The sequence below is a fragment of the Acinonyx jubatus genome, chromosome A1 (assembly GCF_027475565.1).
Source record: "Acinonyx jubatus isolate Ajub_Pintada_27869175 chromosome A1, VMU_Ajub_asm_v1.0, whole genome shotgun sequence".
Taxonomy (NCBI): domain Eukaryota; kingdom Metazoa; phylum Chordata; class Mammalia; order Carnivora; family Felidae; genus Acinonyx; species Acinonyx jubatus.
This window is the reverse complement of record NC_069380.1, coordinates 232,259,967-232,548,324: the sequence shown is the minus strand read 5'-3', so window position 1 is coordinate 232,548,324 and position 288,358 is coordinate 232,259,967. Positions and strand designations below refer to the sequence as shown.

Sequence of the window (288,358 nt, the reverse complement as noted above, 5' to 3'; positions counted from 1 at the left end):
TGGATTCTCTCTCTCTCTCTCTCTCTCTCTCTCTCTCTCTCTCTCTCTCTGTCTCTCTCTCTCCCCCTTGGGATTCTCTCTTTCTCTGCCCCTCCCCCACTCACACCATCTCCGTCTCTCTCAAAATAAATAAACTTTTAAAAAAAGAATATAAAAAATAAATAAGGCAATCTGAATATGCACTTTAGTTAATAATAATGTATTAGTATTGGTGAATTCATTGTAACCAAAGCATCATAATAATGTAAGTTGTCAGTAAGAGAGGAACCTGGGTGTGAGATGTATGGGGACTCTCTGTACTACCTTCACAATTTTTCTGGAGACCCAAACTATTCTACAATACAACATGTATTTTTGTAATGAAGAGGTCACCTCTGAAAGACTGGGTGTTTCCCCCAAACGGACTGAGGTAACCCTGGAAGGTCCTTCAGACAGGAAAAAAAAAAAAAAAAACACACGTTACTTTGAATATTTAATCCCCTGAGTAAAAGAGACGCATGGAAAACTCTGGGTTTTTTGAGAGAAAATAGATGTTTTATTTTTGCATGACTGAACCACAGCATGTAATTTTTAACCAAGCTAAGTGTAATTAATAAAACAGTTTCCTTCCCAAATAACGTAACAGGTGAAAAGATGGTATTTTATGTTTCTTGCTAGGTTAATCCCAACTCTTTAGACACATGCAATCCACTTATTTATTAAAGACAGTGTTAAATAAAAAATAAATAATACAAGTGACTTCACAACCTTCTTTACCCCTATGTATCTGTTCTACTGGTAGTGTAATTACCGTACCTCGAATCATTCGGTGCACTAGTTTTTTGCATAATCTAATCAGTGCCCCCACCGCCATCACCACCGCCATCGCTGTCACAGCAAACATCTCTGTAATGCTTCCCATGGCCCAGGCTTTGCTCTCTGGGTTTACGCAATTCACCCTGTTAATCTCTTCAAACACCCCAAGAGGTAAATTCCAGGGGGCAGCTGAGGCACAGAAGGGCACAGAAAGGGAAGGGGGACCTTCCAGACAGAACAACGGATGGAACAGTAGTCACCCTTGGCGGCCCCGTTCTGGAGCTCACACTTCCGTCCGCCAGCAGGTGCGCCTTCCGCAGACAGCGTGGCCCCAACACGGCAGGGTGCCGATGCTCAGGAAAACAGAAGCTTTGTTCCTGGTTGGCTACCTTGGGGGCCCATCTGGAAAAGGCACCTCTCACTTCACTGCTGAAGTAAATAACAAGCCAGGATTTCTTGAACTGGATCGAGTGTGTGTGCGAGGACCTTTGTGACCCATGGGCAGAGTGAGAGCGTCATCTCGTCCCCTGGGCACCTCGGCGCCGGGCAGAGAGCAGTAGGGAACCCGGGGCCGCTCCTCCCAGGGACTCTACTGCCCCAAAAACATGTGTTTGGCAGCTGGGGGGACGTGTTAGTTCAAAGGAAATAATAAAAGGCAGGGGGAAAGAAGGCAAATGTGCATTTTCCAGTTATTTACTTGTAACATATGTTAAATAATTGCAATGTGTTTGTTTTCATGTTTCGTTACTAGGAACTTTTACCTTATCTCCAAAGAATAGAAGGCGGCCAAGTCACAACATGTCTTGCCTCCTTCTAAACAAGTCATTTATGAGCAGTGGGCGTAATGTTGACTCTGACTACATTAGCAGCAAATCCTGGCTACTTAAAAACTGGGAAATAGCTTCCAGACACTTAATAACTAGCAGACCCGTTCTCCTTGCAATAGCTTGGTAAGCACTACCTGTCCCGCTGTCTGTCGGGGCTCCGTGGGATGGGCAGACCATCCTCCTAGACTGACGACCGGCCACTCCAGAGAAGGACTGTCTCATCACTCAATTTCGGAAAAGCGGTTCACCAGTTTTGAAGGAGCAGACCCAACGTTGACACAAAAAGCCGGTCCAAGAAACGGTCTCACGCTCTTTGAGGGTCAGGACGGAACAAGGGGGAGAACGTGGGCTGTGGAGTAAGGGTGCGAACAGTGACCCTAGCCGTTGCTTACAGTATGAGTAGGAGCTGGCTGGCTCCACGAGTCTCCATTGCCTCATCCACAACTTGGGTCCGATAAACCACGCTCCACAGAGTGATGCAAGAGTCGCCGAAATCCTCAGCCCTGATAACGACCATGAGTCCATTTTTATTTATTTCGATTGCTCTCCGCGCCCCACCCCTCACCACTGAGCCTGAGTTAGATCCAGTCTCCCAGCAGTCTTAGAACCCACACCCGAGGGACGAAGTCTCGCTGGGATAGGACAGAGAAACACCTAATGCGTTGACCACTTGACACCTTCTGTCTCATCCTCAGTGGATGCACGGCCCCCTTCCCGTGGCTGCCACTTGAAAGGAAGTGAGCAGGTAGGTGCAAATAGCTACCGAGGGGGGGATTTGCAATTTCTTGGAATAGCCAGAAAAAAAGTGTGCGAGGTAATCAGGAGCCAAGCCGGAGTGTCCTAAATGAGTGTCACTCGGAATCCTCTGGATGACGCTCTTGATCTCTCCTGACCTCTAGGGTGGGTCATTCCTCACCTGTTTCCTCCCCCCATGAGAGGCGGGTGTGCGCTTCGCAGAAAAGAAGGCTGGGGAACCACACGATGCTTCGGTAGGGATGCCAGTCTGGTCCTGCCCAGAGCAGGAACCTTAGCTCCTAATGAAGGTGCTCCCCTGCCACCAGCATTTCTCCAGGCTCTGAACACTCAAGGACCATGCAGATAGCTTGTTCAGATCGGCTTTGCTGTGGCCCAGCAGCCCAGGCTGCCAGATCATAAATATTTGTTAGATGAATGCTGTCTAGGTCGTAACTATTTGACCCAGGCAATGTCATGATGAAACGGGTGTTTGGGGAGCATTAGTCTGATAAGAGTGCAGGTTGGTTGGACTAGAAACATGCGGGGGCGGGGGGGGGGGGGTTGGAGATGAGAACCAGAAAGATGTCTTAGGGGACGCTTACAGTGGACTGGGGTGATGACATCCAGGGCGGCCGCAGAGCTTAACCCTGCGTTTCCACTTCACAGAGCAGAGCATGTGGAGCACACGGACCTTCCGCACGGGGCCGGTTTGCACACTCGCCACCCATCTCCCCCGTACCCTTCCTTTTTCTCTGTGCAGCTGGAGATGCTTCTGCCCCGATAGTAGGTTCCTTGGAGTTCGGCTTTCATTCCAGAAGCTCTCCAAAATGGTCACAGAGAGAGGCCATTATTGATTAAAAAGGACCACATTCATGCTCTGTAGCCTTGCACGTAAGTGTGTGCCTTAGTTAAGAAGGTGGTTTCTGCATAATCGTACGAGTGTTTCCATCACGGCTCTGCCCATCCGATTACTTGCGTTGTCTTCCAGAATCCACAAAAGGCCTTGACTGTAATAGTTCTTTTCACCTGAGGCTTAAAAAAAGGCCCATCGACGTAGTTTTCATGTGCCTATTACATGCCAGACATTCTCCTTCATTCTAGGAACAAAGCTTACATTTTGGAGCGATGAACAAACCGGAAAGGAGGAATCCACTCATGCCTCCCCTGGTTTCAAACCCTCCAGCCGGCCGTCTTTACACTCTGAGCGAAATCTAAACTTAGCATGGCCTGGAGGTTCCGTCAGGGTCTCGGCGCCCCCACCCCCTCTGGCTTCCTGGTCAAGCTCTTTCTCCTGAAACGAATTCTCAAGCCATCCTGGAAGGTAATGCATGTTCTCTCAAGTATTCTGTGTTCTCTCCTGACATTTTCTGTGCTCCTGCCTCTCCCAGGGCTTGGAACTACACCCTCCACCCTCACTGCTTGCCCACTGCCCAGCTTTCAACTCCCAGCTTCAATGGGAGATCCACTTCCAGGAAGCCTTCCGTAGAGCCCGGCCCAGCACCCACGCCCTATGGGTAGTTCTCTCTTTCCTGCCATGACATGCGTGACAGCGTTTTATCACAAGCTCCTTTGAGCATGAGGATTTTACTGTTTATTTTTGTGAACTCAATCACTGGACCATAATGATATATGCTCAGCATGTGTCGAAGGAAGGAAGGAAGGAAGGAAGGAAGGAAGGAAGGAAGGGAGGAAGGAAGGAAGGAAAGAAGGAAGGAGGGAGGGAGGGAGGGAAGAAGTAGGGAAGAAAGGAGGGAGGTGGGAGGGAGGGAGGGAGGGAGGGATGAAAGTAGGATGGAGGGAGGGAGGGAAGAAGGAAGGAAAGAAGGAAGGAAGGGAGGAAGGAAGGGAGGAAGGAAGGAAGGAGGGAGGGAGGGAGGAAAGAAGGGAGGAAGGGAGGAAGGAAGGAAGGAAGGGAGGAAGGGAGGAAGGGAGGAAGGGAGGAAGGGAGGAAGGGAGGAAGGAAGGGAGGAAGGGAGGAAGGAAGGAAGGGAGGAAGGGAGAAAGGGAGGAAGGGAGGAAGGAAGGAGGGAGGGAGGAAGGGAGGAAGGAAGGAAGGAAGGAAGGAAGGAAGGAAGGGAGGAAGGAAGGAAAGAAGGAAGGAGGGAGGGAGGGAGGGAAGAAGTAGGGAAGGAAGGAGGGAGGTGGGAGGGAGGGAGGGAAGGATGAAAGTAGGATGGAGGGAGGGAGGGAAGAAGGAAGGAAAGAAGGAAGGAAGGGAGGAAGGAAGGGAGGAAGGAAGGAAGGAGGGAGGGAGGGAGGAAAGAAGGGAGGAAGGGAGGAAGGAAGGAAGGAAGGGAGGAAGGGAGGAAGGGAGGAAGGGAGGGAGGAAGGGAGGAAGGAAGGAAGGAAGGAAGGAAGGGAGGGAGGAAGGAAGGGAGGAAGGGAGGAAGGGAGGAAGGAAGGAAGGAAGGAGGGAGGGAGGAAGGGAGGAAGGGAGGAAGGAAGGAAAGAAGGAAGGAAGGAAGGAAGGAAGGGAGGAAGGAAGGAAGGAAAGAAGGAAGGAGGGAGGGAGGGAGGGAGGAGGAAGGAAGGGAGGAAAGGGAGGGAGGGAAGGAGGAGGAGAAAGGGGATAAATTAGGTCTTATGGCCATCTCTTGCCATTATTTTGCTCTATGACTAAATCTCCTTCCCTGTGGGTCAGTTCCGTCCTTACTTCAGTGACAAGCAGACACAAACTAGTGAGTGCCTCACCTCTGCTGACGGCATTAGCAAGAGAGAAAGAGAGAGTCGGAAAGGAAGAATCAATAGTCGGTGACAGATCCAACAATGAAATGAAAAGGAGAGTTTCCCTTGTCTTCTGAATGGAAAAGGTAGATTTAAACAGCCGTTATCTTTCCACAGACAGTTTGTATTCTCCACTGGGCAAGAGTTGGGCGCTTGAGTTTCCCATGTAAATCACAGCGTTCATGAGAACATAAAACATGCGTTGATGTAGAACTGAGCATGGAAGCCTTAACGTAAACACATAGAGTAATTGCTGTGCTGAATTATTTTACAAATGAATAGACCATCCAGAATACTTCCTCAAGTTTTAATCCAGTGGACAGTGAGTGTGAACCATATCATGTCCAACATGGTTAGCTCCCTGCCTGCAATTCCCCCTCTTTTCTCAGCTGAGATCCCTTGAATCCTATCTTCAGATTCCAGGGTGCTCCCCAGCTTGAAGCTTAAAGTACTTAGAAGGGCTTGAGCAATCCATAAAACCGTGATGAGATTAAAAATGAAACCAAAGGAGGGGCGCCTGGGTGGTTCAGTCCGCTAAGGGTCTGACTTCAGCTGAGGTCATGGTCTCGCCCTTCTTGAGTTCAAGCCCTACGTTGGGCTCTGCACTGACAGCTCAGAGCCTGGAGCCCGTTTCAGATTCTGTGTCTCCCCTCTCTCTCTCTCTGTCCCTCCCCTACTCACGCTCTGTCTCTCTCTCAAAAATAAAAATCAAGATTGAAAACAATGAAACCAGAGGAAACAAATATGCAAGAAGCAGGTCAAGTATGTAGCTGATGGGTTAGGTGTTCGTTGAGAATCCACTCAGGGTTAGTGAAGCCCGGTGGTCCATACACTGAAGGTGAGAGAGGAAAGGCCCAGGGGGTGTGAAACCTTGGTGAGGGGGTAGGGAACAGGCTTGAGGGAAAGTGAGTAGTCAGTCAGGAAACCATCCCCAGAGAGACTGGCCCACACACTTCTTTCCACGGAGCTGGACACGGAGGTCGAGACTCGCGTGGGAAACAAGACACATTGCACAGACCGTGAAGCCGCAAGCCTGGGAGGAGAATCTTCTTTTAGATTTGAATTGAGGTTACTGACAACACTGGGGATTCCTTAGAGACAGAATAATTCTAGGAGCTCACGAGGGGTCTATTGTGTTTGAAAATTCCTGTCCAAACTCGAACCTCCGAGCAGGAGCATTCCTGCTGCTTTTCTAAGAAGAGAAAATGGAAGTCTATCCACAGATGTCTTTGTTATGGGGCAATAACTCCTCCTGAGTTCCACCGCCCATGTCTGTAGCCTCCCTCCCCACCATTAGGTTGACACACGTTCCCCAGGCTTGTGTTGATTTTAAGTTAGTGCCCTCACTAGTAAAGCCCTGGGGAACTCACAGCCGCTTTCTTTTTACCATTTTGTCTGGGCTTCCGCTATTCGTCATAACGGGTATTATTAGAGCCCTTTTGAGTTTACAATACATTATCTCATCTGGCCTAAGGATTTGGCACAGTTGTTAGGCATAAGCAACCATCTGGGGGACTCTGATTTATAAGTCTAACATTAACCCACCAACAAACAGCCCCCGAGCAGCTACTGAAGGCCAGTCACTACCCTGCGTACCTGCGGGAAGTTGGAAAATGAAGGAACAACAACACCATGATAGAGTGGGCTGAAAGAAATTTCTAATTGGAGGTAAAACAAACATCTGTGCATATTCAGGTCTCATGAAAAATGCTAGTGTCGCCTGACATTTCAGCCTTGACGGCCGCCATTTTTCTACGCACACTCCCCGGGTGAAGTTGGCTTCACCTTCATCTTCAGAGTAATGGCTCTAAAGGTTCACAGCCCAAATCTCTCTTGAGGGCAAGGACTCCCCTCAGAAAATCCTCCTGAAAGTCTTCTTGGTACTTCAAACTGTCAAGTCGTGGCTTAATGATTTTCCCCAAGTATATCCCTTATTCTATATTCCCCTTCCTAGTCCCTGGCTCAGTTTCTAGGTACTGGCTCCAAGTTAATTGCCAGAAGTCATAGATCCCTCCCACTTTTTTTTCTGATGAATCATCAAATCCTTTTGGTTTAGCTTTTTGAATGCGTCTCATACCATGTTTGTGTCTGTTAAACGACTATTTAACACTTCATGGTGTATACGTGCGTAGAGTATAGCCATATTAGACCCATCAGTCATTGCTTGCTGCACCGTGAACTTGTAAGCTCACTGCCCTACAGGCAGTGTGTGGTCACCACATGGAGGATGCTCAGTAGATGTGCCCTGAAAGAAAGAATTGCTCAACTGGGCACCCATTTGTTCTTCTCTGTGGAAAGCAAAATGGAGATGTGCCACTCCCTCGTGCCTGCACATCTTCATCCAATGAACTAGTAATCCGATGACGAACATAAAGGGATTTTAATATGTAATTAAGGTCCCAAGTCAGTTGACTTTAGGAGTTGGACATCGTCAGATGAACCTTCTCTCCCTGGCAGAAGAGATTTCAAGGAATGAGGGCATTTGATGAGAGAGAAATCTTCCATTCTTGGCTTTGAAAATGGAGGGGGTCACAAGGCAAGGAGGGTGGACAGTTTCGAGAAACTGAGGATGGGTCCCAGGTGACTGCCAACAAGGAAATGGAAACCCCTGTCCCACGGCCACTCTGAACCAAATTCTCCAACAATCTGAATAAGTTTGGAAGTGAATTCTTCCCCCAGATACTCTGGAAAGGTGCACAGTACAGCTGTCTCCTTGACTTCAGCCTAGTAGGACCTTAAGGAGAGAATCCAGCCACACGCAATGCCAACTTCCGATCTAGAGTACCATGAGCTGATAAATGGTGGGTTTTTTGAAGCTGCTAAGTTTCTGGTCATTTGTTATGCAGCAAAAGAAAACTAGCACACATCTCTTCTGATTGCGTAATGCTCAGTAAGGATAATGCTCATCCTCGAAAATGTCAACATCTGCCTTAGAATTCAATGCAGGCTTTATAAACCTCATCCTCCATCCTCCAGTGCCTCAGGAAGGATGGCTTGTATGTTTTAAAGAACACTTTGGGTTACTAAAAATTCATAGTATTAAGAACAGTTTTTAAATTGTTAAAAATGTAAGTGGTCAAAATTGTGACATTCTGCCCAATTCCATTAAAAATAATATGTAATATCCCACTAGAAGTTTTAAACTTGGCATTTGGGGATTTGGGTCTGGCCACCCATAGAGCCCAGCAGCAGGGGAATTTTTCTTTCTGAACTCACAGTTATTCATATGATGTGCTTGGAAAGTGTACATCATCTTCCCCTGGCTGGCTTTTCTTGTAGTAATTACAAAGTTCCTCAAACACCAACATTTGCATCAAGAGTGAGGAGGAGCATCTCCTTTAACCTCTTATTCTAGACCCCATCTAAAATTCATGACTCCAAGAGTATTTCAACTTCTATCATATTAAACTACATGAGTAGGTCTGTCGAAGCCATAGTTTCCACTCGTTAACAAACAAAAAGAAAACAATATCAGAAGATGCCAGGGGAGGAAGTCAGGTGACATCAGGAAAGTCCCCCAGTGAGCAGAACCTTGGGTGGAAGCTCCTATTTATTTCCCTCCTAGTAAATCCTTACTTTAAGGATGAACCGGAAACAGTTGTAACATCTTTTGAAGTGTGGCCTGAATGCTAAGGAGAGGAACCCTATTGCTGCACCAGGCTGGGATCCTTTGTACAGGAAAATGTTTCCTGGTCATCCAAGGTTCCCCAGAGAGCTCCTGATTTGTGAGGGATGCCTCCAGAATTCAGCTTCTGGGTGCTGCCGGAGTGCGTGTTGGTGGGCACTCTACTCAGCAGAGCTGTGAACCCAGGCAGAGATTTCCATCTCTCGGACATCTCAGCCGAGCTTCCCACCGACCCCTGCACCTGCCCGTGCACCTCCACCTATGCCTGTGGCCATGCCCACAGTGGGTGACATGGGAGGCGGCACCTCCGTGCGCAGGCGTGGCCCCGATGCCCCCCAGCTCCGGGAGCCATGGCTGTTGGGGGATGTGGAGCACGGGACATCCAAGTGGAGTTTGCTATGGCCGTTCGACAGCCACAAAGCATACAAGTCCTTGAAAAACATGCATTTCATTCAGCTTTAATTCACTTAACTGAACATTTCACCCTGTGATTCACTACCCTTGTTCACTCCCCACCTGGCACCGAGCGGCAAGGCCTCATCCTTATCAGGACCAAGACCCCGTTCCTTCTGGCCCACAGGGTCCCTCCAGTGGCTACGATGAGAAGCAGATGTTGCCACGAGAAAGGAGCAAGACCAGATGTCCTGATGTCCACCCGGGCAGACAGGAGACACCAGCAGGACATCCACCAGGGCCATAATTTCAGCGAACAAGAGGGAATCCAGCGAGATTCTGGAACGTGGGAGGCTGCGGTAGCCGCTTCTATTGGGTGGACAGTGGGTACCCAAAGGACTTTTTGAAAAATCATTAGGTTCCCAACCTGGAGCTAGATTATGGAGCTACAAAGAGAAATAGAAAAGGGGACACCTGGGTGGCTCAGTCAGATAAGCATCCAACTCCTGATTTCGGCTCTGGTCATGATTTCATGGTTCCTGAGTTTGAGCCCCATGTTGGGCTCCATGCTGACAGTGCAGAGCCTGCTTGGGATTCTCTCTCTCTCTCTCTCTCTCTCTCCCCAAATAAATAAATAAACTTTAAGCAAAGTAGGGAATAGTCCAGCCTCTGCGTCTTTCATGAAACGATAGAAAGCAAGCCGGTAGCACCAGCCACAGAAGGTGGCCAGACACAGCTTGTCACTCAATACCCTGGCAAATTGTTTCTGCCTATATTTGGGCAGTGGAGTCAGAAAACTGGACAGAAGGAGCGACATTTGTGCTAGAACCTCAAGTAAGGGCGACTTCTTCCAGGCAGTGAGGAAGGTGCTCCCGGTGGAAGGCACAGCAGAAGCAAAAGCTATGAGAGGTGGCGTCAGTCAGACGGGTGATGGAGGGAGAAAAATGGAGGGCTAGTTTAAGGCCCTGGGGCATCTGAGGGATCTAGGGTGTAGAGGGCCGTGGGGCCCCATCCAGTACAGACATCCGCTTTCAAATCTGCCTCTTCTCTAAGTGCAGTGCCTTTCCATCCCATTTCATACTCTCTGGGCTTGACTGACATGACGTCACTCTGACAACTAGGTTCCGTGGCACGCGGGCTTTTTAACTGCTTCTAACTGCCATTCTCGATCAAATTGCCCATTTGGAATTAAGCACATGTGTAGTCAAAAATCCTCAAAAAATAAAAAATCAGCTGCACATAAAATCTGTGAGATTGATGAAATTTAAGTGACTGTTTAATGACTTCTGCTTTGGCAGGGGGAGGGGGGGGCTCCTGGGTGATTCGGCTCTTGATTTCAGCTCAGGTCATGATCTCAAGGTTGGTGAGATCGAGCCCCTCATCGGGCTCCGTGCTGGCAGCATGAAACCTGCTTGGGATTCTCTCTCTCTCCTTCTCTCTGCCTCTCCCCCCAAGTGCATGCACTCGCTCTTTCTTTCTCTCTCTCTCTCTGTCTCAAAATAAATATGTAAAGACTAAAATTATTACATAAATAAATATATATATAAATAAATAACTTCAGCTTTGTGTTGTAAGAAGTGGGCTTTCCTTCTTAATCACGCTAATATCACATTGACAAGAGCAGTCATTTTCCTTATAAGATGTCCTATTTCTGTGCTTAGACCCTCAGCGACCCCCGCTTTATTTCCATCTCAGATGGCCCACATAAATGGGTCTATCACAGTGTATTCAACTCTTCCTTCTGATCGTTTTACACTCTAGTTCAAAGGAGGTTTAAATGAGGAGCACATTTCTAATACCGAGGATTAAATGTTTGCATCTTCTTAAATTTCCTTGGCTGAATCCCACTCCGCAAAACTGCATTTGGTTCAGGACTTAGTTATGCTCGCCCAGTTGCAATGACCCGGAGTAAAAATATCCATCTCATTGGAACCTTCTTCAAGATGTTTCTCTGGTATTTGAAGAGCGTGTGGCTTTACAGCAAACAGCGCATATGCTATTGAACGTACCACAGTGTATCCCCCACCCTGGACAACTAAGTCTCAGTTTCCCTTCTACGCTCAGTGCAGTAAATGGCAGCCAGAGCGTGAACAGCAAGAACTTGAGAATGTACAGCACGCGTCCCCCACTGGCGCCCCTCAAGTTCACCGTGGCTTTGGTTGCTCACTCGGGTGACCTGAGCCTGTAGAAAAGACCGCCATCTTGTCATCGTCCATCTGAAGGAACAGTCCCGCTTTGTGCATTTTTGGAAAGATCCTTCTGTGAGGCTTAAAGATCAACAGCTCCAGGATATGTGGATCATCATCCACACCACCAGAATGAGGAAAACCAGAAAGAAGAAAGGCACCATTAAAGGAGGCACGTAAAAAAGCGATGAGTGGGTTAATGAATGAATGCGTGCACGGAGGAATGAAGACTATAGCCGAGGTGACTATCTGGTGACTGTCAGAATCCTAAGGAGATGAGGACACCAGCGACTCATGCAGCTCTTTGTTCTTTTGCAGCATGTTCCCTTGTGAAAAAAAGAGTAAACATAGAATTCTAATGTAGTTTGCAAGCTGATTCCTCAGAGGTAGAATGTGGGATGATTTCTGGGTTTATTATTGCCAATTATTAAATTTTACCAGGTTTCATAAAAGAGTGTTATCATAACTACTTCATACTTTTCAAAATGTTTCATGACTGTTCATTTCGCTTTATAAAAGGTGATGCAAAGACAATGAATTCCACGTCTCCTCCAATTAAGTCTCCAATGTTGCATCTATTACATTTCCCCTCTATTATGTTTTTTGTTTTATCCAGAAAAAAAAAGTGCTGTTCCCTTCTTGTGGAAGCAATTACAAAAATCACCCATCACAATATAAAGTTCCTTCATTAATTGAAATGTCTACAGACATTTTCATCGGGTTTTCAGAACCCACGCGATCCTAATTCAGAAGCTGGACACAAGACAAACATTACTTCAGCATCCAAAGTGCTGCCATAGGAAACAAATGGAAGCAAAGAGGGGGAAAAGCCATAATGAAACCGAAGTCTAATTAAAACCTGACAACGAGCTCATTATACCCAACCAGCTCTTGTTACAGTGGCAGGAAGTGTGAGTGGAAAACCCCATAGACAAGATGCCGTGTCGCTGGATGGTCTCTGGAAAGCATTAGACTTTGGATAAAGAGCCCACAGTCACAGGCTTGGGATAGGACTTGGGCATCTCTCATTTCCTCCAAGTTGGGCTCTTTCTGAGTGTGTGCGTGTGTGTGCGCACCCACATGTATGCAAGCAGGCTGGAGAGAGCCTTGAGCACCTGGCCAGCTGGATCATGGGAGGATAGAATCCGGGAGCTGGAAGGGCCTGGAATCAGCTGGGCCAATGCTGTTCCCTTGCCTCTATACAGGATCCACTCTACATCATTTCCAGCCTTGACTTGAATACATTTCAGGACAAGTGACTCCCTGCCTCATGGGAGTGTTTTGTAGGTGCACTTTCTCTATGGCTAAGCCATGATCCGATTCCTGTTGAAATGTATCCTCTTGTGCCCCTCGTGACCTGTGGCATAGCGGGCACCATCCCTCCGCTGCTCCAGTCACATTCAAGTCCTATCTGCTGAGGTGACAGGCATCAGGTGCTCCTTGTAGGGCACGGCCTCCCGTTCATGCTCACATCCTGCGTCCTTTGTGGGGGTGTAGCCGCCAGTGCCCCCACTACCCCCTGAAGTCAAGACACCATCGCTTCCATAAATGCACACTCAGGTTTCATGAGCTTTAATTTGGAAGAAGTACGAAGTTCTGATTGCTGGCAATTTTATGAACAACTTACCCATGAATTCCTAGAAAGCCCCTAACTTTACATCGCCCCGTTAAATTTCACCCTGGTCCCAGTTCCCTTGTTTTGAATAATTCTGAAGCTCGATTCTTCAGCTTCACCTGTTATATCATCAACAATCCCTCCCTTGACCTTTCAGGTCATGTGCTAATCTTATAAGCATGTTTTGTTGTGGGTTTTTTTTGTTTTTTGTTTTTTTGTTTTGTTTTGTTTTGTATGCTCAAGAAGTTAACACGTGAGAAAGAACAGGAAACACTCCTATGTGTTTTAAGGCTTTCTCCTTTGGTTGACACCAATTAATTAGTGGCATTCTTTGAGTAGAATGTTAAGGCAGTTGTGACCTATTGAACTGTGGTGGCATCCAGTGCCAGAGAATATCGAAGGGACAGCTACAGGGCCAGGCTGGAGGAGGAAGCCCAGAATCGAAGATGGTGTCTACTGCAAAGTTGGAATGAGCTTCGTAAGTTCAAGTATGGCGCTTCATTAATCTTTATGTAACCAGAACCCAGCAAAGTGAATTTACTAAACACAAAGAGAAAACATGCTGCCTTTGTGAAACTAATTGGACCAGATCTCATGATGGCTCATCTTTTTAAGTGCTCAGTGGACTGTTAATAATTACTTCTTCATTGTTATCAGTGGTCACTGTTGAGCTGATCGGCCCATTGTTTCTGGAATTCATCCTTTTTCCAATTTTGAAATGGGAAAAATATTTGCCTCCTCCACTCATCTGGCTCCTCTCCTACAATTCACTATTTTCTCATGGAAAAATAACTCCTCCATCATTATCTGCACATATTCTGGGGCTGTGAGTTTTCACTTTTGTGGGGCTGAAGTCTTGTACTTTCTGGGAGCGTCTGATGGCTCTTTTGCTTGCTACACCTCTCCGGGGGCTCAGGACCTCTTGGCTAACACCTCTTACCATCCAGCCTGAACATTTTCTTCTAGTCAAAGATGATGGAAACAAAAGAGTGGTCAAGAGTCCCTGCATTCTCTGTGTCTCCTGTTACTATTACAAATTTCTCGACTCATCCTTTTCTGTCTCTATTCGGTCTGCAGACGTCAAGTGCTCCCATCTGATGGTTGACAATAACAGGGAAAGTTTCTCAGAAAATGAGAAGTGGGAAGAACTTGCCAGGGAGTTGTCTTCCTCACTTTAATTTCCTGGAAAATAAACGGAAAGGAATAAGAAAGCATTGAATGGGATGGGCTTTCCATAATTTGTAAAAAATAGAATCTGGAACACGGAGATGATGAGTACACAAATCACCTCTTCAAAATCAGAATCTATGAAAGCACCTTTAAAAATTACATTGTCAAATTTGGGAGTGTGAAATATTCACTTTGTTCTCATGGGTCATGCTATTAAGAACCTCTCAAAATAACCAACGAATTTGAATATGACTTACAATAATCATTATTAATTGAGATAGAAATAGTTCCTTGAAAGTTTCACTGCGATGTTGTAAAAATATAAAAATACTGACGAACCATAACATGCACATGTTCCTTTCGTGCCTGGGCGAGCATCTCTCCGAGGGACCTAAGGTGGAAGAATTTCCTATGCCACCCGTTTTTCCAAGATCCTGCCGTGTTTGGAATATCCCTTGGGAATCTTGGTTCCTATTCTTCTGGAAGCCACCTGTAAGTTAAGGCGGAAGCTGCAAAGGAGGAGTGAAATGGGTTGAGTGGATTATGTTTTTAACATTACTTCACTATTCTGCAATGCAAGCTCTTAGCTCCTGAGTCCACACATTTTTGAACAGGGTGTGTAGTTGATTTACTAAAGCCGTTCAGGTCAAGCAATCTGAGTCATTTTTTTTTTTTTTTATTTAAAATTTCAGAGGAGGCTCTTTTAAAGAAATCTCGAATTTGAGATATTTATCAGTGATCTAAAACAGCAACATGTCCATCTAAAGTCAGCAGTATCAGTTTGTTTGGTTAAGGGATGGATCAGTCCCCATAAGGGAATTCTGATTTTGCCTCTACTATATCAGCGTAATCTACATAAAACCCAAGACATTTCTTTTATTTTGCTTTGATATTTAAATTTTAAGTACAAGTCAGGGGATGCTTTTTAATGCTTCAGTGCTCCTCAACACCTTTAAAATGTCCCTCGCTGGGTTATGAGGAAAGTCTGACTGGAGGCAGTCATGTGGCACTGCACTCTGGTCCCATGGCAGATAGCAAGGTGGACAGTCTCCACCAGACCTCACTGGTAACACAGTCCACATCAACTGGGAAGCGGTCTACATCAGTGAGTCTCAACATGGGGCCCCCAGATCAGTAGTATCTGCATCCCTGAGAAACGAGAGTCCCTTCCAGGCCGAATGAGTCACAAAGTCTAGGATTGAGCCTCCACAGTCTTCTCGTAAGGAGCCTCCGAGCGATTCTGCTCCGTGCTGAAGTTTGAGAACCACTGATCTAGGTCACGCTCACTGCATGGAAAACCTGTGTGTGAAGCACCGTAAGAGAAACAGAAATAGTGGAATCTGATTTTATACATACACCAGGATAAAGACGGACTCCAACGCTTTCAATCAATGTTCAAGTCCAAAAATACAATGCGTTACTAATCACAGTTGGGGATCAGAAAGAACGAAGCACGATTCTGGAGGTGTGACAATGGCGTTCAGTAGTCTGTGGTCTTTTGAGCGACCCTCCTTGCCAAGATGTTTCTCAATGGTATCTGCATTACCATTAAGAGTCTGCTACTCTCCTAATGCTGCAGGGGTTAACATCTCGCTACGGATAGCATTGCTTTCCAAATGTTTGGGGTACATGGGGCATCCGCAGCAGGACAGTGCTCTCAGGGAGGGATGTCAGGCTTGTCTAGCATGAGGGACGATGAGCTAGTGACCGGCCCTCCTTACATTGTGCCCACCTTTCAGACATCTGTGTTCAGACTGGAAGTCAGACCCATGAAGTCATTCCCTGTCATATTGTCACAAATAAAGGCAGAAATGCTCTGTTTACAAAATGCTCTGTTTAACTAGGCACCCAAAGAATACACCATATCGAACATGGCCACTTTGCGTCCACGCTGTTCTATAGGCAATGGATGCTCTTTGGGCTGGAGAGCTCACCTCTGTAGGTTTCAGGCCATCATCATCCCCAGTCCTATGGGTTTACCAGGGACAACTTGGGACATAAGGTTAAAGATGACTCAAATGGATTCACACCATCCCTTTCAAATGCTTGTATGTTCAAGAAAGAGACTTCTGGAGAGCAACTGGGACATTAATGCCGGAAAAGGCCCCAGGAACCTCGCAGCCCAACCTAACACTTTGTCCAAAACTTGTCCATCCCTAACGCTTTGTCAGGCGGTGACTGGCACCCAGGCCCTCGTCCTGTTCTTTTTTGGCCTCTTTCATCAGTTGATATTGAGAAGGTAGAGAAAAGTAATAGTAACATGAGTGCTGGGCTTCCATCAGCACCAATGACAAATCTCCCCTGCATTCTGATAGTTCTGGGACCTTCTACAAACTTGCCCGCGGTGTCCTGTGCCCCTCCTGCTCAGCGCTCTGTGACAATAGTCACGATAAGTATTTGTGTATTAACAGGGCTTTTTCACCAGAATACAAATTCCAGGAAGACAAAGGCCACACATCTCATGCTCTGAACTCCATTGCCCACACTCAACACGATGTCCGCCATATTGCAGGTGCTCTGCATCGCTTTCCTGTGGAAGTAATGAATGAATCAATAATAATTAATGCAAGCATTGATATTACAGCCCATATCATGCTGTAGTTTTTCAGATCAATTTTCCTGCCTGGATCTTTTGCTGGGCTGAATCAAAGTCATTTCTCACCCCCACAGCTAGCGCAAAGCTTGGCTCCTAGGGATCTCAAACTGTTTTATGATTGAATGAATAACTCTTAGATTCTGGGAATGGCTAAATATGGCCTTGATTCTCACTTTCATTGCTGACCAGGGACTTTTAAATGAAACATTCTATGTTCCAATTTTCTCATCCATTATATAGACACAATTATATTTGTCTTTGTCTCCCTGGGTTCTCGTAACACCCATGAGAAAAAAGGCAATACAAGGCAATGAGCCTTGAAATCAAAGGTGTTCTAGAACCCTGTGAGAACAACACTGAAGTTATTACTTTCGTGCTGTTCTTTTCCTTCGGAAATACCTGTCCTTTCCTATTAGCGCAGGCAGAATCTTCCCATCGTACTGATTTTGCTCTCTAAATAGCATTTTCCTTTTCAGTATGTTACTGAAACCTCCCCAGTGGAAGACAGAAATCAACTGTGTGGACAATCCTTCAATTTCTTTTGCAGAACACTGCGGAGCCTCTTACAGTCTCCCAAACTCAGAGAGATTATCCTAAGTCACTCATGATTCCTTTTGCCGCTGAAACTATAATTGTACTTCTAGAAACCCACAAAGGAGGTCACTGAAGTCCCATGTGTGGTGCAGCACACTTGAGACCTCCCATGGCCGAGGTTTTTCACACGGTCCCCTGTGTCCAGCTCCAGCAGGGAGGATCCTCCCACGGCGGCTAAAGTCCAGAAGCAGTAAAAAGCCAACTGGAACCCAGTTGATTACTGGGCTACGTATCAGTGTCCGAAACCACACACCCTGGTATCTTTGCAACCGAGGCGGCCAAGACCAGGATGGTGGGGGGAATGCGCCCACAGAGGCAGAAATAGAGGACATGGTTTTTAGGACATGGAACAGCAGGAGGTGAGCGTGGGGGGGACTGGAGTGGAGAAAGTATAAAGCCTTATAAACTAATTAGAAAAGCAATGCGAGGGGCGCCTGGGTGGCTCAGTCGGTTAAGCTCAGGTCAAGAGCTCATGCTTCATGGGCTCGAGCCCCACCTCAGGCTCTGTGCTGACAGCTCCGAGCCTGGAGCCTGCTTCAGATTCTGTGTCTCCCTCTCTCTCTTTGCCCCTTCCCCGCTCATGCTGTCTTTCTCTCTCTCTCTCAAAAACAAATAAATGTTAAAAAAGAAAAACCAACACGAGATCCTCCCCAACTGAAACTCACCGGCAGGCTCCCCCACCTACCGTTTGGAAGCTTCGACGTCCTGTGACCCACTGTCTGGTGGAAACGCCCCAGCACCCTGGAATGGTGAAAACCCAGGACGGCTAAAGCCATGCCTGCTGCAGGAATTCTAGAGATTCAAAGAACAAAGAACCTCAACATACAAGCACTTAGGGCCCACATGACGGAGCCCCAGGGAGGACACTGGACCCCAGGCTCAGGTGAACGTTCCTGATCTGCCACACCTCACAGTATGGTCACACCTTGTTGCTGGGAGAAGCAGGTGCGTCCTCCAGGAGCAGGCTCCTAGCTTCCCCCAGACACAGCCCCACGTCTCTTCTCTTGCATGATTTTACCCTGCATCGTTTGCCGCAGTAAACTCTCTGGGAGGAAACCAGCTTTTCTGAGTCTTGTGAGTCTAGCATAGATGCAGGAATCAGTTTAAGGGGAGGAAACCGGCAGAAAGACAGTTGTGAAAGCCCAGGGGAAAACCGGCAAGAGGAATAGCTTCCCATTGTTTTGTTTTGCTTTGTTTTGTTTCAAAATTGAAAGACAAGTAAATGCTTCTATAGGGCATGATGGGTGTGAGGGCACTTATGTCTTCCAATTTCCTTTTTTTTTTAATGTTTATTTATTTTTGAGAGTGAGAGAGACAGAGCATGAGTGGGGGCAGGGCAGAGAGAGAGAGGGAGACACAGAATCGGAAGCAGGCTCCAGACTCCGAGCTGTCTGCACAGAGCCCGATGCAGGGCTCGAACCCATGAACCGTGAGATCATGACCGGAGCTGAAGTCGGACGCTTAACCGACTGAGCCACCCAGGCGCCCCTCCACCTTCCTCTTTTGTTTTCTGGTTCTCCTCATTTATCAATTTTAGGCATCGTTTTACTTTGTTGTATTGAAAATATTTTTGCTAGCTGCATTAAATCATTTCTGCGAAAAGGCCAGGGATAAGGTGATTCATCAACTTCTCGGGTAAATATCTCATCGATACCCCGTTTTCATCTCAGATCAGATAAATGGGACAACCGAGCAGGTGACCCAACTCTTGTATATGGCCACCACCACCGTGTGCTTCCAGGAATCCAGACAATTCCCCCTGTTACGAGGACAGCAACTCCAACTCTCTCCGGTATCTTATTTTCTGTTCCATTTTCAGAATGAGTTGGAGTTAATGCCACCCAAGGTGATTCACCCACGTCACAGTGCCCCGACGACATGCTGTTACCGATCTGAGACACCTGTCCTATCTCCTCACGTCTAAATAAAGGTAGATTTGCCAATCCTGGGGGAGGCTCTGCGTCGGACACACCCACATCTCTTAGACCGGAGGAACTTTTCTGTGACTAAGGCGCATCTAGAGCCCGTTCTAAAAGGACCCAGGACAACCGATGATCGTCAAGTGATTTTTTTTTCAATTTACCACCTATCGTTTTTTAATTTTTTTTATATTTTATTTCTACTTATTTATTATTATTTTAGAGAGAGAGATTGCAAGTGGGGGACAGGGGCAGAGGGGGAGGGACAGAGAATATCTTAAGCAGACTCCACATTCAGTGCAGAGCCCAATGCAGGGCTGGATCCCGTGACCCTGGGATCATGACCTGAGCCGAAAATCAAGAGTTGGATGCTCAACCTACTGAGCGCCCCCCCCGGGCGCCCCTCAATTTACCACGTAACTTAATATGACTGTGCTTTGTGAATCATTCCTTTGAAATCATCCTAGTGCTTTGTTTTGTTGTTCTGTAAGCCGGCAACTGTAAGCTGGTATTTATAGCATTTAACAACTCCATGTTGTATGTGTCTGCTTGCTCTGTTGTTGAGCACACTGTTTAGTCTGAGAATTCAGAAGCACAAACTGTTCGACAGGATGACAGCGGCTTGTAACCTGGCCGGGGCTGGGGACGGGCCTCCTGATGCCTGACTCGTTGGTGCCGCCTAGAAACGACGATAGAGAGTTTGACAGGTGGCACCTTTACTCACCGGCCTGCCCTGCACTTTCTAGCTGGCCTAGCGAACGTGAACACGGTAGTTTCCATCCGAAACCAGATCAGCTGGAGCTGCACGCCACACTCAGTGGGTTCCAGGTGAAAACGCAGCATCGGATCCTGAGACCCGCGGGGGATCAAAGGCAGATTCTCTGCTGGGAAAACACGGCCTTCGTGCAAAAGCCCCAGGAGATCACAGCAGTCCTCACTGAAGAAATCATTGTTTACAAACACATTTCGGAAAAGTATACGGGCTCGGCTGACCTTTAAAGGTTTTTTCCAGTAGAATGCTTTCAGCACTTGGTCAGGGCTCTCAGATACAACTCACCTGTGCCAAGCCAAATACGCGTCTTGCCACGCGGCCTTGCGGCAAAATTTACATTCTGTTCCTCTTTGCTCCCCTCTAATTCCAGAAATGAAAGCTTCCAAGGATGATTTTTACGTACCTTGGTGATGGATTTTTCCTGTGTTCGGGGACCAGTACCCTACCCGCCCTTGTGGCGGACAATTATTCTTGATTAATTTGACATTGAACTTCAGCGTTGAATGAGACCCCCTACAGTTCACGGAGCCCATGTCTCTGAATATATTACTGAAGAGACCAGAATGAAAAGAGACGGAGGGTTTTTTGTTTTTTGTTTTTTTGTTTTTTTGTTTTTTACAACATCACACTGTTGGTGAGGATGAGGTAAGAATTGGAACCGGGTATGGCAAACAAGTTAGCTGTTCACCTAACCCGTGACGTTTTCTTCCTGAGCACTCAGGGGCATGGCATTTTACAGAGTCCCCGGCAGCTAGATGTGGCCACGGAATTGACGAAGTTCAAGCCCGGGGACACGAGCAGACATGAGGTGCTCAACAATATGTGAAGACCCAATGCACGAGACCTCTCCACCCAAGAGTCTCCGTGCTCTTTCTTCACCCGCTGACTTGGTGTAGACGGGCACGCCAGCTTGGAGACAATCAATCCAAGATGGGAAGCGCAGGTTTTCCAGAATCACTGAGCAGGGAAGGGCTCCTCACTCGCCAGGAACACCGTTTTGGGATTTTACGTGAGAGAGTGAGGGTAAGACATAAGCTTCCACGTCTTGGAGCCATCACGCATTAGCCTTACCTTGACTACCGTGCCAGGTATGGGCTGGCTGCACAAGCATGTGTGTGTGTGTGTGTGCGTGTGTGTGTGTGTGTGCGCGCATGGTACGCCTTAACGCCGTCTTCTGAAAAACCACCTGCAGTCATATCAATTCAGAAGACAACCACTATCACCAACAAAGTGTGCTAAACACACGACAATGAAAAAGTAAAGCCCAAACAAGTCTGCTATCGGCGCTGATTATGCCCTCGTGGTTACCGTGGCGGTGTTGTGGTTCTGGTGTACGTTCTCTTCCGACAACCCAGGGGTCCAACAGTTGTGAAAGGTGCATCTGGCACTTGGAAGCAGGGACGTGTTACTACTGCCCGCTTCACACACGGCGGTAAGTCCTTCCAGAGCTGAACGGGACTGTCAGGCGTGTTTAGGTGCAGGTGTGTTCGTGGAGAACAGATCCGCCTCAAGAATGAGCAAGTCCCTCTTGTTTTCCGGGACTTGTGCGGAAAAGCTATTTCTAAGACGCCTGCCACTATTTCCTTTAGTAAGAGTAATTTGTTACGACTAATTTATTATTTTATTATTTTTTATGCATTAATTTGTTATTAATTTGTTGTTTATTTTTATTAAGTAAAAATGAGTAAAAAAATAATAATAATCTCAAACCGGAATATGTTCGTGCCTGGACCATCTGTAAAAGCAGCCTGTATGACCGATAGAGACACTGCAGCCTGCTGTCCGTGCGCCCGTGACTTCCCAGGTGCGCAAACCCTCCAGAATTCTGTGCCCTAGAGAATGAGACAGGGTCTCAGTCACAAGGCCAGGTTCTGAGAGAGGTCTCTGGCTCCGTCATTTGCTCGTTGTTCGGCTCATTCACTCTCTCGTGGAAAGCTTACTGTAAAGCCTCTCGTGTCACCATGGTACAAATCAACGACGTCTCTCTTAAGTTTTCCAACCCAAAATATGTAAGGTCTTCAGGGGTCAAACTTCGGCGCCCTGTCCTCAGCCTGGAACTTCTGTATTGTTCATCGCATGGAACCCACACTGAAGATGGCTGGTGACTGCTGTCCGGATGGCTGGTTCAAAATCCTGGTTTCTCAGCCTTGGCAGTATTAATATTCGGGACTGGATGCTCCTTGGTTGGGGGTGAGAGCCGCCCGTGCCCTGCAGGTCACCGTGCAGCACCCCCGGCCTTTGCCCGCTTTGTGCCAGCAGCTCCCTCCCCCAACACGGACAACAGCAAATGTCTCCAGACAGGGCTACATGTCCCCTGGGGGCAATCTTGTCCCCCTTTGAGAATCAATGCTCTGCACCAACAGAACAGCAAGGTAACAGAAACACCTAACTTCTACCTTCTGATCGCTTTACAAAATATTAGCACCACAAAATCGTACGTTTCAACGGGAACTTAGAAATCAGCGAATGCCGCTGTGGCATCCGCTCCAGAAACCCTCACACAGAGCCGGCCCCACGACCTCTGGGGTTCTGGAGCGCTGGGGGCCTGACCACCGACTCTTCCGGGACCTATTTACCTGGAGACGACAGGACTGACCATAAACAAACCAAATCCTGGGGGGCATATTAGCTTCTGAAAGAGAAATGGGGGAGGTCTTGCAAATACCAGAAATGGCATTCACTCCAGAAATGGCTTATGCCAGCTTGTACTGAAGGCTCACAAACCACTTCCTTAATCTCAAATGCTCTAGTGTTTCTCAGTTCTGATTAAGGAACCGTGAGATTGTAATCAGCACGTCATTTAATAGCAAACCGCTTACCTGGGGGGCACGCAGATTGAGTTTTCAGTAGATGCTTCATTGATACAGTATTTGATGTGCTTGATATTTTACAGCCAGAATGGCTGTAATTGAATGTCGATTTCTAACTATCGATTTCTAATGGGACTCAATGTCGACTTCTAACCTCATTCATTTTGACTATCTGCCCAAATCACACTTTGTCACGTCCCCGCCCTTTACGCTCTCGAATGAAATGAGCGCTTTTATCCCAGGCACCCCAGACATCCCTCTTCCTGTACACGTTTGCACATATGCATCTGATGAAAGACGTTTGGGTACTGCAAATAGTTAAACACAAACATGATTTTTTTTCAACACATTCTTTCCTTGATGTCTTTAACTCATCAGTATTGCAAGAGAAAACGTAAGTATTGAAATAGCTACATTTTCCTTGGCTGTGAAAGGATGCATAGTCAGCAGGTAACATCTCCTATGGACTGAATGCGTGGGCTTCCCCCTCCCCCAAAATTCATTTACTAAATGCTAATCCCCAAGGTGATAGTGTCAGGAGGTGGAGACTCTGGAAGAAATTTGGTCATGAGGGTGGAGGTCTCACAAATGGGATTTGTGCCCTTTATAAAATAAACCCTAGAAGGCTCCGTCCACCCTTTTGTCACGGGAGGGCACAGAGAGAAAGAACCCAGCCACCTATGAACCAGGAAGGAGGCCCTCACCAGCCACGGCAGACTTTCTCCAGAACTGTGAGAAATACATTTCTGTGGTTTGTCAGCTACCCTATTTATGGTATTTTGTTGTAACAGCCCAAAGGACTAACATACCACACAGGTGGGTTCTTATTCGAGCCCCTATGTTCATAACCCGCATAGACGATATACCACAGAATTGGCCTTGACCCTCGGTAGGTTTTCATATCCCACGGCAGTGCCCTGGTGGCCTTTGGGAGCAGTTTGGGACAGGAGCAGTCATATGACCGTCCACAGTTTGGGGTCTGTTTCGTGCAAAGTGCAAGGCTTGGTATCCTTGAACAGGTAGAAAACCCTACCACCCGCATTGACTCCAGTGGCAACTGGCACCATGTGGCACTTCTATAGCCAATTGCTCTCTTAGCCGTGTTCGTTCACCGAAAAGATTCAAAGCGTTGTAAGTAAACCAGAACTGCACGGATGCTTGGGGCTCTCGCTGAGATGATGGGACAGTGAGGAGGAGTCAGAGCTCATTCATATCGGCTGTCCTACTGTCCCCGTCACGCCTCCTGCTCAGTTCCCGTGCCGGCCGCTTGTTTATCTCTCTGATCTGAGGAGCTCACGCCTGGGACCTCTCTTCTTTCCATCTGCAATCGCCCCGCTGATAAGCTCATCAAGCCTCATGGTTTCATCCTCATCTGCATATAGATTCATCCCACATTTGAATCCCCAGCCTGGCACTTTCCCCTAAAGTCTAGAGACTTCTGCACAGCAGCTGTTCAGCAGCACCAGCCCCTGTATTCAAACATCTAAAACCTGCTGTGATCCCAACTTTGCCCTCACCTAACCCCCAAATCTATTCCTTCTTGTTGTTTTCCCATCTCCGTAAAGGAGAACTCCATCCTTCCATTTCAACAGCCAGAAGAGGTCGACTGGCTCTTGGCTCCTCCCCAGCTGTCATAACGCACGGGGGATGTGACAGCAATTCCCACTGACTCTAGAATTAAAACACACCCAGAATCCGATGTCTTCCTCCTGACCCCATGGCTGTCACTCTCATCCAAGCCACGGATATCTTTCATTGAGGTACAAGTATACATACAGTGAAATGCACCGATCTTAAGTGTGTGATCGAAATAACGAGTTTTACAAATGTCAAAGGAAGCTCTCCAGTCTCCTCAGACTCTCCACCTCTTCAAATTTTGCCTACCCTAAAATTGGGACTATATTCTCCTATGTTTTGTATCTAGAGTATTATATTTAGACAGGGAGACAAAAAGAAGTAAAAACTGACCAGCACCTTGCTGACCTGTGAGACAAAATCGAGAAAACTAACATAGGGTTAGCAAGAGACTCAAAACTAAAGGAGGTGTAGAATCAGGTAGGAAAATATTTTTGAAACAAAAACCTGTAAATTGTTGTTGACAAATATCAACGAAGAGTTCTAAAAAGCCAGAAAATGTCACGCAGAATCCATTTAAAAAGAAAACGACTCTGCGTATGCGTATCAGAGTAAAACTGTTGAAACTAAAATATAAAAATCAGTCTTAAAAGCAAATGGAGGTTTGTGTCTTGGGGGAAGAAGAGGAAGGGTGAGGGACAGGGGCCTGAGGTGAGGCCTCACCAAGGGTACCATTTACCCTTGCCCCCACAAGCTTGAAAAGTCGGGAACATTTTTGATCCAGAAGCTATGGTTTGTGATGAAAATCTTCATCATTCGGAATGATCCTTATTCCCTCACCCTAACATGGAAGGTGTTTACAAGCTTCAACACCCAAAGAGGGGGGTAGTCTTTACCTTTAAAAGAGAGATGGGATTTTGTGTAAAATATATATATATATATATATATATATATATATATATATATATTCATAGAACACCCTTCATAGGATAGAGTCAAAGACCCAAACAAGCTTGCTTTCTGTTCAGAGAAAAGGTGAATTAAGAACAAAAGAAAGGAAGAAAGAAAAAGATGAATTTAGTTTGAAATTATCCTTTCAGGGTGAATACGGGCAAAATTCAGGCCTAAATAAGTGTAAATGATGAGGCTTTTATCCTTTACTCCCTTGGTAGAGTCCAAGAGTCTGATGCTCAACCAACTGAGCCACCCGGGCACCTTTCCTTCTCACATTTCCTTAATGGTGGTGTCCTTTAGGAGCGGAATTTTAAATTTTAGCCAGATTCAATTAATCCAATACATTTTATTTATGCTTAGTGCTTTCTGTCCACCTCTTCAAATTTTGCCTACCCTAAAATTGGGATTATATTCTCCTATGTTTTGTATCTAGAGTATTATATTTAGACTTTGTAATGGTTGAGTGAATGATTCATTTTGAGTAAAAATTTTATGTGGTGTGAGCTAAGGATCAAAGTTCGTTTTCTTCCACATGGATATTCAGTTGTCCCAGCACGGTTTGTTAAAAAGACTTTCCTATGTCCATTGAAATAACTTGGCCCCTTTTTCAAAAATTAGGTGATTGTGTATGTATGGGTCTATTGGGGAGTTGGATTTTTCTTTCCTTTCAGAACTTTAAAAGTGCTGGTTCACTGTTTTCTGTAATTCTCATGAGAAGACGGGTGTCATTTATTTTTTAAATATAATTTTTTGTCAAATTGGTTTCCATACAACACCCAGTGCTCATACCAACAAGTGCCCTCCTCAATGCCCATCACCCACTTTCCCCTCTCCTCCAACCCTCTCCACCCTCAGTTTTTCCTTGGTCCTTAAGAATCTCTTATGGTTTGCCTCCCTCCCTCTCTGTGACTTCCCCCCCCACCCTCCTCGTTAGTATAGTGGTTAGTATCCCCACCAGTCATTCATTTTTTTTTTAATGTTTATTTATTTTTGAGAAAGAGAGACAGAGCTCAAGCTGGGGAGAGGCAGACAGAGAGGGAGACACAGAATCCGAAGCAGGCTCCAGGCTCTGAGCTGTCAGCACAGAGCCCGACAGGGGGCTCGAACCCATGAACCATGAGATCATGACCTGAGCCTAAGTCAGACACTTAACCGACTGAGCCACCCAGGCATGCCAGGTGTCATTTGTTTTATTGTTACCCTCTATGTCCTGGGTCTTTTTCCTCCATCTGCTTTTAAGATATATTTTTATATCCATTTCTGTATTGCTTTCCTCCGTGAACTCCATCAATAACTGAAATATCCTGACTTCTTTTGCATATTTACGTTGACTGTTGTGTATTTTTCCCGCTTTTAAGAAAGCTTCATGTGGGCATGGGTATTTTGTATTTTGTTTGTTTTTGTAACCCTTTTGCCTGAAAGAGTACTTGGCTGTTAGTGAACTCTTGGAATTTGTTGAAAGAATGAAAGCTAAATCTACAGAATCTATTTTATTCCAGAATCAGTATTAAGTATTTTAAACATTTGTAAATGTTCCTTTATTTATTCAGCTAGTCTTTAAGTTTATCAAGAATATCTATGTTCTATTAATGACATCATAGAATGGCATTTGAATTATGTTCTCAAGTCATACCATGACACCTAGAATAAATTACAGAACACGACTTTTCCTGATGTCCCTTGTCGAAGGAAAAAAATGTATTCGTGACACTTGTTAAACCAGTAAGGCAGACTTTATTCAGGACCATTAGGATAGATGCAGGGACCACTGCCATGGGGTTGGGGAGTAGGGGAGAGTCGTTGGGCTCAACTCCAAATACAACAAGGAGAAGTGGGAATTTATAGTCAAAGGGCAGGGTGAGGTTGCTACTGGGCCAAAGATTACTAAAAGGAAGCATTAGGGTAAGGGAGATTCTAGCTAAACCAACCCAGCAGGATTCTTGGTGGTGGCGCTCTGGGAAGATCAGACATCACCAGGGGGGCAGGGGGATGTGGGGAGGGGGGACAGTGCAAGAGGAGAAACTTGGCCAGATATTGGAGGCAGGGGATTCTAGCTAAACTGTTTTAGCAGGATTCTTGCTAAAACGGGGCTCCTGAGGACATACCCAAGAACAGAGCCTAGTTGAAAGAGTTCAGAGAAGCCTCACCTGACCAGAGTTTGGTCAAGGAGAGGCTTGTCTTGGTCTGCTGGGGCAGCTAAAACAAAACACCATAAACTGGGTGGTTTATCTGTCCCAGTGTTAGAGTCTGACCAGTCCAAGGTCAAGCTGCTGGCATGGCCTGGTCTGGTGAGGACTTCCTTTTGGTTGCTGATTTCCCACTGGGTCCTTACATGGTGGGGAACAGGAAGAGGTAGCAAGCTCTCTCCCAACTCTACGAGGGCATGATGAATCCCACCCCAACGATCTCATTCAGTCCCAGTCACCTCCCCAGGTGTCCCTCTCGGGACACCGTCACACGGCAGGACCGGGTTTCAACGTATGGATTTGGACCTGGAGGGAAGGTGGTCACAGATGTTTAGTCCATAACAAGAATCTTTATCACCTTTTAAATACTTTAAATACTGAGAAGCTTGTAAAAATTATACTTTGCAATTTTTCCACTCCAAATAGGATATACAGCATCCACATGATTTTATTTAATGTCCAGTGAAATTGAGATAAATAACATTTCCGCATCTCACTGTGATATAATGGCATCCTCAAAACCTCCGGGGCTTTGCAGGGTTTACACTGCTCTGCAAAATTAACTCGGATGGCTCTGCTTTTATATTTTTATCTGTTTTCCAAGTTATTGAAACTTTCCACTTTACATCCATTTAAGTAAAATAACCATGATTACGGAAATCTTTCTAAGCATTGCAGGCTTCCCTGATCTGAAGTGGGATAGAAAATTGCTCTCCTTGTTTATGACTTCTGGGCATCTTGGACCTCCTGTCATTCCTCTCTCTTTGTCTGTTCTGCTTTTTTTGGTTTTGTTTTGCTTTAATTTATTTATTTAAATTCAAGTTAGTTAACATACAATGTAGTATTGGTTTCAGGAGTAGAACCCGGTGATTTATCACTTACACGTGACACCCAGGGCTCATCTCAACCAGTGCCCTCCTTCACGGATGTGAGGGCGACCTGGCTGCCACATCTGTCACCCCGTTGACCGCCAGGGCTGATTGTGCTGATCTGGCTGGCTAGGCGGGGGTCCCCTTCCTCCTTCACCGCTCCATGTGCCTCCCTCCCGAGGCTGTGCACTCGGTCGAAGAGGAGGACCTTCCCCGACAGAGGAGGACCGTTCTTCGGTCAAGGGTGTACGAGTAGCCGCGCTCCCCTGCTAGAACCTCCAAACAAGCTCACGAGTGCCCTCCTTCATGCCCATCACCCGTCTAGCTCACCCCTTACGCACTGCCCTTCCAGCCACCCTCAGTTTGTTCTCTGTATTTACGAGTCTCTTACGGTTTGCCTCTCTGTTTTTATCTTACTCTTCCTTCCCTTCCCCTAGGTTTATCTGTTGTGTTTCTGAAAACCATGCGATATTCGTCTTTCTCTGATATTCGCTTCGCATAATACACTCTAGTTCCATCCGTATTGTTGCAAATGACAAGATCTCATTCTTTTTGATCGCCGAGTGATACTCCATTGTATATATAAACCACATCGTCTTTATCCAATCATCACTTGATGGACATACGGGCTCTTTCCACAGTTTGGCTAATGTTGATATGCTGCTATAAGCTATGAGCTTCACCGCTGATGGCTTTAAGCTGATGTCCCCGGTTATTGGCTGGGTGTGGCTCCGCATAGCACTGGGGTTTGGGGGGGGGCGGGGACTGGCGGGTACAGGGAGAAGATAAGCCAGCTTGGTCCTCCTTCTATCTAGCTCCAACGGCAAGGGCTGTGTGGTTGAATCATACCAGCAGGATAACCACTCTCCTCCTTCCTCACTCTTTAACTTCCTTTCCTAGTTAAAGCATTAACTATAGTTAATATATATAAAGCTCTAGTTAATATTCTGAGTGGTACTAGCGTGTCTCCCCCTTCAAAAGTCCCCAGAGACCCCTGCTGAGTGTTCAGGCGGAGGATTCATCACGGTGATTTGGGGACCGGAGGTATTTTGCCATTTTTGTGATGTGAATTTTGGCCTCCCCAAATTAGTCAGACACATAAGGAAGTGACGTCAAATCTAATAGAAAAAATATCCTGTATCTTTTCATGGGAGGCTCTTCTTTTAGATTAATTTGCACTCCCGGCCCCCCTTTCTGCCCACCCACTCCTTCCACATAGAGGTAACGCAAGCGATCTGATTGGCAAACTCGGGGAAGAAATCGGGCCTATCCTGTTGGCCCCTTGGCTCTGCTTTGTGCGGAAATCTGTCTGAAGGAAGCACCCATTCTCTAATCCTCTGTGTCACAAGTTTTCAAGGGCAGGGGGAGTTGCCGATCAATAACCGGCAGGGTTTGATTTGGGGCTGCTGAACAGGAAGCCCGTTTTGCCAGCGATGGGAACCGTTCCGTGCAAACAGCCTTATTATTAGAAAAGGCAGCTCTTTCCCTCTCCGTCTCTTTGACTTCTCGCTCTCTTAATCACTGCCAAATGTGGAGACAGGGAAGACAGTCATTAACTCTTTGAAAACCCTATCTGCAGTTTACAGAGCACACATGTCACATGATGTTCTCACTGGCATACGTTTATATGTCCCAGGACAATCCCGGCATCCGTTTTGGGGAATATAATTTCCAAGGGAGAAGTGGCTGACTCTTTTGCACTTGTGCACCTTGAAAATATTTCCCCACAACGTGAATTTAGAAAGAAAGACCCATATGAGAAAAGGGATGTACGACTGGTCTCATCCACCATGACCCAGATGTGTGCTGTCCCCGTGCTGGGCAATGCGATTCCTCATACCGTTTAAGATTTTCTAAAAGGAAAACCATTAAACTGTGGTGGGTTTTAAAATGCCCCCCCCCCCCCACCTGAAGACAGCTACCTCCCAATCCTCTGAACCTCTCTACATGTTACCTTCAGTGCTGGAAAGGGGGTCTTTGCAGATGTGACTAAGTTAAGGATCTTTCTTTCTTTTTTTTTTTTTTTTAACTTTTTAATGTTTATTTATTTTTGAGAGGCAGAGACAGAGCGTGAGCAGGGGAGGGGCGGAGAGAGCGGGAGACACAGAATCCAAAGCAGGCTCCAGGCTCCAAGCTGTCGGCACAGAGCCTGAAGCAGGGCTCAAACCCACCAACCGTGAGATCACGACCTGAGCCGAGGTCGGACGCCCACCCGACTGAGCCCCCCAGACACCCCATGAAGGCTCTTTCAGTGGGGAGATTATCCGGGTGGACCCTAAATGCAATCACATGCATCTTCACAGAGACACATTCCACACACTCGGGAGGAAAGGAGATGTGACCACAGAGGCAGAGATCGGAGTGCTGTGGCCACAAGCCTAGGAACACAGCAGCCCCCAGAAGCCCGGAGGGGAGATAGCAAATTCTCCCCCAGGCCTACAGCGGGAGTATGGGCCTGCTAACACTGACAGCTTGATTTGGGCCCAGTGCAAGGGATTTCAGACGTCTTCCTGGCCTCCGGAACGATGAGAGAAGAAACCTCAGGCCCCTTGGACCTACCAGGTTTATGGCTGTTCATTACAGCAGCAACAGGAAACCAGCACAGACCGACGTCTGCTATTCACTTGCGCAGAGGAACAGCATCCCCCGCACGCTGGACCCACTGGGGTGGTGCGTGTGATAACCTGCCGGCTACACACAGCCCACTCTTACTGCAGAGGGGGGACCCGGGTGCTAACCTGATGACTGGACCCAGCCCACTCTTACTGCAGAGGGGGGACCCGGGTGCTAACCTGCCGGCTGGACCCAGCCCACTCTTACTGCAGAGAACAGATTGTCTAAACCCATGATCTCAGCTTGTCTAACACAAGTGCTAGAAACAACACAAATTTAGTTTTGGCTGACTCTGAAATACATTAAATTTGTTACAACAATGACAGTACAAAAAAAAAGTGATCTTTTAAAAAACTACTCTTTGTTTCAAAAAGCCCAATATTTGTGGGTCATAATTTATCTGTCATGGGCGTGCGTGGATGTGTATACATACGTGTACACACATATGAGCTTTCCAACCAAATGTTAAGAAAATTGAAGTTAACCTGCCATGGCTTCTCTTTTACTGGAAATTTCTAATCGAGGGCTTCAATTTTCTCCCTCATTCAAACCATCTCACGGCACACAGACGCAGCACAAATGAGAGGTGGAGAACTTTGTTTGTTCGCATGGTTCCTATTTTAGCTGTGCTATTTATTGATATTCATACCCTGGAGAACATTTCTTTCAGTATTAAATACCAGGTAGGACTTTTTTTCCAAGGGTCGTTCAAGTGACTACCGTTCTGATTTTACATATTTATCACAATCGTGACAATTTATGACCGAGATAGCAAAGAATCAAACTGTCTAAAATCTAGTAAGCCTGCTAGAAACAATAAGAAAAGTCAACCGCTGCAAAGCACAGAAACTGAAATCCATCAGAAGTCACAGTTGCTGAGCATGTGGAAGGGTGTTTCGAAAAAACCAAGGTAATCGCCCAAGGATCCTCAGAATCAAGGAGAACACTCGGTGGAACGAATTCAGCAAAATCAATTTTTAAAAAATCAGTACGTCAAGGGGCACCTGGGGGGCTCAGTCTGTTGAACGTCCGACTTAGGTTCAGGTCATGATTTCACGGTTCGTGGGTTCGAGCCCCGCGTCGGGATCTGTGCTGACAGCTTGGAGCCTGGAACCTGCTTTGGGTTCTGAGTCTCCCTCTCTCTCTGCCCCTCCCCTGCTCACGCTCTGTCTCTCTCTCAAAAATAAACATTAAGGGGCACCTGGGTGGCTTAGTTGGTTAAGCATCTGACTTTGGCTCAGGTCATGATCTCGCAGTTCGTGGGTTCAAGCCCCACGTCAGGCTCTGTGCTGATGGCTTGGAGCCTGGAGCCTGCTTCAGATTCTGTGCCTCCCTCCCTCTCTGCCCCTTCCCTGATCACACTCTGTCTCTCTCAAAAATAAACATCAAAAAAACTTTTAATAAATAAATCAGTATGTCAAAAAAACAATCACTACGTCTCTTGTATGTCAATTACAACCAATAAGGAAATAAAATTAAAACTCTTAAATCATAAAATCCACCAAAAGATAACTTACATGGAATTAAGTTTGGCGATAACGTCTACAGCACGTCACTCAGGCGCTAAGGAAAGCGAGAATTTCAGTTTGCTCAGAAACTTACGCGGTGGTCACATTTTTCAGCTGTCATCCGCTGCGATCCATGTAATTGGCAGACAGAAAACAGACCAATGTTCGCTTTCTCAAGTAGCCTCAGGACACTGGCTGAAACAAAATGTCACTAATTCGTGCAAATCACTGGCTGCCGCGTGAAGTCTTCCCCTTAGCTGAGGACGTGTGTTTAAACCTAAGGATTTCTGGGGCGCCTGGGTGGCTCAGTCGGTTAAGCGTCCGACTTCAGCTCAGGTCACGATCTCGTGGTCCGTGAGTTCGAGCCCCGCGTCAGGCTCTGGGCTGATGGCTCGGAGCCTGGAGCCTGCTTCCGATTCTGTGTCTCCCTCTCTCTCTGCCCCTCCCCCGTTCATGCTCTGTCTCTCTCTGTCTCAAAAATAAATAAAACGTTAAAAAAAATTAAAAAAAAAAAAAAAACCTAAGGGTTTCTAACCTGCGAAATGGAAAGGAATGGTCGTCTCCTTGTGTGTTTTTCTTCTTGGACACCTCGAGGTTCTTCTTCCTCCGTGCTGTATAGGGTGTTGACGTCTGTGCTAATCAGGACCCGAGTCCCCCTCTGCCCTTGCCGCAGTCGGCGCCCCCTGTCACTCAGGTGCACGAACCTTCCAGAGGAAGGGCTCCCACTCTTTGTGCTGCGTGTAAGTTGGCCCTCCCGCTTCCCATAAATGCCGTGGCCGTGTTTATGGGCTTTTGAAAAGGTCTGGGGAGGCCTCATGGGGGGAGGTCAGCCTACCGAATGAGAACCCAGTGGCGGAGGCCAAGAGAGAGCCCGGGGTGCCCCCTGGCGTGTTGACGCCGTGGGGGGCTGGCCGGTCGGGCACACAGCTCTCTGCCAGCAGACTGGAAGTAAATGCTTAGACATTCCTGGGCTGCCAAAAAAGGCCATCATGGGAGTTTCCCGAAGGAGCCATGAATTGGATGTTAGTGTCTTTCGGCTGAAAGTAGTTTTTGTCAGACCCCAGGGAGGCGGGGGAGTCTCTTCAGACGCATTTTTCTAATTGTGGCTCTTTTCTCTTCCTCTGACAAAAAAAAAAAAAAAAGACCAGCACTGACACTGGAGTGTCCTCCGCAAGCGTTTCGGGACAAGCGGGATGCCAGGCGGGCAGATGCCCGCCGCTCGGACGGAAACTGACTGTCCCCTGCCGGGCCGGGACCCCTGTCCTTTGCTCTCAAGGAGGTGCCGCCCCTGCCCGGACCCTGTGCTGTCGTCCGGCTCACCGTCTGCTCTCTGCCTCTCCGACGTGGACCCGAATTCTTGCTGCTCTAGGGACCACAGTCCTTGACCTCCGCCCGTGACGATGGCAGCCGGGGACACCGCTGTCCCCTGGCCCCGGGTCTTCCCTGTGCCACGACCTTTCATTTTCAAGGTGAACATCCACTGCTCTTGAACACACGCTTCACACATCCTTTTTAGCCTCAACAGAGGTGTTTGGGGATTTCACGTCTCAGTCCCACTGCATTAGCGTCGAACTTGTCTGTGCCCTTAAGAGAAAAAAAAATTAAGTTCTGTCGTGCAGTTGGCATTCAGATCCAACGAGACTCAATTTCAATACTACTTTCAATACTAAGAAGTAACCCGATTAGCCCGACATCAGGGGTAATTCCAGAACATTCTCTCTGTGTCACACACAAAAGTTCCAGTTTTTTTATCTCTGTTTTACCTTTTTTTCTTTTTTTTTAATAAAAGACCAACAACATCAGACACCGTCCTCACACGCTTTCTTCAGGGCAATTTTAAATACAATTGATTATCCCTGAATAAGCATCAGCTGAGAAGTGGGGGAAAAAAACCTACAATTTTTCAAAGCAATTATCAGGGGTCTTCAGTAACTACCAACTTTTTTGAGCATTTCTGACACATGAATAAAAAAGCAGGCACAGTATGGAAACCAATTTGACAATAAATTTCATATTATTTAAAAAATAAAAATAAATACACACATACATAAGTAAATTTTTTAAAAAGTAGGCACACAAGAACTCCAACTTGAATGTACTTGATGGTCGGAAGGCCATCACTCCCATGACAAAGGGTTTCCGAGGGAGTCAGGACCCCCTTGTCCTGTTTCCCACGATCCCCCAGCCTCATGGGACAGCGTGATGCCGTTATCCCGCGTGGAAGGTGGGACGCTGCAGTGTGGCTGTGTCTCGTGGCTTTTCCAACACCTCACAGAGTCAACACCAGGTGAGGATATAACCACTGGGTTTCCAGCTCCTAATTTTCCATCCCTTCCCCTCTGCCACAAAATCCTTGAAACCCTAGTGGCAGCTAAGGGGACGTCTGGCCACCCACTTCCGCATTCATTAGATACCTACTTAAATACTTCCCGGGTGCCTCTTCCCAGGAGACATGCGGCTCAGTTCTAGAAAGGACCCCCTGTTCCATCTGCTCAGAGAACACATACTCAGCAGGCATTTATTAAGCACCTGACGTGTGCCCGACGCTGGAATCGGTGCTAAAAATGCATAACTCATTCCCTAACGGAGCTTCAGCTCTGCTGTGGGGGTGGCAGGAAACATGACAATAAAATTATGCCGGGTAGAGTTGAGTGTTTAAAAAAAAAAACAGCAAATACACACAAAAGCAAGAACAGTAGGGTGACTTAGGTCGGGAGCTGGGGTCAGGGGTGGCTTGGCCTGTCACGGGGGGCGGGGGGTGATTCACGAACGCCATAGAACTGGCTCCTGCCCAGACGGAGCGAAACACCCACAGCAGAAGAAACCAGGAGGCAGCAGTCATGAGCTGTGGGGAGCGACGAGAGGGCGACCCGGAGGGTGGGACACAGGGGAGGACGATAGAGGGGCTGTCCCCGTTCAGGTGGTGCAGGAGGCTGGGGCCCTGCGCGCTCAAAGCTGGCGACTGGGGAGAGAGCCGCCCGGCCCCGTGGAGGGAGGTGTGCCCCTCCAGGGTCAACACCAAGTACACAGGTCTCAAGAGGGAAGAACTGGGCTTGTCAAGAGCCTGCGGGAAGCCAGTGTGTTTGGTGACCGGGGAATGGCTGGAAGGTGGCCTGGGACGGGGATGAGGGGCTGGGTCTGAGCTCATCCTGCACCGCAGGGCCAGGGGAGATGCCGGGCCTGGTCCTAGAGCCAGTGGGCAGTGAAGAAGTGCTTTGGTCTGGTTCGCCCTAGACGCGCTTCTGCTGCCGGAGCCTGGAGCGGAGGCAGGGGTGTAGGGGCAGGGCCACGGTTCGGACCCCAACGCCGCACTCAGAGTGCCGCGATGGTGGCCTGGGAGAGGAAAGGAGTGTGGTCATTCAGAGGCGGAATCAACGGGAATGGCTTGAGTGTGGATGCAGGACGTTGGAGAACCAGCATGGGACTTGGAGGTTTCTAGAGGGTGGCAGGGCCTTTTGTAGAGACTGGGAAGATTTCAGAGGGGAGACCCGTTGGAGTCTGGCGGGGGGGGGGGGGGGCGGGCAGTGTGGGCACTTTATTTGTTCACTCACTCTTTCATTCATTCGTCTGTCTATCGTCAATTTATTTATTTATTTAGAAAGACACGGTGAGTCGTGGAGGGGCAGAGGGATGGAGAGGGAGAGAGAATTCCCAGCAGGCTCCACGCTCAGTGCAAAGGGGTCTCGATCCCACAGCCCTGGGTTTATGACTTGAACCAATTAACAGTTGGATGCTCAACTGACTGAGCGCCTTGCATTTTAAATCTTAGGCGAATCAAGGAGGTAAGAAATCTCACAGAACCAAATCCTTATCTGATGGGGTTTGGATAAGCTGACATCGACATTCACCCCCACATCACCCCTGCCAAGTGGCCACACAGCTACGCTTGGGAGCCGTCAGCAATGGTGCCCAGTACTGTGAGTTCCCCATCTTTGGGCAGCCCCAGCTCCGCTTACTGGGGCTCCTGGTCATGGGGTTTGGACTCCACGGACCCCTGGGCCGCTCCCCTAGTCAGCCCTCCCACCAGCACCCTCCCTCGTTCTCACTTTCTCTGAACAGCTGAGCGCGGTCTCAGCTCCCACCTCCCCTCTCCCAGGCTTCCTCTGGCCGCTCACCCTGGCCACGGTTCTCGGACATGCTTTGTTTGTTTAATACCGTCCGCATGAGGCATCCAGAACTAATGTGGGACCTGCAGGGAGGCCAGAGGGACGCGCAGAAAGGCCCGCACCCTTCACCCCAGATGCTTTGCTGCGCCAGCGCCCCGGCACCCTTGGCCACACAGAAGATCAGCTCGGGTCACGGTCGGCTGAGCTTCCTTTCTCCACACACACCTCTGGGGGCCGGGACCCCTCGGCTCTGCCTTGGAGCACTTGGTCTGGGGCCCCAGACCGTCTCCCCCACACTTGGATGCTGACAGCGGACCCTGGGACTGCATTCTTGGAGCTGCTGTTGGGGGGGGGGTGGAGAACAGGATGGAAACCCAGCTCCTAGAACGAGGCCCACTGTCCAGCCGCACATGGGGTGCGGAAGCCGTGTCCTTGCCCTGGGGCTCGTGGAAGGGGCCCGGGCGGGGTGCTAAGCATGCATGGTGGGCCCATCCGGCAGGGGACGTGAGCTTCTTCCAGCCACGTCTTGAGTGAAGCAGGACCCCACGTGTCCGTCCCATTGTTTCAGACCAAATGTGTACAACCTTGGATGCCAGGCTAAAACGTCAGGGCTTTATCCTGCAAGGACTGGAAAATCATCGTAACCAGTGATTCCAGAAGAATTTGGAAAGATTCACTGGTGGAAAAGTTGAGAAAGAACTGAGGAAAATCGAATTCCCTTTTTTACTAACCCCAGAAAAAAGCCAAATTTGGGTAACCTTTTATGCCACGGGAATCGTAACCGTGATGGGCTTTCGGTATAAGGTGAGTCTGTCACTCACACCGGGGCTTTCTCGTGCTCCCCCTGAGGACAGCATCGGCTCAGGGGGTGGGAGAGGGAGTGTTAACGAACACTACCCTCGCTCAGCCTGGATGGCAGCCACCGAGGCACGGGGGCCTTTGTAGTGTGTGCGGAGCCAGAACATGAGCGCACGTGGCCAGATGGGAAAGTCAGGGGAGCGTAGCGTGTCATTGCAAGTCCCATTCTGTCAAGTGTGTGATGTGTTTGGATGGTCCCTCACATCCTCCTCTTACCCTGGTCCCCTGATCAGTGCTCCGCCCCCGCCCCACCCCCTGCCCAGCAGGTGCCTATTCCCCGCATTCCTGTATGACAAACAGTCTCCCTTCTGCCTTTCCAGCCAGAGGCTGCTGTTAGAAACTAGTGCACCCCGGGGGCTTAAACAGCAGAAATGCATTTCCTCACTGTTCTGGAGAAGATACAAGCCCACAATTAAGTTGTTGGAAGGTCTGGTTTCTTCTGAAGCCTCTTTCCCAGGCGTGGAGTGGCCACCTTCTTGCTGTGACCTTGTGCGGTCGTCCCTCTCTGTGTTTGCGTCTGTGTCCTAATTGTCTCTTCCTCTATGGACACCAGCCATACTGGATTGGGACCCACCCACCAGACCTGGGTTTACCCTGATCACCTCCTTAAAAGCGGTCACATTCTCAGGTCCTGGGGCTTAGGACACTGACACGGGGACTTGGGACAGACACAATCCGACCGAGAACACCCACCTTCGTTTTCGTTTCCAGCAATTACCTCCCTGCGAGGCAGAGTGCAGACCTGGGGAGGAGCGACAGACGGGCCACAGCTGGAGTTTCACCGTCCCGCTGGCGTTGGCTCCCAACCCTATGGGCTTCCTCCAGCCCCTCCTGGAGGGGCACACTAGCCACAGTTGATCCAAAGGGTCGCAGAGATGCGTTTTTTTAGAACTCCGATCTTCTAGATTATTGGTACAACTCCTTGGATTTGCTGTTGGAGGAGAAGATAACACAGTATAACCATCGCCCAGTACACGAGCAAGCACTCAGGACTCTGGGCAGGCAGGGTCCCTGCAGTAGCTTGAGACTCAAGGACAAGGTCCCGGGAGCTCCAGGAGGAGCCAGCTGGGCTTGTCAGCGGCAAGATCGAGTGTGCATATCTTCACCATCCCTGCACAAGAACCCAGGGATACAAAATGTGCAGGACACAAAGGGCCAACACATCAGACCACTGCATATGTTAACAGGGATCCGACTTAGCTTTTCGGTGGGAGGTCTCAGTTTGCATGTGCTCCACATTTATTGCAGTGGACAGAAAAATAAGACGTTGTATATGCCTCCTTCACAAAAGCAAAAATTCTATCCATTTTGATGCTTTATGTTTGCTTTTCATTAAGTCACAAAAAACTGAAATAAGTCCCATGGTTGAAAACCACCTCCCCCTTTGCTCAAATCACACGATCTCTTACACCTGGGACTGAGTATGTGTATAGATAGATAGATAGATAGATAGATATAGAGAGAGAGTTGTATAGATAGATATAGAGAGAGATAGAGATAGAGATGATAAAGACAGAGATAGAGACAGAGACAGAGATAGAGATAGAGATAGAGATAGAGATAGAGAGATAGAGATGATAAAGACAGAGATAGAGACAGAGACAGAGATAGAGATAGAGATAGAGATAGAGAGATAGAGATGATATAGATATATCCCATTATATGAGAACTACTTGAATCTTTCAATATTTTTTTTCCAATTTGACAGGTGGTAATAACGTGTTCACATCTATATTTTAATTTAGGCCCATTGATAGCACAGAGATAGGATAGATTTCATCAAGGGGCCCCTGAGTGGCTCAGTCAGTTAAGCATCCGACGTCGGCTCAGGTCATGATCTCACAGTTCATGAGTTTGAGCCCCGCGTCAGGGTCTGTGCTGACAGCTCAGAGCCTGGAGTCTGCTTCGGATTCTGTGTCTCCCTTTCCTTCTGCCCCTCCCCCACTCGTGCTCTGTCTCTCTCGCTCTCAAAAATAAATAATAAACATTTTTAAACCTTTAAAAAGAAAAACAGAATGGTTTAATTTCTTAAAGACACAGGGCATGAAATGGTCATCGGTTCAGCACCTACCCTGTATTTTGGGTGATAACACAGGGTATCACCCTTGAGCTGGTGCCTCTGATGCACCCTTGTGGATTATCCCATCCCTCCATGGGTGGAAGCTTCTGCTGGTGTGGTATGTGATGGAAACAGGGCCACGGGTACCCATATCACCCCTCCCTTTCTCAAGGCAGGACACTCGGAAGTCTGCCTATGCAATAGCTGATCATTGCTATATTGGTGTAGATCCCAAATACAAATTGGCATTTGTTTTTCTGAATATATCACATTTTCTATGTGGTCTCTATAACCCTAATGATCTTAATAAATATTCCATTATCTCAGTACAGAAAATTATTCATTCATCCAACCATCTTTTCGAAAATTTAAGGTCTAATTCTCATTCAGAAATCAAGAATGAAGAGCTGATCTAGGAAAGTTAAATTCATGAGATGTTGTAGGACAAACACATGGTCCGGGCAACATTTAGATGCTCTGCTTGCTAAATCAGGATCCAGTTAGACAACCAGCCAGTGTGTATTTGAACTACATGATTGTAACTCTTTGGTCACTCGGACTTACAGTTGACTGCTGTCTGTGTTTATTGATGGATGCTACCCAGGACAAAGCTATGAGGGTCTATTATTACATTTTCAGTAAAATTGTGCTGTAAAAATGTTTTCTTTTTTTTAATTTTTTTGTTATGTTTATTCATTTTTGAGACAGAGAGAGAGAGAGAGAGAGCAAGCAGAGGCAGGAGCAGAGAAAGAAGGAGACACAGAATCCAAAACAGGCTCCAGGCTCCGAGCTGTTAACACAGAGCCTGATGCGGGGCTCGAACCCACAAACTGTGAGCTCACGACCTGAGCCAAAGTCGGATGACTTCACCGACTGAGTAAAAAATGTTCTCAAGAGTCCAAGCTGGTACACTGGCTCACGTCCTCCAGGATGTGTTAGAAATTCTTAACACTTTGTGTCTTCCTGCTGTCCTCACTAACAGACTGTGAGCAACTTCTCAGGTGAGCAGATCGCCAGAGTAAGGCCGGCCTCTGCCACGCGCCCCCCTTCTTGTCCTTCCCTTCCGTGACCCGGTGACATCTCCCATGTTGCTGCTCGTGTGCCCCACCCTGACTCCCATGAAGACCCTCGCTCTTGACTCCCCACCTGCTGGGTGCTCCCTCTGCAGCGGGTTAGGGCATCCTCTCTAGGACTTGCGTGGGCCAAGGAATCTCTTTCACATCCACACGCCTCTCCGTGCTGTTATTCCATGTCTGCTCCTGTCTGACCATCAAAAGATTCCATTTGAAGTAACTTAATGATTTCCTATAACATAATGTCAAAATTCTACATGAGAAAGTTCTTTTGGAGTCTAGGACTAAGAAGTCTTTGTGTCACTGAGAATTTGACATTTCTCTCCTTTTTCATAATCAGAATTCTATACATATTTCTACGTTCCTTCCTACTTAGGATGTTAGTAGAGTCTGAAGCCTGGCTTAAAATTCATTCACAGGACACAAGACATTGTGTCACATAAAATTCAGTCACAAGTCATTGCTACGTCTTGTATGGGTTACATATGCCTTTTCTTTCTTGTTTCTAATTTTATAATTGTATACACATTTTACTATTATGACAGTTATTTATTTTCTTTCAATCTATCTCAAATATTTGATGGAAAGAGATGTAATATCAATAATTATATAGAAATTAACCAACTCTTTCCTCTACCGTTGGTTATTTGCAATATTTAGAATTGTTTGGTAACCTTGGGAACTCTGCTGGGGAGGCTTGGTTCATCGCATCGGGGGAAACAGTTCTGCTGTAGAAATTCTTAAGAGATCTTTTTGAACCGCTCAGAGTTTTTGGCTATCTGTTAGACCTTGCCCAGATGCTGGCACACTGACTTCGAAGCGTTAAGCGTGCATTACGACGCCTGTAATAAACAGCTGACCTTGTTTCGTCTCCTATCGGCACCCAGATGTTTTTATTACAACTCATACCAAACGCTTCATAACTTTGTCATTTTATAAATGGCATCCTGATGTTTTTATCACGAGTCCAACACGATTTTATATACTCTCAACCGTATTTCTCTATCCAGACTTCACCCAGAAGCAAATGTTTCCAAGCTACTATTGTTCCTTTCATTTTATTTTACTTAGGGAGAGTCTTCTTTTTTTTTTTTTTACGTCTTGAAGCTTAAAGAGCTATCGTCATTCCCCACAGCTGTTCCTTATCCCATCTTATTGTTTAAATGTTTTCCTAGAATATGACTTTAATAGTTAAATTTTTAAATTCATAGAGTTCTTTAATGTATGCTTGATTATATCTTAAGATAAATACTGTGTACACAACAAACCGTTTGCCCGTGCTTTCCTTTAACTAGCTACTTTAATAAATTTATAATTTTAGTTTTTATGAGATGAGCTGACTCATTCAGATTGCCTGGCCATTTAATCAACAAATCTGAAAATAATTATGGCTCTAGTTTCCTCATTCCAATGTTATTAGAAATATAAAACACCCTTCATGTTCACTAAAAAAAATGAAACTTGGCTTGTAGACCCATCTTATATAATCACACAGCCGCTAGTAACCAAATTAGCTAACAAGGTATTACATTTACAGATCATTAGAAGAAAAAGAGTTTATATCAAAAACCAACTATTTTTAAAGACCAATCACTTATTTAGCAATTTTAACTATTCTTTGGCCAAATCATACCCTTTCCAAGGTGGGAGAAAATTCTAATATAGGCGAGATAAGGAAGTTAGGGTTTCTTCCAGAGACAGACTTGATTGAAACCTTGAAACGCTTACATTGGCTAAGACAGAGAAATAAAAAGAATTTCCAAATCGTGACAGCTGAGCATCTCTTTGCTTACGTGGCATCAGCTGGCCCATCATCAGCACCATCGGAGGCCTGATGGCCACGGTGGTGGGGGCAGGGCTGACGTTCCATGTGCGGAGCTGTGACCATGCTGCTCTGAAGCCCCCACAACTTATGGGGATTTTCAGCTTTATCCCCGTCACCCTGATCAAATGTCAATAATTTCATGGGACTAAGAGAAAAGCAGATTCTCAAGATACAAAATTAGTCCTGGTGAATCGTGAACAATAATAGCCAACGAGCGTATAGAAAAAAAGGACGCTGACTCTTTGCCACAGCCCCATTCGGGGGACCGTAAAGTCCTTTGGCTTCTGTATTGGAGAGTGTCTTGTTCTCCGAGCCACTGCCGCCGAGCCACCACGTGGCCCTAGAGTGCGGCCACTTGGCGTTTGTTTAGTGCTGGAACTAACACTCAACCCTGATCTCTGCCTCCAGGACTGTCTTCCAAAAATGCAACTCAGCTCACATTGCACTCCTGCTTAAGAACGATCTTCTGCCTCTCTTTTAGGATCAAGTCCTAATTTTTATCATTTTGGGGGGGGGGGGAAAGACCATAATTTTGTCGCAATAAGGACTTTTAGTCTCTTTCTCCCCCCGCCCTCCCTCCCACACACACAACCCACATCCTAGCTGTGCCGACAGAGCACATTTAGCAAACAGAAGATGAGCTTTGAGTTAGGACACAGAGAGCGAGGCATCCTGACTCAATATGATAGCTGAAATGTATTTTTAGCCTGGAAAAGAAAACTTGGGATTAATCACAAGTGAGAACCACAGAAAATGATTTCCTAGCAAATTACAGACGTGGAGAGGCAAAATAACTGTTTCTGGAGCTCCCCTTGGACCATGGGCATCGTAAATTGTACTAACAATCTTCATGTTCCTCCCTGAGGTGAATCTGTGCCCTTGTGGAAATAACACAAGAAAAACATCAGCCAAATGTAAATAAAAACTGTATCTATGTTCATTAAACGCTCTTCAGAAATGAATAAAACTGAATCCTGATGTTAGAAACGTCATAAAATGAGCCCTTTTTTTGGAATCTAGAGAAATAACACCCGTCTTACCCTCCACCCTCACCCCGATGTCTGTCTCACACACTTTCCCTGGCTTTCTGACTCAGAGTATTTCTTCTGAGAGCCAAGAGTTTACCCATTTTCCGAGGGGCCCCTTGTTACTCTTCAGCCTGACTCACAGGAGCCGCTAGGGACCTGTCTTCTGCTCCTGCTGCCTTTCTCGCTTCAGTGCGGCTCAAGTGGCCCATGCAGCCTTTGGTTTGTAACTCTTATCTTTGCGTCATCTGGCTTCCCATCGACGCCAGGATTTAATGGAGAACAAGGGCTTCTTTTTCCTCATCTGTGTAAACTTTGACATATCAAGAGCCATCAGGGCCTCCCGAAGCAGGCATTAGGTAAATCGTTGTTGACTCAACTGGAATCGTCTTACAGAAAATTTAAGTTACCTCAGGAGTATTTTTCTGTGCCATTATTAAAAAAAACTTTTAACATTTATTTTGGGGAGACAGAGACAGAGCATTGAGCGGGGAGCAGGGGCAGAGAGAGAGGGAGACCCAGAACCCGAAGCATGCCCCCATCCTTCCTAACTACCCTCCGCCCTGATCCACGTGAGTTCTGCTCATTTGAAAGACCTTGACAAATCCGTCTTCATATTCCCTTTGTGAGCAGGAGGTGGTATGAGTCGCAAATCTCTTCCTGAGCTCAGCAATGCTATGCATTTCGACAGGATTGATTCTTGTTTAACGTGAACAAAAGCAAATTCACACAGGTAAAAGCTATCGCCTAGCCCAATATACAAAACTACAGTGTATAAGTAGGGGGTTGAAAGTACCCATGGGCTTGCTTGATTATAGGATTATACACAACAACAAAAATGAAATAACACTTGTTTGAAACCAAGTGCCAAGTAAATGACCCTTTCAAATGATTTCATTCCACTCCCAAAGTTTTGAGTAACTCTTTGAGAAAAGAATAACTTTCCCTTTGGGGCATTCAAGGGTTAATAGGGTTTTCCATGTGATGACGAAAGGTGTGTTTGGACCTTAGACTCCTCAGCAGCAGAAGGCAGCTCTGATATTGGAAAGGCCAGAAAATGCAAGTCAGGGTTATCTGAAAGGGGGAACCTCAGTCCGCCCAGCAGGTTACTGATCTGGGCCTGGGCGGTCACGAGGGAAAAGAAGACCTAAGCTGTGAAATGGTCTGGTGGATAAATCATCCACCCCCTGTGAATCAGCTGACCCATATCTGGCATTCTTCAACCTGAATTCTCAGGGACAACTTTAAGGTCCTGGGAGACGACAACTCGAATATATGTTCGTGTGCTGTGGGCAGAATCGCGATCCCCAAAAACGAGCACACCTTCATTTCCAGAACCTGTGAATACGTCACCTGACATGCCAAAGGGACTTTGCAGATGTGGCTCAAATTACAGAGGTATCACAGTGAACCTAATCTGATTTCCCAAGTCATGAAAAGCAAAACACGTTCTCGGGCAAAGCTAGAGAAACAGGTGAAACAAAGGAAGCAGCAACACTACTTGGCTGGCTTGGAATGTGGGGGGAAGGGGCAGAGTGAGCCACTTTCCAAAGGATCCGCAAGGAAACGGATCCTCCTCTCTGCAGCCTGGAGAAAGGAATCAGCCACGCAGACATCTTGACTTCAGCCCAGCAACGCATGTGTCCGCAGAATCTTACAGGACGCTGGTGCCCTTTTAAGCCACTGAACATGTCGCAATTTGTTACGGCAGCCATAGAATATGAATGAACCACACTTCACTTTTTCTGGGATTTTTCATATTCTCGGTCATTCACATAAATATTGCCGCCGTGATCTTTTTGTCTAAGATGTGCACGGACCCTTGTGACCACCCGAACTGCCCAGAGTTCAAAGGGATCGAGGAAAACCCGCGTGGAGATATTTCTGCAGTGGGTAGACAAGGGGGTGGACACAGAGCACTTGCCCCGGACAGAGGATTCGAGGGGCGTTCATCACGGGGCTCTCAAGGAAGACATGTTTGTGCGGTTATGGGTTTAATACCCAACTCTCACACCGGACTGCTATTCCAGGGAGGGCAGGAAGCTTGTCCCTCACAGTCCCCTGGACGCTCGGATCTGGGAAAAGCATAGGCATCTTGCCACACTGCTTAAGAGCAGGGCTCCAGACCTCGGACTGCCTGCTGGGGTGCAGATTCCAACGAGGCAGTTTCCTGGCTTTGTGACTTCGGGAAAGCAAGTCAAAAGGCTTACTGTGCCTCCATTTCCCCAGCTATAAAGTGGGGCCGACAGTACATCCTCAAAGGACAGTTGGAAGATCAAATACGTTAAGACAAGGGTAACTCACTCAGGCAGCTTGTACCTGACTCGCGCGAGGAAGTTGGCAGCTACCAGAAACTACAGGCGACTAAAAGGGAGAAACTCTTACTGGCCTGTAGTTTACCTTGTAACATGAGGAAGCAAGCAATACAGGTGATAATGACCACTGGAGGAGCAACACTGCAGAGGAGCGGGTTGGGGAAGCTGGAGGACCCCAGCTGACAGCATGTGCCCGAGGTACCACCGCTCGGGCCGGAGGCCAGGCTGGTGGTCAGAGCCACCTGTTCCATCAGCAGCAGAAAACACATCTGAGATTTGCCTCAGTGAGGACGTAAATAGTGGTTTTTATAGTTCCGCGACCTTTGGCCAGATTTTCGGCCAAGTCCAAGTAAATACAGGATGGGATCCTAAATGTATTTTCTCTTCCTTATATGATTTTCACAATAACATTTTCTTTTCTCCCGCTTATTTTATTGTAAGAACACGATATATAAAACATATGCTATGTAAAATATGTGTTAGTCGAGCTTTTACCTTATCAGTAAGGTCTCTGGTCAACCGTAAGCTATTTGGTACGTGTTTGGGGAATCAAAAGTTACATGCAGATTTTTGACTCTGTGGGGGTTTGGGGTTAGCACCCCGGGCCCTCAGGTTATTCAAGGGTCAACTGTAGTCTCAAGAAAGAAACTCATGGGCCTTTCTCTGACTTGGGTTATAATAAAGATGAGACACGGGAATTTTATATATATATATTTTTTTAATATGAAATTTATTGTCAAATGTTTATTTGTTGTTTATTTATTTATGTTCATTTATTGTCAATGTTTATTAACTCCTCCCAACATTCAATGCAATCCCAATCAAAATTGCACCAGCATTCTTCTCAAAGCTAGAACGAACAATCCTAAATTTGTATGGAACCACAAAAGACCCCGAATAGACACAGGAATTTTAGTCCAACGAGCAAGAGAGGGACAAAGTATGCTGTCTATGCTGAAAGTCAGGAACTAGTCATTTCTAATTATTTTTGAGAATAGAAGAGCTATAAAAAGAAAGAAAACTCGGGGTGCCTGGGTGGCACATTTAATGCAATCCCCATCAAAATACCACCAGCATTTTTCACAGAGCCACAACAAACAATCCTAAAATTTGTATGGAACCACAAAATACCCCGAATAGCCAAAGCAAACCTGAAAAAGAAAAACAAAACTGGAGGCATCACAATTCCAGATTTCAAGCTATATTATAAAGCTGTAGTCATCAAGACAGTATGGTACTGGCACAAAAACAGACACAGAGATCAACAGAATAGAATAGAAAATGCAGAAATGGGCCTACACTATGTAGTCAACTAATCTCCGACAAAAAAGAAAAGAATATCCAATGGAAAACAGTCTCTTCAACAAATGGTGTTGGGAAAACTGGACAGCAACATACAGAAGAATGAACCCGGATCACTTTCTTACACATACACAAAAATAAATTCAAAATGGATGAATGACCTAAATGTGATACAGGAAACCATCAAAATCCTATAGAAGAATACAGTCAGCAACCTCTTTGACCTCGGCTGCCCCTCACACACACACACACACACACACACACACACACACACACACTCTCTCTCTCTCTCTCTCTCTCTCTCTCTCTTTCTCTCTCTCTCTAAATAAACATTAAAGAAAAGAAATAAAAGGCATCTAAATCTTCAAGGAAGACGTCAAACTTTCACTATTTGCAGATGACATGATACTCTATGTAGAAAACCCAAAGGACTCCACCAAAAAATTGCTAGAACTAATATGTGAATTCAGCAAAGTCGTAGGATATAAAATCAATGTACAGAAATCTGTTGCATTTCTACACACCAATAATGAAGCAGCAGAGAAGGAAATCAAGGAATTTATCCCATTTGTAATTGCTCCAAAAACAGTTAGATACCTAAGAATAAACTCAACCAAAGAGATAATAGATCTTTCCTCTGAAAATTATAGAACACCTATGAAAGAAATTGACACAAAGAAATGGAAAATCATTCCATGCTCATAGTTCGGAAGAACAAACATTGTTAAAATATCTATACTGCCCAAAGCAAATGAGTGGGTCTTTTTTATAAGGCCTTTGTGAGGTTGAGGTACGCTCCATCTAGCCCTATTTTGTTGAGGGTTTTTATCAAGAATGAATGCTGTATTTTGACAAATGTTTTTTTTTTCTGCATCTGTTGACAGGATCATACGGTTCTTATCGTTTCTTTTATTAATGTGGTGCATCACATTGATTGATTTGTGAATATTGAACCAGCCCTGCAGCCCAGAAACAAATCCCCCTTGGCCATGATGAATAATTCTTTCAATGTACTGTTGAATTCGATTTGCCAGTATCTTATTGAGAATTTTTGCATCCATATTCATCAGGGATATTGGTCTGTAGTTCTCCTTTTTAGTGGGGTTTTTGTGTCTGGTTTTAGAATCAAGATAATGCCATTTGAAAGTTTGAATGAGTTTGAAATGAGTTTTCAATGAGACTGAAAGTTTTGAATGAGGTTGAAAGTTTTCCTTCCATTTCTACCTTTTGGAACAGTTTGAGAAGACTAGGTATTAATTCTTCCTTAAATGTCTGGTAGAATTCCCCTGGGAAGCCATCTGGTCCTGGACTTACGTTTTTTGGAAGATTTTTTATTACTGTTTCAATTTCATTACTGGTTATGAGTCTGTTCCAATTTTCTATTTCTTCCTATTTCAGTTTTGGTAGTTTGTATGATTCTAGTAATTTGTACTTTTATTCCAGATTGCTCAGTTTTTGGCATATAATTTTTCATAATATTCTCTTATGGTTGTATTCCTGTGGTGTTGGTTATTATCTTTCCCCTTTCATTCATGATTTTATTTATCTAAGTCCTTTCTCTCTTCTTTTTGATAAGTCTGGCTAGGGGTTTATCAATGTTATTAGTTCTTTTGAATAACCAGTGCTTAGTTTTTTTTCATCTGTTCTACTGTTTTGTTGTTTCTATATCATTTATTTCTGCTCTAGTCTTTACCCTTCCCGTCTTCTGCTGGCTTTGGTCTTTATTTGCTCTTCCTTTTCTATATCCTTTAGGTGTAAGTTTAGTTTATGTATTTGAGACCTTTCTTGCTTCTTGAGGTAGGCCTGTATTGCAATATACTTCCCTCTTAGGACTGTCTTTGCTGCATCCCAAAAGTCTGGACTGTTGTGTTTTCATTTTTATTTGCTTCCATGTATTTTTTTTATTTTGTCTATTTTATTTGTCCATTTCTTTTTAATTTCCTGGTTAATCCATTCACCCTTTAGTGGGATGTTCTTTAACCTCCAAGTATTTGTGGTCTTTTCCAACTTTTTATTGTGCTTGACTTTAAGTTTCATAGTTTTGTGGTCTGAAAATATGCACGGTATGATCTCAATCTTTTTGTACTTGCTGAAGGCTGATTTGTGACTCAGTATGTGATCTGTGATCTGGAGAATGTTCTGTGTGCACTCAAAAAGAATGTGTATTCTGCTGCTTTAGAATGGAATGTTCTGAATATATCTGTTAAGTCGATCAAGTCCAGGGTATCATGCAAAGCCATAGTTTCCTGTTGATTTTCTGCTTAATCTGTCTATTGACGTAAGTGGGGTGCTAAAGTCCCCTACTATTTTGTATTATTATCAATGAGTTTCTTTGTGTTTGTTATTAATTGATTTATATATTTGGTTACCTCGAGTTTGGGGCATAAATATTTATAATTGTTAGATATCCTTAATGGATAGACCCCTTACGTACGATATAATGCCCTTCTTTGTTAGTCTTTGGCTTAAAATCTAGTTTGTCTGATATAAGTATGGCTACTCTGGCTTTCCTTTGACGACCATTAGCATGATAGATGGTTCTCCATTCCCCCACTTTCAATCTGCCAGTCTTTAGGTCTAAAATGAGTCTTCTGTAGACAGCATATAGATGAGTCTCTTTTTTTAATTCATTCTGATACTCTATTTTGATTGGGTCATTTAGTCCATTTTCATTGAGGGTGATTATTGAAAGATATGAGTTTAGTGCCATTGTGTTACTTGTAAAGTAGGTGTTTCTGGGGATGTTCTCTCTTCCTTTCTAGTCTTTGTTGCTTTTGGTCTTTCCCTCCACTCCCCAACTCAAAGAATCTCCCTTAAAATTTTTGCAGGTCTGGTTTAGTGGTCATGAGCTCCTTTAGTTTTTGTTTGGGGAAACTCTTTTTGTCTCTTTCTCTTCTGAATGACAGCCTGGCTGAATAGAATATTCTTTGCTGCATATTTTTCCCATTCAGCACATTGAATATATCATGCCACTCCCTTTTGGCTTGCCGAGTTTCTGTGGACAGATCTGCTATAAACTTGATCTGTCTTCCCTTGTAGGTTAAGGACTTTTTCTCCCTTTTTGCTTTTGGGATTCTTTCCTTGTTTGTGTATTTTGTGAATTTGCCTATGATATGTCTTGGTGGTGGCTGGCTTTTGTTGGATTTAGTGGGAGTTCCCTGTGCTTCCTGGATTTTGATGTCTAATCCTTCCCCAGGTTAGGGAAGTTTTCAGCTATAATTTACTCACATAAAACTTCTTCCCCTTTTTTTCTCTCTCCATCTTCCTGGACTCCTATGATACGAATGTTGTTCCATCTCAATAAGTCACTGAGTTCCCTAAGTCCACCTTCATGATCCGTTACCTTTGCTTCCCTCTTCTTTTCAGCTTTGTTGTTTTCCATAATTTTGTCTTCTGCTCCTAATCACTAATTTGCTCCTCTGCCTCATCTGTCCTTGCTGTCATGGCATCCATTCAGGTTTGCATCCTGGTTATAGCATTTTTACTTTCAGCCTGACTAGATTTTAGATCTTTAATCTCTGCAGGAATGGATTCTCTACTGTATTTTACACATTTTTAAGCCTAGCTAGAATCCTTTAATTGTTGTTTCAAATTCTGGTCAGACAACTTACTTATATCTGTGTTGATTAAATCCCTGGCCATGAGTTCTATTGCCTGTTATGTAGTTTGTGGTGAATTCTTATGTCTTATCATTTTGGAGGGGAAAAAAATTAAATAAAATAAAAAATTTAAAAATGTTGAATAAGTAAGTAAGTAAATGTTAAATAAATAAAGGAAGGTAGGTCCTAGGTGTGTTTTGGTCTGCTTGTTAAGAGAACTTTTAAACTTGAGTTAGGCAGGTTTACAATAAAAAAAGAGGTGTTACTTCAAAGAACAGTATGGAATTACACAGCTCACAGCCCCAAGATCTTACACCAGTAATAAAGGCAACCTAATGAATGGAAGAAGAAATTTGCAAGTGACATGTCCAATAAAGGGTCAGTTTCCAAAATATATAAAGAATGTATACAACTCAACACCAAAACACCAAATAATCTCATTTAAAATGGGTAGAAGACATGAACAGACATTTCTCCAAAGAAGACATACAGATGCCCAAGAGACAAATGAAAAGATGTTCAACATCACTCATCATCAGGGAAATGAAAGTCAAAACCACAATGAAATATGACCTCACACCTGTCAGAATGGCAAAAACAGCACAAGAAACAACAAGTGTTGGCAAGAATGAGGAGAAAAAGGAACTTTCTTATAGTGCTAGCGAGAATGCAAATTGGTGCATCCACTGTGGAAAACATCATGGAGGTTCGTCAAAAAATAAAAATAGAACTACCATGTGATCCAGTAATCACACTACTAGGTATTCACCCAAAACATACAAAAACATTAATTCAAATGGATACATGCATCCCAATGTTTATTGCAGCATTATCTACAACAGCCAAATTATGGAAGCAACCTGAGTGTCCATAAGAGAAAAATGGATAAAGAAGATGTGATATATATATATAGATAGATATATATAGATATATATATCTATCTATATATATATATATACACACACACACGGGAATATTACTCAACCATAAAAAGGAATGAAATCTTGCCATTTGCAACCACACGAATGGATCTAGAGGATATAATGCTAAGCAAGATAAGTCAAAGACAATACCATACGGTTTCACTCATATGTGGAATTTAAGAGACAAAACAAACAAAAAGAGACAAACCAAAAAAAAACCAGACTCTTAACTATAGAGAACAAAGTGGTGGTTACCAGAGGGAAGAGGGGAGGGGTATGAGTGAAATAAGTGATGGGGATTAAGGAGGGCACTTGTGATGAGCACCGGGTGATATATGGAAGTGTTGAATCACTATATTGTACACCTGAAACCAATTTAACACTGTCTGTTAACTACATTGTAATTAAAGTTTTAAAAAAGCAAAGCAAAAAAGTAAAAATGGTTTGGTGAAATAATGACAAACAGTTTCATAAATGAACCTTGAACATCAATGTCAGGTCAAATAAATAGGTCATTTCTTAGAGCATCCCTGGACCTTGTTGTTGACAATAGAACTGAGGGTTTCATGGACCTACGTTCTCACTCAGAAAGGCAACTGTTCTTCTTACTTTAAAGTGAACAGCCTCCTGTGGAACATAGAATGAGTACAGGTCCCACTGTGGGGGTTGGAGAGCACAGGGCTTTTCTGGTATTAATGATAAATGGATAGGTGGGACTGATTTTTTTCAATAAAAATGTGAAATGACTCTCCTTACCTCACTTAAAATCTCTGGCAACTTTAAACCCGGTAAGTGACTGATCACAGAATTGTCTTCATGGGATTCACACTCAGACCCTGGTTGAACTGACAAACAGAAGCTTGGGGAAAAGATGTCCAAGGAGTTATCACAGAATTCCACAATGTGGATGGAAAATTGGATAATCCAGGGTTCTCAGCTAGAACCTCAAACACTGCTGAGAAAAGTGGCCAGTCTATAAAAGAATGTAATTATAAATTCCCATACTTCAGTGGAAATATGCCCCCTGGGAGAGTTCGATGAGGACCAGTTTGTTTCCTACAATGAATTTAAGTTTACAAATGCATTCTAAAGTTGTCTATCACCCAGGGATTCTCGTAACCCAAGACAGCAGAACAGCAGGATGCATTCTGCTTCTGAGAATGTATACAACTCAACACCAAAACACCAAATAATCTCATTTAAAATGGGTAGAAGACATGAACAGACATTTCTCCAAAGAAGACATGCAGATGCCCAAGAGACGAATGAAAAGATGTTCATTTGCGTTATTGGGATCCTGCCAAGCAGGGTTCCAGAGCAGCATTTATGCCCACAACAACAACCTAAAAAAGCCTTTGCGTCCAACATCTCAGCTTGGATTTGTGCTGCTTCGATGCATAGTCAAAGTGACCATTACCTTATACACACTCACATGTGTATGTTTCATAAAGATACAGCTACAGATGTGTGTGTCTAAATTACAAAAGAAATGTTTTAAACTTTCAATAGTCCAAATATTTAGTGAAGATTAGCTAAGAATTTGAAATATGGTAGGTATCCATTTTAGAACCTGCTAAAACTACACTTATGTTCAAACAGCAACATTTTATTTCGCTGTCCTCTTACCCAGCATATTCTCTGTTGTTCATTTGTAGCTGGGTACATGCCAGGGTAAGATACGAGCAATTGAAGTCCTGCGTAGGAACATTTTTGATATATTTTAATAGCGTCGCCGCCCTTTCCTGAACGCAATTCAGCAATCCTGTGCTCAGTTTCATTCTCCCGTGGGATTCAGAATTGAGGGAAATAGGTCCACCATGTTACCAAAGAGTCCCGCATCTGCGAAAGAATGTGGGAAAAGGCACAGCCCACGTGACAACAATGGTTATTACCAACATTCAGATGGGCTCTCAGAGTTTCATAGAACGGCCAAAGGTATGAACAGATGATTACGTACAGGCTTTATCGATCAACTTTCACCCACGCACGTAACTAGGCCAAGCCAAGGGTAAAGGATGTGCGTATGTGTGGATATGTGTATACACACACTTATACGCATATGTATTTATGTGTAAATACACCTACAGGTGGCCTCTGTGTGGCCATTAGAGACAGCCATGCCATGCAACTCAGAGCCTGGCAGAGTTGCCAAGAGGGCAACTGATGTCACTGAGCACCTGGCCCCCTCAACCCGTCTCTGACCACCACAAAACCCCCCTTAGCCACTCGGATGGGAGGCTGAGCCCTCAGACTCTGAGCCCGGTCACCCAGGCTCTGAGACGGCCGTAGTGATAGCCCGCCCACTAGGCTAAGACAGAGATGAAGGTGAGGTAATGAATGTGGAGAACCTTCTAGCACCGCAATGATCACTGGTGATGCCTGCCATAGTCAACATTTGCACTTGCTGCCCACATCCTTGCACCCCATCCACAGCCGTGCTTTTGATTCAAGCCACAAGGGTTTGAACCAGAGGTAATCGCTGGGGAAGGTCCCGGCCAAGCCGCTGGGGTGAGCTGAACACCCCACATGAGTATAAGGTGGCTGCGGTGGGAGACCAGAGCCAAGGCTCAGGAGCAAGGCAGGAGCCCGGATGGACTCATTCGCTCAGAAGCATGAGGAAGCCCCTTAGTCACAGAGGATACACCCCAACTTCCTTAGGGGGAAAGCAGGAAGGGGGGACACGAGGCTGACTCAGAGAAACCAATTCAGTGGCAGCTTGTCTGACAATTATTAGTGACACGTGACCCTCCCTTAGGCCCAATTCCCTGCTGTCTACACCATGAGTTCTCATGCAGTCATGGTGGGCTAAGAATGCCAGTTAAGGGCATGGGGAGCAGGTTTGAGCTGGCCTGATAACGACTCCTCTGCCATCGGCTTAGAAGACACCCAGACTAATTTTCTCATCCCATCCTTGTCTGCAAATCCAGACCTTGCTTCATTATCCTCTTCTTCCCATCTTCCAGGGATTCTAGATCTGTGTGTTGGCACCTCTCAGCCATCCTCAGTTGGGTCTTGCCCTTTGTGTCAAGATGTAGGGCATTGAAAACAAACATTGCCTGGAAATGCCTGGCAACATGCTAACCCATTTATTTACTGTCTGCTTTGGTTTACATCAAATGAGTTCTTTTCACCTTTTTGTTTTTATTAATAACTGTGTTTTGGAGGAAGTCTTCCACTGTGAACATTATCCATTGATCACCACTTGGATGCTACGATTTCTCCATTTAGTTAAAAAAAAAAAAAGTATCGTGAATTAAAAAAGAACTACCCAGGGGCTCCTGGGGGACTCAGTCAGTTAAGCGTCTGACTTTGGCTCAGGTTGTGATCTCGCGGTTCGTGAGTTCGAGCCCCGCGTCGGGCTCTGTGCTGACGTCTCGGAGCCTGGAGCCTGCTTCGGATTCTGTCTCCCTCTCTCCCTCCTCCTCCCCTGTTCACTCTCTCTCTCTCTTTCTCTCTCAAAAAATGAATAAACATTTTTTAAAAATTTAAAACAAAACAAAAGAACTACCCAAATTTTAATAAGTTTTCTTCAATCCTGACTAAATCATACCTAGGGTATTTTCTTATTTGTTGCAGGACAACGCCGATGATGGAGAATCTGTCTGGGTCTCAGGATGGAGAAGACCAGAGAACCAGCAACGTGGGGGTACGTCCTCGGTATAATTGCATCTTGCTCTATTTCTTTGAATTTCACTCTTTGGTTTGGGTTGCGTTGGGTTTTTTGCCCCTGTAAACCTATCTTTTCCATCCCTTTGGTTTGTGTCTACAAATCTCGGTGACCTGAAAACATAAAGGGAGTTGATTCAAAGGTTTTGGAACACTTTGCAAAGAGGCTATCCCCTCCTGGGTTCCTTTGTCAGGTGCCCGAATCTGATCCCTGCGTGGAAGGAGTGAAAGGGACTATGCATACCTCTCCCAGCACCTCTTCTGTCCTGCCCGGGCCGATTGCTGAAAAGAACAATCCCTGCCCCCACTGAAATCCATAATTGGTCTGGAGGTATTTTTTCCCTAAAGTTTCTCGTACGTCCTTTGTAGGTAAACCTCTCTCGCCAGCCAAGGAACAGTCCAATTTCAAACAAAGTTAAATGGTTTCCCCGAAGGCCATTAAATCGGAATCTAATTTCAATACAACAATCTCATTGTATTGAATCCATTACAGAAACATTTCCAAGCTTTAGCTGTATGTGTCCATCTACAAGGACAGTTTTATGTTCATCCAGTTGAAAGGAAACCTTTTATTTGTTTATTTCTTATTTAAAAAATGTGGGTTTTTTGAAATTTTTTAATGTTTATTTGTGTTTGAGGTGGGAGGGGAGGGGCAGAGAGAGAGGGAGACACAGAACCCAAAGCAGGCTCCAGACTCCAAGGCGTCAGCACAGAGCCCGACACGGGGCTGAAACTCACAAACCGTGAGATCATGACCTGAGTCAAAGTTGGACGCTTAACCGACTGAGCCACCCAGGTGCCCTGAAAGGAAACTTTTTAAATTACAAAGTGTCCAGAAAACACTTCTGCCTCTCATTCTAAGCTTAAATATGCAATTTGGATATACTTGATAACTGGAGAAAAAAAAAAAAAAAAAACAACTGCTAAATCATGTTAAGAATCCCGGGACTTCAATTCACCTAAGTGGAAGAATATGTATACAAGACGATATTGCAGGTTTAGAAAATAGATGGTATTTGTAAGACATAACCTTTAAAAAGAGATCATTGGACCCCTTCCTTGCTGGGAAAGATCAGGCTGTGGAGTCTGTGCGACCGCATACAAGTCACATAAAGAGACTTTTCCTGCAGGAGCTGGAAGGGTAGGAAGGGTCCACGGAAGAGCAAAGGCAAGAAAGCCGCACCTGTGGGGAAGCCCCCCCCGCCCCCACTCCCAACACACTGGAGCAGCGGCCCTACACGTCTGCTTCATGCTCCGGAGGCACGTCAGCCAAGGTCACTGAGCGTGTGTGACACTGTCTTAGATGTCTCTGCCTACCCAAGTGGAAAGTGACCACTTAAAGGAAATCACAGAGGACTTCAGGGCATAACAGACATTCCAAGTGGTTTTGAGGGGGCCCCCAGTCGGAGAGGCGGAAAAACAGAAGAGTTCCGTGGTGTCTGCTGTGGGTAAGAGTTCAATTTGTACTTGGCCTAGTTCCCCCCCAACTGAGGCTGCCTCTGCTTTATACACCGTCCCCGAGAACCCTGACTGATCCAAACACAGATGTCTCGCTTTGTGAGCCACAACCCCACAAAGTGCTGTCCCACCCAACATGTCGAGTTTGCCCTGTGGAAAAACACACAATCATCCCAGCAGCTCCTCCTTCAGACTTCCCATGCCTCAGTTACCACCTGCTGCCCAGAATCACTTGGGCTCCAAGTGCTAAGTCATACCTTGGTCAGTCACCCCTGCACTGATCGTCCAATCCTTGCGTTCTTCCCAAAAGCGCTTTCGCATTTCCAGCCAACTTGGCCCAAGTCCATAAGCCAAGTGAGGGTAACACCCATATTTGGTGCTAGTAATCCTAAGCTTAGCATAATGTTTAGTGTCGTCTCATGTTACTCACACTGAGCATAAATCATCCCTGGTCTGTCCACCCTTTTCTTCTTGAGTAGATGGAACCGAGTGTCCCCACGTGTCTGCTAGATGAGCGACCCCTGGAGAGTAAGCACTAATATATCTGATTTGCACATCACAGCTCTAACCCACAGCAATATGGATGTTCAACCAGCTGACTCAAACTCTTCAGCATATCAAAACCAGTCCGTGCAATACACATTAACAGTCCTTCCCAGTCCGAAGTAAAGGATGTCTTTCAAATACCACAGTCCTGTTCCCCATGGGTCTGCCCTTGGGCTCTGAGTTTTCCCAGCAAGGAGGGGGTCCAACGACCTCTTTTTAAGGGTTATGTTTCACAAACACCATTTCATCTAAAAGCTCCATCCAGACAGCTGGTCCCCGTCTCTCTTCGCCCTCCTGTGGCTACTGCCCCTCTCATCCAGGCTCTCTCATCGCCTGGAACAACACCAACCAACATAAATACTAAGCTAAGTGAGATATTTTACATCCTCTTTTTATCCCAACTCACTAAACTCCATATTTGTTTTTCACTTACAGAGCATCTCAATTCAGACTAGTCCAATTTCAAGTGCTCCCTAGGTACTCACAGCCAGCATTGATCGTATCAGAAAGCGTTGACCTAGGGAATCAGAACTGTGCCCTCCTGTGCCTGTTGGCACATAGCCACTCTGCTGGCCCAGCTATGTTGCGTTCAGACCCCAGATGTCGCAACACCTGTTGGAATCTTTTGGTGCCCTCTACTCACTGCTAAACTAGTAAAACAAGTGTTTCCTAGATGTATTCGTCTGCTCGGGCTACCAAAGCACAATACCAGGCTGGGGGCTGAAACAATTTGTTTTCCCACAATTCTGGAGCCTGGAAATCCAAGCTCATGGCGTCAACAGAGGTGGCTTCTGGTGAGGCCTCTTCTTGGCTTGCAGATGGCTGCCTTCTGAGCCCCCACTCGGGTGACCTTCTGCGTGTGTCTGTGTCCTGATCTTGTCTTCTGACCCCAGTTATGTCAGATGAGGGCTCGCCCATATGGCCTCATTTTACTACGATCATTTTTAAATTATTTTTTTTTATGTTTATTTATTCTTGAAGGAGAGAGAGGCAGAGCATGAGCGGGGGAAGAGCAGAGAGGGAGACAGAGAATCTGAAGCAGGCTCCGGGCTGTCAGCACAGAGCCTGACGTGGGGCTCGAACCCACCAACCGTGAGATCATGACCTGAGCCCAAGTCGGACGCTTAACTGACGGAGCCACCCAGGAGCCCCATACTTTGATCATTTATTAGAGAGATACCTCCAAAGCCTCTATGGGCTTCTCCAGTGAAAGGTAGAAACCATGGCTTCATTAAATCTCTTTGGTCATCTCTGGTTGTTCAAAGCAACCAAACTGAATCTCATTTAATCACTGAAAATCCCAAATCATGTTCTAAATTCATTTGCGAGTTTTCGGTGAACCTGATTTATGATTTCACCTTTAATAAGAAAAGTCCAGGTGAGAAGGAGCTAAGCAACCAAGTGACACAGAAGCGTCCTTTGGGCAGATACACCCGGAAGCTTCTGGCGCCTCTGTCTTGTCGCCTCCTGAGGGTCCTGGCTCCATTGTCCCCGAGAGGTGGAGGGATGGTCGGCCTCTGCGTTCCACTGGCTGGCTACAGCCTTCCAAACCCGACTGCTGTCCTCAGTCCCTTGCTCTCTGGTGCCCTTTCCTCTGTTCAGAGGCGTAGGGCAGAAACACGACAGTGAGTCCTGGCCCGAGTGTGCAACGGCCCCGTCTGGGTGACTCAGAACGGATACCCATCTTTCCTTCCCCTTATGACACGGTTAGGGTTTCTTTTTCTTTTTTCTTTTTAACAAGAAACACTGTTTGGTTCCTCCTTCTGCCATAAAGTGGGTTCAGATTGTACAAAACACTTGGTCTCTGTTTGTTCTAAGTCATTCAATTTCCCTTTCAATTTCCCGTCAGAGCCAGGCTCCGTGTAACGGACGGGCTGACTGACAGGTTGACAGTTCATCATAATGGCCTTGAAGCCGTTTCCTGCCACCAGGAAACCACGCGGAAGGTGGAAGACCGGGGTCGACACTTCAGAGCCACCGTCAGGTCCTGGCACACGTTCAGCCACAGCGGGTTTATTCTGATCCGGGTCTGTGCAAAGTCTTTGACAAGGCGGGGCTGAGCTGCCCGGAGCAGAGCTGACCTTGAGTGTCCTATGCTCCCTCCCGCAAGGAGCTCGACCCTGCGCACCTCGTGGTCAGACCCACAGGGCATGTGCTGCGGCCCCCGGGAAGTGTCATCTGACTGGTGATTCCTGCACCCTTGTTCCACCGCTTGCCTCACTGGTCCCAGTGGGGAGTTGAGCGGGCGCACCTGCTCCACACAAGCTGATGCTGGCGGCTGGCAAGGGCATGCACAGCCTCCCGGGGAAGCACTCAGCCATCATGACACGGCACTGCACGCCAGGAGGTGGGGGCGCACCGGCATTCCGGCCAACTCACAGCCTCGGCACAGTTAACGCAGGCAGTCGTGTGTCAGGGGACCGGTGGAGGACAAGGGCGCGGGCGGCTGGCCGTCCCCCGGCACACGGCAGTCGTGGCCGCCCTGTGCGTGCCAGGAGTGGGTGCCCCCTCCCCCGGGCGCCGTGCCAGGGTCTCCCAGGGCGTTATCCGGGTCTCTCGTCTCAACATCTCTGTGGGCACCAGGGCTGGTAACCCGTGTTGCCCAGGAGAGAACTGAGCTTCTAATGGCAAAGTGGCTTATCCCACATTTGCCAAGCAAAGGAAGAACTGGCTTTGAGCCCAGGTTTCTCCTCCTCCCTGACAGGGCTCACATCGTGTCACCTACCCCCCGCCCATGGGCCTTCCTCAAAGCTTCCATTCACACCGCACCTCTTCTGCACCGGGCCCTGATCCATCATGAGATCTCACAGCTCACCTCCTCTACGTCCCCACCTGCCCCCACGAAACAGTGAGCTCTGCTACGGTGGGAACGTGCCCCTCAACCTGCTGCCCTGCAGAGTCTGAAGACCTGGAAGACGGGACCATATAGTCTGTTGTGGGACTGCCTGTGGCCAGCACAGTGTAGACACCACAAGCCCATCCAAACGAGGAAAGGAGAGAAAAGCGGAGAGCAGAAGAAGGAAAGGAGGGAGGGGACAAGTAGATCTTTTGAATGACATACTCACGGCCAGTATCAGAAAAAGAATATTGATTATTTCCAGTGAATGACTTGGAAAATAAAAAGACACTTGCGTGTGGCCAGGATCTGTGGGATAGTTAACGGCACAGGCGTGAGGCGGGACCCACGGAGGGAAAGCATCCGGTTCCCACACACAAGGAACAACGCGTCAGAGACAAGAGGCTTTGTTTCCTACGAGGAGCCAGTTTCCGGAATTTTAACTCATGAATTTTTGGGAGTGATGGCCTGAGACATTATTGATGACCACATTTTTTCTTACCTGGAACTAAGATAATAAAAATATGTAAGAAAAATTGGTCTATTTTATGACTTCACGTAATTTGAATGGTCACCCCCAACACAGAGCACAGTGCCAATGGGCACTCAGTCAATTCCTGTTGAAAACACGTGTAGATACATGAATGTGCGAATCAGTGAGTAAAAGAATCTCTCTAAGCCATTGTGGCAGATGAAATGACAAAGTTAAGACAGTCAGACAGCAGATAGAGCAGGGGACAAAAAAAAAAAAAAGATACAGTTGAGCTGCCCAGACAATTGCTGAGCAATTTATCAGAAAGGGATTTGGGAAAGGATAAGGAAAACTAAGCGATCCAGAAGAGAGACTGAGAGACTCTGATAAACTCAGTGGCAGCTCTAGAAGAAGGTGAGGGAAAATGACAGAATGACAGATGTACAGTAGTCTAAGTTGGTGACTGATACAGTCTTCCGCCCAAGAAAAGCCCTGCGTCTTCCATAGGAGACCTAATGTGAGTTCAGAGTAAGCTGAGAAAAGACGAATCCATCTAAAAACAAGGCAATGGAATTTAGAACAGCAAGGCAAAAGCGGAACAAGTAAGATAGTGCGTTTTTTTAATACAAAAAAATACCTGTTAGAATAACAGCAGACTTCCCATCGTTAATGTTGATGAAGCAGAGGGATAGGGCGTTCAAAGTTCTGAGGGGAAAAAAGACCAAAGTCGAATTGAAATTCACATGTGATAAAGACATCCAGTTTCAAAATTCTAGCACAGGTTGCCAACATTCGACATTTAGAGAAGGGACCGTTTATTACAACAAGGGGGAAAGTACACCTGGAGACATGGAGTGGAATTTGAGTCTGTTCTGCAAAGACCCTGGGAACACACAGGAGATGCTGTAACCATGTGTTAAATCTGGTCTTTGTGTTTCAAGGGCTCAGGTTAAAAGTCTAGACCACATAAGCAGGCTGCAGGGCGTGAGTGGGTGCCTGAAACACTCCATGCTCCTTGTCCCATTGTGGAAGAAGAGGAGCGATCTCACATTATTTCAAACATTGTTGCAAACACATAGAGTGAATTATATTTATTAAAAGATGGGTAGCATGATGGGGTGCCTGGGTGGCTCAGTCGGTTGGGCGGCCGACTTCGGCTCAGGTCATGATCTCACGGTCCGTGAGTTCGAGCCCCGCGTCGGGCTCTGTGCCGACAGCTCAGAGCCTGGAGCCTGCTTCCTATCCTGTGTCTCCCTCTCTCTCTGCCCCTCCCCCACTCTCACTTTGTCTCACTCTGTCTCTCAAAACTAAATAAATGTAAAAAAAAATTTAAAAAAAAAAGATGGGTAGCATGAAAGAAAGAAAGAATAAAGGCATTGTTTCAAACTGAAAGTAATATTAGAAAAAATAAATGGGGCATCTGGGTGGCTCAGTGGGTTAAGCATCTGACTCTTGGTTTTGGCTCCGGTAACGATCTCACGGTTCGTGGGTTCGAGCCCCGCATCAGGCTCTGCACTGACAGCATGGAGCCCGCTTGGGATTCTCTCTCTCTCCCTCTCTCTGCCCCTCCCCCACTCATGCCCACCCTCTCTCTCTCTCTCTCTCAAAATAAATTTAGAAAAAAGAAAGGAAAATATACGTTAAAGTTAATCATTAAAGAAAAAATGTTGCAGAAGTTCCTTTCGAGTGGTTGGTGAATCCCTCATTTTGTGAGTCGGTGCCCTGCCCCCACAAGGAAGAGGCCAGAACTCACTTCCCAGACTCACCTGCAGCTGCGGTGTAAGCACCGTATCCACCACCGCCATATTTGAACCAGCGTGAATAAGGCTTCTCTTCAGAAGCCAGAGAATCTAAAAAGTAGACGCCTTGTGCATTCCGGTGGCGGGGGAGGAGCAGACCCCCGCTGCCCCAGGTCCAGCCATGGTCCCCGGGCTGATGGATGTGTCCGCGCTGGGGGAGCTGAGCAGGGCAGTGGACCTTCCCGCTGGAACAGTCATGCGGTGCCTGTGGGCACTGCCCCCATCTGTACCGTCTCGAAGGACATGGCTCTCTGGCACTTGGGACACTCTCCGAGTGTCTCTACTACGTTTCAGTGTTTTTCTTTTCTGGGTAAACTATCTAGAACTGCTGTGCTACACATAACCCACAACCCGGATGACATCACACAGGGTGAAGAAAATGCAATGTCATCGTGGCAGGATTCTCCGGTGAATGCAAACCCTGATGAGTGGAGGTTTGATAAACCATAAACACATACACGGACTCGAAATTATTTCTTAATCACAAACAGAATAATAGCTTTTCGGCAGGTCACCCTAACACAACTCTAACCAAGTAATCTGAATTAATATCTCCAATAACGAGACAAACTCGTATCATGTGCCTACAGATAGGATGCCTGGGGAAGGAAACACTACTTCTGTGGTAATTATACCACAAAGAAAAGCATAACCTGAATTCAGTGCCGAGGAATTATACGATGCAACCAGATTCCACAAAATAACCAAGCTGAATCTGTAAGGTCACAATCATAGAGGACAAACATAGAGGACAAAACTGAGGGCATTTCCTGGATGAAAGGGGGTTAACTACCCATTCTCACCATCCAGCGCAATGTGGGATTCAGAACTGGATCCGACAGTGGAAAAAAAGAAAGGTAGCTACAACGAACACCACTGGGAACATTTAGAACAATTGGAATATATATTGCGAATCCAGGGATGCAATGATAGATTATACCCATGTTACTTTTCCGGATTTCGATTCATCTTCCATTATGTAAAATGCTTTATGTCGCTGAGAAGACGCACTGTGCTGAGAATTTCATCTCGTAGAAATACTGGAGACAAGAAACCATTTTGCCTCCCAACCCCGAAACTTCTGGGGAGTCCATATTTCCTCTAAATTCTGCTTGTGTAATGCCCAGTTCTCGCTTTAGCTCATTACAAAGCTAATAGGAGCCAGCTGAACATTCAGCAGCCTGCCTCAAAATATAATCGTTCAAATCCAAAAGCTTATTTGGTACATTTGCTATCTTTTGAGCTACCACGTGTGATGGCTTTACAAATTGTTCTAAATGACCCGGGCCACCATAATTCCAGCCTCCTAAAAACCTCATTTTTCCAGTCTTGCCCTCCACCCGGTCCCAGTGGGCGGCAGGTACTTTAGATTTTTCTTATAATAGTGCTTGCTTCTACGCAACAATTTCTGCAACAGTCACCTAGTTTTGTGAAAACGAGGTTTTGTAAACCATCCTGACTCGCAAAGGCTGTAAAGCAGCACACATTTACTGCTGCTCATGTGTCAGTGGTCATTTGGATGGATTTGCTGATCTCAGCTGGGTTCCTGGTCAGTGCTTTGGAGTGCGAGCGCACATGTCTGGGGTCAGCTGGCTGTCGTTAGTCTGATGGCTTCAGGGAGGCTAGCTCACATGACCGGGATCTCAGCCGTGGGTCCCTCACACCCCTACATGCCTCCCTGTTATGGTGTGGTAGTAAATTCAGAGGTCTAAAAAAGCATGCGTGATCATGCAAGAGAGCTCTTGGAAATGCACGTCCTTTGAAGTTCTGTACTCACACTTAATTGGTCCAGATCAGTCACGTGGCTGAGTCCAAAGCAAAATCAGAGAGAAGGGAAAGTTCTGGGGTAAAAGGAGTGGACACAGGGAGACCATTAGTTGGGAACTGTGTGCAACCAGCCGATCGTAGAGAGGGACCCGATTTGCAGTGAAGGAAGACGCGCCAATCCGGGGAAGAGGGACATTTGCACAGGGAGCACCTAGTAAATCCAAGATCCATATAGAAAAACACATGAAGCTTGGCTTGTACCTCACAGCAGACGCTGAAATCAACTTGAATTGGACCACAGACTTAAACGTGGAAGAGAAAACAACCAGGCTTCCAGACACATTCCCTGTGATTTATTCCCAAACTTCTGGCAGTTGCCTTTGAAAACACAGATCAGTGCACAAAAGGTCCCTCCTTGGAAATGAGACATGGCCCTACTGTCTTCAAAATAAATGTCAACGCTTTCGCTTACATCGCTTCAAACCCTGACCTCGAGCCACATCCGGAAGGCGAGCCCCTCACCGCCACCTCAGGCGATGGTGGCACCAGAAAGCCCCAGCGTTTCCAGAAAGGGGCTCTGTGGTCTCCTAACCGTTGTGGCCGCTCTGTTCCCTGTACCACCTGTAATCGGTGAGACGTTAATTATGATGTTCAGAAAGTGTTAGGCCCTTGAAACCTTCCAGGGTCCCGCAGTCACGGGTGGAAATAATTCCCTCGGTGCCCTCCATAATGCCATTCAGATTCACCCTGTTGCCCCTGTGCTCTGTGACCACACACAGCCTCTTCCCGGGGCTCTGCAGCTCCTGCCCCCTGCCTGACACACAGTCACTTGTCCCAGGAAGGACCAGATGGGAGAACGGGAGGGGAGGAGCTTGGAATCCTACAAGGTCTCAGGGTCAAGAAATGTATCAGTGTTCACTGCATAATAGAGGCGCTCTTACAAGGCTTGTGTCAGCTTACTTATCTCTTGTAAAAAAAAAAATATATATATATATATGTAATTGTATAGATAATATATAAATTATATAATTTAAAAATAATATTACATACTACGTATTTTATATATCATATATATTTATTTACAAAATAAATATATAATTTATAATATATATTATATAAAATATAAAATATATATATTTACTTATAAAATATAGAATATACACGACAGAGGGTGTGTTTGAGCAAAGGCAGAATCAAACTAGAGTTTACTTGCAATTGCGGGAAACGGGAGTTCCTTGTGATGCCCTGCTGACATTTATTTCACGGTAATAATTGCACATTATCCCCCACTGTTAACTGTGCCCGTTCTAGGGTCAGCGGAAAAGGAAGGATGTTAGATTCTTCACAGACCAAGTAATTCCAGATCCAGTAACGGCCTCAACTAGGTTTTCCACTGGGCCTCTCGTTTTCACTGTCATTGAGGGGAAACGGTCTTGTAAAATGGTGGAGAGTATCCTTCCAGACCTCTCTAGACTTTATGGCTGAGCTTGGCTGAATGGCCCAGAGGGAATGATTTGGACCAAAAGGAGTTTTTTGCTGGGCCCGTGCCCTTATGTTTGCAGCTAGTTACACCTCCACCAACCCCAACAGGGAAACAAGGAATTTAAGTAACGTCTGCTGCTTAGAATGAGCTGAGATGTATTTCCTGCAGTGTTATTAGTCATGATTTTCCAGACAGCCCATGCCAAGGTTTATTTATTTATTCATTCATTCATTCATTCATTTACTTATTTGGTAGGCTCCATACCCAACGTGGGGCTTGAACTCATGACCCTGAGATTAAGAGCCACATGCTTTACCAACTGAGCCATCCAGGCGCCCCAAGGATTACTTTTTTAAAGCTTATCCATTTATTTTTCGAGACAGCACACACAGGGGAGGGGCAGAGAGAGAGGGAGAGAGAGAATCCCAAGCAGGCTCTGCCCTGTCAGCACAGAGCCCCATGCGGGGTTCAAACCCACGAACCGGAGATCGTGACCTGAGCTGAAATCAAGAGTCCGACGTTTCATGGACTGAGCCCCCCAGGTGCCCCTAAATGTAGTTACTCATTTAATCTTCTCAACAGCTGTATGGAGGAGGTTTGATCATTTTCTCTGTGTTTTGGAAGAGGAAACAAAGAGAAGTAAAGTAACGGAACAAAAGTCACGCAGTGCTCTGGATTATTTCTTTTTAAAGAAGTCTACATATGGGGCGCCTGGGTGGCTCTGTCAGTTGACAGCCCGACTTCGGCTCAGGTCATGACTCACACCCAGTCCGTGGGTTCGAGCCCCGCGTCCGGCTCTGTGCTGACAGCTCGGAGCCTGGAGCCTGCTTCGGATTCTGTGTCTCCCTCTCTCTCTGCCCCTCCCCCACCTGTGCTTGTGCTCTCTCTCAAAAATAAGCAAACACCTAAAAATAATAATAATAAATAAAAAATAAAAACCGAAAGCAAATGCAAATAGGCTTCGTCTTTCCTGTTGTTGTGTGGAGCATCATGTGTTGTAACTGCACTGGCTTCAAGCGATGTATCCATGACTGTGTGTAATCAGCTGAACACTCTCACTTACAAGCAATTCTAAAGCCCCGAGAGTTTTTGAACAGCTCTAGAGGGTAATTTTAAAACACCCTAGAAGATGTATAAGGCCACGGAGTTGAACCCTTGCCCCCTCCCAATTTATTGCTGAAATACCAGAATTGATAGAAGAAGGAAAACATTCTATAACTCATAAAATACAAAGTAGTCCTGGCCACACGAACATGGGCAGAAATGGAAAAGGTGTCACTGAATGAGGTACCAGCTGCGATCTGCGATTGGTCTTAAAGGAAACAAACTTACAAATCAGTGAGTTTCTGTAAAGGACACTGGAATCAGTAACGCTGGTCAACATGACCTGGGGGGGAAAAAAAGGGAGGGCTTACCTTCCATTCACATAGATAACAGTGTAACAAAGTTACCCATAGCGCTGATACAGAGGTAGGATAAGCTATAACTGCTGAAATAAAACGGCCCGGAGTCCAGTTGGGACCTTTTCGTGGGGCTGCTGAGAGGATCAAGATTTTGCCGAGAGGGCTAGAGAAACCGGAACTAGCAAAGGAGCCTGGCTCCTGCAGAGTCGGCCGCCCAGGACCATGTGACCGTGGTTTGGGCTGGTTACCGCCAGAGCCTTAGGGAGAGGATCACCGCAGCCACGGAAATCTCAGGGTCTGTGCTGCATGTGGAATGCAGTCGGGGATGTGACCGCATTTTGTGAAGTATTAAATGCTAGGTTAATCGAAGTTGTTGGCCAATCGAATAGTCCCCAAATCTGAACACTAGTACTGAAATCGTGTGCCCTCCGCAGGCTTGCTCCTGACAAGGTCCTATGCACGTGGCACCATAGGCATAAATGTGTCGGGGACCCAAGTCTCTTTCACTCCCAGGAGGATTTTAGGCCTCCGCATTTGTCCTTACCTGCTCCAGGCTGGAGTTTACAACACCTGCCCTGAGTTCTCCCAGGTTGTGATTCCATTCTGCACTTAAACTCTTCCTGGGTAAAAGGGAAGGAAAGGTGCCGATGGCCTACAGTTTGAGTGCGATCGTTCCATTTTCTGATGAATGCTTTCTTTTTGCAGACTTTTCCACACGCAATTCTTGGTCAGCCTCTTGGCAAAAGAAGAAAATGCCAATGTCACTGACACACAGCTCGTCATGTTGATTACCCGCCACCTGCAATGAGACCAAGTTAATTTCCTATCACTTGCAGATTTTTTTTTTCATACGTGTGCTCTGAACTTAAAGAGTTCGCTGTAAAATTGTTTATTACTATGAGCAAATTAGATAAGCATGGTTGTTAATTATAAGTAAATTGAAATATTTAATTTGAATTTACTTTAATACAGAATTTTGTTCCCCTCGGTATTAACAACACTGGGTTACATTTACATAACTCACTCGGAAGTGTAAATATCAGGTAAGATGCCTCAAGGATGTCCCAGAGTTGGACAAAGGACTGAGCTGAAGGTCCACAGCGGTCGGCGATCTGCCCAGAGGCAAACCAAAATTGTTTGATATGTGAAAACTGCGAACTGGGGCTTTGGGAAAAGCAGATTCCAGCCTCTGGCACCCCGGGGACCCGCCCAAGCCCAGCAGTGGGATCAGGCAGAGAATGCAAAGAGCGGTGTGCCCTGGGATGTTTAAATTAAAATAAATTAAAAATAGAGGCTCCAGGGAGCTACCAATTGAGAGACAAGCTATTCCCGGACAATAAATATTTTGAAAACCTTAGAGGAAGCAAAATTGCCCTGGAAGCAGAATTGGTAAGAATCCCTTTTTGAATTTTAATATTAATCAAGGGAATTTGCAAAATCTGAGAAAACGTGCCTGGCTGAGTGCACATGTGCTTGTGCACACGCAGACGCGCGCAGGGGAGCGGGAGGCTGGAATGGAAGCGGGAGGTGCTGGCAAGCAGGTGCGGGCCGTGTTGGGGAGAGGTCGCTGAGTGGGAGGAAACACGGGGCCTCACCACTTCTGGAGTGGGTCAGCTTTGATCTGCATTTGGACTTGTTTCTCTGCAGTGCATCATACGCATTTTGCCACAACCGAGTAGCCAGATATTAAATAAGGCTTTTTCTGGTCTCGGCAGAGGCCCCAAAGCTGAGAAGTGTCTCAGCGATGCACGTCCTACAGATGGATGGTGACTCGTGTGTGCAGCATATGTGATGCCCAAAGCTGGTCTGAGACCCTGAACTCACCTCCAGAGTAGAAAAAAGAATGTGAACAATTGATAGGGGAAAAAAAAAAACAGATTGAGGATTTATTGAGCAATGTTATTAGAGTTCTGTACATTCCTTTTGCACATTAAAATAAGTGAGGGTCTTGGCAGGAGATGGTCAGAGAGCAAAGACTCCTGCCGGGGTGGAGATTTGGAGCTAGTTCCCCATCCCCGCCTCGCTGGGCTTCTCGGCTGCAGGAGCTCCCTGGCCAGTGCCCAGCCAGGAAGAGTACTGAGCACATGCCTCCTGGAGGGTGTAGGAGACCAACCCTGGGCTCTCACCTGGGCTGGTGTAAAGATAGAAGCTGGCAAAAGCCCTCCTGGTGGCCAAGTGAGCCGAGGCCCTCTGGTCCCAGCACCCGGAGCATGGCGCTGACCTCTCCTACAGACTGAGAAGCTGGGTCCCGAGGTAGGTGGGCTTGTGGCAAAGTGTCCGTAACCATGGTCCCCTCATGCAGAGCTGTCTCTGACAGGACAAGGGCATCCCCTACTTAAAACACCTGTTCCAGCCTGTGCTTGCCACACACTTACCAGGCACCAAAGGACAAGGAACCCCCTAGATTTATGGCGTAAGGACTAGAGAGGAAGATGTAAACCACAAACAATAAAAAAAGAAGAATCCACGCGTCTAAGCAAACGGTGGATATGGGGGCTGGAGAGAAGAGTGGGTAGAGCACTGCAAGGGTCCAGGTTGGGTCCCTGCGAGTAGGAATAACATTCAGAAAATTAGAGAAATGGAGAGACTCCAAGCTGTGGCGAGGCACGCTGATGTATGCAGCAGACACCCGAGCAGGTAGTTGAGGAAGAGAAATCGAAGAGAGAGAGAGAGAGAGAGAGAGAGAGAGAAGAATTACCCAATGCCTAATCCATCTGTGAAGCTCTGATGAAGGAGGTCGGGGGGAGATTTTCCAAGTTGGTATCCTGTTTGTTGTAAAAAGCGGAACACATACGAATACGTCAAGTGTTATAAATGCTGCGAAGAAAATGCTAAGGAATCGAAAAGGGTGTCGGTACTTGCAGCGGGGGGACAAAGCGTAGCTGAGCCTTGATGGATGGCTGATGGTGGGGTCTATGGGGTCAGAGAGGCAATGTCAGCAGAAGCAGCAGTGTGATACGAGATGCAGAGACAGGAAACCATGAGACTGTTCACGCTCCCAGCTGCCAGGGCCTGACTATGGGCACAGGAGGGGAAACCAGTGGGATGCATGTCACCAAGCCAGATGGAGAGGGGGAGGGGCTGCACCTCGCACTAATTTTGATGAACTGGTGGACATGTTTGTTTCTGCCGTGCAGTGCGGGCAGAGGGGTTTGATGAGATCTGGGCATCCTTTCCAAGAGCGGCAGCGAACATGAGGACAGTGAGGGAAGGGAGGGAAAGAAAGGTCCCAGTTCCTTCTGGAAGAGTGGCTGAGATGATCACGGTAAAGCCGGGACTCGTAACGGTGGTGAGGGAGAAGGGAAAGGAGCAAGGTGAAGCTGAGAAAGCTCAGCTGTGGAGCCTGGACATCCAGAGTCATGGTGAGGGAGACAGGAAGCTAAAGAGACAAGGGAAACCTTGAACTGATCGCAAGGCACTGCTGGGACATCTAGATGGACACCTGGCACGGACAGAATGAAGCCAAAGCTGGAAAGTCTAAACTGCTCATGGAGAGAGGAACTTGGTACCTCAGATAGCTGTTCTCAAGCTTCAGCTCACACTGGCATCACCTGGGGGGCAGATAACAGCACAGATTGCTGGGCCCACCCTGATGGAGTTTCTGAATTGGCAGAGGTGGGATGGGGCCCAGGGTCTGACATTTCCTTCCCAGGCAACATTATTCCTGCCAGCCAGGGCACCACACTTTGAGAATCGCACTTTAGACAGTAAATTACAAGGGCAGGGACTGTGGGGGAAGTCCTGGAAAGGACTCAGAAAGCATGATTACACATGCGGTGGTCCCCAAGCTGAGCTACCGATAAGAGCCCAGTGGAGTTCACAACTATGAAAAACAGAACAGCCACCTCCCTGCCCAGGAGAGGAAAGATTGAGCCCCCACCCCCCTGAGATCCCGGTTGAGTTGGCCTGGTCCCAAATGGTGTCACTGGTATTTTCAAAGCTCTCCACGTAGTACTAGCATATATCCAGGCTTGAGAAACACTGATTAAGAAGCTGAGAAGAGAGAGAACAATTTATTTAAAATTGAAAAAACGGAGGCAGTTAAGAAGCCCAGGGCACAAATCTAATGCTCTCTTTTTCTTCAAGCAAACTATGGAAAAACCACTAGTTCATAGATTACCCAACTGGAAGGTTGGCAACTGAGATTAAAAAAAAAAAAAATTGCTGACCTGAAACCAAAAACATACTGTGTTAACTAGAATTTAAATACAATTTTAAAAAGAAAAAATAAGTAATAATTAAAGGCTAATTACATCTGGGGGAAAAAAAGAAAGGAAAGGAGTCGCTCACTGTCATGGCGTCTTCAAGAGATGGACGGCAGATGACACTCCAGAAGCACCCTTGCCCATCTCCTCGCCCCAGAAAGATGTGGCTCAAGCTAAGGAGATCGTGCAGTAGGGTTGCCTGGTGTGCATGGAATCCATGAAGGATTCAATAGTGAGGGAAACACAATGATTTTCTGAACTGATAAATGGATTCGACATGGAATTGAATTGAAGTCAACGAACGTTGAGTTGAAGTTACTTTGCTATCAGAAAAACATATCTCTCGGACCCTGAGAACCACGGTGGGCATACAGAAGTGTGATGGTTTGAGATGGAAAAGCAATCACAGATGACTTAGAGGACGATGAGAATGCCTGAGCAGGTAAAGTGCAGTCGAGGCCAGAAGGCGGAGCCGGCACTGGACACGCCCCGCCTCCCGAGGCGCCCCGGACCTCACACACCTGCTGTCTGACTCTGGCAGAAGACGTCATCTTCCCTCCGTCCTCACAGACGACCGAGGAAGTTCTAACCTACATGCATGCAGTTACACTGAACCCAAGGAAAGTCAACTCAAATGACTGGCAAGCCTGTAAAGCGTCATCCATGTTGACATTTCTCCCTCCTTCCCTCCTTCCTACCTCCTCGGGCAAGGTGCTCAGATGAAGAAAAACGTGTTTTCGGTAATCTGAGGTCACGGGACCTACCAGGTTGTGGGTACCCAGCATGCATTTTCAGCCCTCCGCAGTTCTGCCGAGTGGAACTGGCCGCATTTCAAGCTACCCATTTTTGTGAAGAAAAGACTCCTTAAATACCTTCAGGAAATAATTTATATTTTTTCCCACTAACTTTCACAGTATAAGATTCCTCCACAGCAAATGTCTTCCTTTGCAGGGGACAGGGGGAGCCCTTTTTAATAAAAAAAAAAAAGCCACATACACACACAAGTGCACACACATAGACCCAGGCACATACACACGCAGGTGCACATGCACACAGGCACACACACATACACACAAGCACATACATACGCAGGTGCACACACATACACGCACACACACATAATTAATACCGTTCGCCATATCAAAGCCAATCAAGTGGAAAATTTCAAAGTATGATACCAGGAGGAACTCTAGGAGATGTACTACAAAATAATATTGTAAGTTGTGTAGGTGATCATTCAAAGAACAAAATGCCCAATGTAGAATGCAGAAAGGCGTATGAATTATTTTCAGCCTATTCAGCTGGAGTGATGAGGATGAATTTCAAAAGGCTACTAACACATGTCCCTTAAAAAATGTTTTTTTCTAACACAATGGAGATGTGATTTACATTTCTAGAGGATTCCATATTTCCACTTGATTGTAAAGTCTCTGTGGCCCCGCTCTTTTTCCAAAGATGGAATTTCTCTGTCTGCGTGTCACTGTGTTATAACTGGGTGCACGGAGAGGGCGACGTGTCTGAAGCCTCCGTCCCACAGTGAATCCGCGCAGTCACTTACAGCCTGCAGCCTCCCAGGGGACCTGAGGACTCGGTCTCGGGGACACAGCAAATGGCTCGGAAGCCATTTAAGGAGCAGCTCCGAACGGGAAGGAAAGCTCGCAAGCAGCCTCCAGGGCTGGAGGGAGGAGGTGGGACGCCTCAGCCCTGCCCCCGTTACCTTGTGCGCCCCCGTCCCGGGCACATCGCTGGACGTGGTGACGCATGTTGATTGTAGGCTGTCCTCGGCAGTGCCCAGTGCATGGAGCCAAAGACAAGGTGCCCCCACGAAAGGCTCACGGGAGAGGGAACGCTGTCCCTGCGGCATTTCAGAGGGAAGGGAGTTCGTCCAGAGGCGCGGCACCCCCTCCAGGGGCAGCCCGAGCCCAGCATCTGCCAGTGTGTTCCGTGACAGCCGTCCCCGCGGCCTCTCTGCGCTCACGCAATGCCCGGCACTATGGTCCCCTGTTTCCAGACAGTTTCCAGAAAGTGTAAACGCTGGGGCCAGGACTGTGTAAACCCAGAGAGACTTTCTTTACTTTTTCTCGGAAGGTATTCATCTCCCAAGACCTCAAAACTGAACAGCCTGCTTTCAGAGGAGCTGACCCTCCGGGGCGGATCCGAAGCGTACAAGAGGGCGGAGGGTGTGCCTCTTTGACCTGTCCTCGCTCCATCCGCCACCAGGCTGGGGGGCCCATTGTCTCTGCTTTCCCTCTTTCTCTTCTCCGGCCACGGGCTAGTTTTGCGTCTAGACAGCCGCTCTGCCGGTGGGCGCGGCCGTTGCGATCATGGCAGAGTTTGGACGTAAGAGAAGCGAGGGGAAGGGGAGGCCGTCGGCCACTCTCTGCCTGGGACCCCTTCTCGCTTGGGGCCTGCCGTGTCTGGGACTCGCTGTTGGACAAATCCAAAAGCCCTTCCCCTGGAAGCAAGGGCTGCAGGAAACAAATGATGCTGCCAGGGAGAAGGAAGAAACCGAGGGCACTAGTAAGACATACCCTCAGCCTCGATGGTCAACGGTAAGACACGCGGATATCTTACGTAGACGTTACCACCATCACGGCCCTCCCTCCAGGCTGCCAACCTGACCTTGGACAGCTTTTCCTGACCACGTGGCCTCCACACTGGGCCTTCCTTTTCCTTGCTGCTCTCCACCGCCTCCCCTGCACGCCCACCCTGCCATCCCCTACTCTTTCACTGACACGGAGAGAAAATGTTGCTTCCTTCCCGGCGCTCCTGAAAGTTTGGGCAGATTCTCCACGATGAAGCGCGTCAGGCTCCAGGAATCATTCGTGGCCTCATGCCTGTTGTCCAGAGCAGCTGGCTGCCTGGACACCAGGCTGGCCATTTTCTGAGACGGTACAGTTGAGCAAAGGTACTCTGATGGGGCTGCCTGTGACCCGCCCCCGGGCTTCCCCGCACCCCTTCCTTCTTTCTCCCTCTTGCCCGGGGCTCCAGCTGTCACCCCCTCCCTCCCTCCTGACTCAGGTGCAATTCGGGGTCCCCCCTGCAGGGTGAAGCCTCTCGGGCAGTTCTGCCACAAAGAAACCCCCCAGTAGCTGCATTCAACCGTGCCTTTGAGAGAATATTGGTCAAGAGCCACCTGTCAGAGCTCCCAGGAACAGGCTCCAGAGGTGGGGGCCTGGAGTGTTTCTCGTGTGAAGTGAAACTTGTCTGCTAAGTCATGCCATTAAAAACACCAAACTGTGGGGCGCCTGGGTGGCTTAGTCCATTCAGCGTCTGATTCTTGGTTTCGGCTCAGGTCATGATCTCACGGTTCATGGGATCCAGTCCCGTGTCGGGCTCTGTGCCGACAGCACAGAGCCTGCTTGGGATTCTCTCTCCCTCTCTCTCTGCCCCTGCCACACTTGTGCTCTCTCTGTCAAAATAAATAAATAAACATTAATAAAATAAGATAAAATAAAATAAAATAAAATCACCAAAATGATTTCTTGTTTTTTTTTAATCCAAGGTAAGCAATCCCCGAATAGCACATGAAACACAATGCAGTGAGGGCACCTCACAAAGCTGGATCACAGAGGGGACTCAAAGCTACAGGCAAGGGCAGCCCGGGACAAAATCAGCATTTTTATCACGCACCGTTCAGGGAAACCACAGGGACTCACTTCTCACATTCCCCCCCCCCCCCCCGCCCTGCGCCATCCCCCATGGGGGTGGGGAGGGGAGGGGAGCCTAGACCAGGAGTGGCAGAGACCATCCCCCCCACCCAGTGTTATGTCCTAAAGAAATGTGCAAATGCCAGACAAGTGAGTGTTGAGGGCTGCTGCGTAGACTAAGTTGCATTCTTTAACGCACTGAAAGGAAACCAGACTGTAAGCGTGTGATTCCCTTGTCTTTCCTCATTCACAGGTATTTCACCTAACAATTAACTGTTAAGGAGCTACTTACCATCCAAAAGCACCCGAGTGACCATTTCCCTCGGGGAGGTTAAGATCCTCCTTCTCAAAGACAAATTTCACACAGATGTGGCATTTGAGAAACTCAACAGATGAAGGTAGGGGAGGGAAGAGAAGGAAAAATAAGATAAAAACAGGGAGGCAAACCATAAGAGACTCTTAGGTACAGAGAACAAACTGAGGGTTGATGGAGGGGCGGTGGGTGGGGGGCATGGGTCAAATGGGCGCAGGGCATCCAGGAGGGCACTTGTGATGAGCGCTGGGTGTTATATGCAAGCGATGAATCACTAGATTTTCCTCCTCAAGCCAAGACTACACTGTATGTTAAACTTGAATCAAAAATTTTTAAAAAGTATGTCATAAATGTTACAAAAGAAAAAAAAAAACAGATGCTTGTTGTCAGGAAGCTGAGAGTCTGGAGACATGGGAGGGGTAGATAACCACCACGACCAAGAAGCTGGGTTTGCAATCCTGAGCAGATCCCTACTGTCCAGACCATTCTTCCTGGGCGCTCAGTGGTCTGGGAGCCCCAAGGGCAGCTGTGCTCTTGCAGCCAAACCAAGAAACCAGTGGCGTCACTTAGACCACAGCGCTCTGAGCACCCGTGTGGTTTGCAGGGGGCACCCCCTCCCGGGGAGAGGAGGTTGGGAGGACACAGCCGCTGAGCCCAGGGTGACCAGGTCAAGTCTGCGCAGGAGCTGTGGCCGTTCCTTCTCCCCCCCCGCCCGGGTCTTAGTGTCCCCCTCTGTGAAGCAGGAGTCAACCGCCATCCACCTGGTCTACCTCGGGGTGGGGGGGTGGGGGACGGTGCTGATTTAACAGGTGGATAAACACTCTGGTGCATCATAGATGCCCCAGGACGGCCAGCTGTCACACAGAAATTCATAACCAAAATGGGGGACTTGTCAACCTGGCTTTCTTAGGGGCCGTATGGCAGGCTATGAGTGCCTCTGGCTCACCAGGTTGGTTGTTCTTTACCTGCGGGGAGCACCCACATAGGGAGCAGAGAACACACAAGCCAAGCTGGGGGTGGGGGGCTTCCAGGAAAGAGAGGACGAGAAAGGCCCTAAGTGAGATCTCCCACCCGGGCCGCCTCCCACTTGCCCTGACCACAGGCCCCCCCACCGCCGACGACAAGCTTTGCTTCGGGTATGACCACCGACCAGTGCTTCAACACATCGCATCAGTGGAGTATTTCCCCAGGTATGCACGCACACTTGAAGGGGAATCCAAAGCCTTAATGAAACCAAATTTTAGACACAAAAGCCTCTTGTCCGAAAGCCTCGAGATCGCTGGTCTTAGAGTTCGTGGGCTTGAGGGGACTCCGCTCAGATAAAACATTAATCTTTCCACTGATGGGAAATTGAATTCCCCACATGATGTATGGCCTGGAGACCCAAGAAAGAAGAATTTTGAGGGGGCCACGGTGACGTGTTTTGTGTTAACCCCAGTTACTCAGTGACGAGGGCGGTCACCGGAACACTTGGAAACACCACTGGGCTCAGAAATCAGTTATGTGGAGAGTGAACTATTAACCGAGGTGCAAGGCCGTCTGGGCGACACAGCCCCCCCACCCCACCGGGGTGACACCGCGCTCCATAACAACAACAGCCAGCTCTAGGTCGGGTGGAAATTGTTTCACACAATCTGTTGCTAGTTTGTCAGACAAAAGGGACTCTCTTACGCCCTCAGTGCCTCTTCCGTGAGCCCACATGCTTGATGGAAGGCACTGTGAGAAAACTAACGTTATGCACACAGAATCACACACTCATCTCTGCTAACTGGTCATGCACAACCCTGTGCTCTACGCCCCGTGCCCAGGACAAAACAGTTGCAATACGGTGACGCCCAACAAGAACCAGTCATTCAATCCAGACGTCTGATTACAGCAATAAACAGTAGGATCCACATCAATTAATAAAGCCGGAGTGATTTACTCTGAATACCAACATAAATGAAGAAAAACACTGTTGCTGTTTTAACAATGAACTCACACTCAGAAGGTGAATGTTGGGGCGCCTGGGCGGCTCAGTTGGTTACGCATCTGGACGTCGGCTCAGGTCATGATCTCATGGATCGTGGGGTCCAGCCCGGTGTCGGGCTCTGTGCTGGCAGCTTGGAGCCTGAAGCCTGCTTGGGATTCTGTGTCTCCCTCTGTCTCTGCCCCTCCCCCACTCATACTCTGTCTCTGTCTCTCTCTCTCTGTCTCAGAAATAAATAAACATTAAAAAAAATTAAGTACAATAAAATTTTAAAAATCCATGGTAGGTCTATGGAACACTGTGGTTACCAATGGCGTCCTACTGAATTACTCACTAGTTCATGGTGTTGAACAGTATGACCGATATTATCTTGTGATTTTCACGGTCGAAAGTGTAAGATGAGCAAAGCAGGATCTGTACTCATAGGTACAGATTAGGATAATGACTCAGTTAGGATAATGACAGTTATATGATTCATGCAAGTTCCTATGGCTGGAAATTCAGAATTTCAAACTCAAGCCCAAGTCCTTCGTCTACTTCGCTGTCCTCTCCGCATGGAGCTCAGCGTTTGAACTCATGGACTTGACCTTCATAGCCGCCACCCCACTTTCCCAGTGCGTCAGTTACTCAGAGGGGCTCAAAGAAGCGGGGGTGTTTTTCCAAACCCTGTTGATGGTGTGTTTTTCATGAGTGCAACTATTAAATCCTCAGAGTTTTAACGGTTGGAGAAGTCAATTTTAACTGAAATGGAAACTGCAAATAAAGAACGCCTAATGCCCTACAGAAAATCTTCAGCCGTGATTCCTGCCAGACCTGTGTTTTTTAGGAAGCAGACGTGAGGTTTGGGAGTCGCAGATGCTGGGTGGTAATTCCTAACAGCCCAGGAATTGTTCCCCAACACGGTCACAGGAGAGGTGTCAGCGAATAACTGTTATCTGTATGGTGGAATCATCAAGTGTTGAGAGACTAAGAGGAAAATGGTGAGCCTCGAAGTCATTTGATATAACAGATGAATGGCCCAAGGCCTTTATGTTGTCAATTAAGACATCTCAGGGGGTTGAATGGCTAACCCAAGATGTAAAACGTGGTGTCCACAAATAGACATCGAAGGCCCACTGACAACATACAGGCCATTCTGGACAGATGAGCACGCTGTTCCTTATGCCCCGTAGAGCAGAGACGACAAATGAGGAGATTCACAAGTATCCCTGATAAGGAGGAGAGGTGTTTACACTGTTACAAAGGATCTTTCTTCTAGATTCATCCAGTATGTCGTGTGCCTATCACGGAGGGCCAGGTGACCAGGGCCAAGTGTGTGTTGAATGCATCAGAAATCTGCAGAGGGGAGAGTCCTGTCCCAGAGCCTGAGGAAGACTGCTTGTGGGGTTGTAGGAAAATCTAGGGTGCTTCACGCGGGGTCCCTTAGCTGACCTTCTCGGTGCTGCACCTGATGACACTTGGCATTCATGCCATCCAAAGTCTGACTCCCAAAAGGTTTCCATGCCCCCACCGACCCCGTGCAGAGAACCCTCACTGTGATTCCATGAGCAAGAACACAGCACATTGCTTCTGTCCTTTCCAACGTGAATTTTTTTTACAGAGGACCCAATGCAAATAAGCTGCTAACTCGGGTTTCCCTTAATCCTAGGTTCAAGTGCATGGATTGTTGTACACATTCATTCACCTGCTGTTTTCTCATGTTCTGCCCTGTTTCCAAGAAATTCTCCATAAATTCTGTTCACATATATCAAGAATTCCTAAGGGATGTTTTTAAGCCAAATTTTATTCATTTACTTTCATTATTTTGTATTGTGTCTGTTTTATATACTCTCCTTCATTAAAAACTTGCCAAAACGATGTAGAATTCAATTATCAGAGAGGGCAGAGAACTTGGATCCCTCAAGTACCATGTGCCAGCGTGAACTAAAAACCTTGTTTCCTGGAGCGAGCAGGGCGTTGCACTGGCTGAGATCCATCCATCAACCCACATGCTTACTAACCTCTCACGTGGGATCCTGCCCCATCCTTTGTACATCAGAGAGATTTTTCCTGACAACTTATTCTCATGCACACACACATAAGATTCTTACCTCCAAAGAGAATATCTCTATCACATATCTCTTATCTACCTGTGGGTACATTCAAGTTCAAAAGACCATGCTGGGTCACCTGGGGGGCTCAGTCGGTTAAGCGTCTGACTTCTGCTCAGGTCATGATCTCAGGGCTCATGGGTTCGAGCCCCACATCGGGCTCTGTGCTGACAGCTCAGAGCCTGGAGCCTGCTTCGGATTCTGTGTCTCCCTCTCTCTCTGCCCCTCCCCTGCTCATACTCTGTCTCTCTCTGTCTCTCCGTCTCTCTCTCTCAAATAAGTAAACATTAAAAAAAATTTTGTTAAAGATCATGCTAAATCTTCTCTCCTACTGGAATTTCCTTTGCAAAACTTCTCGGTTACTCTCCTTAGAAGTAGAAGCAAGTGGTTTTTATGTTTCAGACTATTTGTAAAGAATGTACCCTTCTAGCTGAGAAGACACGAGGAACAGAGAAAAGGTCCAATAAATAGGAAGTAACAGTTTCAGAGGAGCAGAGAGAAAGGGGACAAGCAACACTGGACGGCAAAATCATCACCGAATTTTCCAGATTTTAAAATCCTGCTCCAATTTTAGGATTTTAATCTCAAGCAGGATTAACGAAAACCAATTCACATAAATGCACATTATAGTGACATGAAAGATTATTGAATACAAAGCGAAGATCTTTAAAGGAATCCTAAGAAAACGCAGATTTTAGCAGAATGACCAGAATGGCAATTAGCTTCACAGTTAACTTCTCAACCACAATAAAGAAAGCCAGTAGCCACTGCAACATCAGCTCTAATGTTCCGTGAGAAAACACCTATCGGGCTAGAATTCTATCCCCAGTGAAACCATGTTCCAACCACAGGGATAAAAAATAATAATGATAATAAAAATACAGGGGTTGGACTACTACTAAATTTTCCCTGGGAGAAATCATGTACTTTGGGAAATGAAATATTACCCCAGGGGGAAAATTTGGAATGCAAGAAAAATGACAAGGAAAAAGGAAAGCAGGGGGTAGCACCACGGATCATATTTTAACTGCATAAATCAATACCAATCTTCTGTAATATGTGGATTGAGATACCAAGATGAAACTAAAACCTGGGACAAGGAGAGCAGAGAGATTGGAGCTGTTTAAAGGATCTGATGCTAAATCCTAATGCTCAGGAGGATAGTTCAGAAATATGTTAACTCTAGCCTCTGTTAAATTAAATATTCCTGTTCTCTCTAGGGTAAGGAGTTGTAGACTAGAAACAAAATCCCAAACTACTAAGTTTTCCTCAGAAACACACAAACAAAAGGAACAAAGAGAAAGTTATTTCCAATTAACCCCTAAAAAGACACAAAGAGAAAATATTAAAATATTTAAATTTCTAAAAAGTCAAAGTATCGAAATTTTGTAAATGAAGTTAATAGGGAAAACACACTAAGATGTGACTAGGAATGGGTATGTAAGTGGGAACCTGACTGAACTATCACAGCAACAAAAACAAAGATTAAAAAAACTTTCAACACCCTTATACAACCATTTGGAAACAGTAAATTATTCACTGTTCACAAAAAAATTCCACTTGTAATATTTACCCAAGAAAAACTAAAGCACATATACACACAAAAGCTTAGAGCAGCTTTGTGTTTAATGGTACAAAATTGGAATCCACCTAAATGTCCAACAACAAGGGAATCAATCAATCAATCAGTTAGAGGGGCACCTGGGTGGCTCAGTCGGTTGAGCGTCCAACTTCAGCTCAGGTCATGATCTCATGGCTCATGGGTTCGAGCCCTGCATGGGGCTCTGTGCTGACAGCTCAGAGCCTGGATGCTGCTTTGGATTCTGTGTCTCCCCCTCTCTCTCTCTCTGCTCCTCCCCAGCTTGTGCTCTCTCTCTCAAAAATAAATAAACTAAACATCAATCAATCAATCAATCATAGTGTAGTACTCAGCAGAATATTGCTCAGCAATAAAAATGCATTAACTATTGACTCATACAGCAACATCAATGAACCTCAAAATAATATGCTGAGTAAAGAAGCCAAGGCTTGGTCGTCTGGGATGGGTGGTGGGTGAAGGGTGGTGGGAAGGGAAAGAGGGAGAGGGTACGCAGACATGAGGACCCTTTGGGACTGAGATATATGTTCATTGTCTTGATTGCGGTAATGGCTTCACGGATATGTACGTAAAGTAAAAACTTACCAAACTGCACACTGCAAGATGTGGTTTCATTGGGTGCCAATCATACCTTTAAAAACAAGCTATTTTTAAAATTGGAACTAGAAACCATGACACTCCAGTGGAAATGAGCACATCCAGCATCCAGATCTTGGTTCCTAATACCATTCTCCCCCAGAGGGACCCAGCACTCCTTAGAGAAATGGCTGATTCTGGGGCTGTGACAGGAAATATATCAGAATGTAAGTGAATACTCAGAAAATAAAACGATGGGGTCATGACACCAGAACTGATTGAAAGTACTCACAATGACTGAAGCTGGAACAATTTGAGCAACAAAATAAATAAGGTAATGTGGTATTACAGCCCAAAGTATGTAATAAATACCCTTGAGTCCGTATTGATACAAAGACGTGATTGAATGAATCAGCAGATGGGAAATAAAAGACAAATCTCCCATAGAGAAGAATTCCAAGGAGCATATGTAGACATTCCTTCATCAAGAAGGTTTCTCAGGGCACCTGGGTGGCTCAGTGGATTGAGCGTCGGATTTCGACTCAGGTCATGATCTCACAGTCCCTGAGTTTGAACCCCGCGTCAGGCTCGCTGCCGTCGGTGTGGAGCCAGCCTTGAATCCTCTGTCCTCACCTCTCTTGCTGCCCCCACCCCTGCTCACTCTTCCTCTCAAAAATAAATAAAACATTTAAAAATATATATTAAGACAAAAAGGTTTGGCTTAGCTCTCCATGCTAAGAGAGAGTCACCCCTCCCTACGGGTGGGTCACCCATAGGTGGGGAATGCTTGGTGTCAGGTATTACCAGACAAAACAGTCTAGAAAGGGAGAAAGGTAACATCGTGATGGGGATGGCTGGAAAACACAACCTTGGCCAGGTGATCGAGGTCAACACCATCACTACAAGGTCATGTTGACAGTAGGGACCCTTTATGTGATGAGAATGGCACTTTACACTGTGGTCTTCCTTCCAAAATCCATAATACCAGTCTGATCATGAGAAAAACATCAAACAAGTCCAAGTCGAGCCAAAATCTATAAAACTCCTGATCAGTATTTTGCAAAGCTGCCAAGGTCATCAAAAATAAGGCAAGTCTGAGAAAATGTCACAGCCCAAAGGAATCTAATGAGACATTATGATCAAATGCAGTGTGATATTCCATACTGGGTTCTGGAACAAAAAAGAACATTAGGTAACACTAAAGGAATCCGAATATGGAAATTGGTTAATAATAATGCATCATGATTGTTTTATTACTTGTGACAAACATTTAATATCAATGGAAGTTATTTATTAACAATGAGGGAATCTGGATTCAGAGTATAAAGAAATACTTTGTACTATCTTTGCAACTCGTCTATGAAGCTAGAACTGATCTGAAGTCAAAAGTTTGTCTGAATAAAAGTATTCTGCAAAATATGAACCAAACGTGGCGTTGAAAATATAATCATTAAAATAAAAACTATCAATAGATGTGAGGGCTCTAGCTGACTACAAGTAGTTAATAAATTGCCTATTTTCACTGAAGAAGTTTCTTAGAGTGAAGAAAATGAAAGAGCAACAAACAGAGAAGCTAAGGAGATAAAGAGATTACAAAATACAAATAGGAAAAGTAGTGAAGAGATCGGGGTTGGATAGAAAAGACTTCAGTCAAGGGCAGGAGAGATGATATGAAGCCAAGAAAAGCATCCACATTTCAGTGCATTCCCGAAGCCGGGGTAGAATTCCGTATATATTCCTGAAAAACTTGCTTGGTGACTGAGGAATACATGGCTGTTGGCCCAGCTAACTCAGAACTGCAAAGTCATTCCCAGGAACCTCTGGAAGGAGCCAAGGTTATTTGCCATGAGTTTTAGAACTCACATTTTTCTCTAAGCAGTCACCATTTTTCCAAGACTTGAAGAAATCTGAGAAATATGTCACAATGCAGAGTTCTACTAACAAACAATCATCATTTATAAATACTGAGTTGGGGGACGCCTGGGTGGCTCAGTCGGATGAGCATCTGACTTCGGCTCAGGTCATGATCTCACAGTTCGTGAGTTTGAGCCCCTCATTGGGCTCTGTGCTGACAGCTTGGAGCCTTGAACCTACATAAGATTCTGTGTCTCCCTTTCTCTCTCTATCCCTTCCCTCTTTGTGCGCTCTCTCTCGCTCTCTCTCCAAAAAAAAAAAAAAAAAAAAAAAAAAAAAAAGTCAGTAAATAAACATTAAAATGTGTCATGAATTTAAAAAAATAAAAAATTATAAATACATATATACATACATACATACTGAGTTGGTCTACTGGAAAAAAACACACAGACGCAAAAACACATCAGGGTGACCAATAAAAAAAAACTAAATGAACAAGAATAATATGTTTCTGTATTTCAGAAGTAACTATTAGAAATGTCATGGAAAGCAATATTTGCAAGAGCACAGAATTGAAATGCAGCATCTTTTTGAACAAAACTGTAAAACCTTCCCAAGGACAAGATGTGAATAAACAGAGCACTTATCCACACTCCTCTGGTGGAGGGTGGCGGGGGGGTCTTACCGGGAAGCGGGTGACCTTGAGGAAGGCCAGCAAGACAATGACAGCAAACCCATGCAGGGAAACACTGATGCCTGTTGACCTGCCTGGTTAACCCATCACGGAGAAAGCTAAAAGCCACTTGTCAACTAGGAAGAAAACACGTGCAATGTAGAATGTCAGAAAAAAAATGTTTCTGTTTTTAATAATACTGAGCTCTTAGAAGTTACAAAGGACTGTTTTTTAAAACAGGCTCAGTAAATGAACTTGTAATACTCAGAAGTGCAAATGGTCTCCTGCCCGTCTTTCCCTGGCCACCCTGCCTGCCTTCCCTGCCATGCTGCCCGGGGGCCCGGGTACCCCGTCTCCAGGCTCAGGGGGTGGATGGTACCCCAGCTGAAATCCCAGGGGGAAGCCTGTAACAGACAAGCAATCAATATTAGTTTCATGAGCGACTATATTAAGTAACGAGTGTCTTAGAGGCGGCAAGAGAAACTTATTTAAGCTGGAAAATGTGGTGAAAGGTTCAATTATACCCAAAAGAACTCAGGATCTTAAATATACTGCTAGATATGTTACACTGATGGGGTTTAATAAACCACATGAATACATGCTTTTTGTTTTGTGTGTGTGTGTTACTAAAATAAAATACAAACAGTTCTTTATACGACTAAGTGGTTGATTAAGAAAAAAAAAACTTGTCTTCTATAAACGCTATATAAAGTCTATGTTGTCTTATATAAAATCAACATCTGGGAATGTTTGCCAAATACTCTAATCCCCCAAAATTTTATTTTCTGATTGCTTGGTTTAAGCAGTTTCTATTTGGTTATAAAAGTTCTGTCGCTTAACATGTTAAAATTCGCCATTGTGTATGTGCTGTTTACAGACGCTTTCTCCCCAGTAACCTTGAACAGAGACACTGGAAGTCAACAAAAGTGACTAGAAGTGTGCGTTTTATTCATTCAGGTCGGGGAGAGAAGCATACGGGGGTCATCACAAGGAAGGCGGAGGGGGCAGAGGGAGCCTGAGGTGTGCTGATGCTCAGAGTCCCAAGGCCACCTGTCCTGGGCAGGCTCGGACCACAACGAGGGGGTCACCAGTGTTCTGTGAGTGGCACCTGCTGCGGGTCAGGACCAGCTCGCAGGCACGTGGGGACAGGATGGGCGCTGGGCCAGGGGGCTGCCCTCTGGAGGTCAGCACTGGGACCATTCCAGGAATCTTTCTCCCATGGAATTGTCTTCACTTTCCTTCTCTTCCTCTGTATGATCTCTAAGATTCAGACTGGTTTTGCTAATGATTGTTGGTGAAATGGAATGAGACCCAGACAGTAAATCACTACACTCTGGTTTGGGACTTTCAGGTGTCCCTCTGGGTGGAACGGGAAATGACCACCACCAATTAGCACTGACGAGCAACATGGACGAAACAGGTGACTCTCAACAAATGCTAGCCAAGTCTGGAATCTCTGGAAGAGCCTCACGGTTAGGGTTAGGGTTGGGGTGAATTTATTTTTTGAATTTAATTCAAAACTTTGGAATTGGAGCAGGTGAGAATCGACCCCAACCCCAGACACAACCTCCACATGAATCTGCTTCTGAACCACCTGCCGAGCGGCAGACCTCTGTGTTCCTGGCAAGAGTTCCCAATCTCCGCAGAAACTAGATGCACGACATCTGGCAACCAAGGATGGTCATCCCTCTGCAGCATGATGAGCAAAACCACAGGTCACATTCCTGCAGAAAGCCTGTGTCCAAGGTCAAAAGCCCGACACCAGCCTTTGGCCAGAGGGAAGTGGAGGCCAGACCAGAAACGAATTGGGAGAAGTAATAGCACGTAACAAATACACTCTCACCTTGTGGGCTCCAGAAGCTGTTTAAAACCCTTTCCATAGGTTAACACGTCCAATCGCATAGCAATCCTATGAGTAGGTGCTATTGTTAAGCTCACTTTCGAGCTGGGCACAGGGGCGGGCAACTCGCCCAGGCCACACACAGGCAGGGCCTCTGGTGTCTGTGCTCCCGACTGCTCCTCTCCACTGTCTGTGCTCCAGGACAGACCACATGGCTGCACCCTTCTGCATTTGTGCACCATCTGGGAGGAAGGGGGAGAATGGGTGGTTCAGAACCTGCCTTTAGAAGAGCAAGAACGTGAGAAATAACCTGGGGAGAAAAATTAAGAAAGGCTATTGTATTTGGCAATGGAGACGACCTTCCCGGAGAAGTTTCAGGGGGCCATTTGGGGGATACAAGGTGAGAAAGGAGACGCGCAGGCTCTCGGCCACAGAGAGAAGGACGCTGTGATGGCAGCTTATGCATGAGACGGACACAGGAGATCCTTTTCGTAGGAGGTCAGGGCTAAGCGGGTTGTCAGTGGTAGGAGTGGGGCCGTGAAAGAGGGAACCATAGACGATGCGAGAAAGAGCTGAGGCACCAGCGGAGGGAGGACCCAGAAGAAGCGGGAGGCCCAGGTGGACGGGAGCACTGGACCCTCTGAGAAGGGAGCACGCGAGAGGAGCCGGGAACTGATGACACTGGCCCCGTCACTGGCACCATGCATGTGCCCTGAAGGCTCTCGGTGTGAGACTCTTACGTCAAGTTCATCGTGCTCCTCAGCCAAGCCGGAGGACCGGCCCAGCAAATGTGCGGCTGGGTGAGAACGTCCCACCTTGACCTCATTAGCCCTGCCTTCTACACGGTTCCTCTGAAAGCTCGCGCTGAACTGGCTCCTCGAGTCTCGTGCCCCGAGAGGAAAGCGCAAAGCTCTCTCTCCGGGTCCCGCCCCAGTCAGAGCAGAGGCAACCAGGTCCCCCAAAGCAGTTTGCTGTCACAGCTCAGCGTCAAAATCGTCTGGCCAGCTTGTTCGCATTAACGAGTGTCCTGTGTTTGCGACCCTTCGAAGCTGTTGGGTGAGGGTAGATCGTTAGATTAACACGTACGGCACAGACATTCCAGCCTCCTCCAAATCCCCTACTGAGTAAAGGAGGCGTCCGCAAATCTAACTGGAAGGATTGGTCTGAAGTACCGCTGTGGCAACCTTGCGGTTTTCTGGGTCCCTGGCTCTGCATTTGTGTCCTGAAATCATCTGAGCGGTGTGAGCACGGCCACCGGACCCGGCCATTCCCGGAACGGCCAGGAGGAGAGGAACCCAGTTAGCTTTCACATTCATCCCTGCCTGCACTGAACGTGCATTTTGTAGGCAGCCTGTTGGGCCAGGAACATCTCATTGTGCCATCACTGTGGTCCAGTTACTGTTGGGTTTTCTAGGCGATGCTAACCATGAGAACAGGAGAATAACTGCCTAGGCGTTAAATAAATGACTAGGTGGGGGAGGGTAGGAGTTGTCCAGAGAGAGAATACCCTTCAGCTCCTTTACTGATCACCAACACCCCCGCACTTCGTGGGGTTTTCTTTGGAGATTCGATTCAACCGACTATTGCTGGTAGACGACGCATCTAGAGGTCAGAGGGCGAGTCTCGCAGACAATGCTTGCGTGTTCTGTTGCATTTTACGTATTGGTTCCTCGTGCCCACGACACTCGATAACCACCCTCCTCGCCTCTGCTGCTCTCTCCTCTCTTTGCCCCTTGCCAAGTCAGATGTCTGTTGTGCTGTCCTTTGCTGAACAAACGTGTCTCCTGAGTACTTACTATAAGCAGAGAACACCAGTAGGGGTGGCAAAGTATGTGTGGTTGAAGAAGGAAGCGTCCCTTCATTAAGGAGATTAGTACGAGCGCTAGATAAGTCGACAAAGAATAATCTAACAAGAAAGAGTATATGGCAGAATGTAAGTGCCAAGAGAAAAGATGGTTTATGGATGTGTATTTTCTGTATTTGGGGTGTTGTGACATTCGTGCCGTGTCCACCCTACAGAGGCAGGTAGGGTGGTAGATGGACTGAACAATGTCCAGGTGCCACGTGCCTTTACATAAATGATGTTTCTCTTCTTTGTTTACCACCCCCCTGTGAAGCGGGCGGTCTCCTGTCCCACGTATGGATGCGGAATGGAAGAGTGTCAGGGTTACGAGATTTCTAAATGTGCAAACCCGGTGAAGAACAGAGTTATTCGCACACTGGCCTACCAGCTATGGAAGGTGTGGCTTGCTAGCATTTCCTTAGCAACGATCTCTGTAATGACCTTGACTCCATACTGTGTTTCGAAAACTCCCGTAGCCTCGCCTTGGAACCTGGACGCCAGGGGACCCATTGTGTCCCTCACTGTTTGCAACTTGTATGCGTTGATGACACAGACCCAGACTCTCAGCCTGACATCAATTCGTTAGTTCACTCTGTATTGTCATAAGTTGCTTTCTTGCTTTTTTCTTATGTTTTGGTAATCATTTCTCATTTGTGAAATGTTTTCACTCTTTTTCATATGCATTTGTATTTCATGACATCCCTTTCCAATGTTATCATTTCGTCTTGGTGCACTCCTACTATTTCACTATTATCATTCACGCCAATATCCCTTCGGGTACTTTCTAATGAACGTAACGATCTGTTTGCATTTCTCTTTCAGCTTCCTTTCTCCTAGAACAGGGTCATCCGGTTTTATCATTTTGGTTTTTATAATTTATTTTCTTGGGTATCACTCTGTCTGAGGTTATTTGTGACTCTTGGATCTGAGCTCATCCTCCGGAAGACTTCTCTGATTCAAAAGAATTCAGCCTCGATGGGAATCTCTGAAGGTCTCCAATCGTCAGCGCCTGGGGGTCCTTCCTCTCAGGTGAGGAGGAGGAGAAATGTCCCCGCATGTTGAAAGCCTCTCAAGTCGAATTCAAAACTCGAGCACCACGGGCAGAGACGTGTTGTCACTCTGGTAAGCCAGCCTCCAGCACCAGGACAGATGCACAGCAGGCAGGTGGCAAGGATTTATCGGATGGACACCTAAGTGAGCACCCCAAATGCAATCTCCAGTTCCCCACGCTGGCAGACAAAGTGTTGTAACTTGCAACAATGGCAGCTTATCCAAACTAAAAATACAATATCAGTATGCGGCCCAGGGTCACCGCGTCTTTTCTATCAACTCTCCGCATCCACATCACGTCTGGACGCTGTAGCATGCCTGTGGCATCATGACCCACACGTCGTTTCCGCTCTGGGGGGACTTGAGAATGACAGTGAGGAAAGGCCATGTGGACTGAGCAACGGTCACCGTTCAACCTCCACGGGGCTGCTTCTGCCAGAGAAAGGCCACGTGAGCATCAGAGACCTGTTTGTCCTTGTTTCTAGGGGCGATGTTTTTCTTTAGCTTAAAATGAATGCACTGGGGTTTAACTATGTGTAACTTCGGTGGAATAAATACAGGAGCACTTGAACTTAAAAAGAAGAGCACGTATGGGCGCATGGGGGGCTCGCTCAGTAAAGCTCTGACTCTGGGTTCCAGCTCAGGTCATGATCTCACGGCTCATCGGGCCCCGTGCTCACAGGGCAGAGTCTGCTTGTGATTCTCTCTCTCCCTCTCCCTCTCTCTCAAAATAAATAAGTAAACTTCAAAAAAGGGAGAGAGAAGAAGAGCATGCATTGTACTCAGTCCTTTAAAAGACATTGTATAATGTCCTACCCCCTCGTCATCCCGTCTATACTGCGGCTCTGCTCACTAATACCAATTCTGGAGTGACCTTTGCCCCAAACCAGTAGTCTTCTCAGGTGGAGAGAAGAACCCACACCTTCTTAACCAAAGATTTCTTTGGCTTTTGAGATGATTTAAGAATAAACAACGTGTTGACCAGGGGGAGCAAGTTATGGCTTAGACTCTCCGAAAATTCCAAAAGAATTTTATGAACTCTGTTTTGGGACCATCACCGGTGTTGGATTTTGCAGTTAGGGGAAAGAGAGCAATTGTCACTCAGGCTCCCAGGTGGGTAGAAAGGAGGGTTTTCCGGAGGTTCTGCCGCACCCTGGACTCTGCGAATCCCGTGAGACAACTAATGCTGTTGGGTCACACCCGCTTACATAAAAAAGCACAGACATATTGACTTCGCAATGTCTCCAGTGCGTGGTCTGAGCGACCGATGGGTGTTAACAGCAGAGGCTTTGAGAGACGTTGGCCACGTGTCTGACCTTCTGAATCCACTTAGGTCCTCCATGCTGCCCCTTCCCTAACTATGATCGACAGTGGGGCTCCCCTTCCACAAATACTTGGTGTCGCCCTCCAGGCTTCTCTCGAGGATTAATTTTTCCCTCAGATCAGATCCTGCGTTTGACTCAATAAAGCCCACAATGTGTCATTGGCCTGACACGTTGCATTTAGAAGACTCTTAGAGGCTTCTGCCTACCTATCAGTTTCTTTTTTTTTTTTCTCTGTTTGCACGGATGTATTTATGTATTTGAGTGTGGTTGACACACAACAGTCCATTAGCTTCAGGTGTATAACTTAGTGATTTACAAGTTTATGGATTATGCGATGATCACCACAAGTATAGAGACGGTCTGTCCCATTACATCGCTATTACAGTGTCATCAACTGTATTCCTTATGCTCTGCTTTTTATTCCCCGGACTTACTCATTCCATAACTGGAGGCCTGTACGTCCCCTTTCCCTTCACCCATTTTGCCCAACCCTCTCGTCCTCCTCTCTGGCAACCATCAGTTGGTCTCTGTATTTATAGTTCTGACTCTGATTTCTGTTTATGTATTCGTTTTTTTAGACTCCTTTTATGAGTGGACTCATGGCATTTTTCTTTCTCAGTCTGACTTATTTATATATATTTTTAAGCTTGTTTACTTATTTCGCGAGAGAGAGAGGGAAAGAAGGAATCCCAAACAGGTTCCGCGCTGTCAGCACAGAGACCGAGACGGAGCTCAAACCCACAACCCAGAGCTCATGACCTGAGCCGAGATCAAGGGTTGGACGCTTAGCTGACAGAGCCACCCAGGCGCAACATCAGTCTGACTTCTTTCACTTAGCATAACACCCTCTAGGTCCGTCCATGTTGTCTTAAATGGCACAATGTCATCCTTTTTCATGGCTGAATAATACCGCCCAAAACAATCCACAGATTCAATACAATTCCCATCCAAAATACCAACAGCATTTGTCACAAAACTAGCACAAATGATACTAAAATGTGTATGGAACCACAGAAGGTCCCAAATAGTCAAAGCAATCCTGAGCAAGAAGAACAAAGCCAGAGGCATCACAATTCCAGATGCAGTACAAAGCTGTAGTCATTAAAACAGTATGGCACTGACACCAAAACAGATACATGGATAGTGACCCCAGAAATAAACCCGCGTTTATATGATCAATTAATTGATGACAAAGCAGGAAAGAATGTCCAGTGGGAAAAAGACAGTCTCTTCAACAAATGGCGTTGGGAAAACTGGACAGTGACGTGCAGAAGATTGAAATTAGACACTTTCTGGGGCGCCTGGGTGGCGCAGTTGGTTAAGCGTCCGCCTTCAGCCAGGTCACGATCTCGCGGTCCGTGAGTTCGAGCCCCGCGTCGGGCTCTGGGCTGATGGCTCAGAGCCTGGAGCCTGTTTCCGATTCTGTGTCTCCCTCTCTCTCTGCCCCTCCCCCGTTCATGCTCTGTCTCTCTCTGTCCCAAAAATAAATAAACGCTGAAAAAAAAAAAAAAAGAAATTAGACACTTTCTTATGCCACACACAAAAAATAAATCCAAAATGGATTAAAGACCAAAATGTGAGACCTGAAACCATAAGTCCTAGAAGAGAGCACAGACAGTAATTTCTCTGACATCAGCCATATCAGCATTTCTCTGGATACATCTAGTGAGGCAAGGGAAACAAAAGCCAAAATGAACTATCGGGACCTCATCAAGATAAAAAAACTTCTGCACAGCAAAGGAAACAATCAACACAATTAAAAGGTAACTGACAGAACGGGGGAAGATATTTGCAAATGACATATCAGATAAAGGGTTAGTCTCCAAAATCGATAAAGAACTCATACAACTCAACACCAGCAAACACAACAATCTGTTTCAAAAATTGGCGGAGGACCTGAATCGACATTTCTCCAAAGAAGGCATCCAGACGACCAACAGACACGTGAAAAGATGCTCAACATCACCCGCCATCAGGAAGATGTAAATCAAAACCACCATGAGATACTACCTCACACCCATCAGAACGGCTGAAATCAAGAAGGCAAGAAACAACAGGTGTTGGCGAGGATGCGGAGAGAGAAAGAATCTTCGCGCACCGTGGGTGGGAATGTGAATTGGTGCGGCCGCTGTGGAAAACAGCATGAGGTTTCCTCAAGACAATTAAAAATAGAATGACCGTATGATCCAATATTTCCACTAATGGGTTTTCACCCAAGGAAGACGAACACACTAATTCAGAAAGACACACGTGCCCCTATGTTTGTCGTGGCGATATTTATGGCAGCCAAGTCATGGAAGCCGCCCAAGTCCATCGACAGATGACTGGATACGAAAAATGTGGTGCCTATACACAGGCACCTTAGCTTCATGATAATCCTAAAATTGCCCTCTAGGTATTCAGCCCAAGCCACGACAAAAGGAGACTGTTCACCCCGTTACAGGAGTCACAGCTTTGGAAATTATTCCTGTGATCCCCTTATTTGTTACGAATACAGATGACGTTGTGAGGCCCCTCTACCTGGCGTGGTCTCTGCCTAGGACTCACCCAGGGTGGACCCACTTTGGTTCCGTAGCAAAAGTTCTTCTCTCGCCTGCACCCCCAGCCCCCAGTCTTCTGGAAACCGAGCTCAGCCCAGGTCGTGCAAAGTCCCTACTTGCCTGGGAGAGGAAAGTGGATTCAAAAGACACACAGAGGAGGGACATCACCAAGAAGAAGAGAGATCCAGAGCAGCCTAAAATTTCCTCAGTTCTGGAAGCAAAAAGCTCACACAGAAGAAGGAGCCGGGCTCTGAGGGCCACAGGCCAAGCCTCGGCTTTCATGGCTTAGTCCCCACATCACAGCTGCATTCAGGAAAGAGTCAATAACCTGGAACTCCTATTGAACAGTTAGAGCCCAGCCCGCCGATGCCAGCCGGGTTTATTTCTGTGAGCCTAACAAACTGGGTTAAATAAACCCTCAGTCATTGCTACCCCCAGGTTTCTGGGTTGATGGGAAAACACACACGTCGCGAGCCTGCTGTGAAGGCACACCCATGAGTTGGGTCCTTCCACAGCGCGAGCTTTACTTCGCCACAGAGCAAGGGTGACGTACTCGTGAAGTGGGTGCAATGACATCTCACCACGTGATTAACCTGGCTTCTGGCAGAGCACAAGGCAAGCCTCACAACCAACAGGCCTTGGCACACAGCCTCTGGCGCTGCTGGTCCTCAGGTCTGAGTGTGTCCTCAGCCGGTGCTGGGTTGGCGGTATCTGCTCTTAGCCTCACCGCCCTTAGCTGCTCGCGCGACTGACTGACGTGAGTTACTGGCTAACATGGGGGACTCCATCTTGCTCTCTACAGGGCCTCCTCCCTTCACGTCTGCTGCATCTTTTTAAGTGTTTATTTATTTATTTTTGAGACAGAGAGAGAGAGAAAGTCGGGGAAGGGGAGAGAGAAAAGGGGACAGAGGATCTGAAGTGGTCTCTGTGCAGACAGCAGAGAGCCCAATGTGGGACTCAAACCCATGAGCCATGAGATCGTGACCCAAGCTGAAGGCAGCCGCTTAACCAACCGAGTCACCCAAGCGCCCCTGTTTTACTTTTTTACTTTTTATTTTTTCTTGAGAGAGAGAGAGAGTTAATTCAACTCTTTAAAATGGCGTCAAGGGGAGCCTGGGTGGCTCCATGGGCTAAGCGTCTGACTTTGGCTCAGGTCATGATCTCACGGTTTGTGAGATGGAGCCCCACGTTGGGATCCACACTGAGGGTGGGTCCTGCTTAGGATTCTCGCTCTCTCTCTCTCTTTCTCCCTCTGCTTCTCTCTCTCTCTCAAAAGAAGAAAATGGTGCCAAAAATTCTTTTTTTATTTTTATTGTTGGAAAAAAATTTTTAATGTCTCTTTATTTTTGAGAGAGAGAGTGACAGAGTGTGAGTGGGGGAGGGGCAGAGAGCAAGGGAGACACACAGAATCCGAAGCAGGCTCCGGGCTCCGAGCTGTCAACAGACCAGGAGATCATGACCTGAGCCAAAGTTGGATGCTCAACCAACCGAGTCACCCAGGTGCCCCCAAATCTTTTTTTTTAATGGTCTCAGAGAAATCTGAAATGTATTGACCCATGGCACATAACTAAATTAAAGGCACTACATTAAAGCTTAAAGTCTACGGCAATTGTGTGATATTCCGATTTCGGAAACCAGTTTTCTACATATATTCACTGAGCAATGTGAAATCCATTGTGCTCCAGAACCACACACACGCACACAATTTTAAGACAGATGGTGAGCTTATTAGAGAGAGAGAGGGAGAGAGAGAAAACAGTTGTTCAAAAGACAGAATAGGGACGACGTCTCCCCCATTAGACAGTTACCAACGCAGGGAAGCAGGTTACCCTGTGAACGTCGTGGGCACCACTGCGGAGGGCACAGGGATAGAGGACTGTCACGCTTTATACTTCACCCCTGTGGCAAGCTAGCCACGCTTTAGCGCAACGCTAGGAAAGGGGGGCTGAGAGGCCAAGTTCCTTCCCGCGGCTGGGCCCTCCGGCAGCTCAGGGAATGATAGAATTACATGCCGGCTGCCGGGGAGGCTGAGCTCCCCGGAGAGCCGGGCTCCTGAGCAGAAAGGCATTTGCAGAGATCAGGCTTCGCGGCCTGTCTTTAACTGCACTGAAAATCACGTAATGCTCCGATGGGTGTTCTGGGGAACATTTCTTTTTCAGGTATGTGCTGTGGGAAATCAACAGGGATAAGAAATAGGACTAAGAATGAAAAGAAAAGAAAAGAAAAGAAATGTCAGGGAGCAGCCAAACTGCACACAATACTCCACAGGTGCAGAAGAACATTCCAGAAAGGAAGTCCGGGGGTCCACAGAGACAAGCTACCAAGTTTCCTTGTTGAGGCCCAACCCGCTTAAAGAAAAGGGCTCTCTCCCTCCTTGGCCCCCCTGCCCACTGCGTATCCCGGGCACTTCCAAGGGCATCCGGGAGCTGTGTCTCCCCCGCCCGCCTGCCGGCTGGACCTCTCCGGACCACGTTCCAAACCGACAGAAATAACCCAGATGCACAGAAGAAACGGGCGTTTCTCTTTTCTCGATGTCGCAGTTCACCTTGTGCTCGAGCCCTCGTTTTCTCTAGTTTATATCCGAGACAACAGAACACAAGCAAAACCAGAATGAACTCTAGACCCTGCGTGATGGGTTCGAGGGTTGTGTAAGTTTAAAATACACAGTCGGCCCCTCTGGGGTGACTGTCTCTTGGGGATTTCCCTCTCCTCCTCTGGAGGGCCTGTGCCCCAAGAGTAAGGCCGTCCTCACTCCCCCAGTCCCCAAGGGTCCGGCGGACAGCCGCCTCTGTTCCGGAAGCCTAGGGCCCCATTGGGCTCCCGTGTCTTCCTGTGACCCGTGCAGGTCTGGCTGCAAGGTGCCACGTGGTACCAGCCCCTGCCTGAGGTCAAGTTCCCTGCGGGCCGCCAGGCCCCTCCCACGTCCTTCGCCTCTGGGGCATCCCCCCAACCCAAGAAAAGTCTTTCTCTCCTTCCAGGGAATAGGAAGGGTTTTTTGCCTCAGACCCTGAATCCTCCCCGCCTGCGGCTTATGACGAAAGCCAGGCTGGGCTCCGCCAGCACCTGTCAAATCCGCTGCTGGATGGTCCCAACCAATTAACTCAGAATTTGTGCATCTGCCCAGGGGTGCCTGGTGTGACCAGCAGGTGCTGACCAACCTCCCCCCCACCCCCCGCCCCCGCCTCCACTCGCACACCAGTAGGGGTTTCAAGTCGCTGCAGGCAAACCCATGACCATTGCAGGGGCCGCCCCTTGCCACAAGTCACTGACACCACGGGGCTTCCTCGGGGGCAGAAGTCCAGACTTTGGGAGCACACCAGACCCTCCCCGGCTGGCTACTTCCTTTCCAGATCTCTCGCCTCCCAGACCCAACCTTCACTGCTCATTAATGAGGGCAACCCCGTTTTCCTGCAGCAGAAGGAACATCCGTCCCCAAGGTCCCCGCCTGCCCCCATACCTTCCCATCCCCAGGAAGCGGGGGTGACCTCATGGCTGACTGGCTACAGGGAACAACCTGGGGTTCTCTGTGCCCCTGTGGGGCCCCCTTTTCTGTAGCAGGCACGTGTTCTCTGTTCCTTAGGGGGGTGGGTCTGTCCCTGCCGGGAGGCCCGCGGCTTGCCGTTTTCCAGAACAACCTGTGAGCACGGGTGTGGGCGTACGTGTGTAAGTCAGTCCTTCCAGGTAGGTATGAATAAAGCCTGACTGCGGCCCCTCGTTGGCGCCCAGCCGGGCCAGGCGTGGCCTGTAACAGGACTAACTTTGGACCTCTGTCCGTCTAGCACCTCCTAAGACCTGAGTTTGGGAGGAGAAGGGAAGGCCCAGTGGATGTGCCCCCCTAACTCCAGGTTCTGTGCCTGGCCTGACAAACACAGATGGGAATGCACTTTGGGAAGCAGCCGTGTTTGGGGTCACGGGTCTCGGCGAGCGCAGCCCAGCAGGCTGGTGACCTTGAGGGAGCCCTGCGGGGAGGTGTCCCTTGAGGCGCTGGCTTCACAGCCCCGCCCTTGGCTCGTAACCAGTGCGGGTCACATGCAGTCGTATCAGATGGCCACGCAGGCAGCTGACCTTGGCATGAACGAGGCAGGCACAGACCTACCGAAGCAGGTGCCGGGGTAAGAATTACATCGTGCGATAACTGTCTGTGCCCCCGTAAAAGCTCTCCTGGACACGGGAAACATTGGGATCACTCTCCGGGCTTTTAAGGGCTGTGGGTGCGCTTTGTTTCCAGCGAGGTCCACTAAAAGACAGGTAATACAAGGAATAGAAAACGATCAGTTAGCACTTTCTGTTCGCGGTAGGCTGGCCAGTGGCCCCAGAGACGTCAGGTCCTGGTTTCGCGGAACTTGTGCCTGTTACCTTTCATGACAAGGGGTCTTTGCGGGTGTAAGTGAAGGACTGTGAGATGGAAATTACTGGATTACTCAGAGGGGCCAGACCGCAGAATCAGGGAGCATTGGTTCCAGGGCGGGGGGGGTTGGGTAAAGGGGCAAGCAAGGGCTGCCAAGAGAGACGAGGGGGGCTGAGGCCAGCGCCCCCAGAGGCCAATGCTGATACTGCCTGAGGGTGCCTCCCCGGGTCAGAGCCAACTGGAGCATGATGAGGCCTGGTGAGTTAAAGCAAGGGACTAAGAGGCGAGCTGGGGGCGGGGGGGGGGGGGGGGGCGGTTCCTGCGAGGGTCAGAGGCTTGATCCTTTGGATGCTGCTGTGTGGGCAGGAAGGGGGGCGGGGGCGGGCAGCACAAGGCTCTGGTAAGACCAGAGCCTCCCTTAAGGCTCCAATCCTCTGTCTTCCTTCCTGAAAAGCTAGGAGCTGCCAGAATGTAGCCCGGTCGGTAGGTTTCTCTCTGGAAGTGCAGACCTACCATACTGCAGGACTGTGAGCCCCAAGCATGCTGGCACTTGATCAAAGCCCAGGCGTGGTGCCCAGAACTGGGGGCTGACTACGGGACAGGTTGCTGACTGTGCAAGAGCAGCCCCGCACCGCTTCTTCCAAACTATGCGGCATCTCCAAGGGCAGAGACCGTCCCTTCCTGCTGTCACCTCTGCCGGGCCACCTGCCGGGGCTCTCACTCGTGGAACCCGCCCTTGGCTCTTATGGGCCTTCTCTCGAAGCATCTGTCTCTGTGCCTGAGTGCACCACCCCAGCCCTGCAGCCGTTTCTGTCCCTGGGTCGCCACCGCTCTGCGTTGACCTGATGTCTGCGTGGCCGGGCGTCCCCTTGCCTGGTGTCCACTGAGGTCCACCAGCCCCTCGGGCCTCCCTGGTTTAGACCCTTTCCTGGAGTCCCATCCACCTTTCCTCCTTTCTAGTCTGTCTGTGCCCTGGAAGCATGGCAGAGGAGAAGCCCAAATAATTTAAAACGTTCTTGAATGGAAAGACCGAAACCTGGCTTGTGTTCTAAAACACAAAGTTTCAAATTCTCTTCTCTGTGCTGAGTGTGGCGCAAGAGGCCAGGAAGAAGGACACGGGGCTGGGTGTCCGCTGTTAACAAGCTTTTCCCCTGGGAAGACACGTCTTCTCTGCTGGCCACTCCAGCTCTGGGCAGAAGAGGAATGTCATCCTTCCAACAATCTGCGGGCCAAATACAGGGTAAGGGCTCGTACTTTCCGCCTCGAAGTATGGAGTTTTTCAGGACAGGCTGGAAGGTGTCAGCTCCTCTGTAACTGCCCAGGAGACCGAGCATCACGGATTTCTCTTGAGAATCCTAAAAGGTGGACGAAACTTGAACGTGGGCCTGTTCCATCGTGCAGGCAGCTGATATACGGAAGCCTCCCGTGTGCGGGGCCCGTGAGCGGGAGAGACACAGAGTGAGCCGGAGGTGATGCTGTGAGGCGGGGTAGCAGGAAGAGAAGAAAGCTGGGTTAGTGGCTAGGACGCGATGACCTGTCCTCAAAAGGCGTTTGTGACGCCCTCACGATGTAAAAACACAGCAGGAAATGATGATGTCGCCCCAAGACCATCTGGATGGCGTTTTCTTCGGCAAAGTGACTTTTCGCTGTCCACGTGAATGCTTCACAGCGTGTCTGTCCCTGCCGGCAGGGGCCTCCAAGTGTTTGAGGCAGCTGGAATTCGCAAGATTTGATTTGTCTTGCTATATATTTAGTTGTTTGTTTTTTTCAAATTCCACATTGTGGTGACACTACCCAGGGTGCTACTCGGTAAAAATTGCGAATTCGGATTCCCCGAAAGAGATGATTATTCAGTTATTAGGAATCAGTGGAAACATCTAGATTCTGATGACAAATAGTGGGCCTGGGAAACATTAAGAATGTGGTCATAAATACTCCGGTCTTACTCTGTAACACAGTTATCACGTGGTTACTGATTTGGAATTTCATAATATGGGAACTTGGGTTTTGTTCATCTCATGAAGACAGAGCGAGACAGCTGAACGAAAATTGCTCAGGAATGGAGTCGGGATGCTAATTAGCGGTACATGGCAGCGTTTTCCATCTGAATCTGTCCCAGGGCATCAAGCGCAGCACAAACTAGGGTGTTGGTGACAGTGTAGATGAGATTCTTTTTTTTTTTTCCTCTTTTTAAATTTTATTTTTTTTTAACATGAAATTTATCGTCAAATTGGTTTCCATACAACACCCAGTGCTTAGATGAGATTCTTTATCTCTGAAAATGATCCAGACTCTTCCCAGATTGTTTTGCAAAGAGAAAGACTGGTTCTCTTCTCCTACGAGTTTCGGGAGCCCGATGGGCGCTGTTTCCGGTTATTGAAGTATTTACAAAGGAGACGTGACATGGGAGGAACAAACCAGATTGGTCACCACAGATTTGCTGTGCAGTTATTGGTGTTCAGTCCGCAGACATGCTAAATTCTGTCCAAGAGATACCATTTTTATTCTGGAAGGATCACTGGAATTATTTCCCGTGTAAGTCAACGGGACTTGGAAGAAAATTTGGAGCAAGGGGAATGTTGATGCTCACGTTGGATATGGTCTTGGCTGATCAGATACTGCCACTATGTGTTTCCACTTTTTTCCAAAGGAATATGTATTATTTTTCATTTAAATGCATTAAATTTCATTTATATTGAATTTTCCCTGAACTTATACAGCTATTTCTATATTCCAGGCATTGTTCTAGATCTTTTATAAATACTAACTTATCTTGTCTTCTTATCAACCTGAAGTAGGTGCTTCCTTTATTGTGTCCATTACAAAGACAGGAAAATGAAGGCTCCTGGAAGTTAGGCAACACGGCCACGGTCCCATCCTGGCATTCTCCATCTTACTATATTTACCTGACAAATCTTTTAATTTTTTTAAAGTTTGTTTTTACTTGTTTTGAGATAGAGAGAGCATGAGTAGGAAAGAGGCAGAGAGAGAGAGAGAGAGAGAGAGAGAGAATCCCAAGGAGGCTCTGCACCATCAGTGTGAAGGCCGACATGGGGCTCGAGCTCATGAACTGTCAGATCATGACCTGAGCCAAAGTCAGATACTCAACCAACTGAGCCTCCCCGGCAACCCGCAAATATTTTAATTTGATATTAATTGAACAATTAATTTAATAGTTCAGTTTTCCTTTGCAGTATAGGTGTTCTCTGAAAAGTGTGTGATGGAATTTTACTTCCATAACAAAATCTAAGACTTTGTTGTTTATTTGATTATAGTTGACACACCATGTTCCGTTAGTTTCAAGGGTTAATACTTTGTTTTCTAATAAGCAAATTTAATGTATTTTAGGTGTTCACGTACTTCTCTGTGTCTTCTCTTGTCACACCCATGCCTTCTGATTTTCATTTTTCTGTTGCTACCTCCCCCTAGGTTTTTTTCTATATATTCAAAACCTTGTCACTTTTCTCTCCTCACCTATCCTTCTCATCTTTACTACGGTATTTACTTTCAACTTTTCAAAGGGATTTTGGCTTCAGTCTCTGATCTTCAAAGTTACAAATAAAATAGTACTAAATGTACATAAAGCAGAGTCCCTCATCCATAGGGTCAAATTTTAGGAGAATTTCACTTTGCTTTTCTGCTCCTTCTTCGCCTTCTGCTTCTTGAAAATATTACGAAAAATCGGACACATGCTCGTTTTATTAACCTCATTTAGTTATACATACATATGCGCGCATGCTGTCTTCTTCAATAATCATAATCTTTGGTAACGTCAATAGTCGTCCAAACTCTGTGTACTTATTTTAGCGCTAAACACTGCTCGTGTAATACCGTATCTCCCAAATAATAAACCCATATGTATCTAGATCTTTCCAAAGCTGAAGAACAAGTCTATACTTAGGATATTCCAGGCAGAATTAGTGACAGAAGGCATAGCCAGACACATCCTGAAAAAACACCAAGACCTGTGCTTCTCCGAGGAGGGCGAAAAATAAAGAGAACTGGGGGCAAAGGAAGAAAGGACAAAGGAAGGAAAATGGAAAAGAAGAAAACGGATTTTTATAAAGGGAAACAAGAGGGAAAGCACTGGGGGTGGTGTATCAGCCATGGGCACCTCGCTCAGTGCCGCCACCCAGTGGACCCCAGGCCAGCCCACGGGTGGATCCGGGATCCCTTCCAGGATAGACTACACCTGCCATAGTGCTTCCCAGACCAGTCAGCAGGGGCGGGCTGATGTTTACCGCTCTTTGATGAGGAAAACGCAGGGACTCGCAGCTAGAAGCATTCTAAGCAGTTCGACAGAGGCACTTAATATCACCTGAATCGATGAATTTAAGAAATGAGAATTGTGTTGTATGTCTGCTTCATTTCATTGTTCTAGTAATTCATTCTTATTGCGCTAAAAAAAAAATGTGTCCGCTACAGTTTGGGAAGAAAAGAATGGCTCCTCACCACATGGCAGTGGAAAAGCAATGTTCTGGATATTTTCGCCTCTGTTGGGGCCTCCTCAAGGCTCACGTTGTTTTCGTCTTTCCTACGACCTTCTAGGAACAACTTCCCGGTCGCTGTGTCGAGAACAGCCTCACGTGACGCGCCCTCTCCCTGCACTGTTGGTACAAGGACACGTTCCAGGAATGAGGGCTACTTAACAAGAAACTCCTCGAGAGAAGAGCAAGTTGGAACTCGCTTTTCCTTTCCACACTGTCCAAGGGCACGCCCCTTCCCCTCACTTCCTGTTTCCTCCCGCTCAACAAGTAGCACGCTCTGGGAAGCTCTAGGAAGTAGAACCCTTGGGCTCATCTCCACCCCGTCTGCCACTCGGTGTCCCCAAGAAGGGGGTCACTGACTCAGTTGGGGAGTTTGGAAGAAGACGCTGGGCCTGGTGACCCCTCCTATTCCTCCCCCCTCTTGGGAGCGTGTGCCCTTAATATTGTTGGTCCCTCTGGAAGTGCCTTCAAAACAGGGCAGGAATTGATGGGAAGAGTAAATTCAATGTCTGAGAACCTTGCGGATGTAACCGTGGGGACAATAAGTACATGTGGAGGAGGCTCGGGTGGGCCTCGGGGTTTGTATTTTAGGGTCTGGGCGCCTTTCAGGCCGTGCAGGTGTTTGGTCAGGCTGCTCCATTTTCTTCGCCAACCCAGCTGCCATTTTACTGCTAGAGCGAGAACCGGCTGCTTCGGGCTTCTAGGCACTCTGACGGTGGCAGGTGGCCCCAGCTCTGGGGACTCCGGGCCCTGGCGCACGGAGCCTGCAGAGGAAGGACAGAGTCCGGCACAGAGGTAGGAGGCGCTCAGCCAAGGTGTGGCGTGTGGCCTCGTTCCTCTCATACATGGGGGCAGACATGCCATTTTCATCGTTTCCACTTCCAGAAGATTCCAGGATGTAGGCTGGGGGGGTTCTTTCGGAGGAAGTAGGATCCAGGGAAGCAATGGCAAGCACAGGGCACCTCCGGAACGCCTTCAGCAATGATGTCTCTTCCGTGTGGGATTCCTTCCGTCTCTTTTCTCACACACTTCCCAGATACTCCCTGAACGTTCTAGCCTCTGTCAGATCACAGCACTGTGGAGAGTCATGCTGAGTACTGAGTACTGACTGAATACTTTCTGCCCATCATGAATTCGTTTTTCTAACTGTTTACAGACTGGGGATGGTTAATGGTGAATAAGAACACCCAGGTCAACATAATGAGCACCTCTTTGAGTTAAAGGCATTCAATTTAAAAAGCATTCTTAATTATGAGACAATGCACTGGCCATATGTATATATGTTACCTTCAAAAAATGGAAGCCTGGCAACTGGAAGTTGGTTTTCTTTTGGAGTTTTCATTTGGAAATTTTACTAGATCATAAAATCAGACCTCCGCTCTGCATTCGGTGTTCTCTGTCCTGGCAGTGAATTACTTATTTATAATGTCTTGAGATTACTCTTAAATTGCTTTCATTTGAGCCATTGCCTACCTACCGACTTCCGCCAATGCTATCTCTTAGATGAACTTAACATGGTCCATTTTTCCACAACCCCATTGTCACATGCTTGTGGGGGCCACCGTCATTTGACACGTGTTTCTTGATCAGTGAGCTCGTGTTCCTCTCTCCCTGTCTCGCCCGGCCACGTGCAGTCCCTCCCCAACTCTGATCCTATGACACCCTAAGTGACCTCTTGGAACCCTGTGCCATGGCCCTCCTCATCCGTTTGGAAAACTCAGATGAGCATCCCCCAGGAGGACAGGGCAAAGAAGGAGCTGGCCGGGAACAGGGCGTGTGAGGTGAGGTGAGCTCCCTGGAATCTGTTGGCGAAACCAGAGGCGGAAACGAGGAAAACATTAGCAGCGGTGGGCTTTGGGAAGGAACACTTGCATGTTCTAGAATGATTCGGAGCCCTGCAGGAGAGCAGACGGCTGCTTGGCGGAGGCCTCACGGAGAGCGGAGTGGACCCAGGAGAAGCAAGTGTCCCAGAAGGAGCCAGATCACATCCACCATGATGGCTGCTGAAGAGGACGCAGAGGACCCTATCAGCCGGCTGCCAGCAGCCGCCAGTGTGGACAGCTCCTGCCTGAGCTGAGACGGTGGTCTTGAACATGGCTGGGACCGAGCACAGGAAGTCCTGCACAACAGTGTAGGGGAAACAGCACCTGGGAGACTCGGGAGTAGTGTCTACGTGGACACTTGTCAAAAACCAACCTCTGTGCTTAGGAGCCAAAATATAACTGGAAGATCTCATTGGGGTAAAGAGGAACAATAGCTTTATTGCCTTGCGGGGCAAAGGAGGCTGCTGCAGGCTGTGGCCTTCAAACACCTGCAGCTTGCCTGGAGGTAGGGGCTGGGCGTCTTTAGGGGGAGATGCTGATCTAGCCCATTTGGATAGGACCCCTGTAGGTGCCTCCCTCAGGGTGCCGTCGGGTTCCAGAAACAAAGGGCCAGGGAGGGAGGGGAGGTGTGCAGAAGAGGAAAAAGGTTACTTAGTTTAAAATCCAACTCGCCGAAGCATTAGTGCCGCCATTTTGATTTTTGTTCAACTTTATGTTTTTAAGGGTTTTCAACATGACCTCCCTCAGGAGCCGGAAGAAAGGTTCTTGAAACTCTTGGCACCTCCTCTCCAGGAAAGGACCTGCTTTCCCTGAAACAAGAACATGGAATCTTGAAAAGAGAGGGGACAAATGGAAGTGAAAAATACAGAGAATAACCTACTCATTTGTCAAACACTCACTGGTCGTGACGACCAAATGCTCAGTAACAAACGAAAACTCACCCAGTGGAGCAGTTACGGGGAGAATGGGCACTCTAAAACCATCAGAAAAGAAGCCTTCACCTGCCCCACGTGATACAGGCAACAAAACAGGAGAAACTTCAGTGACGTCAGAAGTTGCTCAGAAAAGCATGTGGATAGCTGGTTTCCACATCAAACGGAGCAGAATCAGGACTGTCTGTGAGAAATGCCAGACACACTCTCCTCCAGGACACCGTCCGCGGGAGCCCAAGCACGACTGACCAGGGCTTTGTTCTAGTTCCTGGAGATGAAGGAGGACAGAGCAGAAGAACGGAGGAGGCCCGCCCTGGCCTGTGAAATATTCAGGGAGGCTGTAAGACACAAACCCGACTTAAGAAATGTTAACTTGGGAAAAATTCACTTCACAGTTGAGGAAATGCAGAGAGGAATGACAAGTTTACCCATCAAAACTAGGGGCGAGCAAGCTACAAACTTAAATAAGAAGGACCCACAGGTCTGCTGAGCGTCTGACTTCAGCTCAGGTCACCAGCTCCGGGTTCAAGTTTCCTGAGATCCAGCTCGGCCTCGATCAGGCTCTCTGCTGTCAGCACAGAGCCCTCTTCGGATCCTCTCACCACCCCCCCCACTCTCTCTCAAAAATAAATAAGACATTAAAAAAAATTTTTTTTAAATAAGAAAGACCCATATAATTACATTAAAAAGCGTTATCACGTATTGGCAAAATAATTCCAAAGCAGCCCGCATTAACTGACGTCTTCGCTCACACACAAGTAGGATGAGATGCAACCACTCGCTCCTTGTATTTCTTCATAAGACGCAACTATTCTTGAAAATACTTGTTCAATGTTTGTCTTTCCCACTGAGTTACAAGCTCAACGGAGAAAGGGCCGCCATGGTGGGTCCTCGGCGAGATGACAGACGGACACAACACACACGTGTGAGCACTCAAGCCGAACTCCCATTGCACAACCTTCCACGTGCATGCACACTCTCTCACACACACGGATAAATCATTTCAAGGTGAGATCCCCTCACCAGCAGCATGCCATCTCAGAGCCTGGGCCCAGCCTCGTTGTACAACTCTCCCCCTAACACTCAGGGAGGCCCCTGGCTGTCCCCTCCCGGCCCTCCATCCCGAGGGGCTGCCTGGTAGGTTCCACCTCAGCCTAGGCTGCTCATAGAGTCCTCTGAGGAGCTCTCCCAAATGCCGGTGCCCAGGTCCCACCCCACACCCTCGACGTCAGTCTCTAGCGATGGGGCCTGGGAATCTGGATGTTGGCAGCCTCTGGGAAATTGCTCAGGCAGAACAGGTGGAGGGCCGCCACCCCGGGAGCCTTCTCAAGGCCGTCACTGGGCCCCAACCTGGGGGTCCCTGCAGGAGGGGGCCACCTGCGGGTGTTGGGGGAGCAGCCGATTCCTTCCAGGCCGCATGACCTGGAAACGCTTCCTTGGGGAGGGCCTGCGCCTCTGAAGTCGTAGGCGGGATTCAGGGGTGGCCTGGTCAGTTAGGCCTCGGGATGAAGACGATCACGAACGGATGTTCGTGTTATAATTCCTTCCTGGTCCACAGAAGCCTCACTGATGATGCTAGCTGGCTGGGGCTGCTGTTACCCAGCACCACAGACTGGCGGCTCAAACAGGCGTGTGTGGGCCCATGCTTCCAGAAGCCAGCAGTCCAAGCTCGGGCTGTGACCACAGCTGGTTCCCCCTGAGGCTGTGAAAGAGAATCTGCTCCTGTCGCTCCCCTCGCGTCTCAGGGATGTCTGGCCATCCTGGACGTTCCTCGGCATGTAGGGACACCATCGAAACCTCCGCCTTCACGTCCCCGTGGCCTTCTCCCTGTTTGCAAAACCCATGACAGTGCAGCCAAGGTCTGCGGGCCTGGTCCCCACCACTGGGTAACCAGCCAGGGTACGGGTCCGTGAGCAAACAGAAACCGGTCTCCTGTGACGTTGCGGGGTGTTGTCTTAGGCATCTATAGCACCCCCCCCCCCAAACGTCCGTATTCGTTTTACCCTTGTATTCGTTAGAAGAAAACACGAGTAGCAGGAGCCAGGGTGAGTATGGGCCAGACGACCTGAGGGAACAGTGCTGAATCTTATTTCCTGAGGTTTCCAAGGACTCATCTTCCGACACCTGTTACCTTATGAGTAACTTTGGCAATGGTGATTGGGGACAGACTCATGGGGCCTGTATGTTAATTACCGATAATAATAACAACTAATCTATGTATAATAATGATTAAAATACCATATGACCTCACTCATATGAGGACTTTGAGACACAAAACAGATGAACATAAGGGAAGGGAAACAAAAATAATATAAAAGCAGGGAGGGGGACAAAACAGAAGAGACTCATAAACATGGAGAACAAACTGAGGGTCACAGGAGGGGGTGTGGGAGGGGGGATGGGCTAAGTGGGGGAGGGGCACTAAGGAATCTACTCCTGAAATCATCGTTGCACTGATTATCCGCCTGTCATCAAGAACAATTTAATACTAAGTAGTTATATTTTATATGACGATCTAATCTTTGAGCTAATTTCCGTGTGTTTACTAGTAAAGGGAAAGGAACTTATAAATGCCATGTTTTGAGTTTAGGAATCTCACCTTGTCTGTCTCATTGGCTCCCCATTTTCCTTCTGCTTCTTTCTAAGAGTAGAGTCTCAAAGCGAGAGAGGAGACCAGATTCTGGAGTGTAGCCAGTAACAGAATCCACTTTGGAATCAGATACTGAAGCGCTGAGGCTTGTGAAGGACCCCTGGGCCCACCGACCAAGAGTGTGAAACCGTGTTGGCTCCAGCAGTCTGACTTGCTCGGGGCCAGCTAGGACTTGCTTGGGCCTCTGCAGGAAACGCCGGGGCTACATGAGGCCTGGCCAACCGTCTGCAAGAGTGGTTCCTCCGGTATCCCCTGATTTCCTAGATGGTGCAAAGTCAGACTCCAGGGTGAGCTCTAAACTTGAGACAATCCACAAGACACAGGCCCTGTCCTAATCTTTCACTTTGGGAATTTCAAGCATCTTACGTCAAAAATGTCCCTTTCTGGTTTCTGAATATGCTATTTTTTTTTTTAGAGGTAATCTCTCTAGTCGTAGGCGGATAAACCATCTTTTATAAAAGTGCTAGAGGGTCAGACCCAGCTGACCTAGCCAGTGATCTCCCTATTGGGAATCTGCTGGTCACCTGAGCATCTGACCACGAGGCTATAGATTGGAGGGACCCGCTCCCTAGTTTCAATTAATTTGCTAGAGTGGCTCACCGAACTCAGAGAAACATTTGACGTGCCAGGTCACTGGGTTATTCCAATAGGATGTAACTCAGAAACAGCCAGATGAAGAGATGCCCAGGTGAGGTCTGGGAAAAGGCACAGAGCTCCAGCCCTGCGTGGTACCACATTCCCCAGGCTCTCCACCAGTCCACCAGCCTGAGGCTCTCTGAACCCCGCCCCCTGAGGTTTCATTACACAGGCGCGATGGATTAAATCATTGGCCATTGGTCCCTGTGCTCAACCCCCAGCTCCTTTCCCCTCCCTTGGGAGTGAGGGGATCTCCCAGAGGGACTGAAAGTTCCAACCTCCTAATGACAAGGGTGGCGCTCCTGGCAACCAGCCCCCTACAATGATGCAAAGTCGCTTCATTAGCATCACAAAAGATACCTTTATGGCTCTACTTTCTTGGGAAATTCCAAGGGTTTTAGGAGCTCTGTGCCCAAAACAGAAAGACCACCAGGAATCTTGGCTCACCTCACTCCACCCTGGTCCTTTCTGATACCCAGTTCACCAGAGTCCCTGCCCTGGGCTCCCAACCTGGCCCCAGGATGGAGTTCACTTTCTGTATCATCTAGGCACATTCCTGGTCTGGGATGAGCAGCTGAAAGAATCGGAAAACACTCATCATTGTAAAGGACATTGTTTCTTCACAATGGAAAGAGATTCATTTGGTATTACTCAAAAAGAAACAAAACAAAACAACTCCTAAAACTGAATCCTTTTATACCAGCCCCTCTTCTTTCAATCCATCTGTTTCAACAGAAAAAGAGCCCTTGGATGTCCCCACGTCTTAGCTAGACTTGGAAACTCTGATCCCCTTGCACACACATTCAACATAATTAGAAATAACCGGGGATCCATATTTATCAAGCGCACCATGGAGCCTCAGCCTCCTGCAGAGCCTTTCGCCAGACCCAGTTGTGCTGCCCAGCCAGCCTCAGCCCCCAGGTCTCCTCCGGCTGAGCTCCCTGCCCAGGGCACTGAGACAGACACTTGTCTGGAGCTGGAGGAAGGGGACCGGTGGTGGAAGATTGTTTTCATTATTTTACTTATTTATTTTTTTTAATGTGTATTTATTTTTGAGAGAGAGAGAGACAGAGTGGGAGAGGGAGAGACAGAATCGGAAGCAGGCTCCAGGCTCTGAGCTGTCAGCACAGAGCCCAGCGCAGCGCTCAAACCCAGGAACCCTGAGATCATGACCTGGGCAGAAGTCGGTCGCATAACCGACTGAGCCACCCAGGCGCCCCTGGAAGATGTTTTTAAAATCACTGCCAGTACAGGCCATTCTGTAAAACTATTTTCATTTTGAAGAGTGTTTTCAAATAGATGAATATGGGGGGGGGGGAGGGAGAGAGGGAGAGAGAGAGAGGAAACTAGAATCAGCCACTGCACAGCCAGGAGCTCTGCTCTCCCATTGTCAAGGCTGTGGGAGGTAACACCTACGCCTCAAAGCTAGCCAGGCAAAGGAAGCCAGAGACCACAGTCACCGTTTGCTCCCCATCTTCCTCTCCAAAATATGCAAAATAGGCCAGTGTGGGATGCAATGAACGTGAGGGACACTGGAGCCACAGGCCTAGGGGCCCTGACCTCCAGCGTCTGCAAGAGGTTAAGTGGTCACGGAGGAGAGGAGCAACTAGCCGCGCAGAGCCGCCACAGGCGATCCGTGCGTGGGAGAACACGCGCTGGCACACGCATGCACTGACGCGCGAGCGCATCGACACGCACACGTGCGCGCACGCGAGAGGGTTCCGATGCCCGGAGGCGCCGCATTCAAACGCGCACACACGCGCTCATAGAACACCGACCGGACTTGCTGCCGGGCCAGTGGTCGGCGGGGCACCTGCTGCCGCCTGGGCCTTCGGCAGCCCAGCCCCCCGCCCGGGCCCACACCAGTCGCAACCCCAGGGCCTCCCAATGGATTGGCCACACGCGGGCACCCGGCAGCCACGGCGACCCAGGCACGCGCGGCCAGACCGGTGGAGGGCGGGGGGGCCCCGGCGACGGGGGCGCCCCTACATCCTCCGGGACTTGGCGAGGAGCTGGCATTGCTTGCCCGACCCCGTCGTCCCTCATCGCGTGCGCAGCCGAGAGCGGCCGCGGTGCGCACTCAGATCCGCGCGGCTCTCAGAAGCTCTGGGCGCCGCCGTCCCGCCTTTGATCTCCCACCCGCGGCGCAGGGCGGACGCCGCGGGGCCCAGGCGCCTCCCAGCCTCCCTCGGCAGGTGTCGGCGCCCGCGGCGGCGCAGGTCGGGCCCGGGGGGTGGCGGGGCGCAGCGGGCCTGCGGGTCCCGAGGGCGCCTGGAAAGTGACTCACGCCGCTCACCACTCGGAGCCCCCGAGCCACCTCTCCGCCCGCGCGCACACGGGGAGGCGGGCGAGGCGCCGAATCGGGCTGGGAGCGCGGGGATCCTCCCGGCCCTCCTCCCGTGTCCGCCCCGCCCCGCCGCCCGCTTCCTCCGGCCTCTGCCCTCCCCCTCCTGTCTCCCCTCCGGCTCCCCACCCCGCCGCTCCGGCCAGCCCCTCCTGCTCCCCGCTCCCCTCCCCTCGCCGGTCCTCTCCGCCTCCCCTCCGCGGCCCGCCTCCTCCCGCCGCTCTCCCACGGTGCGCGCTGGTGCCCCACCGCCCTCCCCGCCCCCCGCGCCGCGCGGAGCCGCAGTGATAACCCCGCGCGGGCGGCGGAGTCGCGGCGGGGAGGCTCCTGCGCGCCTCGGCTCCGCGGTGCCCACTTGCAGCCGCCCGGCTGGGGGCCCCTCCGAGCGCCCCTGGATGGAGCCGCGCGCTCTCCCCGCGGGGGCGCAGCGCGGGCGGCGGGCGCGGGGCGCCGGGGACGGCGCGGCCATGCGGGGCCCCGGGCGCGCGGCGCTCTGTGCGCTGCTCCTGGCGCAGGTGGCTGTGCAGGTGAGTCCCCGGAGGTTGGGGGGCGGGTGCCCGCGGCTTCCCTCGCGCGGCCCGGGTCTCACCGAGGTGTCGCGGCTCTTTTCCAGCAGGCACCTGCTTGCTCCGTGGGACCCGCAGCGGCCTCGCCGGGGAGCCCGAGCGGCCGGCGACCTCCCGGGTCCGCGGAGTGGCCGGCCTGGATGGCACAGGGCGGTAAGTCTGCGGGGAAGGAGGGTCCCAGTCCTGACCAAGTAGCTGCCGGTGTTGCTGGTTTACCAGGCGCTGCGAATGCTCCTTAGTCTCCAAACTCACGCATAGTATGAGCCGCGCTTTCTCGCCTTGTGAGCGAGCACCTGGGAGTCGACTTTCACCAATATTTATATTGTATTCCCTTGTGGAACAGTAGCGCTTACCAGCGTAATTGCCATAAGCAATAGCAACAGAAGAAGGAATGCGCATTTAATAAGAAAATTTACAAAAGCAAGGAGTAATCTAAAGGTGTTTCTAGTTGAGGCATCCAGGAAATTATAAAGCGCAGGGGACTCCTTTCTCCACGCCTCACCCCCTCCTGGTCCTCCTCTGGCTGTTTAGATTGAAGGCTCTCTGTGTGCCCTTGACTAAAGGGCAGGAGACAAAAGAAAGCCATTTTTGCCCAGTACTCTTGTCAGGGTGAAAGTGGATGGTCTTCAAAGGTTGGGACATAATTGAAATACAGTGCCGGGAAGGGTAATGAGCGTTTGCGACCTCCTAAGCAATGCCGCGCCTTAAGCCATGAGTGTGGTTCATTTGCAGCCTGTGGTTTCACTGCTGCATTTGTAAATTCTCGTGCTTTCCGTTAAGGTTAAAGGGGAAGGCAGGTGCGGGATGTCCGCCGCTAGGCGCTTTTTATCTGAACCCAATCCCTTGGCGTTTGTTTAATATCAGTGCTTTGCAACATTTCCAACAATAAGTTGCCATATCAAATGTCAGTATTTTAGAGGAACCAGATTTGATTATCCCAACATATTTTCAGAAAATCCAGAAGATTACAGTTAATAACTCAAAATATTTGAATATAGTTTTTAATCTTTGGTAAAGACAGGAGTTGGACACACGCATTACCTATTTGGATTCTCTCTTGCTGGGAGAGTTCATGAATAGTCTATAAATGAAGCGATAGGTTAGACGAACGCTGGGAACAGAAGACTTTTCAGGACCACCAGAGGGCGCTAGATGTAAGTGATAGGAAATCCTTACAAATGACTTAGGGCTGTGTAATTGCTAGAGAAAGGTCATTATCTATTTAAAGGTCCCCTTCTTGGTCTGGTCTGGCCCCGCCTTCCTTCATGTTTCCCGTAGGATGTAATTGTCCATATTGTATTTGATTGTCCCTCCAGAGACACTTTTTAAAAGAAGACTTCTGTAAAAATTCTAGTTCTCCAAAATCATGAAAGTCTCAGGAGATTTTCAGATCACTGTACGGCATTTATAGAAAATAAGTGGTCTTTAGGTGAGAGCATCATAGGCAGAGAACCACGTCCAGAAGGAGAAGTCAAAGGCTCCCTTCCCGAGTGTGCGTCCGCTGCTCGTGGCCGAGGCCGGCTCCCGGGAGCTGGACGGCAGCCTGGCTGGCATGAGGCTCCAGTCACCTGGCATTATCAGCTGGTGTCACAGGCCTAGCATTTCCATGACAACCACATACCATGCTTGCTCAGACACAGAAGGGGACGGTGTGAGCCATCATCGGTGAAGTTCTAGCTTAGCGGATACACCCCCACCTCACACCCACCCTCTGCGTGTTTTAGGTCTTTAGTTGCAAACGGCTAAGTGGAGAGTTGTGCGTGTCACTGGAGGGCTCTCGTACCAGCAGGGAAAAGACGGTGCCGAGCAGGTCACCTGTGTCTGTTCAGAACAGGAGAGCCAGGGTGCACTTGGTGGGTGCTGCTCGGTTATCTGGGTATCGGTGACACACGTTGGCTTTGGACTCCCTCTTTCGGCCGTGAGGTTTGTTTAAAGCAACACGTCGTTCACACGGTGATTGCAAACTTTGCTCCGTGTCTGGAGCAGTTAAGCAGTAGGAAAGAGAAGCCCGTCTCTTCTGCGAGGCAGCCGTGCCCAACGAAACTATTTTCAGACGTTAAGTCCACCCGTTTCGTTTTGGCTGATTCAGAATGGTGTTTCCCTACTAGGAGATTTTAATGCTTTGCCTACAAATTGACCTTTGTGATAAAAATAGTGGCTCCCGGTAAAGAGCTAAGACCATCACAGATTCGTTAGCTTTTTACTTCTCCAGTAAGTTACTCTCCCAGGGCAAGGTGTAGACGTTCTTTAGAAATTTGTTTCATTGTGCGTAATAGACCTGTTGTGTGCTGTGCATTGGGAGATTATATCGATTTACATTCAAACATCCAGGTAACGTGAGACAGGGCAATGCCTTTCAGGTTCACCTGGGGTGTGCTTGTAAATCTTTAACAGCAGGCTCTGTGGCGCCCAGATCTGTAATATTTTTTGGTTTCCAAGGGGTAAATACTGGCTCCCTGGTGGCTTTCAAGCTACAGATGTGACGTCACTGAATCCTGGGGTAGGGATTCAAGGTTCGGATCCGCTCTCGGCTGCTGGTACCAAGCAGCCCTGCATGCTCACAGGTGGTCCACACCTCCCGCACTGAGTTTGAAACCAGAGCGGTCTTAGACTTGATGCTGTGGTCAGAAAACCTCTTGAAATCAGGCAGTTCTGACCACTGACGGGAGCAGCCGTACACGACGTTGTCCTCCTTTACCAAATGTGTAGGGGACACAGGTGTAATTTAAAGGATTCTCGGGATGTCAGGAATCACACTCATTTTTTTCTTGAAATCGCGAGCCGACAGCCGAGGGGATTATCATCTTAAAACCTAAGTTCAGAAGTTAATTTTTTCAGATTACTGCAGTTATATATTGACTTTTTCCAGATAGTAATGCGTGTATGATGAGATACTGTGCTTGTTTTGTTCATTCACTGAATTCTTTAGCGATGACTTTTTCCGCGTTCATTTATATGTAACCGAGAGTACACATTTGATGGTAAGCAGGGCTTTCGGGCTCAATCAGGATTCCCCCACCTTGGCGGTATTGACATTTTGTAGCGGAGGTCCGGCCTGGGCATCGGAGAATACGAAGCTGCATCCCTGGATTCGGTGGTCAGATTCCAGGAGCGCCACTGTCCCCCTCCCCCTTCCTGACAAAGCAGAAATGTGTCCAGACGTTTGTCTCCTAGGGGAGGGGGAGGGGAATCACTCCAGCTGAGAATCAGCAGACTGAACGGGAAAACAAATCTTCTTCCATCGAACATTTTCTCCCTGCCTCTTGGGAACCGATCATCATTAAATCCCAAAGAGTGGCTTTGCTGTTGGCACAGCTGGTGTCCTGAGGCCAACAGGTACCAGCCCTCTAGAGCGGATTGTCACTTTCTGTGAACTTTTGCCGAGCTGGTCATTGAAAATTAAAGTATATGGGGCACCCGGGGGGCTCAGTCAGTTAAGCGTCCGACTTCGGCTCAGGTCATGATCTCACAGTTCGTGGGTTCGAGCCCCGCGTCGGGCTCTGGGCTGACCGCTAGGAACCTGGAACCTCCTTCGGATTCTGTGTCTCCCTGTCCCTCTGCCCCTCCCCCACTCACGCTCTGCCCCTCTCTGTCTCAGAAATAAAAATAAACACTAAATTTTTTCCAATAAAATTAAAATATAGTTACCATGAAATAAATCCTATTAAAGACAAAATGGAAAGACTCAACGTTCCTCCCTTCTAATTGCTTTACTAGGTTTTACTATTACCTGTGCTCTCGAGGTTATTTACATCAGTCGTGTCTGTGTGGGGAGATGTGCATAGGTACAGGTGCAGGTCCGGGGGCGCATCTTTCCACACTCCGTGTTGAGTGACGTCACGTGGAAATCAGCCACGGTGGGGGTATTACCCCAGGGGAACTGGCAGATGCCACCCACCAGGCCGTTCGTGTTTTCCCCTCAGATAGCTGGAGGTCCTGCATTTGTCAACAGGACCCTGGATGTGTTTATGTAAAAGAGGCTTATCAGTGATGCTATTTTGAGCGTAGATATCCAGTGTCCCCTCCAGATACAGGATGCATGTTACGTGACTTCCAAAACAAAGGTCAGAGGAACAGGGCTGATGGCATCTGGAAGCTGTTTGATTTTTTGAAAGTGGTAATCATCTTTTATGCGCAGTAGTTGTGCTGATTAGCTAGTGTTCCCCAGCCTCTGTTGGGATGCACATAGGCTGGGGTGAGGTGGGGAGGGCTCCCTGAGAGCCCCGGGAGGCAGGGGGAAGAGTGCCAGGCCACACCGCTGCTTGGCACCGGCCTCTCCCCTCGGCCCGGAAAGCTGGGCAAGAGGCAGGTGGGGTGGGGCTTTGCGCTCTGCCCCTCGGAGCCACCCCGGATCGGCCGCCGTCGCATACACCGGCCAGTCCCTGACCTGTTTCCCCCTTTCTCCTGTCCTTGCCTGCAGTTCAACCAGATTTGTTTTATTGTCTCATTTCCCTGGTAAACTGTGAAACAATTCCAGGGTGTTTTGCCCATTGGGACACAAATGCCCTGCCTTGACGTCGATGTTGACGGTTGGCTCAAGTCGTCCGCCAGACCCTGCTGCGTGCGACCCAGCTCCCCACTTACCCTCAGGGCACCCGTTCTCACCTGCGTGGCAGGGCCAGGCCCGTGGGCCTAGCACTGGGCCCAGAAGAGTTGCCTGTCAAAGCTCTTGACCGGCGGGGCGCCTGGGTGGCTCACTCGGTTAAGTGTCCCAGCTTTGGCCCAGGTCATGATCTCAAGGTCCGGGGGTTTGAGCCCTATGTTGGGCTGTCTCCTGTCAGCAGAGATCCTGATTCCGATCTTCTGTCGCCCTCTCTCTCTGCCCCTCCCCTGCTGTTGTCGCTCTCTCGAGATAAATAAATAAACTTAAAAAAAAAAAAAGGTCTTGACTGGAGGAGACCGCATCCCTGGAGTCACAGAGGCCATTGTCCAGCCTTTGGTTAACCCGCCACTTGATGGGGCTGGCTGCCTGGCCCTGGACACTCACCTAGCCCCAGGCTTCAGCATGGGGGGCTCCAGGCAGGGCCTTCCTGTCCGTGGCCTCCCTTGCCCTCTCCAAACCCACAAACGGTCACTGGCTGCCTGCTCCTTCCAGAGTAACCTTTCTCTTACCTGCCGGACGGCACAGGGACACACGATCAGGCACCTGTGTAGAAAGAGATCGGTTGAGAACAAAACCTCACTTTTCTAGAAACAATAATTACCCAATTACCCCTTGCTTCTGACCAAGTGCCATTTCTGTGGGATTCTGTTTTATTGTATCTTACGACTCCAAGAAACATGTCCAACTCCTGCCAGGGCAGAAGAGGGCCCCACTTCTTGAGCATCCATCACAGCAGTCTCCCGACGGCACATGCTGGTAACGAAAGGAGCTTGGAACCTTCCTTCTGTGCTTCCCACAGCAGGGAAACTGACTCAGATGTACAGAGAAGGCAAAACTGGGGGGTCGTCGGTGACTGAAACCCGGCAGACCTGTGAGGGGGCCCTGAGATCTGACAGCCCCTCGGGGGTTTCCGGGCTTTTCCAAAAATTGTTTGTCCGAACGTGTTTTAGGCTCGAGTCCTGTGAATCAGAGTGGGAAGGGGATTGTGGTGAGTGTCTGGAAAGACCCTGGGCTCTGGACTCTGACGGTTGGCCAAGAACTCGGGCCAACGAGAGGGTCCACCACGCTTTTCCATGGGAGCAACCACATAGGAGCATTTCCCAATGTTAGCATCTAGAAACCCGGAATATGTCTGCGTAGGGTTTACGGGATTCCTCGATTTAACAAGAAAATATTAAAATATTAAGCAGCAAGGAATGCCCATCAGATTTGCCTTTTTAATAACTGTTTTCTGAAGCTAAAATTTGTCAGCTCAATGGAGATGGTTGTAAAAAAACAAAAAGTGTGACTCAAAGAGTATTTAGAACCATCAATGATTACATATCATCATGAGCGTAAGGTGAAATTTATGAAATGGAACCCCACATGTCCCGTTTTTGAATTTCCTGGGTCTGTAATCTGTTTTTCCTTTGAAGTGTCGTAGATTTTGCCGTACTGGGACTAGCCCGTGATGGGGCACCAGTGACTTCCCTACAGGCTACTTTGAAGGTTTTCCCTTCTGACTCTGTTCGCGTCCCACGGCGGAGATCTGAGGTTGGCTCGACGCTGCAATTTTCCTCCGTCGTGTTTTACCGGGTGGGAGTGTCGTCTGGCAATAAATTACATTCTAAGACGGACCCCCAGGTTCTTTTTAGAATTCTGAAATTACTCAGCCAAGCCCCGTCTTTGTCTTTCAGAATACGAGCTGGTGTCCCCCTATGAGGTTGACCACAATGGAGACTACGTGTCGCATGACATCACGCACCCTCAGAGGAGGAAGAGGGCGCTGGCCCAGCTTGGGGTTGAATCTCTTCACCTTCGGCTGAAGGGCTTCAGGCATGACTTCCACATGGAGCTGAAAGCGTCTAACCTGGTGGCTCCTGGGTTTATGGTGCAGACGCTGGGGAAGGGAGGCACCAAGTCCGTGCACGCCTTCCCGCCCGAGGATTTCTGTTTTTATCAAGGCTCCTTACGATCCCACGAAAATTCCTCGGTGGCTCTTTCAACGTGCAAAGGTTTGGTGAGTACCCGCCGCCGCCGGTGAGGTGACAGGGACAGTGGCGTGTGTGAAGGGGGAGGGCGATGAGATGTCCCTTGAGATCGTCTAGCTGACTCCTCCGTCATCACAGGGCAGATTTCACTGATCTGTGAAAGCAGGAGAACGTTGTCAAGGAGCGCTGTCTATGAGGCGCGATGCCGTCGCCTTGGGCCCATTTGGCTGTGGCCCATTCTGGAGAAACGTCTTCATTCTGCGAAGAACAACACGAGTCCCCTGGTGGACCGGGTTGATTATTTGATCGGCTGCTTGAAAGCCCTTTACTCGTGTCGTTCTGTCCAGGATCGCATGCTTACAGGCTAGGGTGGTAATTCCAAATGTGACAAAGCCGTGGCCGGGAAGCGCAGGTCTCACTGGACTGATGATTCTCTGGGCATGTTCCCCATCTTCTTAGCACGGTAGAGACTTGGATGGCGAGCAGCTCGTTCCGGGAGTATTCCGCAAGACGAGCAAGCGTTTCTAATAAATTCTAATTACTTTTTATTTTTATTTATTTATTTATTTTTTCAACGTTTATTTATTTTTGGGACAGAGAGAGACAGAGCATGAACGGGGGAGGGGCAGAGAGAGAGGGAGACACAGAATCGGAAACAGGCTCCAGGCTCTGAGCCGTCAGCCCAGAGCCCGACGCGGGGCTCGAACTCACGGACCGCGAGATCGTGACCTGGCTGAAGTCGGACGCTTAACCGACTGCGCCACCCAGGCACCCCTCTAATTACTTTTTAAACACATATTCATCTTTAAGAGACAGAGCACGAGCGGAGGAGGGGCAGAGGGAGAGGGAGACACAGACTCAGAAGCGGGCTCCGGGCTCTGAGTTGTCCGCACAGAGCCCGATGCGGGGCTCGAACTCACGGACCGTGAGATCATGACCTGAGCTGACGTCGACCCTTAACTGACTGAGCCACCCAGGTGCCCCAAGAAATTTCCATTTGATAAATGAGCAACGTTTCACAGTATGAGTGGTATGTGATGCCAGATGTCACATGGTCACAACTGAGCCAATGGTTCTTCTCTGTCTCTGTCTCTCTCTGTCTCTCTGAGGGATTGTGGGTGATCATTTCCCATGCGCGGATGCTCAGTCTCTGGCCATGATGTGTGGCAGACATTGGTGATTTTTCACAACGTTGGAAGGTGCCCCCAACTGGCAGTGGTGGATTTTTTTGTCAATTCAGAGCACCTATGGACAGTCCTTTGCTTTTCCACACAACAGTGAGCTTAGGAATGCTTTGCTCCATTCTAGGTCATTAGATAGGTTCCTTGTTAAAGTCACAGGAACAGAAAAAGATTCTACTGAGCCGATAGACAGCAGTGATTCCATTAGTGATGGTGAATGTCGTCCGACACAATAACCCCCCCCACCCCCGTCTCTTGTCTCCCTCACACCGGCCACGAAGGTTTTCAAAGGTAAGTGCAGGTTAATTTGCTTATTTCTTTATATTTTGTATTTTATTTAATATTTTATATTGTGTTACAGGATTATAATCACTTTATATGAATGTTTTCTGGGTTGTGGAGTCATCTGAGCCTCCATTATTTCTTATGGGGAAATTCTCTTGGATGTATGAGAGCTTTGGATTACAAGCACATTTCTGGAACGAATTCTGCTCACAAGCCAAGGTTTTACTCTATCGGACTTAGACATCGAACATCACTTAAATGCCTCTGGGGGTCCCCTTCGCTGGTCCCTTCATTAAGGAGCATCCAGCCAAGTTGAGAAGATACCGGCATCCCCCAGGCTGATCTAAGCCAAAATCTTAATGCCTCGTCATTTAATTTTCTTGAAATATTTCCATATTTTACAGCAAGAAACGCTTAGTAGATACTTAGGGTCTTGAGTACATTAATCTGTCAGACACAGATGAGTGAGATGCGTCTTAGGTAGCTGAGTGAAGATGTGTGGTCACGTTTTAAGGTCTTGACCACATTTTGAACATTTATTACATTTCCAGAAAATGTTTTACATCTGTCTTAAGCTTCTTTCTCCCTTTGGAAAGAGGGAATTCAGACTGCATCTTAGAAGGATTTTGTGTATGGGAGTGCGAGTATCGGATGCCCAAGTATTTGAATCCCTTCAAATACTACACATGTGCAAATGCTAAATCCCGTTAAAAATTGCCAAACAATATTAACACTTGCTTTTCAGGGGAATGGGAAATGGGTTGATCCCGTGTCTACCCTAATTTGTGAAGGGCTTCTGGTTTGAGAGTGATCACAACCGGGATTTGCCAAGGATTTGGCGGTTATTTGGCATAATTTTTATGCTTGAAGACGGTGTGGGTGATTTCTTCCATGTTCTCCCAAGAAAAACAGATCTCCCTTAATTAAAGGGCTAGAACTCTCATATAATGCATTAAAGGAAAAGATCTCCTCCTTGGCTTTTTTGACGAAAGCTCAGACCTGGAATGGAAGCCATCTGTGTGGAAGGGAGGCACGCCGTGCCTTCAGAACTCATATCCTTGGATTTGTTTGCGGAGCTTGGGCGAGGTGCTTCCCATGACCCCGGCAGGGGTGCAGACTTAAAAAAGACTCCTCTGGATAACAAACACTGGAATTTAATATTTTGGTCACTGGAATAGGAATCTGTATGCCTTCACCATTCATCTTCCAAACCCATTAAATCCAGCTTCACTGATATTTTGTCTGTAGAGAATCATTACAAACATGACCTTCACTAGACTTATGAGTGTGAGGGGCAGGGGCATTTGCCATATGACAAATCAAAGGCATTTTAAAGAAGAAAAAGGGAGGATAAGAAGTCCTCTGTCGTTAGCCAGATAAGAAAAAATATTGAATGGGAACGTCCCTCAACTGGGTGCCAAGTCCGTTATTTCTTTCCTGATGGATGGCTACCCCATCTCTCATTCAGATCTCTTAAGGTATGAAGAAAAATGGTGTTACATTAGATGAGGGCTTCTTTTATTGGGCGGGGGTGAGGATCTAATTAAAGTCCCAGGTAGATCTCAGTTAAGCTTTTTTTTTTTTTCCCCCAGTGTGTCTGGTCGTGTAGAATTCTCTTTTGTTTGCCCGTTGTCCCTCACACCCCTTTGCAGACTCTAGTGGAGAGCATGATGCAAACAAGATCCCTGGTGGGGGGGAAATCACCCATACACCGTTCTCCTGGTTCTCCCTACAGCGTGGGACTGTTACCTTGAAGTTAAACTATATCGCTTAACTAAGAGTTTAACGTCTTCAACTGGAGAACTTGGTTGACAACTGTGAGACGGTGCAATTTGCAAACCGATAAGCAGTTTTCTCCCAGGTTCTCGGAGTTTGAGGGTGGGAGCCCTTGGCTGTCGTTGTTCGGTAAACGGGTCTGAGGAACACTGTCAAAGTGAGTAGCTGATGGTGTGGTCCTATTTATAGTAAGCAACTGTTCTTGCAAGACTAAAATGACTGTTTTCCCAAGGATCTTGGGAGACGCGGATGAGCTTCAGAACTGGGCGGCCCTGGAGCCTTCCAGGGCCGGGCACGAGTTGCCGGTTGTCTGATGAGAGAGCCAGGACACAGGTGATGTCACCGCAGTGATGATGGGAGGGAAAATACAGGCGCCAGGAGATGCGGAGAGGGTGCATCTGGGAGGTGGCAGATTCAGCCTAGGTTCCTGGAGTAGTTTGTTCAAGCCGAATCTTCATAGGAGACTCGGGCGTGATGCCCGATGGAGGAGTCACAGGCTGCCCCGGGGAAGATTCCTAACATCGTTCACCATCATGGAGTTCTCCGCTGCCCCATCTGTAAACCCTAAAAAGACCTCTAAAATTGTCCCGGTACTTCCACCAAGAGTCTTGATTCAAAATATTTCTTATCTCACCGCACCAGGTTATTTTATTTTATTTTTAAGTGCTTATTTATTTATTTTGAGACAGAGCGAGCGCACGTGTGGGGGAGGAGCAGAGAGATAAGGAGAAAGAATCCCAAGCAGGCTCCGCACTGTCAGCACAGAGCCAGGCGGAGGGCTCGATCTCATAAACCGTGAGGTCGTGACCTGAGCCGAAATCAGGAGTCGGACACTCGGCTGACTGAGCCCTCCAGGCGGCCGAAGGTTATTTGTAAAAAAGGCAGTGTGTGTAATTGCCATGTCCCTACCTAACTGACATCACAGATCTGCTGTGGTGACCAGCATGGGTGTGTAAATGTGTAGGCACAGCAGGTGCCTTTCAAGAATGACTGCACTAGTGAGCACGGGAAACAGCCATGGCCAGGACAAGAGCGGAAGAACCCAGGCTAACTTACTGTGGATTTTGTGCCGGATGCTTGGCTAATAGCCTCACTGTTGTTATCTCACTTAGCCTAATGACCACACTAACATAGGTACTGTTTGTTTTGCTTTTTTTTAAGTTTATTTATTTTGCAAGAGACAGAGGCAGCAGAAGCAGGGCAGGGGCACAGAGAGAGAGGGAGAGAGCGAGTCCCAAGCAGGCTCTGTGCTGTCAGCACAGAGCCCCACGTGGGGCTCGATCTCCAGAACTGTGAGATCGTGAGCTGAAATCAAGAGTGGGATGATTATCTGACTCAGCCACCCAGGCACCCCAGTACGATTTTTTTCTAAAAAACGGCTTTATCGACATGTAGTTTACACATCATTCCCCCCCTTGGAAATGTGTAATTCAGGGGTTTGTAGTAGGTTTCCAGATCACAACCACCTAATCTGAGACTCTGCATCCCCTCAGAAGGAAACTCCTGACAGTTCCCATTTCCCCAGGCCCCATCAGTCCTGGGCCCACGAATCTTACACTCAGTCTCTATAGATTTCTTTACCTCATCTGGCGATTTCCTGTAGAGGGAAGCATACATCATATGGTCTTTTGTGACCGGCTTCTTTTCCTTAGCATAATGTGTTCACGTTTCGTCCATGTTGTAACCTGCATCAGAACCTCATTATTTTTTTAAACGTTTACTTATTTTGAAAGAGAAAGCACAAGCAGGGAGGGGCCGAGAGAGGGGGAGAGAGAATCCCAAGCAGGCTCCACGCTGTCCGCAAGGAGCCGGACGCGGGGCTTCAATTCACAAACCATGAGATCGTGACCTGAGCTGAACCAAGTGTCGGACACTTAACCGCCCGAGCCACCCAGGCGCCCCCGTGCGTTATTTTTATGGCTAAATAATAATTCCGTGTACACGTATACCACATTTTTTATCCCCTCGGCAGTTGATGGATATTATTGTCTCTGCTCTTTCTGGCAATCGTGAAGAACACTGCTATCCGTGTCCTGATTCTTGTGTGGCCGTACGTTTCTTTTCTCTTGGGTTTATACCTAGGAGCGTAACTGCTGCGTCCTAGGGGAATCCTGTGTTTAACATTTTTGAGGAAATTCCAAACTCTATTCCACAGTAGCTCTCCCACCTTGCATCCCCCTAGCATCGTATGAGGTTTCTGATTTCTCCACATTCTGGCCCCCACGTGTCCATCTTCTCGATTATAGCTCTCTTGACGACCATGGGGTATCCCACTGTGGCGTCGAGTGGCTGGATAGAGAGCATTGGTTGACAGTCTTGGTTGTTGTTATTCTTGTTACGGCTTAGTTACTGTGTTTTCCTTCCGGCGCTTTAAAGATGTCATCCTGCCTCTCGCCCCCTGTTGTTTCTCAAGAAGAAGTCTGCTGTTTATTTCATCGCAGTTTTATTGTTTTATTTTGTGGCTATTTCCCGATTTTCTTTTTTAAACATTTTTTAATGTTTATTTATTTTTGAGAGAGAGAGAGACAGGAGGAGAGAGAGAGGGAGACACAGAATCAGAAGCAGGCTCTAGGCAGGCTCTGAACTGTCAGCACAGAGCCCGATGCGGGGCTCGAACCCATAAGCCACGAGATCATGACCTGAGCCGAAGTCGGATGCTCAACCGACTGAGCCACCCAGGCGCCCCTCCCGATTTTCTTTCGGTCTTTGTCTTTCTACATTTTTACTGCGATGTGTGCGCGTGTGGCCATCTTTGTCCTCACCTTTTGGGGCTCCCATTATGCGTATGTTGGTGTGTTCCATGGTGTACTGCATTTCTCTGAGGCCCCATTAATTTTCCTTCATTTGCTTTTTCCTCTGAGCCCTTCATCTTGCACAATCTTTATCGATCTGTCTTCAAATGCACTGATTCTCTGCTGGCAGTTCAAACCCACTACTCAGTTTCTATAGTAAAGTTTCCTTTGTGATACCGTAGTGTTTTTGGTTTTGGTTTTTTGAAAGAGAGAGAGAGAATGTGCGTGCGAGAGAGAAAGAGAGAGAGAGAGGGAGAGAGAGAGAATCCTAAGCAGGCTCCACGCTCAGGATATGCAGAGCCCGATGTGGGGCTCCCTCCCACGACCCTGGGATCATGCCCTGAGCCTAAATCTGGAGTGAGACGCCTAACTGAATGAGCCACCCAGGCCCCCCTGGGATATTGTACTTTGTAAACCAAAGAATTCCCATTTGGTTATTTTAATAATTTCTCTCAGTCCGTATTTTACACCTTTGTCGCCGGGCCTTGCTTTAATTCTTCAGACGTCGTTCCCTTTGGTTCCGTGAACGTGTTTACAACAGTTGCTTTGAAGCACGGGTCTCCTAAGCCCAGCATCTGGGACCCCTCCAAGCAGTTTCCGTGCCTGTCTCTTTTCACGTTCGGGGCCACACTTTTCTGCTTCTTTGCATGTCTCATCGTTTTCTGCAAAAACCGAGCCTCGCGGAGAAGGGTGGCGACCCTGGACCCTACCCACGGTCTGCCGTCCAAGGCTTCCTGCTGCTGTTTCTTTTCCCCCTGTCGGTTTCGTGACTTGGCAGGACTGGTTCCATGCAGCCTCCGATGTCGCTTCTCACGAGTGCCACCTGGAGCTCGTGCGCTGTCTTCCAGAGAGCCCGGCGTGCTGCTCTGCGGCCGTTGGTGGCACCCCACCCGCTCACCTGCGCTAACTGCTAGCGGATTGTGTTGTTGTTGGTGTGTGTGTGTGTGTGTGTGTGTGTGTGTTCATGTTTTACGACGCCCTGGGGCATAAATTGCTCGGAGGTCCGACTCGACTGACGTAGAGCTCCTTTGGAGGGTTCCAGACAAGCTCTTGCAAAACTGCTCTTTAATCAAATCGGACTGTGAAGCAATTTGCGCTCCAGAGTGGTAGTGATAAAAAAAAAAAAAGAAAATGAGCCCCTTGAGGTGAGCCCCCCTTCTTAAAGCTGCCGCTCCTCCTGGGTAGGACACATGTGCCCCTGCGTGGAACGGGGGCCAGCAGTGTCTGCTTCTCCCCGAGTGCCAGGCACCCCTACCCTATGAGTGGGGCTCCGGGTGAGGCTGTGGGCACCCAGTCCCCTCTGCTTCCCGGCCTGCAGCTGTACCTTGCAGATGAGCTGGTATGGGGACGGCCAGGGTTCCCTCATCCTCAGCCTGCTGAGTCTGGAGAGGAGCTTCTGTCCTGAGAGTTGTGGCCGCTTGTAGAAGGCAGATTGGTTCTCGTGGCTGCGCCTGCCCGGAGCACAGATGTTGTGGTAGGGGGAGCAGAGGGGCAGGAGGCTTGGTAAGCAGGCCGCTTACCTGGAAGGGTAGCTCTAGGATGGGAGTCGGGGGAACGGGAGGCCCTTGTCTTCTTGGGAGCTCTGTCCCAGCGACTGGGGGCAGCGTGAGGCTGTGACTGGCCCACAGCCCAGAAGCCACCAAATTTTCACCACTCTTTCCAAGATTTATGAAATTAGAGTCCGTAGATGTGTCTCCCCGTTTGAAGCCCTGAGGACAATTTACAGAGACTTTTAATGGTTCGGGGGTGTGTGTGTGTGTGTGTGTGTGTGTGTGTAATTTCTAGCAGTTAAATGATCGTTTCACTGGAGAGCAGATCTGCCCCACCACGTACACTTCCGTTCTGGAAGTCAGTCTCCACTAGGTGCTGTCATCGACCCATTTTACAGATCATTGCCCAAGGCCACTCTACTGTCCCCCTGTTACAGATGACTCCCTTGGTCATTCTTAAAAGAGTGGGCTTGGCATCCCGGAAGCCTGACTTGAGAGCCAGCTCTTCAGACAATAGTGCACTCTTGCTTCCTGGGATCGCCAGGACAGAGAGAGACAGGGTGTGGGTGGGGGAGGGGCAGAGAGAGAGGGAGACACAGAATCGGAAGCAGGCTCCGGGCTCCGAGCTGTCAGCACAGAGCCCGACGCGGGGCTCGAACCCACAAAGCGTGAGATCGTGACCTGAGCCGAAGTCGGACGCTCAGCCGACTGAGCCACCCAGGTGCCCCTGAGTGATCGTATTTCACATTTACAGATAAAAATATTATATTTACCCAACTTCTGTTTTGAGGTATAAATAACTATACAATTCATTTTAAAATTCGTGTCATCTGATTTCTTTCCGTGACTGCTGAACACCCTAAATTTTCTGTCGGGGCATATAGTTTATTCAGAAAGGATTTATTCGGTAAGGTTTCTGACAAAACAATGTTTAAAAACTCCCATTAGTCAATACTGTTAATGAGGCTTCTGTAGATAAGGATTTTGTGGCATATGATGGGATTAGATTTTCTTAAAGTATTTCATGCAAGTTCTGTACTTAGATTGTCATCTTAGCTCCGCCTCAACCCCCCCCCCCCAAAAAAAACAAGTCTGTCCACTGCCCTTGGCACAAAATCTGTGTGAAATTTAGCCCTTCTTATGTAAATCATTGTGTTTGTTAAAGCTTTTAATGCATAGGATACATACCCCTTCTCCCAAAATCTATTCTCTTGTTTCCGGCAATGTTGGAAAACCGGTAAATCCCACAGTTCCCAGTGTGCTTAAGAATTCCTTCACATGGTGGGGGTGGGGGCAGGGGTGGTGGTGCCTGGGTGGCCCAGTTGGTTAAGCATCCGACTTTGGCTCAGGTCATGATCTCAGGGTTCATGAGTTTGAGTCCTGCTTTGGGCTCTCTGCTGTCGGTGTAGGGCCTGCTTGGGGTCCTCCGTCTCCCTCTCTCTCTGCCACTCCCCAGCTCATGCTTGTTCTCCCCCCCCCCCATCAAAATAAATAAACATTAAAAGAAAGAAGAATTCCTTCACTTGGTTGGAGACTTACTCGGTGCGCTGGTCGGATCGGTCCTAGGTTTTATTCCCAGCCTCAGACTCCGGGGACTCTCTGGAAATCCTAGTCATGGAGAGTTTTCCTGTAGCACCCAATAAATCCTCGGAAACTGTCTGAAATATTGCCAGACTTTTAACTGACTTTGAGAAATGTTCTGGAGCCAGTAAAATAAAGCGGGAGTGGAGGGAAGAAACAACAACAGAGCCGGTCAGAAGAGACAATCTGAGTTTTTAAGAGTTGTGCCGCAATCTGAGAAGGCCAGTGGTGGCACGACCAGGTTGAGAATATGTCAGGCTTGGGAGGCATGTAATAACGTTGTAGAGAATGTACTTTTTTTAGAGGAAGTAAGGCCAAAGTTGGTAGCTGTTAGGAAATGTAAACATGGGTGTGGGGAACCAAAAAGCATGCCGGATAATTCTGTTTCTGCCGATTCCTTAAGAATGAATGTAGTTAAGAATTTTGAAATTGACAGACATGAATGTGGTTCATCACCAAAAATAGATCCAGGTTACCAGTTTGTAAGATGATCTTTTATGCTTGAGGTGGCCAGCGATTTTTCTGTTAGCTTCCCATTCGCTGTGAACAGACATGACGTGCCTAGAGAAATGTAATGACAAAACCTAGAGGCTTCTTCCACTTCCCTTATTTCTCAGATGACGAACCTGAGCTTCGGTGCGGTGTGGTGACGCGGCCGATATCGCAGAGCCAGCCGAGTTTAGACAGGTGTTGGATGTGCGCCTTCAGATTCTCTGTCCAGGGGTGTGTTCACCGAACACACTGGATGCTATTACTTTTTCATATACCGAGGAACCAACAGAAAGCGTTTAAGTGTTGGAATATGAACCAGAGATTCTAAAAATAAAATAAATGTGTCTTTGGTCTGGGGATCTGGGCCAGGTAGCAGTGGGGGAGAGGAGAGACGGCCAGCTTCCCTTCCGGTTGGGGTGGGGTATTCCCAGTGCCCCTTATTAGAAGGCAGATGCTTCTCCCGCCACCACCAAGGACGACGCTCAGAGGGACTCATCATGGTCGGTAGAATATTTGCTGGAAGGATCATCTTCAGGTGCTCATCTCTACAACCAGTGTGACCAGCATGTTCTTCACGGGCAAGATTGGCCTGAGACAGCCAAATGGGTCTCCTTGGGGGAGCAGGAATGTGACCCCGCGGTCATTTCCTCTGGGGGATGATCCAAGTCTGGGATTCTCTGAAGGACAAGAATCCCTGAAGCCTGCTTATTAGGCAGTGGCTATTCAAGAGAACGTCCAGCCCAGTCTAGAGATTAAAAGAAGGGACCGGAGGAAACCGTGCCTTTTAAAGCAGGCTCCTGATTGCCTGAGGTTCAAGCAGAGCAGGATGGCTGTTTTCTTCTTAAATGTCACTTTCCCTGACCCACACATCTAAAATCGCCCACTCTTCCCCCTCCAAACCTACTTCCCACCCTCTTCCCTGCTGTCTTTTTCTTGGTCTTTATTGTTACCTGTATCAGTCATAGTCCAGTTAGGACCCGGAAACCGCACAGCTTGGTAAGAGAGAATTAATGCCGAGCATGAAGGTATTAGCTGAAACATTAAAAAGACAATACTAAAGCTTTGCAAGATGGAAAATGCAGTTAACAGGTACTGCCCCTGCGGCTGAGGGAACCCAGTGAAGGAGTTGTGGTTATCACAATTTAGATGCCTCAGGGAGGCTCAGACCCCCAAGCAGGAGGCGCTGGCCAGCTGGTGCTGGACTCTGAGGGGGCATGTTGCTGGTTCTTCAGGTAAACCCTAAACTAGAACAGACGGTCACTGCCAGGTGGAGCAACGCTGACAGGAACAGGAAGCAGACAGGAAGTCCGCAGGGGGCAGACAGGAAGTCCGCAGGGGGCAGACAGGAAGTCCACAAGGGGAAGACAGGAAGTCCACAGGGGACAGACAGGAAGGAACAAGTTCTTCCAGGTTCTTCAGTCTGTCCAACCCCTCACCGAATGGGCTGTGACGGCGATGAAGAGTGAGCAGCTGGCAGAGCAGAAGTGGGATTTGCAGAGTTCTGGCGTCAGCACCACACAGCACAGTTTAAAAGGGGAGCTGGGAGCTAAGGATGATGTCTTCATGCTAAGTAAGCTGGCCACTATGCTAAATGTTGAGAGGGTAGCAGGGATTCGTGTCTGACTTCTGCCTGGTTTATCCTCAGCGCTATCAATAGTGTCTGACATACAGTAAAGCCCTCAAAACTGGATTCGATGAGTGAGTGATTTTTTTGGTGGCAAAATGGTCCTGGCGCTTTGCAGAAATCATCGCACAGACACTGGTCCGGAGGCAGGAAGACACGGAGACCCCAAAGCCGAAACAGCAGGGACACCGCAGCCCTGTCTACGGAAAGACTGGACCGACCGTAAGGACCAGAACTCAGCAGGCCTGAGAGCTGGAATATTCCCGGGTGGGGCTGGGGACGCTGGACCCAGTGCATGCACCCATTCCTTCCCTATCCGCTCATCGGGTTCAAATCAGATCTCTTGCGGTGTTTGCCTGGTGGGAGAGGCAGCCGCGTCTTCAGTAGGCTTGAAAGTCGTATTTCGGGCCTTATTATATGGGAACAAGTTGGCGCTCAGGGCCTCGTGTGTTCTTGCAGCGTCCATGTCCGTGTAAATCCCTCCCGAAGGAGAGATTGGGGCGTCATCATCCACAGGCCCGAGGCCAGACTGTAACAAGGCGAGGCCCGTCCTTGCTCACTTCGGACAACAGGGGGCGTCAGGAGCCCCGACCGTGGTCTCAGGTTCCTGGAGTCTCAGAACTCCGCTGTTGCTGGCGTGACCACGCTCCGTTCCCCGCTCGTTCCAGGCATGTGTCACTTTTGCTGATTTTGATTCCTTTGTCTGAGGACGGCAGTCATCTTATTGCACATGTATCTCACTACTTGAAGAACTTGTTTTACTGATTTTATAAAGGAAAAACAGCATGTGTTTTACAGACATTCAATCGAGTAAATTCAGTGTTTTAAAATAGTAGTGAAAGCAGTGTTCGTTTCATATTATCTTTTCTATAATTTCTGTGAAATTACAGGAAAACGAAATAAAAATATCTCATTTGCAAATTTACAGGCTAGAGAAATGTAGGCAGTATTCCTATGTTTCCTTTTGGTCAATTGATAATAGAGGGACATACCCAATAAGGTATATGCTGTCATTATATGTAAAAAGTTACCAGTTTCCGGGGCGCCTGGGTGGCTTAGCGGGCTAAGCATCCAGCTTTTTTTGGGGGGGGAGACAGAGAGACAGAGTGCAAGCAGGGGAGGGGCAGAGAGAGAGGGAGACACCGAATCCGAAGTAGGCTCCAGGCTCCGGGCTGTCAGCACAGAATCCGACGCGGGCTCCAACCCACGAAGCGTGGGATCGTGACCTGAGCTGAAGTCGGAAGTTTAACCCACTGAGCCACCCAGGCGCCCCAAGCATCCAACTCTGGATCTTGACCTAGGTCATGATCTCATGATTTATGAGTTTGAGCCCTGCATTGGGCTCTGCACTGACAGTGTGGAGCCTGCTTTGGATTCTCTCCCTCCCGCTCTCTCTGTGCCTCCCCTGCTTGTGCATACACATTCTCTCTCTCTTTATTTAAAAAATGAAGTTACCAGTTTTAAAGCAAAAATTAAACTAGGATAAAAATAAATATATATATATATTTATGTATGTATTATATATATATTTATGTATGTATTATATTTATTTACATGTGTGTGTGTATATATATATGTGTGTGTATATATATATATATCTCCACATGCTGTTACCAGATTTACAGTGATGCTAAGATGTTTGGTTGCCTTTAGTTTAAAAATTGTACTAAAATAATAGAAAACTTAAGTAGGCAATGACATGATATATCCAGTCATCCCAGTTTTTTCTCATTGAATAATTGTATCTTCAACCATTAGAAATTTGGAGCAAAACATGTAAAATGAAAGGCAGTTGAAGCCTTTGGTGACTTCATCCAGTATGCAACGTCTGTGAAAAAAAAATATTTGCCTTGATGACGACCTTAAGGCTTAAGGTCATTTCATTCTATCATAATTTATATTTCCATATGAGTACATTGTATGAATGGTGAAAAAGCAGGTGCTGACCCTTAACTGTGATAAGCCACATTTAAGTTCATGGCTGTTGGGAATCCTTTCAGGACTGCCAGCACCCAGCAGTGTTCCTGGCCCATGTGAGGAATTGGATGGATGGATAGGGGGGTGGATGGGTGGGTGGATGGACAGACAGTTAAATGGATGGCTGGCTGGCTGGCTGGCTGGCTGGATGAAAAGTCCTCGTGTTAGATACTAGTTCCATTTATGCTGGAGACAGTTCCTAAGAGAATCTCTAAACAAATTTTAAGTAAGAAACACTGCAATATACTTGGGTCATGGGATATGATATAACTTGTATAAAGTACAATTCAAAAAGCTAAGTGGATTTGCCCACCTCTTAGCTTCTTGTACCTTATTGCATGAGCATAGAGACGAAATTGTGTCTCTGCTTCTTGGACGGATGTCTTCTTTAGCTATTAAGCTTATGACGAGGAGGATTGCCTGTTGTGCACGAGGATTTCTGAAGAAGGGTATTCTTTTCTTTTTTTAATTTTTTTAATGTTTATTATTTTTGAGAGAGAGAGAGAGAGAGAGAGCAAGTGGGGGTGGGGTGGGCAGAGAGAGAGAGGGAGACACAGAATCGGAAGCAGACTCCAGGCTCCAAGCTGCCAGCACAGAGCCCGATGCGGGGCTGGAACCCACAGACTGCGAGATCATGACCTGAGCTGAAGTCGGCTGCTCAACTGACTGAGCCACCCAGGCGCCCCTGAAGAAGGGTATTCTTAACCCACCTTGAATCCTTCACAAAGAGTGATGCAGTGCACTTTCAGGGACGAAAAGCTGGCACTCACCATAAAATAAGAAAAAAAAATTTCCATTTCTACTCTGTTAAGTTAGCTGAGATAAATATTAAGCACTTTGTAAATCAAAATCCAGAACCAAGGTAGTCAACAAGCATTGGAGCCCCTACAGTCGAAGGACTGTGGTCGTTATCCTGGGAAACAAATGAACAGAAAACCATGCACTGTCTACATTCTCCATGCAAGGAAAGATCTCTGTTTAGATGGACATATACACAAGAAACAGAATCAAATGACTACTTGAGACAACAAAAAGGGAAACCTAATGAGAAAACGTAGCCATTGGAGTCACACGGGGCTGTTCACAGGGAGTTTCTCTCATTTCCTAGCCCAATGGCTCTGTACTTGGCTCTTCCCGTTTCCTTAATTTGTAAATAACCCTGATGTCACCGGCTGGCGGGAGGATGGAGCGAGGCAGCATATGCCGAGAGCCCGCAGCACAGAACTTAGCACCCAGTAGGAGCTGAGCCCTCGCCCCCTCAGCCTCCCCCGTGTAACTGCGAAATGTGGGTACAAACCTAATTAGAAGCGAACTGCCCAAGTGCCAGCAGGCTCGCGTCAAGTGAGGGAACCAGGAAGTGACACTGACCTTCAGAGAAGCCCCACAGTTGAGATGGGAGTGGAATTAGGATCTATCGTATTCACACTGGAACCTTCTGGGTGGGTGATTTGTTGAAAGCCCCCGCGATGAGAAAAAGACCGATCCTTTGAGCGAACGCTTGAAAACGCAAGAGTGTCATTTTTGCAGTTTGGGGAAGCCTTGCTTTGTGCCCACGCGGGTTAAGTTCTCCATTCTCGGCACCTGGGAGGTTGCTTTGTGCTTCATAAGGGATCGTAAGCGAGGAAAGTGCCCGAATCGCTCCCATTTTGACTCTGTGGTCCCCCTGCCGCAGCCACCGGGGCCATAAATTTTGTTTTACTTGCAGGGATTCTCACTGAAGCTCGGGGAGTTTTGAGTATGCCCTTTGCAGGCCATCATTAGGTAATCAAACTAGGAGTGATGGTTGCAGCACGATCAGCCAGAGAAGCGAGGCTATTTTATAGCACAAGCACTGTGTCCAGCAGAAATGTGCAAGTACATGTGTGCACGATCTGGGAAGGTAAATAGCGAATGCTTCAGCACAGAAGCGCTGGGCCGCGTGACCGTGTGTGCCACACGCAGAGACGGAACACTCTGTGCGTTCCCGGGGAGGAGTAGCCTTTCCTTCACCAGTCGGCATCGTCATTCTGAGTTTCTCATATCGCTTTGATACGTAACGGGATTATGTTCACCCCTTAAAACCTTTTTGGGGTCTGCCGTCAATCGTAATTCCCAGCTCCGCCCCCAGTCATCCAGTATGTTGTGCACCGGGGAGCAGCGTATGGGCTTACTCGTTCTAATAAAATTAAGCTGACTCTCCCCATCCGCGTTCAAGTTCCCTGCTGGGAACCCTCTGAAAAGAGGGCGAGCCATGCGTCACCAGAGCCAGTTGGTTTATGAGGTTTTTAGAAGATAGCTGATGCCCACGTATTTGAAATGGGCCCCCGTCTAAAGAAGAGTGGGAACCCCAGGCTGTAGTAGGCACAGGGACTTTACGGGACAACAGTTTTGTCTGAATTTGGGGTCTTTTTTCAAGTAGGCTCTATGCCCAGCGTGGAGCACGGTGTAGGGCTTGAACTCGTGACCGTGAGCTCAAGACCTGAGTCGAGATCAAGAGTCGGACGTTTCCCAGGTGAGCCACTCAGGTGCCCCTGAATTTGAGTTGTAAATACAGGCTGGGTCGGGCCAAAGTTTACATTTACCTGGACTAATGAGAGCCCTTACATTTGTTTCACTTTAAAAATGGAAACAAACCCCCGGCTTCACCTCAGGATGGAGTCTCCAGATGTGCAGCCAGGGCTAAAAACTGGCAAACCGAGCTTTCTGCCTCGATAGAAAGGTGCAGCGTCCCAGGGACGTCTGTGCCTCTAGATGTACGACGGGACGCACAGGGTATGGACTGATTTGGGCACTTATGTCTCACAATGTGAAGTGTGTTAGGAAGAATAATTTGACAGTCTCGCAGATTGCAATTTAAATGTAAAAATGTCTCAAGGCCCATAACCTAAAATTAAATTTTGGGGGTGGCAGGGGCACCTGGGTGGCTCAGTCGGTTGAGCATCCGACTTCGGCTCAGGTCATGATCTCGCGGTCCGTGAGTTGGAGCCCCGCGTCGGGCTCTGCTGACAGCTCGGAGCCTGGAGCCTGCTTCAGATTCTGCGTCCCCCTCTCTCTGCCCCTCCCCTACTTGTGCTCTGTCTCTGTCTGTCTCTCAAAAATGAAGAAACGTTAAAAAAAATTGTTTTTAAATAAAAAAAATGGGGGGGTGGCAGTCTTCAGTTACATATAAACCAGTGAATCACATACGTTGTTATATATGTATTCCGGTACAAAAAAATGCGTCATGTGTCCAATGATATAAGGAGTATCTGTTCAATGCAATGTCCATATCAAACCAGGAGGGCCAAGCGTATTAGTTACGTTTGAGATGGTATCACGTTCTGTTGTATCCCTTGCAAATTAATCCTCTGATCTGGCAATTATTCACAGTTCAGATTTCGCTGTCTGCCCTTGCACTCTGAAATGGATTCGATTTAGAAACTTCCAAGAGGTCGTTTTCGTTTGATCTTGGTTTCAAAGTCAACCCCAACCAACTTTCCTTTCTCTGGCTGCAGCCCTTTTGTCCGCCCTTTGTCGAAGGTGTGGCCTGGGGATTCTGCTGTGGGAGTGGAGGGGCCGTGACATGGCGGTTGGAGACCCAGGGCACGTGGGGGTCAACTTGTAGAGTCCACAGGCATGACCAACAGTTTACTCTTGTATTTGGGAGAACACGGAGACGTAGGGGCGTTCTGTGCCGTTGCCTTCATATTCAGTTGGATGTTGGTTGCAGAATTCCTTCTGTGATGTGCCAGATTACCAAACCCCCATGGTGCCATAATCCACCTTTCATCCACGTGTTCCTTCCACTATGTTTTCATGTTAATAATCTCCGGACAGCCCAAATGTTCAGCTCTTGCCAGAGGGTAGACTCTCGTAGTATTTTTCCTCTCGTGGGAAAAGCAAACACCTCCTTGGGTTTGACCTGCTTTAGTTATGGTGGCTCTTTGCGCGTGGTGGGTCCTCTGTTCCTGGTAACCGGATGAGGGGTGGGGGGGCTGTGATGGTTTCATGGGAAAGTGGTGTCTCCCACTTTTTTTTTTTTCTCCCACCCTACCCATCGCTCCTCTCCAACTCCTAAACCAGAGCTTGGGGGGAAAATCTGAACCTGCAGTTCTGATTTGTGTGTGCCCTGGGACCGACGTGTCATCATCCTGAAAAGGCCTGCTCGTAGCCTACAGTCCATGTTTGGTTGTTATGAGGCCAACGTATGGCGAAATCCGCTTTACCGTCGGAACACGTATGTTAAAGTATGTGTCCGGGATGTGGTTTCGTGGTTTTAAGTAAATACACGAAAACGGAGCCATTATAAACGGGGAACATATGCTGAGCACCTACTGTGTGCCAGGGATTTTTGCACACAGATTCACCACGTGCATTACGCCTGCATTTCATTATATGAACATTTTGAAAAGAGTTTTTATTCCTATTTTGTGGAAGAGGAGTCTGAGGATCAGACAGATTATGTTTCCTGCCCAAAGCTGCGGTCTAACAAGGGTCCGAGCCTGGATTCTGAGCCATGCCCGCTAGATCCCAGGTGGGCTTTCCACCCAGCACCCCTGCCTCCGCCCAGGCATGTCTATATCCTTGCAGTCCAACTGGTTGGGCAGCACGGGATCTTGGCAGTACAAGAACTTAGACGTGCAAAACCCGACTTCTAATTGCTCGGTGCCTGCGTGGGGATAGCCTGCAGTTCGGCACAACCTCACTCAGAGAGCTGTGATTTCTTCCAGAGAATTCTGTAGGGCTTATGTGTCTGTTGCAGCTCCAGTGGTTATCAGCTCACGGGATCATATGATTCCGCAGTAAAAGACCAGAAAGAGACACAGACAGAGAGACATGGAACATATATAGGTTTGAAGCATTTTTTCAATCCATGGTTGATCAAGGAAGGCTACAGAAATTTCACGTCATGGCCCCCTTAATTCAGCCCAGTTCACAGCTGTTGAGCCCCAAGCGTTTCTTGTGGCCATGACAGCAGGATTTCTGACAGCATCATTTCCTTTTAACGGACATGCTTGACCCAAAGATGTGCGTGGAAAAGTGACAACTTCAGGAGCACTGTGATAAGAGCTCCTGCTGGTTGACCAAGAGAAATGAATGTCTCACCTGGAAACAACCGAGAGAACCGGTCCTGGAACATTCTCTTTTTAAAATTTCTTTGGGGGCACCTGAGTGGCTCAGTCAGTTAAGAGTCTGACTCTTTATCTTCGGCTCAGGTCATGATCTCAGGGTTCATGTGCTGAAGCCCCACGTTGGGATCTGCACTGACAGCTCAGAGCCTGCTTGGGATTCTCTCTGTCCCCTCTCTCTGTGCCTCCCCTGCTTACGCGCACGCTCTCTCTCTCTCTCAAAATAAACCGAAGAAACATTTTTAAAAAACCTTGTAAGATTTCCTTTGTGAAGAAAACATAACTTGTCAGAAACACGCACACGTACGTGCTCACGTATAGTGATTTCAAAAAACCCTCTCCTCTTAGAAACTTTTCAATTTGCTGGATTTTGGGGGGGGCGGGGCGGGGAAGGGGGTGGCAACCTGAACTCCGATAACTCCGCGGGCCTAGGAGTTGCCCCGTAATTATCAGGTCTGTGATCCGAGCCAGGGCATGGAGTTCTTGTTTACTGATCATCCACTGTGTTCAAGCTCTTACCTGTATTTTAATCACATGTAAGGAGTATCTAACCTTTACGCAGAGCTTGGCATGTGGAGTTTGAATGTTCACGTAGAGACCAGACCCAAGAGGCTCGGCATGCAGGGGGGCGGTGGTCGGTATAAGAGCACATTCGCCGAGGGTGGGGGGTGGGGGAGACACTTCAGTCCTCAGCAGTCGTCATTTTACGCGTATGAGTTATGGTGAAAATGCCAGGGGTAAACGAGTCGGCACGTATCACGGAGATCACCGGATTATGTAATGTTTGAGGTAGTCGGTTGGTCCCCATTCTCTATGATCTAAGGTTCAGTTTCCTTGCCCTTTTTTAATAAGTTGTAAATCATCTATTCGAGAAACTCTTTGGGCATAAACCTGTTGTTAAAAGCATACAAACATCTTCCAAGTCTGTGAAGGCCACATTGAACCCTGACTCCACTCTGCTGAGTCTTTTTTTTTTTTAAGTTTATTTATTTATTTTGAGGGACAGAGAGAGCGAGAGAGTGAGCCAGCAGGTGGAGGGCCAGAGAGGGAGGGAGGGAGAGAGCAGAGCCCAGGGAGGGGCTCGATCCCACAAAGCGTGGGATCGCGACCCCAGCCAAAGTCAAGAGTCGGACGCTCGAATCCCCACTCTGCTGAGTTTTTACGGAAGGTACCGACTTCTGCAAAATTAGAATCAGAGTCCACAAGTACTTGTGAGCACAGGCAGTTATGGGAGAAATAACGTAGGTTAGCCTCCCCTGTCTTTTGGGATATTGGTGGTTGAGAGAATGGCAGTTGTTCAAAATGATAGACAGGCTGAGTTAGAAGTAACAGCCCCTCAGTTCAGCAAAACGTACGGGCGTGATTCAGCATAGCTGTTGGCCACTCTTAAGGCTACACACTTAGTCTGATTGTTCGGGCTGTTTCCGTGGCCACGGCAGGGGAGGGGAGAGTCGTTGCCCAGCTTTCGTGGACTTGCTGTCTCTGAGCCATTCTGGAGAGTGAGTCCTCTGCTCCCTGGCTGGCAAAGGTGACGGGACCGCCATGTGAGGTTCCGAGAAGCCCTCTGTGATCATACTACGGAACCCACCTAGGCCTGGTTTCTTTACATGATTGGTGGCTTTTTGTGCATTTTGGGTGTTTTGTTGTTGTTCCTCTGGAAGTGATGGACCTGCCCGAGCTGTCTAGTCGCGAGCGCCTTGTGACCGTGTGATCGCGGGTCGATGCGGTTTGAAGACCCATAGGGCAATGTCCTCGATTGTCATGACTGATTCTGCCATGATGTTACCACTGCTTTCTTTCTTAAAAGAAAAAAAAATTGCCTCCTAGTAAGTTCCTGATAACAGCCCATAAAGAGGGCATCTACGGAAGACCGTCTGAACAGGCACAGCCACATTGTCTAACAATTCTACAGTTGGAGCTAATATTCTGGACATAGGGTCGCTCATGACTCTGTGGTCCCCTCACGGCTCTGACGTGTATCAGAGGACATCCAGTCACGGGATAACTGAGGCTAGAGTCCGTGCACGGTCGGATTTGGTATCTGTTGTAATGGATGTTTAAAGAAACGGCCTGGAATGTTCTGTCTTAAAGGGGTCACGTCAGACATACAACGTTGGCACAGGTGACTGTCCCAGGCCCTATGTTACATTAGGCCGTGTTTTCGGTCTGGAGGTTGTTGTACATGGTATTACTTTTGCTATTTATCAGTGTGTCACCAGAAGATAATGGTGTCCAATAGAACTTGCCTGAGAATAAGGAAACTTAGTTATACCAAATTCAACACAGGATCCGATGGTGTCCTAGCAGGTGGTTCATTTTACGGGCGACATCCCAGCACCGTGTTATCTCACAGGCGTCCTGAGGGCAGGCCTGCAAGTCAGAGATGACAGATACGCACGGGGTGCAGGGCCCCCGGCCCTCATGTCACAAATGGTATGCATGGATCTTACTGAACACGCACGTTGTCACAAAGCCCCTGTCCCCCAGTCCTGTGGCTCAGAGCCTGGGGAGGGGGCACGGGTTTCAGTGAGCTGCTCAGGGGGTTCTCAGGGACAGAAGGCTTTGAGGAGCAGACTGGATGTGCAGATAAGCCCTGCCGAGGGCCTTGTGAAACTGTTGCTCCTTCGGGGCCGGCCCCCACTGTGGCCCGGCCTCCTGCGCCCCCCCAGCCCGGCAGCCCAGCCCGGCCCTCACACAGGACAGGCTCATGGAGCTCGGTGGCCTGTTTTCTGAAAGCTCTACTGAGGTCCAGTTTACCCAACGGAACCGTAGCACGGTAAGCTCAGGGGCTGGTGAGTGTTGGGCGAGTGTACGGGGTGCACACGTCCACAGCCCCACAGCGACCCTCCTGACACCTGCAGCCCGTCCCGTGCCCACCCCAGCCTGCAGCCTGATCCTTTCCTACATCACAGCTCTGCTTTGTCTGCAAGCTTCTTAGAAACGGGGCTTTCTCTCTAGCTGCTTGAGCTCCGCATAAGGTGCTTGGGCCCACCATGTTCACCAGCCCCCTTGCCTGACATCATGAGCCTTACACCAAGAGACATTTGGGGTGTTCAAGCTCTGTTTCTTTACCCTCCCCCCAAATCCCTGCCTTACAAGTCTGGTCTGAGGGGTCTTGACAATGGCATCCAGTCCCTGGAGCCGAGGCGGGGACGTGGTTGGAGATCACTAAATTAGTAAAACCAATTTAAAATATTTTTTTAGTGTTTATTTATTTTTGAAGGAGAGAGAGAGAGTGTGAGTCGGCGGGGGGGAGGGGTGGCGAGCAGAGAGAGAGGGAGACACAGAATCCGAAGCAGGCTCCAGGCTCCGAGCCGTCAGCACGGAGCCCAACGCGGGGCTCGAACCCGCAAACCACGAGATCATGACCTGAGCCGAAGTCGGACGCTCAACCGACTGAGCCACCCAGGTGCCCCTTAATAAAACCAATTTTAATGTGATTAACGGAAATAGAGTGTGACCGTCCTGGAACCCGGGGCTGACAGCGCACGTCGGGAGGCACTATACCCGCAGCAGAAACCAGCGGCGAAGAGAAACACCTCGTCGCAGCATCCAGTAGGGCAAAGAGCGGGTGGGGGGGCCTGGTGGCAGCTTGCTGGGCTCACGGCAGGATTCACCCCAAGTCGGCAACCCTGAGGGAAGGGCACCTTGGGGTCACACCCTGGGAGGGACCGAGCATGCGCAGAAAAGGCTTGTAGGTCCAGGCGGCAGCACCCTGGGGACCCGTGACCTCAAATGAGAAGCATGTGTGCCCACCGCACCCCGTGCCTGTGGATTTCTCGGTCCGGAGGACCCAGGCAGTGGGTGCTCTGCCGTGACTTCCCCCCGCTGCCCTTGACCTCAGTCTTCCTCTCTCAGCAAGCTCAGAGGCTTGCAGGCCACCTCCTCTCTGCTGAGGCTTCCCACGTGCTGCCCCCCATTCCTTAGAAATTTGTCCTGTGGCTTTGACGTCGATAAAATCTCTCTCCCCCTCCCTCTGTCTTTTTGCCACCTTGAAGTGTATGTACAATCCCTACTGTCGTCCTGGGAGATAGCTGTAGATCATCCACCCTTCGTTTGCAAAGATAGGAACTCGGTTTCAGGACCCACACGTAGTCACCCCCACACTCCGAGGAGAGGCCGACTCAGGACTTGAACCGGATCTTCGGCCTCCGCAGCCACCACCAGTCATTGCCTTGTTGCTGCGGGTGCCACCAGGTTGGGGCTCATGTCCATCCCACCACGGAGAGCCATGTGATGGCAGGCAAGTCGCCACACCCCACCCTGTCGCCGCAGCCTTGAAGGTGAGCCAACCCCCGGCCAGGAGAGGGCTGGTGGAGTGGGTGAGGCCGCAGGGAACACCGTGCTCCTGGAACAGGAGCAGAGGCCGGCTCGGCGGCGGGGGTGTCCTGAGCGTCCGGCAAGGGGGCGGGAGCGCAGCCTGGGGGTGATGCTCCCCGGAGCCTGACCATGGAGAGGACCAATCCTGTCTGCAAGTAAAGGATGTCACCGCAAGGCTGTGAGTAGGTAGGGACTGGCTTCATGCTTCCCATCACCCCCCACTCCCCAAATAAAAGATAGAGAAGGAAACCCAGAGAGGAGCAAGAGTGGAACTGGCAGATGGCGAGTGTAGCTCTCAGGCGTGGCGGTGGAGGGGGGTCCGGGGACGGCTCCAGAAGCCTCCAGTGTGCCCCCTCTGGAGGGGAATTTGCAGGCAGGTCTGTCCAGTTGGAACAGGTCCTGCCGAGTGGTTGGTATTCCTGTTGCGATCGGCACCAGCAGCAGCAGCAGCCTTAGCTGGTGAATCTGTCACGTGACTAATTTGCAAAATCACACACATCAGCGACTGCCTTGTGGGGCCATCGGGCCATTGCAGTGGCTGTGGCTTCTGTGTGGCCCACAGCCTTCCCTCAGGGGACCTCAGGGGACCTCCTCGTCTCATTTCACCGGAAATGCCACCTTCCCAGCGAGGCCGCCCTGACTGCCGTATTTGAAACTGAAACCTCCCTTGTCATGCTCCGCGTGTCCTCCTCATTCCGAGTTTCTTCTTCTTCTTTTTTTTAATAGACATTTTTCAGAGCAGGCTTAGGCTCACAGCAAAATGGATGAGTTTGCATTGACATGCTATTATCACACAAAATCGACTCCCTTTGGGGTCACTCTTGACATAGGTTCTGTAGGTGTGACAAGTGTTGGTGATGTGAAATCCACCATTAGAGTGTCACCCGGAGTCATTTCACTGCACTAAAAGCCCTGCGCTCTGCCTTTTTATACCTCCCTTCAGACTAACCCGTGGCAACCTCTGATCTGTTCTTTTTTTTTATTTATCTTATTTATTTATTTTTCTGACCATTCATTGTCACGTTAGCTAACATACAGTGTATCCAGTGTGCGCTTGGCTTCAGGAGTAGATTCCCATGAGTCATTGCTTCCATACAACACCCAGTGCTCATCCCAACAAGCGCCCTCCTCGATGCCCATCCCCCATTTTCCCCCCTCCCCACCCCCATCCACCCTCAGTTTGTTTTCTGCATTTAAGAGTCTCCTATGGTTTGCCTCCTTCTCTGTTTGTAACTATTTTCCCCCCTTCCTCTCCCCCATGGTTTTCTGTTAACTTCCTCAAATTCCATATATGAGTGAAAGCATATGGTATCTGGCTTTCTCTGCCTGACTTATTTCACTCAGCATAATACCCTCCAGTTCCATCCACCTTGTTGCAAATGGCCAGATTTCATTCTTTTTCATCACCAAGTACTATTCCGTTGTATATATAAACCACATCTTCTGTATCCATTCATCAGTTGATGGACATTTGGGCTCTTTCCATAATTTGGCTATTGTTGAAAGTGCTGCTATAAACATTGGGGTGCATGTGCCCCTAAGAATCAGCACTCCTGTATCCTTGGGATAAATTCCTAGGAGAGCTATTGCTGGGTCGACTGTAGTTTTGCCTTTTCCAGAATGTCATGGAATTGGAATCCTATGGGATGCAGCCTTTTCAGATTGGCCCCTTTCATTTAGCGATATGCTTTTAAGGTCCCTCCATGCTTTTTCATGGCTTGAGAGCTCATTTCTTGTTAGTGCTCACTAGTATTTCATGTCTGGATGGACCCCAGCTTACTTACCCATCCTCCTACTGACGGACATCTTGGCTGCTTATTAATAAAGCTGTTATGAATATCTGTGGGCAGGTCTTTTGCGTGAACATAAAGTTTTCAACTCTTTGGGGTAAACACCGAAGAGAATGATTGCAGGTCTTTTAGCAAGGATGTATTTGGTTTTGCAAGAAACTGCTACACCGTCTCCCAAAGCGGCCGCCCCATGTCACATTCCCACCAGCGATAAGGAGTGCCTCCACGGATCCACACCCTCATCTGCGTGTGGCGGTGTCAGGGTTCCAGATGGTGGTCGGTCTAACAGGTGTGCGGTCTTATGTCACTGTTGTTTTCCTTTGCAATTTCCCTTATGCCGTACGAAGTGGAACATCTTTTCATATGCTTGTTTGCCATCCGCATGTTTTATTTAGTGAGGTCTTGGTTAAGGTCTTTGGCTTACTTTTTTAGCGTGTTGCTTGTTTTCTTACGGTACAGTCCTTTGTCTGATAGGACTTTAGCGTATATTTTCTCCCAGCCCGTGGCATGTCTTTTTGTTCTCCCTTTTCTTTTCATGTTTATTTATTATTGAGAGAGTGAGAAAGACAGAGCGTGAACGGGGGAGGGGCAGAGAGAGAGGGAGACACAGAATCCGAAGCAGGCTCCGGGCTCCGAGCTGCCAGCACAGAGCCCGACGTGGGGCTCGAACTCACAAACCGCGAGATCGTGACTTGAGCCGAGGTCGGACGCTCAACCGACTGAGCCAGGCAGGTCCCCATGTCTTTTTGTTCTCTTGACAAAGTGGAATTTTTAAATTTTAAAGAGCTCCGCTCATCTATTTCTTCCATGGATCCTGTCTTTGGTGTTGCATCTAAAAAAGTCACTGCATGCCCGGGGCCATCTCGATGTTCCCCTAGGTCATCTTCCAGCAGCTTTACAGTTTTGCCTTTTACAAGGTCTTCAATCCATTTTGAGTGAATTTTTGTGAGAGGTTTATAGTCTGTGTCTGGATTCGTTTCTTTGCCTGTGGATGTCCAGTTATCCAATTAGCGTTTGTTGAAAGAACTATCTTTTCTCCATCGTATTGCCTTTGCTTCTTTGTCAGAGATGAGTTAACCGTACTTAGGTGGGTCTGTCTCTGGGCTCTCTGTGCTGTTCCATTGATCTGTCTCTGCTTTCTCCAGTATCGTGCTGTCTCGATTACTGTAGCTTTACAGGAAGTTGTGAAGTTGGGTCAGTGTCAGGCTTACGACTTTGTTCTTCTCCCTAAATACTCCCTGAGTCATTTGCCATGCCATAGAAACTTTAGACTCGGTTTGTTGATATTAACAAAACAACATGCGAGAATTCTGATTGGAATTGGGTTGAATCGATAGATCAAGTTGGGAACAACTGACGCGTTTTCTTTTAACCTCTTACCATTTGTTTTTACGTCTATCGTTCTTCTCTTCCCTCACCCCCCCCCACCTCACACTGGAATATAAGTTCCAAGAAGGCAGCCGTATTTGTCTGTTTTGTTCATAGTTGCATCTGGATTTGCCTAGAAGAGCACCTGACTCACAATAGGCAGTTGCCAAATATTCACCGAATTCATCAAATGAGTGAATGAGTGAAGGAACACACCGCAGAGTCCTTGGATGAGAAGGACTGGGAACTTCTTCCACTGTGGAATTGAAGTCATGTCTAAATGTTATACAGCTCTGTAGGAATCTATTCTAATGTGCAACCCATGGTGTTTTGGTTACATTAAGTAGAAGCAGTATGTTCCATGCCTTGACTCAATAACTTTGCTTAAATATTTCTTTGTGTCTTGGGAATGTACAGAAACAGGATCTGAGGATTTAAGTTTGAGCTGTTCTTGTTCAAATATTATTGTTGTCAGCCAAAAGTAATCTTACTGAGCAATCAATCTAAGATAATACGTTTTGAACATTTGGGCCGGGCCATTTTTATAAAGATGCTGGTGGATGTGATTTGTAAGATTGTTTCTAACTGTATGATATATACGATGGTAGAGAAATGCTGTAGCAACCTCTCATATATCTAGCAAATCAGTCTTAAAAAGTAAGCTCCCAAAGATTTGCTTTTCACCATTTGCCTTAGAGTAGTACTTTCCAGTGAAACTTTATACCATGATAGAAATACCTGTGCTGTCCAGTATGGTAGCCATTAGGCACACGTGGCTACTGAGTCATTGCGACATTAAATTTATAACCACGACTTCACTTTATTTACATTTAAATTGGAATCAGGCTCTGGGCTGATGGCTCAGAGCCTGGAGCCTGCTTCCAATTCTGTGTCTCCCTCTCTCTCTGCCCCTCCCTGTTCATGTTCTGTCTCTGTCTCAAAAATAAATAAACGTTAAAAAAAAGAAAAATTTAAATTTAAATTGGAATATCCACATATGGCTCTTGAGCCATTGGAGAACTGGAATTTTAATTTTATTCTACATTAATTAAAATTTAGGGGCCACCATTGTGGACAGTGCATGTATAGACTTCCCCTCTAACAGAGACGTATACCCTTACAATAGATTGGTCTGAAAGGTCTCATAAAATTGAAAAGCACACACAAAAGCAGTAACAACAAATTCACTAACCTGGGAAGACATGCTACAATAACATTTCATCTCCAAAAGAAGTTTGATCCCCCATTATAAATACGTGCCATAGTCCATTTTATTATCTATATTCCTTACCTTTTGCATCTTCGTTGCATTTTCCTGAGGTGTGCTCATTTGGTTCTAAAAACCAGATCTTTGATTTACTAGACTTCTTTGGTTTGATCGTCACAATGTCTGTCTATTTACTAATTCATATACTCTGAATTTACTTACTTATTTTTAATTAGCCTTTCTGGTTTCCACATGGCCATTAATTGTGTTTTAAAACACTTGTTGAGTGAATGCTTGGGTTGCTCAATCTTTATTTAGAAGAAGGAAAGCATTCAGGATGTGGAATTTCTCTAAGTGCCGCATGAGTGCATCTCACCATTTTTTACAGAACCAGGGTTTGGATTCTTTGATAATCTCTGTTGATTTCCAGTTTTCAATTTCATTGATTTCTGCTCTAATTCTTACTATTTATTTTCTTCTTCTTACTTTGGGTTTTATTTGGTTTTATTTTTCTTGTTTCCTAAGGTGAAAATTTAGGTCATTGATTTTAGATCTTTCGTCTTTTCTAATACATGCTTTCAAGACTAGAGATTTCCGTCTCAGCACTGCTTACCTTGCATCTTATAAATTTGGATACATTGTGTTTTCATTTTAATTTAGTTCAGAAAGTTGTCTTGAATTTCCTCTTTGATCTGTGTGTTATTTACAAGTGTGTTGTTTCATCGTCACATAGTTTGAGATTTTCCACTTATCTTCTTGTTATTGATTTCTATGTTAATTCTCTTGTGGTCTGAGAGTGGACATTGTATGATTTTTAATCTTCTCAATATTTTAAAATATGCGTTATGGCTCAGAACGTGGTCGGTCTTGGCGAGTATTCCGTGTGCGCTTGGAAACAGTGTATTTTCTGCTGTTGTTGGATGAAGTCGTCTAAGGAGGTCTTACATCCAGTTGATGGATGGTGTTGCAGAGTTCACTATGTCCTTACTGATTTTCTGCCCGCTGGGTCTCTCCATTTCTGGGAGAGGGTGCTGAAATCTCCAACCATGAGAGTGCATTCATCTGTTTGTCTCTACAGTTCTATCAGTTTTGTCCTATGTAGTTTGGTGCTCTGTTATCAGGTGCATACATGTTAGGAATTGTTAGGTCTTCTCAGAGAGCTGACCCCTTTATCATTATGTATGGTCCTATCCCTGATAAATTCACTTTGAAGTCTGTTCTGTCGGAAAGTAACATAGCTATTCCTGCTTCCTTTTGATTACTATTAGCATGGTATATTTTTCCATCTATTTAGTTTTAATCTATATGTGTGTTAGATGTAAAGTGGATTTCTTGTAGACAATGTACAGTTGACTCTTGTGTTTCGATGCATCCTGACAATCTCTGCCTTTTAATTAGTTTGTTTAGAGCATTGACACTCAAAGTGATTACTGATGTAGTTGGATTAATACCTACTCTATTTGTTACAGTTTTCTACTTGTTGCCCATGTTCTTTGTTCCTATTTTTGTCTTCCACTCTTTTTCTGCCTCTTGTGGTTTTAAATGAGCATGCTATAGGATTCTGTTTTCTATCCTTTTTAGCATCGAACTTGTATTTCTAGGTTTTTTTTTTGCATGTTTTAGTTGTGGTTCTAGAGTTTGTAATATACATTTACAACGAATCCAAGTTCACTCTCAACTACCACCATCACTGGTGTTACTTTCCAGGGGCCATACTACGTACGCCCGCCGCCCCCCCCCCCCCCCGAAGAATAGACCTAATGGTGGTGGTAGAGAGGAAGCCCTGATGTGCTGGTGAGGACATAGATATTGGAGTCATTTAGCCTGGATTTTAATTTTAGCTCGTCCATTTACTAGGTCTACAATGTTGAACAACTTTTTTTTTTTAATTTTAGTGTCCCTTTCCTTTAAATGGGAATATTAATTCTCATTTTATATGTCAGCTACTGGAATAGGAATAATAAATAGAGCAAAACAGGGGCATCTGGATGGTTCAGTCACTTGAGCACCTGACTCTTGCTTTTGGCTCAGATCATGATCCCAGGGTCATAGGATTGAGCCCCACGTCAGGCTCCATGCTGAGCGTGGATCGTTCTTGGAATTCTCTCTCTGTCCCTCTGCTGCTCCCTCGCCCTTGCACTGTAAATACATACATACATACATACATACATACATACAGCACATTACTTACCACATAGGTGGAACCCAAGACAAAGTAATTATTATTTCATAGGTGTTTATGTGCATAATAGTATACCTAGTAAATGCTCTGCTAATTAATAAGCCACCTGTGAGCTAATAAAGTATATTGGGTTTTGAAGTGACCCAATACATGCCTCTCTGCTTCCTTACCTCTTCCTGTCACTTTTCCCTTTTCCCTATGTTCTGTATTCCGAATGCGTTGTAAGATACGAACAACAAGAATAACTCAAAAGAATAGACCTATGTATCCTTTTTAAAACCACTGATAACATCAGTTCTGGAGACAGGGGAAGATCTGTGCAGGTGAGTGGTTGTCCTAAAAGTGGACCCCAACTTGGACCCAGGCACTGCGTTGCAAGAGATGCTGGACCCCTGAGAGTCACCCACCAGGGGCGGCCACCCACCTGGCAGCTAAGCGCATGCTGTGACCAAGACCCACGAGGACAGGAGCTTCCAGGGGTGTTCGGCGTCCTGAGTGGGAGGGCTGTACCGTGCACGCCCGCTTCTGAGCCTAGACTCACAGACAAGTTATTCCCTCCCCGGAGGGGAGCAGGTGAGGGGCAGGATTCTGTGCTCCCGGGTCCCGCCCCACTGAAGAAACCATGAGTGGGCGAGAAGCTTTTACCACCAACACTCCTGGTTCAGTCGTCAAGCAGGCATCTCCTGGGAGAACAAATATCATTTCCATCTGGGCTCTAACCATACGTTATGTCACTACTAAGATTCTGTTATGTAGCAGGGCAGGAAATAGTGGTAACTTAATGTTTGAGTGAGTTAAAATCAGTATAAAAGACAAAAAATATGAGCATTCTTCAGATTTTAAGGACAAGGGCATTCACAGTGTTGACCCCTTAAAGCTTCAATGAGGAAGTTTCAAAACAAAGACAGCTTCTGATGCTAGTAGTGGACAGGAAACAAGACTCGGGAAGGGCCTTAAATATATTCATTGTCCTTGATCATTTGGAACAGCCAGGATAATCACAGTGCATTCTTAAATCGCCCTCTGCAATCACGGCCCTGCTTCCTCCTGCTGTAAAGTTCACCCAAAGCCTGATTGGCTAATGGCACAAGCTTGCGGTGGAGCGTGCCCTTTCCGTGTTGGTGTGTGGGGAGTGTAGATGGTTGGCACGTTACCCAAGCTGCACTTGTTCTGCTCCGCTGGTTTTCACACTGCCCCAATTTGTCCGGGTCCCCAAATCCAAAGCGAATTCGACCAAGGATAAATTTGTTTGCATCATGCAAATGGGGGAAGGCATGGAAAACGTCTCCTGCTTGGAAGACCACCCTTCTGTGCCTAATTCAGTCGCTCTCCAGTCAGCCTCCATCAGTCTCCAACCTTCAGTGCGCTTCTGGTCAACATCCAGTAAGCCTCCACTTAGCCTCCACCAGCCTTTAGACTGCCTTCACTTAGCCACCATCAGTCTCATGTCAACCTTCAGTCAGCATCTGTCAGCCTCCTGTCAACCTCCAGTCAGCCTCCACTCAGCGTCCACTCAGCCTCCAGTCAGCCTCCACAGCCTCCACTGGGCCTCCAGTCAACCTCTAGTCAGCCTTCATTTACCCTCCACTCAGCTTCTAGTCAACCTCCAGTCAGCCTCCACTCGGCCTCCAGTCAACCTCTAGTCAGCCTTCATTTACCCTCCACTCAGCTTCTAGTCAACCTCCAGTCAGCCTCCACTCGGCCTCCAGTCAACCTCTAGTCAGCCTTCATTTACCCTCCACTCAGCTTCTAGTCAACCTCCAGTCAGCCTCCACTCGGCCTCCAGTCAACCTCTAGTCAGCCTTCATTTACCCTCCACTCAGCTTCTAGTCAACCTCCAGTCAACCTCCACTCGGCCTCCAGTCAACCTCTACTCAGCCTTCATTTACCCTCCACTCAGCTTCTAGTCAACCTCCAGTCAGCCTCCACTCGGCCTCCAGTCAACCTCTAGTCAGCCTTCATTTACCCTCCACTCAGCTTCTAGTCAACCTCCAGTCAGCCTCCACTCGGCCTCCAGTCAACCTCTACTCAGCCTTCATTTACCCTCCACTCAGCTTCTAGTCAACCTCCAGTCAGCCTCCACTCGGCCTCCAGTCAACCTCTACTCAGCCTTCATTTACCCTCCACTCAGCTTCTAGTCAACCTCCAGTTCAGCCTCCACTCGGCCTCCAGTCAACCTCTACTCAGCCTTCATTTACCCTCCACTCAGCTTCTAGTCAACCTCCAGTCAGCCTCCACTCGGCCTCCAGTCAACCTCTACTCAGCCTTCATTTACCCTCCACTCAGCTTCTAGTCAACCTCCAGTCAGCCTCCACTTGGCCTCCAGTCAACCTCTACTCAGCCTTCATCAGCCTCCAGTCACTGTCCAGTCAGTGCCCAGTCCACCCCAGTCAGCCTGCAGCTGACGACTTCCACAGCCTCTCCCTTCTTCCCATGCACTGACAGTGAGTGCTCAGGGGACACGGATGTGATCTGATGGCACTGTGGTAGGAACTGGGGTTTAGGCTCAGGCCTCTTGGTGGATTATGATGACTGAATCACAGCAAAACTGACAAGATGTGGGCATCTAGCTTTAACCTTAGCGAACTGCCAGGGGTCAAAATGTTAGGCTTTTGAAACGACAGGTGAGCAATACGAAGGCCACCAGGGACCAGTTATACAACCAAGCAAACAGCATGTTGAAGCCTGGACTTACATGGGTTTAGGATGATGGGTGATTCCTATGACCAGCGCGTCAACCCCATTGTCCTTGCAGGCAGGTGGGTTGAGGAGGCCCAGGGCCCGAGCCAGGTGTAGCGGCGATGGGGTAAAAAGAAGCAGATGGAAGATCTCCTGGAGAAAGAGCCTCTTGGTTTGTTTGGCCTTTTAGAAGATTCTGGGAGAATTTTGATTTTCACAGCATCACAAATAATCAGGCAGCGAGACTTCCTGTGGGCTCGGGCATATGGCCAGGGGCGGACTGGGTTGGGGCAGGTTCTGGTTAGATCCTGAGTTTCCTAAGGGAATACAAAGCAGAATGCAACTTCTATGAAAGTTCTAGAAAAGTTGCAATTGTTGTGTGTTTCTGAAACATCACCGAGAAGACTAGAATGAGCAGAATATTCCTCGAGCAAATGACGCTTTTGGAAAAAAAAAAAAAAACACAGAGGAGGGTAAAATTAAATCAGTTGGGAAATGAAATGCCTGTTTCTCCTCATGAGCCAAATCACACTTCGGTGGGGATCCGTTACGCGGCAGGGGAAATAGCCTCAGTGCTCGGACATTTATACCTCTCTTCCTAATTTCCGTTTGATTTGTTTTTAATTTTTTAAGTTTCTTTATTTTATGTTGAGAGAGACAGAGACGGTGCAGGCGGGGGAGGGGCAGAGAGAGACGGAGACGGAGAATCCCAAGCAGGCTCCCTGCTGCCAGTCCAGAGCCAGGTGCGGGGCTCGAACTCACGAACCGTGAGATCGTGACCTGAGCTGACACCAAGAGTTGGACGCTTAACCGACTGAGCCACCCGGGTGCCCTTCCATTTGATTTTTTGATTCATGCAACTTTTCCGGGCAGCTTCTATTTCAAGTTTGATTTTCATCGAACTGAATTATTTACCGAAGTATGTCGACACACAATGTTATGTTAGTGTCAGCTGTACCGCGTAGTGATTTGACCTTACACCATGTTCATAAGTGACACCTGTCACCAGACACCGCTATTACATGACCATTGACCGTGTTCCCTATGCTGTGCCTTCCATCCCTGTGACTTATTCCTTCCATAACTGGAAGCCTCTGCCTCCTTCTCCCCTTCGTCCACTCTGCCCATCCCCCAGTCCCTGCCCCTCGGGCAGCCATCCGCGTGATGTGTGTATTTCTGGGTCTGTTTCTGCCTTTTCAATTGCTCGTTTTGTTTTTTAGATTCCACGTGAGTGAAGTCGTATGGTGTTTGTTTTTCTACGTCTTACTCCTTTCATTCAGCATAATTTACTTCTGAATCCGTCCATGTTGCAAATGGCGAGATTTCATTCTTTTTTATAGCCAAGTAATATTCCATTTTGTGGACAGCTTTTATAACTATGTGCATTGATATACAAGTTTTTTATTCTTATTTAAAGCAAGTATATAGTAATATCACTACAGTTCTGCACTTCAGTTTTCTCACTAAGTAAATTTGGGTATAATTCTCTATTGGTAACTATCTAGTTCTTTCAAATGTTGACATTGTTCTCCAATACATACACGCTCATTTATATAACCTGTCATCGGGGGGCATTTCAAGTATCTCTCATTTCGGGGGCTGTCGTATTTATTTTTACTATGATCTACATCCTTTTACGCATCTTGCGATACGTGTGTTAGAATTTTCATAGGGTAACTTTGCGATACGTGTGTTAGAATTTTCATAGGTAGCTGCAGATTTATTAGGTTGAAAGTACATGCATGTACATTTTTGAGACAATGTCAATTCTTTCCAAAAGTACTTTACCAATTTACTAATCTTCCTCACATCTTGACTATGACAGGGTATACGCTGACTTTCCACCTGCAGGTAGGACAGATAAGAAAGTGCACCTCGTTGTGATTTTCGTCTTCTTGCTAAAATTGGAAGGAAGTAGGATCAACCCCCCTTTTTTTTAATAACTCTCTCCCTACCTGTGAATCTCCTTTTCTTCTTTTTTGTCTTATTTTGTTTCTTTTCCATTCCTTTTTTTAAGTTGTATTACTTCTTCATTGTTGGTGTTTATGGATTGTTTTTAAGGATCATAGTTTTTGTCATAGGCATTCAAGAATTCCCACTGAGTGGGGCGCCTGGGTGGCTCAGCTGGTTGAGCATCCGGCTCTTGATTTCGGCTCAGGTCATGATCTCACGGTCTTGGAATCGGGCCCATGTCAGGCTCCCTGCTGAGCATGCGGCCTGTTTAGGATCCTCTCTCTCTCTCTCTCTCTTTCTCTTTCTCTTTCTCTCTCCCTCTGCCCCTCTCCCCTGCTCGCATGCGCTCTCTCTCTCTCTCAAAATAAATGGAGAAACATAAAAAAAAATTTCCGATAACTTGTCATTCGACTTGATGGTATTTTTCACCACACCCAAACATTGAATTTACCCAAATTTATTGATCCATTTCTCTGCGGCTTCCTGATTTTGTTTCCTGGTTACAAGTGTCTATACCAGAATTACAAATATATATATTTTATTTCATCTTTTTTACTTTTTATCATTCTTTGCTGTACCTGACCTATATTTTGGTGAATAAGGGAGAAAGAAGAAATCTAGATTTATTTTTTCCAAAGAGCTGACCAGTTTTCTCAAGATTGTTTATTGAATGATTCCCTTTCTTCCTACTCTCTGAAAAACTTCCTCTAATGTCAGCTATGTTTTCATGTAATTATGGATGTGTATTCTGTTTAATTTATTTGTCTGCAGAGATCCAACAAGTTTCAGTTGTGGATACAACGGACTCACACAGGGGCGCCCGGGTGGCTCAGTCGGTTAAGCATCTGACTTCGGCTCAGGTCAGGATCTCCCGGTCCGTGAGTTCGAGCCTGGCGTCGGGCTCTGTGCTGACAGCCTGGAGCCTGCTTCGGATTCTGTCTCTTGTCGCTCTCTGCCCCTCCTCCACTTGCACTCTGTCTCTATCAAAAACAAATTATTAAAAAAGTTAAAAAAGCGACCTTCACACCATATCTGACTTTGGAACTTCAGCGTTTCCTTCACAGACAGTGCTGGGTGAGAAATAGCATTTTCTGAGTACCAACAGAGCACATGCTCTTTCTGTCTGTGCAAGTGCAGTGTGAGCGTTAGATGAACTTCCCAGCGTAAAAGGATTTACGGAGCTGGCCAGGAGAGAGACGGGCCCCGGGAGAGCTCCTGGCACAGCGTGGAGGCCCACTGGCCTCTTTCTGGAAGCTTGGTTCATAATCCACCCAGCTGACGTCCCGGTGGTTACTGTGGGCAGGTGTACCATAGACATCGGATGAGTTTCCAAATGAATATCCTTGGGTCAATAAAGAACAGCTTTCGCAAGAAAACATTCATCTTCCATGGCTTATCTAACCTCTTCGGTAAGCTTGCAAACTAATGCTGAAGCAAGACAAAGGGGTTGGTTTTTCTGTGCGTTTCAGCGTCTGTGGATGATCAGGGACATCAAAACATCGGCCTTATCAGCCCTCATATTCTCTGTATTTAACGAAACTGGGGCTGACTACTTTGCTAATGAAAGTTAAGAAGACCCTCCAGCTGCAGGAGGTCACCGCTGCCCAAGGATCTGGTGCTCTCAGCCTCGGGCACCCAAGCGGCATCTTGAACTGGGCGAGCGGGGGGAGCAGGAGTGGTTTTTGAGCCCGAACAGCTGTCAGAGAACACAGGGTTTAGATGCGGAAGCCAGAAGAATAAAAAGTAAGACAGCAGGCCAGAGCACAGATGTGTTTGGGGCCATGGTGGAGTTGGGGTGCAGGGGCATTTGGGTATCGGGGGGGGTGTCTCGTGCTGTACGGTGAAAATCCCCCCAGAGAACCCCCTGAGTCATCAGAGAAGAATCAGCATCAGAGGTGAAGCGTATTTTACATTCTTTGCTTCATTAACTCAGCACATCTTTTTTTTGCGTCTTTTCTGTGCGTCATGTGTTTAAAAGAGATTAATTGGTGAGCTACGAAGTCCTGGCAGGCAGCTAGCCCGATCCCCACTTCCTAGACGACAGCGCAGCACAGAGAGGCTGAGTAAACCATCGGAAGTCACACAGGTCGCATTATTGCCGTGGATGGTGAATGCCAGGGTGTGGGACTCAGCTGGGGCTCCAGGGACACCTACTGCGCATTCTCCAGGAGCTGATGGTCTCTGAGGGGTGATTAAAAAGACAAGGAGCCGTTCACATATCAGAGAAGGTTTCTTTAAGATGAAAACTGCATTCTTTTTTTTTTTTTTAAGTTTAATACATGAACTGGTTACCTTCTAAAGTGTGGAAGAACCGTTGGGTCGTGTTGAGCACATGCCGATTCCTCCTGCTGGTCCGGGTTTAACTTAAATGCAAACGCGATGTAAGCCCGCAGGCCTTGGCTGTTCTGCTGTTCCACGTTTGTCTATTCCTTGATGGAACTGTGAACTTCAGCAGGTGGAGGTCTAGAGGACACAGAGATTCCCAGGTCATCCCCAGAGAGCCCTGCGGCAGAGCTGCCTCCCCCTTGTGATGCAGGACAAAAATTCCAGGCATTTTACCTTTCCACTGCCAGGTGGTACCTGGACCCGGGGGTCTACCCCCTACGGTGCTGATGGCTTCCTTGATAATTCACTCAGTGTACCCTCTCCCCCACCAGCAGGGACTCTAGGGCCAACGCTTAATCTCTGAATGTCCAATCAGCTGGTCTCCCCTTTCCTTTTTCTCTCCCACCCCCAACCCTCCTGTTCCCTAGAGTCCCATCTGTCCCTTTACCCAAGATCTAAGAAGTGCTCCTGCCCCCCACCCCCGCCTGTCATCCCACAGTCTGCAGACTTCCAGGCTCACACAGCAACCCCCCTAAAGGAGATTCAGCCTCGGGCTCCTAAGTCAGAGGCACACTGAGAACAGGGACGCATGCATCAACCTCTTTGAGTACCTAATCAGCGTCCAGCTCGGTGTAGGAAATTATCAAAGTGACTTTGGGAAAAATCAGCCCGATTGTAAGGCTGGTGGTTTAGCATCAGAGAGTTCTAAGTGACAGCTGGACAGTTCTGCAGAGACAATTCATCGTCTTCTCAAATCAGGGCGATATTGAATAACATTTATAAGGGGTGCAAAAAATTGTCTCTAACCCCATAATCCAGCAGTGCCACTGACATTACTTATGTAAGAAAACACACGGATTCTAAAAACTTGAGTGGTGCAGAAAGGTACGAAGATGCAAGCAGGGTCCCTCCTGCAGTCTTCTCCCCAAAGACATCCGCCCACGGCCACCCGCGATGGCTCTCACTTCTTCCAGGGAGGTTCTCTACGTGCAGACCATGCTTTTTAAAATGGACATGCTTGGGATCGCAGCATCTATTATACACTGTATAAATTTAACCCTTTTTGGAAACCCTCGAAGTATAAACCGTCGAAGCGCAGGTTCTGAACTGACTCTGATTTTGCTCAAATCCCAACTCTATTTCCTAGCCGGGTTGCCTTGGAAACAGAAGTGAACCACTGTAGTTCTCTGTCCTCACCCTTGAGAAGAGAGTAATACGATACCCCTAACACAGAATTGCAGTCAGTGATGTAAATAAGGCATCATAAGGGTGCCTGAGTGGCTCAGTCCTTTAAGTGTTCGACTCTTGATTTCGGCTCAGGTCGTGATCTCACGGTTCATGGGATCGAGCCCCACATTGGGCTCTGTGCTGATAGCGTGGAGCCTGCTTCGGATTCTCTCCCTCCTTCTCCCTCTGTCCCTCCCCGGCTTTTGTGCACTCACTCACTCTCTCTCAAAATAAATAAGTAAACTTAAAAAAATTTCAATAAGGTATTATATAGAAGATGTTATCCACGGTCTCAGGAACTTGAGAAAAAAAATGTTTAATTATGTATAATAATTATGATTATCATCAGCACATAATTATCTGATCTTTTTTTAATCTTCTGTTCTCTTCAAATATACAAATATACTTTAAAAACATTACCCTGAGGGGCGCCTAGGTGGTTTGGTCGGTTAAGCGTCCGACTTCGGCTCAGGTCATGATCTGACGGGTCCGTGAGTTAGAGCCCCGAGTCGGGCTCTGTGCTGACAGCTCAGAGCCTGGAGCCTGTTTCCGATTCTGTGTCTCCCTCTCTCTCTGCTCCTCCCCTGTTCATGCTCTGTCTCCCTCTGTCTCAAAAATAAATAAATGTTAAAAAAATTTAAAAAAAATTTTTAAAAATTAAAAAAAAATAAAAGATAAAAACATTACCCTGAATTAATTGGTAAGCTTTTAAATGATTTATTTTTATTATTTTCTGCACTTATACAATCATATATATTGGTCTGTGTTGGGGCGGTGCCTATACGAAGCATTGGGAAGAATTCCAAAAGGCTAACTCCTTAGACCTGATGGCACATTTTCAGTACTGGTGGATGTGGCGGGAAACCATGGCAGCCGCCTCCCGGCTCCGCCCCAGTGACCACTTTTCCAGAACCACACTTTGCCATGGATTCTCCAGCACTTGTTACTATCAGGTTTTAAAAATATCTGTCACTCTAGGGGTGCCTGGGTTGCTCAGTTGGTTAAGCATCCGACTTCGGCTCAGGTCTGATCTCACTGTGAGTTCAAGCCCCGCATCGGGCTCTGTGCTGACAGCTCGGACCCTGGAGCTTGCTTCGGATTCTGTGCCTCCCTCTCTCTCTCTCTCTCTGCCCCTCCCCTGCTTATGTTCTGTCTCTCCCTCCTTCAAAAATAAATAAAAACATTAAAACAATTTTTTAAAATATTTGTCACTCTAAAAAGTAAAAAGCAGTCCCTCAATTTTGCCTCCTTTAGAATACTTTTAGTGTTTTTGAATACTACTTTTGCTCTACGGATGTCTCTTAGTGTTTTTTGAGTTAGATTTTTCCTATTTCCATAATACCTTGCTTAGAAAGGCCTTCCTGCTACCCTAAGTAAATTGTTTTGTGCTTTCCTCTGGATTAATTAAAAAAAAAATTCTTTATGTTTATCTGAGAGACAGAAAGAAGGCATGAGTGGGGGAGTGGGAGAGAGAGAGGGAGACCCAGAATCCGAAGCAGGATCCAGGCTCCGAGCCGTCAGCACAGAGCCCGATGCGGGGTTCAAACCCATGAACTGTGAGATCATGACCTGAGCTGATGTCCGATGCTTAACCGGCTGAGCCCCCCAGGCGCCCCTCTTCTGGATTAATTTTAAGTTGCACGCTTCTACACCCAGTGTTACACCACGGTCAAGTTTGAAAGGAGTTCTGCAAATGACTGTTAGGCTTGCAATTTGATCTTCTTGTGTGGGACCCTCCCCCTCCAGCACCCACACTCACATCTGAGTCTGTGTTGTGCACGTGAGCTCTCTCCTCCGTGATCTGGGTTAAAGGAACCCCCGTTCGTGCGCTGGGAGCCCCCTGTGTTCCTGGAGTCACGTCGTGGAGCTTGTACGAGGATGCAGATGGGAAGAGTTCAGGGTCTTTCCCGTCCTCGTCCTCAGCCACGGGGGAGGAACAGGTGCTCGGGAAGGAATGAGACAGAAGTGATGCTGGCATCCTGGACGTTGTCTGGTCAGGAGGTGTAACCGCCCTTTCTTTCTTCCTCTCTGTTTCCAGTCGGGCATGATAAGAACACAAGAAGCCGATTACTTCCTGAAGCCGCTTCCTTCCCAGCTGGTGGGGACACCCGGGGACGCCGCCGGGGCTGGGCCCCCCTCCCACATACTGTACAAGAGATCCGCAGACGAGCGGGCTCCGGGGGCTCCCCAGGCGGTCGTGACCCAGAGGGATCGGGAGCTGGGGATCCCGCACCTTCACGGCGGCTCGACCCTCCAGCACCCGCAAAAGCAGCATTTCTGTGGCAGACGCAAGAAATGTATGTAAGGGCGATTCTTTGCGTGCGTTTAACCTTTCGGGCATTTACGTGCACCCACAAAATGTTCAAATGTTCTTGCAAGTCGTCCGGCCGTGAGGTGGAATCAGTGGGTGGTCCTCGCCGGACTTACCTGTTGGTTCCATCGTCTGTGTGTTCCGTTTGCAAACGCCCCTCGTGGGGGACGGACAGATAGCGGTGGGTGTTTTTGTTCCCCAGACCTGTTCCCTGGGCAGGTGAGATGACGTACCGCCCAGAAATGCAGAATCCACTGGAAGTCTTCAAAGGGACCCCGGCATGTCTGCTCAGTAATTCTGTGGTTTGGAGGTCTAGATTTATGAGAGCCCACATAGTTTTCTGCGAGGTAATTTATCTCCGTACATGTTTATATATTTTACGCCACCGCATCAAAGGGACAGGCTCAACGTGCCGTAATTTAGCTGTCGTTTATCACCAGCGCTTTGTGGAATCCTTTGTTGTGTGGTGAATGCCTCAGAGGTGATGTGACATTTGCACTTCACGTGGGAGCCTCTCGCAGTTCAGTGTTCTCTGGAATTGTCCTGGCTTCCCTCACCTTCCCCTCCAGCACCACTTTGTTAAACTTGCCCCCAGTGGGGCTCTGCGAAGCCCGTCTTCCCCTGCCGGTTTCTATGGCTGCTGTGCCCGGCACCCTAAAACAGAGAAGGTCGCGCTGCAGGTGGAATAGAGTAGATGGCCCCAAATCACTTGGTTCTTACAGTGGCACAGAAAGTACCATTAAACTGGCAGCACCTGTGTATCATCTGGACCCCTATTATCCCGTGAAGAAAAGCCTGATGCTATGTTCAAGTGAGAAACTCAAGTCCAAATCGCCTAAGTCGGTGGGCTCGGTCCGCAGGAAGAATGGGTCTGGGGACGGCGAGAGGTGAACAGAGTCTGAGAAAGTCGGGGAGACCGAGGTTGAGTGGTGTCAGAACAGGGCGCACTTGTCAGCATCAGCTGCTCTGGCTGCGTAGACAGGGAGAAGCAGGGGGGGAAGGTGGCAGGGGATGGGACCGGGCAGGGTCGGGACCAAGAGGCGGGCCTCAGGCACGGACAAGGTCAGAGCCAGAATTCGTGCCGGCAGGGCTCGGTCCGGGACGGATCCCGTGTCAGGGACAAAAAGCCAAGCGCCTGGATCCTGGCAGGGCTGTCCTTCCCTCTTCGACAGGCCACACTAGGGTTCAGAACCGATGTTGTAGCGGGCCGTGAGAAAATCCAGCAGTGTGGACCCTGCTGAAATGAAGGGGGGGTCATCAGAGCCGTGCAGGCCAGTGACGCCTAGGGCACAGCTCGGCACACAGTGAAGTCATCCTGTTTGCCGTGGCTGTGCCTGTGTGTGTGTGTGTGTGTGTATGCGTGTGCACCTGTGTGCTACCTGGACGGGCTCTTCAGAATCTCGGGGGCGGGGGGTGATTGGGGCAGGGCAGTCAGTCATTTGGAAACACTGCACAAGAAGTTTATTATCTGAAAAATGGGAGGGAAAAGTGGCTCTTCTTTTCATAACAGAACTAGAGACGCAGAGTGCCACAAAATGCCTCTTAGAAGACATTAGTGACCCTTCTGGTGCAGTTCGGTTTGCCAGATATTTCCATCCCTTCCCTGCTGGGCGCATGGCAGTTCTGTGAGAGCTTGGTGGCCGAGTGGCGGGCGGGCACAGGTGACACGCGCGGCTTCCGGGCTGAAGCATTTAATTCTCGGGACCTCCGCTGTCTGCGACTGGATCTTTCCGTGTTGCTCGTGGGGCTCTGGATGTGCTTGGAGGAGTCCCAGCCTTCTGGCTCAGTGGGGTTCATGTTTAATGAAGATTTTTCCCATTAGAGTCTCCGGCTCAGAAAATGGGAATTTTTTTGGCGCGTGTTTAGGCACCTGTGGGAAATGGCAGTCACAGGCAGATTGATTTGCTTAAAATCAATGGTGAGGATTAACCTTGTGCTCTGGAACCATGCTGCCAGACGGGACACCCCGTTTCTGACACTTCGTAGGGAGGGGCTGCGAGCAGGTTGCTCCGTGCCTCCCCTGTGCCTCGGTGGCCCATCCCTACCCAGAGCCTATCTCTACGCCAGTAGAGAGAGCTCTGAGGGTGGAGTCAGGCCTCTCTAATTGCATCAGTGTCGGTGGCATGCGATTGGTGCTTTAAGAACTTTGCCAGAATCATTATTAGCTTCCACAGGGTTCATTTAGGTTTGAAAGTATCTTAGCAAAGAGAAAATATGCGCCAGATGTGGGTACCAGCCAAAAAAATGGCATCTTCTGGCGGTGCGGTCCATGAACAGAGTTGGCATGGCTTTGAATTAGTGCCACCCATACATGTGGGTGTTTTGAAGTCCACTTTCACATGAAATGACTCTAACCACATTTTCTGGGGCGTCCACAAAGCTGACTCATTTTTAACATAGTGTTACCTCCCTGATTATAAATGCCCAGACGATTTTTGAACGGTGCCAAAGGGACAGAGTGTATTTTGTCTTGTAATTAAGCGAGGTAAATATTTATGGTGCTTTCTAGGAAATTCGGCTCTGCAGTGGAGTAGATCTGTGTCACCAAGTTCGTAAACCCATTTGAAACACAACAGATAGACCAGTGACGCGTCCAGACTTGGGAATGTCCTTTAAAAAGAGGCCATTAACATTTTTCAAATATGACAACGATGCAAGGCACTGCGTGGTAGCCATCGTTCCGCTTTGTGGTCCGTAAGTCTCGTGCGGAGCCCGTCTGACGCATCATTACGCGAATGGCCTTTGAACATTGTGCTTCTAGAGACGAGCTCGTGAAAGCCAAGGTGCCCTCTCTTTTTCTTTTAAGTCGGGGCAAAATTATAGAGAGGTAGACCTAGCAATGGTTTGCATCACACCTAGGTTGTACGAACTTCACTTTCGTGCAAGTTTCGCGTTAATGCCGGTTTTGTGTCACAAAGTCGTAAGGGTGACGTGGCTCATGTCGTGAACTTTCGTTGTGAAAACCCAGGGTGGGCATACCCAGTTCCACCGCTGGTTTGGGGTGACGACTTTTGCTTTCGTTTCTTCCCGGAACATTCCCTCCGTAGACATGCCCCAGCCTCCCGAGGGAGACCTTTTCATCTTGCCCGACGAGTATGCGTCTTGCTCCAGGCACAAGCGCTCTCTTCTCAAGTCCCATAGGAACGAGGAGCTGAATGTGGAGACGCTGGTGGTGGTCGACAGGAAGATGATGCAGACGCACGGCCACGAGAACATCACCACCTACGTGCTGACGATACTCAACATGGTAGGAAGCGCCTTCTTGTCGAAGTCGTGTGTGATCCCACCTAATGGGCGTGGGTCTGTGTCTCAGGCACAAGAGATGGGTTTTATCTGTGATGACCCCTTCCCTCTTCACATGCTCCCGTCAAAGAGCCGTGTTCAGAACTCCAGAGAACAGACTGGCCCTCTCTGCGAGCGGGCAGCACGGTTTGAGGGGACCAGGGTCTTCATTTACCAGAAATCTGTACGAGGACCCCGAGACAGTTCAGCGCAGTAAACCTGCCTGTCAGCATTGCGTGTGATTTTAGATGCCGGTATAGAAACGCCCATCTCCTTAGTAGCTTTAGTGTTTAAGTATCGAATATGCATTATGTCATCTAGAGGCAGAAAAGCATCCAACCCTGTAGACTGCCATCCCGGGTAAACAGTCCCGTGTCCCAGATCGGCAGCTTGTTGTAACGAGGAGCAGCGACGAGAGGCATCTAAGCCCCACTTGGGTGGCGTAGACTCAGTGACACCTGGTTCACGGAAGACAAGATCTTGGGTCGCCTGAGTGTGTTTTGAAAATTAGTGGGGATGACAGTGTTTTGAAAACACGCCTTCTGTTCCAGCTCAGCATGTGGGTATTCCTGCTAGCATCCCTTCTGGCCGCCCGCCCCACGTGGTTTCTCATCCCCCAGGGGACGGAGGGGGCAGTGGCATCGAGACGCTGCCACTGTGCGTCCAGGGGCTGAGGACGTCAGGGCTCTGGTTTGTGCCAACGTTGCTTCTGTTCTGTTGAGCCGTTCCAGTATTCTGCACGTCGGTGCCGAGCCAGCTCGAGGGGCCCTCGCTCGTCACCCTGAACAGCCACCAACGTCTGCTGTTGTCGTACCCCTTGTGGGCACCTTTCCTCGGCCATCTTCTTTCCACACTTAGGCCTTCTCTTTCTTGGATCTTCTGGGTCTCTTCCCAAGCATTTCTCTTGGGAGCTCCTCCGGAGGCCCTCCCCGGGAAAGCAAGGGGAATGCACGCCCCAGCCGTCATCGCTAGAACGCTCTGTTGTGTCCACCTGAGAGCTTTTATCACCTCGGAGGCTCGTAATACCCTCAGTGGTGTTCCGTAAGAGACAGAACCTGCCTCCCCAAACTTCAGCTCTTACTACCAGGCACTAATGATAAAGATTTAACGATTGGTCTGCCTGGCCATGAGAGATTTCTATACCTGTCTAGCAGTATAAGAAAGTCAGCATTGACTTTGACTGTGACTGTGTCACAAGACCACAGGGACCGGCCTTCACCAGCAGGACTCTGGGGGCTGGGGGAACGTCACATGTGGGGACTGACGGGGAATGCGTGTCTTTTTCAGGTGTCTGCTTTGTTCAAAGATGGAACGATAGGAGGAAACATCAACATCGCAGTTGTAGGTCTGATTCTTCTAGAGGAAGACCAGGTACTCTGTCTTTGAAACCAGCTTCTTTTCTCCCAGAAAAATGAATGTAAAGCGATGCCCCATTTTCCTTAATGGGATCATTCTGTGGATTCCTGACTTTCCTTTCCCTCGGGAACAAAAAGCGTTTAATGTTTTGTGTCTCACGCAGGGAGTTTCTTATCAGTTCCCTTCATGATGATTTGAATTTTGTGTGCGTGCGCACGTGTGTGTCTGCATGTGGGTGTGCGTGTGAGTGCAGAGGTGGTAAGGACTATTTTTAGGAGTCTTATTAGAAAAGTAGAACAGGTGAACTGCCTTAAATATATGGGTGGGAAACACTGGGGAGACAGTGGAAAGTGCGTCTTCAGCCACGTCCCCACCGTGAGCTTTTAGGGTCCCAGGTGGGACTGAGCCCTTTCTGCGTGTTGCTAGAACACCAAAACCGCCCTCCCACCTGGCAGTGAGATAGTACTGTCAGCATTGTTGTTTTACTCTGTCCCCTCCCAACTCCTAAGACTGACCGCGCTCACCCCCAAGGCCTTGGGCCACAGGGTTGTATTTTTGTAGAGTCTGGATGTCAAGTGCATTTCTCTCATTGCATACAAACACCAAATTATGCCGGACCTTGGTCACAGTGGGTAAAAGCATCTCCTTTGCCTGAGTTCCAGAGTCCCTGTGTAAATGCACGGGTGGGCCCTTCAGTTCTCAGGGACGTTGCATATGAACGTTTTGTGGCACAGCTATTGGGGGTGTCTCAGCCTTCCAAGGCTCCCCCTTCTCCTTTGCTTCATGCTGATGACGGACTCCGCCTAGGAGGAGAGAGCCCTGCACCTTGCTGCTATCTTAGCAGGGTCTCCTGGTAGCCCCAGTTTTCTTATTTATAAAACAAAGAATTTTTTTTAGATGAAACCTAAGACCATTCGTAAGACCTGAGATGCCTCCAAACTGTAAGCTTCTGGGGCATTTCTCCTGTACTGGGCAGAGTGGGGGGCCTGCGTGGGCAAACCTGTTTCTAGCCAGAATGGTCAGAAAGATACAACTGCATTGTCTTTGTGTGAGTGAGCATCTGGGGAGGGGGTGCAGAACTGGCGGGGCGTCTCGGGTGACAGGTTAATTATTCCTTGTATTAAATCGTTTTCACCTTGGACTTCATCCAAGCTGCAAAGAATAAGCGAGGTTATCTTTTGATCGTACACCTGTGTTAACTTTGATGCATGCAGTGTTCCTGGAAATCAGCGGCTGAAGAATGTGAGGCATGTCCCAGTGCTGGTACACACACAGCATTTAGCTTAGCTGGCTTTGACTCTCCGGAAAGACAAAATAAGCAAGGAAGGAGAAAACCTATTCAGTGACTGAGAGACACAGAATTTAACCCAATATCTAGTCATGAATGCTTCTCCCGAGTTGTCCTGGAACTGAGCTGTTTAACCTGGCTTTCTGTGACCGAGCCACAGGAAAAAAAACAGCGTCACAGTAAATAGTTCAAATAACTCCATGCAGCCTTCTTTGGTGGTTCCTGCTCCACCCCTGCCCCCAACCCTGATTTCTGAATTTCCCAAGCGTTCGGGTGGCCTTCACTCTAATATTGCACTGTCGCTCTGTGAGAACGTGGTGTATATGCGTAAGGTGGGATGTATCCTGCCCAGTTTCTTTCTAGTTCCAGTCTGTCTTCTAGAAATAGCGCTTTACCGATTGACCGGACCCTCCTCATAAGCATGTTGCTTTGGTAGGGAAGTGACTTGATTTAACGCTGTAATAATAAATGGCTAAGAGTGAGTTATCAGTTGGAAATCCCACCCGCCCAACTTGGTTGTGAAATCAGCTGTCTGGGTGTGTTTCCGTGCATGTTCAGAGTCGCAGAGAAATGATTCTCTTGCCTGAGATAATTTTACGAGGTGTTTTACAAAGACTTTGATGCAGACGTTCATGCACAAAAGTAGTCTTTCTTGGGGCATTGAAAATGCATTCAGGGTCAGCTCAGGTGCATCCCGGCCGGGTCTGTGCAGAACTACAGAAGGGAACGGAAGCGTCTGTCCAGAATCCGTGCAGGTTTTTTTTTAAATTTTTTTTTAACATTTATTTAGTTTTGAGACAGAGAGAGAGACAGGGCACGAGCAGGGGAGGGTCAGAGAGAGAGGGAGACACAGAATCCGAAACAGGCTCCAGGCTCTGAGCCGTCAGCCCAGAGCCTGACGCGGGGCTCGAACTCACAGACCGCGAGATCATGACCTGAGCCGAGGTCGGATGCCCAACCGACGGAGCCCCCCCAGGCGCCCCTCCGTGCAGGTTTTATACAAGCCACCGACCTTTGCATGTTAATCCATGAAACAGATGGATTAGCTTGGAGACCATCCCGATCCCTCTGTGTCTGAAATCTGAGTTAATGGTAGGCCGCTGTGATGGCGGAGGGGTAACAGGTGCATTGTAAGGCGTTTTCTCTCTCTCCTCATGGGGTCTTGGTCTGTCTCCGCAGCCGGGGCTTGTGATAAGCCACCACGCGGACCACACCTTAAGCAGCTTCTGCCAGTGGCAGTCTGGCTTGATGGGCAAAGACGGGACGCGCCATGACCACGCCATCTTGCTGACCGGTCTGGACATATGTTCCTGGAAGAATGAGCCCTGCGACACCCTGGGTAAGACCCTCCTGTGGAGTCTGGAGGAACACGCAGGTGCCATACTGAGCACGAGTGAAGGGAATAGATGTGCTGCCCTCTAGGCACTCTGGCCACGCATCAAAGTGTACGTTTATTCGCCAAGTGATTACTTCCTAAGGAAAAGTCCCTTACAGATTCAAGAATTCCTGTCTTTTCTTTCTAATTCTTCATTTCTTCCCGGGATCTTATTGAGATAGAACTCAGCAGAAAGAGGCTCATCGTGACTGCTCGTTCCTGAAAAGGCCTGCTTACAAGGCTGGCCTCTGAGAACCAGGGTTCCCACCACCGTGCTTGATGAGCTGGCCTGCTGTGTCTACACTGCTTGTCCAGATAATGGGGCTTACACGGCATGTCTGCCTTCCTTCTGGGAGTCCGGAGTTTGGGTCCATGTGCCAGGCCGGGGTGCTATGTGATCAGCCCCGGATAAAACCCCTGGGCCCTGGTCTCTGATGAGACAGCCACAGGTTGCTGGGGGGAATTAGGTGTGTCCTGTGTGGATCCACCGGGAGAGGGCTCTGGCTCGTGCCTGGTTTCTGCCACACCTCTCCCCATCCACCTGTTCTCTTGGATGATTTTGTTCTCATCCTTTGCTATCCGTATGAAACTATACCTGTGAGTTTGACAAAGCCTGAGTCCTGTGAATCCCCCTGGAGAGTCCTTGAACCTGGGCTGGTCTTGGGGACCTCCTGATGCACCTACACCATATAGCACTTTTTTATTTGGGCTTTCTAGAACACAGATGTTTATAGACAAATGTAGAAATTCTCCTTCACCTGCAGTCAATCCCCTTTTCTCCTTGGCCCCCATTATCATAACCTGTGATGTGAACACCACTTAGAGCCATGAATTGTTTTCCATGCCGAGAGAAGATCCCTCCCACTCGCGTTGCAAAGAACCCTTAATGCACTTGTCCAGGAGTGTCCCAGATTTCACCACACGCAGGTGCAAACCACACTTCTGGAAAGGACAGAGGACTCATACACCTATACAATACACCCTCTTTATTTTACTGCAACAGTGCTGCTGTGTATTCCTTTGATGTCTGTGTCCCGCAGGATTTGCGCCCATCAGTGGAATGTGCAGTAAATACCGCAGCTGTACTATTAATGAAGACACAGGGCTTGGACTGGCCTTCACCATTGCCCATGAGTCTGGACACAAGTAAGTGCCCTGTGTGGGAGACTGAAACCCAGGCTGTTTTCCCTAGTGGACAATTGCCACAGACACACTGATCGTTGGGTCAGGTCTGTAGGGGCCTCACATATATCCGGTGAGAATGTCACCGACAGGTGAGACGTGCTGTCCCTTAGGTACTTGTTATGTTTCTGTTTTGGTGCCTGGCTGTGCACAGTCGAAAGCCGTGGAAATTCCCGCATTCCGGCCGTCCTTTCTCTGCTCTTCCTTTACGTCTCGTACGTGCGTGTACGATTGCACACACTTGTATCAGCCCCCTCTCCTCCGTCCTGTTCTGAACTTGAGTCCTGTGCACAGCTCTCCTTCCCCGGTCGGTTCCTATTGGGGGCGATAGTGACAAGGCCTCGTATTATCAACTAGTTACCCTGGAGTTTTGCCTCTTTCCATCCCTTTTGTAACTTGCAGAGATGTTAGTTGATCAGTGCCCCCAAGCAGAGTTTGGGGAGGGCAGCTCGGACCAGGCGTTGGACCTGGTAGGAGCTGGCCCTCTGCCCACATTCCCGTACGCCCAGCGTTGTCGGTTTTGAAATGGGACGGCGTCCGGAGTGAGTGGTGAGCCCGGGGCTTGGACAGACGGACGCCGCTGCTGGACGGCAGCACTTAGCAACAGCTGCCATCTTTCTGCACGAACATTTTACATTTGTTCCTGAACAACAGAACATTCCCATCAGTTAGTTACAGAAACTGTCATTCGTAACTAAGGTTTCTTGGGCTAGTGATTCTGTAAACTGCCTCAGGTCAAGGCATCCCCGTGAAGGTTTTGTTCCTTTATCGAGGCCCACGTGCTGCACCTGCTGACTTCCTGCCCTTGCCCCCATTAGCGTGAGCACCGGCAGTGAGAACACAGGTGTCTTTCTGCTGAACGACGGCTCTCCCGGAACTTTCTCCCAGAAAATGCACAACCAGGAATTGTCATTTTTCTATGTTTTTTTTTTTTACGTTCACCCTGATTTTACTTGCAAATCACAAGATCTGCAAAAGGCGGTGTTTGTGATTCAGTTGTTGTAAAACTGACCCCTCCATCCCATTAGAGGCCATGCCCTCTCGACCTGTCCACAGCGTCTGTGTGTGTGTGTGTGTGTGTGTGTGTGCACGCGCGTGCGAATGCATGCACCTGTCTTTAGTGGACCCCCACGGAGCCCTGCACACTTGGCCATGTAAACTGATGACCTGAACATGAAGCTTATATCCTGCTTCTGATCCCTTCACCATTATAGGTAATGATTGACTTTTCCAGTACCTGGAAAATTGCCCCTATATTTTATGAACCTTTCAGTTAGGTCATAATTGTGTTTTTAATAGACTGCTAGAGTTAAAACTTCAAAACTCTCATTATTTTAATGAAATGAGGCTCTTGTTGTCCCCTGAACCATACCTGAATTTAATTAAACCATCCAGGTAAGAAATATTTAAGTCAGCGAGGGCTGAGCAGCTCAGTATTAGATGAGCAGCCGAAGCATGTGCACTGGCAATGCCCGTAGATGCCGGTGGTGGGTCTAACAAAAGGTAAACTGGGTCCGTCTGAGACTCATCTTCAGTGTCAGCAGGGATCAGCGTTTCCTTTTTTTTTTTTTCTTAGGAGTCAATTAATACCGCCTTTCATCACTAGCACCGGGTCAAGATGGAAAAAGTACTTTTTTTTCCCAAAGAAGATAAAAGCTTTTTAATTGCAAGTGGGACTCTGTATGGGAGGAGGGAGATGGGCTGTAGGCTTGGATGAAAGGGAGTCCCGCTCCTAATAGAATTAACCTCCAGGAAACTGTCAGCCCCTTCTGAAGCACTCGACATTTAGAGGACATCACACAAGAGACAGGAAGTGGGCGCTCTGAACTTTTCGTGTGGCCGGTGAAGTAGCTTCTGATCACACTGAGGAAATAGGAAATACACCCAGGAGATGTGCAGAGGAGTTGTGTGTGCTGAGTGGCAAAACGAGGGACAGTGATAGGAACAGTGGTAACAATCACGGCAGTGGTAATGGTAGCACCTGCTGTTTGTAACACTTTTTGTGAAATCTGCAGAGCGATTTCACATGCAGCTGCAACCGTGGAGACCACTGGGGACACTCCTGTCTCCGCTGCGCCAGCGTGGCAGGTAGATGATGCTGTGTGTTCAGCAACTGTGAACGAATGAATGGACAGAATGACTCAGGGAGGCGCAAATAGACGAACGAAGAGTATCTCAGATGAGTCATTTGCTGCGGTGACGACATCAAACGGGAAAGGGCACGGCAGGGCTCAGTGATCTGACTCCGTGGATTTTCGTTAAATTGAAAATGTACACATTTCTTCATTTCTTTATTAAGTATTACTCCATGGGGAAGAATTACAGCTTTGGTACATGGATCCAACATCATAATGTAAAAAGCAGGCTGAGCTGTCAGCACAGAGCTGGACGTGGGGCTCGAACCCATAGACCGTAAGATCATGACCTGAGCCGAATGAGCCACCCGGGCCCTCCCCCACTTTTTTTAGGACTTTTTTAAAACATCCTGTTTTTACTTCTTCAGGTTTGTTTATACTCAGAGGACATCGCTGAGGTTGGAGAAGTGCTGTTTTCCATGCCTTTCGGCCACATGGTCTAACCTCTAACTCCAAGAAAGATCTCAGTCACTGTCCAGCCCATTTTTCCTACTAAGTTCAGTTATTTTCTTCTCAGGACATGTTCTGGATTATATCGAGGGATCTGTTCTATACACAGAAATGGCCAAGAACCTGTGTTTGGATTTGTGTTGGAAAGGGAGAGACAGACACAGCAACCAGAAGTGAGGGTGTGTGTTCTCCTTTAGGACGCGCGATTGAGTCGGGTTTGCTCCTAATCCATGGCGTAGAGTGAGTTTCCTGGTTAGATTCAATCACTTGGCATAGGATGTGTGGTTTGCTAGATGCAGGTGTCGAGAACTGGCACAGACACGTTGAGTGCTGAGCTACATGGTTTGGAGAATATGTCGCCTGAATGGCATGGATCCATTTGGAAAATCCTCACGTACAAAGAAAGTTGTGCCATTTGAGGAGGAAGACCCTGGGCCTGGGATTCCGGATCCACTGGGCTTCTCCCACCTCCTGGCAGTGATCAGCGTACATCGCACGGTCTTCTCTTACCTAGGTTTCCATCTGCAAAACCGAGAGAGTCTGTGAGATCCTTGGCACGCATGTGCAGGTGCAGCTGAAGGTGTATTACATGATCTGAGCATCCCTAGCCTACAACACAGGCTTAAATGCTTAACTTGCGTTATCATTTCAGACCATGGAGACGGTCCTCAAACATATTTGCTGTGCTTACGAATATTCGTGAGGGGCACCTGGGTGGCTCAGTCAGTTAAGCCTCTGACTCTTGGTTTTGGCTCAGGTCATGATCTCCTGGTTTCGTGAGTTTGAGCCCTGCATCGGGCACGGAGCCTGCTTGGGATTCTGTCTCTCTCTCTCTCTCTCTCTCTCTCTCTCTCTGTCTCTCTTCCCCTCTCCCACTCATGCTGTCTCTGTCTTTCTCAAAGCTAAATGTTGAAAAATTAAAAAAAGAAGAAGTGTTCACGAGCTGTCGTTCTGTCGCCCGTCTTCTCCCGCATGTACTGACTTTCACTGGTCACAATGTCCACTCTGCCAGCAGAGCCTTGTGTAGGATTCCACGAAAAGACTGGTAATCCACTGCCTCCAAGAGTCTTAACAGAAAGGCAAAATAGACAAGGCGTGCAAGGGTCGGGCCACATGGGCCGTAGGCGTGGCAAGAGACCAAGTCAGGGAAGACCGGGGGAGTCGAAAGAGGCAGAATCGGCTCACTACCACAATCCGCTCCAGCAGGCTTGGCTGGTGAGGTTAGATGCCCTTTCGAGCATTTGATGGTGAGGTTGAAACCGCCCCGAGTTGTGGCCGTGTGCTGTCATCAACCTGAGCCCCTACCGCTGGGTCAGGGAGGCCCCGAAGATTCTGAGGGTTTGTAGAACATCAAGGCAACAGCTCCTTTAAGATCTCATCTGACCCAGTGATTGTCAGACTGTCCCCCAGGGAGCCCAGGAAGGCCAGAGGCTCATTTCTCACCAATTTTATCTATTGTTCTTCCTGAGACTTTTTTTGTTTCTGTATCCAAAGGGCGTTTGAAACCTATTGACCTTTGGCTGAACATGCACACACGCGCGCGCGCGCGCACACACACACACACACACACACATCATATGTATACAAGTAACATCTCGCTATTGAGCAATTTTACCAAGACCAACATTTGAATCCGGGAAGTGGGTCGAAGTTATGAGTTTTCCTTGTGGTATGTGTGGTACCAGATCTTCTGCGCAATTTAAGAGCCAGGTTTTATTACCCCCATTATATGGGTGAGGAAACTGAGGCTTGGTGACTTAAGTGATTTTTTGAAATCCCAACGCTTGTGAATGTCAGGGTACGACCCTGATGGAGGCCTCCACCTCCACAGCCCCACACTTTTCTGGTTGTTTGATGCACCCTGGTCCCTGAGACCCACCTGATGCCCCGTCCATGCCAACTCTTTCCATCTTGGGTTGTGCTTCTTGAAAAGTCCACATCAGAGCTCGAGACCCTGAGGTCCACCTGTGGCATATTGCACCAAGGGTGTGATCGAACCATCCAGATGACATTGGCCTGTGGCTACTTCGAGGGTTTCTTGTTGCCTTAGCTACTGCTGTCTGAACAGCCTGAAATAATGAGCACAACCTCTCACAATATTGGGCTTTTCATCATCCTGGGTGTAGCATCACTAATGAGGAACTGTGTGCTTGCTGATGTAATTGAATCACTCAGAACATACCATAGGAGGCATTAAAAGCATCCCCCACAGGAATATAAGTCTCAAGTCCATTAATCCGAAATTAGGTTTACATCTGGGTATTTGGGTTGGTGTTTGGGCTGGAAGGTTGGTCTTTGTTCATTCAACAAACATCAGTGGAGAACCTGTCATCAGCTAGTGAGTGCATTGGCCTGGGGCTAAGCATGGATAAGAAGAGTGGATGTCCTTTAGAAACTTAGAAGCTAGTCCGTAAGAAAGAAAAAATATGTCAATAGTTTTAACGTATGGGGTGAGAAAAACTTTGAATAAGATACTGTGGTTCACAGTAGCAAAAAAAATGTCTGGTATGTATAACTTAATAGTAATTATATTTCTTGGTTGCCAAATACCAATCTTATCTTCAAAATGCGTCTGTGCATCCTTCCATGACTTCATTAATGTTCATATCAAATGCGATCACCATGTGGTACTTTCATGCTAACGTGCTGGCATCCATCACAGTACAAGATATGGGCACTGCACTACTTGGAAAAATAACCCTCCAATAGTGGGGCTCGCAGTGGGGTTTGAGAATCCATTCTAGAAAGAGTCATTGAAAATACCTTAGATGAAAAAGTTGAAGACGCACGTGTCCCCAGACCCGGGATGTTGTGGCTTTTATTTCCTTAGAAATGTAGGCAGAGGGAAAGCAGATTTATCTGGGGTACCTACTGGACCACGACGCATGTGTCTGCTTCACATTCAGGTCAAGGGCCGGCCAGGGGAGGGCACTTCGATGGTTCGTTTTCATCACATTCTCCCCAAGGCAGCCCCCCATATGTGATTACAGTCTGAATCCTTTTCGTAGCCATAACACATTTCCTCTGCTATATGGTTACCCTGGCCTTGATTGATTGCTTTTAATAGAACTTGAGAGGATGGGTGGAGGCTGAAATGACTCCCATCTGCATCACCCTTGGTACTGAGCAGGAATTTTGCAGAAATTCAACAATGTTTGCACGCCAGATTTCCTTGGCTACGCCCTTCAATCATGCTCGTGTTACACTCTTGCATGGGTCCCGCCTGGGCTCTGAGGTCAGGAATGTCACGTCCTAGTCCTGACCCTGAGACCGTGGGCATGGCTCTCTCCAGTCCTCAGTCTTGCTGCCACGACGCCGTACCCACCTTGCAGGCTTTCGGTGAGGTTTAAGTTAGAAAATACAGAGAACGCGTTTAATACCCTGTTTGAAAAATAGTGAGTGCTTACAAATATTAGTTGCTCTTTTTACTGTTACTATTAAATCTCTATCAGCAAACCAGTTAAGGGGGAAGATGGGTCTTCAGCCTCAGCAACAAGGGCAGATTCCCCGGCCCACTGTGGGAGCCCGCTTCCCCAGGGTTCTGGGTCTTCTGTCCCTGCTGCCCTGCCTCCTCTCATCGTGGGATCCTTGGTGGCAGAACATCCCCAGATTCAGCATCCATCTCACCCTCCTTTGCTTTGTCCCCTTCTTTTCCCCTTTGCCCTGTACCCCATTCATGCGGAACCCCATTATCTAAGAATCCGTACAATGATTTGGCAGGTCCCGGACATTAATAGCCAGCAGTGGCTTGATTCTCTAAGAATATGTTTGCCCTAATGGGAAGCCTTCGGGGTCATATGGAGCTCCAAGTCCCCCAGGCTTTCTTCCCAACGCGATTAGTCGTGCTGTCCTGTGGTAGGTGAAGACGGCAATGTGAGACTCTTCCAAAGAGCCAAAGCTCTCGGAGGTTAAGAAGAAGAAGCTGACCTGGTGGAGAGAGGTTGCTTCGGTTAATGGGATGCTTAGAGGCACAGGGCTAGCGTTTGCACAAGTGACAGTCATGGGATGCCAGTTGGCATTGTGCAATTAGCGCATCCATAAAGGAGCCTATTAAGCGTTCCAAGAGCCAAGGTAGCTTGACAAGTCCCCCTGTATTAAGTTAGGACTGGAGCCCCAGAGTGATCTGGTTTTTAGGCAGGAGGAACGGGTACATTCAAACAATTCCCACAGGTAAAGGCAGCCAGAGCCACCCACTGGGGTTCCAAGGCCCTCCTTCCTCCAAAGGGATGTAGGGAGTGTGGTCGAACGCCGTCCAGCCGTGACAGCCCCCAGCAGTGGCCTGAGGCGGAGCAGCCCCGGATGGGAGCAAGGACGAAATGTCCGCACCACGGGCAGCTGCATCAGGCGGTCAGTTCTCTAACCGTGGGAAGCACCAAACTCACCCGGGGAGCCTGCGTTTGTATTTCCCGCAAACATCTGGGAGGTCTCAAAATCCCTGGTGAGCAGAAAAGAGTGCGGAGAGAAGAAAGCAGTCCAGGACGGTTATCAGCTTTATCAAGATCGAGTGACCTGCCCTCCATACCCTCCTTGAAATGCTTCCTCGTAATTAAGACCTCTGCCTTTAGCAGGCACATCCGTTTTGGTGCTTGGTGTGCACTTTCAGAACAACTCACCGAATGGCAGTCCTTCGGGAAAGGTCTGTGAATACGTGGGGAGTCTCCACAGCTTGGCTGCACAGACAGTTCGTTTCGGCCCGACCGGCATGCAGAAGTGGAGGCGTCCACGGTGTTGACGTGTGTTTTTGTAGAATATAGTGGATCATCGGCACTGTTCTGTGTTTTGAAGGAACCATTTCTCTCTCTCGTAGCTTTGGCATGGTCCACGACGGAGAAGGCAACATGTGCAAAAAGTCGGAGGGGAACATCATGTCCCCTACGCTGGCAGGACGCAACGGGGTCTTCTCCTGGTCACCCTGCAGCCGCCAGTATCTGCATAGATTTTTAAGGTAGGAACTCCGAGAGCTGGTCGTGTGTCTCTGTGTGGCCTTTGGCGAGCCCTGCCCGGTCAGCCTCATTCTGTCCAAGCAGCCCAGGGGTGGCTGTGACTCCTGTAGACGGTTCCCATTTGAAGATGCCACTTGGCCAAGAAGTTTGCCAGACACTTCCTTAGAGCACCGAGTCTGGCAGGCTTAACCCGACGTCATTTGACCTTGAGGCTCAAAGGAAACCCAGGGTGCTTACCCAATCAAAGTATCTGTCACCAACGTTTGGTTTTTTTAACTTCTCACTTCTGTAACTAACCATTTTGTATTCGTGAACAGAAAGACCTGTGCGCACGATTATAAAGTACACGTAACTTGCGTGCGCACGTGTGTGTGTGTGTGTGTGTGTGTGTGTGTTTCTTTTTCCACAAACTACATTTCTTATTAGGAGGGGAAACTTGAGTATATATACCTTAGCTTGGCTCTAAATTCCTGTAATTTTAATAATTATTTTTGGAAAGTGTTACTATAGTGCTAATTCATCTAGGGTCTAGAACGTTGGGGAAGCAGGGTTTGACCCCCTGAAAGAGAGATAGTAGATCTTAAGTGTTTTAGAGAAAGAAGGGACTTTAAGAAGCAGCTTTAGTTGGCTAATAAGGCTGGATCTCCCCCCAGATCGCAAGCCTTTGAGTTTGGAGTTTGGTTTTACCTGTTAACCCTGAGCGTGCTTCTGACTCAGAAGGTCGTGCGCAGATCAGCAAGTGTGCCATGTGTGGTCATGCAGAGAATGGGTCCTCCCGCCCTGTGGTCTCCCCTTCTTGTGGGGCCTAGTTGTCACCGCAGCTGGTGGTGACCGGAGCAGGACAGGGCCGCATTCCTGGCAGCGAGAGTGCAGCTGATGGCCCCGATCGCACGGGGTGGGTAAGGAATGTCGTCTCCCCACGTGCTCTGAAGGAAGAGGGCATGACGGTGAAAGAGAGGGCCAGCTGAGCTCAGCAGCGGCCCCACCTCCTGCCACAGGGGAAGTAATGTGGGGAAACAGAGTCGGGAATGGAGTCTAGGCATTTTGGCCCCTGGCCCTGGCCTCGCTCTACTGATCCCAAGAAGCCTGGAAGCAAATAGCCAAGGAGAAACAATTCTATTAAAATCATGGCTTCTCCTTTTGTTTTTATCTCAACAAAATTAGTTGGTTCAAATACTAAAAAGATGAGGGAGAGCCTTTGTTTGGAAAGTAGCTTCTGGGGCGCCTGGGTGTCTCCGTGGGTTAAGCGTCCAACTCTTGATCTCGGCTCGGGTCATGATCCCACGGTTCATGAGTTCGAGCCCTAGGTTGGGCTCTGCACTGACAACACGGAGCCTGCTTGGGACTCTCTCTCTCTCTCTCTCTCTCTCTCCCTCCCTCTCCCTCTCCCTCTCCCTCTCCCTCTCCCTCTCCCTCTGCCCCTCCCTTTGCACTCTCTTTCTCTCTCAAAAATAAATAAACGTAAAAAAAAAGAAAGTAGCTCTTAACTCAGTGAAGACAACTCATCTCTGACCACCAGCACAGGCTGCTGGCACGCGGGCTGGAGAGTGGAGGTGCCGTGTCCATCTGAGCCCCCAGCGTCCCTTGTCTTCCCTTGCGAACACACTCTCCTGGGACGCGGCAGTGGCCCCTGGAACAGATTGTAGTCAGATGTTTTTGTCCCTCCTAAAAGTTACCCCACTTTCCACCTTCATCATTTCTTTTTAAGTTTTTAATGTTTATTTATTTTTGAGAGGGAGAGAGAGCGTGGGAGCAGAGAAGGGGCAGCGAGAGAGGGGGACACAGAATCTGAAGCAGGCTCAGGCTCCGAGCTGTCAGCACAGAGCCTGACGTGGGGCTCGAACTCACGGGCTGTGAGATCATGACCTGAGCCGAAGTCGGACGCTCAACCGACTGAGCCGCCCAGGCGCCCCGACCTTTGTCATTTCAAGAACGTTATTTCCCTGGTTCTGGGAAGAATTGCTTCGGCTCAGCAGAGAGGGCACACGTGTTCATTACACAGAAACATATTCTGTTTTTCCAGACACATGGAAGGCTCGCGCCCGCTCTCTGACAAACACACCGGCCCTCCACAACCCACTGATCCTCGTCAAGAAGATACGAAGCGTGTGCTTCTTGATTCCCAAAATGCATCTGTGCTGGCAGGAGATGGGCTGCCGTGTTTAGTTCTCAATTAGATGCGTTCACATTTCTGAGATTCAGCATGGAAGGTATATTCTTGGCAGAAGGTAGCCGCCAAAACCACCTTCCCGTAAGACTTTGGAGCAGGTCATGACAAGAAAACAAACAAAAAAATAATTAGAATTGACAGTCAGCTGAAGAGGAAAAGCAGATGGAAATAGAAAATGAAGAGGCAACGCGAAAACACACAAATATGTCAGTCTTAAAATGCATGCTTAGGCTGTGCTATTGAAGCTTGAGATTGGGCAAATTTGGTCTTTCTAGAAACTAAAGCAAAAAAGGAGATCAAATCTATTTCCTATTAACAGAAAATAGGGCAAATGCTGATATTTCAAGGAAAGCAAAGCTTTTGCCAGTGCAGAATTCTTTAAAAAAGATGACACTGTGTGTATATATATGTACACACACACACATGTATATGTATATGCTATGTAAAATATAGTACATACTCATGACTAATTATATGGCATACAGTGAGTGCTTATAAATGTTAATAGACACACATGATGAAGATGTGGATAGGAAGTGGTTACCTGTGCACGCGCTTCCCCACGTCACCTGATGACCTCCCCCTTTCTACCGTCCTCTGGAACCCCTGCTAGAGGGGGTCCATCCTGGGCCTGTCTCAGGCACCAAGACCACATGCTCTTACCTTTCCCGTTTCTGCCACACCATGATGCCAGCAGGTGAACAGGGGACACATAGCTGCAGGGTGCAGGACCCACATCGGCTCGACCAGAGTTTGTGGAAGAAAAACAGAATGGTGACACCCAAGAACCACCAAGTTAGCGGCCAGAGTTTGTAACTGATGCCCGTTCCTACAGTCAAAACTGAGAACTAGTTTTTCCGAGCCAGGGATTAAGGGCGAAAGTCCGAGGTTCCTGTTGTGCCCGATAGACCCCATTCAGGTTTCCCCCGGCCGCTCTGGCTAGCTTCGATGAACTCCTTATCTTGGGCTCTAGGTTTTCTTTGTTGTTTTTTTTTTTTCTCTTTCTCTCTTTTTCTTGTTACTTTTTTGGTCAAGCCCCTTTTCTTTCCTTTTTATTTTTCCGTTACATAAGTGACATCATCTAGTTTATATAAGCACACCATAGGGTGGGGTCCCATGGGTATTTCTTTCTGTTGGTACCCCCAGTTTGCCCCTTATCTCAGACTGCCCCCCACACGCTCGTGGAGCTGTGAGCCCACGGCTGGTTTCCCTTTCTTGCTGTCTGTTTGTTCAATTCTCCAGATGACCTTGCACGACTCTTCTGAGCCAGCATCCTGACTAACAGCCTTCAGCTTGGGGTCCTTCCCCCTGTCAGTCAACGTACTTAATGCCTACCGGGATGATGGCCACCTTCCGTATCTTATGGCCCCCACAAAGAGTGAGAATTTTGTGGAGAATATCCATCTCCTGGTAATATAAATCTGCATTCTAGGAAGATACGCTTGATCATTTTTCTTTTATTTCTATTAGCAAAAACAGTGTGGTCATTATTCTCCCATGGGGGTCGTTCTGACATTTGCTGTTCCCTGTGTGGGGTCCTCATGGGGTCGAGGTGGGGATTGTTAACATGGTTTGTGGCTCTTTCTGACACCGGTTCAGATTTGCTTGAGGTGCGTGTGAGTGTGTGTGTGTGTGTGTGTGTGTGTGTGAAGAATTCTGCTTTCCGTCATAAAAAAAGGCATGAACTTAAGCTCACGATGCTCTTATTGGTATTAACAAGGGAAATTTGTAGTCTTCTGTATCACAAATCTTCCCTGTAATTTTCTAGATTATTTTTCAAAATGTTATAGCTTTTTCATTTTAACGGTGATGATGAAGATAAACATTTTTGATTTTTTTGAAACATTCTCGGACAAATATTGGAAAGCCAGGGATGCAAAGTTTGGGTGTGCAGTGAGAATCAGCATCGTAAAAGAGTCCAGATAAAGTTTTTAAGCTGCCAAGAAATATAGGAGATCTCGTGGAAGGGAAATTGTTATATGCTTAGGGAACAGTTGTTTTGATGACATTAGATATGGGCTGTGATCTTCGAATCAGACTGTGACCCTCGGAGGGGTTGCCAAGAGTCTGGTTCAAAGACATGTTTGCTCTGGGATCCCAGGACGGTTCGATGTCTGCTCAAGTGTGCTCATTTGTTTTTGTGTCCATCAGTAAAACCCTTGTGGGGCAATTCCGTAATAAACCTTTATTTGCGAGAACTTTGCTAATTTCTCTGGGCCACATGATTATAAACAGATATGCAAGATTACACATGTCACCCATTTGTTTTCTTGAAAAGTTACATTTTCCAAGAGAGCCTCCCATTGTCAGATTCACCCAAGCTTTCTTTTACTTGGGGTGACCAGTCGTAAATCAGACACGTCTACACTGTGTTAACAGTGGTGTCTTGTTGGTTTAAGGAATCGGAGACTGACTTCTTTGACATGTTTGCTGACTTCCTGATTTCCACGTAATCACGATCCTGTTCTCTGCCAATTGGGCAGCTGTTTGGATCCGATCCCAGCAATGACTAAGGACAAGTGGCTAACTTATAAAGATGAATCCACTTGCCTTTATTAGCAGTCTAGCATTTGGTATGTGGAAAAAATATATAATAAAGGACCTCGGTTGGTCTGAAGTTGTCAGCACAGCATTTCTCCACAGTTGGTAGTCAAGAAGGACAGATACGTGTTTGGAGTAAATTCATCGACCTAGTCAGTGAAGTCATGCGTCATTTCCTGTGAACGGACACAGACCTCATCCCATGTACTCATGTCTGCGTCTGGGAGACCTAGGATTAGGGAAATTTTAGCTCATTAATTTAGTTTAATGACAACGGGGACTCATCTTCAATGTGCTTTTTAAAAATGTGAATCCTTTACTGCAGACCTGTGAATGTACCTCCCCTCTGACCCTATGAATCGAAGTTAGTCCATGGGAAAGGGGGCCGTCACTGGGAACCAGGAGTTTAAAGGATACATGGATCCCCTTCCATACCCCATACCCCCTCTGTCAATGAGAAGGTTTGGTTTGACCTGAGAGCCCATTAAGCATACTTGTGGGTGTAATGGAAAGAATGCACTTCAGTTCACATCTTGCTCTGCTGTATAACGTTTGTCTTAAGAAAAACCAAGCCACAGCTGTCCTTAGTTTCTGCAGGAAGACGGGAGAGCAGGCACTGCCCTGTGACAGAAAGAGCAGCAGAGGGGATCAGAGCTCAAATGCTGATCGTGGCTTTACCAGTCGTGTCTGGGAAGGTCTCGACCTTGGCAAGTAATATAATCTGTTCCAAGGGCCCCTGTTCCCGACTTGGACAAGGAAGAGAGACGACTGTAAGATCTCTCAAGCTCGTTCACCTTTTATGGCCCATCAGTCAGAGTGGGAAACGGACTTTGAAATACCACTGCGGTATCTCTGACCTTGCCTTGTTTTTTTACTAACATTATTTTTGTCGTGGTTAAACAGATATATAGAAAAGCACAAAATTATGAGGGTTCCGCTCAGTGAAATTTCACACAGTGAACGTGGCGCTGTACCTTCTTCTCAGATCAATGTACAGAGCTCAATATAATAGCCAAGACAGGAAACAACCTGTCTGTCGTCTGTCTACAGATGAATAGCTAAAGATGAGATATATGTATGATGGAATGTTATTCAGCCATGAGAAAGATGGAAATCCTGCCATTTTTGACAACGTGGTTGGACCTTGAGGGCATTATGCTAAGTGAGGGAAGTCAGAGAAAGACGAATACTGTATGATCTCATTCATCTGTGGAATCAAAAAAACCAAACTCATAGCAACAGAGAGTGGAGAGGTGACCGCCACGGTGGGGGTTTGGGGACATTGGTGAAGGTGATCACAGGTACAACTTTGCAGTAAGATGCATGGGCTCTGGGGGCTCTTGTGCGCGGCATGATGACTAGAGATTGATGTACTCTACGTTTCACAGTTGCTAGGAGAGTAGACCTTAAAAGTCCTCACGACACATGCTCACAACTCTAAATACGTGGGGTGATGGATGTGGTAACTAACCTTTATAAAAAGGCACAAGACACAGTGACTACCCCAGAGATAGCCCTTCCCCAGAGATGGTCATTCTCCCGAGGCAGGACACCATAGACTGGTTTTGCCCATTTCTGAACTCCCTATGAATGGAATCATGAGCTATGTGCTACTCGGCGTCTGTTGCGATTGGCTAAATATCATGATTATGAGGCTCATCCTTGTTGCTACCATAAAAATATAGCATTGTTTACTTATTTTTAATTGCATGAGTATGCCACAGCTTACGAATCCATTCTGTTGGTGATAGACATTTGAGATTCGGATTTGGGGCTATTAGAAGAAATGCTACTCTGCATAGTCTGTGTGTTTGCCTATACATCCCTGATTTTACGTAGGACTGGAACTTCAGGGTCATAAATACACAGTCTGGAGTGTCCATTGACACTGCCAGACAGCTTCCCTAAGTGGTTGCACCAAGTCACACGTCTAGAGCCATTACGAGCGTTCACATGACTCCAAATCCCGGCCGTCGCTTGGTCTGGTCGGTCTTTTCCATTTTAGCTCCGTCGACGGGGGTAGCGGCATTCCAACGTGCTAATTAAAGAGATCCTGGAGTGCCTTTTTCATGTTTAACGGACACTCGAGTAACCTTTAATGAAGTGCCTCTTCAAATCTCTTGTGAATTTGTAAAAATTAGGCTTTGGTGTCTCATCTTGTATCTCTTGATGGGAGTGCTTTATATATTTTGAGTAGGAACACTTTGTCCATTATGGAAAACATGTACTGCAAATACCATCTTTCACTCTGTGACTCAGTATTTACACTGTTAATGGTGTCTTTTGGTGAAAAGAAGTTTTTCGTTGTGTCACGGAGACCAGATTAATCCCTATTTTTCCTTTAGGGTTAACGCTTTTTTGTGCATTGTTGGGAAAAAAAAAAAACAACTCTGCTTACCCCAAAGTCCTGAGTATATTCTTCCATGTGATCTACAAGCCTTGTCGTTTTGCCTCTCACATGTAGGTCACCTGACTTTTGTCCAGCACATTCAAATAAGTCAAACACATTTTGTCCGTGTGGATGCTATGGGGGATTGTTCCTACAGTGACAGTGCTTTTCCTTCTTACGTCCACACCGTGGGGTTTTCTCACACCTGCCCCATTGGCCGTGCGCTTAGCTGTGAGGCCTGCTGGGGCCGAGGGTAGAAATCAGACGTGCTCCAGCGTGAGCCTAACCAGAAGGACCAGGGTACGATCAGCATGGGGAGTTGCAGCTCTTCAAAGGTGAAGCTAATTGGAACCGACTTTTACATCCCAGTAGTGGTATGTGTGTTCCCGAACCTTCTTCCAGGCTCCCAGTCCGTGAGCTTCATTTTTCTTGGCCAGGCGGGAACCTTGTCCTCAGGCCATGTGCTCATACATTTACACAAACTATAAAAATTCCTGAACCTGTGAACCTTTTTGAATTTTCAGTCTCTTGCTTGGGCCGGTCCGTTTGGCCGACATGTCCTAATTTCCTGTCCGTAGGGTAGGGATAAGATTGCCTCCCTGATGTAGCCTCCGGGAGATACTGGGGAACACTGAACTAGTGTATAGAAATCATTTGCGATCCATCAGAAAAAGGTTCTATGGAGTTCCAGAATTGCTAAGTCCCTCCTGTCTTGGAGTGTTAATTATGCTTTTATTCGTTTTTCTTCACTTCAAAATATCCTTTTGCACTATGATTGCCTTAATAGTGGTAGACAAGTCATTTATTGAACATGCACAATGAGCCGGCCACTACTGTGAACACTTTCCTATCATCTGATTTAATCTCTCTTTCTCAGTTTGCTCTCAGAAGGCTTCTGACCTCCTTGTATGTGGGATTAATGTCTTACCACGGTTAACTGGTACCACCCCTTGTGTTTTGTGTGTGGATATTAATTGAAGGTATGCATGCATGGACTCCAAGGCAGTGGGATCTGGGACTGGGCCATGGAGACGGAGGCCAAAATGATCCGGGTCAAGGTGGGTGACCACACAAAGGAAAGTGTAGGGATGCATGGGTGGGTCTGCTCTTGGTCAGTATGTTGAGAATATGCAGGGGTGGGGGATTTTTTTTCTTGTTGAAGTTTGTAAGTAAAGTTTAGTTGCTACGTGCAAACACTGTTTTCCCTTCCTCCAAACGCAAAAATTTTAACTATGCACGTAGGGAAGGGAATACCGTGTTTGTGTAGGAAAAAATCATTAGTTGGTCTTTAGCCATCTGCTAGTGAACTTAGGCAGAGTTAATTTCCTCCTTGACTTGGGAATCGAGTCAGAAATTAGCGTGAGTGTAGAGCATTACTGGTAGAAATTGCTGCTGTGTTCCATGGCAAACCTCCGGAGGCTGTGAGCTGTGGTGCAGGTGGTCCCTGGCCCCGGGGAAGGAAAGAAGGGAGGGAAGGAGGGAGGGACTGACGAGAGGAAGGGGGGGAAGGAAAGGAAGGAAGAATGGAGGGAGGAAAAGAAAGAAAATTCTAGTCTTTGAGGTTGATTGTGTTTGCCTTGCCCAGTGCCCATTGCCATCTGTTGATCGTTCATGGCAAGAAGCATACATAAAAGGTGTCTGCCGTCGGAGCTTCTCACGTTGTCCATCTGGTTGTGCGATTCTGTTTCCCTCTGCCCCGTGATAAGCTGGAGAAATCTGATGAAGAACAAACTGCCCTCCTGGAAAAGATGAGATGCATTATGAGCAATTTGAGGACATGTGGCCCCCGCATCCAAAGATAATCGAGATTGATGTCAGACCCCCGGAGAAAAACGCCCCCTCCTCTCTGTTCGGGCTGTGTTGTCAGATTGCATGAGAATATCAAGGCGTAACTCAGTGCGTATCTCTGGTAAGTCTTCCGGAATCACGAGCAGCACCATCTCTCCTCTGCGTTTCAGCACTGCCCAAGCTCTGTGCCTTGCTGATCAGCCGAAGCCTGTGAAGGAGTACAAGTATCCTGAGAAGTTGCCGGGAGAGCTGTACGATGCAAACACTCAGTGCAAGTGGCAGTTTGGAGAGAAAGCCAAACTCTGCATGCTGGATTTCAAAAAGGCAAGTGATTATTGGCAAGTGCTCAGTGCAATGTGACTCATAAAACCGTTTTATTCAGTGTAACGGACATTGATGGATTCTGCATTTATTGGGTACCTACCAAATGTCAAATCCTGTATGTGAAAGCTGGTCTCCTATAACAGGAAACACATGTTTTACTGGCAAAGAAAGTGATGGTAGATACTGGTGTGGGTATCAGTTTTCACTGGAGAACGGACTTGGCCCGTTAGTTCAGCTCTTTCTTTCTGATTTATCACGTGGGAGCTCGGCAGTAACCTTTGGTTGGTGTAAGTTGGCTAACTAATACTCTGCGTTTTTTTCAAACGCTGTTAAGCAAACAGCACCGCCCTGCTCTATCTTCCTTAGATGTAAGCGGAACTTACTATGGAGAAGCAGCCTATCTAGGGCTTCTGATTATTATATTTCCCAAATACGGGATTGCTAGAGAAGTTTCTCCTAGAAGCTGCTATCTCCTCCGCTGAGCCCGGGACCATCACTGGTGTGACTTCCTAACATAAACCCCACATATGGCAGAGACGTGTGCTTGTGCTGGACGGGCAGACCGATGGCGATCTAGGAACTTTCTGTACCGAGCCACAAGGGAAGGGACCCATACATTAAATGAAAGCCACTATTTTTGAGATTTCTCTTACTGTAGTTGATAAGGAAATCGAGAGGAAAACAGACAAAAATACGATCCTCCAGAAACCTCCACCATTTCATAATGTGCTGGGAAAGTTTCCAATTGAAATCTAACGTGATAATCTCTTTTCTTCTAAACTCAAGGAGAGCTCCCCCTATGATCAATTACAATCCATGTGCCAGAACTGGGTTCTCATCCCCTCAGCTGGGTAATCTCAGCCTTAAAGAAGAGCGATAAGTCAGTCACCAGCAGCACGTATTCCTAACCTTGTCCTCTTTCATGGGCAGAACGTGTGACATCCCTAAGAATTTTGCGTGTTATTCTTCCGTTGGTTAAGGGAAAGGAGCATAACACTAATTGGTTTTTTGAAGGTGGGATTTCCTACAGCACGCTTCTGGTTTCCACATTATTTTTGCTCTGTGACCGTGGGCGGTGGCATCCAGGGTACCCTAGCGCCACTTGGAAAGTCCCAGAAGTTAAATGCAGTACACCTTTCGTCATTGAGGAGATATTTACATGCAGTGAATCACCAATGTGTTTACCCACGTTTGTAACACAGTGTGTTACCAGCACACTGATCGGGAGGTGGCTTACTTCTGTAAAGCCGAAAAGTTCCCTCATGCCCTCTCCTATTCAGTCCCTTCCCCACCCCGGTGAGCAACTGTTGCTCTGATTCCCAGCACCTTAGGTACACTTGGCCTATTCTGGAGCTCTGTAATTGCCAAGGAAAGCATTTGCAGTGACATGGATGGAGCTAGAGAATATAATGCTAAGTGTAATAAGTTAGAGAAAAACAAACACCGTGTAATTTCAATCACACGCGGAATTTAAGAAACAAAACCAAAGAGAGAGACAGAGAAGCTGACTCTTAACTCTAGAGAACAGGGTACCGGAGGGGAGCTGGGGGTAGGGGGTGAAACAGGTGAGGAGAGTTAGGGGCACACTCACTGGGATGAGCGCTGAGTAATGTGTAGAGCTGTTGAATCACTGTATTGTATACCTGAAACTAACACCGTGTGTTAACTACATTGCAATTACGATTAGAAACTTCAGTGACGAATAGAAAACGAATATGATGTTAGCTGTTGGTTTTACATAGTTACCCTTTATCAAACAGACAAAGTTCCTTTTTGGGCCTAGATCGTTGAGAGGTTTTATCACAAAAGTGTGTTGACTTTTGGGAAACGTCTTCTGCGTCTGTTGATGTAGTTATATAGTTTCTCTTGTTTATTAAGTTAACGTGAGGAATTGTATTGGTTGGTTTTAAATTTTGTTTCCTATTGGCCATGCTTCTTTTTTAAATTTTTTTAATGTTTTATTTATTTTTGAGAGAGAGAGAGAGAACGAGCAGGGGAGGGGCAGAGAGAGAGGGAGACACAGAATCCCAAGCAGGCTCCAGGCTCCAAGCTGTCAGCACAGAGCTCGATGTGGGGCTCAAACCCAGGAACCGTGAGATCATGACCTGAGCCGGAGTCAGATGCTTAACCGACCGAGCCACCCAGGCATCACACTCACACTTCTTTTTTAGTTCCCTCTTTCCTTTCGGAGTAAACTTGCTTTTAAAAATTCTATTTTTTCCTCAATTTACATCTTAGCCATACTTTCTTACACTAGTTTTTAGTGGTCGTTCTAACGATTATAGCTGCATCTTTAATTTACAGTCTATGTAGAATTAACATTGTGCCGCTCTATGTAAAATGCAAGATCCTTACAAGTCAGTCCATGTGGCCCTCCTTCACACTGTACTGTTGTCACGTATTTTATTCTGTGCATGTTACAAGCTACCGGACACAACATTCTAATGTTTGTTTTAAAATAGGGAGTTACGGGATGCCCATGTGGCCCAGTCCGTTCAAGGGCCGAGCGACCGGCTCTTGATTTCGGCTCAGGTCATGATCTCGGAAACTGTGAGATCGAGCCCCACACTGAGGCTCTGTGCTGACAGCCCAGAGCCTGCTTTGGATACTTTAATTTATTATTATTTTTAAACGTTTATTTATTTATTTTGAGGGAGAAGGAGAGAGTGTGAGCAGGGGTGGGGCAGAGAGAGACTCCCAAGCAGGCTCTGCACTGTTAGCTCGGAGCCCGACGCGGGGACAGGTCTCACGGTTCCGGAGGTCGTGACCTGAGCCGAAATCAAGAGCCGGACGCTCAACCGCTCAACGGACTGCGCCACCCAGGTGCCCCAACAGGGAGTTACTTTTAAATAAAATTGGACCGTCTTTCACATTCACCCACCAATCCACCATGTAGTATTTATGCATTCTTATGGATCAGCTTCAAATCGTATCATTTGCTTTGGCCTGAAGGACCCAATTTAGCGTTCCTTATAGCCAGCATCGGCTAGCCACAGAGGATGTCAGCTTTTCTCTCTCTGAAAATGTCATTATTTCACCCACCACTTTGAAGAATAGTTTTTCTGAATATAGAATTCTCAACAGTTTTTTCTGTATTTTTACCCTTTAAAAATTTGAAGGGTATAATTCCACTTTCAACTGGACTCCGTTGTTTCTGATAAAAAGTTGGTCATCATCTGTAGCTTCTGCCCTCCCTTGTCACTTGTCTAGACAATTCAGCAAGCTCTACGTTTGGGTTATTTTAAGTTTCAGTTGCCAGAAATACCATCTAGTTCTTTGCAGTCTATATCTCTCTACTGGAATTTCCCATTTTTTTTCATTCATTCTGTCTACTTTTTCCTTTATAGCCTTGAGTATATTTATAACATAATACATGATCACTTTATGTTATATAAATTTATGTGAATAGGTGATCCCTTGCCCCTTTGAGGCTTTCTTTGGTTCTTCCCTAGGGCGCCTCTCTTTCAGTCTGTCCTTAGCCCAAGGGCAAAGCCTGTGCTCTAGAGTGTGGTTCTCACTCAGCACATGTGGACTTCGGGCTCTCCCCTGAGGGCCCAGAATGCTCACTGAGGTCTCTCCACCACGGGCGGGCCCAAACTCCGGTGTCTCCCAGCACAGTGTGGCCTCTGTCCTCCAGCCTGTCAGCTCTTAGCCCAAAGCTGCTGCCTCGTGCTGGGCCACACGAAGCATCATGTAGCATATCAGCCATTCACCCCACGGATCAGGAGGGACCTCAGGAAATCCTCAGGCAGGCACCTGCAGCCCCCAGCTTAATGTGGCTTTTTTCTTTTCTGGTCCCACATATTCTCATGGATTCTGGCTCCTTCTGCAGGCCCAGCTCTGATCTCTGCACCGTCCATTTGGGGGGACTGCATTATCTGCCTGGAACCCACCTCTGCACCACGGTCAGCAAGGTGCTCCAGGCAGATTGACAGGGCCGCGGTGTCACTCAAATTACAAATTTCCCTTCTCTTGAGGGACACTACTGTGCTGCCTGTTGCAAAGTCCAGAACAATTGGCCCAAATATTTTGTCCAGTTTTATGTAGTTTTTGTGTGCAGAGAGGTAACCCTGGTACCAGTTAACGTCATCATGGACCGTGGAGGAAATATCTTCTCAAGTTAAACAGAAATACATCCATTAGAATCAGTGAAGTCAGCTCATTCCCTATGATGTAAAGTTGTTTTTCAGCATAAATAAACGTGACGTATTTTCTAAGTTAAGTACCATTTGTGTGGCCACAGTCTCTAGGATCCTGAACCTCAAATTTAGTTATGGTGCAGCACTTAAAGTATCTTCCAAGTGAATTAAAACATCTCAAAATATTTTCACTAATAAAATTGAATTTTTTTTTATGAACTCCTTCCCGGAGCACCTGGGTGGTTCAGTTGGTTAGACATCCGACTTTGGCTCAGGTCATGATCTCACGGTCCGTGAGTTCAAGCCCTGAGTCAGGGCTCTGTGCTGACAGCTCAGAGCCTGGAGCCTGCTTCGGATTCTGTGTCTCCCTTTCTCTTTCTGCCCCTCTCCCACTCACTTTCTGTCTCTCTCTCTCTCTCTCTTTCTCTCTCAAAAATAAATAAACATTTAAAAAAATGTAAGTGAACTCCTTCTGAAATTTTATGAAATGGGTCTGTTTTGTTAGGTTGAAGTATAAAGATCCAGAGTTTACTGATGGGAGAATATAAAATAATAACCAGCAAATTACCTGGTGCCTAATCCCGCAACTAACACGTAAGGGCTTCTCAATTGCACATTTGCTGAGCAGGGGGATAGACAGAGGAATGCTATTTTAGAAAAGGGCTCTTTAAGTCCCTCTGCTATTTAGTTTGGGCAAGTTAATGAATAATGTGAACACATATGTATCTGTCTCTGGAATAAATAGATGTGTATATGGTGTATGTGTGTTTACATACTCATGTATGAATTCACGCACATATGTGGCCATGGCTTTCTCTGCTCTCTGAGGACTTGCATAGGGATCATGGGAATTAGTGATGAAAGAACCCTACTTCTTCAAAAACAAAAATAAATAATTGCAATAATTTATAGATCCCATTATAACATCATTTGTAATGGGATTTCAGTTTGTATTTTTGGAGAGTCTAATACAGACACTTTGAGATATTGGATCTGGTGGTGCCGAACTCACAGTGTGGAAATCCCCAACACTGCCCTCTGAGAATGTTGGTTTTATTTGTGGTGTTAGATTGTGAGGTTGAACGTAACCAAGTCAGTAGGACTGAAACTGGTCTTCGTAAACATAGCTCTTTTTTTTAAGTTTGTTTATTTTGAGGGTAGAGGGTGAAGGGACAGAAAGAGAGAGAGAGCAGCAGAGGGGGCGTGGGGTGGGGAGGGAGAGAGAATCCCAAGCTGGCCTCAAGCTGACAGCACACAGATCGACGTGGGGCTCGAACCCACGAACCATAAGATCACGGATCTAAGCCAAAACCAAGAGTTGGACGCTTAACCCACTGAGCCACTCAGATGCGCCACGAACGTAAGCTCTTAAACTGGAGGACAGACTCTCAAGTGAGTGCCCTCGTTAAAGACCATGCTCCTTCGCTGCAAAGATGAAAAAGCAAGTGTGGACTCTCCATGTGCCTTTAGCTTTGTCCTCCCTGAGTTAAGTGTTAGTTGTCACGTCTTCATCGCGTGTGTTAGCATCGCGTCTTCATCTAGTGCCTCTCCTGCCCCGTCAGCATCAACATCAGCGGTGCCTGGTGGCCTGACCCTGGTCTGAGATGCAGACTGCCAGAGTGACTTGGAAACCTGATCCCCTTTGTGTCCTGGGTACTGTAGTGAAACTGGGAGCTTCCCCCCACACCCAGCATGTCTTACATTCCAGCTCTTTGACCCTAGACGTATGATTTAATAGGGTCTTTGTTCCAAGAGGACCCTGAAATTTAATAAAGGAGGTAATGACATATAACAATAATGGTTAATTTAATACAATCCTTGCACACTATGTCCAGAAGTTAGCAGTTAAGTCAAAGTACGATAAAAGTGGGAGGGTGTCATCGGTTTTTGGTTGTTCAGTTGTTTCGTGGTCATTTTATTACCTAATTGTTTGAGATGCTAGAAGTTTCATGTGTTTTCCAGGATAGAGTGTCACATTTTTGTGAAACGTCAGTTACATCTGTAGGGTACCAAGGTTTCAAATACATTTTGCTATGTTGGAAAACAGCATGGATTATATGATATTTCAAGGCTCTTCTCACTCTTGTGATTTGTTTTGGCCTGGAGTACTGTGTTGGGGATCAAGCCGGTTCCAGGATGGGCTGAAATACACAGGCGGCATAGGCCAGGCATAGACTGAGTTAGTGGGTCACATGCCTTAGGGGCAAGCTATCATCCACCTCCTGTATTTGAGAGCTTTGTCCTTAGTAAAGTCAAAAAAAAAAGAAAAATCACCTTTAATGGTATCTTCCATTCATAGTTCTGTATTCTACAGAATGTTCCCGAAAACTACGATGTAAGAATATTGTGAGAATACTTTAAATAGTAGGGTCTAGATCTAGTATTTTCATACATAAGGTGCCCTGCCTATGTCTTCTTAGATGTTTTTACAATCGCATCTCATTGACCGTTATTAATTTCCTTCCATAGGAAGGAAATTTTTCCATAGGAAAAATGTTCCCGCTCATTCCATCCAAGGTTTCCACAGGAATAAACTGACAGACGTTCAGCTCACTCAGAAAGCGTTTATTGAAAGCCAGCTAGGTATTGAGCTCTGTGTCAGGTAGCTATGTCAAATACACAGGAATAATTTAACATTTAAAAAATTTTCAATGCTTATTTATTTTTGAGCGACAGAGCGTGCATGGGGGAGGGGCAGAGAGAGAGGGAGACACAGAATCCGAAGCAGGCTCCAGGCCCTGAGCTGTCAGCATAGAGCCCGACACGGGGTTCGAACTCACGGACTGTGAGATCATGACCTGAGCCGAAGTCGGCGGCTCAACCGACTCAGCCACCCAGGCAGCCCTAATTTAACATTTTAAAACACCATTTATTTTGTATCGTCTTGGGTAGTCTTTGAAACTGCCCCATCCGTTGGTAGCACCTGCTCCCTGAGGCCACAGCCGTGAAGCCCGGCAGAGCGGAATTTGGGCTGGAGTCACCTCCCACCCGTGGAGTGAGGGAAATGTGTGCTGCGCTTGGTCCCCCCGGGATAGTGGCCTGAGTTGGGTGTGTTAACGACAACCACTGCATTTAGCTCCCAGGACAGGCCGTGAGCGGGACAGTGGGGGGGTTCCCATCCTCAAGCATACGAGGCGGACACCGGGTCCTGCCTGCCCGGATCTGCCTTTCCAGTCCACACCGATGTGCCTCCCTTCCCGGAAGCCCGGACTCTCTGCCCAGCCACTGTGTCCATCTCCCATGTGACCCGACCACAGGAGCAGCTACCTCGTTCCCATCCACCCATTCATTTCTTCATCCATTCATCCACTTGTGCCTTGATTGGCTTACGTGTCCAAACCCAGCCTCCGGACTTCATAGTGAGCCACCGCTCCAGGGCAGGGACGCCTGCCTCCCACTGCGCTACCGACTCTGGTTCTGATCCACCACTTTCCCACCCAGACATCGAGCCTGCGTCTGTGAGCTCCGATTTCAAGGGAGCTTTATTTATATCCTGGTATCCTATCAAGTCATCACCCTGCAAGCCAGTGCTTTGCAGTTGTCTCTTTGGAGAGTTGCAGACGCTCGGGCCCCTGCTCTTACGGATTCCTTGAGGTCTGCTTACGGCTCTGATCTGTAAACGCTGTTCTGGCCAAGAACAGAGGCCCCCAACTCAGCATGCCGATTTCGTGAGAGGCATTCGCCACCAACGTGACGCATTTGCCCCAGTAACGCTTAGCGACTGAACGCCGCCGGTTCACATCTCCAGAACAGTTGTGCAGATCATTTAAGAAACGTTAGCCTCCTGTGCGTTTGAAGCTACCACCAGCGTTCCTGAAGGTTCCATCCTTTTCTGAGTCTTACTCTCGCCCCTCTCTAGGATGTTCCTTTGGGCGTAGAAAGCTATGAAAGGAAAACTGATTCCTTGAACTTGGAGAGACTTTCACTGTGTGTAAATCTCAGATCTTGTTTTATTTTACTGCCCTATCAGCCATGTGGGTCTTCCTTCCTCTGCCCAAACCCTTTGTTCTTTCTCCTTTGAATGTCATCCCCTCTTCCGTAACAAAGTCCGTAAGCTCAGGAATTGGCTGAGACATCATATCTTCCCGTGTGTCCTTTCCTGAGTCTTCCTGCTTGCATGCACGATATGGTGACTTACAGCAAATTTACCCCATTAGACCATGCTTGAGAGGGTGGGTCTGGGTCATATTCCTTATGGAGTCTCCCTCCTAGCAAGGCAACTGGCATATTCCAGGCCTTCATGAAAGGTTGGGGATGGGGGTGCCTGGGTGGCTCAGTTGGTGAAGCGTCTAGGTCTTGATTTCAGCTCAGGTCGTGATCTCAGGTTCATGAGTTTGAACTCCACATTGGGCTCTGGGCTGACAGCTGAGAGCCTGCTTAGGATTCCCCCCCACCATGCTGTCTCTGTCTCTCTCCAAGTAAATAAATACACTTGAATAATAATTAAGAAAAAGGATTGGGGATGGTGGGTGGGTGGGTGGATGGATGGGCAAGTCAGAAAATTTCATAATCAACTTTAATTTAGAAATGAGGATTCAGACTTGGAGAGGTAAAAGAATAAATTGTACAGTGTTAGGCTTTATCGAACCTTTTCAATTTCTGTAGTTTGCTCCAACCTCAGGATTCAGCCTATTTTACTTGTTAGTTTAGGAAAGATGATTTTCTGGAGCGCCCGGGGGGCTCAGTCAGTTGGGCGTCTGAGTCTTGATTTTGGCTCAGGTCATGATGTCATGGCTCGTGAGTTTGAGCCCCAGGTCAGGCTCTGCGCTGATGGCACACTGGATTCTGTGCTTGGAGTTCTCTCTCTCTGCCTCTCTCCCTGCTCACACATGCCCTTTGTGTGTGTGTGTGTGTCTCTCTCTCTCTCTCTCTCAAAATAAATAAACTTAAAAAAATTTAAAAAGGACATCATTGTGTCAAATTGATGATAACTACATCTGAATAAATAAAAGCTTCGGGGACGGAATGAAGTCGGGCCGAGTCTAGAACATGAGTCTCTGAGTCTTCTTTCTTCTTTACCGTTTTCATCTGCTGCTGCTAACCCGCTTTCAGTTTATATCCGCCGTTTCCCCCTTCAGTCATTCAGTGATATTTTATTGTAGATTTGTGGACCATTTGTAACACTAACGACCTTTTCTCCCCGGTAGGATATCTGCAAAGCCCTGTGGTGCCACCGAATTGGAAGGAAATGCGAGACTAAATTTATGCCCGCAGCAGAAGGCACTGTTTGTGGGCATGACATGGTAAGGACCTAATCTCGGGTCATGGGTCATGCTCGGATGTCACAGCCTCTCTACCCACGCGTCTCTCCTCCTCCCGCACTGGTATTTTGTCCGCCCGTCTTCCTCATTTCTATGTGCGAACCTACCCCTGGGTCAGAAGATGGGGTTTCATCTAGATTGGTACCGGGAGGGGGCTCCTTTCTCCTCTTCTTCCTTTCCCGATGATGTAATTGGTGGGCCGTCTGCCACTAATAGATGTGGATGCCAGGCGACAGGTGGCGACCGCATGTATTTAATGAGGGGAAACATTAAACCCTTGACCATATTTTAACCGTGGGCAGCACCCGCATTAGGTAGTGCTGTTAAAGGCACAGAGCATCAATTCGAAGACCCTGGAGCAGACCATTCTGACCTGTCGTCTCCCCTGGGAAAAAAAAAGAGAGGCGCTTCGGTAGAGAAAAGAACTACATAAAGCAGCACATTTATTACTCACTGGTAGAGAATGATGATTTTGTCATTGAATTGAAAGTATCTTAATACCCAAGAGCGTTATTTTGACTCCTTTGATTAAACCTGTGATTTCACTGTTCTTTTTAATATATAAGACTATTATTGAGGGGGTGCCTGGCTGGCTCAGTCGGTTAGGCGTCCGACTTCGGCCCTGGTCGTGATCTCGTGGTTTGTAGGTTCAAGCCCCACGTCAGGCTCTGTGCTGACAGCTCAGGGCCTGGAGCCTGCTTAGGATTCTCTCTCCCTCTCTCTCTCCGCCCCTCCCCCACTCGTGCTCTCTCTCCCTCTCTCTCTCTCTCAAATAAATGAGCATAAAAAACACATCTAAAATATAAGACTGTTGATAAAGATGGAAATACACGGGACCCAAGTTATTACGTAACCATGTTTGCAAGGCTAGGCGTGTGACCTTTTCAGTGATGGTCATGAACGTGAAAGAGAAATTCATGCCTAAATGTCACTGGTTCATACGTGTAGATGCCAAAGCAAATATATCACACCCTGAGCGTATTTTAATGGGAACATGGACACAAAGGGTTAAACATGTTAGCAGACAGTGCTGACATGTGCTCCCAGGATAAATTCTGGCGACACCGACAGAGGGAATGAAGAGCTAGGAGTGCCCCTACGGCAGAGACCCCTACGTTTAGTCCCTCAAACACGGGGGTACTCACAATTAAATCCTTCTAGAGATATAAGCAACAGGAGTGTAATAATTCATACCCATAAAACTCTGGGGCACCTGGGTGGCTCAGTCAGTTAAGCGCCCAACTCAAGATCTCAGCCCAGGTCTTGATCTCAGGGCTGTGCGTTCGAGCCCCGAGCTGGGCTCTGTGTTGGACTCCGCACCGGGCATGAAGCCTACTTACAAACGAAATGTAATCAATATGCTTTTAGAGTCTCGGAAGAGGAGAGGAACCCGCCGGCGTGCCACAACGTGGAAAACACACATGGTCGCGGCACGCCAGGGAATTGGCCTGAGCAGTAAGCCGCAGGTGATCATAACCTTCTGCACTTAGTTGGTTGACCTTTACTCTTCAGGTGACAGTTCGCAAAACGAGGCTGCTCTCCAGAACGATTGGCAGAAGCTGCAGCCCACGCAGGCCCCGGGGGGTTCTCAGGTCGCCTGCTTCCTGTAGGACCAACTCCCTAGCTCTGGCGCTCCCTGAAAATCACCTATACATTCTCGTTATGTTTTATTTACCGCAAAAGCACAGTCAAATCGGTGGTTCTTGGTATTTTCAGTTCATTTCCCTTGTTGGGCCAGAATACACGTGGGACGGCGTCAGCGCTCCTGTGAAATCTCCCTTTGCTGTTAATTGCGTGCCTTCCTGTGTTACTGGCTGCCGTGTGTCCCTGAGCTTTATCGGTCTAGAAGCGTGTGTTCCCAGACGTCAGTGTCACAGTGCTTTGGCCGGTCCCGGTCGGTGCGTTCTGGGTGATTGGCTACAACCATGCCGCTTCTGTACCCTTTTCTCCTGGACGGGAGCCTGTTTCCTTCCACCTTGCGCTGCCTGTGAGGCTTGCGCGTGGTGGAAAATGGGGCTGATGTTGATTGCATTTTGTAGCATGAAGCTCTATCCTGAGTACCTCAAATACAGGTGGCCCTGACGACCACCGTGTGACGGCGAGTCTGTCGCGGCCCCCCTCGGGCACTCAAGAACCTTTCCAGGGAAGGACGCTGGGTTCCTTTGTTCTCATGCCAGGGGAATCCAGGGCAAGGGGCTGGGACCACAGCCCAAAGCATAGGAAAGCAGATTCTAGCCCGCTAACAATCATGGGCCTCTAATGCAGAATTAAACCAGCTCTCATGTTACCCAGATCTGACACTCGGTGCTCGGTGCTTGGCCCATGTGACCACATCAGATTTTTGGAGCAGCCCAGCCTGGTGGTACGCATCATCGCTAAGGTTCTTGGTGGGGGGGGGGGGGGGGGGGGGAGGGGACACACAGTCTCAGAGCACTGGAGTCACCTGCCCCAGGCCACACGGCAGCAGGACTAATACTGAGGTTCCTTTTCTCCCTGCTTCCCGAGTCAGCGGCTGCATCTTATCAGGGTGCTTCCCGTGTGGGCTGGGTTTGGAGGTGCCATGCAGACTCCGGGGACAGTATCAGAGCAGGAACGAGCATGTATCGTGACATCTCGCTTGCTAAGATGAAGCCTTCTCTCGAACACCACGTTGTCCATGAATAAAATACAAATGGTGAGAAACGTGGGGTGGTCCTGGAAACCAAACTGGTGTTTCGGTGGAAATGGCGTGTGCGTACTTAACACATGCCCTTCCCCGACCCGCTCACGGTGGGCTCCCCAGCTCTGTGACCTGCGTGGACTTGATACATAAAGTCGGTGTGCACGTGGATGCACGTGTTTGGGCCCCTGTACCTTCATGCCAACGTGCATTCCCCCCTCCAACCTCCTTCAGAGAAGTTACGGTGTTTTCTCCTCAGACCTCCAGAAAGTTTTTGTTTAATAATTTTTTTTGTAGTTTATTTTGAGAGAGACAGAGAGAGAGATCGAACAGGGGAGGGCAGAGAGAGAAGAGAGAGACAGAATCCCAAGCCAGCTCTGCACTGTTAGCACAGAGCCCAACCCGGGGGTTTGAACCCACAAACTGTGAGATCGTGACCTGAGCCGAAACCAAGAGTCCGATGCTTCACCGACTGGGCCACCCAGGTGCCCCTAAAAGCAACTTGTAAAGGGACGGTCCTGTAAGGATATTCGGACGAAAGCAGCAGCATTTCACTGGCAAGAATACCAACGGCAGCAGCAATTTCGACAGCAGAAGACCGGAAGCCACGCAGATGTGGCGTGAAGAGGGCAGTGGCTGAAGAACCCCACCTGCAGAAGGAGAGCCCCATCTGCACGCTGCAGCAGATGATCTGCAGACATCCCGTAGGTGGACAAGCAGAACGAATGGAGCATGTGCAGTGGGCCCTCACTGACCAAAAGAAAAGGAAGTCGTCATCTGTACAGTTATTTTTCTTACGTCAAAAAAAAAAAAGAAAGGATAAACCCAAAATTTGGAAGAATAAACGTAAATATTTGCTGTACTTTTAAAACAGAGTGAAACCACATTTTCTTCAAGTAACCCTTACATGCCAGAAGCAAAAGCAACTGGACCCAAACACCTGTCACCTTGTTGGCTCGACCAAAACTGTAACAGAAGCATTGTTTCGAATGGCTTTAAAACCTGGAAATATTTTCTGAGCTTCAACTTGTTGGTTCTTGCTTCCACATTTTCTGGGTTGTGTGTGAGAAAGCTCTGACCGGGTGATTTTTTTAAATGGGACAAAACAACCACAGCAGACCCCTGATGTGTCCCTCCCGGTCCCTCCCGGTCCCTCCCGGTCTCTGCCAGCTGCAGGGCCCTGCCCAGAGCCCACAGGAGCCAGCCCTCTGCTTCTCTCAGCTACTTCTCTCCTCTGACTCGAGGCCATTGAGGAGCAGGTGCCCTGCTGTCTCCTGTGCACCCCTCACCGGGCTGAGGGTGTCAGGGGGATTTCAGGACTTGTTCTAGCACCTGGGGGTGAGGGCAGGGAGGTAACAAAAGAGAGACTTATTTTTTGTTTGTGGGAAAGAATCGAAGAATTGAATGGATGAGGTTTCAGTGCTCAGAATTTCTTATGTTCAAGTTTCCCTCCTTGAATGGTGTTAAATCAAACCACTTGTAATTGCCAACAAAGGTCAAGTGGCAGCCATCTGATAACGTTTTCACCCGACACAACAATGAATAATTGAAGTGTTGTTATTTTCCTCTTGTAAAGTACCATTTTTTCTCTCGGAACAAATCCGGTGGCCCTAACCTTGGAGCCAGACGGGAGGGGACTTGACCCTGTCCCTCACCCCACAGCCCTCAGGCCAGACTCTGCTTGGTCCCTGCGGGCCAGCAGCAAGGGACGAGCAACTTCCTTTTCTCCTCTCAGCAGATGGCCTGAAGATTGTCGAAGTCTACACCAAACCATGGGTGGAAAACCAACAGCATTGAACACCACGTGAGATGTGTAGCCTTGACGTGTGATGAAAGCAAAGACAACGCATGGCTTTGGGCATGAACTGACATCGATGAGCGTTGCTCTTGAGAAGGGACAGCTGATGGCATCTCCAGCCATGTGGGGACACGTGCAGCTCTGTGTGGGCTGTGTTATCTCCCCGGGAAGCAGTGTGACCTCCGACCCTCGTCCGCCGATAACCTCTGGGCTCCGGGCTTGGAGCCCAGGTGCTTGGGAGTGATGGCACAGAGCATCGGCCAGAAATGACAAGGTGTTGAGTCACATGGAACCTCCAGCTGGATGTTTCTACCCGAGGCCCTGTCTGCTCTCAAAGAGCTATGAAAAGCACGTTGTTCTCGGAGAGACTGGAGTTCACTCACCTGAGAGCCGCACGATCAGGCTGAACGTTCGCGCAACACCACTTAATTACATGTGCTGAATTCCAGCAGCTCGTACGCTAGAAAATGGTTCTTCTGTGTATCTTCCCTCTACGGGGATTTATAAACCGTGCTAGGCTGCAAAAGGTAAAAGAAGCAACATCCACTCACTGTATTTGTATCATACGCTTACCTGAAGGTCAGATGTTGATATCTTGCACGTTCTACCAAACTCCCCATGGCTGACATCACAGCGGTGCTGGACCCGCCTATCCACCCATGAGTCACGTCAACCTTTTTCTCTTTTTTAATTTTTAGTGGTGCCGGGGAGGACAGTGTGTGAAATATGGTGACGAAGGCCCCAAGCCCACGCATGGCCATTGGTCAGACTGGTCTTCCTGGTCCCCTTGCTCCAGGACCTGCGGAGGAGGGGTGTCTCACAGAGACCGCCTGTGCGCAAATCCCAAGTAAGTACGTCCTCACTTCCCTCCTCACGAGTGATTTCTGTGCTGTGAACCTTCCAAGCCGCGTGTGTACCTAAATTCAGTAATATCGATCTGTACGTCACGTAGCTGTGTAGGGATCACTGAGTAGGTGGAACCACATGGATGGAGCTAGAGAGTTTTGTGCTAAGTGAAATAAGTCAGAGAAAAACAAATACTGTATGATTTCACTCCTACGTGGAATTTAAGAAGCAAGCAAAGGGGAAAAAGAAGAGGGAGAAAGTGAGAAACAGACTCTTAACTATAGAGCGCACACTGATGGTCACCAGAGGGAAGGGGGGAGGGGGTATGGGTGAAACAGGTGATGGGGATTAAGGAGGGCGCTTGTGATGAGCATCGGGTGAGGCATGGAGGTGTCGAGTCACTCTGTCCTACACCTAAAACTAACGGAACCCTGTGTGTTGGCTATGCCGGAATTAAAAAGCATCACTGAGCAGGAAAGTCATTTTAGTCAAGTATTTCTCAAACAGCGATATCTCTTTGGTATAATTTAAGATGCTTCAAGCGACCTGACCATAGCACGTGATAACAGACCCAGCAGCGATACTCAGGAAGTGGATTTTAGCCACATTTCTACGAAATACCAAGGGTCTGGCTAAAATGAGTATGCAAATCATGAAGATATGGAGAACACAAATGAATAAGAATCAGGAAGAACCGTTTTTTCACGTGGGAAAAAAAAAGCCAGATGTTGGGTTCTTCATGAAATATATTTACCTTTGCAACATGTGGTTTCACTGTGACCTGCTGTGAGAAGACAGGGACACCAGAAGCGGTCCCCAGTGCGCTGGGGTAGAGGAGTTTCCAAATCCTCCCTTTGCACCTGACTTTGCTTAAAACATGACTCCTATCACGGCTCTTCAGTCCTGTCTTTATCATGTGATGCTCAGTGGGTCCGCCACATCGTATGGCTGCGTCCACGTGAATTCTAGGGGGTGAGCTGGGGGTGTTTCCCATCAGCACCGACCAGTGGAAGGTGACTTCAGCGAAGTCCCTGAATGGCAGTCTCAACTCTGCCGGCTGTCAACTGTGTGGTTCTGGGAGAGCCGCCCTCCCTTAGCGGTCCCTCCTCTATGAGTGCAGACAACGGCAACGTCACGCTGCCTTCTGCAGGGGTGCTGGGAGTCGGTGGCGCACAGATGCCGGCAGATCCATTTCCACACCCTAACTGGCTCTACTAACCTTGTGAATAACACTGCCCACGTCGTTAATGGGTGAGAAAGTGCCAGGGTCCCTTAGAAGTACACTTTTCTTACTTGGTCGCTGAAAACAACATAACAGGATCTGCTCATCTCTTCAATAAGCCTAATTTCCAGGGAGGGGAGAGTAGCTGTGAAATGTAGGGCTTCTTTTTGGTTTTAGCGTGCAGTCATTTCGGGGACAGCATGAGTGTGAGCGGGGGAGGGGCAGAGAGAGAGGGAGACCGAGGATCCAAAGCGGGCTCTGGGTTGACAGCAGCAAGACTGACGCGGGGCTCGAGCTCACGAACCATGCGATTGTGATCTGAGCTGAAGCTGGACACTCAACCAGCCTAGCCACCCAGACGCCCCAACCGTAGGGTTTCTAATTGCGAAATGTATGTTCCAGACCATCGCACGGAGGGAAGTTTTGTGAGGGCTCAGCTCGGACTCTGAGGCTTTGCAACAGTCAGAAATGTCCCCACGATAGCGTTGACTTCCGTGCGGCACAGTGTGCCGAGTACAACAGCAAACGGTTCCGAGGATGGCACTACAAGTGGAAGCCATACACTCAAGTGCAAGGTAAATCTTAAATCCCCCCTTCTAGGAATAGCCTCATGCTTTAAAGAATTACGTGACTGAAAACTCTTTAAAGAATTACGTGGTTGAAAATGTGGTGTTCGGATAGACCACATCGCTATGTGAGGTCGTTGTCACAGGCTCTTCTGCCTAACCCCTTGGCCGCTGGCTTCGTACCTGAACTTGACCAGCGGTGTGGCCAGAAATTAACAAGCAGATAGAGAGTGTGTGCGTCATACCGTGAAATCTTCAAAGAAGTGATAAAACATTCAAAACGGATGGTTTATTGATAAGGGATCAGTGCTTTTTAATTACAAATCACAGTAGTTGAGGGCGATCTCACCCATCGAACACTTACAATTGCCAGAGAATGAAAGAAAAATTTTAGTATCTTTTGGAAAAGCAGTTGACTTTCAAGTATAGTATATTCAAAACTCTGGTTCTAAACCAAGAAGTTTATCTGCACCATATGTAAGATTTTATTCTCCAGTGTGAGAGAAGTACTTACTGTTCTTAAGACTGAAAGAACTTGAACCTGGTAGCTCCGCTGACATAATTTAAAGAGAAATCCAAAGAATACCTAGTCACCTCGCTCTTTGAAACTGGGAATACTGTCCAAGCAACGGTCAAGACATACATAAATCTCATCTGACTTTATAAGCATAATGTTTTCATGGTAAGAACTTTATGAAGTCAGTAAATTCTGGAAGGAGAAGTTTAAGCAGTTTCACACAGAGCATTTTTGGTTGTTTTTACTCCCAGACTCAGTAAAATGTAAGCCAGTGAGAGTTAAGTAGGCAGGAGAAAAAGGAGAAAGAAGTTTGAAATTGGGGCCAAAATACGTGTGCTCTTCAGGACATAAACACATTAATCATGGAAGCACATACTTGCCTTGATTCTTAGGGTTGTTCAATGGAGTCTCCTCCTGTACAATAAAGAAAATATTTGTGGATGAGTCTTGAGCCCATGAAAATTCCTGAGGCAGACTATATTTTCGTCAACTCAGCCCTTCTTTACCAAGAAGAACGAAGGGGAAAAAGTTCATGTTAATTACATAAATCATAAAATCTTTGAAATAGATTATCAAAAGAAATCGACTGGCTCTGCCACTCTTAAGTATACGGTGATACCTACATTCCCCACGTATCAGTATTTTTTGACAATCATTGTGTTTATAGAAAACATCATTCTCTGAAGATTTCATCTAAAATTTATTCCTTTTATCAGTTTAAAAATATTATAAATTTCATCAAATGCATTAGCTTTTTAAAAATTTTTTTGCTTTAGTGTTGATTTATTTTTGAGAGAGAGAGAGACAGAGACAGAGTGTGAGTGGGGGGAGGGGCAGAGAGTGAGGGAGACACAGAATCCCGAGCAGGCTCCAGGCTCCAGGCTCCGAGCTGTCAGCGCAGAGCCTGACGTGGGGCTCAAACTCGCGAACCATGAGATCATGACCTGAGCCGAATGCCTAACCCACTGAGCCACCCAGGCACCCCAAATGCACTAGCTTTTAATAAATTTCGTGATTATTTGAATTCTTTTATTACATTTTTCCTGTGAGAATTGTGTATATTGCTACAAAATAGTAATGACCTTTTGCATTTCTGCAAGAGAATAGTTCATCAAACTAGTAAAATAGTCGAACAGTGATGTTGTCGTTCCAGTCAACAAATATTTATTGAATGCCTACTATGTGCCAACCACTGAGTAAAAAACAAGGACAGTAAAGGACTCCGTCGAGTAAGAATGGTGAAGGCTTATACAAATTAAAAATTAAAAGGAAAAACCAAGCCTCATGAGACAACCATAAAAGAAATGTCTTTGCAATGACTATTGTGTGGGAGTTATTTTATGGGCAAAAGAAAAAAAAAAGAAAGAAAGAAAAAGCTTAAAAAAAAGTCTATCTAAAATTTAGAACAAAAGTGATCAGAGCTTAAGTATCTTTCTTATTTGTGTTTGTGTGTGTATTTCTTTTTAAGATCAGCACTTATGCAAACTCTACTGTATCGCAGAAGGATTTGATTTCTTCTTTTCTTTGTCAAATAAAGTCAAAGATGGGACTCCATGCTCGGAGGATAGCCGTAATGTTTGTATAGATGGGATATGTGAGGTAATAATGATCGTTCATTCATTCAACACACGTCTCCAGACAGTCTGCTTTGTGTCAGGCATTCCTCTAAGGGGCTAAAGACACCAGACATTTAAATCCCGCCTCTCCCTCCTGCTCACAGCCCGGTGGGGGGGGAAAAGCCGGATGAACACACACAGGGACACAGGTGGTTTGTCCCAGTGGAGGTGCCCACGGAGGATGGGGAGCAGAGGAGAGCTGATTTTCTCCCCGATGTGGATCTGGGGGATTTGCGGGGTTCCTTGGAGAAGGGAGCTTCCGAGCTAGATCGGGAAGGGCGAGTTGGCCTGGAGGTGTGGGAGAGCCGACTGGGAACACGGTCGTGCTAGAAGGTGTGGGTTGGTAGGACCCGACTCAGGCATCGAGCACCCGGAGGGCAGGCAGGGCAGGGGTGCCGAGGGAGGTGAGGGAGCGAGAAGGAGCGCACGGAGGATTTTTATCCTCCTGTCCTGGTGGAACAGACCCTGGGACCTGGATGGAGCTGAGCGGCAGGGTCAGCCGGTAGTAGCTTGGGCAGCGGAGGAACCAGGGGCAGCTTTGAGCCAAGAGATCACTTGGCATCCTGCAGGGACTTGGGAGACAGACGGGGAAAGATTTGTTGGCTAAGTGGCCATAGAGCTGCCTTGGGCAGGGGTGAGACGGGGAAGGAATTCTATTATTACACCAAGTGGAAGCGTGACCAGATCACATACGTTGCACACGATCGATGGGTTTTTCATTGAAGTTGCTCAGTATGCACACTCACAGAGTCTAAGCACCTCGGTCATCGTTCTGGTCTTCTCTAAGTGAGATGACCGTAGTCAGGTTGAGTCGTGCACTGGGACATGCACGGTGTAATCCTTTTTCGTAGGTGAAGATCACACTCGGTTCTGTCGAGATCTCTTTCAGATTTCAAATGGCCGAGTCTCTGTCCATTTTGTCTAATTATTAGTGGGCTTGTTAAATATGTCATTGTTTTCAGGTATTCGTCACGACACAGTGTCACAGTCCCTTAGATGTAGTTCTGAAATCCCAAAAGCCGTCACACAGAAGGTTTATTGGGCTGCACAATACAGGATGCCCTGAATTTGTTTGCTGGCGAAACCTGCCCTCGACGGGTGTGAGGCTATGTGTCAGTTTTATTGATCTCGCTTCGTGTGAAGATGTACGTGATTTGCCATAGAAACATCCTTTACGCGTTTCATTGAGTGCTACCCTGGGCCCTGCTGGGACTCCACATGATGTGCATAATATGTTAATTCCCTTCCTAAAATCCAAAAAAAAAAAAAAAAAAAACCCTCTGAATTCTGAAATGCATTTGACCATAAGAATTTCCAGCAAGGAATTATGGAGGAATTGTGATTCATTTCTGAATGGGTTTTTTACAAGTATATACTAAACTCTTTGTTAGTAAATATAAAGCTAGTAAGCATCATAGAAATTATAAAGGCCCCTAAAATTCTAAGACAATGAACAAGGATGCCCTTTAAATGATTTACTGCTGGGAATAATTCCCAGGCAGCCTGTGTTCCTTCTCTCCTTTGCACACGGCCACTCAGAGGCACAGCGGCACATTCCAGGGACCCTCACGTGGACACATTGCTCATCAATTTGTGCTTTGCGTCCATCTGAAATTTACCATTAATCTCCAATATGAAATCTGATAGATTTAATTTAGGGCTCAGGGTTTTTTTTAAATTTTTTAATGTTTATTTATTTTGAGAGAAAGAGAGAGAATGAGCAGGGAAGGGGCAGAGAGAGAGGGAGAGAGAGAGAGAGAGAGAGAGAGAGAGAGAGAGAGAGAGAGAGAATCCCAAGCAGGCTTCATATTCAGTGCACAGCTCAATGCGGGGCTCAAACTCACAAAACTGTGAGATCGTGACCTGAGCAGAAACCACAAGTCAGACGCTTAACCAACTGAACCACCCAGGCGCCCCTTAATTTAGGGCTCGAGATTCTAAGATTGTGTAGCAATGCCAAAGACAACAGCTCTCAGGGTTTCCTCCTTTGGATTTGAGAGTAGAGTTTCAGTCTTGCTGTGCACATACTTGGTATCCAATAAATATTTGTTAACTACTCTGTGTTGGTGAAATGTTCTACTGGAGCGGGGAGGTTTCTCACTGGAGCTCTGTGACTTCACTCTTGTCGTCTTTTCTTTCACGAATGACGTGTGGCCCCGGTCCCCCAGAGAGTGGGATGTGACAACGTCCTTGGATCTGATGCCGTGGAAGACTCCTGTGGTGTGTGCAGGGGGAATAACTCAGATTGCACGACACACAACGGGCTCTACACCAAGCACCACGGCGCCAACCGTGAGTACGAGGAGTACGAGGGAGATGTAAACCAGAACTTCCTGGAGGGGACACCTGGGGTTTCCGTGGCAACAGCAGGCATCAAGGGTCCTGAAAAGACCGACAGTCTCCTTCCCTACTCCGCCTGTCAAGCCTTTCCTTAATTATTTAAAAAAAAAATTTTTTTTAAGTTTATTTATTTTGAGAGAGAGAGAGAGCAGGCGAGGGGCAGAGAGAGAGGAAGAGAGAGAATCAATTCCAAGCAGGCTCCATGCTGTTAGCCCAGAGCCCGATGCAGGGCTCGAACCCACAAACCGTGAGATCGTGACCTGAGCCAAGGTCAGATGCTTGACCGACTGAGCCACCCAGGTGCCCCAACTTACTTTCTTTTTTTTTTTTTTTTAACCTTTATTTATTTTTGAGACAGAGAGAGACAGAGCATGAACGGGGGAGGGTCAGAGAGAGGGAGACACAGAATCTGAAACAGGCTCCAGGCTCTGAGCCATCAGCACAGAGCCTGACGCGGGGCTTGAACTCACGAACCGCGAGATCATGACCTGAGCCGAAGTCGGATGCTTAACCGACTGAGCCACCCAGGCGCCCCCCAACTTACTTTCTTAAAATAAAGATTATTTATTTTGAGAAAGAGGGAGAGAGAGCATGAGTGGGGGAGGGGCAGCGAAAGGGGGAGAGAGAGAATCCCAAGCAGGCTCCTCACTGACAGTGTGGAGCTTGACGTGGGACTCAGTCCCACGAACTGTGAGATCATGAACTGAGCCAAAGTCAAGAGTCGGACACTCAACCGACTGAGCCACCCAGGTGCCCCCCAAGCCTTTCCTTTTGATGGAAAGTGGTTGCAGGTTACTTGAATTAAAGTGGTTCTTAGGAACAATGAAATTTATAATAGCTCTGCTTCAATTAAAAGAAAAGAAAAACACAAGTTACTTCAAGGCCTCATGGCACCGATTGCCAAAATTCTCCTGGTTCCCAACGTGGATTCTCAGGTTTGAGTTGTGGGGAACCCCAGCGTAGGGATTTTGCGTCAGCATTCTTGAATGAAAATACCACATTCTTCCCACTCCTGTTTCCTTTAACGTAGAGTATTATCAGATGGTCACCATTCCTTCTGGAGCCCGGAGTATTCACATCCGTGAAATGAACGTGTCGACGTCCTACATCTCTGTGCGCAATGCCCTCCGAAAATACTACCTGAACGGGCACTGGACGGTGGACTGGCCGGGTCGATACAAGTTCGCAGGCACCACGTTTGATTATAGACGGACCTCCCATGAGCCGGAGAGTTTGACCTCTTCTGGGCCAACCAACGAAACACTGGTTGTGGAGGTAGGTGCCAGCCTTCTGATTTTCGGCCTGGGATCTGGGATTGTTGCAGATTGACGGCCATTGGCATAACTTCAAGAACACAGAATAATGATTACAGTTTGAGAATGTGTCCGAAGCAAGACTCATCTAAGCATTGAAGGGGGCGGTGGGCTTGTTACCTTTCATCCCCTGGCACCTAATCCGATTTGTATTTACGCACATCACGGGGTTCCTGTTTTGGGTCTTTATCAGCTGGTGTTTACGAAAGTCGGCCCCTCTCCCTTACGTCGTGTGGGTGTGAGAAGCGGGCACACTTGGGGGACTCTGCCGAGTCCTGTGGAATGGGAGCAGGATGAGAGCCCGAAGCAAAGCCTCAGCAGTGACGTCATATGGGCCCCCATGTGCAGGGAAGAGGCTCACAGGCTGCCATTAGGCTCTTCCTGCGACGTAATCTGCCCCCATGAGACTGTGCAGATGGAGGTGACAGGCACTGGATAGGCTAATGCCCCACTTTTTTGTCTTTCTGTGCACAGTTAAAGTACTTGGTTCAAATGTTGTCCCGTCAGCCTACAACCAGTATGCAGATGTGAGCCACCCAGACTCCCCCCACCTACTCTCAGGGCCAGGCAGCCCCCTCCTGTCCTCTTGTATCTTCCTGGGAGATGCTTCCCCGGGTCTCTCCACACATATCCCCCATCTGCCTCCCCTCCTGACCCTGAGCTGTTCTCATCACTTATTTCTCCCTGATGATTTCTCTCCCACCAGCGCAGGCTTTAGCTCGAATAATGGCACAGAACAGAGATAGGTCAAGGGCAAAGGTGAGTGTGGCTTATTAGGAACTATTCTGGATGGAAGAAGATTTGCAAAGGCTCAGGATGTCAGACAGGAGAGCATCTCAGGGGCCTCACCATGCAGCCACCTATACCTGTCCTACAACACCTTCCTCAACTAAGACCCAAGAGCTGTGTCAGAGAATATCTGACCCCCCTGGAATATCACATCAGGACCAATAAAGGCTCCCAGACTCAGAGATGGGATTTTTGTCCACTGATCAATGGTGAGGCTTCCAAAGTAAAAAGCTTTCTCCCTGAGATCAGCGATCTGACACATTCACGAGTGCAAAGGTAACTGGTCCATACGATTGCGTTTTAAACTAGGAGGTGAAGAGTCCAAATTCAAGGTGCTGAGATAGGCTCAACTTGAGAGATCTTTACGGATAGGTGTTTTTCTCCTGGAATGTGCCAGTCGTCCAAAGACCCCTGCATCCGGTCACACTGGCAAGTACGCTGCCGTAGCTTTGATGGGTGGCATGGGTAATATCCACTCATGAGTCCTGACTGCTTAGAACGCACCAGGAAGCGTGAGAGTGCTTTATAGGCATTGCTTTCTGATGGGCTCAGATGGACGGGATTTGCAGGGGATCCCAAGGAAACGCTGGGGGAAATAACCAGATACCCGAGTTAGGTTGCAGAGGTGTTTGAAGCCTTGAAGAGAGGAACACACGAAACGTAAGGCAGATGAGTCGAATGTCTACATTTTTCTAGATGCGCTTGCTTCTTCTTGAGCGTTCACTTCCGTCTAGAAAGTTCATATACGTTTTAGAGGATGGATGGTGTTTCTCACGGAACCAACTTCCTGTTGACGTTGTCGCTTCAGTACTATCTAAAAACTAGCTTATATTTATCAGTTCCATTTTAACTTGTTTTCTCTGCCCCCTTTTCATTTTCTAGCTTCTGTTTCAGGGAAGGAACCCGGGTGTCGCCTGGGAGTACTCGGTGCCCCGGTTGCGGGGTGAGAAGAAGCCCAGTGGCCAGCCTCGTTACACATGGGCCATCATTCGCTCCGAGTGTTCGGTCTCCTGCGGAGGAGGTAGGTCACCTCTCACACCTCTCCGGTGGGGGGGCGCCGAGGGGCCACGGGCACACTGCACTCACAGGTCCACACCACGTCCTGGCAGGGGGCCCCATTCCCAGAGGGAGAGCAGAGGCCATTGGCCCTGCGTGTCACCGGAAGGCCGGGCCTGCCTTCTCTCGTCCATCTATGTCAGCATGTTGCTCTGAGGGAGTCGTTTGGTGAACCGGTTTCTGCTTTGCACCCAAGTGAAGATTTGATAAAGAGTAGTTTCGTGAGTTGAGATTATTCAAATGAAAGTCACTCAAATTCTACGTATCATGTTGGTGATGAGAAGTAGAAGTTTCACCTTGAAAATCTCGTGATGCAGACTGAGGTTTGGGTCCAATGGTCTTGCTCAAATTTACTGCGAAGTCCTATATTGAAATTCACCCAGAAACTACAGGAACATTATGCAAATCGTGGTGGAAATGACTAGAAACAGCATGTCAGGAAGAAGAATTTCACATGACAGTCAATGGCTTGGTCATCCTGATACCATAAAAATTGGACCATCAACGAAAGTCTAAAATTGAAAACGCTGGCTGACGACAGGAACATTTTCAGCCAGAGCCAGACATATGCTTTGGCAAAGGGTGGCGAGTCAATTTTTCAAATTTGGGAGCAAAATACTAAATTCTAGATTTAGAAAACAGACAAGTTTTGATATGGGCAAATGGATTTCAGCTTTGCGAATTCCAGCTTTTAATGATTAATTAATTTAGACAGCTGTGTCTTTAAGTTCTAGAAAAAGGTACACAAAATGGGAACTTGCATAAATTAAGAATCTAATGAATGAATGAAGAAAAAATAACGGGCTGCCTGGGTGGCTCAGTCGGGTAAGTATCTGACTCTCGATATCGGCTCAGGTTGTGATCTCAAGATTGTGAGATTGAGCCCTGTGTCAGACTCTGCGCTTGAAAGAATAGATCTTGCTAGGGATTCTCTTTCTCCTCCTCTCTGCCCCTCCCCTGCTCATGCACACATGCACTTTCTCAAAATAAATAAACTTTAAAAAGGAATTTAAAACAAAAAAGGAAAATGAATTCATACACTGAGAGGATTATAGAGTTCTTACCCTTTCTTTATTAATGTGATGTATCACGTTGATTGATTTGCAGATACTGAATCAGCTCTGTAGCCCAGGAATAAATTTTGATCGTGGTGAATCATTCTTTGAACGTGCTCTTGGATTCGGTTTGCTAGTATCTTGTTGAGAAGTTTTGCATCCATGTTCATGAGAGAAATTGGTCTGTAATTCTCCTTTTTAGTGGGGTCTGTGTCTGGTTTTGGAATCAAGGTAATTCTGGCCTCATAGAATGAGTTTGGAAGTTTTCTTTCTATTTCCATTTTTTTTGGAACAACTTCAAAAGAATAGATATTAATTCCTTTTTAAATGTCTGGTAGAATTCCCCTGGGAAGCCATCCAGCCCCGAACTCTTGTTCCTTGGGAAAGTGTTGATTACTGACTCCATTTCTTTATTGGTTATGGGTATGTTCAAATTTTCTATTTCCTCCCGTCTCACTTTTGGTAGTTTATGTTTCTAGGAATTTATCCATTTCTTCCAGATTGCCCAGTTTGTTGGCATATAATTGCTCATAATATTCTCCTGTAATTGTTTGTATTTCTAAAGTGTTGGTTGTGACCTCTCCTCTTTCGTTCATGATTTTATTTACTTGGGTCCCTTCCTTTTTCTTTTTGATAAGTCTGGCTGGGGGTTATCAGTTTTATTCTTTCAAAGAACCAGCTCCTAGTTTCATTGATCTGTTCTACTGGTTTTTGTGGGTTTTGTTTTTTTTTTCTATATCATTAATTTCTGCTCTAATCTTTATTATTTCCTTTCTTCTGCTGGTTTTGGTCTTTATTTGCTGTTCTTTTTCCAGTTCCTTCAGGTATAAGGTTAAGTTGTGTATCTGAGACCTTTTTTCCTTGCATAGGAAGGCCTGGATTGCTATATACTTCCCACTTACGACCGTCAGCCAAACCAATGCAACACTATATGTTAACTAATTTGAGTTTAAATTAAAAAAAAAATGAATTCATACATTCTTAATAGTTGGTCTAAACGAAAGGCCTGAAGTAAATAGAGGAAAACAAAGATTAATGAAAAAACATAACCGTTCTGGACAGTTAGCATCAATGTGCTTGATGTGTGCTAACCCTTCCCATTATAAACTAAGAATGAAATATTTCAATCATATTTAAATTCTGACATGAAGAGCTTTTTAAGGAAAAATACTGCTGTGGAGAATTACGTGGGGCCCCCCCCTCGCTGGGGATGGGGCCAGACAAGCTGCCATGTTATACCATTCAGGAAATGGTGGAACCAGACTATGTTCGTGGGCATCCCCTGTGTGTGACATGGGAAAATTAACGTCCAATCATACTTACTTCTCTTCCCTTTCTCTTCCAATCTGACAACATCCCTCATGCTTCTGCAGATTATACACCAACCCAGAACTTATTCCATAATCATTTGCTCGAAGAATTGCATGGTAGAGTCAGCAAATGCGTTGTTTGTTTTCAGTTTGGATGGAAAGTTGGTGGGAAATTAGGGTTTCTCTCTCTCTTTTTTTTTTTACATGTAATTTATTGTCATATTGGTTTCCATACAACGCCCAGTGCTCATCCCAACAGGTGCCCTCCTCAATGCCCATCACCCATTTTCCCCTCTTCCCCACCCCCCCCCCCATCAATCCTCAGTTTGTTCTCGTTATTTAAGAGGCTCTTATGGTTTGCCTCCTTCCCTCTCTCTAACTTTTCCCCCCTCCCCCTCCCCATGGTCTTCTGGTAAGTTTCTCAGGATCCACGTAAGAGTGACAACATACGGTATCTGTCTTCCTCTGCCTGACTTATTTCACTTGGCGTAACACTCTCCAGTTCCACCCCCGTTGTTACTCCCTTCGGCAAGCAGATGGGGCACAGGATGCATGTCCTTTACCACCTCGTATAGGATGTGGCTCCTCTGAGAGTCTTCCTGCCAGAAACCAGACCTGCCTGTGTCCCGAGACAGAGGGGTACTTCGACAGAAGTCTCGGGAATCGGCCCAGATCACCCAGCAGGCAGCAGGGGTTCAAGCACCTCCACTGACCCCATTTTATTCCCACCACTGCCAGACTCCAGCGGTACCCGTGTCTCGCTGGCTGGCGTCCGTTCACATTCTTTAACAAAGATTATTCTACCAGCGAAGCACGGTGTGTTTTCAAATCGCCATCTTCCTTTCGTAATAGAGCACCTAATGACTGACGGGGACTGCAGTCCCCTGAACACAAGACCAAAATGTAGTGAGGCGAGGCCCCTCGCGGAGTGGCCACCTCTTAGTTTCATGACCACTTGACGGTTCAGATTCCTCTTGTTCGGTCTTAACGCCCGCTATGTTTTGATCCACGTTTAGTAGACTTGTCAGACGTCTCCCAGTAGTCTGTAATCACATGGTCATTTGCCAGAGGTTAATGACAGTGATTTATTTGGAGGCAGAGGCTTTTCGTTCCCCAGACTTGATTATAAGTGGCCGTCTTGATTAAACACTTGACCAGAATTCACTGTCTAAACCTTTCTGAACTTTGGCCCTTCAGGATCTGCTGATACCTGATGACACAGGCCTTCTGCCGATAAATCCTTAGTTACTTAAAGTTTATCAACTGCTTCATTGATTCTGTGCTATGGGAGTCTCTCACTTCTACAAGGTAGGCCAGGACATTTCAATTCTGCATTATAACTGTCTACACGATGAACATTGGAGGCTGACGACTCAGAAAGAATCCAGTCTCACTTTTTCAGTTGTATGAGAGAACAACCAAATTCGCCAGCAGATCTGATAGAGCACTTGTCTACTGTCTTGGTTTCTTGGTGGCTTCTGTCAGTGCATCGCCCACATTCTCAACCCGATCCCCCGGGGAAAGGGGAAGGTATAGGCACCATTTTCATTTTTTCCTGCACGTGTTCTATTTTTAAGATCTCTGGCTGCATAGACCTTCCAACATCCTGGGTTGCGAAACCTTTAAAGCATTCTTTTCTTAGCCTGTCTCCCCGTGAACGTGACGTCTACAAGGAGGTATTTAAATGACCCAGTTAGGGAATTAATGAATGGGAAGAGAGACACTTGGAAAACTCCCCCACCTCTGGTTTCATTCAAGAAATATTACCTGGCATCCGTGGAGGAAAGATGATGATGATGGTGGTGGTGGTGGTGATGATGATTTTAAAAAGATCCCATTTCCTTATCTATTCTAATGGGCCCATCTCTCTGTAGAAGATAAGATTTCCTGAAAGACACTGGGCAGATCCGGCCTTTCATCTTTTCTGACAAGCTTTCTCTGCTCCTTTTTTTTTTTTTTCCTTTCCACTCACTTTTATGATGCAACCACATTTTTTACTTCTGTAATCCTGCTTAGTTGTGCCTTCCCTGGGCTCTTTGTTGGTGTCTCGACATAGGTGAGGGGATAAGGACTTAACACAGAGAGACAGGAAGCCAAGAGTACTGTTAGCACAGGAACTGGCTTTGCTGATTACATCTGAGTCTAAGGTGGTGACTTTTTTCACATGGTGATGTCGTCACTAGACTTTTGTTTCTAATGTAAAGACAGCAGCCAGTTCTCAAAATTACTTATGCTGTAATTTAATTTTTTTAATGTTTGTTTATTTTTGAGAGAGAGAGAGAGAACATGAGTGCAGGAGGGGCAGAGAGAGAGAGAGAGACACAGAATCCAAAGCAGGCTCCGGGCTCTGAGCTGTCAGCACGGAGCCTGACACAGGGCTCAAACTCACAAATCATGAGATCATGACCTGAACCAAAGTCGGACACTCAACCTACTGAGCCACCCAGGCACCCCCTCATATGCTGTAATTTAAAAAAAAAAATCAGCGTCCGATTCAGTTGGTTCAGTGCATTTCAAATAATCTCAAACCACTGATTTTCTTCCAAGTGAAATGCTTGTTAAAGTTTGGCTTATAGTTATGTTTTAAACTCTCCAAAATGCACGGTGCAATACCTGGGGATAATGCTTTTCTTTCAAGTGAAACTATTTATCTGATTCACAATTAAAATTTCTCGGACGAATCTTAAAAGTAGCTTGTAAACCAGCCTCTCTTATACTTTTCCAAGAATATTCTCTTCACCATCTACCAATAGTACAAGTAAGCTTCATTAGTTTAGTGATTACGGCTACAAAAATGGAATGGGATCATTGGCAACCTTGCCCCCATCTTATTGATGTCAAAGCATTCGTTTATTCCTTCACTTGTGGAGTCAGCAAACATTTGTGGGCACAGATCTGAGCCTCAAACATCTTGAAGCCAGGGGGGAAAGATGCAGACACTTACTTAATTCCCCTGGTCTGTGAGTTGAACAGGGAAACAGTAACATCATCGTTAGCTCACATGAAAAGTTAGCGTTGCAGCTGATGAACTGTGTTGCATCCGCACACTCCAGCCACGGAAGGAGGACTTCAATCCAGCCCTTCCTCCTTAAATGTGTGAGGTGTTATGCTAAGATAGAGGTCTATGAAGAAAAATTATATACGCTGGCTCTGTCCTCAAAAACACAACAATCTGGAGAGAGGAGGGACTCAGGTGTGCACAGGTCTGAATGCGCAGAGGACCGGAGAGCGAGGCACAGGGAGTGAGGGTCCAGCTGACCTTGAACGTCTCAGTCGCAGCGGGGCAGCCTGGGTCGCCCCGAGATGGCCCCCATGCTGTCAACCCAGTTACTCTGCCAATTGGCTGACATCACCCTCTCTTGTCACAGCAGCCGCTTCAGATGACATCGTCCCCATCCTTACTTTGCTAGAATGCTCTGAATCTTAGAAAAGCATATATATGTATTTTTAAACTATAACTAAAGGCTGAGCTTGGCCTTCTAGGTCCCAGAGACCAATGTGAGATGGTTTCCATTCTTTCCTCCCTGCATTGGGTTACCTTTGAACCGAGTTCATAAAAATGCCTCCGTGTCTTTATCCAACACCCTGATTAATTTCCTGGAGAGAGAGCACCTTCCTCGGGGGGTTGGGCTGTGATGTCCACCCCTGCTCATGTCTCCAAGTGTGCTCAAAGGGCCCAGGTGAAATGGGGTAGCTTATCCCTTGCCAGGAAGCAGGGATCCTTACTTGTTACTAGAGGCTCCCCAGTTTGGGCACACCTCCCAGATCAGGGGCGGTGGGTTCAAGTGTCCGTCCGAGGTCACGTTCCCGTCACATGGTCACGCCTGGCTCTGCCCACCCTGCTCCTGCTGTGGGGCTTCAAGTCCTGCTGCCCTGGAACCGGAAAGATGGTCCTGACTGCCAACAGCAAGAGGAGCAGCATGTCCCTATGCCGTTTAGGACAGGTCAGCGCATCAGGGAAATCGGAGATTCTGGCCAGTTCCTTGTGAAGCAGAATAGACGCATGAGGACATCAAAGGGCCATCCGTAAATGACCATGACCACCACCCTTGGGGCTCAGGGGCGCATTAGGACACGGTACGCTCAGTGTGACCATGCCAGGCACAGCTGTCACCTACGCACACCTGGGAATCATCTAGACCCTGAGCAGATCCCAGGAATTCACCCACTCTGGTTTCCTTCTCCCTCCTCTGATTTCAAGGACCTTCAGTGCTCATTCACGACACATCCATGAATCTCTAGCACAAGCGGCAGATATGATGCATGCTTCCCCAGAGACCCAGAGACTGCGGGCGTTCATTTGTGGACTCTCTTCTCATTTTCCTTAGGTTTCCTACAGTTTTACTTAGATGATCGGTTTCTGTTTCCTCATAAAAGAAGGATAGGGCTTTTGACCACAGCTGGAATTCACTGTACACTTGGAATTAGTGAAAACTTGGAGATAGTCTGATCAAATCATAGTCTTTCAGACCGTGTACTCCCCTTCCAGACACTTTGGCAAAATGTGAAGATTTAAAAATGATTTCCCGAGAGCTGGCCAGAGCCGGTTTCCATGTAAAGGTAGAGGTAAAGCCTGAGTGCAGTGCTCATAAAAGTCACCCCCTTCCATGGGCAGGAGGTAGCTTTGGGCTCTCCGCAGTTAGAGGCTGCTTCTCTTCGACTTCCTTACTGTATCCTTTAAACACTATGCTCCTCCTCTCTTACCTGTTCATATGGATCATTTAAAAATATTGACCAGTTCGATCCTGGCATTCCTGTGTACTACGTGATTTTTCTTTCTGACAAGTAGTTGAGCGATTGTAAGCACTGTTGAGAAATTGCTTAGCAGATGTGCCCTCCATCAGAGAACCAATGCCTGAGTCTTAATAAATACTCAGCTACAGGGGCGCCTGGGTGGCTCAGTCGGTTAAGCATCTGACTTCAGCTCAGGCCATGATCTTGTGGTTCGTGAGTTTGAGCCCCTCATTGGGCTCTGTGCTGACCGCTCAGAGCCTGGAGCCTGCTTCCGATTCTGTGTCTCCCTCTCTCTCTGCCCCTCCCCACTCATACTCTGTCTCTCTCTCTCAAGAACAAATAAACATTAAAAGAAATAAAAATAAAAAAGTAAGCGTTCAGCTACATGGTTGAGGAGACCCCTTTCTACAGGAAGCTCTCCTGAAACACAATTATCTATAACCTGCTGTAAAAACAGAACCCAGAAACCCTAAATGCTATTGGGCATATGGCTGTCTGCGTATATTTTTATTTTCTCAGAATATTCAGAAATTTGAAAACACTCAAAGAAAGCAATATTTAAATTCGCTTTTATGTCTATTCTCGTTTATACGGGCTGGGGAAATACATTTCACATTAAGAGCTGGAGTGTTCCTGCCACCTGCAAGTGCATTTGATGTGTGGCTGAGTCGTGCCGTTTCCGTTTTAATAGTCTAGGATTTGGGCATCCCTGAGCCATCCGATAGGCACCTGGCCCGTAATGTTTTATGTTGCCCCTGGGGATGGTGAGCCCCCGCAGCCTGCAGGCTGGGACGTGCGGATACCGTCGACGGCCTAGCCAGCAGCCCCCTCAACCTGCCTTTTCTTTGCTCCTTTACTCATGATCTGATTTAATCATGGGGGAAAAGCAGCCAGACATCAGGTGGAGGCAGACGTGGAGGTGAATGGCCATAGCAGATCGATCGGATAATTTCACCTAAGCTCTCGAGTTAATCTGCTCAGAATGCCCAGGATCTGGGCGCCTCGGCCGCGTGGAAAGGGGAATGTGTCCTGAAGCGGAAAGACATCTGCATTCCCCCATCTCATCCTTCCAACATTCCTCCTGAATCGACCATCGCCTTGGTTTGTTTCTCTTTGGTCTTGATTCTCTTCCGCACCGGTTTCTTCCCTGTGAGTTTTCTCATGTTCTGAACTTTTCCTTGGGCCTGAGGAAGGGACTCTGTCCCCTGGGTTTACCTGCCTGAGTCCTGAGCGTGTGTCTGCCCTGTTCACTCACCAGTGAGGAGCCCCAAGACGCCCCCGGGCAGCTGGTGGTGGTCCCCACCGCCCCAGACCAGCGCCACTCTCACTTCCCGTGGCCCGGATGTTCGTGGCCCCGTAACACCTGACCTGGGCGTATGTCTGATTTTGTTCTCTGCTGCCTTCTCTGTGTTTGGGTTCTGTGACAGCGCTGGCGCAGTCTTGGGTGGTGGTCGATTAGTGGCCTTTGCTGCTTTTTATTAGCTGTCGTGTCCAGGGGTCGAACATTGTACCATAGCAGCCACCGCGGACATATTTGTCAAGGGGACAAATGCAGGATCTCGACACCGTTTTGATTTATATGTGAGGGCCGTGTTTGGAAAGGGTGGTACGGGGTCACCCGCTGTTACCCAGAGACAGGTGTCCTCCACGCCTCCACGGCCAGAAGCTTCCCCAGGGCTCCCGTCCCCTCCCTCTTGCTTCTGGACACAAAGAAGGAAGCAGTACCCGGATGTGAGTTTCATCGTTCAGAATCCGAGTTCCCCTGTTCCAGGCCTTTACTCGGCGGGCCGTGAAATATAGTTTAGAAAATTGTTCTCCGTGTATGAAGCGTTCTAAAACAGAAAATGTTATGAATCTCTTTCTGCCTCAAACAAAAACCAAAGCAGAGGTTAAAATATCTCCGTGCGTATCTTACAGTGGAGGAAAGGACCGTGTGAGTAGGTGACCCGTGGTGCCTAGATGAGCTGTAACACACAGCGTGATGCTTTTGACCGGACCACCAGGAGTGGAGAGGAGGCCGTGCCTCTTAGAAACCTGCGATCTTACGAGCCACTTAAGCCTTTTACGCCTTGGGGAGCCCATCTATAAAATGAGGATAATGATGTAATCTACCGTCTAGGGTTCCTTTAAGGATTAAATGAGATAATACCTGTAAAGCTCTTAACACCTTGGCCAGCCAACTAAATGTCAGGTCCTATTCTTTTCTGTTAACGTTACGGTCCGCCTCAGAAACGGGACAGTGCGGGTTAGAAAACTCTTGAAGTAAGAGGGAGTTACTTAATGATCTTGTTACCCATGTGGCCCCAGGGCAGGGATGCTGAACACATTCCTCCCTATTTTGCATGATGGTACCATCTTCAAAGTTTCTGGACACATGTTGGGGGGGGGGCGCTGCGTGAGGGCTCGCGGAACCTTGGAGAAGTGTGTGCACGGGCGTGTATGCTTATAAGTGCTACAGCTGAGGGGTCAAAGCACCGCTCACCATTTTCCAGCTGTGGTGTGACGAAGGCCAAGGGGCAGGACGTTGAGGCAGCGTAGGGACAAGTGGTGTGAACGGAGAGCACGAGGTACCGCCCGGAAGCTTCAGTTTGGGTAACAGATGGCTTAGTTTGTTGGATGCAGCATTTTAAGGAAGATGCAGAGAGGCATCCTGTAAATGTCTTCTGATTTCTCAGCCTCCCCGCTGCTGACTCAGGTTGCTGGGCCGGGCTCTGTCGCAGCGCCCAGGATCGTGGAGCAGCACATCACCCTGTGGTCATGGGAAGCCTGGGCCTCCCGACGTGACGCTGCTCGCCCCACGCTAATGCCCAAACTGTCATTGTGTTTGGTAGTCCGAAATCTCTTCCGTGTGGGAGGTCTGTCTTCCCTTTGTCCTCCCGGCTGGCATCTTGGCATCTGTCCTTGGCTGTGTCCCATTCCGTGACACCGGCCTTTACCCGAAGAACGCACTGCCCGAGGTCTTGAGTCCGCCAATCATCCACTTAAGGTGAGCACAAGTCTCTGATTACGAACCCTAGAAAGCCTTTTGAGAAAACACATAGACGCGGTACACAGACATGGGGCTCTTCTATTTTGCTGAACATGTAGGTCTTGCCGTGTTTCCTGTGGGTGAGGTTACCGATGGGGACACACCGGTGACTTCAGTGGGTTGACACCAGAGGGGCGGGCAGGACTTTGAGAGCGCGCTGGGGGGAAGTGCTGAAGGATCTGATAGGCTCCATACAGAAATTAAGGCAAATAGTCAGGGTCGAGAGAGGAAATGGGACTGTTCTTAGCCAAGCCTGTGGGCACAGACTTTCAGGTCTTTGGGCAGAACAAAAACCTCATCTCCTGTGATTCTCTGTAGGTCTGGCTTAACTGTGAAAAGCAGTTTCTTAGAACATAACCTAAGCCTGGCCCCAAGCAGCCAGGCCACGGGCCCTGTGACGCCTGGCCGCTCCCTAGGGGTTCAGGTGTGGTGTCTGGGCCCAGCCGGGGGGCGGAGCCCCGGTGCGGAGGGGGGCGGACTGGGAGTCTGCCCTCCTCTCTCTCCTCTGCTGGGGCGGGAATTTCCGTGTGTGCGTGGGTGTGTGCACGTGTGCACAAGTACACAGGTGTGTGTTTTATGGGGCCCCTGTTCTGCTTTCTGGTTCGGTTTTCTGGGTCACTGTGTCAGTCAACAATTGTAGGACGGATCAAAGACAAACCAGACAGTCGGCTCTTTGCTTGGCCTGTGTCCTCCCGCCCTCGGGCACCCCTTTAGGCTTTCGATGCCGAGCCTTGCAGTGGAGAGTGAGCAGGAGAGGGAGGGAGAAGCAGGGCAGGTGGGGGGACAGGCTGTGGGCTAATAGGAGGTCAGGTGATGTCGCCCGGGAGGTCGGGGCCCTCCGGCCCCCACCTCCCGCTTCCCAGTGTCTGTGATGTCAGCAAGACAGATGTCTGTTTTCCTGAAGGCCCAAATTTGTAGATGTTGTGATTAGTTTTCGCTACAAATGTTGCAAACAGACCACTCTCTGACCCAAGGTCATCGCGAGCATTTTCGTGCATCCCATCCCATGTCTTTCCCACGTGCGCCCTCCCTGCGTGCACCCTTCTCCAGACTTAATGGTGACCTCCCAGGTCCACGCTGTTCATATCCGTCATCTTGCAGAGGCCTTTCCTAGGTATGGAGTGAACAGCCCATTTTTACAGATTCTGGAGCCAGTTCACTCAAGCATCGTTGGTGATGCTTGTAACAATGAATGTAAACACACTGTAACAACGAATCCTTCCAGACCCCCCAGATTCCTTAGTGATTACAAAGTTAGGCTCCATGTTTTGGTGGGTATCCTGAAGGCATAGTTCCTAAAGTCTGAGACGCTTTGATTTGGGCAGAGAACACACACACATGCACACACACACACACAGAGTCTTTTTTGCTTGTGGGCACCGATATGGAGCAGGGAGGTGATTTCACCCTCGGATCCGGCTGCCTACCAGAGTAAGACGACAGTAGGGGAGATCTTCTGGAAGAGTATCTGAGGTGCTGTGGGCATTGCGGGGCCCCAGGCCAGCAGCCTCAGCTTCACTGGAGAACTTGTTCAATGCAGATCCTTGGGCCCACCCCACACCTGCTGGAACCGGAGCCCTAGGGCACAGAGGGACCGCAGACGGCTTCTGCGACGCCCCCAGTGTTCTTGAAGCACGCGACAGTTCAGAACCCATGCAGGGAGTCCCTGCTGTTGTGTCTCTGTGAGGGGACTTCTCTCCTAACGTTGTATGGAAAGCTCAGTCGCCAGGCCCCTGCCCGGAGCCCCAGGCAGCCATCAGAGGCACGGCCAGAACCGCTCGCGCTCAGGAGTCGCAGGGGAATCCGCTTCCCTGGGCAGAGCCGGCTCTGAAAGAACAGGGACTTCAGTGAACGCTGCAGCGATCAAGTAAGTGGCAGCAGAAGGTTGCCCACCAGGGACTGTGATGGCCAGAGGTCAGCTTGATGCTCTCTGGGAGGGGACTTAAGACGGGTTGAGTGGATGTTGAGGGGGGAGGATTACAGGCAAGAACTTTCCTGGACAACGTCCAGAGTCGGGCTGTTAGCATCTCTGCCCACGTGCTTTCCGTGTCCGGAGAGCTGAGTCCCTGCTCCCTCGGTCCCAGACCTCCTGGTCTTTGTGGATGCACTTCACCTGCCCTCGGAAGCAAGCTGGAAGCCGGGCCCGGGGTGGCAGATGGTGTGATGGGCTCTGTGGTTTCTCTGTGCGTCCCTGTCCCCGTGCAGCTCGGGTCCCCTCCGCAGGGAGGCTGAATGTCAGCCCCGCTTGTCCCCACCAGGCCACGGGTCCCCCTTGCTCAGTCCTGTCTTTGATCCAGAGGACGTGCTCCTCCTTCCAAAGCTGATGCTCCGCCGACAGCCTGCATCTTGTCACCCGCATTCCTCCCCGCCACCAGACAGGCCCTTCCTCTCCTTCTGTGTCTCCCCCCTTCTGGTCCCTAAACGTGCTCAGGCGTCCTCAGCCTTCAGACAACTCCTCCTTCCTTCTCCCACGCCCTCCGTCTCTCCTGCCCTCCCTGCGCACCTGTTCGTGAGGACGACATTCCTTTCCTTCCGTCCCGCCCACCAGCCACCGACTGGCACCCTCCTGCCCCTCACCTTTGACACGGCTTCCAGTCCCAACACCACAGCTCCTCTCTGTGCCCCACAGCCCACGGGACTTCCTCGGCCATCTTCCGTCCCTCTCCGGCCTCCCCCCTACCCCCACAACCACCCCCCAGGGCCTTGGGCCTCCTGCCTCTGCAAACACATTCCTTCCTGACACCTGCTCACCGTCCCGTAAGCAGCAGATCCCTTCTACCCCAGGTTCCCTCTTGCCTTTCACCACGGGGGCCTTGCCGCCTTCCGCTGCGCAGCTCTGCGCCCCCGTGGGTCTGGTCCTGGGAACATCCTGCTGGACGGTCCCCGGGATGGCCCCCGCCCCCCCAGGAACAGATTCAGGCCATCTCAGCGGTGGTGCCTATTCCTCCCACGGGCGGCTGTGCCCTGTCTCAGCTCAGCCTGGGTCCCTCGCTGTATCTTCCCTGGTTACCCACCAACCCGCGGTCGCCCCCTCTCTCTCTCTCTGTCTCCGTCAGTTCTCTAGATACATAATCATACCTCCTGAAGCTGCTCCCCCGATGTAATGTTCATATCCCGTCTGCTGGTCTAACTGTATGAGCCAGCATCTCCAAAATCATCTTAACTCCAGGGGTCATGAGTAAAGTTCTTTTTTATTCCATCCCTTAACGGGAAATTTTCCACTGTTTCCCATAATGTTGGCTTCTCGGCTTGAATAGACATACAAACGTCTCTATCCATATCTATCTAGAAACATAGATATACACAGAAACTCGTACAAATACACAAAATATTGATGAGAATAAATATTCACCTGCTGCCTATTTTATTAACCTTTTTTTCCAAAATGGAGGGTAAGTTTGTCACGTGCTAAACATTATTACACATATGGGGCAGTTTATGTTTGTTCTCAATCTGTTAAAATTAAGAAATTAAAGGGGCGCCTGGGTGGCTCAGTAGGTTGAGCATCTGACTTCGGCTCAGGTCACGATCTCACAGTTCATGGGTTCGAGCCCCGCGTCGGGCTCTGTGCTGACGGCTCAGAGCCTGGAGCCTGCTTCGGATTCTGTGTCTCCCTCTCTCTCTCTGCCCCTCCCCACCCCTCTCTCTTATGTAAATAATAAAAATAAAAAACTGCTTTTCCTAATGTTGAACCATCCTGACATTCCTACTATGAAACAACAGCTGGTGACGTAGCTTCTGTTTTTTTCAGTGTGCTACTTGATTCTGTCCTCCCGACTGATTCTCCTTTTTTGCATTAATATCACTAAGTATCATGGGGCTGCAATTTTCTTTTGTGTGCTAAAAGGCACTTTTTTAATGTTGGAAACCTTTCTTATTTTTTTATGCTCTGGCATGATTTAGCTGGGATTGAAATTCTCTCTTCTTTTACTTTTGGTAGAATCTATTTGAAGCATCTGAGTCTGTTATATTGTCAGGAATGAGGTCTTCAATACAGTTTTGTACTGTGTATGGTAATTAGACTGCATAGACTATTTCTCTCTTCTGGAGTTAGTTTTGCTCATTAAGAAAACCAGCTTTTTCTGCAATATTGTAAATGCCGTGTTTACAAATTGGACCAAAATGCCCTCATTAAGTTGCCTTCCTTTCTTCTAAGTGTGCATATTTTCTTATTCTCATTTCGTGTCTTGCATATTTGTGCTTGTTCCTTATTTTTTCATTAGGCCGGCGTATCAGTGACAGGTGAGCCAGGAAAACAGAAACTTTTCTAGGCATGTTACACAGGAAGGTATTTAATATAAAAGATCATTTGCTTACAAAATAGCTGGAAAGGGTGGAGGAGTAAAGGTCAGAGAGAAAGACACCATTAGTTCTCACTCTGGCTATTAAAGAATCAGGAGGTTGTGGAACATTCCAGAAATCACCCATGATGATCAGAGCCAAGCCAGCCTCAGCGCAGATGATTCCCAGGAAAGTCCCTGCATTGCTGCAAACCTCATGACTGCCAGGGCCCATACCTGTGCCTGCTGCTGCCAGGGAGTAGGGACGAGCCATAACTCTCTTCTGCTTCCTGCATCAGTGGGAATCTAACCCAGAGTCTCACGGACAAGCAAGTACAACCTGCCCCCCAAATCAGCTCTTGGATTTTCCATTTTCCCTTTTATAACTTGTTTGCCCATGTTTGCATCAAGTATTTTGACATCTGTTCATTTTCTAATACATTGATTTCCATTTCAATCTAGATCAACTCTTTCTACTTGCTTAGGCTATCCTCTTTTTCTCACATCCTCATTCGACATTACCTTCTTGTGTTTCTGGTCTTGGTTATTGGTGTGAGCATTTAAGGCTATGAATGGTCCTCGGAGTATTACTTTTAGCTGCATCCCATGAATTCTGCTTTATAGCCTGTTCCTCATTGTTCTTTTCTTAAATGAATTGTTTTGAGCCTACTTCATTCACCCTCCCATTTTGATCTATTTCTATGAACTGCTAAAATGGTCAAGGCAATGGGTTGCATTCCCCCTTTCTTTTCCTAATCATAGACTTTTCTTCCTTATCCGCTTACGTTCTACAGGGTTGTCAATGCAAGCGTGTACTCCCGCTCATAAGGGGCACTTGGAAATGTGTGCAGGCATGATCTCCACGATGTTAGAGAGTGAGCGCTCCTGGCGCTTAGTGGGCAGGATCCGGGGTCTTGCCGCGAGTCTTACGATGGGTGCCACCATGCTTCCCAGCAGATAATGCTGTTGCCCTACAGGCCAGCGGTGCCCCGCTAAGACAAAGGAAAGCCTCCAAAATCACTAGCTAAGAAAATAACTGGCAGAGTTGGAATGTGCACATGCATCAGACTTTCCTTTGGGTTACAGATATACATATATTGAGTGCATTCCTAAATTATTTCAGGAATTCCTAGCTCCAGATTTCCCCCTTACCCAGTTCACAGGTAAGAGCCTTGGGACTTGGCAGACATGAGGCGGTCCGGGGTGAAGCCAAACAAATGTGTGCAATAAAAAAGAAAAAGAAGCACTTTAATCAAGTAAACTTCTTTTTCTGTTTCAAAGTAGAACCAAATTTCGTATTTGCTTGATCAAGAGCCCATAACTTGCCCGGAACCAACAGTGGCCATTAAGGCCTGATGGTTTGTTGAGACTTGAGCAGAAGCGGGATTTTACATCTTTAATTTCAAAACAGGAAATGAAACTGAAGCTGTTATTTATAGAGCCACACCTCCTAAAAAGTCATAGGAGCTTGGTTAAAGAATAAAACAGTACCCTTTCAAATCGACACATAAATGGAGAGAAAAGATTAGTTTTTCTTCTCTTTTCTTTAGGGCACAAACTCTTAGCAGTTTCAGGAAATTGTACTGTTGCTCAGTGTGGCCTCGTACAAATTGGATCATTATGATAAACGGGCTTAATTTCGGGAGTCCCCAAGATTCTTTGCAGAACAGCTTAAACACACGTTTGTTTCTTTTTTCTAATTGTATAGTTTCTTATTCCTTGTTAGCAAGTGGAAAAGCAGGTTCATAAAACATTGACTCATATTTCGTCTCTGCATCGGTATACAGGTGAGTCATCCACACGGTGCCCAGCTCATCCTAAGTCATGTATAAAGAAGGGAAAACACCTGTACTTTGATGATGTTTTGGCCAAGCATTAGCTCCCCCACTATTAACATGTCTGATCTCAGAAGCTACCAAATGTAATGAAATTGGCCCGTCCTGGTAGCGCGGGGACAGACTGACCCATACACGCTACAGGGATTAGAGAGCCAGGCGGCCCATGCTCTCTGCCCTCCAGAAAGATGCCCCAGGGGATGACAAGTACATCCTAACTGAACTTGTCCTTGGACGCACCGTGTGTCTTGCCCACACCTGCGTGCTTTGAGAGCGAGAGGGTCACTGTTACCGTTCGCCAGGACAGATGAGCGCAAGCCTGAGCTAGCCTCGTCTGGACTGTCTTTACTCACTCTTCTGACACCAAGTGGGTGGCCAAGTCTTTGTTACGAACAACCACCAACTTTCCAGCAGCCAACGGGATGCCTACAGTTCAGTTCTGACACCACCTACCTGGAGTCACTCAGATTCTAGAGGGTTAAGGGCTCAGTCCCAGGAGGCTGTTTCCCCTTCAAACACCAGTCGCAAGTACTGGGTGACCGGGGTACCCCCACTTCTGTGTTGCGTGGCTACAAAGTTGGGGGTTCCCATGATCCCTCCTTTCCGGGTTTGTTCATCTGTCCTCATGAGCACTGATTTATTAGAAGGGAAAGGAGTGAAGGACCAGAGGACAGGGTAGAGGGAGACTTCTCTAAGGGTGTGTCGTGGTGCAGCTTCTGTCCCTGTGGACTTGGGGTGTGCTACCCTCTCAGAATGCCGGTGTGCTCACCACCCAGAAGCTCTCTGAGCCCCGTGGTTTAGGGTTTCCATGGAGATTTTGTAACATAGCCCCAGTTGATTGTGGCTGATGAACTCAATCTCCAGCCCCTCTCCCTTCCCTGGAGGGTAGAGGTGGGGTTGGAAGTTCTAATCCTTTATTCCTCCCTGGATCTTTCAGGAGACCTGCCCCATCCTGAGCTCCCCAGGGCCCCAGCCTCCAGTCACTCATTAGCATACAAAAGATACTCTTATAGCTCAGGAGTTCTTAAGGGTTTTAGGAGCCTTATGCCAGGAGGAGACAAAAACCCAACGCTGACTTCTTACTCTCTCGCACCCCTGTAGCCCCAGACCCAAAGATCCTGGCTTCTGATTTTGCCTAGAGCAGTGGTTCTCAAAGTGTGGTCCCCCCGTTACCAGCAGCAGCAAAACACCTGAGTGTTGGCGAGAAACGTAATCCTCAGTCCCCACCCCAGACCCGCTGAATCAGGAACTCTGGGGTGGGCGCCGCATTCTGTGTGTCAAGTCCAAGAGGGTTCTGATGCCCACTCAAGCCCAGGAGCCGCTGACCAAAGGACTCCAGAGGAGCGGGTATTTGGGTCTCATTTAAGGGGAGAAGAAATCTGCCAGGTGTGCCGAGGGGATGGCAGTGGAGGACGAATTCCAGGGAGAGAGGAGACAGCCTGTGGACCGGCTTTGTAATCAGAGGAGCAGGGAGGTCACCACCGAAGGACACAGAGCGGCTGGGAGGGCAGGGCTAGGAAGCCTCGAGTTTAAAACAAGAAAATCTGCTAGCGGCATAAGAGTGTGTGTGTTTAAAAGGAAAGGTCCTTGGGATCCGTTTGACATTGGACTTGGAGGAGGAATCCTGGAGGAAGGCGTCGAGTCGGGGGCTACGAGGCTGACCCCACTGACCACACGGGAGACCCCGGGCCCTGGGCAGGTGGAGTTTCAGGAAGCCTGCTTTGCAAGGATGGGTCTGTGTTTGTGTATTTGTTCAACAGCCTGGTCCATGTGTCCAGCAGGCAGCCGGGGGACCTTAGGCCAGAGCTGACAGGGGGCACAACCCTCCCCCGGGAACACTCACAGGGAAACAGAAGTGGATCCTGGGCAGAGCCTGCTTTTCCCTCCTGAGAGGGTGGACACACCCCTGCAAGGTCTTGAGAAGACATGCCAGTGTCTGTGTGCCTGTGTCTGGGCCATGTGTGACACAGTGACAGGATACACGGCTGCCTGTCACTGTCTCAAGGACGCTGTGGGACAGCGTGGGACACACTTCCTTCTGAGGTGGAGTCCAACGCCAAGTTCGTGTTTTGGAGCGCTGCGTCTGTAATCTGCAGGTGCCCGTGATGGGGTCAGGTGTTGGGTTCGGAGCCATGGCCAAGGTACAATTCTTGAGACGTCTTTGGTACCAACAGTTATTTTTATTAAAGTACATGGACAGGACGTGTGGGCAGAAAGAGCTGGCTTAGATGTGTGAGGAGCGACTGATATATTATATAAGATTTTTCTGTCAGGGGGCGCCTGGGTGGCTCAGTCGGTTGAGCGTCTGACTTTGGCTCTGGTCAGGATCTCATGGTCCGTGAGTTCAAGCCCCGCGTCGGTTCTGTGCTGACAGCTCAGAGCCTGGAGCCTGCCTCGGATTCTGTGTGTCCCTCTCTGCCCCTCCTCTGCTCTCTCTCTCTCTCTTTCTCTCAAATATAAATAGACATTTTAAAAAATAGGAATAATTGCAAAATTTACATCAGGGAGCACCAAATAGAAACTACATAGCTTGATTAGAAATATGATTGTGAAAAGTTAGCAGAGAACTGAGAACTTTTATAAAACTGCATGGGTCCTGTGAAACCACCTGTGGTCTTACAGCAGCACCTTCCGGGCTTTGGCCCCAGGAAGTGGGTAGTTTGGGGCTCAGACACACGAGCTTGCATGGTGGTTCCCTGTTAGACCCAGGGACTCCTCTCCTCCCCTGGCTACTGAAGAAAACCAGTTGCCCAGAGAGTGTACCTTTCTGCATTGAAGACATTGACTTGTCTCATTCCTTCTTTCAAAGCGAAGCCAAAAGGTCAAGTGTGTATTTTAGAGACGTTTACTTTTCCTTGAGTAAAGAAGAATTCGTCTTCCCACGGCCCCTAGCCTGAGCGATGGCTGTGCCTGGGTCCGTAACCTGCTGTTTCCTCCCTGACACCACTTCTTTGGTCTTTTCCTTGCCTGGTGGGGGGATCAAGTTGGGTACAGGAGGGCACTCTGAGTTGTGCCAGGGCGGCGGACCAGGGGGCCAGAGGGGCCACATCATTTCTAGAACTTAATAGATTGCATTGCGTTAATTTTTCATCAGTACTAGTGTGGTTCTTTCTCTTTATTTTTCTCTCCGTTGGATGAACTCTTTAATATCCTCCTTCAAAATGGGTCTCTAGTTAGAGTTCTCTTCGTGTGGTGGTAAAATAGACTCACGGAAAATTCGTGTGACCATTGTTGAGCGCACATCTCCGTGGCGTTAAGTACGTTCACAGTGCTGTCCAGACATCACCTCTGTCCATGTCCATATCTTTTTCATCTTCCCCAATAGACAATGTGCCCGTTAAACGCTGACCCTCCGTTTTCTTCTCTACCCAACATTCTTCTTGTTGGCAAACCAACATTCTGCGTTTGACTCTCCTAGGTACATCATGTAAAGAATAGCACTTTTTTGGTAAATTTAATGAATTGAAATACTGAACAAATTTGGGCATGTCTTCAAAGCCATAATCAGCCCTGGGGATGTAAGTGGGGGCTGAGAATTAAACGAGCTTTCGTTTCAGTCATTTCCATTAACCCCATTCGCTATAACACATTAGTCAGGATTGTGAAAACGTCTCTAGTCAGCTTACCACCATGGAAATATTTAACTCTGAGTTCTCTGGCGATAAACAGCTTTGTGTGTTGTTTTGTCTACGTTTCTGGTTTCTTACCGATTGCTTCTCGAGTGGAAACACAAGCCAGGCATACTGTTTCTTTGGAGAAGTGGGCGGTGTTCCCAACTCTGGAAACAACAGAAAAGAACTGGTGTGTTTCATCCAATGTCTGTTGGCACCAATTACACGACACATGTCGCCTTTAACGATGTTCAGAGCTAGGAGGGAAATCTGCACGGCTTGGAACTGACGGAATTTACTAATAAAAATGACAAAGACAGGTCAGGAAAAGTCCTAGTAGGTCAGTAGTTGGCTAGTTGGTTATGAACTTAAAGACATGCCCATATGGTAGATGCTTTTTCAAAAGAGCTTTCATTAGCTCTTTGTCTGTGTTTTACCACGGGGCACATGTCTCAGTCTTTGTTCTGCGCTGCGCTCTTTCCCACAGGACACATGACCACCAGAGAAGGCTGCTACAGAGACCTGAGGTTTCCAGTGAATACGTCTTTCTGCAATCCCCACACCCGACCCGTCACAGGGGTGGTCTCCTGCAAAGTGTCCGCCTGTCCTCCCAGGTAAGAACAGCTGTGGTCGCCCAGACAGGTCTCGCAGGTTTGCGAGTATACTTGGCGAGCCTCTGGTGCGCCTGAGTCTAGAGAATGGAAGTGCCACGTGCTGTCACGGCATCTGGAACGGCGAAGAGGCAAAAGCACCCAGATCTTCCTGAACGGGTATGTTTGGCGGGAAGTGGTCCCGGGGCTCTTGGGAATGGAAGTGGGAGTTCTCGCGACAGCATCCCGTTGGCTTGACTTTTACCGCAATCACTGCGGGCCGGCAGGAGCGATCGTGTACCGTGGCGACAGCAGCGTTTTCGCTCTCCGCCTCCGGGCCTTTTGCTCTGGTCTGCTTTGCCCTACCGCGTGAAACGTGTCGGAGGGACCCGTTCACGGGCCTGCCAGGTGGTGCGGGGCAGTGTGGATGGCTGCAGGGCGCACGTGTACATGCGTGTGTTTGCACAGACACACATGCACGCGTGCGAGACTGAGCTGAGAAAGCCAGGGGGCGCTCTGGCTCCCTGTTCCTTTCCAGCACCGTGGCCCCGAGACAGGACCCCCGCGAGTGGCCATGGCCCGGCCCTGCCGCCAGCCGTCACACCCTGGGCACACCCTTCACCTCTCTGGTGCTCGGTCCCCTCAGCTTTACGGGGGGCACGTCCCAGACGGGCTGTGAAAATCCTCTGAGTAACACAACGGGCGTCTGACCCCAGCTGGGTTCTCCGTGCAGCCGACAGCCCTAAAATCGGCCCAAGATCATGTCAAACACCTCGATCTTAAAGATGTCCAGCCACTGGCGAACTGATTGCAGGTTTGCTGAGAGGTGTCTCAGAAGCACGATGCTTTTCCGGGAGACAGGGACACGCAAGAGGGAGACAGGTGTCACCTCCCTCTGTCTCTGAGCTGTCCGGGTCCCCGGTCACTGGCTCCAGATGGAGACAGGGTTGGCTTATCCGCATCCGAGAGGTCGGCAGCTTTTCTCCCACCATGGCGAGGGGGGGGGAACCCCTGGGGCTGGGGACCCACTGCTTCACAAAGCCTCCCGGCTGCCTCAGCTCCACACCCCACGGCCTGCGGTGGGGAGACATGCTGGTCGAAACGGACACGAGGACTCTGGCGCCTGGGACCCGTCACCCCCAGTGCACCGGGAGCCCACCCGGGGATCCTTCCTGGGACCGCGCAGGCTTTTGGGATGGCCACACACCTTGGTACCCGCTTCATATCCCTCAGCCGGCCCGTGCACCCCATGCGTGTGCTGAGCTGGACACTCACTGCAGGCTCTGTGTCCGAGGTGATGTACCAAGTGCACAAAGTCCTGGATAGTCTCGGAGAAGAGTCTTGAGGTTGGCAGAGGGAGGCTGGCACCAGCTGGGCACCATTGGCTGCAGAAACAGCCATACAGGATACAGGGGCACCTGCGGGGCTCAGTGGGTGGAGCGTCCGACTCTTGGTTTCAGCTCAGGCCGCGATCTCGTGGTTTGTGAGTTCAAACCTCGTGCTGGGCTCTGCGCTGACAGCACAGAGCCTGCTTGGGATTCTCTCTCTCCCCTCTCTGTCTCTCTCTCTCTGCCCCTCCCCTGCTCATGCACACACACTCTCTCTCTTTCTCCCTCTCTCTCCAAATAAATAAATAAACTTAGAAAACATGATCATCCTGTCCAAAGGAAACAGAGGGCCGGATAGCCAGGGTTCCTGCAGCCTCCTGTCGAGTTGGTGCGCAAACTTGACTCCTTCTTCCTTCCCGGACAGCCAGTTCTGCACCTGTGTTGCAAGTGACCCAGCGTTGACGTCACTGTGACCTTAGATCCTGGATCAACACTTCGTCGTGTGCAGATATGGATGTTTGGAGGTGTTGCCGTGCGCACTGAGGGTCTCTTACGATATCGTGCTGAGTTCTTGCTGATGTGGGGCGCCCAAAGCACATCAAAGAACTGATGTGGGGCGCCCAAAAGCAGCTGGTTAGCTGCTAGGAGGTTAGCCGTAGAGGAATCTCCTTCACGTAGACCAAGAGAAGTGTGCGCGTGTCATTTTCAGGTGCAGGAGAAACCAGCCTTCGTAGTTACCTGTGGAGGCAGACTCGTCCGAGTCTAGAGCCCCAGAGAACTGGGGATGGTTAGTGCGCGTGTGCCGTCGCCCCGCACGTCCGCGAGCGGTTCACGCTCCTGCCGTCCAGCCTGCCTGCCTGTCTGTCCGGTGAGGCTCGTCTAGAAGCGACGTCGAGAAAACACCCAGCCCGGGACTAAGTCACCAGCGCCCGGCTGCCAGCTTGGTGATTTTAAGCAGCACCTAACTCAGATGTGAACTGATAGTGGGGACCCCAGAACAGACCTCTCTGCGTCTGTAACCCATGCAGGGCTCAGACCCGGAAGCAGGAGAGACTGGAGCGTCTACACGGGTTAGAAGGTCCCTTGTTTTTCCTGTAAGTCACCTGTGCAGCCGGCTGGTTTTCTCGCTGGGCCTCCTGTGCTTCCCTGCGGTTTGTCTTTCTGGTTTTGAGGGATTTGCATTCAAACCGTCTCTATATTCTCTGATGTCTTCTGTGCTTAACTTAGGTAAAATCTATTAAGTAAGTTCTGTCAAGGACTTGTGTGCTGACAGAGAAGGCAAAGTTCCGAGCAAATGGACCAGTCGAGGGAAAGTTAGAACCGGGGTGTGGAAACAGCAGGTAGAAACATGGTGAGGTCCCCCCAGAGTCATCTACCCAATATCCAAAGGCCCCCCATCCGTCTGGCTCTTGGGTTTACGTCTCATGTGTTCGAGTGTGTGTAGTTTTCTCCGAAGGAGAAGGCTTTTGGAGACAGTCCTAAGCTTGGCTGTAAGACGAATGCCATGCTTTCCTACTGGGAGATTCCTAACATCCCCCGCAGATAACCGAGGCCTGATGTCACGCAGGGTCCCGCAGCTTGTACTACCCGGCCCCAGCTGTGTGTGTCACTTCGACGGAGTGGACGGGGTCAGCCAGGATTTAGAAGTGCACTCGGCAGCTTGCAGAAAGGCGTGGGCCGTGCAGCCAGCAAACTGGTTCAAATCTCCCACGCGGCTGGCGCTGGCACACTGAGGCCGGCCCTGCCGCGGCCCACGGAGCAGGAGAGAAAGAGGAGGGGACCCCAGGAGGCACCCGCATCACTGATGCTCCCGTGGGATGAGCTGGGAGGGGGACGCGGAACATCCCACTGAGCATCCATGTGGTTATTTGGGGGTAAACAGAGAGCGAGCGTGTGTCGAGGGAATGCACGTAAAAGCTCTTAGCGCAGTACGTGTGCTAAGCGCTCAGTAACCCTTGGCCGTTTTTATTTGTGCTGTAAAAGGAGAAACAAATTCACATCAGCTATTTATTTAGTCTGTGAAGCAAGACTGTCTATGACAAAACACAGAGGAATCAACTTATCTTACAGACGGTAGTACTTGTGGATCGTCACTTTAACAGTTGACTTGGGGAAGTAGATCTTAATGTAAAAAGTTGTTTTGTCTTCCTCCGTGATGTGAGGTGCATTTGTCTCCTGCCCGGAATATTGGCAACTTCTTGTTCCTGGTTACATGGGCAGAAAAGCCAAGTTTCATTTCTGCAACAGTGAGGACGTGTGCCTCTCTTATTAGAGTCTGTCTGCTGTGAGTGCAGGCGTTCCCCTGTGCCTGTCCCAGGGCGGGTGTTCCCCTGTGCCTGTCCCGGGGCGGGTGTTCCCCTGTGCCTGTCCCGGGGCGGGTGTTCCCCTGTGACTGTCAGAGCCACGGCAGGTGCACCCAGTGCCTCTGAGAGCTGAGCCCCGCCCTCCCGGTCTAACTGAATGCAAGACACAGCAGGTGCAATCCGGTGTTTCGTGTTGTGCCGGAGGCAGAGTCCCCAAAGGACCGGGAGCAGAGTCTAAAACATCTTAATGCACAGCCTACTTGTCTTTAACTGAAATGAGAAGCTGCTACCGCGTGGGTTGTAGCTCCTGACCTCCCTGTCGGCATCCACATGCACACCTGCATCTCGGGCGCACAGCTGGAGGGCCGTCAAGGCCAGGGCCCTTCCCCGGATGGGCTCTCCCAGCTCGTAAATTTCTGCGGGGAGCGGTGGGCTGGGCCTCCAGCAGTGTCCTCACTGGAGGAAGCTCATCTTAAAATGTCTGCGAGACTCCAGCCAGCAGGAGCATCGTGGCCAGATGAGCGGGGTCCGTGGTCCCCAGCTGTTCCCCGGGCCTGGGCTCCGCACTGGGGGCCGACCCCCCGCTGGCCCCGGAACAGCCGGCAGCCTGGGCTCCCAGGGCCTAGCCACCTCTGTCTTCATCTGAGCGTGAATCGGGCTCTTGTCTCGCTTGCCTTTGAAACACAAGCCAGCAACCACAGATACTTACTCCCTTTTACATTTCTCAGTTTACCTAAACGGAGTGGCTCTTTGTGTCATTTATCTCAACTCGTGTCTGGTTTTGGAAGCACGAACACCGCAGCACGGCTTCCCCGACAGCGTACGGGAGGTGCAAGAGGAAATACTTCCCAGATGGGAAGCGGGTCCTCCTTCTCTGTCTCCGCGATTCCCCCAGGAATGCAGCCTACGCGTTTAAAGCAGATTGTGACCAAGTATACTTTGTTCTCTCGTGTTATTGAGTCATGCCGAGGCAGCTCTGTAGTCCTCTCCACCAGGCAGACTGTTTTCTGCCTACACTTTGGTGACTCCTTACAAACCCGTTGCTAGAACCGTTCCCTTGGAACCAAAGTGCCTCGGTCGGGGACTACATTCCTTCGGTTGCACACCAGAAACGCAGGTGAGGGTTAGCAGATGGACTTTATTCCCGGTCGTCTCCCACGGCAACGTTTGCAGGGACAGGACAGGGGCAGTGACTCCATCTTTCACCTCTTTAGCTACACGCCGTACAAACATTAAGTGCCCAGTCGTGCACAGGGTACCCAGGAAGGGAAAGAACCCTCATCCCTGGGGTGGTTCCCGCCTGCAAAAGGGTTCCACTCGCAGGGATGCCAAGGAAGTGAGCAGCTGAGTTCTTTCGCGTGTCTGAGACACCGAGGATAAATCAGCCGTGGGCGTGTGGCCCCCCACTTGCTTTCATTCTCCGCCATTCCAACTTGAAATTCCTAACCATTCCACAGGAGTGTTCACAAACGATGTAGCCAGCCCTGCCCGCTAGCCCCACTTCTGTTGGAGCACTGAAGCAGGGAAATGTTTGGAAAATGATTCACCAGTGACTGAATCACAGATGTCTCTTGTGACACCACAGCGGGAGGTGTGGGGGGTGCAGGCTCCTTGGTGCTGTTTCCCTGTGTTGTCTGCCCCTCGCTTACTGGGTGCGAACCAGTGTGGCCTCGCGGAACAGCCCTCCCAGGTTCAGAGTTGTCTCCCCCTCGCTTAGGGGGTGCAAACGAATGTGGCCACCCGGGACAGCCCTCCCAGGTTCAGAGTCTGGCAAGATGCCTTCTCTGGGCCCTGTGCTTCCTGCCCTCCGGCCGCGAGCCCGGCGCTCTCAGGGAGCCTGACGCTGTGGCTCACGCCCAGACATGTCACCTCCCAGCGAGTGGGGGACCCTGCTCACCTTCCGGGGTCTTGACCCGCTCCAGGGGCCTGCAGTGAGAAGGCATCTAACCTCTGTCTGATCAGGGACACCAGGAGTGTCTGAAATTGCCACTCCCTTCAGAGGGATATGGCGTCCACTCGGGTGTGAGCACTGTGACGGAGTCACCCGCGTGTGACGGTCTTCCTACCGAAGATGATGTCTTACTTCCTCCTCACCCCTCCCCAAGAATGATGTCACTTAGCACCAAAACAATGAATTTCAAACGCATTCAAGGAGCGCCTGGATGGCTCATTTGGTAGAGAGTGCGACTCCTGATCTCAGGATTGTGGTTTCAAGCCCCATGTCGGGTGTAGAGATGACTTAAAAATAAAATCTTGGGCGAATACCAAATACCCAATATTTCTGGGGCACCTGGGTGGCTCGGTTGGTTAAGCGTCCGACTTCGGCTCAGGTCGTGCTCTCACGGTTTGTGAGTTCGAGCCCTGCGTCGGGCTCTGTGCTGGCAGCATGCAGTGGCTTTGGATTCTCTGTCCCCCTCTCTCTCTCTCTGCCCCTCTTTCTCTCTCAAAAATGAATCACCATGTTTAAAAAAGTAAATAAGTGAAATCTATAAAATGCATTCAAGTTGGCACAGACATTGGTTACAATGTATCTTTTAGGAAAGTCAGGTTATAAGTGTGGACAAACAGAATCTGTCATAGAGCAAGATTGATTTAACTTATTGCTTCAGTCACTTAAATGTTAACACAGGAGCTGAGGGAATACAAAAATTAGCTAGCTTTCTAGATTTGAACTAAAAATCTGCCTTAGGTAGTTCTGTAAAATATTTTGGATTTTAGGAGGTTTTGTCCAATTGTTTTTGCTTTATTCAGTGTAGTTTGATGTGTGTATGGTTGTTTTATATTTATATGCATATATATTTATTTATCCATATGAATAAGGTGGAAAGTCACCTTGAGAATACTTTTATTTTTCAGGGAACTTAGCTGGTTATATACATTCAATGATACCTAAATTTTTCATAATATTTTTATTATTTTGGTCTCCAGGCCTTAGTATGATTGACTCTAAAATTCACCAACCCACCATGTTCAACAATAACTATTCCCTAAATAATACACACTATGACATACACTCCCATTATTTTGGAATAAAAATGAAAAACTAACTTACAGATAGATGATAGATAGATACATAGATACATAGATGAATGTTGGACAGATGATAGATGATAGGAAGGAAGGAAGAGAAAGGAAAGGAAAGGAAGAAAGAAAGAGAAGGAAGGAAAGAAGGAAGGAAGGAAAAAGGGAGGGAGGGAGGAAGGAAGGAAGGAAGGAATAAAAAGAGGGAAAGGAAAGAGAAAGAAAGAGAAAGAGAGGGGAGGAAGAAAGAAAGAAGGAAGGAAGGGGAAGAAGGAATAAGGGAAGGAAGGGAGTGCAGAAGGGAGGGAGGAAGGAAGGAAGAGAGGAAAGAAAAAGAAAAAGAAAGAAAAAGAAAGAAAGAAAGAGAAAGAAAAGAGAAAAGGAAGGAAGGAAGAGAAAGAAAAACTCTTACTACAAATCTTTACCCATATATTCACTGTCCATATACCAATTGGTGCTTCTGGAAATACTTGTTGAAAACTGGAAGCTTCACTCAGAATCACAGCGTTTTGCAGGGAGCACATAGGAAACTGTTTTTAGGTACAACTAGGCAACACTGCTTTACTCTTAAAGCCACGAATTATTTAGAATTACTGTGGTTTAATATTTCCAAACTTGTGGAGGCTCTGCGGTAATTTGTTGTTGTTGTTATTTCAGATGTTATTACATTGAGATCAAAGAAAGAGTTAAAACTGTATCATTTTTTTGCATTTTTGAGACTTCCTTTATGGCTTAGGCATGGGAGTGTTTATAACTGTTCCTGTGGGAACGAAGGAGCGTGTGCTGTGTGTTGGAGTAGGGTTATTCATACGGCAATTCGATCACGGTCCTTATTTATTCCAATATGTTCTTTTTGTCTATCTTGTCTATCTGTTTCTGAGAGAAGTATTTTAAAATCTCACTTGATGATTGCTTATTTTTCAATTTCTCCCCTTAGTTTTATTTCATAGTTAATATTAAAATTCCACATTGTGTCGATGGGGTTATAGTTTCTGCGCGAATTGTTCTCTGTTGCTAAATAATGACCATGTTTACCCCAATACTGCTCTCTAACTTAAGCTATTTTTTCCTCAAGTTAACAATATGGGTTTTGTTTCCATTCCCTTATTTTCGCCGTGCCCGACCCTTCTCCGTTCTCTGTGGTTTTAAATGTCAGCGTTACACGTTCACACACACATTTAGTCTCTCTACCAGCATGAGAGGTGACTGCTCTTGTATTTGGGCCCGAGTCTAATTTCTTGTGTGTCTTCTATTTACTGTGCATTTTCTTTGTGCCGTATCGTTTCCCGTCTCCACTGTGTTCTTACGAACTTGTGGGATTGTGTTTATTCTCTCTTATTCCCACGACTGCGAGAAGGTCCGTATTCTCCTTTTTTCACGTCCTGTGCTTCTGATAAAAATAAATAGCTGTATAAATTAGCGTAACTTAAAAAACACCCAGGACACCTCACACGTGAGCAATGTAAAACCCTTAGAAATAAATGATGTGGCGCCTGTCGGGAGGAGCACTGGGTGTTGTATGGAAACCAATTTGACAATAAATTTCATTTAAAAAAAAGACAAGAAAAGCTAAATGAAATATGACAGAGCTTAAACTGGAGCGAATCTTACCAACGGACGGCTCAGTATTTTAGAGTGTGAGCGATGTGTCTCTGGGGGGGGGGGGGGCGTTAGAAATCCCTGCGTCAGACGCCGGACTGGACAGATCCCCCCACCCACAGAGTAGGGTCTCACAAGCAGGGCCCCAGGCTCAGTGAAGGCTTCCCTGACAGCAGCATGGGCTGTCCACACCCAGAGTGAGGTCAGCTGGCAGAGCGGAGCCCCCAAGACAGGACCAACACGCTGGCCCCAGAAAGACAACACTTCCCCTCCCTAGAAAGACCACTAGCCTGGTTCTGTTCTTCTTGTTGCCAGAAAACAAAACACAATAGAGACCATGACAATAAGAAATTGTCCCGTTAACCGTGTTCATTAACAACAAGTGTTTCAGGGTCACTTATTTTTTTCAAGATACAGAGGCCTTGTTTTAAAGCGCGTTGCCCTCTGTGGAGAGAACCTCGCTAACGTTCAGGACCTGTGAAAGGTGCTCTGGTTCTGACTCTGGACTGGTGCACCGAGCGCGTCAGACGTGCTTTCACGTACGGTGACGGGACATTTATTAAGATGCCACTTATCTGGATCCTGTGACCTTCTAGCACTGCATTGGACTGAAACCTGCCTTTCTACTGTCTCCAACCATGAGATTCACTCCTGCCATTGAAAAGGACGATCAAGTGGCCACGGAAGGGTTAGGGCTTGCACGGCATCACGGCAGAAAATCATTTCTTCACTATTCACGGCGCAGTGTGTTGTTTATTCGTCAGATATTTGAGTGACGACCTGGCACGTGCCACTGTTCTGGAAGGTTTGCTACCGAGCCCTGACACATGGGACTCACAGGGCCAGGCCACCGAAAGGCAGACAGATACGGACGTGTGCGTGTCCAGGGGTGCCCGGTGATTCGGAGGGTGATCCTGGCAGGTCCGGGAGGGAGAGCTTTTTTTCCCTTAGATGATCACAGTAGACTTCTCTGAGCTCTTAGAGACAGTGCCTCATGGGAAGAGAGGGTGGGAATGCTCCAGCCGAGATGGGTAGGAGATGGGTAGCGAGTGCGAAGGCCCTGAGGCAGAGGCAGGCCGGAAGTGGGCAGAGAGCAGGGAAGCCTTGGCCTCTGGTCAGAGGGAGCCCGTGGCCATGACCCACAGGGGAGTGGCGGGTGATCCAAGGGTGCACGGCCTTGGAAGCCAAGCCCGGCAGTTTGCCTTGTGTTCTGCTCCTCGAGTGTTGGTAACGCTTGGGAAGGTTGTGAGCACTCACAGCATGGGGCTGGGGACAAAGGTATGAGAGGGAGGTGGAGGGGAGAGGGACAAGGGAGGAAACAGAGCTGTGGGCACCGCATTTCTTTCGAGGAGTCTTGCCTCTGAGAGCACAGAGGGCAGGGCACGGCGGTAAATGGCCGCGAGGCCCCGGGAAGGTTCGCTGCTGTGTCTCTGGCTTTCACGCCGGAGCTCGTTGTGTGCCTGTGCGCTTTGGGGGATGATCGGGAGGGCGGATGGAGAGAGCAGACGTGCCAGGTGACTTTGAGGGTCACCCTGGGCAGGCAGGCAGAGGGACACGGCTGGGGCGGTGGTGGCCCCCGGGGATAAAGTTGCGCCCTCCTTGTTTTTGTTTTCACAGCAGAAGAGGCTAAGTCATAGGAGCGTGAGGGGAGGTACAGGCGTGGGACGGGAAGTGTGAGGCGGGCAGCGTCCCCACTGGGGATGTGCACCTCCGGGCACCTGGCCGAGGGCCCTAAATGGAGTGTGATCGCCCTGGACACGGGTGCAGACATGGTGGGCAGAGTTGGCTCAACCAGAATTAGGATGAAGAGAATAAAACCAAAACAGATTATACTTCATCTCATTTCAGTGACTCACCAGTAAAAATACGTCTCTCCAGTCCTGCCCGTGGTCTGGTCCCTTGTGTCTCTCAGCTACTGATTGGCGATCTACAAAAAGAGGGGGGAAAAGGCCAATTCAGTTTTAGAAAGGGGGCCTCCCAGACCCTCTGCTCTTCTCCGGGTGCCTTCAGTGACAGTCCTTGGCTTTTGTCTAGTGTTTGAAGATGGGCATTTTGTTCCCAGTCTGGACACCCAGTGTGAGCCCCCTGGGGCTTGGTCTGTGGCTCCACTCACAGGGAGTCCCGGGGGCCTCCGGCGTCGGGCACCGTGGTATCCCGGAAGCTGCTGGAAGCATGTGGCTGTGCCCCACATGAAGTCTCCCTGCCCATTTCTGTGCTGAAGGACTTGAGATAAACGTACCCCCAGGACCACTGGATGAGGTGTGAAAGCCAAACCGTCTGAACAGCTGTGTTCCAAGAGACCCAACCCGAAAGGCCTCAGAACCAGGGGTCTGCTCAGTGGACAGATGCTGAGGACAGTTTTTCATCTCAGGCTGGGCTGCTTTCCCGGGCTGTGGGTTCAGGGCGGTGGGGCCCAGGGACGAACGGTTGTGAGGTTCAGAGTCGGTCATGTAAAGCTCTTGAAGCACCACCTTGAGGGAGACGCAGGTTCTCAGACTTGTCTCCCGGGAACCCCTGCGTGGTGAGCGTCCACACCCACGGGGCCCCACATGTGGACACCCACAGGGCCACGGGGCCCATGCCGCCCAGGGCCCTTTGTCATTCGCCCTGAGCCGGGCACAGGGAGTCACCTAGTCTGCACACGAGTCCCCAGCAAATTCACATGTTCAGCCAACCAAATAGAAACCATGTGACGTAGCAAATATCGAACAAGCAAGAAAGAAGCCCTTCACACCTGCTAACAATCCGTGGGTCACAATGAATTCCTGCCCCGAACACCGTTGAACATGACACTCTCTGGGTTTGGGTTTCTCTGTAAATCATCCAATCCTACTTACCAAGACCCAGTGACTCGGCCTCCTTAGCGCGTGATGTTTTCAGACAGTGTGTGCAGCCGACGAGAAAATTAACCAACTCTTCTGCATTTCGTGTGATCAGCCTGAACTGATGATCAGGCATCAGGCATTTTCCTTTCATGTTGGAAAGCGGTTGAAAAGCCTGGCTCCTGGTATTTGACATGATACGACATTGTTACGTATTAGGTTTTTAAAAAGGAGACTCTGGGACTGTCTTCTTTAAAAAAAAAAAAAAATGTACGAGAGGTCCAAGGCCATCACATTAGACAGAACTCCTGGACTTTCTCTTCAAAGGAAGTGTGGTCCGACCCCTGCTTTCTCAGACTCCGAAGCCAGCCTGAGTGTGGGAAGGCCGGGAGGGGACCCACCTGTGTCCCCCCCTAAGGGTGAGCACACACTCGCCTGTAGTGGAGGGGGGAGCAGGTGGAAGGGGGGGGGTGTCTGTTCCTTTTCTGCATCACTGCATTACAGCGTAGCTCTTGTAAGGCCTGCATTGCTCAGGCATCACGGAAATTCTGCACCCTGGGCTCCCCGGGGCTGCTCAGCTGGACACTTGTCCCCATGGCAACTGCTGGAGAGGTTGGCCTTCCAGCTGGTGGAGCCTTCAAGAGGGTTCTCAAAGGTCTTAGTTTTTAAAGTTATTTTTCCCACCATAATCCTCTGTTTAGCCTCCCCCCCCCCCCATGCCACCACTATAGAAAGCATTTCACTGGGGAAAAAAAGAAAGAAAAGGAAAAGAAATCGCAGACATTCTAGGGCAAGGAAAATTGAGCAAATGAGCCCAGTGAACTCCTGTAACCTTCAAAGAGCTTTAGCGAAGAGGGAAACCAAACCACAGTTGATCCTTAAACGGCACGGGGTTAGGGGTGCCAAACTCTCCCACACGCGGTGGAAAATCCACATACAGCTTTGGACTCCTCCAAAACTTGACTACTAACAGCCCCCTGCCGACTGGAAGCCTCACCCCTGACATAAACAGTTGATTAGCACACACTTTGTATCTCCTACGTATTGTGTGCTGTGTTCTTACAATAAAGTAAGTTAGAGAAAAAATGGAAAGAAAACCAAAGAAGAAAACACACTCACAGTACTGTGCTGTATTTGTCAAAATAAATAAATAAATAAATAAATAAATAAATAAATAAAAGGAGGGGGGCACCTGGGGGGCTCAGGTGGTTAAGCGCCCAACTTCGACTCAGGTCATGATCTCACGGTTCGTGGGTTCAAGCCCCGCGTCGGGCCTTGACATCTCGGGGCCTGGAGCCCGCTTCGGATTCTGTGTCTCCTTCTCTCTCTGCCTCTCCCCCGCTCACACTCTGTCTCTGTTTCTCAAAAAAATAAATAAACGTAAAATAAATGTTTTTTAAATCCCCGTATAGGGGTGCCTGGTGGCTCAGTCAGTTAAGCGTCCAACTCTTGATTTCGGCTCAGTTCATGGTCTCGCGGTTCGTGGGTTCAAGCCCTGCATTGGTCTCTGCACTGACAGTGTGGAGCCTGCTTGGGATTCTCTCTCTCTCCCTTTGTCTCTGGCCTTCCCCTGCCTGCTAACTATCTCTCTCAAAATAAATAAATAAAATTTTAAAAAATCCATGCGTAAGTGGCCCCACGCAATTCAAACCTGTGTTGCTCAAGGTTCAACTGTAATTGACTTTAGAATTTGATACAGAAACTTATTTTGCAATTCACATTAACATGCTTAAGAAGTCAGGTTAGTTTTGGTTGACTCGTTGATGTGTTGTCCTTCCAAAGTGACCTGTAAACCCATGGTTTTGCCAGGCCTGTTTCCAGTTGTAAAGACCTTATAGAGTTTTCAGGCCTAGAAGGAAGATAAGACTTATGCATCAGTTTCGTCATGTGGCTACGAGACTTTCCGACATATTAACACAGTTACAGACTCTCCAATTTTTCCCATCCTTCTTCTTTCTCTTGGGTTTCTGCTTAAGCAGTCTTATTTTATTTATAAAGGTTTTTTTTTAATTTTTTTTTTAACGTTTATTTATTTTTGAGATGGAGAGAGACACAGCATGAACGGGGGAGGGGCAGAGAGAGAGGGAAACACAGAATCGGAAGCAGGCTCCAGGCTCTGAGCCATCAGCCCAGAGCCCGACGCAGGGCTCAAACTCGCGGACCGCGAGATCGTGACCTGAGCCGAAGTCAGACGCTCAACCGACTGAGCCACCCAGGCGCCCCTAAAGTTTTCAGTAAGTATTACCTATTGCACATTTAAAGGCATGCATAGATTTTTAAACAGTTTTCCCACAACCATAGAGATCCTCAAATACATGTTCCGTGAATTTATAGACAAATTACATTTTCAGTTGAAATACTGCCTTCGGGACAAGCCCTCGTCCCACTGAAGAAATAGGTTTGCAGGGTGAAAAATAGGACCACATGACAGCTGAAGACATTTTAATGTGGCTTTTTTTCCTACGGGTTCCATTCAGGTCAAAGAGAGCTGAAACAGGAAATAAAATTTTAATGTGCTTCTGACTGTGGTGGCCAGGAATGTAATCACCAGAGAGGAAGACCACAGTCTCCCAGAATGTTTAGATTTGTCTGCATCGAATGCAAGACAAGAGCCCGCTCAAACCTTCCCCTTCCTCTGCCAGCTCCCACATGGCTGCAGTCAAACAAAATTCTAACAAGGGTTTCTTAATTGTTTTAATGCATTTATTACGTGTTTCCTCAATAAAAAAGAAGACTAAAGAGGAGAATTCATTTAAATTCTCTAGGATTTTGTTTCTTACAGTACTATTTTAGTTGATTTTTGTTCTATTTAGTAACTACATGCAGCTGACTTAAAAAGTCCTATCGTATTTTGAAGCTTGCCGTGAGAAATCACAGTCCTGCCCACCCACCACTCGAGCCCCAGCCCCAGGGACCAGCCCCATGCGTATTCCTAAATAATCGCATGATCCCCCGTGGGTATCTTTCCCCATATTCCCAAATAATACGCATGATCCCCGTGGGTATCTTTCCCCATGTTCCCAAATAATACGCATGATCTCCGTGTGTATCTTTCCCCATATTCCTAAATAATACGCATGATCCCCGTGTCCCGTGGATTGGTTCTCAGTGTTCCCCTCCTTACCGTCACAGCGGGGAGGGTACGGTCCTTTGCACCCGCTCTGTCCCCCTAATGTGGCAGGGCGTCATGGGCACCACCTTCCTAGCCCTGTATCCTTCAGTGTGACTATACCCCCTTGGTAGTAACTGTTCGCATTGTTTTTTCTTGGTCCTTGCTGGCTAAGTAGAATACCCTGATTCTGGGTCCTTTTGCATCCGAAAACTTTATTTTTCTAAGAGTTAATAATTGCCTGGATTTTGCCTACTTAGGTTTCTTTACATAAACCCCAAGAGATACATTAAGTTCATCGATTCATTCCACCATTTTAATAGTTGGAATGTCTGCTACATGCCAGGCACTGGGGATACATTCGCGAGTTGAAAAAGGTCCCTATTGGGGGGAGCTTATCTGAGGAGAGACAGTCCACAATAAACGTAGGACTTTTTGAATGATGGAATATTCTAGAAGGTGATAGGAATGAAGGATAAAGAGCAAATTGGAGGACACGGGAGTAGGGAGAGCAGGAGGCGTGGGGTGTCGGGCGCACCTCACGGAGCCAGTGCTGTTTGGACATCGTCCTCATTTCTGTCTGTCTCTTCCTCTTTGTTTCTTTTGTGTTTCCTTTGCTGCTCTCTCTTTCTCCTCTCCTCTCCTCCCTGCAGATTATTCCCTCCATATTCCTTTTTCCTCGCAGCTGGGTGGTGGGTTTCCTCTTTCCTGCGGGGGTCTTCCCCTGGCTCCTCCTGGTGCTCGTCTGTCTGTCCGGGTGCGTCGAGACAGGGGCAGGAAGACGTGCGGTGAACATTGTCTGCACTGAGACAGGCCTCTCGGCTGCTTTCTGCCACCTGCAGCGTCTTTCCCCCGGGTCCTCTGTGTCCCCGGGGAAGGGTTCTGTCATCAGATGTGCGCCTCTCTGGGGGAGGGGCAGCAGGTGCACCCAGCCCTCCAGCACAGCGGGGCCTCGGAGCCTGCAGCCCTGATGCCTCTCCCGGTTTTCCTGAGCCACAGCTCCAGTGGGAAGCCTCCTTCCTGGCCTCTGTTAGAACCAGGGAGCACGGGGAGATCAGCAAAGGTACTCGGTCCACTGTCTCAAGAAAGGCCTCTACTGCTGCTGCTTGGCGTGTCAGTGGAATAGTCCTAAGATCCTGAACACGTGGGTGCCGCTGGGACATTCACTGAAATAACTAGAAGCAATAAGTTGAAGCTCAGGCAATTGAAATAACGGAGAAAAATTACTGGAAATCTTTCCACAAGTCTAGGGTTAAATCCATTTTGTATGGAGGAGAAAAGAAAGCAAGTAACCGCTAGGGTGATCAACACGCCCCAAGTGACCTAGGATTGTCCTGGGTCTGGGGAGCCTCCTCAGTCCCAGGCCACCAGAGTGGTGGTCACCCTGTCCTCACTCCCCACGTGTGATGTGAAAACAAATTGCATTATGATAGAAAATGCTCGTTTGGTGGTTAGCGACAGTCACCACTGGACCCTAAGCAGTGACTCTGCGAAGGGAGGTAGAAATGTCCAGAGATGCGTGGGCAGGATCTGTGCAGGAATGTTTGTAATCAGGGGGTGACATGGGGCCACTGAACCTAACGCTGTAAGGCTCCTCCAGTTTCAAACTCCCAATTTTGCCTTCACTCTTCTTAGAGGAAGGTGTTCTAAATGCTATAAGCCCCAGGCCCTACAAAGCCTGGATCGACCCCAACCATGGTGGCAGTGACAGTGACCAAAGGATAGGGCCCATCATTAATCTAGAATTGACTCATTTCATGCTCCCAAGAACACCAGTCAGTCAGTGCTATTCCCATCCCACAGTAGAGATGCAGAGACTGACCCAGATGGGCACGGGAGATTGTAGAGCGAGGAAATTAGCCAGGGCACGTAAGCCAGCTGTCCAAGAGCTGTGCAAGTATTGAATGTGAGTGAATCAATGTGAACATAGAGTTTACACTTTGTGCCTTTTCCACGTGTGTGTCTGTTAGGAAACTATATGTGTAATCGAAGTAAATAGCACGTGAATATGTGTTAGCTAGTATATGTTTATACATAGGTATCCGTGTGTGTGTATATATAAAACAAAAGTCCTGTAATAAGGACGATTGTACATTCGAGTTTGCTCCGGACAGTTCCAGGTTATGCGCTGTTCCTCTGAAATCAATAGTGTCCTTCCAGCCTCCAACAAAGTGACCTTGTTTGGGTGGTACACTATTGGATCACTCAGCACATAAGCCTTGCTCCCCGGAGAATCACTCGTGGAATTTTGCCAAGCGCCTTGTCCTACGCATTTCTGTTACTATTACATAATGTTTAAATTAGTATGCAGTGAAGTTCATATTAACTTTTAATAGAGCCTTGTTGACGTAAGGTAATTCGAAAGTGTTTTCCTCCTCTAACATTCTGAAATATGCACTCACACTCTCTTCAGACATTTTGGTTACATGAAATATTTGACTTTGATGGAAATGGCATGCATTTTGATATGAAGAATGAGGTCTAGGGTTCCACGGTTTTCTTCCACCGTCCAGCGATCTGCTCCAATGGCACTGAGTGAAAATTCATGTTCTGCCCACTGATCGGGAAGGCCAGCCCCATCACAGCTTAAGTCCACGTATGTCATTGCTTGACTGGCCCCAGGGCCCTTCCCAGTTCATTTTTCCATGCCAGAATCTCACTGTTGGATGACCAGCATCTTATGAATCATGTCTCTTTTTTAGAAATTTTCTGGATCGTCTAGGGTGGTTTTTTTGCCCATATGAACTTTATGTTGTCAAGTTAAAAACATTTAAAAAAGGACCTTTCTGAGGTTTTGCTTGGGATTACATTGCCTTAGTAGACTAATTTAGACAAAATTGAACTCTTAAAAATATGGAAGCTACCTACCAGGAATCAAGTTTTTCTTTGTCATTCCATTTGGCCATTGGGTTCTTTGGGGAGAGGTCATAGATTTACTTACTTAAGTGAATGTGAGCATTTATGTTTTCCTGAATATGTCATACTTTTATTAACATGATATTAATTTATAGTATACAAATCTTTATACCATTATACTTTAGTTAGATTTTTTAATGTTTTTTTAAATTTATTTTTGAGACAGAGAGACAGAGCGTGAGCAGGGGAGGGGCAGAGAGAGAGGGAGACCCAGAATCCGAAGCAGGCTCCAGGCTCCGAGCTGTCAGCACAGAGCCCAATGTGGGGCTCGAACTCACGGACTGTGAGATCATGACCTGAGCTGAAGTTGGCCACTTACCCGACGGAGCCACCCAGACACCCCAATTAGTTATGGTTGTATAGAGTCAAATTAATTTTGTAACCAGACACTAAAATTTTATGTTTTCCAATTTTTTTTCAGTCAGTAATCAAATATATTTTTAAAATATAAATATATATAATAATTATATACATTTAAGAATATATCTTCTATAGGGGCACCTGGGTGGCTCAGTCCGACTTCGGCTCGGGTCATGATGTCACAGTCCGTGAGTTTGAGCCCCACGTCGGACTCTGTGCTGACAGCTCGGAGCCTGGAGCCTGCTTTGGATTCTGTGTCTTCCTCACTCTCTGCCCCTCCCCTCCTCATCCTCTGTCTCTCTCTGTCTCAAAAATAAATAAAAACATTTAAAAAAATTTTTTTTAAAGAATATATCTTATATATTTATTTGGAGAGAGTGTGTGCACGTGCACACGAGCAGGGGAGGGGCAGAGAGAGAGACAGAGAGAGAATCCCAAGCAGGCTCCGCACTGTCAGCACAGAGCCTGACATGGGGCTTAATCCCAAGAACCGTGAGATCATGACCTGAGCTGAAATCAAAAGCCAGATGCTTAATCGACCAAGCCACTCAGGTGCCCCAGTAATCTTATATTTTTATTTTTAAATTCATTTTTATTTATTATTATTTTTTTAGAGAGTGAGCGAGTGAGTGGGAGAGGGCAGAGGGAGAGAGAGTCAAAGAATCCCAAGAAGTCTCCACACTCAGCGTGGAGCCCAGTGCAGGGCTTGATCCCACGACCCTGGGATCATGACCTGAGCCAAAACCAAGAGTTGGACCCTCAACCGACTGAGCCACCCAGGCTCCCAGGAATCTTATAGTTTTAATATCCTAAACCAATAATGATAACTTGGCTTTCTTTTCTAATGTCTATACCTCTTGTCCACCCTACCCTAGTTTAATTACAAAAGCGTATGCTTCTAGAATAAAAATAAAATGTGTCTGTCCTATTTCCTGATCCTTATTGGAATGTATCAACATTTTCAGTCCCTTATTGAATAAAAGTTGCCCCTTACATTTTGATTTGTTTATCTTATTTTAAATTTTTTTTGTAACATTCATTTTTGAGAGTGAGAGAGACAGAGCATGAGTGGGGGATGGGCAGAGAGAGGGAGACACAGAATCAGAAGCAGGTTCCAGGCTCTGAGCTGTCAGCCCAGAGCCCAAAGCAGGGCTCGAACTCATGGACTGCGAGATCATGACCTGAGCCGAAGTCTATAAATGGAGCCAGTCTCCTTCCTCCTGGCCTTGGTCCTAGTGTGTGTTTTTTCCAAGTGCCTTCTGGAACAAGTACAGATAGCTTGTAACGTGACCAGGCCTTTTGTTTTGGTTCTTTCAATGTGTTCGCAGCTTCTCAGCCATTTATTTGTTTTTGGTAAAAGAATCTCTTGTACTGTGTCACTTGTACCTACTTTCCCAAAATCTCCACCATGATTTTTAAATTAAAAAACAAAAATGTCAGAGGTACGTGCTTTGTTTAGAAAGCCATTGAAGAGTGATCCACACCCATCAAATGGTTATGTGACCTATCTGTGGTTACTCAAGACGTCAAGTCAGAATCCGTTCTATCGATGGACAACAGCATTGTTTACCTCTACCAACAGTGCCGCCATCTTGCCTGTGGAGGGGGATGCTTGTGGGGGGTTCCTCCAGGATTGGCGGTTAGCCACACAGCCCCGGTGGCCACATCTGTGGCATACCTCCAGCCGGCCTCTGAGTGGTGGGCCTCACGTGGTCCAGAGCACAGACGTCAGGGCCAGGCTCCCTGCACCAAAATCCTGGCTCCCCCCACATGCACCTGCATGTCGGTGAGCGTGTATCTTAGCATTCTGCACTCCACTACTGTCCCGTCTCGGATGGGTGTCATCACTGTACCTGCCACGTGGATTTGCTGTGAGATTTAAGTAGTTAAAGTATGTCAGTGATGCTAGCTCTCCTTACTAGTATTAGAACTCAACATACCTGATTTGGGCATCAGATTCATCAGCCCAGATTGTCTGGCTGATTCCTCGGGACTTGGGACGGATACTGGTTTCTCTAGCACAGTTGGACTTTGCAGACTGTCCAGTGTCGTTTCCTGCTACCCGGTGAGCCATGCGTGAGACATCTGCCTTCAGTCCTCCTCTGGGCTCAGATTTTCTGACACCTTCACTTGTTCTTCTGTTAGAGATCTTTTCCTTTAGTTCAAGGAACTGAATTCCCCACAGATTTCTCTCCCGTGTCTGTGAATGCAAATGCAGCTCTCTCGTGGCTGCTTGTTTGTGCATATGTGACCTTATGTCATACGGGAAGTTAGAGAAAGACATCACAGGACTGCCTAAACTACCAGACCTGGTTTCTATGCTCTGCATATGATATTTTGGGATAAATTATCAGAAATGCTACACTGGCTGGCTGCTGGTCCAGTTTAAGTCGCTTAAACCAGCTGAGCTAGAAAATGAGGTCTTTAAATATGGGGCTTCTCTCTGCCCTGACTCATTGGAAGAATAGCGAGCATATGTGAAACCATTTAAATATACAGCAGAGTATTCTCTTGTGTCTGTATGAATAATGTAAGTACCATTGGGTCATTAGGCCCCTTTTCAATGCAGGTTAATAAAATATACCAATTATAATACGGTAAACGTCATGAATGAAATACCAGTCAAGTACAGTCCTGCTCACATCCTCTTTGTCTTCTAGAAGCAATGTTTTTAAGAGCAGTGGATATATAGGACATTTACATGATTCATCTGATAAGTTATGCGAGGTAATGTCTGAAGCTTTCCGTTAGGATGTCGATTGCAGCAGTATCTGCCTAAATAGTTATTTAGTCAGCTAACTAGACTGACAGCTAGCAATATTATGTAATTAAATAACGTGCGGTAATTTTTCCGTATTCGGTGTGTGTAAGATCTACCTGATGGGGACAGAATTCAACCCATGGGCACCCAAGACTTAGTAAGAAAATAAGACTAATCTGCAAACGTCTCGAAGAAAAATGGATGCCACTGGCAAAGGTAGTTTCACAGGGATGGGAGCCATGAGGTTACATAAACATTGTGCCACACACTCTGTGTGTTCGTTTCCTGGATCTGATTAAGCTTAATGTGCCACCGTGAGAAATCCTTCCTGCGGAGAATGGAATCCTTCCAGCCTTGTCGCGAGAGAGATGATTCTGCCATTGAAAGTTAACCACGTTATTTTTGGCAGGCAGCTGGCCTTGTGGCATCTCATGGCCAGGAACCTCGTCCATGTCACGTGGTGCCTTCACACCTGGACCTCAGTGTAGAAGCTGTTTGACAGCTTCAGAGATAAAACTTGGAGATTCTTAGATCTATCGTTGTAAAAAAAAAAATCCTGTCGTGCTGTCATTTTGTGGAAACTAGAGTGAGTATTTGTGTCCGCCCTCTTTTCTGTCCTTCACTATTGGATTCTGGCCTGGACCCCTCTGTGTAGGTTTATGGCTCCCGTTCCCATCATTCCATTGTCATTACTGCTTTCATGAATTAAACCAAAAAAAAAAAAAAAAAGGCAGGGAAATGCAGTTACGAGTTTTGTTTAGATTTCACATGCTAATCACTCAGAAAGTGAGGAGGACAGCTGGTGGGCTCGACGTGGTCATGCAACCTGGACATGCTTCCTGTCCCGTCCCTACTACCTGACGGCAAAGAATGTGGTGGAAACTCTGTGCTGGATTTGACATTGACTTCGTGCCAGTCTGCTTCTTTGGTGTCTCTCCTAAAGTCCCCTGGATGTACGACAGCCCCTGGTAACCCTGGCGCACAAGCCCCCTGTCGCCGGCCCCAGCTGACCGACCCCGGGCCCAGACCCTCGCGGCGCCCCCACCGGCCGAGCGCATCAGCCCCGGGAACTTGGTGGCTGTGGTCCAGACCCGGTCTCTGGATGCGGCCACCTGGAAAGCATTCTTAGAAAATTGACTTGTGAGTCTGGAGAAGATCATTTCAAAGTATTTGTCTAGGAGTGAACGTCCCAGAAACCCTGAAGCAAACATGCCAGAAAAGCCTGAAACCGTAGGAGGAGTGAGTCCATCATTTTACACGCTTCTCATAAAAGGAAGAAAGATGCCACAGCGGGGAGAGTTCACCCTCTATAATAGAACAGAGGACTGACATTCTTTCCCCAGAAGACGAGGATCCAAAGAAAGTGAGTTGGAACACAGTTGTCGGTGAATATTCCATGATTTAAGCTCTCCTTTGCACCTCGAGACATGAATTAAACCACCTACGGGAAGGTCATTCTTTTTAAAAGAAAGAAAAATGAGCATAAGTCAGTTGTTGGATACGTAAGTGCATGTGAGATCCGTCGATAGGCTTCCCCCACAGCACCACTAAATAGGCTCCTGAGAGGCAGGGAAAACTATTTCAGATGTTCTAGGCCATCTGATGTCCTGACGGCCCAGGGGAAAACAGTTTGGAGAGAGCAGAGCCCGAAGTGTTTTGACGCTGATTTGATACCGAACCGTTGCAGATTTTTCAAAACAGGCCGCCATGTGCGTAATTGGCCCTAAGTAGAAGTCCGCCTCTTCCTGAAATAGCTCACTTCTGTGACCAGGAAATGAACGTGCATAACAAAATTTGCAACTGTCCAATCAAGATATACCCTGGCCCCAGAATTCCTAAATGCATGCACTAATTTGTTTTAGAGATAAGCCACTTTGGATAACTGCCTCCCCTTAGATGTCAGAATAGGTAAGAACGCAGGCTCGCGGGGTTTTTTCCCTGGTCCTGCCCCTTCCTAGTGTGTGACCTTGGCCATCAAGAGCCTGAGCGGCTGCAGCAAAGCCTCTCCCACCCCTGGGCCTCCGTGTCCTCACGTGTAAAGTGAGGATTTGGCTGGGATGTTAACGGGTCTGTGGGGCTAGATGGATTCACAGGGCTGCGTGCCGAGCAGGGGGTGCCTTGGGACCCAAACCGTGAGTGAGGACCCAGGCCCCGGAGCTGGACTCACTGGTCCCAGGCGCGACCCACGCTGCTTGCGGGACCTTTCTGCGTGAACTTCGCGATGTAACGTGTGGGGCGTGTTGCTTTTGTTGCTGTTTTCTTGCCGACGTCTGCCTCCCACGATGGGGCGGCGTGCCCTGCCCCTGCGGGCCATGTGCTCTGGCCGCAGCATAGGTAGACCTCGCCGAAGCCTCACCTCGTGGAAGTGTCCTGGCTTCCGTAGAAATAGCCGTTGCTTCCTCGTGTGTGCAATGTGCTCCCTCCTGGTGGTCACAAGTGCGTGTAACTGCCTGGGGCCAGGCACAGCGGTAAGTGAGGCTTTGCTGGGGCGCGGGCCCTTTTCTCTGGGTTGTCTCCAGCTGCTTTCTCACCGCCTTGGCACGCTTCCGTCGTGGCCACGGGGACCGTGTGGCCCACCGGCCGAAAACGTTTACTGTCGGGCCCTTTGGCAAAGTGCTTGCCAACTCCCGGGCTAGGTAAAAGTGCCTTCCTGGCAAAATGAGTGTCCCCGTCACCCTTGTCCGTTTTCAGGGCAGAACCATGGTGTTCATGTTATTGAGGCAACATATTCCGGAAAGCCTGAAGCTGGCTGAAGTCCGCAGTCCCTCTGCCCTCAGCGTGGAGGAATCTTGCAGGGGGAATCTTGTATGTTTGGACATACATCTCTGTTCTCAGCAATCTGGATGACGTGTTTCATTATCCTTTCTCAGGAAAATGGAGCATCTGCAGGGAAAGAAGGGTTCTCTAACTAAACAAGTGATTTCGATTTGGGGTCAATAAACACGCATGTTCCTACAGCTGGCTTTTGCCTAACTTGTGTGATGCCCCAGCCCGCTATCCAGATGTCTGCAAGATGTGTGTGGCCTCACAGTCGCATTCTCTGAACAAAGTGGGGGAAGGACCACTTCCCTCTGGTGTTTCTCAGAAGCAGCTTACGAGGCCCCGAGATTCTCCTTACCTCCAAGACTCGAGGAGCGTCAGCAGTGTCTCTCGGGACTTCAAGTATCCACATCCCTCTCTCTCTGAAAGACCGGGTTTGGGAAATGGACTAGCGGTGGCCTCTCTTCCCTCCAACCTTCCCCCAGAGATCCTGACACCCACGGTCTTCCATCAAGGATCCTGGCTTTTGTTCTGTTCCCGAGAGAGACAAGGAACACCGGTCCAGGGCCATCTCTGATTTAGTTTAGTGTCATCGAGATAGCATCTGCTTTCCCTTCTTTAGATTATGAGTAAATTCATTCACTCACCTTTCCTGGGGCAGTGGGTGGGCATTGTGTTCCATACTCCTTCAGCCCCCATCCCCCTTCTGTAGAATGTAATTCAGGACTATCTCAATGAATTCTCCTAAGTGTGTATATCCTAAATTTGCATACTTTCAACATCCATGATCCCTTTAGCACATCATTTTTGCCCGTGTCAGAGAATCACTCAGAGGTACTACAAGATAAATGTGTGTGTCTTCAACGGATTGGACGAGCCCCCCCCCCCCCACATTGTAGGGGGCAATCTACTACCGATCAAAAGTCTACTGACTTCAACGTTAACCTCATCCAAAACCGACCTTCACAGAATGCTCTAGAATAGTGCTCGGCCAAATATCTGGGTTGCACGGCCCAGCCAAGTGGCACAGAAGATGAACCAGCACTGACCTGGATTCAGCCAGATGTCCAGGAGACAGCAGCTTTGCTGGAGAATCAGCAGTAGATTTGGTAGGACGTGGACGGGGCCAGAGGAAGGAAGCCGAAGGGTTCCACTCCCTGAGATGCGCACACGGGACAGCAGGGGCAGAGGTAGGGGCTGCTGCTCTTGGCTCCCGTCTCCTGTCACATGGATATGCTCTGAAAGCAGGGGTTCGCAGGGGCGAGGAGCTCCCCCAGCAAGATTCAGGGCTTCTCACCAGATAGAAGAGAGGTTTGCATTCGACCCACTGATGGAAAAAGTGGAGTCAGGGAAAAATCACTTAAAAACACGCACACACACTGAAGCTTTATTTTCACTTAAAACCCGTAAGTGTGCATCCGCATTCTGATTCTTTTAGTTATGGCCAAAAGCTCACTGGGAGGAGGGCCTGCTTATTAAAGATCTGAACGGATTATTTGCAATCAAACGCCCATTACTTACGGTGCCTTGTTTGAGGGTTCTTTTCTTTCTTTTATTTTTTTAATAGAAAGTTGAAACTTGTCCCCTCGTGTGAATGCACAATCATTTTACATTTTTAATTTTTCTCCATGTTTTAGTTTGTCCTCAGCCTCGCCCTAAGCGGACAGCAGTTCTGCTTAATGACTGGTCTGCACTGAGTCATTCCGGAGATTCGCCTTCGTTTTCATAGAAACGGGCTTCTCGGTTTTCGTGTTCGTGTCTCATCAAGCTACACCAAATTTAATTATGTTACGTAATTCCAATACCAAGTTCAGCTGGCAGAGGCCGACCCGAGGGTGGGCTCGGCTGCGTCCGCATGTGCTCCCATGTCGCCGGGTGGTGGCGGAGGGATGCTGACCATCCCGGGCGGCCCACTCACCCGGCACTCAGCGTGGTGTGGGCGGTGGCTGGGGTGTTTCTCCTAGAGACTGGAAAGACCTGATGAGTCTGGCGGGCCAGTTCAGAGTAAGTGGAGAAGAGAGCTGTCATGAGGCTGGCAGTGAACCAGTGGCAGGGAGGAGCCCGTTGCGGGCAGTGTGTCTGGCGTCCAGAGAAAGCAGACTCGCCAGGAGTGTGTGTGCGACTGCTTTGTCCTCCTTAGGGTGGAACTGAGCCGTCTCAGGTAGGAGGTTATATCGGCCCTGCCTGGCCGAGAGCCAGCCATCTGCTTGGGGGGCAGGTGCACAGGAGAGATCTTTGTAAGCCATGTGGTGTCCCCCGTCATGAACACATCCCTCATCACAGCCTGACACGGCCGAGTATAAAATGTGCGTCTGCAAGACTTTGCACCATGGAGCGATGCTTGGACGGGGATGTGTCCACATTTCTCCAGATGGGTTGTTTGGGAAGGTTGGAAAAGTATCAGTTCTGGGCATGGTTACCTTCCCTTGTCAGAGATCTTTATTTCAAGGTTGGAAGCGTCCACGTACAAGCAAGCAGGTGTGGTGCTGCCCAGCTCCTCGGCTGCTTGGGTTCTGGGATGGTCCTCCTGGGAAGGAGCCTAAGCTTAGGCGACTTTGCACTCCCATCACCCAGCTGCCAGGTCTGGGGCCAGGACCCGGCTCCAGGGCCTGGTCTTAACAACCAGGAGCGCTACACAGAGCCGGGGCGCCGGTCCACAGGGGAACCTGGGTGGGCTCTCCTAACTCGTCAGTGATCGGGAATGAAGGTACCCGCCTTCCTCCAGAAGAATCTGTTCACCAGGCTTCTCAGCCCCGGGTTTTATCCGCCCGTCCTAATTCTCTTAATAGTTCAAAAATAACATCAGTTCGACACTAATGCAGGGGAAGGAGGGCAGTTACGAATTGCAGGGGCAGGTGCCCTGAACCCTTCCAAAGAGCGGGGGCCGCCTGCCTTTCTTGAGTCGGTGTTTCTGGCGCTGCTCGCCATCCAGGCCACCAGGCCGGGGAAGGGAGGGATTTGTAAAAGTCCACACTCCCGACGCCCACCCCTGAGGTCTGGCTCCTGTGAAGGGAGGAGAGACCAGGAACGCAGCGGTGTTGGAGAACCCCGCCAGCCAGCTGCAGTTTGGGAACCGGTGCCTTCGCACAGGCTGGGCCACAGGCAGAGGCCAAGGTCCCGTCGGCCCCTCTGCGCGCTCCCCGGGCATGAGAAGTGGGGCTGGTGAACCCGGCTGAGTGGAGGGCGGACCTCCCATGCCCGCAGCGCCCAGCTCCGGGTGCAGTCTGGCGGGGATTGCCGGCTTGTCGGCTCTGTGTAGTCACCACCCAGATTTGCTCACTCTTCGCACAAGTGTGTGTCATGTAGGCAGCTGGCTCGGCGGCCGGGTGCCGAACGGGTGTGGACAGCAGCGGGAGGGAGGTGCCCCCACGGAAAGGGCGTTTGTCCTCCAAGCAGAGAGCAGCCCTGGCGTCCCACCCATCCCTGTCGCCTTTGCAACCACGTGAGCGGCTATCCTCGCTTCCCGGGACTCAGTTTCCCCCTATGTAAGGCAGGCTGGTGAAGTCAGTCCTTCCCAGCTCTGACGCTCAGCCTCTTGTTCCCGGTTTTCCGTGCGGGAGTGGCGGCACAGGGGACCAGCACGTCGTCGTCACACAGACTCTAACGATCGCCCTGTGACCTTTCATGAGTTTCGCATTTGAGTTAACAGCACGCAGACCCTCTCCGTGGTGCACAGAGAGAGCACCTTCAGGGGAAGGATTTTTGCTGGCGCAGAATTAGAAGGGGGGGGGGGGGGCGGGCTCAGTTTCTCCAGCCTGTGTGTGCCTCAGATTCCACGGTCCCTGATTGTCCCACGTACGCGGGAGCTCCACAGATCCTCCTAATTCTTCTTTAGACAACACCTGACGGCAGGATGGCGAGACAGGAAAATCTGGTACAAATAGCATGTCGGCCCCCGAATAATAAAAACTCACATATCCTTGGCTTCTCACAGTCCTAACGCCCCTTCTGGAGTGAGCCTTTGATGTCCTTCAGCTTGGCCCTGTGGGGCTGGGCGAAGACACCGTGAGTGCGGTTAGGGGTGAACACAGTTCCCTGCCAATGTCTGGCTCATCGTAAATCTCTCCATCGGGGACACAGGTCGGACAGAGTGGTTTGACTTCTGAGGCTGAACAAAACAAAGTAGCCTCCCGGTCACACGCCGCCCAGTGCCCGTGGCCAGGGCCTGTCCAGGCCTCCTGGCTTCTGAAGTCTGGCCCCTGACCTTGCCAACAGGTGTCCGTGAAGGGTCTGCAGTTCTGCGGTGGCATGGGGGGCCAACCCCCGGCGCCGCCTCTAGAAGGACGCGTGCAGGACGTCCAGGCAAAAAGACTGTGGCGGAGGGTGCAGACGGCCGGGCGTCTTGCCGCGATTTCTGATGTGCCTGAGCCTCAAGTCTGGAAGCATCCGGGGACTGAGGGCAGCGCCCCAGAAGCCCAAGCGCGAGTTCGGCACAATCTGTTTGTCGGGCGATTCTGGCTACCTGGGCACCGTTCACTTTCACACCTGGGCACCAAGGTCATGAGCTCCTTCAGAGCCGGGCTCCTGGTTCTCAGCGCGCCTGGAGAGTGGCTGGCACCATCGGGTTCTGGTGAATCGTTCCCGACACAGGCCGGTGGTGAATTCCCAGAGCAGCAGACGGGGCAGGGGTGCCCAGGGCCTGATGTATCCTGCCAGGTGGCCTCAGGGGTCATTTCTGCCTGGCCTCCACCCCTGTGCCTTCAGCATACGGCTGGCCCGTGCTCCTTAAGTGAACTCGTGACTGATTTTTCTTTTCCTATGAGAAAGACAGATTCTTCCAGCTGGCGTCTGTTTGTTGGTGGACGTGCATTGTTACCTTGAAAGCACTCCGTTTAGGGGGCGCCTGGGTGGCTCCGTCGGTGAAGCATCCAACTCCAGATTTCAGCCCAAGTCGTGATCTCACGGTTTGGGACTTCAAACCCTGAGTCGGGCTCTGCGCGGACACCTCGGAACGTGCTTGGGAGTCTCTGTCTCCCTCTCTCTCTGCCCCTCCCCGGCTCGCTCGTGCTCTCTTGATCCGTCTCTCAAAATCAATAAAGGACAGCCCGCTGGGGCGTGGCGGGTACCCGGTGGGACCAAGCGGAGCGGCGGCCCCGTGGTTAAAGCTGCATTTCAGTGGCGTCCTTCCCCGGGACCAAATGCAGCCGTGGGTGCCTACTATTTATCACGCCTTCCCGCGGCTTCTGCCGGCCACTATTCCGAGCGTTACGGTTTCGAAAGATGCTCCCTAGAAGGTCAAGACTTCTCCCTGAAAACGGAACAACGGGCAGGTGCTCAGTCTTGAAATTTCAAAGAGAATAAACAGAAAAAAGAAACGGAATCTCGCTCCTGAAACGAAGCTAGCAGTTGTCTGCTGTCTGCGAGCCTTCCTGATGCGAAGTCGGTGACAGCCCCGGGGTGGCCCTGGCTGGGGCCCGGCCGTGAACAGTGGGCCCTGTGGTCCCTGTTGCTGCGGCCTCCGAGTCCCAGGGGCCGTTAAGACCCCGTGGCCGCCTGGGAGCTGCCTCAAATACCGTTGCCGGGAATTTGCATTTTCAAAGGAAAGATTAAATTACCAAAACCAAAATGTCGTGATTATTTTTTTAATGGAGACAAGAAAGTCATGTCATTCTGAAACGGGTCATGGCTGTTGATAGTTAGGGGGGCCGACCGCTGAACAGATGGTTCCGGGGGTCCCGGACTGAACTGCTGAGCAGCAGCTGTAAATTGTATCACTTCCTCCAGCGGCAGTGGGAGCCGGGAAGGTGTGCCCTGCCGGGGAGCCCTCGGCGGGGAGGTACCGTGGCAGCTGAGCACCGGCGTCCTCCGGGTCCTGCCTGGGAAGGCCACCTGATTCGGGGAATACCGGCTACCTGCCTTGTTCTGGTTGGTGGACTTGGGAAGAACAGAACAAAGCCGGCCGGGCACGGCCACTGGTTAGTGACCAGGCATACCTTCGCCTCTGGTCGCGGAACCCACAGACAGCACAGAAGCTTGCGTGGATTCTGACTCTTTCATGAGCTGAAATCAAGACACCTCCCCAGAGCTCTGCCTGTGAAACAAAACAGGCACCTGACGTTTCCAGACGCTGCGTGAGTTGATCTTTGTTCGGGAGGATTTCTTAATGATGTGTAGTGAAGAGAAGGGCAGAGGATAGATGAACCCAGTTGGAACGACTTAAGATGGCCGAGACAGAAGACTTAACGAGCTGGTGTGAAAAGCCTGAGAGCGGCCAAGACATCTTGGCGGCCCCAGTGTGGCTACACCAATTACAATTTATAAGGCCTGCAGGGTTGGGAGAGCGCATGGAGAAATGGGGGGAGGCGACGGAGAAGCAGCTGGAGGCTCCCAATGCAAACCCATCACAGCCATGGGGCTGGAAATGGAATTTTCACAACGAGGATGCTGAGCTTACGTGGCTTAACATGAAATGAAACACAGTTATCTCGTTGACACTGAAGAATGAAAACATTCCCACAGTTGATATAGAACAATTCCCACAGACCCAGCCGTTTCTTTTTAGGTGACTCCAACTTTGCATTGCAGTTCTTTGTAATTTTCTTAGCAACACAGTAGAAGACGCTGAGTAGAAACACTTGGTATAAAATAGTTCAGGCCTTCTCCAGGCGAAGGTAGGTAAAACCAGGATACTACGAGCCGGCCACAGGCGCCAGCCCTGGGGTGGGACCCCTTCCACGTCCCATCAGCCTAACGCCTAATCTGTCCTGACAACTTTCCCAAGAGTCCGGGCATTGGCTCGAAGAGTGTTTGGGTCATGGCCCCTCTGAGAGCGTGAGGAAAAGTCCTGGTCGTTCTGCTCAGATGTGTTGACAGGCACGGCGCCCCAGAACTGGTAAGGCTTCTTGGTGCCCATGGGCGTCCTGGAGCAGGGAGCCTTTGTTACCTTCCTTAGATGGGCCTGCACCTCGGTCCACAGAGTGAAACATGAGAGACTGAAAATATGCTCACAGAGGCTTTGCAGTGTAAGCAAAATGCTTGTTTTGGACATTGAATTTTTAAAACGCCAAATTTAAAAGTTGCATATGGGGTGCCTGGGTCGCTCGGTCGGTTAAGCGTCCAACTTTGGCTCAAGTCATGATCTCATGGTTCATGGGTTCAAGCCCCGTGACGGGCTCTGTGCTGACAGCTGCGAGCCTGGATCCTGCTTCGGATCCTGTGTTTTCCTCTCTCTCTCTCTCTCTGCCCCTCCCCTGCACGCTCTCTGTTTGTCTCTCTCAAAAATAAATAAACATCAAAAAAAATTTTTAAGTTGCATATATTGCCTGCCCTTACCTATGCTTTAAAAAAATGAGGGCGCCTGGTTGGCTCAGTCTGTTAAGCATCTGACTTCAACTCAGGTCATGATCTCACGGTTCATAGGTTCAAGCCCTGCATCAGGCTCTGCGTTCACAGCTCGGACCCTGGAGCCTGCTTCAGATTCTGTGTCTCCCACTCTCTCTGCCCCTCCCCTGCTTTCGCTCCTTCTCTCAAAATAAATAAACCAAAAACATAGAATTGTTTAAATGTACACCGTACTCGGAGAGAGAGGGAGCGACCCTGAAGAAGTGAGTGTGAGGGATAATCCCAGGGGTCCCCTCTGGACAGTCCCCATCTTCCACGCTGTGTGTCTGTCTGCATCGGCTGGGTCCTCGGCTGGAGTCCTCACAGAGCCTCTCGCATTGATACGGGGTGTTTCTGAGAGGCGTCTCACGAGCTCTCCCCCAAGCGTTCTTGGCTTCTGCTGGACTCACGTGTGACTGTCGGGGTACAGTCTGTGAGAGGAGGCTCATAGAGCCAATGTGGAGCCCGCCGGGCCTCAGAGTCACCTGCAGAATTTCCAAGTTTTGCCTGAACACCCTGAACGGAAGAAACTAGGAGTGAGAGTCGTCGTGTCCTCTCAGAGGCCAGATGGCTGCCTTCTTGCCGCACGAACCCTTGTCTCTGAGCCACATTTCCTCTCCTGCCCCTCCCGCCTCAGATGACCCACCACCCGGAGCGTGCATCTTAGGCCCTCCTGCAGATGGGCTGGTTCAAAGCCAGTGGGTGGCTTCGTAGACATTTGTGGGATTATCTGAGACCCAATAGCGGTGCCCCGGCTGAGCCTGGACCCAACGCCATCCCCCCTCCATCACCCACCGACATACACATCAACAAGAAATACTTCTAGAATCAGAAAAGAAAAAACAAAAAAAACTTGCTTTCAGGGAGAACATTCTCGACAGCTTCTATCAAATTGAAAGAAAGATGACCAGGCCTTATGGGCCTCCTACTGGGAAGTTCTCACATCTGAAGTCTTCTCACAAAAAATGCATACATAAATAAATAGAACCTAAGTCCAATCAAGCCTTTGGATCCAGCTGCTAAGTTACAGGAAGGACAGAGGACGGAAGAACATGTTAAGTGAAACCACAGAGATGGAATTTGGGGACTCCTGCGATCATCAGAAGCCACTATGGAGACTCAGCAAGGCGAGCAGTATCGTGTCTAAAACCAATCAATCCAATAGAAAAATACATTAAGAAAGAACCGATAGACTAAAAGAGAAGAAAGACATACCAGCCAGTTGCAAAGTGCCGACCGACTCTGTCTGGATTCCACCAAGCAGATTAACAAGTTAGGACATTTATGACACAGTTGGCAAGGAAACACTGAATATTTAATGATAGTAAGGGATCACGTTAATGTTTTATGTGCCACGAAGATATTATGGTTATGTTTTCAAAACCAAAGAGGGGCACCTGGGTGGCTCAGTCGGTTAAGCGTCCGACTTCGGCTCAGGTCATGATCTCACAGCTCGTGAGTTCGAGCCCCGCGTTGGGCTCTGTGCTGGCAGCTCAGAGCCTGGAGCCTGCTTCAAATTCTATGTCTCCCTCTCTCTCTGCTTCTCCCCGGCTCATGCTCTGTCTCTCTCTCTCCTTCAAAAATAAATAAAAACATTTAAAAAAGTTAAAAAAAAAATAAAAACCAAAGAATCCTTGGGGTGCCTGGGTCGTTCAGTCGGTTGGGCCTCCGACTCTTGATTTCAGCTCAGGTCATGCTCTCACGGTTTGTGAGTTCGAGCCCCGCATTGAGCTCTGCACTGAGTGTGAAACCTGCTTGGGATTCTGTCTCTCCCTCCCTCTCTCCCCTATCCCACTTGTGCTCTCTCTCTCTGTCTCTGTCTCTCTCTGTCTCTCTATCAAAATAAAGTTAAAAAAAATTAGAAACAACAACAACAAAGAGTCTGCATCTTGCAGAGATGCAATTGAAATCCACATGCATCCGGAATTTTCGTCAACGTGCTGCAGGGTTTGGAGGTATAAGTTGATGATCGTTGAAGGCGGGTGGATGGGGACACAGAGGGCCTTCCTTTTGCACGTGCGTGAAGTGTCCCACCCAAAAGCCAGTGAGAGGGGAGGAGAGAGCACTGTGCCGGTGAACCGAAAGCAGGGGAGGAGAGAAACACAGGCAGGAGGGCTAATCGGGAAGGTGAGAGGCAGCAGGGACCGGAGAGGCTGCCGAGCTGCCGACTGGAAACAACGGTGTGCCTGTGGGCCGTGGGTGGGATTGGCGCAGCCGTGTCTCCCGCACGGGCAGCGCCCCTCACCGAGGTGCCGTTGTCCCCTCCCAGCTGGTCCGTGGGGAACTGGAGCACGTGCAGCCAGCCTTGCGGTGGGGGCACCCAGAGCCGCCTCGTCCTGTGCACGCGACGGGCACGCTTCGCGTCCGAGCGGGTGGCGGCCAGCCTGTGTCCGCAGCCCATGCCGTCCAGCAGACAGGCCTGCCAGCCTCAGAGCTGCCCGCCCGCTTGGAGCGCGGGGCCCTGGGCGGAGGTAACTGGGGCCGGGCTGGTGTGGGGGGCGGCACCTGGGTCCCCTCCTGCCGATCGCAGAGCTGGGTTGGACCTTGCCGGGGGGGGGGGGGGGGGGGGGGGAGGGTCAGGGTGGGTCCGACGGACGCCTCGCTGGGACTCGGCCCCTTTTCTTCCCACAGTGCTCCCGGACCTGCGGGAAGGGGTGGAGGAAGAGGTCCGTGGCCTGTAAGAGCACCAGCCCCGTGGCCAGGCCGCAGCTGCTGCCGGACGGGGTCTGCAGCTCCGAGCCCAAGCCTGGGACTCACGAAGTCTGTCTGCTTAAGCGCTGCCACAAACACAAGAAGCTGCAGTGGCTGGTGTCCGCCTGGTCCCAGGTGGGTGCTCCTGGAGCCGGTGTGTTCGGCACCGTGTCGACCAGCTGTCCCCTCCCCTGCTCTCACTGCTTCCCGCTCCTCTTCCTCCGAGTCTGGGTTCTCCAGCTCAGGCCACCCTTTTGGGCTCCGGTCTCCCTTCCTTGGCATGTTGGGGACTTTCTGATCACGTCCTTCGAACCGCTCGCCCAGCGGCATCCACGGGGCCATCACCCACCCCATCTCGAGGCCAGGACGGGTTGGGGACGCTCGTCACGCTGACGGGGTCCTGGGGACCCACCGAGCCCCAGGGCAGCCGTAGCCATTCCTGGGGCCGTGTCCCTGTAGTGCAGAGCGGGAAGAAGGCGACTGCCCTGGGAAGAGACGAGGACCATTTCCTGAGCCGTTTCCGTGAGCAGTTGCCGCACTTGGGGAAGAAACTGCTCATGTTGGTTTTGCAGGAATTGATGTGTTGTTAGTGTGCCGAACGCTAACAGGTGGGAACATGAGGGTTGACGGTGGCGTGACCCCACGTGAGGGTGCCCAACGCAGCCTCCGACCCTGGGGAGGGGGTGTGGGAAGGGCCCCCTGCCAGGCCCCTACACCTGTGCCGCGGGCACCCAGGGGCTCCCTGAGGGTGGTGGCAGCTCCTTAATCTCCCTGTGCCTCAACCCAGACGTATAGGTGTCACTAGGGTCAAAAAGGACACCAGAAAGAGAGCAGCCCACGGAATTGCAGCATCACCCCCGCGCAGGGTACTGAGAGACTAATCTGGGAGCAGCTCCCGTGTCCCGGCCTCCTCGGGCCAGCTGGGCTCATTCCCACCAATACCTCAAATGACCTTGCTCAGGAGGACAGAGAATGAATCCAGCCGGGCCTGGAATCTCACTGAGGCCCTGTTTCCATCTGTACCCCCCCCACCCCCATCCAGGCCCTGGAATTAGCCTGCCAGTTGCCAGCCGGGCACTCTGGTTCTCTCTCACCTGGGAGGCGGGAGCCTAGACTCTCCTAGGACTGACTGCATGTTCTGTGCGTGTCCCTGAAGGCCGAGCCCACAGGAAGGAAGCAACCCGGTGGAAAGTCTCCGCCCTGGAGACTGAGTTCCGCACAGGGCACGGGCTCCCACAGTGCAGGAAACACACAGGCGCACACCTGTCAGCCTGAGCGCGAGTGTGAGGCCGGAACCCGGGCCCCTGCGCTGATGTGATCTGCACACGCTGAGCCCGGGCAGAGTCACCCGCCCAGCACAGCGTCCCCCACTCGCCAGCTCCGGGCCTCATCGCGGGGGACGGGGATTTCTCTCCGGAGACCCAGTGACCTCGGATCGCTCATCTCAGCCCGCTGTGCGCCGTCTGCCCCGGGCTCAGAGCACCCTCCGACCGGGAGAGAACGCATTTGTGCCCCAAGCAGACTTGCCGCCTTCTCTCGGCTTTCTGAGGCACACTCGTGAGCCCCGGGGGTCCCCTGCCGGTCCCTGCTTTGGGGGCGGGCACTGTATTACATTTCCGCACATTCCAGTATTGGATGCAACCCAACGTGTTATCTTCTCATGAAACGATAGCTTCAGAATTCCTCCCTTCATGGTTTCTGTCTGCCCTGCCCCTCCTTCGGCCCCAGAACGCTGTGCCTTCACATCCTCCTCTCCACGTGATACACCGTAATGCCTTTTTAAAATGCCAAGGTCCAATAAATCTCATTCAGTTTTCAGTTACATAAATGCTCAAGCGGATATAATCCGAAGACAGTTTGACTCACCGATCGTAGTGAAAAGCCGCCACCAAAGAAGTATTGTTCGCTCACGGGTTTTGCTTTATTTTTAGTGCTCTGTTACGTGTGAACGAGGAACACAGAGAAGATTCTTGAAATGTGCTGAAAAGCACGTTTCTGGGAAGTACCGAGAGCTGGCCTCAAAGAAGTGCTTGCACTTGCCGCGGCCGAGTGTGGAGCTAGAGCGAGCCTGCGCCCCGTTTCCCTGTCCCAGGCACCCCCCGCATGCAGCCGCGGGCCCGCCTCGGGCCAGCTGGTTTGCCTCGCCCTGGTCTCAGGTAGGGCGACACTACGTGACCACGCCTCCCGCCCTGGGGGTGGGCCGCTGGCGTAGGCGGGCGCACATCTGCAAAGGGTGGCCCCCAACCCCCAGAGCCGGGCCCCGACCCTTCTCTCCAGAGCAGGTGCGACGCCCAGGTTCCTGGGTGCGGGCACAGCTTTCCGAGGCTGGGCTCCAAATGTCACTGACCCTTTTAGGGCACGTGGGCCTTGTTCGAAGTCGTCGCCCACTTAAGTGTAGGCAAACATCATGCTTTCGTTTTATGCAAAAGCTGGGCAGACTTCCCCAGAGGTGAGTGTGAACGGGGACCAAGGACGAGCTCTGGAGGAAGTCGGTGACTGCGGGTTCTACCCGGGTAACCCCGAGGCCGTGCACATGGGAAGGGGGTCCGGCACGCTGCACTGTCCTGGCCTGCCTGGACCCTCAGGCGAGGCCAGCCCAGGCCGACGGAGCTCCTCGTGCTGGCACCGCCCCCCTTACTCCTTCCACACTGCCTTTGACTTTAGGGAAGAATCCTGCCATTACCGTGGTCATCCCCTCTTTATTCTCCCTGTTTCCCACTCTGGGTTCCTGGTAACCCTCACCTTGGGGCTCGGCACCCCTTTCTGCGTGCGGTTCTACCCGCCAGCCTTTATCTCGGATCCCTGCCTGTCCCAGGCCCCCTCATCCTTCTTCTCCTGCTGGTATTTCTGCTCTTGGCTCAGGGGGCACCCAGGCCCAAGGGGTGTGTGGGGCTGAGACATCCTGAGCCACTCCCACTGGCCAAACCCCGAGGACTCTGTTCTCTGCTGCTCTGCCTGGGACAGAGGGGCTCTCGCTCAGTCCATCGTCCCCATGAGCAGGTGCAGGGAGTGTTTTCTGACTCATCTTTTGGCCTGGCCAGAGGAGTGAGCTCTTTCTAATTTGCACATGGCGGCCCGTCTTGGCCTCCCTCCTCTTTCTGAAGAGATAAAAAGGTAGAGGAGACAGAGGGAAGGAGGGTGAAGGATGTGGGGTGGCCACCAGCCTCTGGGTGCCCCCCACGCGGAACCCCTGACGCGTGGTCCAGCGTCTGGTTCTGTGGGTCTTCAAACCTGAAATAGCTCTTGCGTTTAGAAATCTATGAACCCCCCTCCTAAAAGCATTTAAATGAGAAATGATTTAGTTGAAATTATTGGAGCAGGCGACATTGAGAATGCTATCCTTCTCAAGCATTTTCTATTTTAAATGGACAAAAAGTACCAATGACTACAGCGTTTTCCCAGGCGGCCCCCGTTGATTTTCTTGTGGGTGCGTGGTCTTTCCACTTCGATCAAGCAAGAGCCGAGCGGACAAGCTGAGTGAAGTTGCTTCTGGGGCAGAGGCCTCACTTTCTCTGTCCCTTGGGAGGTATGGGTCAGAGACACACAGAGGTGGTCCCCGAGACCACTGTCCTTCTGTCAACAGGGACCCCGAGTCTCCTTCCTGTGGCTCCAGTGGCTCCTAGCCTCCAGCCACACCAGCATTCACCCCGCTGTCTCAATTTGGAGACCGTGGGAAAATTCAGAAAACTGAGATTCCTCATCATTTCATTTACCCCAAAACCTAAAGCCGAAAATACATCCTGCTTAGCTTTTTCCAGTCTGAAATGTTCGGTGTGTTTGTCTAATAAGTCATTTTTATCATAAGCTGCCTGAAGTCTTTATCCAGGGTGATTCATCTATTATGTTCTGAGAATGTTCCTTCTTGGGAGTAATAACTCAAGGGGTTTTATGTGTTGTAAGCACTGGCACTCAAGACTGTGCCCTCAAATGGTGGGGAATCGTCGGCCGTGATGGATGGCCAGTGCTTGGCTGAACGCTGCCCCCGACAGGCTCGTTCTTGTAACCCTTGCAAGCTCGTGGTTTCTATCACGTGATCTTCAGGGTTTCTGTTGATTTAAATGGCTTTGCTTATCATCACATTTCATGGAAGGTTACCGAGTAGGACCGGCTTCAGTCATTTTGGTCATTTGGGCTTTAGGGTCAGGCGGCTCCCATGCTGATTTGGTCTGGGAATGGCTTACGTGTGAACACCTGTTGGACTGTCTGATGCTATATGACAGAGATGGGAGTGTGTCCTCTGGGATGGAGTGGGGGGCCTGGCTCGTTCCAGGGATGCACAATTGACCTGGAAACCCATAGGCTCTGGGGGGCAAGGGGCCATGTCACTGATGATCAATATGGTTTTCCATCATGGCGGTTATTAGGGCAGGAATATTAAAGTTGTATCAGGGGCGCCTGGGGGGCTCAGTCGGTTGAGCGTCCCACTTCGGCTCAGGTCATGATCTCAAGGTTCGTGAGTTCGAGCCCCGTGTCGGGCTCTGTGCTGACAGCTCAGACCCTGGAGCCTGCTTCTGATTCTGTGTCTCCCTCTCTCTCTGCCCCTCCCTTGCTCGCACTCTGTCTCTCTCTCTCAAAAATAAATGTTAAAAATGTTTTTAAATTTTTTAAATAAAAAAAAAAGTTGTAGCAAACACACATACATGCACGTGGGCGTGCACATGTACACAAGCAACAGGCACACACACACAGGTACACACACAGGCACGCAGACACGGACATGTACACACACAGACTCATACCCACACAGACAGGCATGCACACACACAGATACACACACAGGCCTGCACACACACAGGTACACACAGAATGCACAGGCTCCTTGCACCCCGACATCCAGTCGCCTGCCCACCTCTAAGAATTCGCTGCTCCTCTGCTCTCTTCGTCTTCCAGTTCTGGGTGGTGCACAGGGAGCAGGGACCTTCTTGCTGACATTACCGGATAGGGCCACAGTATGCACTGCCTGAGTCGGAGGGAGTCTGTATTTGCAAGCCACTAGATTTGTACGAAAATTCCCTGCTCCGTTTGTGTTCAGAGCAGAGGTTGTGGTGACGAGGCCGTTGAGGGCTGCGCTAGCCCGTCTTGACCCAAGTAGACCCGCTCTCTGGGACAGTGGTGAGTGATCGGGGGGGGCGGGGCTGCAGGCTCGGAGAGGGAGCGCCCAGCCAGGAGGGGGACACGGGAGGAGCGTCTCCCAGGAGGGGTGTCACGATGGGAAAAGGAAGGTGTGAGATCTCAGGCATTATGGTGGATTTGTTCACTTGCTGTCCCTGACTCTGGACCTGAGCCCTGGCCAGCGGGACGCCCTGTGGTGCTCGTGGTTCTCGTGAACGTGGGGGCAGGAATGTGCCTTGGGATAAAGCCAGCCAGAGTATCCGCCTCGAGCTACCGGTCGGCAGGCGTCACCAGCCTTTTTCCATCGAGGCCAATGGCACAAAGGAAGAGTGATCCTTGTAATTTAAAACACACCCAGAGCCAGACGTTATTGTGAAAATGCATCTGTCTGGACTTTTTGATAATGACCAGGGGTCCGGATCAGTTTGCCCCAGTCGTCTGTCAGGGCATATGCTGTGTGTCTGGTACAGGATGTCCCTGAAAACTCAGGGGCTGTTGCCGAAACAGAAGAAACCCAAAAGGGAGAGGCTTTCCAGGATTACGGTGCTCTGGAAACATGTGCTTAGCAGGTCCCGCAGTCAGACCCCCGGAAGCAGGAGACTGACACACGGGAAGAGGCCGTCACTTTCGGGGAGGTTGTTTCATCCTGGAGTGACAAGAAGACCCAGCCTGCTGACCTCGCGGTGGGGGGACCGTCCCCCTGGACCCGGCATTGACTTCCCCACAGCCGAGTCCCCTAGTCTAGTTGGGCGGTCTTGGAAAGAGTTCCGGCGCACCTGTGAGTGGCCGCCGGCCCCGGGGGAGGGAGGCAGGTATACAGAGCTGAGGGACGGGGTCCAGGGACCAGGAAGAGCTGGGGACGGTGGAGCGACCAGCCCAGGGACGCCCCACAGAGGGCGATGTGCCTGCTTCCCATTCTGTGCCCACCCGCACCGGAAGCAGGAGCTGCCTCAGTGTCCCCTCAGCAGATGGACACAGAACGGCCCACATGCCAGGCGCCCTGGTCCCTGCGGAGTTTTGGCATCGGTAAGAGGCGCGACCTTGAAGAAACACCTCTGCGAACATTGCAGAGCCACAAGGGCTCTGCCCCACAAGGGCTCTAAGCCCACCTGAGGCTTCTCTGGAGTCAGGGCACCAGGCCCTCTGAGAGTCTGCAGCAGGGACCCTGGAAGGGGGGCAGAAGTAAGCCGGGCAGGCCGGGCTGGGTGGGGAGCAGGGCATGTGGCTCTCGGTGACCACAGAGGCCCCTTTATGAGCCTGCAGCTCCCCTGGTCACGTCAGGCCGCACACCAGCTCTGCACACGCTCTCATCAGACTTGGACGTGACTTGAGTCGGCTCTGAAATGGAAACACAAGAGGAAAGGGCCTTGGCCAACAGGGTCCTGATCACCTAGAGCGGTGGCTCTCCAAACGTGACCCAGCCCGCACTGCAGCACCGTGGCTAGAAATGCAGGTGCTCGGGCCGCCTGGGCGGCTCAGTCAGTTAAGCGTCAGGACTTCGGTTCAGGTCGTGATCTCACAGTTCATGAGTTCTAGCCCTGCCTCAGACTCTGTGCTTACAGCTTGGAGTCTAAAGTCTGCTTTGGATTATGTGTCTCCCTCTGTCTGTCTGTCTGTCTCTCTGTCTCTCTCTAAAACGTAAATAAACATTAAAAAAATTTAAAAAAAAATAGAAATGCAGGTTCTCATTCCCCCCAGGCTGTTGACGTTCGAGATTGGGGGTGGGGCCGGCAGGTGACTTACATGCACACTCAAGTTTGAGAACCGTTGCTGGGGGACTGGAGCCAGCAGCCGGGGGTCCGGACAGATGTCTACCGCAGTTGTGGTCACGTGTAGGTTGACAGACAAGCGCAGGCCGCCGTGCAGCACGGCGTCCCGCCGTCAGCGGGAAGAATCGCCTCAAGTGCGCAAGCTAAACCTCATGGGGCTGAGGAAGACTCCATCAGCTTTGACTTTGGCGTCCAGGTTCCAGGGTCTGTTTCACTGAGTGTGAAGGACCTCGGCTCGAGTCGGGACGTTACATCCTGAGGAGGAGCGACTCACCTGTGTCCACCGCTCGGTCCTTGGCACCTAGATCAGCGCCTGGCACCTGGGAGCTGAGGGACCCCTATTTGTGAACGCAGGAGTCGATGACAAAGCATCCACTCCCTTCCTAACGATTTCAGCACCGGTTCCGTGACAAAGACGATGGCCAGATCTCTCGCTTCTCGGTTTAGACGCGTTATTAGCAGGACCGGAGGGAGCCCCGCGCCATGCTGACGATGACAAGAACTCCGCTCTCGGCAGAGAGGTAGTGGACGCGCACAGACGCGGACACACGGGGCCAGCGTGAACCCTGCGGCACAGCCGGGAGGGGCTCCGAAGGCCCTAGAGTGTGAAGCGCAAAGACCAGAGATGAGGCGGTGCTGAACGCTCAGACGGACGTCACAGGCAGCGAGGAACATCTGTCTCCGTCGTGGATGAGCCTGATAATTCGGAAACCGGACACGAACCCGCCCGTGACATTTTATTCCAGTTGCTGTAGTCATGTATTGAGTCTGAGCTGTTGATGGCTGTCGCTGAGGTTGGTTTTTGAAGAGAAGGGGGTGAACCTCACCGCAATGTTTCAGCCCCGTGTGCTTATCGGCTGGAGCCCGGCTCTTCCCCGCCAGGGGCCCGGCCAGCCTTTACCTAAACAGGGGAACAGAAGAGAAAGAACGAGCCCCCCAGCGTCAGACTTTTCAGGACTCTGGATCCACAAAGATGTTGACCCCCGCCATCAGAGCGCCTACCCCAGGGGGTTTGAAAAAAGCCACCTCGACGGAGCCTCTGCTCACAGCATGTCCCCGGAAGGAAGCAGGAGACCGCTGGCTTCTCACTTGCAAGCTGACCTCAGCTCTGGAAAACCAGCCCCGGGGCTCGCTGACTTGAACGGCTCCCGGCTTGCAGTCTCATGCGTTTCGGCCAGCAGCCCGTGTCGTGCGCGCCCCGGTGCTGCACGGATCTGTCCTTGCATTTCACAGCAACCGTCTGGCTCGCCCACCCCAGGCATCCCCGGCGTCATCTGACCCCGTCTTCTTGTAGGTGCTCCTTCATCGGCTACGTTCTGGATACTTTTGAGCCAGGAGCCTTGTTTGAGCGCAATCTACATAATTCAGGCGAGACATCAGACAGCTCTCCTTTTGGACGGATGTGCTGCTGCTGGCGTTGGTTGCTCTGTCCCCCTGGTCGCCCATCCCCTGATTTCTTGCGCCTGGTTGAGCTCAGATGGACCCGTTCTTGTAGTCGGTGGGGTATGCGTCCGGCCGGCTGGTGAAGGGCGAGCCAAACACGAGGCTCCTCCTGGCTCTGCTGTGCTTGGTTGCCTTCGGGTGGCAGGGCCTACGTGTTTCAGAACAACGCCCTCAGGAGGATGCCCTTGAATCCGGGCTACTGGTCCACTGCTTCCAAGCAGGCATCCAGAGTCCGGGGATTTGGGCTTGGTTTTCTCGAGCCTCTGGGGTAGTTGGCTTGTCAAGTTTTTCCCAGGAAAGAGCCCCAGAAAAGGTGCCTTGGTGATTGCAGTCCGTGTAGGGCAACTGTTTCTTATGCCTGACCCGTCACCTGGGCAGGCCCCGGGGACCTCCTGGTACCCCCAGATAGGCACCAGTTTCCTTGTGTTCTAAGACCATGCACAGCTCAAGGCCGTTTTAGAGCTCCAGATCCTTGTCCCCTGTGTCCACACCTGGGGTTAATCCAGAATCTGGTCAGCCCCCCACAGTCGCCGGGGATCTGGGTGCAGGGGGAAGCCTGGAAGGGAGGGTGGCCCGGCACCACGGCCGTGGGTGACTGCTGTGCACCTGTTTCCCGCAGTGCACGGCCAGCTGTGGAGGTGGCGTGCAGACGAGGGCCGTGCAGTGCCTGGCGGGCGGCAGGCCGGCCCCAGGCTGCTTCGTGCACCAGAAACCCGCAGCCTCCCTGGCCTGCAACACCCACTTCTGCCCCATCGTAGAGAAGAAAGGTGAGTGTCCGGGCCCCTCGGCTTGGCCCTGGCTTTTCGGGGGTGGCACTCTCAGGTTTCCGGAGCGGTTCCTAGTGGGCCTGAGACGTGGGGTACCTGCTACGCCATTCCCCGCTTCCCATGCCCGCCTCCCATTTGCCCCAAAACGGCTCACGGTGAGTGTCCCCTGCAGGGATGCCCTCAGCAGCCTCAGCGCCCGTGCCCCCCCCCCCCCGCCCCGCCCGGGACACCAGCTAACGCGGCATCTGCTGCTTTTCAGACCGCGCCTGCCGAGACCACTTCCCCTGGTGCCCCCTGGCGCCCCGGCAGGGGATGTGCAGCCACCAGTTCTACGGGGAGCGGTGCTGCAAGACCTGCTCTGCGTCCAACCTGTGAGGCCCGGGGGGCCCCTTCCAGGGCGGAGAACGCGAGGGGTGCTGCGTCTTCAGCCCCCGTCAGCTGTGCGGTGTGCATCGGAACTCGGCCAGAGGAGATCAAAGCTAGCAGAACTGTGTTCAGCCATCTGTCGGGACAGAGAGTGTGCACGCGCACGCGTGTGTGTGCACATCGTGGGTCTGAATGCATGCATGGGCACACGTGCACACAAGTTTTCGGTTGAAGCATGGAGGCAGGCAGGAGGCCCACGCTGCAGACCCACAGTGATGCTCACTCCCCCTTGTGCTCCAGCTGAATCAGGTCAAAAAGACGGAAGGAGCTGAACTTGGTAAACGCTAAATGTGTGGTGCTTTGGAAAAAGAAGGAAAGGCCGTGGAATTAGGAATAAGTGAAGAAATTCTGCCCCTAGGTATGCCGGCCTCCCTCCGGCCGAGGAGGCCCCTTCCCAAGGTCTGGAACAACCGACCTCCCTCTGGAGAAGCAGCTGGCGGGGACAGCTCCCGGGCGGTGTCCCCAGGGCCGCCTCGGCCTGCCCCAGCAGCGAGCTTCTCTTTGCTGGGACGTGCTGCTGGGACGAGAGCTGGGAGTCGCCTCTGAGGGGTGCCGCCCTGCCGGGGAGAGGCCGGGCTCCCGACTCTGTGTCCCCATCACAGACTTTGCCCTGGAAACAGGAGACATGAAATCGTGCTAAGGTGCTTCCCTCCCTTTCAGACTCCTGAGCTGGAGGAGAGGACTTCTGTATCCTCTGTTCTGTCCTTCCCAGGTATTTACAAGTGAGTGTTTCTGTTCAACTCATTCCTTCCTGCGTTTCTCTCCCAAAACAATAGAATTAATTCCAGGTTCTACCAGAGCCGCCTGGTGACCCATGACACCCAAACCCCGCTGTCCCGATGAGGTTGTGGTCGGTCCTGCCCGGACAGACGTCAGCTGACGTGCACACCTCAGAACCCCAGGTCTCGTTTCTGTGTGTCGTGCTGTTCTTCAACTTCTTTCCGTGAGTTGCGGTGGTTTTGCAAGACCGGTTGGAGAGAAGGCCAGCATTTCCGGTTGAAAGCTGCACAGCAGGCCCCCGACACCCTGCCCGCTGCTGGTGCTGCTTTCTGTTCTCTTTTCCTAGGCTGTAGCTCCATTCGGAATGGGCACCGAGATATTTATATTTGCTGAAGTTTTATAATAAATTTTATATTGTACCGCTTGCTTCTGACCTGCTCACGATTCCTCACGAGTTTTGCACCTGAGATCCCCGGGCTGGCACGGAGGCGGGGAACTGGTCCAGGGACAGAGAGCGAGGGCCCTGGAATCCAACAGAACATGCTGAAGCTGGTCTCATAGTGCCCCTCACCGAGGAGGCTCTGGGGAAGACGGCAGGTGACTGGTGATGGAGGTAGCCAGCGTGGGGTGGGCAGTGCCCCAGTCCGTTCAAGGGTAACCCTTGACCCTGTGTTCCCTGCTTTATGAGGCAGCGGTCGCTAGGGAAACAGAAACGACAGGTGTTATACAGGAAGAGAAGAGAGCTTTATGTTAGGGAATTGGCTCCCTGACGATTATGGGGGGCGCTGGCAAAGCCAAAGTTTGCAGGGCAGAAGGCGGGAACGCAGGCAGGGTCACAGTCTTGAGGCCGAATTCCTTCCTCAGGGAAACCCCCCTCTTTGTTCTTATGCCCTTCAACTGATTGGGTGAGGCCCACCTACGTTATGGAGGCTCCATCTGGATCACTCAGAGCCTACTGATTTCGCCGTTAAATGTTAATCGCCTGTGAAATCTATCTTCGTCGCAACACCAAGTCTCGCGTTTGACCAAACGGGTGGGAACCGTCGCTCAGTCGAGTCGTTGTGTGAAAGTAACCAGCACACCACTCCCCGCGGGCCTGGGATAGACCAGCCCTGATGGGGCACCGGGGAACGTCCGCTGTCAGAAGCGCATTTCCTGGCGTGGCTGGCCCCGCTCGCTCCCGGAACCGGCCCCGCTCGCAGACAGCCCCAGCTGCCGATGTAACACAGCAAACCTATACCGTCTCGGCTGGCACACGAGCCCACCCGTGTGGGAAGTAATCGTAAACCCGTTTTACACACAGGAAGTCGGGATTGCAAATGTGTATGGTTTTGGCTGGGGCCACAGCCAGAGGACGCCGAGCTGGGATCCTGCGGGCCTCGGGCAGCTTATTCGAACGTCAGGAATCTCCCTGACCCACCAAGGCAATGGGGCCGCTCCCCGAACCTGTGTCCTTCAAACAGATTCCTAGTAATCCTTCTACTGTTTTCAGTAACCCTTCACTGGACATGTGCAGGGTGCGAAAATGGGCGGACGTGGCTTCGCCTTCCAGGACTTCACGTCCCATTGGGCGATATCAAAGCGATGTGTCACAAGGACAGGGACGGGCAGGGGAGGGGGAGATAGGTGCCGGTGAGCAAAGATAGGACTGACCAGAGAGGGGCAGCCATCAACCTGGGCATGTCCTGCTCTGGGTCTGTCCCCCAGCCTGGCCTCACACATGCCCTGGAAGGGGTTAGGGTGCTTCCCAGCTTCGCCTGGGTTAGTCCCTGACCAGAACCTTCATCAGCACCATTTCAGCAACGAAATGGTGCAGGGGGTATGTGCCTTGACATTTATTTAGCATTGCTCATGCCAAGCAGAGAGGCGGGCGCCGTGTGTGTGAAACCCCACTTGGCCCCCCACCGTGGGGGGATACGCCGACTTCCCCGTCACACACAGCCTGCCCCCTGCGAAGCTCCCCATCCGTCCTGTGCCGGCCATGGTGGGCTGTAGGTCAGTGCACCTATGTCTGCCGCTGGGAGCTCTGGGAGCCTCCCAGACTCAGGAGACGCATACGGGGACTGGAATCCTCACCTCCGTGTCTGGAACCCTGCTCTACCCACCCCCACCCCAGTGCCCTGGAAAATTCTAGCCGATGGACAGTCTCTCCTTAGGAGTGACGGGCGTGGGATTTTTCTCAGCAACCTGACTTAGCTCCTCCTGAAAATGTCTGTTCCTAATATAATCTCCATACTTGGAGCTGGAAGAGAGTTCTCGGTGCAGAGTTCACAGGTCCCGTGGGGATGAAGTCAGAATCCGTGCAGAGGGACACATCCCCCCCCAATGAGCCCTCATAGGAAATGTCCAAATTCTAGGCATGAATGGGTCCCCAGATGCCCATCACTCACTGCCACCCTTTCTAGGGGCCACACTGAGGGCTGAGTGAGGAAGAGCTGATCCTGGAAAACCACAGCTGAGGGGCCTCCTCACTCTGGGTTCTGGACCCTGGAGGTCTCATTGACCCAGCTGCTGACGAATCCCTGGGGCGAGAGTGGATGTGACCAAAGGTTGGGCTGACGGGAGTCGCAGGGACCTCGCGATAAGCTGGGGAACACACCGGCCAGCTAGACGCTGACATGCAGCTGTGTCGTCTGCTTTGAGGACACCGGGAGTCCCCTCTCCCAGTGGCTGTGGTGGCCTTTCTCTTGCTTGTACCCCAGCTCACAGCAGAGGTCATGATGGAGACACAGAGAACCTTTTCTGCACTGGGCTCACCTCTCAGGAGCTGAACCGGAGGCTGAACCACACCTAGGGGTGACCCCGTCACCATGCCCCGGGAGCCACATGCCTGGGACTGAACGCCGCCCCAGGAATTCCAGGGGGAGCAAGGCCGCCATGCTGGGAGCGCCCCAGGCAGATAAGCCAGGTGCACAGCGGTCACCCAGGCTGTGTCCTCCCCGCCTGTCACCACCTGACTCTCCCAGCACTTCTGCAGATGAAGACACTCCCCCACCCAGCTCGGCAGCCCCAGCTAGGAGAGCCTGCAGGGAGGCTACACGGTGAAGGGAGCCTCCCCAGCACCCCGGCCCTGTGCCTGCACCTTCCGGGGACGCTCCCCGAATAGTCTGCGTGTTGCTCACCTTCGCAGACGACAGTCTCTCGTGGTCACGAGGCTGCCCCTCCACGGACCAGCGCGGAGGCCTCGCCGAATCTGCTCTCCTCGGGCGAAGGAGGCCAGCCTGGCCCCCACCTCACCGACCCAGGCCCCGTCCGCCAACCCCCGCCCTCTGGGGTTCCGTGTGCTCCCTCCTGGCTTCCCGCCCACGGCCTTCACCGATGCCAGCGTGGGGCTTGGCCCTCCCGACGCACAGCCTCTTGCCCCTTCCCTCGCGTGCCAGGGTGCTGTGTCGAGGTCACTGGGTTCGCTGTGCCGTGGGCTGGGTCCCCAGGACTTCATCATCTCCCGGTTGCCAGTGTGTGCCCTCAAACATGTCCCTCTTCCCCCACCCCCGGGATCCAGCAACCACCGTTGTCTCAAAATAGATCCACCACACGACCCAGTCTCTCCACTTCTGGGTGTTTGTTTGCCCAAGGAAAATGCGGACAGGATCTCGGAAAGATACCTGCACCCCCGTGTTCATTGCAACACCATCCCCGGCAGCCGGGCCGTGTGAACAACCTAAGCGCCCACGGATGGGTGAGCGAGCGGACAAAGACGAGGTGTCTACACGCACGAGGGAATACTCTGAGCCATGAGAAAGAAGGGAATCCCACTATTTGGAACCACATGGATCAGCTGGAGGGCGTTAGGCTACGTGCCACGAGTCAGAGAAAGACAGATGCTGTGCAATCTCGCTTGTAGGCGGAATCTAGAAAAGCATGGGCTGCCGCCTTAAGGCTGGTGGTGACCAGGAATGGTGTCCAACCCTAAGTCCGGGAGGGAGCACCCGCCCGGCCGCTGAGCCCCTCGGGGCCACAGGACAGACTCCCGGGCCCCTCGAGAGCCCTCTCCTTCCGTCCTGGCTTTTCAGACTTTTATCTCGGGAAGGAAGGCAGCTGTCATGTAGACAGAAGAGAAGGCACCTCATTCGGCAATGTTTGCAAAATCCTTTACAAGAAAACATCGTAGGAAGAGACTGAGGTTGAAGGTCAAATAGAAAGCAGCCCCGACATCGAATATCATTAATTTCAGCAAATTACGTTTGGAACATGAAAAGTAATCAGTCTGTTTTCCACATGTATTTTTTATCCGTAGAAGTTAAAGAGCATTCTTTTTCTTTTAAGTTTATGTATTCATTTTGAGAGAAAGAGTGTGGGCACGTAGGAGGGGCAGAGACAGAGGGAGTCAGAGAACCCCAAGCAACGTGGGGCTCGAACTCACCAACTTCAAGATCATGACCTGAGCTGAAACCAAGAGCCAGACACTTACTAGACTGAGCCACCCGGGTGGTCCTTAGAGAGTGTTCTTAGAGGCTCTCGTTCCCTCTGCCGGGTCCCAGATGTCACTGTCACCCACGGAATTCACCAGCCCCTTCCCCCGTACAGGATCCTGCCCTTTAAAAGGGCATCTTCCCGAAGACACGAGCAATTTGCCGCGTAGTAAAAGCTGCCTTGTCAGGGGTGGCCTCCCCCGGTGCCAGACGCTCAGATGCGTCAACGCTGGTTCCCTTGGGCGTGGGCAGCCTGGGTGCCTGGTGGGGGGAGAGGCAGCCATTCTGGAACGTGGTCTTACCGCGAGCCGAAAGCCGGCTCGGCGCCGACAGCCTCACCTGATCGGCAGGCGGGCGGGCAGGTCCCGGAAGGCTGGTGCCCGAGCCGACTGGCGGGTCAGCATCCCCTGCCCTTTTCCTCTGTTGCTCTGCGATCGTCCACCTGCCCCCGAGTCTGGACACCTGTCTTAAAGCCGAAGAGGGAAGCCTGCGGCTCGCGGCAGGGACAGCGGCCTCGACCTGCCCAGCCTGACGCTTCTCTCAGGTGAGCAGACACACAGGATGGAGCAGAGTTGCCCTCAGGGGTGACTCTTTGCCCTAGAAGCAAAGACCCCCAGTGTGACCTTGGGCAAGCCATTTCACCTCTCTGGCGGTTGGGTTTATTATCCATAAAAAAAAAAAAAAAAAAGTCATTCGATTTTTCAGGTTTCTCAGAAATTCTAACGCGCTGGCCTTTCCACTTCACTTACGATTAAACCGATCCTTCAGTGGAGGTCGTGGGTCAGCCCTGAGAACAGGACCCAGGCCCGTGTCATCTGGCTGGAAGGGAGGGAAGTGCTCGTGCATTAGAAGAGGGCCCTGGGGAGTTTGGAAGGATCATCATGGCGATGCCTGGCGAAACCCTTACACGTACGCTCAGACACTCCCAGACTCCAAGTGGGGGGCAGAGCAGGGCCTCCTGGAGTTCTCCCGGGGGCCGGGCAGGGACCCCAGAGCTGGGTGTCCAGGGCTACCTGCTCACCTCCTAAGGGAGGAGCCCAGAGGCAGCACTGAGGGTCCTTCTGTCCCAGGTCCTCAGCAGGAGCCATATCCCAGCCCACGTGCCTGCCACACCCACCCTACAGCCACCCATGGTCACCGGCCTGGGCAGAGCTCCTGGGGTCCCGCCTGCGTCAGCTTCCGGCCTGTGACTCACAGTGACTGCGATTTCTTCTTCTGGCCTCGGGGGTTTGGATGGCTGGTCCAGGCGGCTGACTCCCCAGCTGGGGGCTGAAAACCCCAGAGGGTTCCTGCTGAGTCTGCAGATTGTGAGTTTTCATCTGCGGTCTGGACGGAGACTCAACAGCACCCATGCGTCTTGTGGCTACGAGGCGAGTGGGTGCCGGGCCCTGGCGGGAGCTCGGGCCCCTGTGGATGCCACACCGTGTCCATGATCTCCCCGGAGCGCCACATGCCCTGACTCATTTCAGCACACGATCCGCGGTGTGGCGTGCCCCCAGCCCCTGAGTTACTTCACACAGAAAGCCATGCCTTCCCGTCGGGGCTCCGGGGGCCACAGAGCTGCCTGCCCCGGAGGGCGCCTCCTACAGGTACGGATGTGGGCAGGTAGGTCTCTGTCTTCCGGAGCCGGGGCACCTAAATATCCCGTCGTTATGCTTAGGCTCAAGCGTGAGGGGAAACGGACCAAATATTTGTTCAGCTTTAACTGTCTCTCATTTTCAAGTGAGCTCAGCAGCTGTGGAACGTGCTGTACTGTGTCATTCTTCTGTCCCCTTCAAGTCCACTCCCAGGACCCTGGACAACTCTCTCCCCCAGCACGCTGCAAGCTGTGGACGGAACCGTGTCCCCCCAGATTCAGATGTTAAAGTCCTAACCACCCCCCCATGTGGCCGCATTTGGAAATGGGCCCCGTGAGGAGGGGATTCAGGTTAAATGAGGTCCTAGGATGAGGCCTTAATCCCGTAAGACTGAGGTCCTCATCGGAAGAGGAAGAGAAGGTCAGGCTGTGGCGGCCTCTTGCTCCCACATGGAGGCAGAAACTTAAAAAACAAATACAAGTGGCTAACAAATACTGAGTATTTAATAAAGATTATTTGAAATCAAGTGGAGCTGCCCAGGTTACAGATCTGTGAACAGACCGATGGAAGGGGAAGGGAGCAGGAAGGGCATGAGTGGGGGAAGCCAGGGGCGGGGTCTGGCTTCCTCCTGTAAAGTAAATATGTGAAAAATATGAAACGCTTTGTAACATGAAGCCCTACAAAGGGCAGGACATGGCTCTGACAGAGTGGCCACGGCTCAGTGGTGGTGACTCATCACTTGGAAAAGTCATCTTTGTCCACATATCACAGATCTCTCTTTTTTTTTAATGTTTATTTATTTTGACAGAGAGAGAGAGGCAGAGCGTGAGTGGGGAAGGGGCAGAGAGAGAGGGAGATCCAGGATCTGAAGCAGGCTCCAGGCTCCGAGTGGTCAGCACAGAGCCCGACGTGGGGCTCGAACCCACAGACCATGAGATATGACCTGAGCCAAAGTCAGACACTGAACCGACGGAGCCCTCCAGGCGCCCCTACATATCACTGATCTCTTTGAGTCGCCTCTCAGTTGCTATCTTCTGACAAAGGAAAACACAACTAACCACTGGAGACACCTTCCTTCTCTCCTGCTCAACCATCATGTCTTCCTAACGGGGGCTCCGTGAGGGGCAGGCGTGGCAAAGAGACACCAGATATGCGCCTTTCCTGACGTGGAGCTCTACGTAAAGAAAACCCACTTCCCTGGCTTTGCCAGGATCCCCCATCCTGGTTCAGATCACAGGAGATGTTCTTTGTGGATGTTCTCAGATCACAGACCTCAGGGGCCAGTGGTGAGCACGCATGCATCACTCTGGGGATCAGCAGTCTGTCCTCCATGCCAGGACCACAAAGCCTCCGGCTTCTAGGCTCACAAAGCCCAAGAGACTTTTCACCCCAGGAATAGCCTCAGTTCCTCCTTCTCTCTGATTTCCTCTCTCACCCGGTTCTACTCATCCTAGGACAGTTGAGATAGTTGAGCCTCAGATATCCCGTAACACCATGCGATTAGACAAGGTTGTCCCCAGAATCACAAAGGATAAAGATACCAGACATTTGAGTAAGCATGTAGATCCGTTCTTTCAATCCCGTTCATCACTAGCCGTCTGTGTGTAGTGCACGGGCTGCTGTTTGAGGAACTAGTGTAAGCGTGTGATCCACCCCTGTCCTGAGCCGTTTTCCAATTATTAGGGAAAGAAGTTTCTCGGGTGTGAAGCAGTGAGCATCTCACATGAAAGGGTATACGAATGACACCGTGGTGCAGGCGTTGGGTTTGGGTGAAGGCAACAAGAGGAGCCACTTGGCACCGTAGGTGGAACATTCCAGGCTCTGGGAGGAAGGGACAAAGGCTGAGGCCACAAGAGGAGCAAAGGAAGCAACATGTCAGAAGTGCGTGTCACCGTGTGAAGCATGCACTTGGGCTGGGTGCATGGCTGGAACGGGGGAGGAGAGGGCGGTGGGAAGGCACCTGTCTCACAAGTCCGGTGTCGCTGGAGGCTGGGCTAGAAGTGGCTCCAGGACAAGCTGAGACATCAGCAGCCACTGAGGGAAGGCTGCCCAGTCAGGAAGCTGAGTTGTGGGGCTTGGGAAGGACATGAGGGCAAAACCAGAGGTCCATCCTCAAAGGAAGCCCTCCTTCCAACGTGCAAAGGACCAAGGAAAGAGTAAGGAGCACCAGCGAGAAAGCTGGAGAGGAAATTTCTGGAAGCAGAGAAACTACTGAGGACGGAATGAGCCACCAACTGTCCTGAGCATCTGGAAAATATGTCCAAAGAGCGACTGCACCTCACAGAGGACGGAGGGCCTCGCTGCACTGATGGCAGTGTGACCCTTTTTCTCCTGGAATCCTAATTCTCCTGCATTGATTACATGGTTTTTCAACAACTAGTAAAGGAAATTTCCAGGAATTTTTTGTTAAGTTGATGATGAGTTTTCCTTGAGAAGTTGGGTTTTCCCCAGGAAGGCACCACTACATCAGGGGAGGAGAATTCTGGCCCACGGATGGTGGTCCTGCTCATTGGGGAACGGTGAGTGCCCTTATCCCAAACTGAATGCCGGCCATGGCCTCCGTCAGCTGTGACACACGAGGACATGCCACACACTCCCAGGGCTCTCAGGGGGTAGGGGTGTTTTCCCAGGGAGAGCCATGTCGGGCCATGCTAAGAGAACATCGCCAGCATAAGTTTGGTCTAAGCTCAGGTGCCCATTTCCAGCCTGAGGGCTTAGCTGATGCCTGTTCAGAGGCAAAGGGCAGTGAAGAACAGGCATAGAAACAAGTAATTAGACTTTGGTAATAGAAGCATGAAAAACATCAAGTCCAGAAGCCAGTGGGTGTACAGAGAGGGCCTGGGAGGGCTTCCCCCTAACAGGAGAGATGGGGATGGAGTCTTAAACAGGAGGCCAGAGCACTTCGGGATTGGTACCACATGCAGAAAGACACAGGGTCGTGAAATATGTTTTCTTACAGCAGACACACAATTTTTAAACACTCAGCAGTTCTATCTATTGTCAAATAATTTTGAACATGACAATTAAAATCAATGAAAATTTTAAGAGAGGAAGGTTCAGGGAAAACCACCCAGAAATGAGTTTATGAAACTCTGACTTTAGAAAGAAAAATAATTCAGATAATAGATCTCAATTTTTTTATTTACAAGAAAATTTCAACCAAGACAATTCAATGGGGGAAGGAACAGTCTTCTGGACAAATGGCCCCGGGATGGTGGATACGCACGTGAGAACAAATGACGCTGGACCCCAACCTCACACCATGTGCAAAAATGGACTCAAACACCTAAATACAAGAGCTAAAACTACAAAACTCTTAGAAGATGTAAATCTGCATTATCTAATATTCAGAATAAAGAACACTTAACTAGTTAACAATAAAAACACAAATCACCCAAGTTAAAAATCGGCAAAGGAATTGAGCAGAGTCCAAAGAAAGTATACCAACGGCCAATAGGCACATGAAAAGATGTTAATCCTCAGTGGTCTTTAGGGAAATGAAAATCAACGCTGCAGTGTTGCAGAGATAGTGCTTCAGACTCTCTAGGTTGGCTGCGATAAAACACACACACAAAATAACACCTGTTGGTGAGGATGTGCAAAAATTAGTACCCTTGCCGGTGGGAAAGTCAAGTGTTGCAGCCGCTGTGAAAAACAGTTTGGAGATTCTTCAATGAGTTAAACATAGAATTACCATAGAATTTAGCAACTCCACTTCTAGCATATATTCAAGAGGAGTGAAAACTTGTTCACACAAAAACACGCCCACCAATTCATGGCGACTTTGTTCATGACGGCCGAGCCCAGCCTGGAGGGTCACCTACACAACAGACTTATGTTGGGAGTAAATGTTACTTCTCTCTCCTCATGGAAACGTCTATTAAGAGCCTAATAACAGCGGCACCTGGGTGACTCAGTTAGGCATCTGAGTCTTGATTTTGGCTCAGGTCCTGATCTTGTGGTTTTGTGGGTTTGAGCCTCACGTTGGGCTCTGCACCGATGGCATGGATCCTGCTTGGGATTCTCTCTGCCCCTCTTCTCTGCTCGTGCACGCTCTTTCTCTGTCTCTGTCTCTCAGAAAATGGCCTAATAGTCCTCACCCTTTTATAAGAAGTCAAGGAAGCACCAAGTTTGCCCGGGGCCCGCCTGGCACCACAGCCAGTGGCCACCGTGTTTGCGACTGCCAATTTCTGCACCACTGCCCTCGTCCCCTGCCCGGGTTTCTGCGTGCTGCGGCTCCCACCGACATAGATCTCAGCTGCAGGAGAAGTTCTCACACAGCCTGGGGTGTGGCCATGCACCCACAGTCCCTGCTGGATTTGGCAAACCCAGGACCTGGGAGAAACTGGCCCAACTTCCCCTTCCCTTGTCCCGGGCACCTCTGTAAGCCACTTCCCGGAGTTGAGTTCAGAGCTCAAAGGCAAACTACTACCCCTTGGATTTCCTTTCTTCTCAAAGATAGTAAACCATTTCCAGGGCAGGGCCTCCTTTTTTAATTCCTGTACTTTATGATTGATCCCGAATTGTCCACCTGGAGCCTCAAAACCGTCCAAATTTACGAAACCATCTTCATTTTGCCTCTTCGGTTTGTATTCATATAATTCGCGGTAGAGTTGATTAGGCTTGGCAGCTCTGTCTCGGGGCCCCCCTCTCTCCTGAAGATTGGCAGCTGGAAGAAAAGTGCGTGGGTCCCCAGAGAGTCAGATCCTTGGCTAGGGAGGCGAGGAGCTCAAAGGCAAATAACTGAGGAAAGCCATTAACCGGCCAATCCGTTTCTGGAAGGTGTATCGTGATGCGCCATGGCAAGGCACTAGTCGTTAGTGATGAGGGGATCCGGGGAAAGCTGAGCCCGAACACGAGCACACTTTTCCCAGGCCCCCCACCACCTCCTGCCCACCCCCCGCCCCCCAGGGCCAGTGGGCCTCCCTGTTTGTGGAAGCCTCCAGATCTTTGTTTCCTCTTCGTATTAGTCATCCTACCTCCACTCAGCTCTCACACGCCAGGGCCCTCCCTCACATCCCCAGACGGCTGCAAGGACATCCTCGCCTCTCTTTTTTCTCTTCATGGATTCAGATGGATTTGTCTCCAAGCGTCTGCAGAATCGGTTGCAGATGGAACCGTGTCGCTCTGGGCCGCTTCCCCGGGTGTCTTTCCTGGGGTCTGCGTGGAGGTTCGTCAGACGCGGACGCCCACCAGGGGGGTCTGGCACTGTGCTCCCAGACACCTTAATCCCCCATCAGGCATCTTCAGCCCTTCAAGCCAACTGGGGAGTTTGTTTCGAGGAAAGCCAGCCTTCCTGCAGAACTGAAAACTGAATTCGACGTCTCCGGGCATCATTAAGGATGGATGGACCACAGAGTCACTCTGCCACGGAGTACCTGGCTGGTGAGAGGAATATGGCACAGGGACCCGGACACCTGCCCACAATCCCCGCATTAACAGGAGGAACCGATCGCGAAAATACAGACCGGCTCGTGGAAGTGATTTGTAGTGGGGAAGGGTGCTGGGGGAGGGAGGAGCCTCCCCTGCTCCGTCTAAATACATACATACATACATACATACATAAGATATAATTCACATACCATAAAATTCATCCTTTTATTTTGTTTTGAATTTTTTTAACATTTATTTACTGTTGAGAGACAGAGAGAGAGCATGAGCGGGGGAGGGGCAGAGAGAGAGGGAGACACAGAATCCGAAACAGGCTCCAGGCTCTGAGCCGTCAGCACAGAGCCCGACATGGGGCTCGAACTCACAGACCTCGAGATAGCGACCTGAGCCGAAGTCGGACGCTTCACCCGCTGAGCCACCCAGGCGCCCCAGATTTCATCCTTTTAGAGTATACTCTTTGGTAGTTTTTAGCGTATTCACAGATCCGTGCAACCATCCCCACCCCCAGACCCACCCGTGCAACCCGTGCAACCACAACCCACCCCCAGAACATTCTCACTGTCTCCAGAAGAAACTCCCCAATATCAGCAGGTGCTTGGGCCCCTGGCAACGCCCAATTGCCATTCTGTCTTGATGACTAGGGCTGCTCTGGGCTTTTCCTACCCAAGGACTCACACAGTGCATGGCCCTGCGGCTGGCTTCCTTCACGGAGCATGCTTTCAGGTTTCAGCCGTGCTCTCACCTGTATCGGGGCCTCATTCCTTGTTACTGTGGGTCATAGAACGCCCACATTTTGTTGATCCATGCTTCAGTAGGTGGAGGCTTGAGTTCCTTCTAACTTTTTGTTACTATGAACAAGTCTGCGTAGTTTTTGGATGGACATATGTTTTCCTTTCTCTTGCCCAGGATTTTTACCCAGGATTTTACCCTGTTTTTACCCAGGATTAGAATAGCTGGGTCCTATGGAGATTCCTTGTTTAACATAGAGGAGCTGACGAACTGTTTTCCGAAGAAGCTGTACCATTTTGTGTGCCCACCAGCGAGTTGGGAGGGCTCCACTTCTGTTTTTTTAAGTGTATGTGTTTATTTTGAGAGAGGGGGAGAGAGAGAGAGAGAGAGAGAGAGACAGAATCCCAAGCAGGCTCCACACTGTCAGCGCAGAGCCTGATGCGGGGTTCGAACTCCTGAAGCCTGAGATTGTGACCTGAGCCAAAACCAGACGTTTGACTCTCCACCAACTGAGCCACCCAGGAGCCCCTCCACATCGTTATTATTGAAGTTACTTATCTTTATGTGTTGTGGGTGTCGGTATATGATTTGCAAATATGTTCTCCTGCTCTGTGGGTTGTCTTATCACTTTCTTGAGAGTGGGGTTTTTTTTGAGAACAAGTTTATTTTTATAAAGTCCAGTGAGTATCTTTTTTTTTCTTTTGTTTTTGCTTTTGGCCTCATGTCTCAGAAACAGATGTTTAATCCAAGGTCATAGAGATTTATGTGTATGTTTTCTTCCAGGAGTTTAATCTTTCTTTTTTTTTTTTTTTTTTGATGATCTACACTTTTCAAGGAGGACCAGTAAAGGGGGAAAAGAATTACCGAAAACATGAGTCAGTTCATTTTATTATGTTCTAAGCAACCCTAAGAGATTAGCGCCTGGCGTGATAGAGAGGACCGGTGCTTACGGCCACAGGAAATAGTTCCACCGTGTGTTTTAGGGAGACTCCCGCTCACGCCTCCCGTGTCTCGTCCTGACCCATCACTGATGCTCTTGCCCTCTTCATCTCGCGTGCCGTTCCGCCAAGCTGGTTCTGGCCAGGCCTTCTGCCGACCTCTGCCTTCCTTTGTCTGTTCCGCAGACCAACGTCCTCCTCTTCCCCTTCTTTCCAACAGCACCACCTGCGGCTGTGTGCACCACGACATGACCCTGGTGACTGGCCCTCCCCCAGCGTGTGGCTGGACTGTGGCCTCCAGCGTGCTTCTCAGGCTCAGAGTAGAGCACAGGTGTCATTTTTATGCCGCGCGTAACACTAGAAACTTGAAACCCCTTAGAAGGACCAGTCGGCCTTTGGTCGGGTCCTCCTTGAATCACCCTGTGTGCACCTCTCGGCCCCTCAAGGCCCTTTCTTCCGATGCAAGCTGCACACATCGGCAGACTGCTTTGTCTTCCTGCAACTAGGAGCTCACGGAGACGGTCCATCCCCCTGTACATAATGTGTCAAATGTCCTAGGCCCTCAGCCCTCAGCGTGGAATTTTGACCTGTTCTTCCCTGTCTCCCAGACACAGAGCACAGCCCAATTCCACAAAGTGACCTCCCCGAAACCGCCCGCATTGCCACCTGTGAGCCCTGAGTGGGCGGGGGAAGGCCGGACCCTGCTCCCATCGCTCTCCTCCGGGGCCCACAGCTGATACCTATGTACTCAAGAAATTAAGAAAAAATAAAACAAAAAAAACCCCATTCAACCCACACATCCCACCCCTGGAAAAACCCAAGCACAGCCCTTTCCCAAGCAGCATCCTCAAAGCCCCACATTTTCACAGATTTTATCACATGCCCCTCACGGCTGGAATTTCTCATTAATGCGCAGGGATACGGCTGGAATTTCTCATTAATGTGCAGGGATTCCTGGAGCGTGTTCACCTTGGTCTTCTGTGGCCTTGCTGGGGGGCGGGGGCAGTTGAAGCCAGATTCTGGCATCTTCCACACACTGCGACCCACCCATCCATTCTCCCCACCACTGCTACCAAGTAATTTTTTAAATTATTTATTTGTTTTGAGAGAGAGAGAGGGAGAGAGACAGAGAGAGAGAGACCATACAAGTAGGGGAAGGACAGAGAGAGAATCTTAAGCAGTCTCCACGCCCAGCATGGAAGCCGACATGGGATTTGATCCCATGACCTTGGGATCATGATCTGAGCCGAATCAAGAGTCAGACGCTTCATGGGCTGAGCCACCCGGGCATCCCAATTTACAAACACCTTAGCAAATGACAAGAAAAAGGCAATGCTATCAATAGCCGGATCTCCAGAAACCTCTAAGCTCAGTTTCTTGGAGCCCCAACATCACCCTCCCCGCCATAGTGATGAGGCAACAAAGGCCAGAAGGAAGTGGCAGGTAAGATTACATTCCCTTATCACCTGCAGCCCATTGGCAAATACTTGAGGCAAATCCAGAGGAGAACTTTTCTCTAGGAACCCCCTACCATCCGATGTCCTGATGTTAATGCCTCACGAGAGGGCAAACGGCCTCAGCTTGACAAGAGCTGGGCCTCAGGGGTCCTAGGAGCCCTCTGTAGCATAGGAGACTCCTTCTGGAGGCCTCCCTTTGGGCTTCACCTCCCCAGCTCCCCAGTGAATAACCAGCCACTCTTCGCACCCCCACGGCAGCTTTTCCTGGCCCCGCTTTCATCAAATCACCTTTTTTGCACCAAAGACATCTTCAAGGGTCCTTTCTTGGCGGTTGGCTCCAAACCTCTACCACTCCAAAACCCCATCAGGTGTGTGTGCGTGAGTATGTGTTGTGTATGGTGTGTGTGTGAGTGTGCGATGCCTAGCACGTGAAGGATGCCAAGGGGTTGTCGCTGTCCCTGGAGGCTAAGGGAACGGTGAAGAGCAGTTCCCGCACTTTGGGCAGATAACTCCGTGCAGCTTAAATCTTTTCTGGGAAGGATTTATTCACATATCACGTATATCACTTTTCAGAACCAGAAACCTAAAACTGAGTGGCCAGCGGCCACAGCGTGCCGTCTGTGAGGGCTGGTCCCAGGAGGGAGAGAGAGAGCAGGGGCCACGAGGCCCGGGCCTCGGGTCCCCCGTGCCCTGGGCGTCGCCAGCCTCTGGGGTTCCGCTGTCCCCTGGGGGGGTCTTCTGCTCAGGCCCACCACCTGCACAGGGCCAGCCTGACTCTGACCTTCGTGAAATAGAGGGGCCACACCCCAGCTATCTTTCAAGGGTAACTTTGAGCTCTCTGCCACTCAGGGGCTCCTTCCACTCAAGGGCTCAGCTGACAGAAGAAGTATTTCTGGAAGGTTCCCTTCAGTGGAGTGGCCCCTCCGTCCTAAGGGTCCCCTCCCGTCCCGCCTGGCTTCAGCGGTGTCAGGCAGGAAAGGCCAAGGCCCAGGGCCTGCGTGGTGTACCCGGGCCTCCTGCGTTTCCGTGGGAGATGTTCTGAGGCCTACGTTCTCAGGGCACAGCGGGGCGTCCCATGGTGTCTCCTCCACGGAGCTCCGGGGACGTTTCCTCGTGTTTCAATCACTGGCACATCCTCTCGCTGAACATCTCGCCTCCTTTTTATTTTATGGGTACCGCAAGCAGTAAATCCTCATGTTTCCGTCCCCGGAATTTGGTTACAAAACGAAAATTCGGGTCCTGTGTCCGGCAGACCCCGGCCCACTGTGCCCATCACAGCCTCGTTTCCCTGCTTTTCTGTGCTCACTGTCTTTTTCCCAGATGCCCGTGGCTGTTCATCGTGTCAGCCTGTGTTTATTCAGTTAAGAATCCCCAAGTCTTTGCTGATCTAAGTTGGCTGACGTAAAAACACCATTCTTTACTTCAGAAAATGATAGATTATTAAAATTTGCAGGGCCTCTTACAGGACAGCACGCATCCTGGAAGCCCTCTAGAACATTTCGAGCAGTGCATGGGCATTTTGCTTTTATTTCAACTCTCAGACACTTACTTTACTGTAGTGTAGGACACGTGTGTTCACATGAACACACGCATTTCATTAGACCTATGATCCCACAGAGAGTATTAATTAATATTATTAATAAGGACAAGGACAAAGTATGTAGCACCTATTTAAATGGGGCGCCTGAGTGGCTCAGTCAGTTGAGCATCCGACTTCGGCTCAGGTCATGATCTCGCGGTTCGTGAGTTTGAGCCCCTCATCAGGCTCTGTGCGGACAGCTCGGAGCCCGGAGCTGCTTCGGATTCTGTGTCTCCCTCTCTCTCTCCCCTTTCCCCGCTCACGCTCTGTCTCTCTCTCTCTCTGTCAAAAATAAAGAAAAAATATAACAGGGACACTTGGGTGGCCCAGTTGGTTAAGCGTCTGACTTCAGCTCAGGTCATGATCCCACACTCCGTGAGTTCAAGCCCCGCGTGGGGCTCTGCGCTGACAGCCCGGAGCCTGGAGCCTGTTTCAGATTCTGTGTCTCCCTCTTTCTCTGCCCTGCTTGTTCTCTTTCTCTCTCTCTCTCTCTCAAAAATAAGTAAACATTAAAAATTGTTTTTTAATTTTTAAAAATGGAATCAACTTAAAGGCCTATGTGTATGACGCATAATATCAAATGGGCTGCAAGGGATATAACACCTAATATCAAATAGGCTGGAAGTAAATCATGAAGGACTCACTTGAATGACATAGTTTAAGAAACATGAACACCTAACACACACAGAAAGCTTCTATACCTAGACAGAAGCTGCCCGAGATAAAATAATGTAACAATAAAATAATATAAGCCCTGGCTGTATCCTGTTAACACGTGATACACTTACAACAGAAAGTTGCATAGAAGTTGCGAGTCGAAAAGCGGAAGGAAGCCGTGCCAGGAACATACCAGGGCATCATCCCCAGCCAGGCAGCTGCTGATGTCAGAGCGGGCTCCCAGGCTGAAAGCGTCAGGGATGGAGAAGGTTGGCCCCAAGGGCAAACGGAAAGCTGGCAAGGTCTATGACTCTACATTCTTATATATGTGATCACAGAGCCTCAAAAGCGGGTGAAGAAACACCGCGCCCGGCACAGGGTGGACGTCCACGCCGCGGTGGGAGGGAGACAGCGGGGAGAGGGAAGGTGCAGGCAGGGGTGTCGTGGGATCGCATGGTCTTGGGACGACTGGTCGGAAGCGTGTGACTAGCGCACGCCCGGCTGCCCGGTCAGAGCCGCTGCAGCCCAGAGTGGCGTGGGCAGGGACACAGGTCATCACCAAAGGCCATCCCTCTCTCTGAGGCCATGATTCTCACTCTAGGCGGAGCTGAGTTTCCTTTCGTAGCTCAAGCATCCTCCGGCTGCTGTGCTCAGCAGTTCCGCCTCTGTCCGCTTGTTTCTTTGCGAGTGATGGATGCACATCCCCGGAGTCCGGATGTCTTCCTGTTTGGACGGGGCGGGCGGGGGGTGGGGGGCAGGCTGGGTGATGGACGCCGTCAGGCCCCGATCCCCAGGACCTGTGAGCATCATCTTCTACGGGGCAGGAGACCACAGATGCGCCCGCCTGGGGATCTCGAGAAGGGGAGGTGAGGCTGGCTTGCGTGCACGTGTGTAATCAGTCTCATGTGTCCTCCCTGGAGGGAAGTGAGGGAGGTTGGCCCCAGAAGGAGGCCGTGGTGAGCACAGAGATTTGTAAGGCTGGACTGGGCGGTTCTGGTAATGTAGCCACACGCCAGAGAGTGCCTGCTGCCACCAGAAGCTGGAAGAGGCAGGGGACAGACCCTTCCCTAAATTCCTGCCCAAGCCGGCCGTTCAGCCTGTGACGCTGGCTTCAGACTTGTGCCTCCAGAATCGTGAGGGAATACACACGCGTGTGGCTTCCAGCCGTGGAGTCGAGGCTGTCGCCACTTGGCATAACAGCCCAGGGAAGCCGTCACGGAAGGCTCTCAGCTCAGGGCATCGGCACGGGGGTGGGGGACGAGCCCCAGGAGACAGGTGACCAGACTCACCAGCACGTACTTAGCGGCTACCATAAGCCTGGCCTGCCGGGTGTGGTGTTTGCACAGATGGCCAGTGCTCAGGCCGAGTGATCTTGGCCCAAAGCACTCTGTTTGGTATTTTGAGGGGGTCCATTTCTGTGAATCCCAGTAAGGAGACAGCGTGGGGGAAATGACAGGAGCAGATGTGGGAACGTGGGGAAAATCTTAGAAGATTCTTGGTAAGATGCTCAGTGCTAGAGAAAAGTTCATCTCTCCAAAGTCATTCTTCTAGTGCCGCCTGTGCCCTGTGCCGCCTCGCCTTGCACAACAGAGGAGTGTGAGCCTCCCTGGTGATCTCCTGCAGAGGGCTCCACTGGTTTGTGCCCCAGAAGGGCCCCCGTGGGTGATAAAACGGGGTGACTTCAGGGATCTTCCTGGCCCGTGGCCTCTGAACCGCCTGCCCCAGTATGGGTTCCAGGAGAGGCGGGGACACTTAATAGAAGCACAGAGACCCGGGGCCGCTGAAGGAAACAGGTGTCATCCTGTTTCCAAGGCAGCATCACCATCCCGAGCCACCGAAAGACTTCATCTCTTTAGCCAAAGAGGAGAGAACACCTTTCCCTTGGTTAGCTCACGTGACCTGCAAAGGGTCGTTCTGCACGTATTCCTGTAAGAGAGTGACCCCCATTGACAACTGACACGAAATCTTACATCTATTTATTGATCAGTATCCACAAGTGATATATGAATGGTTGGTTTGCCTGCACATGTCAGACGTCACCGGCTGCTGGCTCCAGGACCGCGTTTCATGCACAGAGAACTTTTGTTTGGC

The 288,358-nt window shown here is 49.0% G+C and overlaps 1 protein-coding gene across 2 annotated transcripts; it reads left to right on the top strand.

The window, feature by feature from the left end:
- The first annotated feature begins 109,865 nt into the window (after positions 1-109,865).
- On the top strand, positions 109,866-269,953 carry ADAMTS16 (ADAM metallopeptidase with thrombospondin type 1 motif 16). 2 transcript variants are annotated; one of them, XM_027073837.2, is made up of 23 exons: positions 109,866-110,253; positions 110,340-110,445; positions 116,572-116,894; positions 156,240-156,498; positions 159,560-159,759; positions 161,082-161,165; positions 163,618-163,777; positions 164,854-164,959; positions 172,388-172,525; positions 181,582-181,735; positions 191,022-191,117; positions 196,291-196,439; positions 198,063-198,235; positions 200,212-200,342; positions 202,528-202,651; positions 203,730-203,974; positions 205,684-205,822; positions 226,198-226,324; positions 258,869-259,070; positions 259,231-259,425; positions 261,222-261,446; positions 268,234-268,381; positions 268,641-269,953. In XM_027073837.2, exons 1-23 carry the CDS (start codon positions 110,122-110,124, stop codon positions 268,754-268,756), a joined length of 3,732 nt encoding a protein of 1,243 aa, XP_026929638.2. In that variant the 5' UTR covers positions 109,866-110,121; the 3' UTR covers positions 268,757-269,953. The 2 variants fall into 2 exon arrangements, with proteins under 2 accessions (XP_026929638.2, XP_026929644.2); XM_027073843.2 differs by having other exon boundaries at positions 109,867-110,253; positions 110,343-110,445.
- The last annotated feature ends 18,405 nt before the right edge of the window (positions 269,954-288,358 follow it).

Bases quoted from the DNA above. Each gene is read 5' to 3' on its own strand.
- ADAMTS16 (XM_027073837.2), top strand. From the start codon at position 110,122: ATGGAGCCGCGCGCTCTCCCCGCGGGGGCGCAGCGCGGGCGGCGGGCG. The intron at 159,760-161,081 runs GTAGGAAGCGCC...TGTCTTTTTCAG, and splicing joins TGCTGACGATACTCAACATG to GTGTCTGCTTTGTTCAAAGA. The intron at 181,736-191,021 runs GCAAGTGATTAT...TCTCCCCGGTAG, and splicing joins GCATGCTGGATTTCAAAAAG to GATATCTGCAAAGCCCTGTG.